The sequence below is a fragment of the Marmota monax genome, unplaced genomic scaffold (assembly GCF_021218885.2).
Source record: "Marmota monax isolate L192 unplaced genomic scaffold, Marmota_monax_Labrador192_F-V1.1 WCK01_AAM20220418_F8-fsc00095, whole genome shotgun sequence".
Taxonomy (NCBI): Eukaryota; Metazoa; Chordata; class Mammalia; order Rodentia; family Sciuridae; genus Marmota; species Marmota monax.
The window spans coordinates 5,748,719-6,037,076 of NW_026695244.1; the positions used below are offsets into that span (position 1 = coordinate 5,748,719).

At 40.3% G+C, this 288,358-nt stretch overlaps 2 protein-coding genes across 3 annotated transcripts; one reads left to right on the forward strand and one right to left on the reverse strand.

The window, feature by feature from the left end:
• The first annotated feature begins 4,487 nt into the window (after nt 1-4,487).
• On the forward strand, nt 4,488-31,568 carry Cpo (carboxypeptidase O). The gene is made up of 9 exons (XM_058578198.1): nt 4,488-4,537; nt 16,368-16,467; nt 17,475-17,576; nt 19,939-20,043; nt 21,151-21,261; nt 22,405-22,495; nt 23,637-23,839; nt 29,671-29,755; nt 30,559-31,568. The coding sequence occupies exons 1-9, from the start codon at nt 4,488-4,490 to the stop codon at nt 30,819-30,821; spliced, it is 1,110 nt and encodes a 369-aa protein (XP_058434181.1). The 3' UTR covers nt 30,822-31,568.
• A 77,431-nt stretch (nt 31,569-108,999) lies between these two features.
• On the reverse strand, nt 109,000-199,076 carry Klf7 (KLF transcription factor 7). Of its 2 annotated transcripts, XM_046463067.2 has the most exons (5): nt 198,934-199,076; nt 197,222-197,461; nt 156,202-156,832; nt 121,564-121,687; nt 109,000-115,203 (listed from the first exon to the last, which is right to left on the reverse strand). In XM_046463067.2, the coding sequence occupies exons 2-5, from the start codon at nt 197,321-197,323 to the stop codon at nt 115,152-115,154; spliced, it is 909 nt and encodes a 302-aa protein (XP_046319023.1). In that variant the 5' UTR covers nt 197,324-197,461; nt 198,934-199,076; the 3' UTR covers nt 109,000-115,151. The 2 variants fall into 2 exon arrangements, with proteins under 2 accessions (XP_046319023.1, XP_046319022.1); XM_046463066.2 differs by lacking the exon at nt 198,934-199,076 and having other exon boundaries at nt 197,222-197,786.
• Nucleotides 199,077-288,358: the final 89,282 nt, after the last annotated feature.

The following is a 288,358-nucleotide window of genomic DNA, read 5'->3' on the forward strand; positions in this document are numbered from 1 at the left end:
TCCCACCCAGATGCCTTACCTCCCAGCCTAACTGCACTGGAGATTATGTTTCAAAATATGAATTTGAGGTGTGGGGTGCGGGGACACATTCAGATTATAGCAGATAGAGATGTCAGTGAAGATCTTTCTGTGACTCCATTTTCTGTAGTTGGGGGTAAATAATTAATCCTACTGTGTAATGTTGGTTTGCATATCAAAGTATAGTGTCTTGGACATAGTAATTATTCTATCAACTTTATTTATAAATCCATCATTTACTTTAAATGTTAAAAAAGACTTTCCAGTAGAGTTACAGGGTACCCTTCTGGGGAGTTAGGAAAATGTGTAGAAGCAAGCAGGGCTAGGGAAATTGAGAGTAAATGATGTTCCCCCTCCACTGAAAGTATTTCCAGGAATAGAAATAACAAGTAAGAATCTTGTAAAATCTGGCTGGGCCCAGTGTATGAATGTGGAGTTGAACCATTTGAATATATTTGGGTTTATTAAACCCCATAGTAATTTTAGTAGCAGTTATTTTTCTGTGTATGAGATTAATTCTTAATTTATGAAATAATGTAGGAGTCTAATTTCTATCCTTTTATAGAAATCGTTTTAGAGATATAGGGTAAATTTACAGGAATATATGAATTACATTAGATTAGGGATATTTTTATAGAAAAAGTCAATTATGCTGGAAAGTGTTATTACTTTATAAACAGAGCTAGAATGAAGTAGATTATATATAGCTGATTTTAGTAGCTAAGATATAGCTCATTTCAAACACATGCTGCATTTCAGAAATATATTTTTTCCAATGTATATATATATATATATATATAAAGCTGGGAAACTCCATCCACTCCCTTCCCCCTTTTGGGAAAATACTCTGATGAACTTTACGATAAGATCTTTTATGGTGAAAGAGAAAACAGGTCTACATTTTCTGTTTGGGGAACTTGGTTTTTCTCTTTTGTACTGTGTGGTTACTCATGTTGGAGAAACCCTGTATAGAACTATAATCTAGTTACAGATCATTGTTATTAGTGTCAATGATAATTACACCATATAGCTTGATGGTTTTACAGTTTTTAGAGTGTTTTCCCATATTTTATTTAAGATGCTCTGCAACTCTGAATGGGGGCACAAGACACACACACACACACACACAGAGAGAGAGAGAGAGAGAGAGAGAGAGAGAGAGAGAGAGAGAGAGATTGGTTTTTTTGTTTGGTTTATTTAAACAAAGAAAAACAGGTAAAGTTTGCCTAAAATCACATAGATGATAAGTGGAACTAGGATGCAAACCCCCATTTTGGATTTCTAATCTAGTGCTCTGCATTCATCCCATCTAATCTCAGCACTGAGGTTCTGAAAATGAATGTCATAATATGTAATAATCTTTCTTAATATATTCAATAAAAATGAGAAGGTGTGGGGCAATGAACCTGGGACAAAATACAGAGAAGGGAAGGAATCCTGCTCTCATTGGGATGCCTTCCCTTTAAGTATCTGAATGATGGATGCAAGCTGACCCTAGAATGATAACCAACTTCATCAAGTTTTCCTGAGTGATGATCTCCAGTGATGAATCAGAGGTGTTCTCTCTGGAAACTAGTTGGTGGCTGATGCCAAATGAAATATTGTTCAACTGAGAAAGAGATGGAAATGCATCCATTGCTATTTCCCAAGCTTATTGCCCTTCCTGTCATCCGGATCTATCCCTTCTCCATGCTCAGCCAGGTTGTTGGGGGTTCTGTGCAAAAGCCAGGCTCCCCTCTGGCATCTCCTCAGCCTCCTGATCTTCCCACCTCCACTCTTGGCACTTGAGGGCATGCACTCCTTCTGTCTTCTTCTTCCTTTCCTGACAATCCTGGTACTTTAACCGCAGGGTAGGAGCAAAGTTTATCTTCACAAAAAGATCGAGGACTCTTCCCACCACACAGTCATTGTGGACAGATTAGACAGGGCAAGAAGGCAGTGAGATAGAAAACACTTTCTTTCTTATTTTCTTCCCTTCTGTTCCTTTCTTTTTGCTTTTCTTTGCTTAGCTAGCTAGTCTGGTGTGTTCCTTAGCTAGCATGTGATTTGGGGGTAGCTTGCTGGCTGTATTTTGAAAGCTTGCTAAGGCCTGGCCATCTAGGATTATCCTTGTTATTTCCAAACTTCACTTTTGCTTCTGCTTCTAATTATCCAGACGGTCTAAAAAGATCACTATGACTCAATATGAATTGTATTTATTTATTTCCATTGCCCTGGAGCCTGGCTGATGTATTGGTTGGATCATTTGAAAAACAGATACCAAGATAGAGGTACAATTGGAAGAGATGATGTGAGGGGGATATAATCCTTGTGAGAGATAAAAGGGAAAGAAAGCAAAACAAGGCAAAAAATTAGGTATTAAGGACACTAGACCGTGGTGCAGCTCCCAGAAGAGTTTTCCTAATGGTGAGCCCTTGAACCACTTCTGTGCTCATTCATTGATCGGGGGTATTCAGGTAGTGCATAATCTCAGCTTGAATACTTAGTAAGATTCTGAAGACCCCCTACAGACAGAGATGGGCAGTAGTTTTAATCTTGAAGATTGATCTAAATTGTGCACTTGCATAGCTACCACAGCTGGGCAAAGGGAAGTAGATGGTCACAGCAATCTAAGTGCCTACACAATATGTGAGCGGCTAGATCAAGTGGATTCATCCATGCATCTTTCCATCCATCCATTCATCCACTCATGTATTGCTTTAGATGACAGCAGCAATCTGTCAAAACTTCTGTCATAACCTGTTGTTAGTGCTGCCTCAGAAATCAAATCTAGATTTTGCCTCTTCTGCTACAAAGACCACCATCTCTGAGCATCAACCAGTATGTATCTCCACCCAATCTGCCTTCATCCTTTCTTGTAACCGTTGATCAATCATCAGAGACGAAGCCCTTAATTATACCTTAATTGCTGCTAGTCTGACATACCTCTTGCTTGAATCCTACTAGTACTTTGCTCTCCTAGATGGATTATAATTCAGGTTTTAGACCCTGTGATTCAGTGTTCCAGGCATAAAACCTACGCAGCAGGTGATGAGGTTTATTGCAATGTCCTTGTGTTCAGGGTCAATGCCAGCAACTAAGGAGCAGCAGAGGCAGTGAACTGATTTGGCTGTGTGCCTTCCAGTTCTTAAGTCCCTGAAGTTGTTTACCTTCCAAATGACCCTGGCCTTTGGTAATATCTCATAGCAGCCTCTCTCCAACTAATATGGCAACCAGCCATGCAACTTTGAGTCTGGAGAAATCAGGGGTATTATTTTGAGAGCACATTACTTGGGAGGATGAAGATAGTGGAAATGTGTAGGAATTGGCAAATATTAGGAAGAAGTTGTTTTTGAAAAAATAAATATTTCTGCCAATTAGAATCTAATCTTCCTCTAAATATCTCTAAGGTCCTTTCATTTCTTTCAGTCCATTACTTAGATATCAAAGAACACAGTCTCACCACAATAGGGACCAATTCTTCCCCCCCACCTTTTTTTTTTCCTAGAATGATGTTTATATTTTGGCAGGCTTTCTCTCGTGTGGCTTAAAGAACCACATGTGTTTAGAGGCATTCTATCAAGTAGTTTAAAGAGCATAAAACTTGCAGTAATATTTTTGGGAGTAAATTTTATTGTTACGGCTTTAAAACACAATCAAATAAAAACAAGAATTCCATTAGTAGTTGAATATTGTAATAATAGAGTTGAAAATAAATTTTATAGCTATAGGAACTATAAAACAGCAATAATAAAAAACACTATTATTGTGAATAAATTGTATTGAGATGACTAACTAGAAAGCTATAAAACACAACGATAAGGAATAATCTAATCACCAGGAAAGATGTGATAATAATTCACCCTTGTTAGCGAGGAGCCCATGGTTACAGTTCATTGGCCCCAGTGTTCTGGGTTACTGCTTACATTCCATAAGGTTATAGAAAGATAATCTTTGGCCAGTGGGGTTGGCAGGAGACCACATATTACACTGAAATTGGACATGGGGATTGAGGAAAATCCAATTATCAGTGGCTGTTAGGAAAAACCCCATGTAGTAATGCCAATGTCCTCACAACACATTTTTTAAATTATTTGCAGTTTCCTGCTGACCATTTATATGTATTATTTGACTGTGCATTTCATGTATTTTTATTTTTGTTCCTTTGTCTCATAATGACTGTATGGAAGGGCATTTGTTGGAGGTGTTATGGTAACCTTGCCTTTTATTTAGACTATCCATGCATCCTTCTGCCACGAGTCCATCTTGAGTTCCTATTCTAATGAGCAGGAAATGAAAAGAAGGCACCCTCAAACTTAGGTCCTACTCCTTTCTGTGGAACTGACGCTCCATTAAAACCCTTGCTACAGAATTAGTACCACTCAGATGCCTTCATGAGGGGAAGGGTGCTGTGGGGAGTGCATTTTACTCCTTGTTCAGAACATCAAGGTTTAAATTTGAGATTGCTGAATTAACTATATCCTAAGAAGATGATGGAAGATCGGAAGAGTGCAGCTTCCATTGGGGAGCTTGGTCTTAGGTAAGCTATTCAGAGTTACTGCCTTCACCTTCTTACTCCCCTTTCCTTCTGTAACCAGCTCCAGTCAGGCTTTTGCCCCTGTGGCGTGTTTACTGAAATAGCTCTAATCAAGGTCTCCAGGACACCTAATGGAGTTAGTTCTAGGACTTTGTCTGACTCCACTTTTTAGCATTTGACCCCGCAAATAATTCTCACTTTTTTTTTTTTTTTTAATTTTTTATTGTTGGCTGTTCAAAACATTACATAGTTCTTGATATATCATATTTCACAATTTGATTCAAGTGGGTTATGAGCTCCCATTTTTACCCCATATACAGATTGCAGAATCACATCAGTTACACATCCATTGATTTACATATTGCCATACTAGTGTCTGTTGTATTCTGCTGCCTTTCCTATCCTCTACTATCCCCCCTCCCCTCCCCTCCCCACCCCTCCCCTCCCCTCCCCTCCCCTCTTCTCTCTCTGCTCCCTCTACTGACATTCGTTTGTCCCCCTTATATTATTTTTCCCCTTCCCCTCACTTCCTCTTGTATGTACTTTTGTATAACTCTGAGGGTCTCCTTCCATTTCCATGCATTTTCCCTTCTCTCTCCCTTTCCCTCCCACCTCTCATCCCTGTTTAATGTTAATCTTCTTCTCCTGCTCTTCGACCCTACTCTGTTCTTAGTTACTCTCCTTATATCAAAGAAGACATTTGGCATTTGTTTTTTAGGGATTGGCTAGTTTCACTTAGCATAATCTGCTCTAATGCCATCCATTTCCCTGTAAATTCTATGATTTTGTCATTTTTTAATGCAGAGTAATACTCCATTGTGTATAAATGCCACATTTTTTTTATCCATTCATCCATTGAAGGGCATCTAGGTTGGTTCCACAGTCTAGCTATTGTGAATTGTGCTGCTATGAACATAGATGTAGCAGTGTCCCTGTAGCATGCTCTTTTTAGGTCTTTAGGGAATAGACCGAGAAGGGGAATAGCTGGGTCAAATGGTGGCTCCATTCCCAGCTTTCCAAGAAATCTCCATACTGCTTTCCAAATTGGCTGCACCAATTTGCAGTCCCACCAGCAATGTACAAGTGTACCCTTTTCCCCACATCCTCGCCAGCACTTGTTGTTGTTTGACTTCATAATGGCTGCCAATCTAACTGGAGTGAGATGGTATCTTAGGGTGGTTTTGATTTGCATTTCTCTGACTGCTAGAGATGGTGAGCATTTTTTCATGTACTTGTTGATTGATTGTATGTCCTCCTCTGAGAAGTGTCTGTTCAGGTCCTTGGCCCATTTGTTGATTGGGTTGTTTGTTCTCTTATTGTCTAATTTTTTGAGTTCTTTGTATACTCTGGATATTAGGGCTCTATCTGAAGTGTGAGGAGTAAAGATTTGTTCCCAGGATGTAGGCTCTCTATTTACCTCTCTTATTGTTTCTTTTGCTGAGAAAAAACTTCTTAGTTTGAGTAAGTCCCATTTGTTGATTCTAGTTATTAACTTTTGTGCTATGGGTGTCCTATTGAGGAATTTGGAGCCCGACAATTCTCACTTTCTTGAAGTCCTTTCTTCACTTGAGTTCTGGGGCACAGTGGGATTCTAGGTGGCAAAGGACTTCATTTAAATCCTCTACCTGTTCTGTATTTAGGTTGATCTTGCTCATGTAGATCTTTAGCTGCAAACTGACTTGGCTTTTACTGGTCATTGGTTTGAGACTTAGGCATGTCTGAAAACACAGTGTGGTGTCTAATAGAGTCCTTTATGTGAGACAAAGGTGGGGGAAATCACCTAAGGAATTTAAACTGTTTTCACTGTTCACAACTGGAGAGACCTGGGTTTGCACAAGAAGTGGTCCATCAGAACACGAGAAGGCACTTGATCCTGAACAAGCCTTAGATTGTGAGAAGGAGTGGATTCTGAATAAATGACCATGCCCACCATGATAAGAGTAAAAGACACTCCATCTCCTGGGCCCAGCAGGCCTGCATGGAAGGAGAAGCAGTAGTAGTGGCTCCTGAGCACAGGCCACAGGGATTCTTAGAAACACAGATGGGACTTTATTTGTCCCATATTGGGTTACATAAATGCTGAGGAAATTTACTTTGGGGTCTGGTAGAATCAAGAGCTTGTATAAATTGGCTTCTAGAGGAGAAATGAGATGTAAAGTGGTAAAGTGTTTTCCACGGTTCAAAAATGTGTTTGAGGACATGATGGAGTTAATGAAGCAATTGCTCAATTGTTTCTGCTGAGGCATCCATTGACTGACTTATCTTATCTTGTCTGTGAGCCAAGGTCTTGCTTGATGCATTCTCAGAGACATTGAGTTACTGACCAGAAATAGAGGCCCAGGATTTTCTAGCTCTGTCTACAGAAGAATGAAGCCACTACTTGGGACCCTTTACCTTTTGGGGATGCTGGTTCCTAGGGGGCTGGGATATGATAGGTGAGTGTGAAGTGGGAAGAGGGACTTCTATGATTTAGATTGTCTAAATGGAAATTTTTTTTCAAAATCTGTGCAGCTAGATTCTTCCCACTTCTGATGTATGTGCACCACCAAAATAACAGTGATTATGGGGTTCTATCATGGAATATTACTCTAATAATTCTTTACTAAAGAAATATCTCACAAACATTTCCTAGAACAATTTATGACAAACACCAACAGCTATCTCATGTTTTATGATTGGAGAGAGAAAATTATAATAAAAATTCTACTTCTCTTATTTTCATAGTTTCTCAACTGGTAAATCACATTATTCTAATTATTAAGAAAAGTGTTTAAAATTATCAAATAATTTCACCTGGAATAATTACTGTTAATATTTTGGATAGATAGATACCTAATTATGTTTATGGCACTATTACTGAAATTTTTCAGTTAAATTCCTTTGAAAAGATTTTCCTATGGTATTTGTAATTAATTTAATAAAACCTTCTGCAATTGCTGTTTTCTCATTAATTTCTGTCTTCTCATTTTTACAAATAATGCCATGCTGAGTAACCAGCTAAATAATTGTTTCTTTTCCAAATTTTTATTTTCCTAATATAAGTTATAAAAAGTGAAATCACTGGGTCAAAGTGAAAAATATCCACTATTGACTTTCTTTGTACTTTGTTGATTTTAAACAGGTGAAATACTTTGTCTTATTCATTACTCAGTTTTTTAAACTCTATTTGCCATTCATGTCATTTGCCCATTTTTGGTGCTTTGCCTATTCTTAAGGGATCATAACTTCTCTAAATATATAACAAATGTTAATCTCTCTCTCTCTCTCTCTCTCTCTCTCTCTGTGTGGTTTCATTAATAAAGTATATTTTCCCTTATTCATACATAGCTCATTATTTCCCTCCTTTGCCATATTTCATGAACTATGTGTGGTTCATGAACTATCCATGATTCATGATTAAAGTAATCTTGCAACAAACTTGTTCTCACAGAGCAGAGAAACCCACCCTGAGTTTTGCCCCACATGGGTGACCTCAGACAGACTGATTTAGAATATATATAAAGAGAGTTCAGGATGTATGTGAGGCCAAAAACCTGTATACACATTTCTGTCTCAGTTCTTACATTAGTTGACTTGCTTTCATATATATAGTGCATTTACCTTCCTTTCTGAGATTTTTTATCCATAATTCAAGACCAAGACTCTTATTTCTTTCACAAGGAAAATATGAAAAAATTAGCCTGCTTAAAGATATCAAGAACCTTAAAACATACATCTTTTGACGTAATGTCCCTATGTCTGGAAATCTATACTGAGGAAATCAACTAAAATATGGAAAGAGTTTTACACATGGAGATGCAGCTTTATTTTAATATAAAGATTATAGTATTTGAAAATTACCTAAATGTCCCATATAATGGTTATATAAATGCTGATGTATGATATATGACACTGAAATATTATTCATTCCACTCAAAAATAATATTTAAAAAATTAATAGCATGAGAAAATTTATGTTTTATGCTAAAGAAAAGATATAAAGTACAAAATAAAATTAAATACTTAAAAAAATATGCCAAAATGGTAATTATTATTTTGGGTGATTTTTTCCCCTTTCTTCCACTAGTTTTTACTTTGAAAATATTACATAATGAAATACATAATACTTTCATTTAAAGAAAAATATTGGCATGTCCAAGTCAATTAGCGATTAGGCTCAGGCAGAAGAACATAGAACACAGGGTGTCCACTGGACAACTCCTTTGATTGCATTCAGTGAAGATATTTCAAATCTTTTTGACTTTGTCCTTATTGAGTATTTTTATTTTTGTTATTATTTGCTGATATAAAATAATCTTCACCTTCATGTTACTTTTACCAACTCAAAACCTATAGGTTAGCTGCAAGTTTCAAAACTCTCTATTCACTACAATATGTACAATGACAGTCTAAAACTAATAGATATTACAAGCTTATACTTGTTTATATATATTTCATACTTTCCCTAAAAAGTCTGCATCTATAAAATCATTTAGGATTTAGCCATATGAATCAAATAGCTTAAAAATGTTTTTCCTCTTTGACAAGGGAATAATCAGAAATGAGAATAAATATTTATACAAGAAGTTATTAGCTGCATAATTATTTATAATGACTACTCCCCCAAAAGAAATAGTTTAATCTAGCACAGAGAAAATATTGAAATAAATGATACTATGTAAAATATATTAACTGTAAAATATTATGCAGTCATTAAAAATAATGCTTAAAAAGAGTTTTCATTGGTTCAAGGAAATGTCTCTGGTAAGAAATGGAATTAAAAACAGTAAATTCAAAATCATACAAAGAGATCTAACTTGCTATAAATATATGCAAGACGGAAAGGAAATATGTCAAAATATCAACAGGGATTCACTCAAGGAGGTGGAATTATTGAGATTATTCCTTTCTTCTTTTATCTATTTTTCTACTATTATTTATAACATATACTTAAGGTATGTTAAATTTGTAAGCAGGAAAGTAAAAATTGGTAATATATTGCTGCATGAAATATTCATATGACTGTTTCTTTGCTAAGTATTTAAAACACAAAATTTGCCTCAATATTCATTATTTTCAGCCTCTTTATAAATTCCACTGAAAATTTTATTCAAGCAATCTTTGATCTGTAGCATTTATTAATAATGCACCCCAAAGGATCATTTTCTCTGTTAAACATTTTATGAATTTCTGTTCAAAAAGAATACACAAAGTACAATAATCTTTTCATTTGCTTGGTGAGAAGAGACTAGTGATAATTTGGGGGATTAGCCTGCTTTTTCTTCTCCTTCCTACATGTATTATGCATTAGCCAAGTAATTGCCTAGAAACAGGGAACAGCCTTTGTAAGTAAATGGCTTAAACATTCACTTGAACTAAGTATTAGAGTTTCTGGGATTTAAGTATTGTTTTAGTTTTGAATAAAAATGATAAGCACTTTTAATATTAGTGGTTTTCACCCAAATCCCAGCCCGTTATGTTTCTGGCATATTAGATGGACCCAGTCATTCAATGCTGAGTTTAGAAAACAACACACTCACATATCGTGAATATTAGCTGGGGACAGCCAAATGTTGGTGCTTGAGGGCTTCCTCTGCTTTAATTTATTCCACTCTGTGTTGTGACATTTCCAGGGGATCTCAGCCCACTTGAAACAAAAATCCTGCAAGTGTAATCCTGCTTTTTAGTGTATCATTAGCCTTCCCTATCTGTGGATTTCACATATACCAATACAGCCAACTACAGATTGAAAATATTTGGGAAAAGAATTGTGTCTATTTGCAGACTTCTTTTCTTATTATAATTCCCCAAACAACGCAGTATAAAAATTGTTTATACAGCATTAGGTATTATAAGTAATCTAGAAATTACTCGAAGTATACACAGGAGGATGTTTGTAAGTATTATGCAAATACCACAACATTTGATCTAAGGGACTTGAACATCTTAGGGCAGGGGGTGTTCCTGGAACTAATCTACCTGGGGAACCTAGGGAGGACCACACTCCCTTTCCCACTCCACTGAGCAGATGACTGTGATAAGACAAACCCCAGACGACTGCTCAACTCTGTGAAGGAACCAAGAACAGTTACCACCCTCGTAAGCAGCACTGCTGTGCAAGTGTCTCCAGGGACCTTGTTTCCTGGCAAGAATGACAGGCAGAACAACCAGGGTGAGGAACCAGGTTCAAGTTTCATTTCTTTATTTGTAAAATGAGAAAATAACAGCATCTTCTCAAAGGATTCTTATAGGGATGAAATAAATTAATCCATGTTTAACAATTAACACAAAATTTCTATGAAATCAATTGCTTATAAATTTTAGGACACAATAATTTGAAACAAAGCAAAAAACACATTTACATGCAATGCTATTAAAAATAAAAATTTTACTAAGAATAATTTAGCCATCTAATTAGTATTATTCTTAAACTATGCCAAGCTACAAAATATTTGATATAATTAACTGAAACACAAATTCTAACCTTTATCTAAGTACAACAAATAGATAAATTATATTTTATTTTTTTTACCTAGTTCATTTAGTATTATGTACCACAACTAACTACTCTAATGGAAATTGATTTCTCCACAGAATTTCATTACTTTAAACTTGGAGTTGCATTAGTTATTCTTAATTATTAATAATACTTAAAATAATAATTTGAATTTAACAAAAGCTCTTTGTCCTCAAAATTGTAAATGTTTAATTACACTGTTGGAATGAATATTTAGCTTTCCCAAGTGAATATATCAAGAGATTGGATTATCTAAATGATTAGCTAAAACAATGAAAATAAATTTTAAAAGATTAAAAGAAACAAATATTATTTAAATTGTAATAGTTGAGGAGCAAAGTGCTTATTCATATTATTCATAAAATCATTTCTAATGTTTATTATTCACACACACATATATGTATAGATTCAAATAATATGTTGACACTGATTGTTCTAAAAGATATCATTTTAGAAGGAAGAATACATATACCCCCTAGTGTGTTTCAAATTTATAAAAATTCAATTACAATTAAATGTAATTTAAATGCACATTTTATGTCTACTAACTAATCAGAAAATATACTTTACAATAACATTAGTTAACTCTTACTGAGCACCATATGCAGGGTGCTGGTCAAAGTGCTTTATATCATCCAATTTATCCATTCAACGACCAATGGGTAGGTCTTCTTATTACTTTATATGAAAGTAGTAATTGGTAGTAGTAATAGAAAATTTCTTTCTTGCATTTTAAAATCTACTTTGAAAAGCAAAACTAATTTAGCTATTAAGTAACAAGATAGGAGATGTAATAAACAAGTACCTGATTACCAATTAAATGTTGCTCAAGGTACATAAAAGTCAGGAAAGGGAGAATTCCAAACTCAGGCTTAGCCAATAACAACAACCACCAACATTTTACTAGAACTGTTTTCAGAACTTGATATCTATGTATCTATATCTATATATCTGTCTATATGACTCATTTAACTTTAATAACAACCTTTTGATCTTGACTGCAAATACTATCATTTTTATGTTCTTTTTTTTTCTTAAGACTTTAATACATAGGCTCAACTACTTTGTATTACACCCTAAAATATCTGTTGAAATGTCTACTAGCCCATTTCTAAATTGGCCACTTTTGATTTTAACTACAAAGAGAACAATAAGTATCCCTGTTTAGATGTCACTAGAAAATACTTTTAACCCTTTTCAGAATGGGGAGAAGAGGAAATGAAGCAAATGAATGCCATCTTTCTAGCCTCTTCTTGAACCTGGTTCCTCACCCTGGTTGTTCTGCCTGTCATTCTTGCCAGGAAACAAGGTCCCTGGAGACACTTGCACAGCAGTGCTGCTTACGAACAACCAACAATAAAAAATTTAAAAAAAAGAAATGAAAACTTAGAGATAAAGAAGGGACAACACCATAAAAGTTTCTCCTTTTTTGAAAGTGGAAAAACAGATAAAATTTATTGAAATATTAGCTCATTAGATCTCTGACACATTCTCTTGCAATTCAGGATAATGTACAAAATTTGCACCACAGCATCATCAAAAACTCACACCCCTGTTCCCTTGCCATAGTAATCATTTACTGGGCAAATGAATTAACAGTATGCTTTCACAATGAAATCAGAACCCAGTTTTTTGCTTAAACAAAGCTTTTTGGCTAGGATCTAAAACATTCGTCAAATGTTTGTGTGGTTTAGAGAGAGACTAATAATTGTATGACTTACTGGCTCTGTGACTCTTTTCAAGTGACTTAATTTCTCCTGGTCTTACTTGTAGAATCTAAATAATAACACTTCAGAGGGCCATAGGAATTTTTAATGCAATATCTGGTACAGAGGAGGAGCTGTATGGTCTTATTAAACTGCTAAAAGATAAATCACAAGCAGATAGTTGGAACAAGCCTATATCTATTAAAGACAATGAATATATGATCAATAACCCTCTCAAACAGAAAGTATCACACCCAGATGGGTATACTGGTGAATTCTCCCGAATATTTAAAGAAGAAGTTATACCAATTCTCCATAATCCTTTTAGAAGTTAGAAGCCCAAAGAATACTTCCTAATCCATTCTATGAGGCCAGAAATACCCTAAAACCAAAATCAGACAAAGACATTACAAGGAAAGAAAACTACAGAACAAAATCTCTCATAAACATAGATATAAGCACCTTGGAAAATTCAATATAGTTATATATAAAAAGAATTACATACCATGACCAAATGGAATTTATCCCAGTTATGCAAGTCTGCTTTAACATTCAAAAATCAATTAATGTTATCCACTACAACTACAGGCTAACGAAAGAAAATCACACGATCATATTGATAGATGTAGAAAAAGTATTTGACAAAATCTGATACTCATTTATGATATAAAAAGAACAACTTCAACTAGCACACTAAGAGAACATATTTACTCATAGTATATAATTAAGAACATAAAAGATACATAGAGAACATAAAAACCCTGTAGCTAACATCATAATTAATGGTGAAAAATTAGAAGTGTGCCCGTTAAGAACAGTCAATAAAAGGACATTTGTCCTCACAAATGTTTTCCAAAATTCTGATGGAAGGCCTTAGCTAATGAAATGAGACAAGAAAAAGAAATAAAAGGTATACATATTAGAAAGGAAGAAATAAAACTGTTCTTGTTTGCAAATGACATGATTGTGTGTGTAGAAAATCGGAATCAGGAACCAAAACACCTCCCAAAACAAATAAGTGATTATAGCAAAGTTGCTGGATATGAGGTTAACATAGGAAAATCAATTGATTTCCTATGTACTAAGCAATGAATAGGTAATTTTAAATAAAAAGAAAACATGTTATCACTTATGTTAATGCCTGCCAACTGAAATGCTTAGGCATAAATCTAGCAAACCCAGCATACCTATAAAATTCTTATGAAACAAGTCAGAGAAGAACCAAAATACATAGAGGCATATTCTATGCTCATAAATGAGAAAAATTGTCAAGATGTCATTTCTTCACAACTTTATCTATAGTGTCAATGCAATCTCAATCAAAATTCCAGAAAGTTATTTTGTGGTTATCAACAAACTGATTCTAGGGTTGGGGTTGCCTAGATTGTGTGAAGCACTGGGGTTCGATCCTCAGCACTACATATGAACAAATAAAGTCCATCGACAGCTAAAACATATTTTAAAAAACTGATTCTAAAGTTTATGTGGAGAAATACAAGTCATAGAATAGCTAACAAATTGTTGAAAGAGAAGTATAAAGTCAGAGAACTGACACTATCTGATTTCCAAACTAAATATGAAGCTATAGTAATCAAGACACTGGAGTATTGGCAAAAGAATAGACAAATCAGTGGAAGAAAACAGGGAACTCAGAAATAGACACACATAAATATAGCCAACTTATCTTTGACAAAGGAGCAAAGATAATACAACAGAGCAAAATATTCAACACACAATACCAGGATAATAACTAGACATCCAGACACAAAAGAGTGAATCACGATATTAATTCAATAATGTATCATAGGCTTAAATTTTAAATGCAAAACCATAAAACTCTAGAAGATAACTTAGGGTAAAACCTAAATGATTTGGGGTATGGCAATTAAATTATAGATACAACAGAAAAGGCACAATATATGAAAGCTGAGCTTCATTGCAAAAGCAAATGTGAAGACAATGAGAAGACAAGCCATGAACTCAGAGAAAATATTTAGGAAAGGTAGATCTGAGAAAAAACCTGGGTACAAAATATACAAAGAACTCTTAAAACTCATCAATTTTAAAAAAGACCAATCTGATTTTAAAAATGGACAAAAACATCTGAAGAGTTACATTACCAAAGATAATATAGAGATGGTAATTAAATGCATGTAAAAATGTTTTATATCATCTGTCAGTAGAGAATTTCAAATTAAGACAACAATGATATACCATAGCATATCTACTAAAGTGACCCAAATTCCAAACACTGACAATACCAAATGTCACTGAGGATGTGGAGGAACCAGAACTCACATTCATTACTGGTGGGAATGCAAAAGGTTTCAGCAATTTTGGAAGTTAGGTCCTTACAAAACTTAACATACTTTACCCTATGATCTAGAAATTATACTTCTTAGTATTCACTCAAGTGAATAAATGATTCAAAAAATGTCATCACAAAAACCTTCACATGAATGTTTATGACAGCTTTATTAATAGTTGCCAAAAACTTGGAAGCAATCAAGATGCCTTTTGATAGATGAATAGTTAAATAAATTATTGTGCATGCAAGTAAAGGAATATTATACAGACCCAACAAAGAGATGAGTAATCAAGTCATGAGAAGACATGGAGGAAATGTGTATTAGTCATTGAAAAAAAGCCAGTCTGAAAAGGCTACATCTTGTATTCTTCTGACTATATGATATTATGCAAAAGCTAAACTATGGCAACAGAAAAAAATAAGTACTTGCTAGGGGTTGGGAGGGTGAAAGCTGAATTAGCAGAGCGCAGAGAATTTTTAGAGCAGTAAAACTATTCTGCAGGATACTATAATGCTTGATATGTGTCATCAAACATTTGTATAAACCCGTGGAATGTACAAGCATGAACCCAGATATAAACTTTGGACTTTGTGTGATGATGTGTCAGTTTATGTTCATTGGTTGTAACAAATGTGCCACTGTGTTGTTGGATGCTCATAATGACAGGAGGTTTTGCATGTGTGAGAAAATGGGGTGAATGGGACCATCTGTACTTTCCACTTAATTTTCCTGTGAACCTAAAAGTGCTCTAAAAATGTTTACTTAAAGAAAAGATAAACCACTGCATAAAGATTAGTTCTCACCATTATATTGAGCACAGTGGTTAATATTACATGCTCTTTAGTCAGACTGTTAAGGTTTAAATCCCAATAACACTTTCCAGGTGATTCAGTTTCTTCATGTCTGAAATAGAGATAATAAGAGTATCTATCTCAGAGTGTTAGAGAGAAGTAAATGAGATTTAAATTGCTTAGAACAGTGCATGTCTCATAAAAAGTTTGAGTTCAATAAATCTTAGCTATTATTCCTTTTACAAATTTAAAAGTGTGTTTTATCTGCACTGTCTTATTGAATCATCCTAGCTTCCCTGCAAGGTTGAAATGATTGTCCTCACCCTATAGATAAAGAAATTACAGCTCAGAGTGGCTAAATGGTTGCCCAAGATCTCACAATTAGTAAATCACAGAGACAGGATTCAACACTGGTTTTTGTACTTCGAATCCTGTGCACACTGATTTCTGCTACCTTTCTGATCAACTTTCTAACCTTCAGAATATCCTTCTTTCTTCACTGCGTTTGATCCTGTGTTCTTCCCTTTGCAGATCCTTAGCACAACACGGGAATCAGGTTGTGGACAAGACAGGGAGTCCGTGGAAGAACCTGGAGACCTATTCCTACAACAAGTACCACCCCATGGAGGAGGTGAGCAAGGGCTTTACATGGGGGAGGAGCCGGATGTCATGATTGTTTTAAGGATGTACAAGAGAGGTTTCTTTGTTAATATCCATGTCAAAATAAGGAGTTAGAAACCTCAGTTTACATGTTTGGGGAAGGGCATAACAGGGTTTTTTTATAATCTTAGAACATAGCAAAAGATATTGTTGGTGCATTAGTCTGCTTTTCATTACTATGATGAAATAGCTGAGGGAGATAGGCTTAACTTTATAAAGAAGAAGTTTATTTTGCTGAAATAAATTTTAAGCCTGAAAAGTCCAAAGAGCATGGTGCAGTTTCTAGTTTAGCTGCATCTGCTCATGGTGGGTGGCAAAGGCAGGATCATATGTGGGAGGAAGACATAACATCATCAAACAGGAAGCTAGAGAGTCTAGGGGTCAGGCTTAGGCTTTTGTCACCATTCATCCCCAAGAGAGTTCCCTCCAGAGGATGGTTTTCCCCTCTTAGGATAGAGTTCCCAATAACCTAATGACTTCCCACTAGGTCACACCTCTTAAAAGTTCTACCAGCTCCCACATCACCATACTGGGGATCAAGTCTCCAATACACATGAACCCTTGGAGCACAAACAACATCCAAACCACAATCATTGGTATCCATAAAGATGGAAGAAGGACCCACCAGATAAGCTTAACCCGAAATTTCTGGCTTGACTATGTGCCACAGGAAAGCAAATTCTAATGATGGTGAAAAGGTTGTGTTATATGTTGTCTCTCAGTGTTCCTGGTGGATTATTAAAGTCGTTAATTCTCAATTACTTATTCATAAAGTTAGTTCAGCAGGGTGTCCTAAGACTTGTAGGCAGAGTAGAGTTTTAGAGAAAAGGAAAGGTGGGAGAGAAATGGTACACAGGTTTAGTTTTCTGTTTTGTTTACAACAGTGTATAGTTCAATGTCTTTGTGAGAGAAAAGGTTATCTTAGAGGCAATCAAGTCTCTTCCTATTGATAGCCATGGTCCTCCTGGGCTGTTTCAGATCTATCTGTGGATGAGCCAGATCAGTGAGAAGCATGCAGAAGTGGTGACACAGCATCTCCTGGGAATGACATTTGAGAACAGGCCCATGTATTACCTGAAGGTGAGTGAAAGGGCCAGAAGGGCCTTCCTTGGAGAACCCCTTCTCCATCTGAGGGTCGTGTTGAAGACTAAGGAAGGGCTCTATCAGAAATGTGGGAGAAGTTAAAAGGACCAGAGCAGAAAGTCATTTTCCTTTCCACTCCAAACTGGGCTTTTAAAATTCCAAACATATTGATGTGTATGCCTTGATCATGTGGGTGGGGCTAGAGAGGTAGGACTAAAAGAAGCAGGCCCCAGAGGTGGCCATTCCCACACATGCCTCTGCCTTAGCCAGTTCACTTGCCATCTGCATTTTAAATGTTTTCTAAAGTATTTTCTCTTTTTATTAAAAAAAAGAAAGAATTTTTTTTTCATAAAAGTATTTTCAAGTTGCAGACAATCTTCATTATTAGTTCTTTCATTTTATATTTGAAGTTACAAAGATCAAGAGAAGCAAGGTGACTTTTTTAAGGTCCCACAGCTGAATAATTCCACAGCCAGGGGAACAACCAGGTCTCCAGGTTCTCCTGCCCCATTTTGCATATGACATGGTGAAAACTACTTGGGATCAGACAGCCACTCTTCCACAAGGCCAGGACTTCTGGGCTCCCAGTTCTGGACCACTGGTTTTCTATCCTGGCTACACATTACAATTACCTGGAAACTGCAGAATAATTTGTTGCCTAGGTGCCACCTACAGAGATGGTGGCCTATTGTTCCAGGATGGGGGCAGGCATGCTTTGAAAGCTCCCCAGGTGATTTTCAATCTGTAGCTGAGTTAACAACCACTGCACCCAACCAGTGGTTTTCAAACGGTGGTCCTTGGACTCACAGCATCAGCATCACCTGGGAATTGGCTAGAAAAGCATATTCTCCGGATAGATTCTAGCCATGTGTGTTTTAACAATCCCTGCTAATCCTGATGCACACTTGAGTTTTAGAACTACAATGTGCTTCTAGCAAGTACCTCAGAGACATTGATATTGTTGGCCAAGACCACTCTTCAGGTACCTCCACCAAAATAGTCTGGCATTTATTTAGTGTTATTTATTTTACTGCTTTTATCTTGTACAGATATGTCAATCTACAAAGCAAAACCCCAAAGTGAGAGTTGTCACAACTACTGTGTGTGTGTGTATGTGTATGTGTATGTGTGTGTGTGTGTGTGTATATATATATATATATATATATATATATATATATATATATATCAGAAATAAAATTTATCCAGGGATGAAGTAGTTGGTGATGTGGAAGCATGGTGCACCTGCCAACCTGATTTTCAATAGACCCTCAAACTCTGAACTAAGACAACATGACACAACATCCTCTTCCCAGGGCATGTCATAAGCATAGATGGAGTATATAATAAGGAGGCAATAAAGGTAAACTTATAATTAACACACATGTTCTGATAAAATAGGGCAGTTATTCAAATTAGGAGGTGAATTAGGAGTTGCCCTGGAAGTTTTGAAAAATAGATGAGGTTAAGGAATTTGAATATGATTGGTCCAGCCATGTATTTATCTCAATTTTTAAGTATCTCCTGGAGGGAGAGAGCCTTCACCAGCCCAGCTTCCAGTGATTTTCAATAAAAAGCACTGGTCTAGGCCACTAACAAATGTAAAACAGATATGACTGTTAAAGCATGGGACTATTTACAGCCCTTTCTCCACAAAGGAGAATCCACGATTGCTAGTTTAATTCCTATATGCCCACTCCTCTGAAGAAGGAGGGCATCTTTCTTGCTGAAGTGAACCGGGACTATATCCAAGAATAACAAACGTGCAGAGAAGAAAGAAGGTTGAGCTGTCTGGGCCTGGAGGAATCTCCAAGCAAAAGGAGAATTCCATTAGTGTTTCAGGAGACTGTGTATTTGATATCTTCACAATTTCAGGAAGGGTAAGATTGGGATTTATTTTAAACTCCTTTTGATTCTTTAACATTGTCTCTTGTGCATTTTGCTACTCTGAATGAACTCTATGTATAAAACTGTCATAAGGTTTATAGGAATTTAGCCTTTTGGCTTGTGGCTTTGGGGACTTATATGTTTGTCCATCATTAAGGAATAACTTAGGGTGTGGAGAAGGCCACTTTTTGGGTGGGTGTGCATGGTCCTGAGAAGAACTACCAAAGAAGTCAACAAGCAGGAGAAAAAGAGTTGCAGGGAGAAGGGTCACATTGTTGGATGTCTCCACAAACGATGTTGTCACCTTCTTGAAACCAGAGTGCAATAAGAAAGGGAAATGCAGGGGAATGAACATGAACCCTAGTTCATGTTCATGAATGAACCCTAGTTTTTCACCTGTTTTTCACCCTGTAACAGTGGCTTACAATAATAAGTGACTATTGGGTAATTGAGCATGGATTCTCCCCCTCCACAGATCAGCCAACCATCAGATAACCCCAAGAAGATCATTTGGATGGACTGTGGAATTCATGCCAGAGAATGGATTGCCCCTGCTTTTTGTCAATGGTTTGTGAAAGAAGTAAGTGTGTTTAGTTTCTTCCTAATGGTAAAATACTTCTTAAAACATCTATTACTTCTTGGCAACTTAGAATCCATGCTCCTTTCACATGTTAACAATGAAACTCTTCACCAAACTAATCCTTCACCTCAAGTGAAATAGAGTTAGGGGCTAGGGATACAGCTCAGTTGGTAGAGTGCTTGCCTTGCTTGCACAAGGCCCTGGGTTCAATCCCCAGCACCACTACCAAAAACATAAAATAAAATAAAATAAAAATAAAGAAAGAGAGTTAATGAGTAGCTTTTCTGAAAAGTTAGTATCCTGATCTTTTTCCTAGTACATCCAAAGTCACTTTTATTGGAGGATATACATTTCTAACTATAAAAGATGATTCATTTTGGGAGTCATAGATGAGTTTGAACCCTGGGCCTGTCTCTTTTAAATAGTATTGGGCAAATTTCCTACACTAGGAACCCTAGTTTTTCACCTGTCAAGGGTGTATGAAATGACTATTTCGTGGGTTTGCCATGTGGATTAAAAGATTTGGCATATGGAAAATACTCAGCACAATGAATTTTTGTATATTATTTATATCCCTCCCTTTAGGGGAGTAAGAAACCTTTAAAAGTAATCTGATACTTTTTGTGTCAGTATTTTCAGAAACCCAAATATAAATACATATTTTTAATATTATATATTTATGTTATGTATAATATTTAAAATATTACATATGATTTTTCAATTTATTTATATATGTATAGAAATAAAGTAACCCACAGAAGTACTTCTTGAAATGTGGCCTCCAAACCAACAGCATCAACATCAATGGGAACTTATTGAAAACACAAATTCTTGGCTCATCTGAAATTTAGTAAATCAGAAGCTCAGGAGGAGAGGGAGGAAAAAGGAAAACAGATAAAGCCAGACAATCTATTTTACAAGGTCCTCCAGGTGATTCTGGTGCATGATAAAGTTTGAGAACCACAACTATAAAGAATAAGATAACTAAGGAAGGGCGGGAACTGGAGGGTAGAGGTGTACTATGCAGTCATAAATTGAAATTCACAGAAAATCGTGAGGAAAAAAAAAAACTTCTTAGAATCAAATGTTTATGTCTTAAATTTCCAGATTCTACAAAACTATAAAGATAATCCAAGAATAAACAGGTTCCTTAGGAATCTGGACTTCTATGTGCTTCCAGTTCTTAACATAGATGGCTACATCTACTCGTGGACAACTGTGAGTACCCGGGGTTGGTCCTGGGATGCATTCATGAACCAAAGTTCCCGAATTCGGCTCACTACTCCAACCTCCCCTGTTCTAGCTATAAAAATATATGGTACCCATGTAAATAAAGAAACACCACATGGGATTAAAAATCAGCTAAACATTTTTTTAATCAAAGAGTCAAAGTCAATTTTAAGATTGAGGAAACCTACAGCCTTCTTGGAGTTGAAGTCTAGCAGGGAGGGTATTTTCTTGGTTTCTGACACCTTCCCAATTTTCTAGTCCAATTTTCTCCTTGACTAGCTTCATGATGTTTTTGAATTTCCCATCACTCAGTTAGAATTATATGGATATAAAACTTATGTACCAACCTGTATCTGCCTCAGATCAGTACTGGAGGCTTAAGGAAATAAATGATGTATAAAAACTAAACAAAGCTATATTTCTCCATGTGATCATTCATGGAGGGGCAAACATCCCATGAAGTCTTTTTGTGGAGATATAGACAGCTCTGTCCTGACAAGGTTTCTAAAGCTTGTCACTCCCTCTTTCTAGAGAGCACTCTTCCTCCCTCTGCTCTCCTCCCCAAAAGTCCCTTGGGGGTGGGGGGGGGGTCGGTGTCTCTGTCTCTGGAACAGACTTTCTTGCCTTTGTGTGAATTGAGTCCCTCCCTCTGAGCTTGGCTGGTGAAACTTGTCTTTCTCTCCATCTCCCCTCATCAGTCATCTGCTTCCAGAAACGTGCAGAGACCATCTCTGATACACCTGGAACAGCCTTTTTCCATCTGTCAAGCTATTTCCCTTTCATCCTGTATCACTCAGCCCTTAAAAATGACTCGGAGATTTGCTCTGAGTAAGCGGGTCACGTCCACAGGCGCAGCTGATCTGCTCCGGAGGAAAAAGCCAAACTACTTCCTCCAATTTGATTGTTTACACATTTGCATGCTTTTGGTTGTACAGATGTTTCTATGATTGGGGGTTGCTAGTCCATCTTCCAGACTAAAAATTACATGCATAGGCTTCGCCATGTTAAAAGCAAGTTTTTCCAGATAATCCTAGGAAACATTTTTCACATTCAAGGACCACCTGTCACCACTAACACTGTGATTTATGAAGCCTTGGAATGGCAACATCCTTTTTGGTTCCTCTGTTACAGGATCGTCTTTGGAGGAAATCCCGTTCATCCCACAATAATGGCACATGTTTTGGATCGGATCTCAATCGAAATTTCAATGTGTCCTGGTGTAGTAAGTACATGTCTACTGGATGAATTGGTGGGGGGGAAAGAAGCGAGAAACAAGGAGTGAGGTGAATTACTAAAGATATCATTTTTTAAAAATTTGTACCGCTTTCTGAGCATTCTGTCCAGTTTTATTCCAAGAGTTGACATTATGTCTATAGTAAGAGTCATTGACACTCATGTACAGGACTCTCTTCAAGTGCAGATAGCTAAACAAGGACAAAGCAGACCTAGATCAGTACAAATATATCTAAATTTCTTCACTTTGTTTGAAGATATTTAGATCATCTTAAAGAAAAGAAAACCCAGAGCATTATCCTTGGAGATTATTGTACAGCAGGGAGGTAGCAATAAGCAAAGCAAACATTTTCTTCTCCTTATGGCACTTCTATGTTTCCAAATCTCAGTATGCCCAAAGAATTGGAAGCAGATAGAGGCAGGAATGGTTAAGAGCATTACCACTCACCAGATGGCAAGGGTTAATATTCAGACTTGGCAGCTGAGTGGTCTTGGAAAAAAAAATCACTTCATCTTTCTGCTTTAATTTTCTCTTATGTAAAATGTGAGTCACCATAATCCCACTTTATCAGAAGGTCACCATGAGGATTAAATGGGATGCTACATAGGAGAGGCTGGGTGCAGACCGAGCATGTAAGAGGTGCTCAACTTGATTGAGTTTTATTAATGAGCTTTATTATTGTTAATAAGGAGGACTCCTTACATCCTTGCAAAATAGCTCTAATGAGACTTAAGCCAGTAAGACACTGAAGGAGCGACTTAGGCCAATAAAATTATCAGAAATAGACTTAGGCACTTGGAGACTGATTCCCAAACATTTGTTTCAGAGTCCACCTCAGGTTTAAGTGAAAGATTACCAAAATGCCATTTCATTTTTGCACTCTCTCTCCTGGGCCATTGACTTGGTTTCTAAATCCTAATGTCAGGCCTCCTGCCTTTCTGAGTTGCTTCTTGCCTGATTATCCCCGGTGACTACCCAAGCCGACTGATTTACTCGGGATTGACTTAGTCAACCAAGGTCAAGTTTTGATACCACCCACAGATGCCCCAAGCAAGGATGACTCTTTGCCTTCATTCATTTCCAGATGGAGATCATGAAGGCTTCTTTGTCCTTTCTTGTACTTTCACAGGTATTGGTGCTTCCAAAAACTGCCAAGATTTAACATTCTGTGGGACAGAACCAGTGTCTGAACCAGAGATTAAAGCTGTCTCCGGCTTTGTAGAAAGCAAGAAGGAAGACATTTTGTGCTTCTTGACCATCCACTCTTACGGGCAGCTCATCCTCACTCCGTATGGCTACACCAAAAATAAACCAAGTAACCACGAAGAACTGGTAAGCCCACAGCACAGCCCTGTGGTCTCCAGAGAAACCCAAGGAGGCCCTCTGCTTCCTTTTCCTCATCTCCTTTTGCAAGGGAGCCTCCAGCCTCCCTCGTCTTCTCTCTGCTCATCCTTATTTTCTTTTTTTCTGTGTTTCGTTCCTTGCCAGATGCCTGCTGAGAAGGCTTTGGGTTAAATGCTGCTTTACCTACATTAATTAACTACCTGTTTCATAAAGTGTCAAGTTGGGAGACATCTTAGGTATTCGCCTATAATATAAATGAGATGATTATGCTAATAATCTGCAGAAACGAGCTTTCGTTTCTGTAAATTCTCTTGAAACTCCAATCGGCAATTACAGCTTTTGAACCATGCTTTAAAGAACTTGCCAGCTGTTAGTGGAATATGGCATATCTGAAATAACATGGCTAAATAATATCTGCTCTCTTCTCTGCTAAACACAATTCTCTATTTTCTTTTAAACTCTTTCTACATCATTTGCCGGGGAATATCTGTAAGGGCAAGTATCAACAAGAGGCAAGCTGGTGCAGGGAAATTCTTTTGTGTTTTATCCACGTTCCTTTCTGAGGCAGTTTACCCAAGCCCTGGTGGGCAGAACTGCTAAAAAAGAAGTGGACTTTTTGCTCTTTTGTAAACCTAAGGACAATAGTCACAAAACAAAGGGAGGGCACGTACACAATTGTTGTAATATTTACTATTTTTATTTTTAATTCTTTTTTTCAGTTTCTAATTGTGATAAAGTACACTTAATAGAAAATCTACCATCTTAACCGTTTTTTAACTGTAGAGACCAAAGTATTCGCAGTGGTGTGCAACCAATTGCCAGAACTTTTTCATCTTGTGTAATTGAAGCCCACTAAACAACAACTCTCTGTTTCCCTCTACCACCAGCCCCTGACTACTGCCATTCCACTATCTGTTTCTATGAGTTTGACTATCATAGATTCTTCATATAAATGGAATCATGTAGTATTTGTCTTTTTATAGCTGGCTTATTTCACTTAGTATAATGTCATCAGAGTTCATCTGTATTGTAGGATGTTGTCAAAATTTCTTTTCTTTCTAAGGCCAAATTATATTTCATCATATGTATAGGTCATGTTTTGCTTATCCATTTATCCACCAATGGACACTTAGGTTGCTTCCACTTTTCAGATATTGAAAATAATGCTACTATGAGTATGGGGTATGCAAATATCTCTTCAAGACCCTGCTTTTAAATCTTTTGGATATATATTCAGAAGCACAATTGCCAGATCACATAATTCCATGTTTAACTTTTTGAGGAAACACTAGATGGTTTTCCATAGTGGCTGCACCATTTTATGTATCCACCAACAATGCATAGAGTTCACTTTCTCCACGTTCTTGCTAATGCTTGTTATTTTCTGTTTAAGAAGCCCCTCATTATGTGCAAATGCTGGAATGGATGTGAGACAGCCTTATCTCAGAGGCCTGCTGGTTATGTTATTCTTCCTGACCCTCTCTTACTGGAAGATGACCCATAAAACACAAGATCTGGATACAAAAGGAAAACCCACTACAGATTTTTATTGGAGGGAACCCTTCCACCAGCAGTTAAAAATATCCAGCAATACTCCAGAACCTTTTGTACAATAACTTTTCCTCCCTTGGTCCAGGAAAACTTGTATTGCGGTCATTTTGTAGACAGTGGAAGTAACCCACATTTGACTATATCTTTACTATTTACAAAGGGATTTTACAGCCACTATCTCAGTTGATCCTTATAACAACAAAATAATCTCACTTTGGAGATGTAGAAACTGAGACCTTGGGATAACTATATTTGAAGACCCCTATAGACAGGAGGTGGAGGCCCAGCTGGACTCCCATGACCACCTTGGTGCCATTATTCTTACACTGTCTCTCTCTATTCAGAAAGGGTTTGCAACTTTTAGCAGCAATGATAATTTAGAGTCCCAGTCAACTATGTGCCATCTCTTCCTCATCGAGAAGCCCTAGAAGTTTCTTCAATAAAGAAATACACAGAGCAGAGATTTCAGCCAAGAAGCTCAGAAACTTCTACATCCTCAGTTTCTGTGATTTTAGTTGTAGATTTCTACTTTCTCCTTCAAAGGAGTTGTGACAAAGCCAAGAGACTCTCCAAAGACATTATAGATCCTTAATGGGAAGGGGGTCTTCACCAACAGAAAGATCTTTGGTGGGAATGGCTTTCCACCAGCATTTATATACCCCAGTACTTTTCTTCCTTCTCTTTTTTGGCTCAGGAAGACAGATACTACATGACTATTTTGCAAGGTCTATATTCAAAGGTTAGAAGGCCTGTGTTACTGACAGGTTATCTGGTTAGATCCCAGTGACATAGGCTATAGAGTTAGTAAGAAGTCAGGAGAGACTTGGGGCAATCATGCTGACACTAGAGGTGGTAACTCTAAGACAAGAATGCTAGCAAATCCTTAGTACTAAACATAGAAATTGGAAAATTCTCTTGTATCTCTTACAGTCCCAGGTGCTGAAGAGTTCACATAAATGTTTAATCTAAGAATTTTCCATAGTTTGTTTTTCAGTGTGAAAAATTAGCAATCATGCTTCAACCTTATTGAAGCCACTTAGTGGTGCTTTTATGTTGTCAGGGTAGGTAAGCTTTGAACAAAGACACAGAATCAAGCCAACTGCTCCAAAGAGATTTTCATTTCTAACATTATTTATAATCACCAAAGACTAGCAATTAATCTCTCTGTATTTACAAAACCAAAAACTTTTGGAAATCATGATAAATATTACACTTCATGACAGACATCTTGGCAATCACTATGTAGGGGAAACATTACTATATATAGCTCCTTTTCTAAACTGCTCTGGCAATGAGAATAACTCTAAGAATTCTAATGTTTTACATGCTTCCATTATTTCCACTTTAATTATTTTCATATAAACCTCTTTATAACATCCCAAGCTCTGGTTCTTCCCTGCACATGCCAGGTCCTTAATCATACACCTGCCTGTGAATACATGCTTACAGGCATTTCTCTAGGCCTGGAGAAGGAGTTGCCCATCAGGCTATAGAGGTCTTTAGAGTGTAGAACATGATAATGTTCTACTGGCAAAGGAGTTTTTATCATTTTTACCAGGAAATACTTTTAACCTGAGAAGGGCCACAGAAGTATTGAATCTCTATGGCCTTGCAATACAGCATCAGGAGAGAGAAGTATACTCAGAGCTCCACCCTAGAGACGGAAATTGAAGTCAAAAGTCCAGGGGGTTCCACAGCATCTTCTTGGAAATCACCTGATTTATAAGCTGAGGATCATTTCATATATGTGTGTATACACACACACACACACACACAATATATATATATATATATATAAACACACAAACATATATATACATATATATACACAAACATATATATATACATATATGTATATATATACATATATATGAAATATATATTATTATATGATATATATTTTAAATATGATATATGGTATAAATAAATTACATATATATATATATATATATATATATATATATATATATATATATCCCTTATCTGCTTTCCCATAGTAATTACTAATGGAAAATTCTTTAAAAAAAAATAAAGTCCAAAAGTTTTGGGTTTTTTGTCTGTAAAGATGGGGAAGAAGACTATCTCTGGGAAGACTGTTTCCTACCCTACAGCCAGGATTTGAGGAAAAGGAACTATAGAGAATAAAATAAAGCTGGCAATGGAAAGAAGAAATGATTGTCTGGGGTAAGCTCAGGGTGAGGGGACGTAAGGAATCATTTGGATTGAAAATGTAGCCTGGGGCTAATCCATGAATCCCAAGTGAAAGGTAAGGCCCACCATGGATCAGATGATATGGAGTTTCATTCAAAGAAACAGGACACGCATAGGAATTGAAAATAATTGAAAACAATTTATATCACTGCTAGACAACTCTCAAGGAACTCAGGAAGGATTTCGTTGGTAAAAATCACAGCGGTGCTTCCCCAGGCCTCCTGCTCTCCCCTGCATCACACAGCGGCTCCCTGTGTCCTCTCCACCCTTCACGCTCATTTCCTTGCTTGCATTTTTCTCTCTAGAGATCTCTTTCTGAGTCTCCCCTCCGTCTTACAAGTTTCTCTTCTTTCTACACTGTAAGCGATTAAACAAGCTTTACACCTTGTAGATCTTCAGCCTTTCCTACCCGTTATCTGAGTTCTAGGCAACACGAACCTAGGAGTTGGGGCAGACTCAGAATGATGGGGGAGAGAGAGAAAGAGAGCAGGTGCATGAGCAAAGGTAGAATTCTCAGTAGTGAGTAGAGAAAAGGTGAAACATTTGCAGAGATGCTCAGGTTAACATGTTTTTAAATTTTTCTTTTAATTTAGCCAGACCTAGAAAGTCCCCAGTTCCCAAAGGATGTTGCCCACAGCTGCTGCATACAACACACCACCACCAACACCAACACCACCACTGACTCCCTTTTTTATTCTTCCTTTTGAATTTTCCTGGGTTCTTCCTCACTCCACCCAAGTACTTCTCTATCACATCTTGGCATTCATCTGGGCAGTGCAGAGCCAGGAAAGGAGAGTCAGCGTCTCAAACTAGGCCCAGCATTAGTGAGAGTCAGGAGAGTTGATTCATCTATAAGCACAACTAAAACAATGGTGGATCATAGTGCAGGCAGGAGTGACAAGGGATTGGTGGTGTTTTTGTAGAATCTAGAAGAAGTATTGGGATGCACCATTTGGTGGGTGGAATATAGCATGGAGGAATCTGGGATGGGGAATACTTAGAGGGTCTGAGTGAGGACAGATCTATGCAGTAGGATTTGTCAGAATGCCAGTAAGCACAGCCAATAGACTCAGACCTCAGTAACTGATCTCAGGAAAGGGTCTTCAGGGAATAAGGTCGAGACCTTAGAAATCATCTGTTTCTAAGGAATTTCCAGTAAAGTAAGGTGACATGGTGGGTACAGGGACAAATGTGCCTTCCAGCTCAGAAATTTTTATGAGAGATGTCATCAAATATCTATAAAGAAAAATAAGAGGACTCATAAGAGAGGTGTAGATAAAGGGCTGTGGGAGATTTGAAGTGTGGAAAGATGAAATCCAGCTGGGGTGACCAGATAAATCTCTATGGAGAAGTTGGCATCTCAGACAGCCCTTTGAGGTTGAGTAGAATTTAAACAGATAGAAATCCCAGATAGAGGGGAACATCCTGAGGAAAAGTAGAGAGACTGAGGAACCCAGGGGAAATTTGAGTTTGACTATACTCTAGGGTGGACGTCCAGAAGATGGTGCTGGAAAGCTGGGTTAGGGCCATACTGTAGAGGATCTCAAAAACTAGACTAAGACGTTTGTACTTAATTCAGTGAGCAATCTGGAGTTATTAGGAGCTTTTCAGCAAGATCATGATCATAGCTCTACTCATCTGGAAGCCAGGTGGAATAAATTGGGATAAGGATTGATGAGAGAAAGAGAAACTTTTTAGAAGAAGCAACAGACCAGTTCAGGTAATGAGCCTGACATATGGTCATGGTACTGGAAATGAAAGTTGGTAACTGAGAGAAGGAGAGTCAAAGATATTGCAGGATTTTCCGTGTTTGTTAAGGAGCATGCAATGCCAGAAATAGTAAAGTCAGAACAGTCTTATTGGTGGGAGAAATGATGAAATTGAAAGTGAGTATTTGAATCTGAGATACCAACAGGCTACCCAGATGTTTATGTTCAATGGGAAGTTGGAAAGATGATCTAAAACTCTACAGATCGATCTGGACAAAATACCAAACGCTTGGATTGTCGGATTTATTTTTAACACCAGATATCTGTCTCTGCATTTCCCACCTACAGATTCGAGTTGGACAGAAGGCAGCCAATGCATTGAAAGCAAAGCATGGAATCAATTATAGAGTTGGATCGAGTGCAGATATTTTATGTAAGTATCTTTTTTTTTCCTTCTCAGTAGTATCTAAGGCACAAAAGAAATCAGTGGAGTTTGGGTGGTGAGGTGGGCAGGAGAGGAATACAAGAGCCCCTAGGATCAACAGGTATTTGTACAAATCAAAATGACCAAGGATAAAAGGGAACCTCTTCAAGTCCAGAATTATACTCTCTAGGGATAAAGTATGAACTAAAGAAAAAAAAAATACAGTCTCAGACCAGAGACTCTCTGGCTCCAGTTAAAAAGAGCTGGCAAGTTAGAAAGCACAGGAGTTAACAGTATGGATATTGTACACTGACCCTTGGCCAGTTAATTCAATTCCATCAAGCTAAGAAAGCAGAGAAGAATGAGTCCTGGAGAAAGAAACTAAAAGAAAAGAATTTAGTTGCAAAAAGAGGGTATTGCTTCTCCCAGCCCCAACCACCACTTCCTCTGCCCTCTGGCATCCCACCTACGTAATATTGCATCATAGTTTTCTTGTGGGTCATTTTACTTCTGTTCCTATCAGTTCACTCTTGCCTTTTGCTATGAGATTAACTAGACTCTGATTCAGCTAAGAAGCTCCAACCAAACCTCTGCTATGTGCCAGGTGCAGGGCCAGATTACGGGAGCAGACGGGCTAAATAAGACACAGTCCCTGCTGTGTAGGGGCAGCCCATCAGGAGATGGAGAAGACAGGTCACCAGGAACTCTTAATGAAACCACTCCCTTTTTATATTGACTGAGCTCTTATTCCCTAGGAAATCCATCCTTTACAAGTGAGATTTCTACTTGTGTCTTCATGTTTTCATTTACAGATCCCACATCAGGGTCTTCAAGAGACTGGGCTCGAGACATCGGGATCCCCTTCTCATACACATTTGAGCTGAGAGACAATGGTACCGAGGGGTTTCTTCTGCATGAAACTCAGATCCAGCCCACCTGTGAGGAGGCCATGGAGGCTGTGCTCTCAATGCTGGATGATGTGTATGCAAAATACTGGCTCTCCAACACTGCTACAAAGGTGACATCTACCACTGTGTTGCTGAACCTGCTGTGGCTTTTCACATCTCTTCTCTAAGTGCGTCCTACTCAGGCCTGCTCAGCACCAGTGATGTAGATGTGGTTAGAGGGAAGATGTGTGCAGTTTTAGAGAAACCAAAACTCTAAACTATAAACACCTAATTCAATAAAGAACAAACATATTTGCATTTAGTATTATTTTACTGGTAATTAATTTTTATTAATCTACAAGAGTTTGTTATTAGGTTGCTGCAATAATGATGCAAACCCCTCTAAAACTCAGCAATATACACATCTATAGGCCAGCAAGGAAGTGCTGCCATCTTGGCTGTGCTCATTACGTGTCTATGGTGACTGCCCAGGCAGCTGGTTGAACTTTGAAAGGCTAACTCTTTCAGCTGGTCTGGCATAGCCTCAGCTGGGATGAGGAACAATAGCTATGTTCGATGTATCTTCTCCTTCAGAAAGTTAGTCCAGGCCTGTCCTCATGGCTATAGTGAAGGAGAAAGCAAAAGGAGAGCATGTGCCAGTGTGCAGGCACTTTTCTGCATCCATCATATTTGCTAACATCTCATTGGCCAAAGGAAGGCACAAGGGGTAAAAAAAAAAAAAAAAAAAAAAAAAGCACAATGCAAGGAATGAAAATCTAAGGGTCATCAATGAAATTACTCTATCTGGTGTTTAGTGCCATACCCTTGAACTTCACTAGTTTAGCATTTACAGTTGGGATGACTGAGTTGAATTGGATGATTCAACTAGGTTATTATGAGTCTTATCCCGCTTTTAACCTTGAAAAGTCTGTGAGTACCAGCAGAACCCCACTGCTCTTGAAGTCTAATTAAAGGTCACATGATGAGAGTCTTATAGGATCTTTCATGTTCTACTAATTTTTTTTCTGATTGATGATTTCAATATTCACTAAGGAAAATGAAGTAGGAATAGATTTCCTGGATCTGGGGATTTCTTTTTTTCTCATCTAAATTTTTTGAAATTTTTTTCTTATGTCTTTGAATCAGGTTCTCCCTTGAATTTGTATTAATGATTTAGCAGCAGCATTCAGAAGATAAGTTATATGATGTCTCTATATAGGTGTTGCTCTCTTTTTTTGGTATTTATTTATTTAAAAAAATTGTTTTGAGATTTTACTAGGTGCATTTTCTTTGGTCCTGAGATGACAATGGTAAGTAAGGTAGATATGGTCCCTGTTTATTTGAAATTTATATTCCTGTGCGTAAGATCCAGAGTAGCAGTCGTAAATAATTGGGATGGATGCTCTGCCTCCTACCAGGCAAATCCCAGCTCGAGGGAAGCCACGCCAAGCAAGAACACAAATAAATAACCTAAGTATTGCAGGTTGTGACACATGCTATGAAAGAAGTAAAGAATAAGTAGAGAGACAAGCAAGGGCCAGATTGTTTATGGATATATAAGCATTTAATTGTGATATCTCATCTATTAAATTTTAGGTGCTCTTAAAGTAACATCCATGACTGTCATTTGCTATGTATCTCTATGTGACACCTTGAAATGGTGCTAAGCACTTGTCAGGTTTTGAACAGATGTAGCTGTGACTAGCTGACAGGACATCCTTGGGTGTTCAGTCACCCATTTCCAAATTTCCTTGTTGGTCACAGTCACAATACACTTCTTGGTTTGTAACCCTTTTATTACCTCTCTTTGTCCTCTTTATTTCTTCATGTCTTGCTAGTGTGTGGCTGATAAGGGTCAGAAAGGAAAATGTCAGGGGCAATAGGGCTTAATGAATCAGAGAACGGCTATTAACATAAAAATACCAGCTCCACAATTGTGGCATTGTCGGGGCATTGTCAGGGAAAATGGTTAGGTTTCATCAATGGTCAGACTAGAAAAGGAAACTAGCAGGACCACTCAGCGCCATATTTAAGAAGAAAGCAGGGGAGCTGTGCATAGAGACATGATTATTAATTTTAATCTACCCTGTGCTTTGGCTTCCAAGGTCTTTTTCTTTCTTTCTTTAATAATTTGGGCCTCTGAGTATTAAAAGAGCCTTAACTACTAAGTTTATTATTTGATGTCTAATGATTGAGCTAATGGGCAAAAAATGTTGGAAGAGAACAGATAGATGCTCAAACCCATCACCTTGCTGAAACTTCCCACATGAATTTTTTCTGACTTCAGGACACAACCTTTGCTTCCTTGAGAGACTTGTTTCAGGGACTTTCTACCCTCTGAGGGTTCAGGGTACTGGGGGACATGACCATTTTTTTTGTTTCTCCTGATTTTTTTTTTCTTTCTTTCTTTTTCTTTTCTCTCTCAATGTAAAAAAAATTCCTTCAACAACAAGGATAGAAAGGTGAATGACCACACTTGATCTTTCTTAAGGATGTTTTCTACTTTCTGGTCTAAGATACTTATCATTTGGGAAAACTTCACCACTAATACAACTAATCAATCTTTAGAATGTCCTGTTCTGTGCCTTTGTCTGGGATTTAATATTACCCTACTTCAGCTTGCTACAGTTTTATGGATGTAGCAGAAGGCATAAAACTCCTGGGTCAGAGTAAATGGACAGTATTTCTCATGGCACATTAAGCATCATAAACCCTGGTACATCTACGTTGGTTCCCTTTGCTCCCAAGTTCCAAGAGGATAATGGAAAGAGCTCAAATGCCTTGTGTATGTTCAGAGAAGTATGTGGCAAGAGAGAAACATGAGCTTGGAAATCCACTGCTTTTATAGCAAGCAGTAGGCAAGCCTAACCTTTATTCCAGAGACAGACACTTCCTCTTCATGCAAGCTGGTCTGTTTGCAGCAAACAAAACAAAACTCCAGGTAAGCAGTGGTCAGAGTCTTGCATTCTCAACATAGCTAGCAGGATGTGTAGAAGAAAAGGAATCCATAAAGAACTGGCTCCCAATAGACTTTTTGTATCAGGTTGAATGATATGAAGTTACTGTTTTTGTAGCTCAAAAGGGTTTTACGAACTGGTGACTTTTATATGGTTCAACTTAATATTATCTCAGTGCTAATAAAATATTTCTACAATGCCTTTTTTCTTTTTCTAGAAAGTTTTATAAGACTGTGTTTTCTGTTACAATTTCTTTCTTTCCACCAAACTCTGTCAGTACTTTTTTTCCATAACTAGTCTTACAAAAGATCTAGGTCTTCCTGACCTATAGATGAATTAAGAATTTAAAATGATGCAAAATGAGAAATTCAGATGTTGTTCATGCTTCTAATTTTTCCTAAAGTGGAGTCAAAACAAGTTATAGGTTTTTTTCTACTATGTATGACTAAGTTCTATTTTCCTTTATTTTGTGTATATAATTTGAATCTCTCAAATTTATTATGGCACTAAGAGAAGCCCACCGACAAATTTTAAATTGTGATACTAAATACAAAGGAGTTTTTTAAAAAATAAATTTGTAATTATTCATTTCTTTTGCAATGTACAGTGATTAAAATATTGTATGTGTTATGTTGGGTGACATTCCTTAGAACCCCAAATTAGGTATTTCTGTATGTTTGAGGAAGAAGCTGGGTCAAAGAGAAGTTAGTAACATGCCTGTGGTCACTATTCTTAATAACTATTGATTGACTAGATTATAAAGTGGGATGGGAATTTTTGGTTCTAGGCCATCAGAAGTATTCTCCAATGGATGTTGTTGGTGCTTTGACAAGACTCCTTCAAGTCCCTTCTCCTGTATCCCTTCCCATCCTTGAAGTGGGTTTTTGCCTCCAACAACTGTGTGACTCTTTTTCTTGGGATAGTGCATGAACTTTACCTGATGCCACAGGAAGCCAGAAATATGTGGGAATTATACCCACCACATAACCTCCAGCCCCTGCCTGGATGGTAACTGATAACACCCAGGAATATGAAAACCTAGTTCCCTTGCAGTGAAAGATGTAACTTATGTTCAGAGATTCTGTGGGATAAGGTGAAAGTTTCTCTCCAGAGAACTTTCTGGAAAATTGCACTCTTGTGTGGCTTACTCCCTTCCCCTGTCCTGCTTGCCTGCTCCCTTACCAGTCTCTCTTGAGAGCAACTTCCTCATAAAGCACTCCAACATGAATCCTCACTTCTGGAACTGCCTCTGGGAAGCCCAACCCTCTTTGGAATTATTGTGAAGACATTTTAAATTTCTTAAAGTGACCTTTAATACAACTATCATTATTACTTAATATCCAGAATATGCCTGGGGATTCCAAATATTATATGGACAGAAACATTTCTATGTTGAAGATGTGATCATTCTAGGTCATGAGGTGCCTTGTACTCAGAGAAGCCTTTTACATAGAGAAAACAGTTGCATTTTCATTTGGGCTGCTTATTGAAGACACAGTAAAAAGAAAGATTAGCCTTTATGGACTTGTAAATTTTGAAGTAGTTGGCATTATAATAAGACTTTATGAGAAAATAATAGCCACTTATTAGAATTTTTTCACTCTGCTTGTATTTGAGGCTACACAGTCTTTTCTTAGCTACTCTGAAAAAGAAATCTTTCTTTCTAAGGATTCATTCATTTAAAATAATAAAAATGAATAAATAAATAAACTCAGAACAGCTGTAATGGGGATGGTGCTCACTCCCATCCTGTGGCATGGTCCTTCCCTATGGAGCTCTTATCATATGTCCTGAGGATTATTTTTTTCCTTTTTTTTTTTTTCAAACAGATTTGAGAAAGTCAGTTCTAAAATAATTTTTCTCATCATGGTTGAACAGTGTCCTTTCTTTTCACATATATAGTGCAAAAGTAACCATAGAAATATAGAAGAGATAAAGAATCATGTATATTCATGGATTTGAACCCACCAAAACTCAGTCATCTAGGAAGAGGATCTGAGCAGGAGAAGCAGCAAGATAGGGTAGAAGCAGGGGGTTGAAGGTCCTGGATGCTAGATAGGAGTCTACATATTATTTCTCTAGGTCACAAAGAGCACCAGCACTTATGTACAGGGGACAGGGTTAGACACATTTGTGTAAAGACTAGAGTGAGATAATGGAGAGGGAAAGGGCAGCAATGTAGTTAAATGTACTGTGGACACGTAAATTGATTAAGACCTAAGTTGACTTGGTACCCCTAGAAATGAAAACAAATGGATGAAAACCACAGACCTTATTAAAAAGATTTAATGTGGCCAGTATTTGAATATGGAGATGTGAAAAAGGACGGTTCAAATTATTGAGAGTCACTGATTAGAAGAACTGTGGTATTAGAAGATTGTGAGAACGTCTCTTCAGTCATCTGTGTTTCATCTCTGACTGGAGAGGTATAATCATCTTGAAAATGGACTTCTAGATCCATGGAAGCCAGAAGGAGAGCAGGATGGAAAAAGAAGAAGACATTTGGCTTCAAATAGAAAATAGGAAATGCAAAATTGCCACCTTAAATTGTCAGTTGAAAAGCCAGGGTTGATTTTACATCTTTAAATCAGGTGTGCCGTCACAGAAAACCGTCATTTCAATCTCATATTTCAAACTTCATTCAATAGGGAAACTTGGCAAAAGCTTTTTAAAAAGTTAAAAACTATAATCACTACCAGTTTCCTCTTGCACATACGCTGATTTACCCTATGACATTTACTTTCTAATTAGGTTTGCAAGTCTATCACTTTAAAGGTTGACTATTTTCTCTAAGGCTGTTGCTTTAAGATTTGTTTTACAGCAGACTTTTTATTTCAAATAAAAATTTACCTTGAAGTATGATATATAAATCAGATAAAAACAAAACTGTCCTGCCTTATTTGGGAAGAAGATTGGGTGGCAGGACTGAGGATAATTCCTCTCCCCAAATTTCCCTGCAGTTCTGAAGTACTTAATAAAAATGTGGTCCATGGACATTGGTCTTAGCTAGAAGCTTGGTAGTAATTCCAATTCTCAGATATTAGAGCTTTCCTTTAACAAAATCCCTAGGTAATTTGATGCTCTTGAAAATTTAGGTAGCACTCTTTTAGAGTACATAAATAACCTGGAAGTCTTTTTAAAACATGAATTCTTGGCCAAATCAACAGGTCAGTGACAGGGCATGAGATTTTGCATGTTTGACAAGCTCCCAGGGGATGTTGAACCTGTTAGTCCTCAGTCTACTACTGAACACCGAGCATCAAGAAGCTAGAGCAACAGCTTCCTAACATTAGTCACTCATCTGGAAAGGTTTGCTTAAACTTGAACTATTCCAAAGTTTCTGATCCAGCAGGTAGGGCCTGAGACTGTGCACACCTAACAAGTTCCCAGGTGGTATGGATGCTGTTTCTCCAGGAAACAGTGCCTTTATTTATTTAATTAGAATAAAAAGGGTAAAACACAAGAAGAAAGATCTCTTTCCAGGAGGATCTTAAAATCGAATTTAAAATGCAGATAAGGAAACAAATACTTCACATAGTAAATACTGAAATGAAGACCATGTGCAAGGAGCTGAAAAGAGCCATTGGTTCAGCCTCTGTGGGCTGGTGGGAGGGGGCTAGGGAAAGGGTCAGCTGGTTCCCTAAAACTTGAGTAGAACTTGGAAATGTTGACTGCCTAAATGATCTGTGATCCCTGCAAAGCACATTGTTTAATTTGAGATTCCGATAACAGTTACGGATTCTCCACTCCATCATGAGGGAGGTAGGGGTTGCAAGGGAGCAATGGAAGAGAGGATAAGCCTGAACAAATCTTCCTTCAGACTGAAGAAGACACTGGAATGACAGTTCAGTCAAGCAATGCCTAGTTGTTTATAGCTCTTCACTGGTAGAAAGTCAAACAGCTACTGTTCCCAGTTACAGGAGGAAATCCCCACAGCTCCACTCTTGAAGAAATGAAGTTCTCAGGCCCCAGCCTGAAGGATGTACCTGCTTCCAAAGATCCAGAGGTGTAATTGGGCATAATTTTGTTGTAAAAAGGTGACTGGAACCCCCAAACTGACTTAACCAAAAAAAAAAAAAAAAAAAAAAGCAATGAATTTTTTGGTTCATCTAACCAAAAGGGTTAGAGAAATAGTGAGTTTCCATATTTAATTTTTGTATCTGTTCCCTCTCTGATGTTAGTTTTATTGAAGCAGTGTCCTTCTATGGGTAACTCCCCTTTACCAGCTTTGGGTCTTGATTCTATCCTCTCTACAACCCTGGAAGAAAAAAAAATCTCTTTTCCATTAATTCTAATAAATTTCCCACAAAGAGACTAGATGGGCCTCCTAAGGTTAAGAAATTAGAATTTGCAAGTGTCCAGGTCCAGGTCACAGGCCCACTCATAGACCAGCTCCCCCAATCACACAGATGGGGACAGGAAATTAAATCAGGGTGTTTGCATTGGAAGAAGAGTGAGACAATACCAGTCACTCAAAAAGCAACAGCTGCCTACTAGACCAGGAAAAACTCAAGGTCTTTCCTCAAATCTCAAAATCCCTGCTAGCAGATTCAGAGAGTCATATTCTCCAAAAAGAAAAAAAAAGTAATTTATTTCTCAACTGTGTCCTGGGCGTTCATCCAAAATTAGGTTCAAGGTCCCCCAAAGCAGAGCCAAAGTCCTCTACTCATGGCATCTATTTAATTGTAGCAATCAAGTCTCTGTGCCCTTACACAAATTCTTCAGGGAACTATTTTCATGGACTATTCCCAGGTTTTGTGTATGTCCAAGACTCACTCAGGAAGTGTCAAACAGCAAAACTTCAGAAGCCATGCTGCCTAGGTTCCAAAGTGCCACTTAGTCCCCTCATGGTTATGTGACGTGGGGCAAGATAATGACACTGTTTGTCACCAGCTCTGGGCCTTGATCCTATCCTCTCTACAATCCTGGAGAAAAAAGTAAGTTAACATTTGTAAAGTGTTCTGAATAACATTGATTTTCCAGGGCAAAGTCCCTGAATGACCCTGGACACCTCCACTAGCCACAGAGTAACTATAATTCTTATCACCACAGCATCATTTCCTGTCCCAGCACCAGCTCTCATGGGAAACGCTATGATACAGGAGGAAAACTTTCACCAGAGTGAAGGATAAGAAGAAAAGTGTTCTGGAGGATGCTCACCAACCTCTCCTATGTGGACATGCCTTGCTGAGGTGTGATGTGATTGTTGGTGACCAAATACGCCCTCTTCTAACTCCTGGTTTTCCCAGTGCTCAGTTATTCTGGGGTCTATAAGGTGTCTCACCTTGGCGTCACTGAAGAGGTATCTGTCCCTGCAAGAAAGACACCTGGCATGGAAGACTGAAGTGGAGGTCCTCCCCATCAGTCCTTACCATCTTGGCTGCCTGCCAGGCCTCTGGACTACACTTAGACCCACATTTCTCTGATGTCACCAAGAGGAGAGAGCAGTGTCCTTCCCCTTCTAAGAACCTTCCATTATCCCTCTCCTTATGGTCTTTTCCCTAGGCTGATCCCATAGTTTCTTCTCATCTTCATGGTCTATCTTTCCGTTTCCCTCTGTAAGACAAGTTTTGTATCATAGCCATGAAGCACACACATATCTAGTGAGGAGCAGAGAGCAGGTTCAGTAGATCCTTTGAAGTTATTTCAAGTTAGGATAACATGGAGAATAGGATGAGTGTGTGAGGTTATCCAAAAAATTGCTTCCAAAACAGGCAAATGAGGGAGGGCTGTAAATCCAGTAGAAGGCACTAAATGTCAGAGGACCCAGTCACCTCCCTTGGGCAGTGACCTTTCTTTTGGTCTTCACTGGCTTTTTGCTTTAGGATCATCTGGATTCCTAATCTTGACAAAGGTCACCATCCAGTGAGATTATCTCTGACTGGCACCAGCTGTCTCACTCCAGTTTGAGGTCCAAAGTTACACAAGATAGATTATCTGATCCCTGATAGGTGAAGATTTCTTGTATGTTCAGTTAATTACTCTTTATCTATTGCCTGTCATTTAATTGCAATCCCATTTGTTCTCAAGGTCATGTTCAAGCATCGTCCCAGTCCCTTAGTTTGTCTTCCTCTGCTTCATTGAGCCTGCATTTGTTCTTTTCCTGGTCCTCTTGAGGTCAGACACTGCCAAGAGAGGAGTGTTCCTGATGTCTACAGGTAGGCATGATATTATAATGACACATCTCCCAAATTATTGCTTTAAGATGACTGTGAATCTAAAAGCTTTTGACACATGACAATACAGATATCTCAGAAGATGAGATAAGATATTCCGTTCATTTACTCAGAAACAGTGAGGATAAATATGAGCAACTATGCTGTAAATAGTGAACACTGGCGATTGTAGGTTAAGGTGACTGCAGTTCCATCTTCCTTCTTGTGGCCCATTTCTTATTCTTCCACCATTTCTTGTTTATAGCTTTCCTTACTCACTCTCATTCATTTACCTGCAATAATCAAACTGAGCTCTTAAGATCACAATAGTAGCTCATTGTTAAGTCCTTGTTGATATAACATTATAGTTAAGAAGTTGGATTTTTAAGTCAGGCAACACTGGCTCAAAATACAACCACACCCCTTAGCTCGTTGGGGTTCTGTTCACCCTTCTCTACATCCACTTTTGCCATGCCTTCATCTTAAGCAGGGTATTGTACTTCCCCATTCTTTAATTTGGGGTTCATCCATATGACATGCTCTGGCTAATTTCACATGGGTATTGTGCTAGTTCTAAGCTAAGATTTAAGTAATCTCATCTGCCAATTTGAGGCTGTCATCATTAGAAATAAGTACATGGCCCAGTTGGCCTAAGAAGAAAGAGAGATGCATGGAATTGAGCCTCCACTGAGTTCAGCTCAATGTGGCCAGCCTCCTGGTAACCATTGGATGTGTGACCTAAAGAAGTGTTTCTGTGGATGCCTCTGAGAATCTGTGGTCCTTTGTTACACAGCACTACAACAATAGCTAACTAAACTGTCTCTCAGTTTCCTAATCTGAGAATAAAGGATCATAACTGTGATAGGGTTTTGGGGAGGAGTAGGTGAGACAATGCTTATGAAGTGCTAAGCATAGTGCCTGATGCGCAAGAATCAGTCAGCACTTAGGCTATTATTATTGCTGTATGCTTGGATTTATATTCATTATTTCCATCTATGTTTCAGTTCTTCCCATATGTAAAATGGAAATCCAAAAATATCCATGAGACCAAATCACTTCTGCCAATAGATTAGGAGTGAAGACAAAAGGCATCTTTCCAAGGAATTGATGATAATGATGCAAACAATGGACCAAAGACTAGAGCATTTGGTTAAAACCTGGGTCCAGAGGTAAAGGTTCTTGGACCCTGGAATAAGTCTTATGGGTCTGTATGTTACTACTATTTTAAAGTAGTTTCTGCAATTCACATCACACTCCGTGCCTTGTCACACTTTTTTCATTACTGGAGTCCCCTGGAGGTGTGTGGGGCTACCACCATGACATTGTCAGAAAGGTAATGTCTGATGCTCCTGTTGTGAGGAAGGCTGTGTTCCCAATTCCTTTCATTAGGATTTCTCTCCAGGGGTAAAGACAAAGGACACTCCACACAGGTGCCACAGCAGAACCCCTGCTCTGGCTTTGTTTTCCTGGAGCCAGGCTGAAGCCAGGTGTTATCAGAGCTTTTCAGCTGTGTGCCTCTAAAAGTCCAGGGTTTTTAAAGGATGAACATTGAAACTGCTTTCAATACAAGGCAGGGGAATGAAAGAGAAGTGGAAGTACCCCTGGATGCTCTTTATAGGTGCCCAAACCAGAGCTCTGCTCATTTGCAAATATTCTCATGGCCTTTCTCTTTTCCCCAAATAGTCAGGATGCTCCAAACTTAATCCCAGGCTTACAAAGAAGTCCAGCTGAAAAGGGCATCTTTAATTAAATGTTAAGATCCGTTGGATTTGGTGAGGTAGTGACAGGGTTTCATGGAGTATTTTAGATCATAGAAAAAAATGTGTGTGTGCTTTTCTAAGGAAAAAAAATGTATAAATTTTCAAATTTTAAAAATAGTTTTTGAAGGGTTTACAACTTCCCTTCCAAAAGATAAGAGCTACCAACTCAGAGGGATACTAGTTGAACTTAAGTAGTTTGGATAATTAGCTGACATTTAATTCAGTTAGTGAAAATATTTTCTTATTCATCTTTATATAGATAATCCCCCTTTTTTATTTCTAAGGAAAGTGGTTGACAGAGAAATCTGTTACCTCATTCTTTTCATGATAACAAGCCTTCCCAGATGGATTTGTTCTTGTGGCCCAAATCTGACCACTAACCTACTGTAGCCTGCAAAGCTGTTTCTCAAAGACAGTTGTGTGTGCTGGCCTTTGGATGCTGTGAGTTTAAGTGGAAACCCACAGATGCTTTTCTGAATCTTCTAGTGCTTTCTTAAAACATCTCATTAGTGATCTCCACATGCCTATAAAGTGGAATCTCAAGCAACAATTACTATGGAGAAAAAGGGCCAAAGAGCTCAGAACTGTCCCCACTCCCTCGCTCTGCATGTGCATGCATGCGTCTTCTGCTCCCTGTCCTTGGTATAGTCCCTAATGGTGTAAATGAGGTTGGCGCCTCTTCCAGAGATCCCAAGGGCAGGATCCTATTGGTGCCAGGTTCTCATTTACAGTAAGCAGAGTCTGTTTACAGCCTCAGGAGCAGAAAGCGGGAGTAATGATCACAGCTCTCTACACCAGTGGCCTCCCCGACCTAGTTGCTTGCTTTTAATTAAGAGGACAATACGACACCTTTTGGTCTCCTTCAGGAATTGGTGCATTCCAATTTGGAGGGGCAAAGGAAGACAGTTCTGTGAGCCCAGGTCTCAGGTTCTAAACATAGAAAGCCATGATGCCCAAGTCCTTGTTTTCTTGGTGGCATTGGAGGAGGCACGACAGCAGGCGCCGCGTGCAGAGGGTTTTCCAGGAGATGGCAGTGCGCTCTAAGGCTGGATCCAGGCTGTGCCTGCTTCCCTATCAACCAAAGAATATTGTAATTGAGACATAACATTATAATGCATTCCAGACCACACAGCTTCCAGTGTCACCTCAGAATGCTTCTCCCCAGTTTCAAAGTCACTGTAACCAGGGTAGGGAGGTAGAAGTGAGAGGGAGGGAGCAGAGTAACAGGAGGGGGGCTTTGGAGACAAATCAGAGGAAGACACTTGGCATCACTGTGAGTGGAGTTTCACTACCGGAAGGCCAGGAGCTACCCTGATCCATATTTACGACTGTTCCCGAGTTCACCTCTGAAGACCAGTAAAAGGAAACTGAAGGACTCGCATTGTCTGCATTTTAATTTCTAGGTTTACAAGAAATATTTCATTATTCGAATTCAGGGAGAAATAAAGCATCTTTCCTTTTTAAATGAAAGGTCTCCTTGTTCAGGGTGAAGAGCATAGCAATTCAGTCTCTCCCCTGGGAGGCAGAACGGGCCCCAGATTCCAGGCAGTGAGGGCATGGAGACAGTGGGTGATGGGAAGAGAGAGGAGAAAGGACAACACTGGCCATTGACAGACTCTGTGAGTGTGTGAGTGTGTGTGTGTGTGTGTGTGTGTGTGTGTGTGTGTAGAGAGAGAGAGAGAGAGAAAGAGAGAGAGAGAGAGAGAAACACATTCAGCTTTACTACATTTCAGGTAGGGAGACCCACACAGCGATCCCCAATGCCTGACAGTGATAACCAGAAGAGACCCAGGGTTGGTGGAGGTCTTTCCCCTGAAAGGGGCTGTGGGCTAAGTTGCTGGGTTTTACAGGCTCATGTATAGGCATGAATGGATCCAATAGGATCGGAAGGGGCACTGCAGTGATGTTTCCATTTTGTCACATCATTTACAACATGTGTCCCTAGCTTGGGAACCTGAATTTCTATTTACAGGGTTCTTACTTGTTTGTTTTTGCTTATAGTTCCTTGGACTTGGCCAGAGATCTTCATACAGACAGAGAGAACACTGAGGTCAGCCAGGTGGACCACTTGGGAAATATGTGCAAAGGAAACTGACATTTAAGGAAAGGAAGAGAGAGAGAGAGAGAAAGAGAGAGAGTGGGTGGGGTCGGGGGTGGGGGGAGGCCCAGTCTTTAAATGTCTTTGAACTTCTCCAGAGACTGGGTGGGGTTTTCCTTTCATTTGTGCAGAGAACTAGTTGCTTTCTGTCTTTCATAACCTTCTCACACTGAAAATGAGTTCTATTTCCCGCTAGTCCCTTCTTCTGTGAAGCTCCATTCCACACTCATACCTAGTTCTAAGAGCAATGCACACCTAGAATACACAGAGAAGTTTTCTATGCTTTGCTGATAGTCCTTGAAATGTTCCTGCATTTGGAAAACAAAGGAAAAAAAATTAGTTTTGAGTGCTGGGGTTTTCTGTCAATCCTCTTCCAAGAAGTCAATCATTCCTGGCAGAAACCATGCTGCTTTCTAGACGAATAGGAAGAAGTGCCCATTTTGCAGAGAAGGAGAAACAATTCACGAAGGGCAGAATGAACTATTTAATGGGGATAATGGCAGCTCAAAGGAATTCATCAATAATCAAGTGACAGAGTCAGAGAGGGGGGCAGCCTGGGAGAATTAATGCAACAGTGCACATTAGTATGCAGACTGAGCAAAAAGCAGGAGCACAATGAAAACTGTTTTGGGTGGTGTGGGGGACACAATGCTTAGATCACCACACAACAAATTGTACAGAAGGAATGTAGCGGACAATGTGGAGGTGATAAAAATGATCAAGAAAACCTATAAACCTTTCTGGAGAGGCAGCAAGCTCCTAGGAAATGCACATTAACTCTCTGTAATCTACACAATAACAGGCGGCCAAGCCGAACACACAGATAGAACTCTACAACATGGACATGAACCAACCCTATGAGATACCATCTACTTACGCCAGTGAGAAGAATGTGTGGTTCGCCCTCCGCTCATTCTTGTTTCATTCATCTGTGTGGGTCACTTCTGCTTACTTCTTATAATGTTTATGAATCCCTGTATTGAACTATTTTCCAAATATAATTATATTCATATCCTAATCCAAGAAATCAAGCACTTGCCTGATGCTCAAATATCCCAGGTAGTTCCTATTGACCATCTGGCAGGCATGTTCTATCATTAGCCATATTTAAACTCATAAATATCAGCCAAGAAGATTGAGGAGGTGGTGCCAGGATGATACAAATTATTCATGGAAAATCATGTCACCATTGCACAGAAAGGGCACAAACCTAAAAAGCACCTCTTTCAAAGTCAAAGAGTTCAGGAGACAATGTTCCTTCTATCACAGAGAGACACATAAAGTGGGGTTCATAAGGGAACTCAGGTTCACATAGCTTTTGCCTGTGAGCAAGCCTGCAGCTTTTGAACACTTGGATATTAAGAAAGAGTTAAGTCTCACTGTGTAGGAACACTGATGGGAAAGATATTAAGATATCTTTTAAGCAAGCATATTACTGACCTAGGTTTCTTTGTGATTCCTGTTGGTAACATTTGCCTTGAGTCAGCTGACGGAACTGCAAAAAAACATTTTCTTCTGCTGTTTTCTAAGTTTAAAAGCACAGCATTAGGAGCAACCTTTGGAGTCATCTGGTCCAAACTTTAGTGTTTTAGCAGTGGAACTCTTTGTTTAAAAAAAAAAAAGCAAACAAAAATAAACCTTAGTGAAACTTTATACACTTAGTGTTATTTGGTTTTAGGCAAGAGAAACTAATGAGCTAATTAAAGCAAAAGAAATTTACTGAAAAGATGTCAGTGTTTTTAGATGATCAAGGGAGGACAGAAGCACAGGACATGCGGTATACAGGTAACAGGAAGAGGAGCGGCCATGAATGAACTCTCTCCATTCCTTTTGCTCTTATTGTTCCAGGGGTAAACATCTGGAGAGAGAGTCTAAGTGTTTGGCTGTACCTGGGTGGTGAGAAAATTCTGGTAGAAGAAGTCAATAGCCACTATGGCTGGTAATCTGGACCATCTTGAGGCTGCATTCAATATGGAGAAAATAATTCTCTGAATGGACATTAGGGTGATGTTAGAAAGGAAAAATGGGATGACTACTGGGAAGGGATTTAGGCTTGTGAGAGAGTTTTATGTGTTTAAGATGGAAGTATCCAGCTGGGCACAATGGCGCAGGTCTGTAATCTCAGTGCTCCACTGGCTGAGGCAGGAGGATTGCAAGTTCAAAGCTAGCCTCATCAATTTAGGCCCTAAGCAATTTAGAGAGACCCTGTCTCAAAATAAATAAATAAATAAATAAAAACTAAAGATGTGTCTTGTTCACTTGCTCAGTAGCTAAGCTCCTTTGAGTTTAATCCCCAATACAAGAAAGAAAGAAAGAAAGAGAAAGAGAAAGAAAAAGGAGGAATGGGGACTGAGAAGTCAAAATCTCTCTCTCTCTCTCTCTTTCTCTCTCTCTCTCTCTCTCACACACACACACACACACACACACCCCACAACCACCACCACCACCATCACCCACTGTGTACAGTAGATGAAAGTAGTTGAGGAGAGAGGAGTGGGACCCAGAGTCCCCAATCCTTACTTCTTATCTGAGGCTTTTCACAATACACAATGAAAAACACTAACTGGCTTTATCTTCTGACAGTTTGGTATTATGAGATCAAATTTATTATTCCCCCCAATTTTCTGGGAATTCTACTGTAGAAGACCTTAGTGCAATCCCACATCTGTCTTTCTTTCCATCTCCAGTCTTAGAAAATGATTGTACTTCCTCACCTTCTATGAAGTTAGGTATGACCACATGTTGGCCAAAGAAACATGAGTGAAAGCGATTTGTGTCACCTTCATGAAGAAGGTTTAAGAACCTGTAAGTGGTTAGCCATTTTCTGTCTGCTGCTGTTGGGCTCCTGCAAACACATGACAAGAGAAAGCCTCCACTGGTCAGGGTCCTTAACTATGGTGGGATGACTCCTTGCCAACCCTGCTAAAGCTATGGGGGTAAGCCACTGCTGTTTGAGGCTTGTTCATTACTGAATTCTAACCTAGACAATTATCCATATATCTATTTGATTTTATTTTGACCTCATAGAGTAAGAATATTTGGTCTGTTCTTCCACTCAAAAGTCCTATTTAGAATCAAAGTATGTTATATTTGGCAAAGATCTCAGAGATCATGGACTTAGCTGGGTAGAAACTGAGGCTCAGTAAATTAGTAAAATGAGTACACTAATCTGTAGTAGTTACCTAGTATAACCTCCTCTAAGGCAGAGTCTACCTGACTGCTTCCTACGTTGGAACTAGATAGATAGAGGCAGGTTCAAATTTAGACGCTTTTACTCACAAGTAATGAGATCCTAAGCAAGCACTAACCCCTTTACACCTCATGACCCTTATTTGTAAAATAGGAATATTTTTTTTTCTGTTTTGCAAGACTATTGTGAGTATTTGAGACTGTGAATACAAAGCACTTATCATGGAACCTGTTGTGCATAGCATGTTCAATTAAGGGCAGCAAGTATTGTTTTTAACCCTTTGTCTCTTTTGGGGCATTTCCAGAGACCAGAGGCTCACTGCTTGGGAGCAAGCCCATTCTAATTAATAGCAGAGACCTTCCTCACTTCTTCAATAAGCACAATTTATCAAATATCTGAACATGACTATTCTGTTCCTTCAAGAGTCTTCCCTCCTCTTCTCCAATATTCCCAGTTCCATTTCTCCTAAGATGTACTTCTGGACAACCCACTCAACATTCAAACCATATTTTAAATCTCTGTCTGCAGTGTCTTGTAACGAGTAGGTGCTACATAAATCCACATTCCTTTGCTTCCTGAATTCCTATTTGTATGGCTTTTAAAGGACAGTACCCATAACTGAACATACCTGTGTCTAACAAGTGCAGAGCTCAGGAGGACTGACCTCTCTACACTTCCTGTTCCCTACTCTGATCTGGATACCAGACTCATAAATGCAGCTTGAGATGGCAAAGCTTTTTTAAGAAGCCAAGCCATGCTACAAGCAGTTCATGGTCAACTGAAATTCTCAATTTTTTTTAACTAACCTTTGTCAATCAAATTATTATCACCAAATCAATTGTTAACTAACTAAAGAGTCTATTAATCCCATTACATATAATCCTATAGTCGTGGGCACTAAGTTTATCAAAGAAACTATGAAAGAAAGAAAGAGAGAGAGAGAAGAGAAGAGAAAGAAAGAAAGAAAGAAAGAGTCCTGTTCTGTCACCTAACATAGTAGCTATCCCTTCTACTTTGAAGTGTCAGTATACCATCAGTATACTGCCTCATCATTAATTGCCACAGTCCGGCTGCAGCAAAATAACTGGGGGGTGACGAACAACTTGTGTACATTGATACAGCAGGAGTGGGAGCCGTTTACTGAAGGACAGAAGGGGTATATATACATTCCACACAGCTTATCTTAATTAACATAAACTAGCTACAGCAGTCAACCAATAAGGAATCTCCACACTTAATGGCTCGCTGGCGTTGCTTCACAAACCACTCCCTCTGGCAAAATGCCAGGTGCCATCTTGACTTCTTTACAGACCCTAACAATTAATAACTGTGTTGACTAGGGAAGAGATGGAAATCTTCAGGGAGATAGAGTTTATGAAGAGACACTCCCTAGGTATGCTATTTTCACTACTATAATGGTCACCCATGATGTGTCTGTCAATGGCCTTTCTTGGAGAATCATCTCATCTCTTTTCCAGTTCCTCAAGGGCAGGCTTCCAGGATGTGTTCGTACAATGCCACATCTGTCCCAAACCTTTGCTACCCAGCTAAGACTGACTGGCCAAGGGCTTACTTGACACAAGTGAGCCAATTAAAATGCCTTCTCCTGGAACAAAACATTGGGACAATGGAGTCCTAGCTCATCTCCTGAGTGGAAAGGAGAGAAAAATTCAGGACTCTCTCATGACTCCATTTTTCCCACAGAGTGGGAAAACAGTAGAGAAGAGACCATATCAGGGGCCGCTGTAGAAGGGGAGGTACTGTGGCTGGCCTCTGCAGAGGCTGCCTGCAGTCCCCTGTAGTAACTTCATTCTTGGATGCATAACCTTTCTTTTATACTGTCACTTTAGTGAGAATAACTGTTACCTGAAAAGAACAGAGCCCTAATTAATTCAAGTGCCTTCTAATTTCTGTAACCCTTTAGCCATCAAACCAACCTTAAAGGAAGGTGCGTCCCTCCCCCGACTCCCATTTCATCTATTTGTTCGATTGGACTTTGTTTTTCCGCCTCTACACCAAGTGACCTCTGCTTGAAGTCAGGCTTCTTTAGAATAGGAGCCTACAATAGAGATCCAGAGAGCATAATTTACTGAGGAGGTACTTTTTAGGAAGCTGTAATGGCCCCAGGAAGTGAAAAGGGGAAGGAAGGAGCTTGGGAGGAGGTGGTTTTGGGTGAAGGGTGAAGGCTAGACTTGGTCAGAGGCACAGGAGGATCAAAACACAAACTGCACCACAGATAGGTAGGTCCTCCCTCAAGGAAAGAGGCTGGATTTTTATGACCATCAAACTGATTGGCTGGGACAGAGAGGGAAGCTGGGCACGGCAATGTGCGTCAACCAATAGCATTTTCCTGGAGAAGGGGCAGAACTTCAAGCTCTTAGCCAATACTCCTAGCAGCTGGGGAAGGATCCTGAAGCCTGGTGAAAGAGACGTGGACAGGGTACTAAAAGGGTCTACAACAGTATTCCTTATTCTAACCTTGATCTAGCATGCTCTTTCAAGGACACTTCCTATCAAACCTCTCAGGACACAGAGAACCTAATAAATAATACCAGTTTTCCTTTCTGCCCTTTGTTGTTACATTTATCCTTTTATTATTCTGTGAAATACGCTGAAATTGGCATCAGGAGCAAAAACTGTGAGATGAAAGCAACCCATATAGGGCAGGGGTGGGTGATGGTACCTGTCATACTTCTCCACATTATAGCAGGTACCTGGGACTTGGCTGCATAGATCCATTTCTCCCTCTTTCCTGATGACAGCATCCCAAATTTCCTTTGTGGAAAAGCCCCATTCCTCAAAGACTGGAAGAGATTCCAGTCTGTTCCAGGGATGAACTCTGATCCACTCAAGCTAATCTGCCCAAACCAACCACCTCTTCCTAGGAATAGCGTTGCCTTTGAGACAAAAACATGGCCCAATTTGGATCAGTAAAATTCAAGGAGACTTTTCCTAGGGGATTTGGGGAAAATGTTTCTTTAGTCCTGGTAACACTAGGAAAGAAATATGTTTTTTCTCTCTCTCTCTCTCTCAACCAGAATGGGGGAAAGGATGTGATATTCAGAGCTGTGAAACCATTTCTGGAAACTGAGCCTGGGGCTGGCCTAAAAATAAAGATCTGACACTTGAAGTGGACATAAGGTTTTCAGAACCATGGAGCCTCTGAAATTATGGTGAATCCCTGCCTTAAACTACACCTGAAGCCATATTCCCCTGAACCCTTGTGCAGTGAACCGACAAATTCCATTATTTGCTTAAGCCCATTTCAAACAGGTTTGTTTTTTGAAACATAAACTATCCTAAGTGATAGACTGCAGGGAGTGGGAGAGGAATGGATTACAGTCAGGGAATGTCACCACCCACTTGTTTTTGGCAAACTTTCACGTGTAAACCCTCCCCTCAGTCACATAATTTGTTCAGATTTAAAAGCAGGAACAGATGATTTGGCATCCGTCATAACCCCCCTGCAGCATCCTGACCTGGCTGCAAGGGCCTCGCCTTCCCCCACAGGCGTCTGACTTGAGGGTTTGGTTTCTGGTGTACCAAACCATCAAAATAACATCAGTTCCCTTTGGAAGACCTCCAGTGGTCAGCAGAGCTTTGCAAAAACATCTCCTGAAATGAGCGGAAAATGACCTCTCCCCTCAGGGTCACTTCTAAAGCTTATTTGTAAGATATTTGATTGAAATGGTGCAGCATGTCCTTCTGAAACTCCTTTGGAAATAGTCCAAGTGCTCAGGAGAGCTTAGGAGTTCCATATGTCCTGTTGTGCTGGGCCTCACACTGACCTAAGACTGATTTTAGGAAGAGGCTAGGTGCACGAGTCCACTCTGGGTCATGGAGGGACCACTAGGAGTCATGATATAGTCCATTTGTCTTCAGCTTCCTTCCTCTCACAATTCTTCTAGAGCCCTCTCCTATTAGGGCTGTGGAATTTGCCTCATGCCTGGAGTTATTAGTGCCTCTAGAATATTTTTTAAATAATAATCTCAGTTATTATCGTGGTTAGATAGCTCTTTGTTTCTTTTCTTCATTTACCGTGCCTAATGCCATCTTTGACCAGATGGAGAATGCAATTAAAATAAATATAATGTAATATAAAAATAAAACAGAACATATTGCTTTTGCAGGGCAATCTGGGCCCAAGATTTTCTGCAGTGGAAATTACTGGCTAAATAAACCTATCTCCTCATTGACACAAAGCCGAGAAGAGAGATGGGTTACAACAAAAAGAAAGAAATGTGATTATTTCCTAAATCGAGGCAAGAGAAGTTTTGCCCAAATGGAAAATTATTGAAGTAGAAAGGTGATTTTTTTCTTTTTCTTTTTACATAAACACCATCAGAAAATTCAATAACACCACAGTGCAGGTGCTACAAGGGATGATGAGATGAATAAGGAGAGTCATCTCCTTGAAGAAGTTTCCAGTTTAGTTAGGCGAGAATATAAGAACATGAAAAGAAAACAGAATTACATGGCAGGTGAACTGAATAAGGAGACTGTTATGACTTTATTCTGGCCCTGGTCTTACTCCCTTGTATCACCACATGCAAAATTCGACTTAATGAGATACTTCCAATGCTGAGTGAATAATGACCTGGGCCACTTCATCATAGATACTACCTCAGTTAAAAAGATTTTTTTTAAAAAAATTAGGTAACACACAGACTCAGATGTGTGAAAATAAGAATTCGTTGGAAGGATCCATGTGTATCTTATAGAACTTGACAACCCTTAGGCGCTAGGAAAAAAAGAAATAGGAACTAGAAAATCAGCAAAAACCTAGGGAGCTATTGTCACTCTTTCTGTGACAATGGGTCATTTGTCTCTACTTCTCCCCAAGTTCCTTCACACCAGCTTCTTTTGCACATGGTGAGCTATCACTGGCTCAACTCTAGAACCATATCATCTTCCAGTATCAAGAATCCTAAATAACTGATCATCATCCCACTCCCAGCAGAGAATTTCATTGGCCCAGATTGGATCAGGTGTTCATCTCTGTTCCTATCACTTGTGACCAGTAAAGGAGCTATTATTCCATTCAAATATAGTTACTAGAGTCTACCCATTTGGGGAGTAGACAATTGTCAGAAAAGGAGCTGGGCAGATATCCCAAAAGATCTTCTACTACAAACCTAGTTTCGATTCACTATATTCATTGTTAGCAATTTACTACAGTCTTTCACTTAGAATATTTCTGTGATTGCAAGCTATAAGAGATGACTTTATCCTTATCTTTATGCTTTATCTCTAGTTCCCATTTCCAAAACAGGAGAGCATAATCAACCTAAGTATACATAAAGTCTATATTCTCAGGGAGAAAAAAAGGCCTATTAATAGTCTTTAGTCTGTTCAACTCTTCCCTCTTACCAACCCATATACATACTAAGCATATCAAAATTAGTAGAGGAAAAGATTTAACTGAAGGATTTTAAATTCTGGATAAATAGGTTAAAGAGCCATATTATACCTATTTCATGCCTATAGGGATATCTGAAAAGTCATTACAAAGGGGAATAAATAAGTGTCATGGAGAAGTTGATCAGAAGCTGAACTGTGTCATGGTTAGATATTTATGTTGATATTTTTAATTATACTTAATCAATTATTGATCTTTTATTTTTGTTACACTTGAAAATTCTGTCAGTGCAGGAAATTGGAGAGAACAGGTTCTAAAACTTCTCAAACATTTATTATATGCAAACCATTTTATGTAATGTAAGGATAGCATTTCATTCTTGTTTCAGTCCCATGAGGCAGATACTATTGTTATTTCGCAGATGAGAAAATTAAAGCCTAGGGAAATTGTATGGCCAATCATAGTCAAACAGCTAGTAAGCTAATAGAACAAATGGAGATTTGTCTATGAGCAGTTTTGTCCACTGCTCAACATTTGCCTCCTTATATTGACATTTCCATTAAATTTAAATATATAGTATTTGATTTGATGGTTTCAGATCCACAGAAAGAATGACAAAATATATACAAGTTCTAGGACCTACCTATGTAATTAGTAGGTCTAACACTGCTTTCAGAAAAATCAGTTCATCTTTGCAAAAAACATTTTCTTTATTTATGATAATGGGACACTACACATAAGATTTTCCAGCCACGGGTGCTGTGTCAAAGTCCTGAAACACGTGCAGTATCATGCAGCCTGGAAAGTGGCTTTTTCTTAGTACCCTCAAATTTCAATCTCCTTTTTTGTCATTGTTAAAGAATTAATGAATAAAATAAAACAATATTCTCAGTTTCACTGGACTTCCAATTTCTAAGGACAGCTTGGAAATTTCTGTGAAAGTTTGGTGATACAGAAGGGAAAAGTTAGCTCTATTTTTAATAACTTGGTATTTGGGCTCATGATTGAATCATCCTTTCTCCCACTACCAGCTCCTGCTTTTGGTATGTATTGCTTCTATATTCCCTGCTTCTATAGCCAGAAGCTGGGCTGGGGTCAACTTCAGAGCAGACCCCAAAGCTCTAAGCAGCCAGAGCACCCCAGTGCTTTGCAGAGTGCATCACTGCAGAATCTTGAACCCTAGGCTCCAGTCTTAACTCTGCCATTTCCAATGTAGTATCTGGGGAATAGATGCCATCTCTGGCCTTCGGGTGGCCTTTGAATTGGTTAGTGAAAAATAATTATTGGGCACTTACAAGCTTTTGGGTTCACAGTCCTGAGTGAGGAAACAACACTCCCTAAGGTTTGCCTGTTCTCCGCAAACCTTGCCAGGATGTTTTGGCACAGAGAACACTAAAATGGTTTTCTGCAAGCCCCAGTCCTTCCTGCTTTCTGAGCCTAACAGATGTGAGGTCAATATATAGGAGGGCTGCAAAGTCAGTGCAGAGCAGAGCTACTGATATTTGCATCCCACACGCTTGGCACATTTCACTGTGACATTTTGTGGTTTATTCTGCATGTTTTCCTGACTTCTACTCTAAAAAGACATGAACTTTAAGGGGCTCCTTTTCATAGACAATACTTGCATGAGGAGGGCCTCTAAGCTGTACCACTCAGGTATGATATGAAGGAACTCTCTGGAACATGCAACCAGTAGTGGATTGGACACTCTGCAGCAGACTTTTATACCACTGTTGTCATTCTTATGGTCAGGCAATCAGAGGGCATGACCTGGTCAGCACTTGGTGCAGGTATTTTCAATTCAAATATTTAAAATTATAGCTTCAATACTTATTTGCCATCTGATCTCAGACCATGTAATTGACCACTCTGTGCCTGACTTTCTCATCTGTATGAAGAGGATAATATGCTTTTCTACTTCACAGGATTGTTATTGAAAATAAAATGGCATATTTCGTAATCAATTCTTAACACAGTGCCTCGTACACAGAAACTCTTCAGAGTATTGCAGTTAATGTTGTTATTCCTACACATGCGCGCACGCAGGCACGTACACACACACACACACACACACACACAAAATTAGAGAAAAAGCAAAGTTTTGATTATAAAACACAAAGGCCAATTTCCCTATTACATAAGCAAAACAATTATGGTTTTTCATTTCTTTGAGTTTTCAAGCAAAACTATGGGTATAAAATTCAGAGCAAGGCAAATTGAATTTCCAGGAAAGCAATATCTGAGAAGCTTTTAAGCAAGAGAGAGGTTTGTTGGCTGAAAGGCATAAACACTTCTTAGCCTTGGAATCAGAATGGCAGCAGACAGCATGGCTGGCCTCTGACCATTTATTAATGAACTTCCACCTGCATAAAGACCAGGATATGCCAGTCAAGTTCCACTTCATTCCATATCTCTGCTCCCTGTTCCTTTCTTTTCTGGGTGCTTTCATGAAATAAAGATGCCATGGGTAAAATGGCAGGGATAAGGAGGATCACTTTGGATATTGTGAAGACTACTGTGTAAGATAATTTGCCAACATGCTGGGGTCACATACACAAATAGCTGTAGGCATCAGGCAGTTAAATAATCAAGTAAAATGGATTGGCATGGGACTGGGCAGACCAGAAAACACATACTTTATCAAAAAATACAACCATTACTCTGATTCAGACTACCACTGCCATGCTCAATGAAATACAATTATCTTTCCATTTATTTAAAAAAAGTAGAAACCCTAGATTTTTATGTCCATGTTCTCAACTTTTTGTTATTGTTGTTGTTGTTAGAGATTGAACCCAGAGGCAATTTACCATTAAGCTACACTCCAGCTTTTTAAATTTTGTTTTAATATAGGGTCTCACTAAGCTGCTTAGGACCTTGTTAAATTTCTAAGGCTAGCCTCGCATCTGTGATTCTCCAGCCTCAGCCTCCTCAAACACTAGGATTACAGCCATCTTAACTTTTAAAAAATGTTTTTCAAAAATTTATTTAAGTTCTAATTAGTTACATATGACAATAGAATGCTTTTTGACACATCGTACATAAATGAGAATAATTTCTCATTCTTCTGGTTGTATACATAATGGAGAATCACACTGGTTATGTAATCATATATACACAAAGGTTATTAATGTCTGATTCATTCTACTATCTATCCTACCCCCATACCCCCTCCCTCCCTTCACTTTCCTCTGTCTAATCAAAGTACTTCTATTCTTCCCTAGCCCCCACCTTATTGTGAATTAGCATCCACATATCAGAGAAGACATTTGGCCTTTGGTTTTTGGAGATTGGCTTATTTTACTTAGCATGGTATTCTCTAGCTAGCTCTGTCCATTCACCTGAAAATGTCATAATTTCATTCTTCTTTAAGGCTGAATAATATTGCATGTGTATATATACCACATATTCTTTATCCATTCATCTGTTGAAGGACACCTAGGTTGGTTCCATAGTTGAGCTGCTATAAACATTGATGTGGCTACATCACGGTAGTATGCTGATTTTAAGTCCTTCAGGTATATACCAGGAAGTGGGATAGCTGGGTCAAAAGGTGGTTTCATTCCAAGTTTTCTGAGGAATCTCTACTGCTTTCTATAATGGTTTCACCAATTTGCAGTCTACCAGTAATGTATGAGTGTACTTTTTCCCCCACATCATTGCCAACATTTATCAACTTTTACTTGATGGAAAATCATGCAAAAAGAAAAAAAGTATAATACTCAGTCTCATCCATAGTCATAGCTACGTTGGAACACCCAGAAGTAATCAGAGCTCAGAATTTGCAGATGATTGGTTGGGTGAAGGGAACATAGGGTGGAACTGAGACAGATTTTAGTTCCTAATGCATTGTTTTCACTGAACACATTGTGGTTAGTCAGAACCTCTGAAAGGTACAAATAACTTTGAAACTTCTGCTTTCAATCCTAAGGGAATAACTAGTACTGGGCATTTCCTCCCACTATAAACAAGTATAATGATGGTCAAAACATATGAGGTGCCTGTTTTCAAGCCCTGAGCCAGCAGTGAAGGACTGTGATCCCTGAAAGAAGGGAAACACACAAAGTTTTTTCCCTGGGACTTGCTTTCCTTCTACAATGTAAAAAAAAAAAAAAATGGAGCCCTTATGGAATAACAGATTTGCTGAATTGAAAAGGCAAAGAATAAATTCCACGCTATAGGAATTTTCAGGCCATGGTATCAAAAAAGAGGGACTTCCAAAAGGGGGCCTCTGACGAGTCTGTGTAGGGATTCACCATAGGCTTTTCCCCGGCTACAGGCTGGGTTGGAATTTTTCAGGGAAAGATTTAACTGGGTCCAGAAGACAAGTGGCTCCTATAGGTCTGAGAGCTGGATGGAGAAAGAGGAGGTTGTTACAGTCCTAGGAAAAGAAAGAGTTCTGGCACATCCAGGTAGAAAGAGCTCACAGAGCATTTGGGGCATTCAGTTGAGAACCCTAAAGGGCCACACTTCAGAAGTGAGGATCATATCCTAGAGAAAGAACCACACCATAATACTAAGGTCAAAACAAAAACAAAACAAAAAAGATCTGACCTAAAAAGAAAGGGAAAAAAGAAAAAGAAAAACCTGACAAAACCTAAAAATATTCTCTAAGTTATTTAGCTGCTTTTCTGTAAAAGAAGGTGACATGATTTTGATCTCTAAAGTGTACCATTGATAAGGCCCATCATACAGAAAAACATTAATAGATATGGAAAGAGGCAGAAAAATGTGACTCATAACAAAGAGCAACATCAATAATCAACCTCCACAAGACAGGGAAAAACATGAAAGCCACTATTATAGATGTGTCCAGAGGCTTAAGAGAAAACTTGGTCATATGGTTGAACCAATAAGAAATGTCAGCAGAGAAGTGAAAACTGCAAAAGAATTTATATAATTCTACAACTTAAAAGTGAAATATCTAAAATAAATGATTTATTGGATAGGCTTAGCAGTATATTAAAGTCTAAAAAAGAAAGAATTAGTGGACATAAAGACATATCAGGAGAAATTATGCAATCTAAAAAAAAAAAACCAGAGGATAAAGATGAACAAAGATTTACTGATCTCTGAGGCATTAACATGTAGTATAACATATAATAACATATGTGTAAGTGGAGATTTAAAAAAGAAAGAAAGAAAAATGGGGAAGAGTAAAAATGTATAAGAAGAATTAATACCAAAACTTTCCCCATAGTGGAGAAAAATATCAATAGATAAATCTGAGAAACTTGACAAAAGAAAAGAAAAATACCATATGATATCACTCATAAGTGGAATCTTAAAAAGTTGATCCCATAGAAGTTGAGAGCAGAGTAGTGGTTACAGTGGCTGAAGACGATGGAGAAGGGAAGGGTCAATCAATAAATACTGTTATGGTTTAGATATAAGCTTACATGTGAAACAATGCAAAAATGTCCAGAAATGAATAGGTTATGAGAGGTGTAACATAATCAATAGCTTGATCCACTGATATGGATGAACCAGGTAGTAACTGTAGGCAGATGGGATGTGGCGGAAGCAGGTAGGTCACTGGGGGGTGTGCCTCTGAGGTATATATTTTGTCCCCGCTGAGCTTTCTCTCTAAGCTTCCTGATTGTCGTGTCCTGAGCTGCTGTCCTCCTCCACACTCTTTCTCCTGGATGTTCTGTCTCACCTTGGCCTCATAACTATGGAGTCAGCTACCTATTGACTGAGACCTCTGAAACCATGAGCACCAAATAAATTTTTCCTCCTCTCAAATTTTCCTTGTCAGGTCTTTCGGTCACAGCAGAGAAAAAACTGACTAAGACAGTGCAGTGTAATTATTTGAGGAGAGGAATAAATTTTGGTGTTCTATGGTATGGACTATAATTAATAAGATTATATTACATATCTCAAAATGAATAGAACAATTTGAATGTATTTACCATAAAGAAATGGTGACAGTTGAAGGGGATGCATTCATTAATTATTGAATCAGTCACTACCTGATGTTTGCATGAATCCTACCTCACTAATATGTACCATGTTTGTGTATATGTCAAAAAATACATACATAAATTTAAAAATTGCATAAACACATCACATTGAACTATTGAAACCAAAGATAAAATCTTAAAGGCAGCCAGAGGGAAAAAGAAGACATCTTACATTCAAGAGAATACTAAAATGAAAAAATGACTTATTTTAGACATAAGTATGGTGAAGACAATGCAATGCCACTATACAGTGGCCCAAACAGATAGAACAAAAAAGGCTATACCAAAAGCTATGCATTTTGAAAATATTCTTTAAAAGTGTGGGTAAGCCAATCCCAAAGAACTAAAGGCAGAAAGTTTTCTCTGATATGCGGATGCTAATTCACAATAAGGAGGAGAGGCTAGGGAAGAATAGAGGTATTTTGGGTTAGACAGAGGGGAGTGAAAGGACAGGTGGGATATGGGGGTAGGAATGACAGTAGAATGAATCAGACATTTTTACCCTATGAGCATATATGATTACACAACCAGTGTAACTCTTCATCATGTACAACCAGAAAATGAGAAGTTATAGTTCATTTATGTGTGATGTGTCAAAATGTGTTCTGTCATGTATAACTAATTAGAACAATTTTTTAAAATCATAAAATACATAAATAAATAAAATCAATATTATCCCCCCAAAATGTGGATGAAATTAAGACATTTTCAGATGAAATTTGAGAGAACCCCAGTATATGGGTGGTATAAAAAATAATAAAGACATTGTTTTCAATCTACTTGAAGTATACCAGTTAAAAATTTTGATCCACAGGAAGACAGGAAGAGAATATTAAATAGTAAATATGGAATTAAACATAAAATTTGTTTTTTCCTCCCTTAATTTTGTTGAAAAATAGTTCACTCTTTGAAACAAAAAATGATTACATTATATTTGATCTTTACCACTTAGGCAAGAGGAGCACAAAAGATAGAAACAAAAGTAGAATTTTATTGAAACATTCATAAGTTTTATGTGCAGTGGTAGAATATAAAATCCAAGTAGATTATGAAAAACTAAAGTTGTGTGTTTTAATCTCTAGAAAAGTGGTCCTCAAAGCTTGATTGGCAGATGAAAAGTACTAGCATCTCCTGATAACTTGCTAAAAATGTAAACTCTTGGTCTCTGCTAGACCCACTAAATCAGGAACTCTGGGTAAAAGGTCTACTGACATTTTACTTTTAAGTTTTCCAGGTGGTTTGAGAATCACTGTCTTATAGTAGCCAATAATAAACCAAAAAGATTATAAAGATATGTTTCTAGGATAATAGAGAGAAATAAGGAGACCTATAGGAACATTCAACTGGTTTTATAATGCTAACATATCCCTGATACAAAATGCAAAGGACATTAATTACAAGACAACTAGAGACCAATATCTTTAATAACCATGGATGCAAAATGTCCTGAATTAAATATTAGAAAATTGAAATTAGGGAAACAGAAAAAGAATAATATACCTAGTCCAAGTGAGGTTTAGCCCAAAAATATAAGACTGAATTTATATTTTGAAATCAATAATATAACTCACTACCTTAACAGGAAGAAAAGAATAACTACATGATCATCTTAATAGAGGCAAGAATGTCTTTGACAAAATTCAACACTCATTTGTGATAAAAGCTGTCAGGAAACTAAAAATGGATGGGGATTTGTCTCAACTTGGTAAATGGAATCCGCAAAAAGTTTGATGCTGCTACCATATTCAGCTGTGATTCACTGAATCTCTTCTAAGTCAGGAGCAATGCAAATGCTCACTGTTTTTATTTAAATTATACTAGAAGTCTATGGCAAAAAAAAAAAAAAGGAAATAAAGGGCACAAAGATTGGAAGGGAAGAAAAGCAAAACTTAGGTTTATTCATGAATTCACATGATTATGTATAATATTCTAAGTATATTCCTATATACTAACAGCAAAAAATGAACATTTAAAAAAACTATACTTAAAATTCTATCAAAAAACACCAAATACCTAACAATAAATTTAATGAAAGATGTGTAAGTCTTCTACCTATTTAAAAATAAATAAAACCAGGGGAGGGAATGGGAGAGAGATGGGGAATTGCACGGAAGAGGGAAGGAGACCCGCATTGTTATACAAAAATACATATAAGAGGATATGAGGTGAAGGGGAGGAAAAAAAATAAGAGAGAGTGAGAGAAATGAGTTATGGTAGATGGGGTAGAGGGAGGGGAGGGGAGGGGAGGGGAGGGGAGGGGAGGGGGGATAGGAAGGGGATAGGAAGGGCAGCAGAATACAATAGATACTAGTATGGCAGTATGTATAAACGTGGCTGTATGATCAACGTGATCCTGCAATCTGTACACGGGGGAATAATAAGAATTCATACCCCAAATGTATGATATATGATATGTCAAGATCAATGTAATGTTTTGAGCAACCAATAAATTTCTGATGTTTAAAATAAAAAAAAAAAAAAGTAAAAAATAAAAATAAATAAAACCAGGAAAAAAAGGAGAAATATGCTCTATTCATGAATGGGAATATCATTATTGTGAAGATGTCAATACTTCCCCAAAATTTCTAAAAATTCTACACAATCTGAATCAAGATCTAAACAAACTTTTCTTTGTGAAAATTTAATAATTTATAAAATTAAAAGAAATTTTAAAAAAATTAAAAAATAAAAAAAAGAAATTCAAAGGACTTAAAATACATAAAATTTTTTTGAGAAGATTGAGATACTTACATTAGTAACCTGTTTTCAAAACTTATTTTAAGGGTAAAATAAGCCACAGTATGGAATTGGTATCAGGATAGACAGAAAGGTCATGAGACCAGAACAGAATCCAGAAACACCAAAAACCAACTGATTTTCAACAAAGGTGCTAGTCAACTTTTTTGTTGATATGAGCAAGGACCTGACCAGAACCACTGTAGAGGAAGAAAGGTTTATTTAGGGGCTCATAGTTTCAGAAGTCTTAGTCCATAGAAGGCCAACTCCATTCCTCAGGGCTGGAGGTGAGGCAGAACATCATGGCAGAAGGCGGGCGGGGGGCGGGGGGAGAAGCTCACATGATAATCAGAAAGCAGAGAGAGAGAGACTCTACTCACCAGATACAAATATGCACCCCAAAGCCACGTCCCAATTCCCATCTTCTCCAGCCACACCCTCCCTTACCTTTAGTCACCACTCAGTTAACCCCATCAGGGGATTAATTCATTGATTGGGTTAAGATTCTTACAACCCAATTGCTTCTCCTCTGAATCTTCTTGCATTATCTCACCCGTGAGCCTTTGGGGGACATCTCATATCCAAACCTTAACAGGTACCAAGGCATTTTAATAGGGTTTGCTGTTATCTTCAGTGAGTGGTGCTGGGGAAAGAAGAAGAAACTGTGACCTTTTCCTCTCCACATACACAAAATTAATTCAAAATGGCACCTACATCTAAACTAAAGGGCTTACATTACAAAGTTTCATGAATAAAATACAATGCTGGGATTGTCAAAGATTTTTTTAGAGGAGATTCAAAAGTACTACTCATAAAAGAAAGGGCATTACAAAATAAAAGTCATCAAATTCCTCCTCAAAATAATTACAATTAATTAGGGGCTGCGGATATAGCTCAGTTGGTAGAGTGCTTTTCTTGCATGCACAAGGCCCTGGGTTCAATCCCCAGCACCACACACAAAGTAATAATAATAATAATAATAATACTATTAGGTAAAAAGGTGAGTCTGGGAAAATTTATTCATATTAGTTTTATCTAAGTTCTTGTTCATAATTTATAAAGAACTCCTACCAATCCACAATTAAAAGATGACCAAATTTTAAAATAAGTAAAAAATGTAAAGAGACATTTCACAAAAACAGATATCTGGATGACCAATAAGCATGTGGAAAAGTTCCCAATGTTATTAGTCATCAGGGAAAGGCTTGAAGGAAGTGTCCAGTATAATGGAAATGTTCCATGTCTACATTTGAGTGCTGTTTACACAGGTGGGTATTTTGACAAAACTCATTTAACTTTACACTCAAGATTTATACCCCATTGTGTGTGTGCATTTTACCAAAATTTAAAGGTATATAAACAGCTTATTTTTTTTCTCCCCGGTTTGCTGCTATTCTACTATTTGTATATGGGATAGATTTTCTTTAAAGTTTTTATTATTTGGTTTTTGTATTGTCACACATTCATTCATTAAGTACCAACTATGTACCAAGCTTTGGGTTTAGAGACACCAACTTGTCACCAGTTTGAATACGACTAGGGGGACATGGGGAGAAGCAGCGTGGTGGATTCAACTTAGGTGATGATGTACTGACGCAGAGGAGAAATGACTGGGGCACCAACCAAGGAACTGACATTAGAGATGGAGAAGAGGGAAGAGGAAATGAACCTGAGAGAAATGCTGCTGCTATTATGCCATAGAGACAATTAGACACGGGACACAGACCAGGGAACGACAGAGGGAGAAACATAGAAACATCCTGGACTCCCTTGTGAAGATAGAAGTGTGTGACAGGTTTCCTCACCCATTAGAAAGGTCACAGGTGGCACTCCTGTAACAAAAGATTGTTTAACAAGAAAAAAAATAGCAGACTTATTTAATCAAAGATTTATGACATAGGAGACTTCAGAAATAAAGACCCAATGACCCAGGAAAAACTGTCTATTTTAATGCTCTGGTTCAAGGAAGAATGGGTAGCATAGAAAAGTGAGTGGATAAAAAGAATATGATTCAGATGAAATGAATGAAGAACACACACACACACAATGGAATATTACTCAGCCATAAATAAGAATGAAATTAGGGCATTTGCTGGTAAATGGATGGGACTAGACTATCATACTAAGTGAAATAAGCTAATCCCCCCAAAGCCCCAAAGTTTAAATGTTCCCTCTGATATGTGGATGCTAACTCATAATAAGGGTTGGGGAGGAAAGAACAGAAGTTCATTGGATGAGACAAAGGGGAATGAAGGGAAGGAAGGGGGGATTGGAATAGGAAAGACAGTAGAATAAATGGGACATAACTTTCCTATGTTCATATATGAATATATACCCAGTGTAACTCCACATCATGAACAACCACAAGAATGGGATCCTAGTTAGAACACGTTATACTCCACATATAATTAAGTCAAAATGTACTCTACTGTAATGTGTATCTAAAAAGAACAACAATAAAAAAGAAAATATGACTAAATGGTAATAGACTCAGGGAGTAACCCAGCAGCACTGCCTATTTGGATTCTTTCTGGGTTTCTGTATAGCATTCCTCCCTCCTGAGTATGGGTCAGAACCCCTCTAGAGTAAGAATCATCAAAGGAGAAGAAAAACTGGCCTCCTTAGATTCTAAAGCTTGCTTTGAGAAGGCGGGGTTCTAGTTTCTAGGATCTGTCTAGGGGAAGAGGAATTTTGGTTTCTATGACAGGAAAAAGGAGGCTGAGAGACAAGAGGGCAGGAGAAGGTTGGGTAGGCCTTGCTTCCTCTTCCTTCCAGTGTCCTTCAATTTAAAGTATGCACTATGACGTGGCCATACTTGGGGTTGTCCTCTTGAGCCTTAAGTGACTAAGCTGGAAGACCATGTCCATTAATCAAGAAAGGACATGCAAGAAAGAAGTTAGGGCCGGAAAGGGCACAGGTAATGAGCTGATACAGGATGATGATTTTGGTTTTGCACAGATTGAGTAGAATCTGCTTTGCAGCAGAAACTTGGATCTCTATTTTAATCAGTCTCATCCATAAAATGAACTTAATTTTTCTGACCCCTTTCGTCAAAATGTTTCAAAGTGAATGGCAAAAAAAAAAAATTGGTATTTTGAAATTAACCATCCCCAAACTTTAGATCAGGGTCTATCATGGGCTATCCTATAGGATTAGAAAGCACTTGAATTTTGCAATCCAGCTGAACTCGATTCCAGTCCTTACACTGCCATTTAGAAATGCAATGGTCCTGGATAAATTAACTTATGGGTACCAGCTTCAATTTCTTCTTCAGCCAAAGGGGACCGGGAGTCCTATCTTGTAGCAGTGTGGTGAGGTACTGCGTGGGAAAGAACCTGGAATACAATGGATGCTTAATGCATTTGGTGCATCAGTAGCCTTCCTTTCAAATGAGGAGGGGATGATGTTTCTTTTACCAGTAAAACTGCTCTAGGTAAAGCTGTCAGCATTGATTCTGCTTCTTTCTCCATCCCTCTTCAAACCCTGAACTTTTCATCATCAAAATCAGTTCTCCTCTTTTCATCATCAAAATCAGCTCTCCGGAGAGGATATGACATCAGTCCTTCGCATCTCTTCACTAATGAGCTTACATCATCTCCTCCTTTGCATGCCTAGGGGGACTTCATGTTTCAAACCTTCCCAGTAACAAAAGAAAGAGTGGCTTTGCCTCTGGTTAAAAGTTTGGTTTGCTGGTTGGGAGGCAATGCACAGCAGGGCCCCTGCCTGGAACTGCTGAAACCCTGCCCATAATTCCCTCTCTTCTCTGTCTCTTTTGTCTCTGGTGTGAAGCTTAAAGTGAAGGAGAATACTATGTTGCCATATCTACTGTACACCTGTCCCCAACTGTGCTCAGAAGCTTCTCTCCTCATCATGTAACTGCCTCCTTGGCTGTGTGGTTTTATTTTAGATTTCAATTATTTTTTTATCAGTAACAGTAATTCTCCATATGAGATAAATTGGGGGAAGGGGAGTATTTGTCTATTATTTATTACTCTTTACGCTAAATGACAGCAAGTTAATTAAATTGAAAAGTGCCCCGCCCCCCGGGATGTACAAGGTCCCTGGTGGTCCAATAAGGTAATAAAACCATGGTGAAACGGAAAGCATTATTGCATGCTGTTTTATTCTCATCAGCAGCAGCTTCCAAATACAAATTTAGTTAATTATTGGGTGATTCAGAACAGGTTTTCTGGGAATTTAATTATCAAAATGGTCTGATGGGCACCACAGCGGCTGTGGGGCAAATGACTTGGAGTTGTCCAAGGGCCAGCAGCCTCATGTCCTGACTAAGCATATGTACTCAGAAAGTGACTGTTGAACAAAGAAGTCTGCTATGGTTTTATCAAAGAAAGTGTCTATCACAGCAACAACCTCTTTGAAGGGTGTGTGTGTGTGTGTGTGTGTGTTTCTGTGTGACCTCATTTTCTTAGCTCCTCAGCCTCCCTCCTATTAATTCATTAATTCTGTAAGTCTTTGTAAGCATCTTAAATTCCCCCAAACAATAGGACAGACATCCTCAGCATCTGAACAACAATGAAATCAATAAAGACTTTGGAAGGGAACAAGAAGAATGGTACATGGTAATAGCAATTATTCACCGCAAGCAATCTAACCCATTTTTAATTTAATTTGGAGTGCCATTATTTCAGGATTCCAAATGCGAAGGTCATTTTAATCATGCAGATCCCATGTCTTATTGAGTTGTGGTAGAGAATTACTTTTTTGTGTGACCCCGAGTTATCAAGGACATGCTGGGCAAACAGCCAAGGTGCTATTCGCTCAATAATAATAATAATCTATACTTAAAGTTAGTGTGATGGTTATTAGCTATTGGCTATCCTGATAGGAGGAGTGTCACCCCCTCAGACCTTATAGCTGTTTGACTTAGCACTTTCTTTAGTGAATGAGAAACATCATCAAATAAACTATCTTTTTTGCATGGGAGGAAAGAAGGCATAAAACACAGACTATAAAGAGCCATGCAGTAGCTAATAATATATGAAGGAGAGGGGGGTGTAGAGTGGGGGGGGGGCTTTGGAAAGGAGAATGAAAAGAGTCTGATCTTGCAAAGAAGGGCAAAGCCTCCCTTGCCTGGAGGATTGTCACAGAGTGAAGCAGAGCTTTATTGTGCTCTTCTCCAGAAGGAAAAGAAGGTACTTACTGAAGAAAAGAAAAAAAGCCAATAGATACTTAAATCTGTATATAAGGTTTGCATTCTCTTCTCTAAGAGTTATCATTTGTTGAGTTCATATTATGTGCAGGGAAGTTCAAAAGTCCATTGCATATATTAGCATTATTTTTAAAAAACAAATCTGCTATATATATGTCCCACATTTTATAGATGAGAAAATGGAAGCTTGAAGAGGAATATGTAATTTTGACCATAGCTAGCAAAAGGCAGCACAGAAATACTTATTCTGGAATTCCCAGCCTCCCACTCTTCATTCTGCATCACCAACAGGCATTTTCCAACAACTTGTTAGAGGTATTTGTTGGTGGTGCTGTTTGTTTGTTTTAATAAAAAATTCAAATATGGCCTTCCAAAATGTGTTTTTCTGGAGTTAAGTAACTTTCAAGGCTCCCAGAGAAGTACTGAGACATCTGATCATTTATTCTCTCCTTCTCAGAGTGCTCCAAATATTTAAGTTTGATTTTAGAGGCACAACTAGTTAGAAAGTGGTACGTGCTGTTTGGAAGACAGGATGTTCCCTGTTTTAGCTGATAGTTACGTGGGGATGTAGATGGTGAGCTAGTGGACACTTAACTGCGTCTATGCTGGGCCAGCTGTGCTAGAAGGTTTGATGACTTCTGAAACCGTTTTGCTGAGTGACATTGAGAGCCACTTACCCATCCTGTGACTACCTAGAAAGTAGGATTAATAATTTTGGTCACTATCTTTTTGGGCAAAAGAGCCAGATTAATAAAACAATACTCACACAATTGTAATTAGTAGAAAGAAAGAAAAAAAGAGTTGACTTTAAAAAAAAAACTACTGCAAAAACATTAATTCCTCCAATTTGCCTTCTAGGGAATGAAGACACAAGACAGTCAATAATTCAAATTCCCCAGTAAAATGAGAAAGTGTTATTGACCCAAAAGAGTAGAGGGGTTAATTTATTTGCAAAAATCACCTCTTGCCACCAACTCTGGGTGGAAAAGAAATTATGCTAGCCTTGTGAGAAAACAGTCACCCCATTCTTTCCACACCCCAACATTTCTGTTTGCATGTTAATGAGGGGTTTTGATTACCTGGAAACCATGTTGGAAAATACTTAATAATTCTGTATTAACCGTGTCAGCTCCTTAGCTTTGCAGATTTCAGAAGCGTATATGTTCCCAGTTTGTCTATCAGAGAAGCCAGAGGGATCAAGGGGGATATTGGCAAATATGGATGACAGTCAAGCACATTTTGCAGGCCAGGCAGAATTTTTGCAGGCCTACTTATTTATTTATTTTTTAATGATTTGCCAGCCTGGATAAATTAAATTACTCTGTGTTGATTACAAAGTAGGTTAGTAGGGAAGCCCAGAGGGTCAACCTGTTCACCATTACAACTACTATTCTTTATCTCCACCCGAAATTGTTCTTCGGGGAAATTACTCTCATCTTTAATCCAATCTATAAAGACTATGGCTTTTCCTCAAATTATCCCAATAACTCAAATAAGAGTGCAGTAAATTTAAGTCATGACTTGTTGACATTTGATTGGAGATTCACCGATGGGCTTATTAAGAAGCTTTTTGATTTAAAATTTCTTTGGAATAATATATATTTTCTGGTAGACAATATGTCTGGTTACAGAATTCAAATTCTCTTTAGGGAAGAAATATCTCCCATAGGTATACAGACTAAGTGGGGCCATAAATGACACCTACCCTCACATAATATATGAGGTAAATGGTGGAACTATCACCAGGTCCATAGCAGTCTCCCCTTTATATACACACTTAGGTGGCACTCACCAGTCCTGGCAGCAGAGCAGGGTGAGATTCTTAGGTAAGTCTGGAAACAGAATTCTAAAACAATCTGCCTCTTTTATTTTCCATAGTCAGTTCTGTTCCTCAGTTTTCTCTTCAATACTCTGAGTAACCCCAACCATACTACACTTACTTAGCAAATCCTTATTTTGCATACATGAATGCAAATCCATTCCTGTTGTTTGCAATGAAATACTCTGATATTCTGTCATTATGAAAATGTGAAGATGAGCTGGAAGCAATGATGTTATGACCAAGGTCTAACTGAACCAGATATGTGGGTCACTTACTTAAAAGTTTGGGCTTTGAACTCATTTCTCCCTTGTATTGTTTTAGAAATATCTGGGGTAGAAAAAAAATTACAGTGGAATTTCTCAATTAGCCACAATGCTCTTGAAGAAGGTGTCAAGTCTTAGCCTTTTCTAGTATTTGCCTTTTTGCCTCTGTACCCTGGACAGCAGCCTCAACATACAAACCAATTCTAATATAAAAAAATAAGCAGCAGATATGATTTCCAAATGACATTTACTATCAGTGTCCCTTCAAAAGGCAACCTGGGAAAATTATGAATGAAATAAATTTTGAATTCTGTATTAGATCATGCCAACCCCTTAGCTTTGCAGATTCCAAAATCTGTTTCCAAGATATGTCATTAGCTTTAATGTATTTTCTAACCTGATTCAGACTCTAGGCTGCTTTTTATAATTTGGGTTCATTCATAATTTACTCCTCAGGAAATTATTGTGTGAATAACAGCTGGAGAAGATCATCCTCCCTGCTCTAAGAATTGCGGTGATAATAGCAAGTTAACAAGGGCTTTCTTGGGTGTTCAGATAATAAACTCCTTGAGCTACATAGTAGTTGAGAACACAGGGAGGGGAAGGTAAGGAAAGGAACTAAATTTTCATGTATTTTTTTGCCAAGCATGATGCTAGGAATTAATTGTCCACATTTTTTTAAGAGAAAGAAATTGATATTTTGAGAAGCTAAATAATTTTTGTTCAATAAATATTTATTGAAGATTTAGCACGTGCCATGAACTGTGCTAGGCCCTGGAAATGCAATGATGACCAAGATGCTATAATGAGGGCTGGGAATGTACCTGAGCTGTATAATTCTTGCCTAATATATATGCAGCCCTGTGTTTAATGCCCAGTACCACACACACACACACACACACACACATTAAAAAGAGAGACAGAGAAAGAGCAAGAGTAATAAATGGCAGAGCCATGAATTAAACCCAGGTGCATTCATCCCTGAAGTCTGGGTCACAGTTAGTAAGTCTTTCATGCCATAGCTCCTCATTCAAGCTTTTTTCTTATGACATAAAAATAGTACCAACAACCAGAGTAGAGGCAGTTTCTTCAATGTTTTAGTATCAAGACAATGAACTCTTTACATAAATATGTGGTGTATTTTTTGCTGATTGTAATAAATTTTAAAAGAATCAAAGAAGAAAAGAATCCAATGTACACATACTTGGAGGAAAAGTCGGAAACAGAAAGAGATCTGTAATCCAATATCACCTACAAAAATTAAAAAACGTGTGCATGCACAAATATATATGTTGAATTTAAAGATACACATAAAGACCATTAACCTGGCTGGAAGGGAATGGTAGTGGTGTGAGGATAAAGGAGGATACATAAATAGTAGAAGGAATAAAGGAAGGATGGAAAGAAGGAAGGGAGGAGAAAGGAAAGAATGATGGGAGGGAAAAGCATTAGTTAGCTATCATTATAATAGTATTACATAGAAATTATTAAAATTTCAGTGGTTTACAACAATAAATATTGGTAGGTCTGCTGGGAGATGACTGATGGAGGCTGGGAACTTAATCACAAGCTACAAGTTAGATCCGGGGCCATTCCATATATTTCTTTTCAGACTAGAAAAAGGCTTCTCAAGGCATGTTCTCGTGATAAAGGGCAGGAGCTCAAGTGGATGAACACAACTATGCTAATGCAACGGCTCTAACTTCATAGTGGCCAAAGTTATACAGTTATACGGCCAACCCGAAAGTCAAGTGCAAGAAGAATGTCCGACCCACCTTGAGACTATGGCACTCCCTACAGAAAAGTTAAATATTTGAAATCTACAATAGAATCTATAATAATGATAGTTATGAATGTATGTAGATAGATGAATAGATTATTGTTACATATGTGCATATGTGTTTAAGTACATAAACACATTCATTAAAAAAACCAACAGAAGGATCCTTGCTTGAACAAATAATGATAATAAACCATGAACTAAGGAGCATGATTAATCACTCCTCTACATCTAAGTCACAAAAAAACAAAAACTATCAAACAACATTAGAACAGAAGGGAACAATAAGTGGGTAGGAAGTTCAAACTAAGCATCAGAGAAAGAGTACTGCAAATAACTTTAATTAGTCATCTCCATATTCATTATAGGGAACAAGAGTACAAAAAGAATGTTTCCCCCTTTATTTGAAATCTGTCAATATATAGGGATTTTTTTCTGTTGTTGTTGTTTTGTTTTGTTTTTTCCTTCAAAGATAAGTGGAATCCACGCTGCTCAATAGAGCTATGATGTGCTTCTTTTCTAAGCAATTATATAACATGGTCAAGAAAGTCAAATGTTCTGTGCTCTATGTATATGTACATACATAGAATCTATATGTATATGATCTTTTAAGTTTTATGTATAAAATGAGGTAAAATCCACTCTGGCTCTACTTTATTCTGGGCTGCTTAATGTACAAAAGTCAATCCTTTGCAACCAGATGTATAATTAGCATACCAGAAGGAAAATCACACAAAGAATTTACTTGGGGGCTGTTAATGAAAATGTATTAATAGAAGCAAATTCCCTTAGAACATGTTTTAAACAACTTCAGTTCACTGTGACCAAAATACCTGACAAGAACAACTTAAAGGAGGAAAACTTTATTTGGGCTTGCATTTCCAGAAGTCCAATACATGGTGGGGGTCAAGTTCATTGTTCTGGGCACAAGGTGACACAGCCAATCATGGCAGAAAGGTGTGCTTGAAAGGAGCTGATCTATTAGTGGCACCTAGGAAGCAAAGAGAGGAAGGAGGAAGTGACCATAGGGGAAATGAACCTTTCAAGGCATGGGCCCAGGGACACACCTCCCCAGCCATGTCTACACTTGCCACTCAGTCAGACCATTCAAATATGGATGGACTGATTAGGTTACAGCTCTTATAATCGAATCAGTTCACTTCTGAACATTACTGCAATAACACAGGAGTTTGGGGTATACCTCGTATCTAAACCATAAGAGATCACATCTAAACTGAAAACTTACATTTACCCATAGACAAATCAGCAAAGTGTTGGGAAAAGATCTTTACAAAGCAATGTGGAATTGATACCTAAAATATAAGGAACTTTGCAAACAAGCAAGAAAAAGACAGGAAATCCAAAAGAAAAAAAAAATGGGCAAGAACAGGAACAGGCAACGGACAGATGGGGAAACTGAAACAGCTACCACATACATGAAAGATATACATCCTCATTAGTAATCAGAGAAATGCAAATTTTTTTTTACAAAATGAGATGCCATTTTGTAAATTTCACCCACCAAATTGGCAAAAATTAGAAAGCGTTGGCAAGGATATGGGGAAGTTTCATCCTCACTGGTGGTGAATTAAGAATTGGTGCAAACATTCTGTATAGCAATCTGGGAAGTATTTAGTGGGAAAAAAAAGTATGAGTAAACCCTCACAACTCAGAAATTTCCCTCAGGGAATATGCTCTAGAGAAACTCCTATTCAGATCCACCAGGAAACATGTTCATGAAGGATTATTGTAGCATTGTTTATGGTACCATAAAGTTGGAAGCAAACAAAGAATCCATTAGAGAATCTAGGTAACCCTTAAATAATCCACTAGGGAAATGAAGAAGTAAAATGTGCTACATGAAGAGTCCGAAATGCTCTCTGCATGTATCAGAATGGTCTACAGGACGCAGAAGTAATACACTAGATTAATACAGAGAAAAATGTTTAGATTTCAAAAACACAAAATTAGATTAAAAAAAAAGAAGAAAGAGAATGATAGAATACAGCACATTACCATCTACCTAACTTTAAGAAACATATTTAAGTGGCACTATTCATTCTTCTAAATAAACATTAAGAAACCAAATAAACACATGGAAGGTGGATTAAAAGGATCTGTAAAAAACACAATTGAGAAGGTGCTGATGGAAATGCCAGAGAGTGATTGAGGATGGAGACTAGGAGAGAAACAAAACCAAACAAGAGGGCTTTGCAAGGATAATAGTGTTCCATGAATTGTCTCCACCATGTACCTTGTGATAAATAAATAGCAGTTGGGTTCCTCACAATTCTCTCTATTGCTTTAAAAAGTGCTGTGATCAGAAACTATCTTTTCAAGTTCATGAAGAAGTCCAACAGCAGAAAGCACACAAGAATTGAAGACAACAAGGCCATTTATAGATTTTTCTTGGCTAATCATTCATTTATATGCAGCCGTGGGACACTGCTGATCTAGGGAGATATTCTATTGGTTTTAGCAAGTGTGCTGCAGATGAGTGATTGAACAATGGCATTTGTGTAAGTTAAATTGTTTTCTCTTTGTTCTCATGCAGTGACCATCATTTGAGGACTAAACACTCTATCAAATAGCTCTACGTTTCTGACCAAATTGCTGATTGCCAGGAATTGAGCAGGCTGGAAACATTCCTACACAAGTCAGGCAGCTCCAAATCTCTCTCGATCTTCTTTTCAAACAAATGGAGATGTTGAGAAGGGCATGACCCATAGATTCAGACTGACTAGCAAAGATGGCACCTCAAATAATTTTAACGAGTCATCTTCCGACTCATTATAGGGAACATGAGCATAACGCAGTTGCATTTCTCTCCTTATTTGGAACCTGTAAGTGTGCTACTTACTGATAAATATAAATGAGACTCATCCTGCAAAATAGTGCTATGACGTGGTTGTTTTCCAAGCAGAGCTCCAACATGGGTGAGAGTATCTAATGTTCTGGAGGTGGTGGTGGTAGCTGTTTTCATGGGGCTGGGGATCAAACTCAGGGAACACTAGAGGCAAATGCTCTTCCACTGAGCTATCCCCCACCCCTCTGCTCTGGGTTCGAATATAGAGTGAGATGAGACCCTTTTACATCTGGCTCTACTCTATTCTGGGTTGCTTAATGTGCTAGTGCCAGCTTTTTGCCACTAGGCATATATTTAGCCTACTGGAAGGAAAACCCCAAATAGGGAGTTTACATAGGAGCTAATCTGATAATTACATGGATATCTGAAAGCCAGACAGTAAGGGATAGTGAAAACAATATAATTAAATAACTTGAACAAAGCGGGAAAACTAAAGGAGTCTTTCTCTGAGACTGGAGGCTGCATAGATTTTTATCAAAAAAGGAGATCCAAAGAAAAATCTGATACAGAAGCACATTCTCTCTCAGAAGATTGATGGGAGTTCATAATCCCCAAACACCCCCCTGGCCTAGTGTTTAATTTTAGGAAGAACCCAAATTGTGATTCTAACTGAAAACAGAACATTCAGGAGTTAACTTTTGGCCACATTCCATGGCAATTCTTTCAGTTCCTGAGTCTTGGTAATGGAAATAAGCCACAAAAAATTGGGGATTCCTAAGAATAATATTCTACAAATATCAATTATTTTCAGTTAGGGTTTTCTTTTCTTTTCTGTTTTTGCTGCCAGTGTAGCATTTCCATTTGCCAAAGTCTTCCAAGATATTTTCACAAACCACCCAAATGTTGCCTTCAAGGAGCAGGTCATCATGACCTCCAGGTCCCAGATGGTGAGGCTGAGGAATTAAGTGAGTAGCCTCAAGCCACATACTTCATTTTGAGGCATCAGGTGCCAATATGAGATTATCTCTCCAAGTTTCTGACTCTTTGTACAGCAAATAAACCTTTTCATGGTGTAACACATCATATGGCATCTGCTATTTATACAATACAAGAAACTCTCCAGTGCAATCTAGACCTCTTTGGATGTCACATCTGCCCTCGGAAGCATCCAGCACACGTTCATCAATGACTCTCCCACATAACAAGGGGAGAGCATTACATTTATTCAGAAGCAAGCACAGGAGACTTGTTGAAAGCAGTGGCATTGAGTGGGCACTGGCAGTACTGAGAATGTCATAAGCAAACACACTGGTTCTTTTTTTCCTCCATATTTTCATTGGTTCATTGTAGTTATATATAATAGTGGAATTTTTGTTACATATTCATACATGTACATGATACAACAATATTTCCCCTTTCCATTTCCTCCTCATTCCCCCTAGCCCTTTTCTTCTGCTTTACTAGTCTCCCCTCAATTTTCATGAGATTCCCCACCACCACCACCACCACCACCACCATTTTTTCCCCTTTTTCCTCTCCAGGTTCCACATAGAAGAGAAAATATATGACCTTTGACTTTCTGAGTTTGCCTTATTTCTTTTAACATAATGCACTCAAGTTCTACCCATTTTCCTGAAAATGGTATAATTTTTTTCTTTATAACTGAATAAAACTCCACTGTGTAAAGACACCACATTTTCTTTATCCACTTGTGCATTGATAGCTACCTAGACTGCTTCCATAATATGGCTATTGTGAATTGTGCTCCTATAAACCTGGGTATATATGTATCACTCTAGTATGCTGACTTTAATTCTTTTTTTAAAAAATTGTAATTGTAGATGGACAGCATGCCTTTATTTTATTTTATTTTTATGTAGTGCTGAGGATCGAACCCAGTGCCTTACACGTGCAAGGCAAGCGCTCTACCACTGAGCTACAGTCCCAGACCTGACTTTAATTCTTAGGGTAAATACCAAGTCGTGGTATAGCTGGGTCAAATAGTGGTCCCACTCCTAGTCTTCAGGAACCTCCACACTGACTTTCATAGGGCCAAGCTGATTTACAATCCCACCAACAGTGTATAAGTGTTCATCCTCCTATCTTCTCCAGCATTTATTGCTTGTATTCTTGATGACTGCCATTCTAACCAGAGTGAGGTGTAATTTTAATTTACATTTCTTTAATTGCTAATGATGTTGTACATTTTTTCATATATTTGTTGGTCACTTGTATTTCTTCTTTTGAGAAGTATCTGTTTAGTTTATTCACCTGTGTATGGGTTATGTAGCTTTGTTGTTGGTGGTGATGGTGATGGTATGTTTTTTGTGGTTTTTTTTTTTTAGATCTTTATATACTCTGGATATTAATCCTCTTTCAGAGGAGTAACTAGCAAAGATTTTCTCCCATCCTGTAGTTTTTCTCTTCACATTCTTAATTGTTTCCTTTGCTGTGCAGAAACTTATTAATGTCATGCCATCCATTTATCAATTCTTAGTATTATTTCCTGAGCTTTAGGAGATTTCTTGAGAAAGTCATTGCCTCATGTCTGTATATTAGAGTGTTGATTCTTTATTTTTCTTTTAGGAGTTGCATAGTTTCTGGTCTAATTGCTAGGTTTTTGATTCATTTTGAGTTAACTTTTGTGCAGGGAGAGAGGTAGGAATCTAGTCTCATTCTTCTATAGATGGATAACCAGTTTTCCCAGCACCATTTGTGAAAAAGACTGTCTTTTCTCCAATGTATCTTTGTGGTGCCTTAGTCAAGGATCAGATGACTCTCTTTGTGAGTTTAACATACTGGTTCTTAAAAGGTATCTGTCCTGAGGCAGAAGCAGGATGTGAACAGGATTTAGACGTGGTTGAATTCTTGGACTCCCCCATTACTGAATGAGTCACCTTGAACTTCATTTTCTTTCTCTGTAGAGAGGAGAAGATACTAAATGGATGGAGTTTTTGTATGTTCTGGGTTAAATTGTGTCCCATTCCCACCCAAATGACCTCAGAATGTGCCTCAGAATGTGACCTTATTTGGAAATAGGATCTTTGCAGATGTAGTTGCATAATGATGAGGCCACTAGGGTGGGCCCTAACCCAACATGACTACGTACCTAAACAAAAAGGGGAATCTGGGCAGGGGATGTAGCTCAGTGATAGAGCCCTTGCCTGGTATACAGGAGGTCCTGGATTTGATCCCCAGGACTACAAAAGTAAAAATAAAAGGGGGAAATTGGACACAGAGAGGAAGATGATATGAAGAGACACCAGGAGAACATCATGCAAAGATGAAGGATTAAAATCAAGAACCTACAAGTCGAGGAATGCCAAAGATTGCTGGCACACTACCAGGAACTGGGAAGAGGCCTGGAAGGATCTTCTGCTGTATTTTCAGAGAGAGCAAGGCCCTGCCATTTTCTTGATTTCAGTCTTCTAGTTTTCAGATCAGTGAGACAATAAATTTCAGTTGTTCTAAGCCACCCAGTTTGCAGTGCATTATTGCAATAGCCCTAGGAAATTAATATATTGCAAATATTAAAAGCAATTACCTATACAAAGTGTACAGCAGCCCCACAATCAATCTAAGTCCTTGTCTTCATAGAGAAGGACTTTCATGCCTTGCTCACTTTCTCTCTTGAACTCTGCTGTGATCCAACCACATGGCTGATGCATCTCTGAATCTGCTGGAGCAGGCTTACATTCTATAAATCAGTGCCAGAAATGATCTGACCTCTGAGGGACCTCAGGGCTTAGGACTGTGGACTGAGCCACAATTCGAAGGTCTGAACTCGCCAAGAGGAAATGACTGACTGAAACATAAACTGACATATATTGGGAAGAGCTGAGAAGCTTTTCTCCAAAAGGACACTGAAACACAGTGTCAGGCCTGGCCACATTCCTGCACCCTGGGCCCTTCTCTCCCCACAGCTGGAACCTCTCCTTCTCACCTGAATCTCAGTCCCAGTCAAGGTTCTGGGAACCTGAAGCCCTTGAAAGGGAGCTGTGCTCTGAAAGTCTGTTTGATGCAATGGCTGAGAATGACTCTGGAGCCAGATGGGCAAGTTACTCTTTAAGCCTCAGTTTTCTCCTCTGAAAAATGGGCCTACCCCAGTCACAGGTATGTTGTGCAGATTTGGTGAGATAACCTTGCTCAAGCTATATACCATAACTAAAGCGATGGGTCAGGTTGAGACATCTTGTGACTATTACTTCTGATGCTATTGTCACCCTGACTGTTCTCCAGCACTGGCTGCTGACTTCCTAAAGCCCTTGTCTGGATAGCTTGCCTAATATTTAGATTCTCCAGAACTAGGACCTGGATCAGACTCTCGCTGCACCTTTTCCCCATTCTCAGTAGATGGGACCTTTTGTCTGTGGCCCTGCCATTTTCCCAAAGACATCCCTAAAGTTACCCACCTGCAGGATGTTCAGATGTTTTGAACTCTGTATCCTCGGTCCCCCCTTTCAATGTGTGATCTTATGAATCTCTGTGTTAACCACTCAAACAATGGCAAATTTTTGTCACCTGCTGCAGCCAGCCAGAATGGATTAGCTCCACATCTTAGCAGCTGGACTGTCCCTGAGATGCACCCCCACCCCGCTGTCTGTTCTAGTTTCCTGCCGTGAAAAGAGCCATGTCTACCTGTGGGACCAGGTATTCCCACACCTCACCCAAATGAGTTTGTTCATTTTTACCACATTGCCAAAACATTAAAAATAGGTGGGCACTAAATAGGCATTTAGCACCTATGATTAATATCTATTTAATAATGACAATCCCATCATTCACAGGTGTTGATCTGTGAATAGGAAAGTCAACATTTAGAAGCAAGTTGCTCTTCTATTAGTCATTCCTTCCAAATGCATCAATGAGTGGTATTCAGAAAAAAAAAATCTAGAACAAATTACAAAAGTAAAAAAAGTTTAACCATTTTTCTTCACCATGATGACTCCACCTAGGAGGTCTTAGTTAAATTCCTCAAATCACAGAGCTATAGGGGCAACTGAAATACCAGATTGCCGGGAGGAAGGCTCTGAAATTAATGTTTGTTAAGTACTAATTATATTTCAAACTCTACGAAGTGCTTCCCACACAATGTAATTGTCATCAAAATAAACTTGTAAACTAGTTATTAACACTGTATTTTTACAGATGAAGAAACTGAGGCAGAAAAGAAGTTAAATAACTTGACCAAGATTCAAAATCTACTGTAGCTGAGATTTGAAAATTGACCAGAGACCAGACCATGCACACTAAGAACAAAAACTCTTTTACACTCTTTCTTCCTTTTCCAATTGATTTTGATTCCTACAGCCTGATAGTGTCCAACTAAGCATGCTCCTTCCAAACGTATTCAGTGACATTTGCCTGTGAGACACACTGCCAGCAAACACTACCCTCATTGTCCCCAGCATAATGCAAAGTCACCGTGGTCCTGGGCAGCAGAGGCAAGGAGAGTTCCTTTTCAATTTCATTAACTAACCTTGAGAGGGGATGGGGCGAGGAAAACACTAGAACTGGTTCTCCCAGCCAGCAATCAGCCTGGTCAGGGGACAGAGGCAGGATGTGATTGCTAGGGGCCTTCCATGCTGATTCACCTTTGGTAGAGATAGACCCTGAAAGGCGTGCCTTGGGAATTTCTAATACATTCTTTGATAAAAATGAGCATAAAAATGTTTTTAGGGATGAAGGCAGGAAATTAGTGGCAAAAATTCCCCCCACTCCATATCAAAGAAAATGGCTTTAGGAAGTTGAGCCTCAAATCTTGTTCCTGTTTCCCCCTCATAAATCTACCCCTAAGTAATCTTCAGGGAATTAGAGCGGTTGCTTTCTCCCTGGCAATAACGGGAATTTCAAGTACAGACCAATTAGAACACACCCAGAACTGCCAGTAAAATGTTTCACTGACTTGACTTTATTGGTTTCATAAAACAAGTGGAAGAAATCAGAGAGAGTTCCAGATCTAGGCCACGATGTGAATCTCTTCATGAAGTAGATGGAGGGGGACCATGTGGGTGCCCGAGCTCCCATCCTCCCTCTAGTGTGCTCTGCCTTTATCTGATGATACCTGTGTAGGACTCTGTGGTCTCAGGAGCATCAGCTCATGACACAGACCTGAGATTTGATCTTTCCCTTGCTGGATATTTGATCAGCGTCCTTGGAGGTTCCTTTCTTTTTCTCTGAGCCTCACTCAGTGTCCTTGCTTGTCAGTTTCAAGTGATGTCCTCTCATACTTATCTCAGGCATAGAGGTAATTTAAGATCTTAGAGAGTGACCAAATCCTCAGCTAGGCAAGGGATTGCCTTCATTCTCCCCCCCTCCCCACTACATTATACGTCTGGATTGGTATTTAAGCCTAAGCATAAATAATCCTTACTTTTATTGACACCCTATTGCAAGTGGTGTGTGTGTGTGTGTGTGTGTGTGTGTGTGTGTGTGAATGAACGTACCCAGTATGCCTGTCTTCCTTTCATTCTTTCTTTGTTCCTTCTGGAGACTTCTGTGAGAGGAGGAATACAATGGGATGTCCTTGTCCGGCCCCCTCCCCCTCCCCAGGACAAGGGATGGACCACTGGCTACCACTCTCTTTCCAGGATCCCCCTCCCCCAATCTCATCTGCACAGTCAATGAAATGAAAGCTGAAGAAAAGTGAGTGATTCGATTATTTACCTGACCTTTGCCAGCGAGGGGAAGTGTGGACCCAGTGTTTGTTTTCCATCCCCCTTTGGGGCTTTTCTGACCCTGTCTGGGTAGGAGCCCTCCTGCCGCTCGGTTGAATCAGCCTCAGTGGGCTGGATGTGGTTCAAAGCCAGGAGACCAGGAGCCCACACCCCCTCCCCACAAAATGTGCCTTTATCCCTCATCACGTTGGTTACAAACAACAATCACTGATAGTAATTAGCTGCCCAGAATAACAAGGGCATTATATTTTGCTCAGCTGTACGGCAAAGGCGCATGAGCAAATCTTATTGTGCTTCAGCACAATAAAGGACATTGGAAAATCCACTTTCAGGATTCTGGAAAATACGACCCTTGTCACTTCCTTATAACCTATAGAGCCAATTCCCATATTTATCAGGTTGGATTTCCCTTGTCGGCACAGTTCGAAAGGGAGGAGGGAACTGTCACTTTGCCCATGATTTTTTGACAAACCCACTGCTTGACTAGGAATACGTGACCAGTCACTCGCTCCCTCCTATGGTTGTCTTGGGTTCTAAGGCTTCACATGGCCTTGATGCTGTCAATACTGAGGCAAAAGCAACAATAAAATATGAAGCTCGAGAGAGAGGAGAGGGTGAGAAGTTAAAACTCTATTTAAACCACGGGAAGGGTTGGAAAACCGACTTACCAAAATAGCAATATCAAAAAAAATCCGAAAAACAAATTCACCACCAAACAGTTTCTACTGCTCCATTTATTTCAACTAGTGTGGTATTAATAGAACGCCTAACAGCAGGGAGTAGGAAAATAAATGTATTCTCACTCACAAGGGAATGACTAAATGACTCACAAATGCGAAAATAAATAAATGGCTGCCTATGAAAATCCGAAACTATATTACCCCAACTGAAACAACTAAGCTTTTTAACTGTAACCTAACATGTTAAATTCAATCAGTTTTATTTGAGGCCATAGATGGATTGAGCAATCAATCTCCATTATCCTGGGCTTTTTTTTTTTCCTTTTCATCTTCATAGTGCTATTTTTCTTCCTATGAGACATTTCAGTTCATTTCCTTGAGCCTTCTTCAGTTTAATGGCTGATTTTCAGACCAAAAAAAAAAAAAAAAAAAAAATCTCCTCTTCCTCTAGAGGGAACAAGGGACAAATAGAGCAATGGAAAAAAAAAAAAGTTTAGGAAGGACAGGTGGTAAGTCTTAATTCTATGTAGTCAAGAGAAGGGCAGAGTGAAAGAAGATAACAGGCAGATAGATAAATGCTGTGAGTTCCAGCTTCTTTCAAATGTTAACAACAGGTGCTGCCTCCTGACACTATAAAAAGATCAACTTTTTGTCTCCTTCATAATTTGTGAACAGGTAAGCCCTGAGGACCTCAATGAGGTCATGCCAATTAATGCACCAATTCCTGCAATCAGAGTGATAATGGCATCCTTAGCAACCACCTTATCACTATGGCACTAGTTCCTGCTATAAAAACCCTTTTTTATCTGCCCTGGTTGTAGGTTGGGTGGGCAAGAGCTGTGGTCCTGAAATTCACAGGCTAAGTATTTACATGTACCCTTCAGTCTCATTCAGGGCATAGAATCTTTTCTCTCTCAAAAGAGGTGGGGGATAAAATTTTCATTGGCCCCAAAAGCTAAGAACTAGGGCTTTCCCCAAGCACCAAAGAAATCATTGGTTGGTTTGTTGGAATTATCCTTTATTAAGGGAAGTTAATGAACTTTATCTCTCAACTTTGCCCAGCCTGATTGCATTCTATATTGTACCCCTTGCTTAAAAACGACTTGTGAATTATCTGCCTTTATCAATAGACGTTAATATTTACTTCATATGATGGGAATTGATACCCCAAAGGCAGCTGAACAACAACAACAACAACAAAAAAAGTCTGCAACATCTAAGGCCAAGAAGTTATTAAACATTTTTACGTTTTTGGAGATAGATTGAATATATACAACAAACAGGAAAGCAATGAAAACCACATAAACCAAAAATATCTCTGGTGGACAAATTTACATCAACAAAGTTCTCCAGCTACAGGCATTTCAGTTGGAGCCGACGTTTATTATACTAAACCTCTCTTACCTGCTCCTCATTATATTGGATACTTTGGAAAATTCATGAAAATGTAAGATGCTTGAATGTGTCCTTCCTAACCATGAATGTGTCCTTCCTAACCATAAAGGAAGTCAAAACCCTTCTGGGAAGAGAGAGGGAGGGAAAGAAGGAGAGAGAGAGAGAGAGAGAGAGAGAGAGAGAGAGAGAGAGAGAGCATGCAAACATTGAATGGGAGATAATTCTTCAAGGTATAGAGTCTTCACGGCCATACACCACCTTAAATGATCTCTGATAATACGTCTAAATAAATAATAAAATGGAAGGAGGGAAGAGAGGAAGGGAGGAAGAAAAGGACAGTCTGAGAGACAACAGAGACTGAAGAACAGCTACTCACACCAGGAGAAGGCAGTGATTACCAGGGGCTCTCCGTAGTCAAGGCCCCTTTCTATGGCTTCAGTTACTTGCTGCCCGCCAAGATCTGACAATATATTCTTATAATGTTCTATATTATTAAATATTATTGTTAGTTTCTTTGCCTAATTTACAAAGTGAGCCTTACTGTAAGTATGTATACATAGGAGAAACATAGCATATATAGGATTCAGTGCTATCTGTGATTTTTGGGAATCTACTGGGGATTTTGGAACATATTCCTCTTAGAATAAGAAAGGAACAACTGTATACCTCAGGGACTTTGCGTTTGTTGATCCTCTGGATGACATGCTACCCAAATCTTCACATGCCTCTTTCATCGTAAGATGAAAATATCTTACTTTGTACCTTTTTAGTGTTTGTATCCCTGCCCCCAACCCAGAAGCTCTGTCCATCCTAAAATAGTGCTAGCACAAGGTTTTCTCCAAATGTAATGAAAGAAAGAAGGAAGGAATAGGAAGCATTCATTGCAGAAGATGGAAACTGCATATTGGAGGAGCTTGTCTGGTAAGAGCATGTGGGCAGCAGAACTCAAGCAAGAGCTGTTCTCAGATTCCCTAAGCACCGGTGACAGTGTTGGCAGGCCTATGACTTCAGAAATGATTTTCAGAGCCAACGTTATCTGTAATGTCAGCAGTTACCATATATTTCTCATTGGAGGATATCAATTCTCCGTTTTCCTAATTGATTCCAGTAACATAGATACCCTGAGTGCTGTATACAGCTCACTGATTGCTGGGCAAACATTATTGAAGTGTCAATATTTGCTCTTTTTCCTAGAGCATCATTGTCGAAAGGACTGCAATTCATTTGGGGACATGTCTCTTATATTTAATGTACAGGGAGTGCCAATACAAAATAAATCTTCATTGTATTATTCATTACCCTGATCTGGTCACAGGAATGGCTTCACTCACCAGTCACCATGGCTGTCCTTAGCAACTTCAGAAATGTTCCCATCAGATGCTGCTATGGGTAACAGCTAGATAGTGCTATTTCCACTCTTCCAATGAGCCCTGAGAAAGAGAATCTGGAGTGACTTGGGTCGCTGATGATCAAGGTTCTTAATCCTCTTCTGAATTGTATTAGAGGTGGGAGCTATTTCCTGTCTGACCATTTAGTTCTCAGCCTCTTGGGGTAACTTGAACCAAACTTGGACCAAAAGTCCCACCATCACACATGGCTGCAATACTGTAAAACTAAACACATATAACATACTCGGGAACATTCTTTCCCATTGTGGCATACAAATGTCCAGTCTCTTTTTTGGTTTATTGGTTTTGCCCAAGACAGAAAGGACTTTGTCTTGGTAGAGTCAGTGACCTCAAGTCTCAGTCCCCATTACTCACATGGAGATGATTATCCTGCACTTACTTCAGGTGCAATAGAGCCACACTCTAGTGCTTTGTGTCTCCAGGAAAGTTCCCCTAGCTTGCTTCTCTTGGAGCATGTGTCCTGCCCCCTCACTAAATCACCATGTGTCATTCCATCCCTGATCAGTTCCATTCTTCAGATTCCTTTCTTCCAATTCCCACTGGGTGAGAATTTCAGTCTTGGAATCAGACCAGATTAAATCACTCTTGTATTCCAGAGGCTTACAAAATATTTTGTGACCAGAGTCTTCAGTTCTGATGACCCTGGTTTCTGTGTTCTTCAAGTTGAGGATGTTGATAATGACTTTGTTCATTCCAGCCATGTTAAGGGCAATTGAGGTCCTTCTGAAAATGAAAACAACCTGAGATGTGAACTTTCGTGACATGCTAGGCAATGATATTTCTGATTAGTCATCACCAGGCCACCTAGACTTTCAGCTTACTTCTAATTCTGTTTCAGATAATGCTATTCCCAGTTAGGCAGATGATCATTGTAATTTCTGGTAATGAAATGGCGAGGGAGCCCATTCTGTGCTGGGAAGACAGCCAGAACCTGGCACTTGGTGAGAAACAAGTGTTATGGCTTAGGACAGATAGCTGAGGCCAGGGTGCTAGTTAAGCATTTCCAACATGCATCAGATTGAATCTTCATCTATTGCCCTCCCTCCTACTTAAGATGAATATGTTTTCAAAAGGACTTGAAGGCAGTTCTGCAGGAAGCAAAGACCTATCATTTTTCTCTCCCCTTTGTGCCCTTCAATATGCCAAAGAATCACTCTTGGCCTTCCATATGGCAAAGTCATTTACTCTCACTATGGTCAATAGTGGTTTGATCAATAACTTACATGACCAACATCAATAAATAATAATGGAACTTTTTTGATGAGTCAATCAGATGATTATGGATAAGACAGGAAAAGGAGAAGGAAAGGAGTTTCCCCCCAAAGTATGGGATTGTCGGTTCCTAATATCCTACACCCCATATTTGTTAATTATACACTATTCACTTAGCTTCACATTTCTGGATCTTTGGACATTCCAGTGAAAAGCTGGAAGCTGGATCTCAATGGATGTTTTCAGCATATTCAGCAGTTTCTCATTCTCCCTCCTAACCATGAAGAACTCATTCTCCTTCAAGGTGGAAACCTGTCTCCCCTGATTCAACAGACATCGATTCCCTGCATACATTTCCCAGTTGTCTTTGTCATCAGGTGGCCAGCTAGGTTCAGGCAATGGAGAGGACCCAGGGGCTGGAGGAAAGAAGGTGATTCTCTCTTCCTGCTTTAGGTGGCAGTTTAAGCAATGATTCTGTCTCGTCTGTGGTTCTCACAGTCCCTCCCTGGCTTCTGGCCTCTAGAGCATCACCTTTCCCTGTATCTCTTCAGACAAAGTTGGCAGCAGCTCCCTGTTGGTATTAGTCTCCGGGTCACTTTATCATTTCTTGTGTGGCTTCTTATCTTTTACATCACCTGCACAATCCATTCTACTCTATTTGGAATGCTTAGAGGGGTTTACTTTGCTGATTTGACCTTATCCTAGCCTATTCTGTTTGTTTCTGGGTAACCTTCATTGGATACAGGTATTGATTAAATCCATATTCAGATTTCAAGACATTTCAGCAATAATTAAAACTATTAAGAGCCAAACAAGGACAATAGCATCTCTCAACTATTCAACCACAGTTTCCAGGGGTCCTTACATGCAGCCAGTAGCATGCTAAGCAGGTTGCTCATGTTAGCTCATCTAATTCTCTCAAAACATTCTGGGCTAAGTATTAGCACCCCCATTTTATAAATGAGGCAACTGAGTCTGAATCAGTTTAAGTAAATTGATCACAGCTAGACAATGACAAGTGCCAACATATTGCTTTGAAAGTAGGTTCATTAGAAGCCCCTAGCTTTTAACTCTTGGGTCATACTGGCTCTGAAAATTTTGATGACAACCCACCCACAATCACATTAGGAAGATACAGCCACTTCACAGAGGAATCATTAAAGATCCCAAGCAGTGCATTTTTTTAATAACACTGCCCACTTCCTACCCTAACCTTTCGAGGTCATTCCCTCTGCATAGAAGCATTAAAATGGATATTTTCTACATCTCAAGGACACAAGGGAAAGAATGGATGCTCAAAGCTGAGGATGACAATTAATCTCCCTCAGGATGCTTGCAAGGGATGAGAAAACGGTTCTCAGGCTCTTCGAGGGAGCCTGAGCGCCAGGGATGCCTGCTGGCCTCTGGGTTCCCAAGTGCCCTGCAGGCCTGGGCTGCTGAGAGGAGCCAAGAGCTGCAGCCTCTGGAGCAGGTGCACAAGCTCTGATCTTACCTAAGGGCTGAGAGATAAGCTGCAGAGAAAATTAATAAGAGTGAAGGAAGAAAGAGCCCTGAGAGGAGGAGGGGAGGGTTTTGCAAACAAAGGGAGATTGTCTAGACACCAGTTACATCCTCTCTGCTGCCTTTTAAAAATCCTTTCTCTTTCTGTTTTTTTTTCCCCCCTTTTCTTCTAAGTTTTGTTTTCAGACTGATTTGTCTAAGCATTCCTTTCTTAGCCTTTCTCCCTCCATGTCTAAATATGGGGTGAGGGAAGGGGGGTCAGAAAAGAAGAACCAAATGAGCCAAACGTTTTACCTTCGGGACCAAGTGATAAAAATAACAGCCTAGTTTCCTCTCTGAATCATGTCAATAGTATTGGAAGCATGCGAATGCTCCACAGGAGGGGGAGCTGGGAAGAGAGGGGTTAAGACTCTCGCTCTGTATTAGAACTTGATTTATGGCTTGGATCAAGTTCATGTTCCTCTCAGGGTCTGGTTTTGAGCAAAAGAAATGACAATCTGCCAAGTACGAAGTCCAAAATGGCCATGCTGAGCGTTATCATGCCACATTGGCCTCCGGGAAATAGGCAGAGTAGAACCTGCAAGCTCTGAGCTTGCTTTGAAGGGGACAAAATGTCTTTGGTCCTTTGCTTTGGCCCAAGGGTGTGTCCGGAAAGAAAGAACTGTTCATTTTCTATTATCCAGGAGCAACTTACCCAGTTTGTGGTTGGTAAAACATTCCTTGATTTTCCTGTTTTCTTCTGTTTACTACTTGCCTTCAATCCCTTCCAAAGATGTGGGCAAAGGAAAAGAATTCAGAAAATCAGCAGATTGGCCAATTATTGCTTCCTTCTAAGCCACTCTGATGTTGCTTGTTTAGCTGCCCTTTTTATTTTCTTCTGAGTGCACAAAAATTGTGTTTGAAAACCAAAAATTATCGGGAGATTGGTGACCCTTCCAATTAAATTCCTGTTTAGATCTGTGTCGAACAGATACCACATTTTCAATTTGGCTATGTAAAAGGAAAAAAAAAAAAGAAAGATATTCTTGTTTACCTTCTTGCACAAACTGGTGAATGGCCCGTGTGTTAGCGCTGAGCAGCCTCATACACACACATCTTTTTATACTCATAGCCAGCAAATGCTGCAATGATTTAACACTGCAATCATAAGAGCTATTGAGAATGCAGGTTTTATGAAAAGGGGGCATGTGAGTATAAACAAAATGAGGTGTGAAATGAGAAAAGCAAAACATCCAAAGGTAAGACCTATAAAAGATAAGGGCCTGCTATTTTAATTATTATTAAAAAGAAAAAAAATAGCAGGTAGAGAAAATAGAAGACACATAGCATAGTCTGAAAGACAAAGGAAAGGGGAATAAGTGATGTTTTAACATTAAGGGTCTCCCCTCTGCAGCAATTATCACTGGCATATTCTGCCCTGACACAGAGAGACATGACTTGATATTAAAGGGCTTTTCCATCTGTACTTCCTACAGTTTGTGAATAACTGGCTTCCCAGGTGACAATTACTCAGCTTCTTCCAAACACAATTCTCTTCCCTCCTTTGACCCTCTCAGCACAAGCACTTTAAAAATAACCCCACCGGGTTCTCCAGAGCTCTTCCTTCTCTGCATTGCAAGTCTGGCCTTGCTATCTGGAGTTTGGAGGTTGGAAACAGGAAGAGAGAGGCTGCAGATCAGAAGAAATCGCCTTTTCAGAATCAGACAGTCCTCCAATCTCCCTTAGAATTAAAACATATTCCCTTGCCACCTTGCTCCATGAGCTTGTCAATCAATGACCCAGACAAAGGGCCACCTGCTCCACAAGCCACTTCCCACCTGCTAGAGCACCTGATTGTCATAATCTGAATGTTCCTGAGGCAGGAGGGTAACATTGACCTTCAGAAAGGTACCAGGGTGCTGATTTCAGGGACTTTGTGGTGGTGTTGCCCTTAGGGTGCCAGCATCTCCTTTAACTTAAAACTATCTCTCCAAGGGTGCCAGAAATTCCATCAAGATTGATTTGTCTTATTGAGGTAAAGCAGTGGGTCATATATTAGTACTTTGGAACAACCTAAGGGGATAGAATTTCGGAAATACTATTTCCCTTCCCCCAAATAACTCTTTCCTCTTTTAGGATTCCTGTATCACGGGGAATGCTGTCATAATCAGTGACAAACATCCTAGTATAATTTAGTGGGTTCAAATTACATTTCTATAAGCATATTTTTTTTTTAAGAAATAGAATACGCAGGTCACTTCTTGTAGATTCTGGAAATTGAGGGAAGGCTGGGCGCAGTGGTGTATACCTGTAATCCCAACAGCCCTGGAGGCTGAGGCAGGAGGGTTGCAAGTTTGAAGCTAGCCTTAGTGATAGCAAGGCACTAAGTGAGACCCTGTCTCTAAAATAAAATACAAAATAGGGCTGGGGTGTGGCTTAGTGGTTGAGTACCCCTGAATTCAATCCCTGATACAAAAATAAAAGAAAAGGAAAAAAAGAAAAGAAATGAAATTGAGGGAAGGCTGGGGATGAATGCAAGGGCCATAGAAAATAAAGAAAGGTGTGTCCATGTGGAATAAATTATGTAAATAGTAGATTCAATAATGGTTCAGAGCAGGACTAAATCATGGAAGCCTCCAAGAAGAGGTAAGATTTGAGTTGGAAGAGAAGTACAAATTGAACTGGAGAAACATGGTCAAAGAAACATGGAGAAACCAAGGTCACCAGGCTTTCTCTCATGTTCTCATCCACCATCCGGGTCTTGGCTCATCATTCTATAAAGAGCAGACAGGAGTCTAAAACACTAATTGGATCTTCATATGACTTTTTATTAGTTTTAAAGGGAAATCCAAACTCTGGGCCAGCTCCAGCTCCTGCCTTCCCCAGCACTGAATTTCAGCCATGCATTCTCTCTTGTTTTAGAACAGGAAACCCCGCCCTCCAACCTTGCCTCCTTCCCCTGCACCCCAAGCCTAGTTGACCCCTCTGCATTTTTCCAGCTTCAACCTAAAGATCCTTTCTTCCAGAGACCTAACCCAACTCCCAGACTAGATTCCTTCCTACTCTATGTCAGTACTGCTGATCTGTGGCAATGCTGCTGGCATGAGAATCATGGTCCCTGCCCTTTGGAGAGCTCCCAAAACTAGCAAATAAACACCTACATATATATGAAATTTTCAGATGGTGTTAGGGACTGTGATGAAAATGAGATAGAGTAGTGATCCCAAGAGCAGTGAGGGGGCAGGGAGGATAGCAGGGATGTGTCCTGCTTAAGTGGAGTGGTCAGGGAGTTTGTGGCTTCCCACTTGTTTATCTTGTTCACTGCACTTCCCCATCACAGGTAACAGCAGTGTGATAAGAGCCATCTAATCATTTATGTTCCTCATGAGATTACAATTCTGGGGCAAGGTCTATCTATCCATTTCCTCATTTCCCTCTGGTTGCTAACTTGCCTGGAGTGTAGCGCTTGATAAATGTTTGTTGAATAAATGAGAGATTAGAAAGGGGAGACGCTTGAGTTAGATGACAATAACAATTGTCTGATGAAAGGCTGAACTAAAGTGATGCTACCAAGGGTGAAAAAGAGAGGCCACTTGGTGAGTGGTATCGTAGAGGAAGTCTCAACAGGAGCCAGTGAATGACAGGACAAGGGAAGGAGATCAGAGGAGGACGAGGTATCTCCTTCAAGGCTTTGCAAACAGATTACAGGGAGAGTAGGAGACCACTCATTGCACACTAAAACCCTCCTGGGCACACAGCCAGATAACAGTATGCAACCTCCTTTGCAATTAGAGCACATGACCAAATTCTAGCCAACGAAGTTGAACTAAATGATGTGTTCCCCCTCTCCCACCTGGCCTATATCTATCACCCACTCAGGATCCTCAAAACCCTTGTTCCTTTTGCCATCTGGATATCAACCTGAAGAGAGGGCTTGGTTATGGTCAGGGATGCTAGTGGTGCTGAGGTCAGGGTGACATGAGAGTACAGTGGAGTAGAAACCAGATTGTACCCCAGTGGCATGGCAAGTATGTGGAGCCAGTAAGCAGAGAAGCCTTTTGACCTCTCCTACCCGGATATTGCAGAGAAAAACTGAAAGTGACATCTGAAGCTACAAAGAGTTGATGAGCAAGGAGGAGACTGTCCTTACCTGTGGCCTTGAGGGTATGTGTCAGTGGAGAGGACTCTGATGAAGCATAAGACAGAAGAAACAAGGAGTGTGAACATTTCTGGAGGAGCATTAAGAGGGAGCAATCCAGTGGACATGGGGATGCATCTCTGTCAACAGAGGGACTCTTTGCTGACATGTTATGGCTTGGATCTAGAATGTCACCCAAAGGCTTTTGTGTTGAAGATTTGGTCCTCAATGCAGCAGTTCAGAGACGGTGCCTTCAGAGAGATGACTTGATCATGAGGGCTCTGACCTCATCAATGAACCAGTCAACTGAGGGATTCATATTTGATGATGTTATTGGGAGGCGGTGGAAATTGTAGGAGGTGGAAACTTGTGGGAGGAAGTAAGAAGTAAGTCACTGGGGAGCAGGCCCTGGAAGGCTCTCTCTCTCTCTCTCTCTCTCTCTCTCTCTCTCTCCTGGATGCCCTGTGAGCAGTTTCTCTCCACCAAGTCTTTCTCCCATGATGTCCTGCCTCACATTAGGCCCAAAGCAATGGAATCAGTTAACTGAAACTTCTGAAACAATGAGCCAAAATATGTCTTTCCTCCTCTAACCAGATTGTACCCCAGTGGCATGGCAAGTGTGTGGAGCAATCCAATGGACATGGGGATGCATCTCTGTCCACAGAGGGATATTTTATCCTAGAGATGAAAAACTGACTTGCACAGAGGTGACATCAGTGAAGAACATAATTGCTCAACTCCAAGGAAGGTAAAGGATGTGGCAAGGAAGGAAAGGAGCCGCAGCGGAGATTTGTCCCCACAGGGCCAGATTCACTCTTCAAACCGCACACCTGCCAGGTCCTGCCAGCCTCTTGTTCTCATTTCATTTCAAAGCTCCTGTTTGCTTTTAACTAGAGTCTCCAGCTCTAGGTATTTCTGATCATCAAATCTTAAGATTGGGTCTGGTCATCAACTTAGGCCCTGAATGGTGCTTGAGTACTCTAAATAGACAAAATTCTGTGAAAGCATAAAAGAGAACCATATCTCATAATCATGACCCCATTCCCATGTGGGCTGTTGAGGGAAACAGGGCCTGATCCCTGGTATGGAGAAGAAAATCTATTTTCTGTCCCTAACATAGAGCCTGAAGCATGGCAAGAATACAGCAAATGTCGGCAGCTCTTATTAATATTATTATTAACAATTTCCCCCTGGGGTTTAAAGTAGTCATCCCAGAAATGTTATTACCAACAGTAGATCCAAGGGATTGGTGGTTACAGCTGAAACCCAGAATTTTCAAGGCAAGGCACTTGGGGGATGGAAGGGGTGGGTGGGAGGGGAGATGGTCATTAGGCCTCTGCTTCCTATTAATGAAGAGGGTCAGATTTATACTTTAATTATGTTGCCTAACAAAGTAGTATCTTCAGTCTCTAGACTGAAGGAAGCCATCATTGCACAACCTTAAACTTGTGTTCCATTTTTGAATCCCACTGTCCATGGTTTCCAAGAAGTATTATTTTTATAAAGGCTTTTAATTATCTTATGAGCTTAAAGTACATTGCAATCTTATATTAAATGTTATTAGGTTAAATGTAGATACAGATAGCAGGATTCACAATGTGCTCACCTATTTGAATGGTTTTTAAGTTCCATTTTGATTTTTCATGTTTTCATTAGGTAGAAGCTTCTATATAGGAGGCTTCCTGGCTTTCTCTTGACCAACAAGAGTTCCAGGCTAGAGATGAACTATTTTAGTGATTCTTAAGCACAGGAACACATTTGAGTCATCAGTGGAATTTCTTGAAAAACAATGCCCCGCCCACCTAGAAACTGAGACAGGAAGTCTGGGGTATATCTGGGACTGGTGTCTATTCTGAAATGCCCTAGGGTATTCTGGTCCACAGTGCTGATTAAGATCCACTGATGTGACCCAGTTATCTTTCCTGCCTCCCCATCTGGGGCTCCACCCATGTGTTCACAGCCTGCATGTCATTTACCAACATATGCCCAAGTTAGGAGAGCCTGGGGCAGGTGCATTTGTGCTCTTTCAATCTGAGCAAGTGAGTCATTTTTTTTTTTCTTGCCATCCTTATCAAATCGTAACCCTGACGCAGGACCACAATGTGGTGCTTCCCAAAAGCCATGTGCATTTGGCTTCGGAAGCAACTTTACAAAATAAAATAGTCCTCCTGTCTCTCCCCACCCCCTCTCCCCGTCTCTCTCATGAAATTTGATGTGGGAAGCACATGTTCCCAAACTTGAATTGGTGATTAATTGAGAAGATTGCTTTATGGGTGGGACTTTAGTTCCTGCACCACTGGGCCAGAGGAGTGATCTGTGAATTTCCACCTTCTTAGCATAGCAGTCTCTGAGTTAGGGGCTCCAGGCATCCTGGGACTGTATGTCATACCCTTAGGGTGCTCCTCCTAAAAAGGAGCTGGAGTCAAGTGGTCCTGCTCTTCACTCCAGGACACAGAAGTCGCTGGTACAGCTGTGCTTCTGATGCTCCAGGAAAAAGACTGAACATTTGTTGATGTACCGTACACTCCTGAGGGACAGTACAGCACACAGATGCTCCCCATAAAGGGACTGACCATGTGTCATCTTTGTGCTTTCCAGAGGGTCACGGCACATTAGCACTGGTCGTGGTACTTTTCAGAGGGATAGGGCATTCTGTCTCCAGATTGCATTCAAATTCTGGACTTAATGTCTGTGTATTTGACACTAAATCATATCCTGTCTCATGAAATCGATGGTCTTGTCTTTCTGATGTTCTATAACTATATATGTATCTCATATACACTATTTATAGTGTATCTCATCTCCCCCACTAAATTGTAGATGCCTTGGGGGGAATTGTCAGTTGCCCATCTTTGTGTCCCCACAACCTGGTGCACAGTGTGAGTTCAGCAATTTCAGACTCAATGAATAAAAGAGTTCAGGAAAGTAGCCCAAATCTACTTTCTAGTTACCAGTGCTATTAATATAAGTCACATCCAAACATTCATGATTCTAAGGTCCTGGTCCTTAATTGGCAGAAAGATAAAGGAGGATAAAGTCAACCAGTGAATACAGTCTTGTTGTTAATGCTAGCTCTCTGCAAATTAATAGATCTGGCCTTTAGTCATTACAAAAGAATTATCTATAGACATCACCCCAGTTCAAATTTCTGACGTTTCTTGAATATTGGAAATGCAAGACAAAAAGCAAGAATGATAATGACTGGCAAATGAGGACTATGTCTTTGACTTTGGCTTTTCTTATTTGAGGTTCTGGTTAGGCTGAAATAGATAATACATCAGTTGTTGAGGGCCTGTGGAAGTACGTTCTATATAAGTACCACATGCTAACCAGTTGTGCCACTGGAGCATCCTGAACTGTGTATTCTGAAACAGAACTGGGAAGAGTGGAAGTCAGTAGTGCCTGGTGAAACAGGATCAATCTATTTTATCTATCAATCTTTGAAATAATAAATTAATTCATTTTGAAATCAACAAATAAAAATTATATGTTTATCATACACAACATGTTGTTTTGCAGTATATAAGCATGGGGGAAGGACTAAATCAAGCTGGTTAACATATGCAGTCCATCCATTCTATTTCTAGCAATTTAGCCAGAGGAAGTCATATGAATAGTGTGCAAAGACACGTTAAGAAGTCATGAAATTATTGAAAACAACCCAAATGTCCACTAATGGGGGAAACTGTATTTTGTCATTTTTTGTTATTGTTAATGTCTTTAAAAATGAACTACTAGTGTTTTATAATCAAAGAAGTCTCCCAATTACAATTGGCAATAATTTTTCCTTCATATGGGCATGTAATCTTAGAATTACAGGTAAATTTCATTGAGTGAAGTATGTTATATTAATGTGGAAATATAGTCACAACACACAAAGTTTTACAATTCTAAGAACAGTCTATAGATAAGATCCCATTTATAATATATATGTTAGTTTCTGGAAACAGATGCACCAAATTTGTTATAGTATTTGTCTCTGTGGGGTCAAAGAGTTTTAACCTTTCCTGTATTTTTTTAAATAATGTACAACATTCATGTATATCCAGAAGAATAAAGATATTTTCAAATGAATCAATAGTTGTGTCTTTTTCTTCCCATCCACTAAGAAGCTGTTACTCAGAGTGAGAAGGATTTCAGGACTGGCTGTTCATCAAGGAGGCAGGTGTGCTAAATATTGTCCTTTTCGCCTGCAATCAGGCAGCAACATGGTCACGGCCACAAGTCTGTGACTCTTGGCTCTCAATTCCTCAGTGCAGACATCTTTTTGTGAAGTGGCCTTGCTTGACTGAGCTCCTATATGACCTATTTTAAGTATAGCCTAATAAGATTGTGATGAGGACAAGGAGGTCTTCTCAAGGAATCCTGTTTGGTGGGGGAATGACAGGGGTTGGGGGGGCGGAGTGGAGACAAAGTGGTTATTTGTGGAGAAAAGCTAGCTCTTCTGATTATGAAAGAATAACAAATAAAACATTTAGAAGCTAAGTTTGCCATTTATCTTCTTCTGACCCCCATTTGGTAAATGTGTGCCCATAATATGCGGCTTCAGGATTGAACATCAAGTATGTAAAAGGAGAATTCAGAACATGAGAACAACTGTTTAAAAGTTTCAGGGTTTGGGATTTTTTGGGGGGGGCATTTAATTTTATTACATTATTTAAACAACCATAATTGGATGATAACCAGAGTCATTTAAACTTATTTAATGTGTGATTTTTAAATTCCTAAGCATTGTGCTAAGTAGAATGTTATTATCAATTACATTAGCATTCTTACCACTTTTGTTCTCAATAACTTTTCAGCCTTCCACTGCTATTGTTTCGAATTTTAGTAGCATCTCATCAGCAAAGGCTCATTGTGGCTGCCCGTCTGTTCCATTAATAATTTCTTAATTAAACGAGGAGACGGCTGTCCCTCCTTGTCTGCACTACCTTGTCACTATCTTTCTTTCCAGAGTAATTTTGTTCTGGTCTTTCTCATTTTTTTGTTCCTTATTTTTTCCCCCACAGACAAGCTTAGCTCCTGGTGTCTTTCACAAATGGATTTGAAATCTCTTCTCTGATCCTCACCCCGCCTACCCCAATCTGTTCTCCCATCTACTTGGTTTCAGTTCCCCCTTCATTCCCCTCCGCCCTCAGAGGCTCTTCTCACATCTTTCAGTTTCTCTTCTCCAGTTCTTTCGGTCATCTGGGGTTTCTTTTCTATTGATACCCACCCACCCCCAATCATTTGTATTACCTTCTTTTTGTATTTCTCTATAAATCTCACCTTACATTCTAAAAACCCAGTTATAGGAACATAATCCTCAGGTGAAGAGACAAAATTAGTGCAGCTTCATCAGGGAAGCCCCTCGTGATCTGGAAACTGTCACATTATAAAGCAATCCTCACAGCAGGCATTCATTTATTTATTCACCTCTAAGCATTTTTTTCCCCTAGCTATTTTTCTTAATGAGAAAGGGAGAACATTAACTCTGGAACAAGTAGTCTACTCCATACCCAAATACAACCCCCAGGAGAATGTATCTTAGGTTTTTTAACTATTGAGACTATTGTAATTGTTTTGAAGTGTTTCCTCTTGTTGATACAGAAACTGTGAACTTTTAAAAAATGTCTAGAATGATATTTGATTCAGAAATTTCAAAATTGGCTTGGGAGTCAATCCTTATTGTATCTAAATGGACTTATCTAGTTCTGAATTGTATGTGTTGAAGCATAGATGGAGCCAGAAAAGACCTTAATGGGTCCTTATTTTGTAGACAAGAGCCCTGAGCAAACACAGTTTGGGGATTTCTTCTGGTCACTCCAATAACCACTAGCCGTGCATGACGATTTACATTTAAATTAATCAAAAGTAAAAATGTATGCATAGTATATTTCTCAGTCACACTAGTCACATTTCAATTGCCGAACAGTCACCATGACCAGTGGCTACTGTATTAGACCACACAGATAAACAAACTTTCCATGTTAGCAGAAAGATTTATTTAAAAGTATTAGTTTGAGCCATACAAGGCCCAGGCTCAAGAATCTAGGACTCCCTGTCAGTCAAGGAACCCCATGCCCTATAATAAATTTTATTTTGTTATGTTGTCTTACAGTACATGAATCTGGGAGGTCACGTACAGAAGGAAGCTAAATTAAATAAAATTTCATATAGTTTACAGCTCATGAAAAGATGCTTTTCTGCTTGCAAAGCATTTCACATTCATCATCATACCTGGAGCCCACAACGGCCCTCATGATAGGAATGACAAGTGTCCAGTATCTTCATTCAGAAGAAGAATCAGTGGGTATGAGAAATGAGGATTTGTCCAAAGTCACACTTCTTTTAAGTTAGGGCATAAACTCAAGTTTCCTGCTCCTTTGATCTTTTCATCATATTGAAATGCACCAGGTGGATAGGAGTTTTTTTGTTTATGATAATGTGTATAAGAACATTCTAGATGCCAATTATCAAGAATACAAATAATAATAAATGCTGGCAAGGATACAGGGGGAAAAGGTACACTCATACATTGTTGGTTGGACTGTGAGTTAGTACAACCACTTTGAAAAGCAGTATGGAGAGTCCTCAAAAGACTAGGCATGGAACCACCATATGACCCAGTTATCCCACTCCATGGTATATAACCAAAAGAACTAAAATTAGCATACTGTAGTGATACTGGCACATCAGTGTTTATAGTAGCACAATGTATAATAGCCAAACTATGAAATCAGCCTAAGTGCATGTCAACAGATGAATAGATTAAGGGAATGTGGCACATATACACAAGGAGTTGTTTCTACTTAGTCATAAAGAAGAATAAAATTATGACATTTGCCAGTAAATGGATGGAACTGGAGAACATCATGCTAAGTGAAATAAGCCAGACTCAGAAAGTCAAGCATCAAATGTTGTCTCTCATGTGCAGAAGCTGGAGCAAAGTAAGGTGGGGGAAGAAACAGATCTCACAAAATAGATGGAAAATCAGTGGAGTGGAGTAAGGGAAATGAAGAGGAAGGAGGAAGGATAGAAAAATGGAGAAATGTGAAATGAATTTGATGAAAGTACAAATGTACAATGACAAAGCATTGTACATTTATAACTCTGCCACAGTGAATTCCACTTTTATGGAATTCTCCCTTGTTTTCTCTCTTATTTTCTGCTCCCTGTGCTCTCCGCTGGGCCTCCCCCAGCTCTGCAGTCCTGTCTCCTCTGTGGGCTTTGCTCGTGGAAAGTCTCTTCTTCAGCTTTCCCTTTGGATGCTCATTCTCTCCTCCCCAGGCACCTGTGCTTTCTGAGGTCTCTTCCCAACCTTGAATAATGCTTGGCATCATAGAATCTATGTATTCTGCTTCTATGTATTCTATGTATAATAGAATCTATGTATTCCTGCTTTAGGATCCTGCTTGCTTTTCCTCTGAAAAGCAAGGAAGGGGAAGCTGGGTAGGCTGTAGGTACAGGGGTATTGACTGCTTTCTCCTCTCTCAGCTCATCTCTTTATTCTCCTCTATGCTGTTCCCTCTGCCTTCTCTTTACCGATGGTTGCATTTTCATATTTCAAGACCCAGCTTGAACCTCACTCTCTCTGTACCACCTCCTTGATTCCTCTGCCCATGCATGGCAATTTCTCCTGTATTCTTCAAGCAACATGATATACTTCTGTAATGGAGCTCAAGTTAAAGATATCATGTCATGATCTGTTCAGAGATCTCCAGAAGGGGAGCTGCCCAGCCTTCCTGGGGGTGTCTCATCCTCACCTACACCCATGTGGCTCTCACAGGATCCCCCACAGTAGGCTCTGTGATCTGACACCTTGTGCATGCTGACTGGCTGAAGGAGGCACTGGACTGAAGCAGAGGAGCCCTCCCCACAGGCAAGAGCCAACTGATATAGGATGAGCTCCTGGTCCAAACACAGCCAGTCAGAAGCCTTCTCTAGGGATTTCAGAATTAGAAACAAGAAGAAGAACTCGTCTCTAGTTCTGAAGCAATAAACTTCAAAGGTCCTGGCAGCCATGTTTTTCGGACACGAGGGCAAAGGAAGTGGGAGTTTGTAGAAAGAGAAAAAATAAAACAAAAAGCTGAGGGGAGAGCAGCTGAGTTAAAGATACCCTATTATTCCTATAGTTAATTCTATGCCAGGATCCTTAGAATGAATTCCCCTTTGTGCACAGGCTACTTCAGTTTGAACTTCTGTCACCACCAAAAATAAATGAGTAAAGATAAATACACAGTTCTAACTAATATAAATTGCCTTGTGCATCTTTGAGTCCCCAAAGTTTAACAGTCTTCAGCTCATTGTATACTCATTAACTAAATTAGAGAATTAATTAATCCTTATCCCAAATCCTGTGTCATACAATGCTAAACAAAAATCCCCCATTTTGTAAAAAGAGCAAATATAACAACATAGTTATGTTCTGTCAAAACTGGACTACTAACTTACAAAAATGTAGTATGGCTCACCTTTTGAGCAAACTTCCAAACTAAGTGAATCAAATTAAGTGGATCAAGTCTTTGGCTATCCCATCACAGAAGGGTAAAATCTGCACATGGATGAGAAACAGAATTAATAGAAATAATTTCTATTAATTAATAGAACTAATAGGAATGTTTTTGCTCCAGCTCTATTACTTAAGGCCAATCTTCCTGGGCCTCAGGATCCTCATTCAAAAAGACAAAGAAGGGACAGGGAGTTTGGCTTAGATAATATGAGTTTTCCTACCTCACAGGTTTGTTGTGGATATTAATTGAAATAATATGTTAAAGATCTCGTCCAGCTCTTAAAACAATAGCTAAAGGGGTGACACTTTCACCATTAGCCTATCCTATCGCTGGTAAACCACTGAATAGCTTTCATTTTCTTCTATACCAATGAGAGCTATTATTAAAAAATCCAAATCATCAAACCAAATCAATTAAAATCAGCTTTACCATTATAGCAGGGTAAGTGCTAGCACTTGTGATGGATTTTCAAGAACTCACAAAAGTTCCTCTTAGGGTGGGGAGCGCTCAGGATGTCTCAGAAAGATCTTCTGAAATTCCCTGAGATGCCTTTCCCTTTTCTCAGCTGCCCCTCTCTTTTCTTCCCCTCTCACTGAGCGCTACTTCCCCGGGCAGAAGCCTCCTTTAATACTAACAGGACTAACAGGACGTTTTCTTTTGCAAGAAATTCAAATCCTCGAACAAGCAAGCATTGTCTCCTTCTCACAGCCAGAGAAACTGACCCAGTGAGCCGAGGCTCCGGAAAGCCAGCCACGCTGCCAGGGAGCGCGGGGCCCGAGGGGAAACGCTGACTCTTCTGCTCACATCATCTAAGGACATTCTCCCCGAGACACTGACCTCCCTGCACAAAAAGAGCCCGGGCAGCCCTGACCCCACGGAAGGGAGCGGCGCTGAATCACGGCCCCCTCCGTTTCCAGCTCGCTCGCCCTTCTTCCTCCCCGTGCTCTCCAAGAATTGCAGGAAATCGGACCTCCAGTGTGGAACAAATAACACTTAGCAAAGAAAATGGCAAACATTCCCACCAGGCTTCTGTTTTCTGAGAACACATTGATTAGTTTTTCGGGGATGAGGTCTCTGGAGAAAGAGCAGGAAGGAACCTGGGGAAGCTTGCGCTTCATGTGCGAAAGATCCGACCGCCCAGGCGCTCTTGAGGATCCCACCCTTCAGAGGTATCTCAGCTCTGCAAAGAGTGGGGACCTTGGCACCTGGGGGCGGGGGGGGGGGGGGCTCCAGGAAAGCAGGCAGCGTGCACAACTGGAATCCACACAACCATCTTCCCTGCCTTAAGCCCAGAACAGAGGCCACCAGACCAAGGCTTAGGGTGAATATGAGCAGCATGTTCAATTTCCCAAGGACTGTGATTAGATGGGGGTCTCGGAAACCCTCCCCATAAATGATTAGAATTTCTATTAGCAGCAACAATGACAGTCGGCAAGTACAGAGCATGTAGCATGTGTCGGGCCCAACTCCTATTGTTTCCTGTGTGTGAACCAGTGTGATTCTTACAATGATCTTTGAGGAGCTAATAGAGGCTAAACAGTAAACATGGTGGACAATTCATATTTAATGTCTGCTTGTTTCCTTATGTTTTTACAATTTATAATTTATCTTGGAATGTGTTTTGAAGTTATTCTAAACTGAAAGAGGAAGTTCTATTTAAAAGAACTGATACAGAAGAAAAAGGAAATGTGGCCCAGTGTCTCTCTTCAGCTATATCCTTCTCTGCATTTGTAGTAGAAGAGTTCAGAAAGTCTAAGCAATCTGCCTAAGGACACACAGCTCAGCAGAGGCATAGCTAGAGCTAGGAAAATGATTCTTGATTGCTCACCCACCATCCTTGCTGCCTGTTCATCATGCTGCCTCACCCATAGCAATAAAGAAAAGCATCCTTGACCTTTTGACCATCCTTGACTTATGGAATTATTTAAAAACATATGGTATTTTTCACCATTGTGCACCTTTTCTTTAGGGTCTCATGGATCTATCTTGAAAAGTGCTCTTTTGCAAGGAGATGCAGCAAGAAGAGGCATGGATAAGGAGAGATCAATGTTTCCCTAAGGTGAGTGGGTGAATGCAAGTATTGGCATAAATTATAAACTATCAACAGAAACAAGAGAACTATTTGCAAGACCCTATTGAATATTCAAAGACAATTGACCCAAAAGATGAAGGGAAAGACCCATGCACATTGCCCCAAGGAAGCCCACCTGAGTTGCCCATTCTTTCTTCTTTGCCTATGGCTTACCCTGGGGTCTGTAAGGATGAACAGGACAAATGCCTTGCTCTACTGTCTTGCAACAGCTGATTCAGCCAATGATGAGCCAGACCTGAGGCTGGCCAGTGAAATTCTCTCATGGAAAATTGGATGGAGACCCAGAGACTGTGTCAGTTTCTGTGGGGAGCCAGTTGACAGGTCTTTAGAGCATGGACCTGAGGGAGTTCCTTGTGATTAGCTATGGTGGAAGCTATACTGGACCATGTGTGATGGATGAGGAAGTAAGGAAGTTTGTAGAAGAAAATATAAAGCAAATGAACAAAGCAAAACAGAAATGAGACAGAGTGGGAGGTCTTGATAACTCAAATTCCCACAGGGACTATTTTTCCCATGGTAGGGTCTCATGAAGTCCCTCTGCATATTTTTCTGAATCTTTTTTATCTTGATACAATTGTAGTAGGTTTTTGTTCTTTGTAGCAATGTGGACTTCCATTTAGAGAAAACCAATAGATTAGAGGAGATATTGTTGCTTTCAAAGGCACAGGTGATGTGGAGCTTAGAGAATAAAGGTAACAGGCTGCAGAGACAGGAAAGGGGAATAGAGAAGACTGAGGCTTGGGGAACACCACCAGGAGTCAGCCTGGGGAAGCGGAGGGGGTGGGTGAGGATGGCACCCCATTGACTCGCTGTCTGGCCAGTTATATTCTCCATCCCCAAGAGGCAATCAGCTGCTCATCACTGCAACACAGGGAGAGCATCAAAGGGATTTAATAATGGTTGGCAAATGTCAAATTACACTGAATCTAAACCAAATTCCAGACATTTAGTGCTGTGCAGTCATTAGCAATCAATTAGTGCACTCACTTTTCAAAGCATTTTTTTTTATACCCTCTCCTCTCCATGACAAGGAAACACATGCTCTGCTTCCTTCCCCTCTGCGGCAAAGCAATGCAGCGTTCCTTCAGCGTGGTCAGTGAAGGAACAATCCTGTCCCTGTTCTCATTGTGGTTTCGTTTCCCTGTTTGCATTTTCAGGAGTGGAAGGAAACATTAAGTGGCATTTGTACATCCTGTCCTGCAAACATGGGCTAAAGAAAGAGAAATCAGACTTTTTTCTTTCTTGGGAATCACACAGTAATGAAAGGCAAAGACAAGGAAGAGAATCCTCTAAAGCCTCTTATCTAGTTGGAAAGGAGTGAGTGTGGAGCATTGAGGAGTAGTGCATACCAACCACACGGGGAGCCATTCTGTGAACTCAGTTCACCTCTGAAGGGCCATGTTTGGAGGCAGCAGGATTACATTCCAGAAGCACAGCCAGTAAACATTGACCACAAAACAAGACGTGGCTCTATTGATTGCTGCGTATCTGCTTCATCCTTCCCTTTCCAAATTAGCTCAGATTTATGGCAATTCCCTTCCTGTTCCTTGAGTCAACCACATCATCTCTGAGGTCCTGCAGGTCAGAGGAAGGAGATAAGCAGGAATCTGTATCCGAACATTTTCAGGAAGAGCTTTCACAATCGTTTTGAAAATTCCTCTTTTGCTCATGCTTTTTCCTGCTAGATCTCCCAGAGGTGTTATTTTTAGAATAACTTTCTCAGAATATAGAAAAACCCATATTCTCCAACTGTGACATGTATTCTTTCCTCTAGTGTAGTTGATAAAGTCTGGACTTCAAACTGGGCTTAGTTCAAAAGTGGCAAATGCACACATGGGTCCTAAAGATCTCTGTCTTACATTGGGCTTCCTCCAAGCTAGCTTTAGGTCACTGTTGCTTGAAAGATGAGCCTCAATGGCATAAAGGTGGCAGTGCGGAGAGAGGCAGAGGTTTAGGAAACAAATAGGACTTGACACAGAGAGGGTGTCACTGGCTCCTCTTGAAGCCATGGGTGGGGCCCAAGCTGTGATCTTAATCCCCAAAGAGGGTGGTCCTTTGGTCTTGGTTACAGAGTGGTGTTCCTATGTCCCAGTGAGGGCTCTGTCAGAGGCCATCTCAGCACCATACACAAAGCTGTCAAGTCCAAGGGAGAGGACTGAATCGAAATCAAGAAAATAGAGCCAGGTACGATGGCACATGCCCTGTAATCCCAGCAGCCAGGGAGGTTAAGGCAGGAGGATCATGAGTTCAAAGCCAGCTTCAGCAACTTAGCAAAGCCCCTATACGACTCAGCGAGATCCCGTCTCTAAATAGAATATAAAAGAGGGTTGGGGATGTGGTTCAGGTTTTAAGCGCCAGGTACTAAAAAAGAAAGAAAATAAAAACCCACATCCCCAGTTATCACCATAGAGGTCTATTCTAAGACAAGATCCAGGGAAGGCACATCATACAACACCTTCAGGAGGGGGTCCCATGTATCTACATGGTTGGCTCCTGAAGTCACCCTACAGAGGGTAGTAGAAGGGCAGTTCTCACTGAGACAGACCCCAAACAAATGCAGCCAAATGAACAGATGCACCATACTCTAATACATCATGCTACAGATGTTTGAAAATCCTCATTTTTACAGAATAAACCTAGAGAATGTTTTTATTTGCTTTATTAAAATGTTGCTTTCTTTTACAAAATAATCCCTCTTTATGAGTATTTCTAAGACTCTCTGAAATGACACAGAGAACACCTGTCAAAATATACTTACTTGTCCAGGCCACCACCCTCCTCAGTCCAAAGCATTTAATTCAAGTCTGGGCAAAAATCAGAAAATTGCATTTTACGAAAGAACCCTCAATGATTCTGCTGTGAGTGGTCATTGCCAGCACCAAAAGAAACACCGCACACAGTAGGCTTCTGGGCACAAGTAGAAGTTGATTTCTACTGGGAGAATAATTGTGTAAATCAAAGACCTCATATACTGTAATGGACAGGATGGTAAACTAAGGGAGAAGGTTGTTTGCTTATATTATAATCTTGACTCTATAATTTATCAGATAGCTATCTTATTATTATCCTTTTATTGCTCAAGGGTCTTGATAAGAAGCATTGAAACCTATAAACATGTAACTGACACATCTTACATAACGTGCGTCTTAAGTGACTTGTATACTGTTCTACAAATGAAGCTGTGTTAGTATCCTCGGTGTCACCCAGCATTTTCTTTCTCTAACTGTATCTCAGAGAACCAGGAAAGAAACCTACATCATTCTCTTAGTAGCACCATTCCCAAATTCTGCTGCAAAATAAATGTCCTTTGACTGGGAAACAGTGACCAGTACAGAGGAGGGTGGGAGGAAGGGCAAGCTGCTTGGGAAGATGGTCCCATGCCATCAGAGCAGCTCTGGGTATGGAAAGCCAACATGGGCTTTGGGGACAGTTCTTCACAGTCACTTTGCAGAGAGGAGGAGATAGGAGGGAGAAAGGGAAGAGAATAAATGGAAAGAAAAACAAAACAACCAAGGTAGCAAGACTGGGAAAAGAAGGTGTGAAAAATTCCCAGAATGAGACAACATTTAAATTTTGGCTTTTCAATAATATTGTCATCAGATATCATTTACCCTAGCTATTTCTAAGAAGGGATGAAAAAAATGATTTTTTTTTTTTTTTACCAATTGGACATAGAGTCAATTCATTGAAGGTTTGGGTGGCATATCTTCTGGCCTGAATTTCTGTGAGTTCACCAAAGCATGATAATAATACCAGCGTTTTGGGGCTGGAGCAAGTGAGACACAGGGTTCCACCCTAGCAGTGCAAAAGAAAAAAAAATACTAATATCAGGGTTTTCATTTCTTATAGCTGGGGTTCCTTGAACAGAAAATTTATAATCCTGGCTCACGTACTTGTCAGAACAGTCTGCAAACTAAATCCCAAGAACATTGTATGTTGTTGAGCTAGAGAAAATATATCGCCAATGCTTTGGCTCTCATGTTATTTAGAGTCCATGCATGGTAATCCTTTAAATATACCCCCCAGTGAATCAAATATGTCCCTATCTTTGTAAAGGAAATGTTGACTATATGCCCATAATAAGACCGGGATGCTAAAAGTTGTTGCTTCAAAGAACAGAATCAAGCCGAGCAAGTAAGGATATGTAATTGCTATTATAATCTAACTAGAGGCTACCCATTTGCTGATAGCTGTTTCCTGTGATAAGCTCAGCAGAGCCAGGTTCCTGTAGACTCTCATTTTGATTGCATAAGGAGAGTTTACTGGCAACAAATTACTGCTTCATCTCCTTTATGAAGTCGCCTGATGGTCGTTGGCTCTGCAGTGACCTGGCTGACTGCTTAACCCTCCCCGCAACCAAGTCCCAAAGTTGGACCCTTGCATATACATATTTATTCTCATCCATAATCTCCATATCTTCCATTCATTTTGTGTGTAAAACTTTTTTGATGTGAAAGTATGGAATCAATTCCTTCTTATTTAGGAACCTATGGTGGATAAGGCCTGAGGATTCACCTCTTCCTGACTAGATGTAGATTGAAACCAGGGAAGACATTGGGCAAATAAGATTTATTAGTGGAATATCAGGTGTCTGGAAGCTGATTGGACAAGATATTTGGGGGCTGAGTTCTGCATTTGTGTGCATGTAGAGGTGGTAGGCTAGGGATCCAGGAGGGCAGCCATGAAGGTGAGCACAATTGGAAATGGGCCTCACAGCGTACACTAGCTTCTAGGCCTTGACTGTTGGCTACAGAATACAAGGAAAGGATAAGATGCCCTTGATGCAGTCAATGCCTGATGCTCAGGGATCCATCCCCAGGATAATGAGCACACCCACTGAGAGCGCCTTTCCCTGGGGGAAGATGGGTGTTCCAAGGAGGGGAAAGAAGGCAGAGACTGCACATTCACTTCACTCACAGGCCACACTATCTTTCCTCCAAAGAGACCTCTGTGTCCTTAAGTAACTTGCCAGTCATCAAATCAGTCTTTATTAAATTTTCACAGGCACTTACTTTTAGATTCAATTTGAAATGTGCTCCAAGGAGCATCATATGGACTAAATAATTAGCTAAAGAGAAACGGTAAGGCATAGATTTTAGAGAATGGTACAGAACAATGTTTCTTAAGTACCACTAGTCATAACTGAGCATTTGAATGTAACATTGGAGTTATTTATTTTCATTTATATTTAAAGGGAAAATATCAAGTCAGTAGTTTGGAGACTATTTTTGCTTAGATCAAAGCTAGAACCTGTATTTAGGGTTTTAAAAAGTGTATCAGTTTAAAGAAAAGTACCAAGGAAAGAATTACCAGTGCAAGGATATCACAAGAATCTTAAAGGTCACACTCAAGTGATTCAAGTTTAAGAAACACTGCCAAGACCAGTAGAGCATTACTGCATATCAACATCCCTAGGTTGGGTCCTGTTCTACAAAGAATGTGCTATATGACCTTGGGCAAGTTGGAACTTTCTGAACTTCAATGGACTCAAGTAGTTCAGTGACATTGAAGGACAGACATATCCACACTCCCTTCCAATTCTAGGCTGTGACAATCCTAACTTTACTATTGGTTACCTTAATGCCTGGAAACAAACATACATAAGCATTGAGCTAGCTCCTGGTTATCCTGAAACAGTGAGAGACAGAGGAGAGTCTGCTGGATCTGGCATCGGGGGACCCTGCAAGCCAGCTCCACTATTTGCCATGGGAATTTGACCAAGTCATGTACTTTCTTTGAACCCCAGTTCCTCTATTTATTTTTTAATGAATTATTTTTAACCTGACAAATAGTATGTATCTATTGTGTGCTGCCTGGTGTTTTGAAATATGTATACATTATAGAATGACTCAAGCAAACTAATTAATACATGTATTATATCACATACTTCTCATTTTTTTGTGGTGAGAACACTTAAAAACTACTTTCTTAGCAAGTTTTAAGAATGTGTTGTTATTAACTATAGTAAGTATGTTGTACAATATAGTGCTTGAAATTACTCTGCCTAGCTTAAATTTGTATCTTTTGATAAACATCTCCCTAACTGTTCCACCTCTTGCCTCTGGTAACTACTTTTCTACTCTCTTCTATAAATTCAACTTTTATAGATTCTTTATATAAATGAGTTCTAGTAGTATTTATCTTCCTGTACCCTCAGTTTCCCTATTTGAGAGGGCAAATGGTCACCGTGGTGAAAAATACCTATTCTATCTATGCAGTCTTGATGGACGGCTCAAATTCAGTGTATGGAAAATGAAAACTTCTATACAAACATAAAAATCTTGTTCTTTGGGGCTGGGGATATAGCTCAGTTGGTAGAGTGCTGGCCTTATATGCATAAGGCCCTAGGTTCAATCCCCAGCACCATTTAAAAAAAAAACAAAACTTGTTATTTCTTTGTCATTTCATTATCTTAAAATATAGTATGGTCATATATATGGTTATATTATGATTAGGAAGGATTTTTTGAAATAATAGATACGTTCAAACCAATCAGTATTGAGAGTCTTAAAAATCTCAGGTAGAATATTTAATGTTGCAGAAGAAATTGTGAATTTGCTCATCATGGATAAACCAGAAAGCCATCACCTATCAGTAACCTCAAAATATTGTTTTAGTTAAAAATTTTTAGCCATCTGCCATCCGAAACCTATAAGTGGAAAATGAGCTAGAAATACTAAATTATTTATCAATTCCACTGAACTCTTTTTATGAGGCTTCTTTCCATTAGCCCAGCATTCCCATCTGCATACACAGCCTCAGATTAGAGCTGTCACAAGGTTCGGGAACTTACTTGCCTGGAACACCCAGATTACACTTTCAGACTACTGTCTGTTGAATGCCAATTACAGTTGTTGTTGTTGTTTTCACTTAAGAGGTTACCAGTCTTGCTTATTTGATGTGCTGATTGACAAGGAGATAAATACTGCTAGAAGGTGACACAGAGCTTCTTGCAGCTTCCATAAAGAGAGAACACCACAGGGAAAGTAGAACTACCCAATAGGGCAAGCAACCCCATGGTCTATAGTCACCCCTGAATTTACACTGTATTACAAAAATGGATGCTCAAAAGGTTGTAAGTGGGTAACATATATTGAGTCCTATTTTAATCAAAATATGTATCTCTCAATATGGATGCTTTAGTCTTCTAGAATGTTCACTTAAGTAAACCATCTCTTTTCCTTATGCCACCTAGATCACACTTACCACTCTTAACATTTCAGCACAGCACAGGTTGTCAGCCACCTAAAATGTCCAATTTGATATTCTTTTATAAGTCAGGGAAGCAGAATAATAAGATCTGTTCTAGGTATATTGCAAAGCTATCTTAACCCTCCTTGCTCAAAGAAGTTTCTAGGTAAATGATTTTGGTCATGAGAATTAAATTGCTCAGCTAGTCCTGGAGAGGCCAGGGAGTAGGAAATAGGTCGGCAGACCTCAGTGCTGTGCTTTCCCCAATGGATCATGTGGTTTCTTGTCAGTCAGGCTTGGATGACTATATGTCCAACTCACTTACCTGCTCAGGAGATGCAGCAGCTGATATTTACAATTTTCAAAACTATTCTTCCGACCCCTGTGGCACTTAATGTTTTCTTTCCTATTTTATCACTGAGGACACGGTCACTCAGCTTTCCTCCCAAGCTTCTCTCCCTTCCTTACACCTGTTCTCCTGTTCAGAGACTTAAGAAACATCAGGGCACACGCAGCCAACTCAGTCTCTGTAGCCATTGGAATATAGTAAGGCATTCCAAGGCCAAATGTGAAAATTAGGAAGTTCTCACCAGATTCATGTGATTAAGGATATAGGCTTCTTACCATCATGTCTGTTTTGGTAAGTCCAAAGAACAATAAGAAATCTCAAGTAGTACCAAGTCCCCCAGGGACAATGTGCTTATTATTTCCAGTTAATGGTACCACTTCTCTTGGGGATCAGCTGGGCAAGGGATGCTGGGATAACACCACCCGTTGGGTGCTCCATCTTCCTCTCTACTTTGATGTTCTTTCCAGGAAGTCGTGTGTGGAAGAGGATTTCAGTAGCAATCTTTTGGGTTCTGAGAATTTGCCCAGACCTTTCATCTCCCTCTTGGAATCTAAGGCTGCTTGCATTTGTATCTACCTCTCAGCACTCTGCAGAGCAACCTTAGTTTATCTGCCTTTCCTACTCATTTTCTCCCCACTTTGTTACCAAGCATCTCTTATAAATATATCCCCCTCTTCCTCACCTCATTATTCCCCCTAATCTTCCCCCTTCTTCCTTGTTCCACAACTGTTTCAAATGATCCTTTCCAAATATGCTCCAAATGAACACTACTCCAGAACGAACGGCCCCCTCTCACCAAATAAACCAGTTTCAATAGCCTCCCCCAACCTCCTAAACAAATAACATCTTATCATCTGCCTCATTCTAAAATATTGCTCTTCATAATCTTGAACTATTTGCTCTTTTATTCTCCTCTTGAAGAAATAAGCTGCCTTCAGTGTCCCTTCTTTATTTGGACACAGAGCTACCTCACTGAAACCATAATGTACACCCACGTGTGTGTGCACGCATGCACGCGCTCACGCACATACACACACATACCATCCTCCCAAACAAAGAAAAATGACCAAATATCTTTCACCCTTCCTTTCTCCAAGAGAAAAAATTCCCAAGAGGTATATAAGGCCTCATTTGTGTCTTTTTGAGGATTTTCTTCCCCAATGAAATAAGCTAAGGAGAAATACAGTAAGGCATTCCAAGGCCAAACACATTCTACTGTTTATTACACATATTACATTCTTAAATAAAAATGCGTCACGTAACATTTTTTGCATAGATATCTTACAATATACCAATTTAAAAAAGAATTATGAAACAGACCAGTAACAAAAATAAATTTTTTCTTCATTAATAATTTTGTAACATTAACATACCACCATCATATAATACAAATAATAGTTTTAAATCTTAAGACTTTTGTACAGCAAAAAAACTTGACAAAGTAATATATTTATATATATATATATATATAAAAAGCTTAAAAAAAATAAAATGTCAAAAAAAGGCATAACCGAGGGCTATAAGACTGGGTACTTCTGTGATATATTATAAATACCAGAGAAGGCCTGAGAGAATGTGACGGGGGAGGCGGGGTGAGGGGAGGGGCTGGGAGTAGGTCTTTCCAAACACACTTGTTAGACACATCTGGCAAAAGGAAATGTATAGTGCAAAAATAAATTTCTTCAAGCAACTGTGAAGAAGATGATCAAGATTTCAAATAAAGTCATGGTGGCCGGGGAAGTTGCATGGTGAGAGTAGTGGGGGAGAAAAGGGCTTGCAGGGGGGTTGTGAATGGAAGGGGAGGCTTCAAAAAATATTAAACATTTATTTTTGCCTCTGTGTTAGCAAGGAAATCTTGGCCATAACAGGTGTATTTTTCCTCCCTGGAATGAAGCAGAAGTGAAAACTAAGGAAATTAAACTAAGTCAGGGTTTGGATAGAATATGCATGCTGGGGGGGTGGGGGGAACAAAACAAAAAACATAAAGGTCAAGAACCAGCCAATGAGCCCCAAAGCCTTCAGGACCTAGATTTGCAGAAATCATCTGCCTCCAGTCTAAAGGCCTAGGATATAAATGTCCCCTCTCTCCACCCACTGCCCCTCCCCTCCATGTGGAACTAACTCCCAGTGTGGTTTTGATATACTGGCAATTACAAGCATCCACCCCCCCCCCAAAGATATTAGGCACTGGTGGCTACTCCTCCTAAACGTCAGTAGCCTGTTTTCCTTCTGCGAAGGTACAATGGGCACATGCGCACGCCCGTCCAGGCACGTGTGCACATACCACCCTCATTATTCTGACGTGGGGTCCTTTTTATGGCAGTAGACAGAAGCTGGAGTCAAAGCAATTTACGATTCCAAAGCTCACAGTTGAAAAAAATTGTATAAACAGTCCCCAACCAAGAACGTATCAACATTCCCTCGTGACCACTGAGAGGGAGCCCTGTTTGAAAAGAGTATCTTGTTTGGGATACTGGTGAAGTGACAGCCTAGGATTTCTCTCTCATTTTTGATACCTGTTTCCCGAGGACTTATATGTAAATGCAAAACACCTGAAGAATACAGTACTATAATATTGGAAGGATGAGCGTAAGAAAGTTAACTGCAGCTTTATTTGTCCCCTTTCTGGGATTTATTATAGGAACCAACAGAGGAGACTTAAGCAAGAGAAACCCTGGAGCCTCAGTTAGTCATGAGATACCACATTATTTACAAGCAGTTTTTGCTTCCTTTGACACACATCTCTGTTGTCCCATCTCAAGTATTTCAAAAAGTCCTCCAAGAGGAAAATAGGCCATCGAAAAAGACATTGATGTATCCTCCGGCCAGGCCCTCTAGTTTCCAAGATGAGATATCACCATGTTTACCGAAATTTAATCCAGACATCCATAATTTGAGTCCTCCTGCCTGCCCCTGCTCCTGCCACGTACAGAAAATGGAAGGAAAAACTTCCATGAATAAATTTCAACCAGATTTTACATACTGAATTTCCACTTTGGCAATGTTTGGGGTGCAAAATTGTGGCCCGAAATGCTGGCCCTCAAAAGATTTTTTTGTTTGATTTTATAAAGGAGGAAAGAAACAATTTCTGTAGTCCAATTGGGTTAAATCTCTCGACTCTCCCTCCTTTCTTCCTTCTCCTAAACAGAACTCATGCAAAGGAGAAGACAAGAGCACTTCCCACTATATTTTTTATTTTACAAAGTGACTTCCATGGAGGAAATAATTTTAAGCCATCAAAATTAATCATTGGGTTTTGTTGTTTTTGCAATTTGAATCTATTTCTTCTGGTTCTCCCATAGAACACAGGAGTGAAGGCTACAGGCAGAATGTTCTGAATGCTCTGGATGAACCACCCCAAAACTCTGTTTATTTCCCCTTTGATGTAAATAGACATGGATAATCTGGAAGCTTATCCCAAACTAAGTTCTTAAAAAATTTTCTCTGTCTTTAGAGAAGATTTTTTAAAACCAGAAATCCATTCTGCTCATCGTGCATGAGGTTGGCTGTCTTTTTACCCTGTTATAATCAGGCAATCAAGATGTAAAAGGGCACAGAAGGTGTGGGTGGGGAGGTGATGACATTGAGAAAAGGGGTATTTGAAGGGCTTTGCAAGGGAAAGCACATAGAGAGAAGGAAATGGTCATCATGAAGGTCATTTTGGGGTCTTCAATATTTTTACAAAATGCAGCTTTGTCATGGAATCCAAATGCCTCTGTATCTGGACATAATACTCGGGTCACCACCAGGCATATGCTGGGGCAGTGAACCAACAGGGGGCAGGAGGCCAGCAGCTAGGAGCAGCTTTATCATTCAGGTTTCCACATCTCTGACTTACAGCCAATGTGGTAGGAGAAAGAAGCATAACTTGAAATAAAGAAAACTGTCAGTGGCTTAGAAATACATCAAACTCTGAACCCTGGATCGAGAATGCTTGAGAGGACATCCACAGAAACACCATGCCAGGTTTCTCCTTTCAAATTTGGGATCCCTGGAATGTTAGGAGGTAACCATTTAATTGAGAAAGGGGTTGAATGTGTTTCCAATGTCCATCAAAAAAAAGCACTGCTAAAAATAACCAGCCCTCTCGGGAGCCAAACACATTCCGATTCTTTCTTGGAAAACCTGTTCACATCAGAGATGATGGACCGTTCATCACCAATCCATTTCCAAAATGAGCGGGGCCACCCCCGCCCACAGCGAGGGCTGGTTATCATTCACAGGTGTCAATCTGGGCTAGAGAAGAACAGTTTCAAAGCCATACACTTAGCACCCACCGAATTCTCAGGCCATTTCTCATAGTCAGCATAGGACTGAAGCAAGCAAGCACCATCGTGGTGTTTCAGTTCACCCTGCTCTGAGAAAGGTCAGGAGCAGATTACAAAGGACCTCACTGATACAAGAGAGAGAAGTTAACCAAACATTTCAGACACTGATGAGGACCAAAGGGCCTTTGTTCTGCCACATTCAAATGAGACCACAGATGACAAAGGGGAGCAAACAGCAATGATTACTCTTTTGCATTCTTTGTGTTTTTTTAAACTTTCTTTTTAATAGAGCCTTGCATTGGTCAGTTCAAAAATTAAATTAAGTATTATAAACCCTTAATAATAGCATTTTGAGAGGCAAGAGCAGCTCCAGCTCAGGGGAGAACATGGAAAATCGTGGCAGCCATGGCTCAGGCCATCACTGACGTGTGCGTGCATTGGCGCTGGAGGCTGCTACAGAAAGGAAAATGAACGAACCAACAAAATGTGGGGCATCTAAAGTTTCATCTAGTGCACTGACTGGAGGCGCTACAGTTTAATACAGCTGAGGTTCAAGGTCCCTCACACATCCTTTATCCAGAAAGGATGCACCACACATTCAAATATAATCCCATGGGATGCCCTGATGGACTGGCCACAAATACACTCAAAACGCAGTTGAGGACTACGAGATTGTCAGCAAACAGTGCTCCAGAAATTGTTTCTAAGTCTTATCTAGTTTTAAATCTTTGGAATAAAACTGATTTTTTAAAATACCCTCCAACTAACATATATATAATTGCCTCCGGCAAATGGACAGAATCTGTTTGTGTATGTCTGTGTGTACGTGTGTGTGTGTCTGTGTGTTTAGGGTGGGTTTTTTTTTTTTTCTTTTTTCTTTTTTTTTTTTTTTAAATTTTTCTTTTTGGTCTAAGTTGGAAAAAGAAGAAAGAAAAGAAGTAGAAGGAGGAGGAGGAAGAGGAGGAGGAGGAGAAAAAAGAGAAAGAAAATTCTAAGGGCCAGACCTCAAAACGCCCCAAGTGTCCAACTGGCAGCTACAGCATTTGTGATAAGGAGGTTCCTTGACCCTCAGACGAGTAGCTTCAACACTGCAGTGAAAGCAAAGTTTGCAGAAAGCTGGAAACCCAAAAGCCAAGGATCTTGAAGGTTGCTGACATATATGTGTTTGTGTTCCTTAGATTATGATTTCCTTTGAGAGACTTCAGTTTTGCATCCCAAATATGTATGGGGTGGCATTTTAACAGTCAATGAGTCAAACAGTCAAAGGAGGGCAGGAGGGGAGCCAGGTGGTATGAGGAGCAGCAACCATGTGTGGACCAAATGCCATGTTTGTTTGTTAGACGTGTCTTGAAGGGATGGTCCCAGAATATACAAAATATACAGTCTGTCCTAATAACCACCCCGCTTGCTTGCATAGGCCATGTAATGGTCCTAAAGGCAGTCTTTGGAGTTGAGGCCAGTGCCAGCTAGCTAAGAATGCGGGTAGATAGAGACCAATATTGGATGTGTGTGTGGGATGACAGGTGAGGAATGTGAACCCCCTCGGAGTCAGCTTGCAGAGTAGTGTGAGGCTTCTGTTGATCCTGGGTGCTCTAGGTCACAAGGCATGGTGGGTCTAGCCCAAACCCCAAGAAACATCCCAAGAGAGACACCTCCAACCTCCCCTTAAAGTCAACCCTCATTCCCACAATGGCATTTTGAGTGGTGGATTTTAACAAGTGGGTAATATGAGCTTAGTGGGTATGAGAGAGGAAGATAGGATGATGTTTTGTGAAGCCACTAGACTTAGGAGGCATCCTCAGTTTTCCCCACTCCTGGAAAGAGTGATTTTTTGTTTTTTTTTTTTTGGCTTTTTGTCAGGTCAGAACCCAGAGTTAGATTAAATACGCAGCTGCCCTTTGAGACTAGCGACATCTATGCTGTGACTGGTTATAGGGTAGCAATGACACACAGCACAGTGGTTGATCACTACGAGCTGAGGTCATCGGGCCTCAAGGAGGATGAGGGAACTGTGATGTCCCGTCTGATTGGCTGCTTCGAGAGCTGGACATCCAGGTGCTGAGAGAGAAAGAGAGAGGAGTCCTGGAGAGGCTTAGTCCATGGAGAAAAGATAAAACATTTAAGCTTCCAAATAAGCTTTTCAAGTTTCGTTAGCAAAAAACAGAGATTAAAAAGAAAAAATCTAGCACTGGCAAAAAGGTGAGGCTCAAGGGATATACTGTGATTTATCATCAAGGACTTTATTCTCTTGGCCACTTTGCAGTCATGCTAGAAGTTTCCAGAATCCCTAGTGCATATGGTGTGCAAGAGTCAAAAAGTAAGAAAAGAAAACTCCTCCCTTGAGGGTGAAGTCTAGAGAAATGCAGGCCAGAAAGGTGTAAGGTGTTATTCCAGAGTCTGCCGCCGCTAAGGCCGTTGGTACCGACTCGAAAGATCTCAATGGTACTAAGAAGAACCAAAAAACCCATCAACAGTTCTGTGAGGAAGTCTGACGCACGGAATAGTAGGACTTTTCACACACAAAGGACAAATAAACCAAGAGTTAATTTTGGCTACCAAACTGCAATTTGGTTTTCTAGGTCATTTTCCCCCAACTATTTAAAAAGAAACATTAGTGCTACACATTTGCAACTTTAAGCCGGTGTATTCTCCTATCAAGTTGCACTGAGAAGCGAGTTAAATAAGCCCCTCGTACTGCCGTCCACCCGCAGAGACGTCACATCCATTTGCTTTGCTTTCCATTGGCAACAGTAGGAAGAATTCCAATAGCGCTGAAGTAAGCAGCCAGTCTGTCTTGCTGAGTTCACCTGGTTTCCTCCGTCTTCGCCTTCTACCATCTGGCTAGGGCAAGGCATAAGGAATAGACGTATATACTTTAAATATAGTTGAGTGCATGACAGCGTGGATGTGTGTGGGTCTGTGTGTGAGAGGGTGTGTGTGTGTGTGTGTACACAGAGGTTTACAAGTGAGAACTTTCTTCTGCGAGGCAGTGGGTCCCCGCCTGAAGTCCAGCCCCCTGCCTCGGCATTTCCTTCCAACATTGGCCGACGCCATGGCAACTCTGGCCTTTAGGATTTTTAGATATGTCTCTTCATATGGAGGGCAAGATGGTCAGACCTGGAAAAACACCTAGAACATATAGATAACAATGAGGGTATTAGAGAGGTTCACGGAAAGAATTCTACCTTCATCACCCCTTACGCTCAAAAAAAAAAAAAAAAAAAAATGGCACACATGAAGTGAGTGTGGGAAGGTCAACTCAGGTTTTAGGCGACTTGAGTTCAAATCCTAGCCCTTCCCACAGCTGTGTGACTCTGAGCTCACAGACCTCCCTATGCCTTAATTTCCACTGTCAACTGGGGATAACCCCAGCGCTATTCTTATAGTCTGGTTGTGAGGATTAAACAAAGTGATCTATGCAGAGTACTTAGACAATTACCTGACACCTATTAAGATCTCAATGCACATTAACTATCATGATCATAATTATAATTATTAAATAAGAAGCAAATGTGAATGTACTTTGAAAACATGTGTCATGATCAAATACTATAAATACAGTAAAGAAGAATTAGACTGTGTCATTGAAGAGTGAAACTCTGACATTTTCATCCTTCTGTATCCTTGGTGGTATGGGGCTGTCTTCCTTCTAAGGCTGAAATACGGCCATTGTGATCTGCTAAGTGACAGTCACATGACCCATAGGGCCCCATGAGAGGAAGCTGAGACAGCTGCTGAAATTATTGGAAAAGAGAAGCTCTCTTTCCACTGGGATTGCTAAGTTGCTAAGATATAAGCCTAGAGCTGCTGGTGTTCATATTGCCATTGTGGGAAAGAGCCTGCTTGAGAAGCAAGTGAATGGAAAGAAAAGGAATCCGGGGGATAGGAAGATTAAGAAAGAGCCCCATGACAATGTCTGAGAACCTGGGTCCAGCCAAGCATAAAAACAAATCTAATTCTGTTCTTGTTAGTTATCTAAGCTAATGCACACCCCTAGTGTGTGCTAACACCAGTCCAAGTCAAGTTCTCTATCTTATAACTAATAGCGTGGGCATTTCCATATCCTAACCGCCTGTAATCTAAGGTTTTCGCTGGAATCCCAGTTAAGTGAGCATGAAAGAGAACCATCATGCCTGACTCTGGTTGTATGAACTCCCTCTGAATTCCCTCTTGAAATTGGCTACTTCTTTACCTATGAGAACATTCCCAGGCTTCCCACCATCCAAATCTCTTGTTAGGATGTTAGCAAGCTGCCCTGCTCAGGTTAGCAGGGTTTCCTGTTCAGAGCAGGATTTCCCTGTGTTTGTTCATTCTTTAAACAAACAAACCAAAAAATCCACCCTGTCCCCTGACCCCAACATTCTCCACACCCTCTGTTTATGTCCATTCCTTAAATAGGTTCGCGTGCAGGATAGAACCCCAAGGAAATGAAGCAAAACAGGACAAAGGTACAATGAAAAACACAGAAGAATTGGAAAATTTCAGCAGAATATCACTTAAACCAATAACGTACTGAAAAATAACAATGTTGATTGCAGCCACCTCTTTCAGGCCCTGACTGAGTATGGGCAAGCTATTTGGATAATCCCTTGGAGATAGCAATGAAGGAGATCTGATATGCTATAAAATGGTGATAAGTATCTTTGGTACACAGGAAAAGCCTGCTGGGGATTGAATTTCCAAGGTGCACAACTCTGTCCTGTCCTGGGCACAGCTCAGTACTGCCCACTGCCTGTTTTCTTTCCAGCTCTCCTACTTTCTTTTCTCCTTCTTTCCCTACCTCCTACCTCTCTTTATCCCAAGAACCTAAAGGAAAAAAACCAAGTTGGGAATTTCTCTTTTTAGGTATTTCTTTTTTAAGTTAACATCCTGACAACAACCTATTAAAAAAAAAAGAATGCCATTCTTATTTCAAGTACTAGATGAGATATTCATCAGAAAGTGGCCAGGTCAGGATTTGAACCCTGGAAATCTCAGCTCCAGAATTCATACTCTTAGCCACATCTGTTTTTTTTAGGCTGAGACAACAATCGCTGAGCCATCCATTTAAGGAGTTTGTGGTCCGCAAGCATCTATAGTGAGTGCCCCACACCTGTGGTTATGGGCAGTGACATGGCAAAAGAGAATTAAGGCTGTAGATGAAATAAATTTACTAATCAGCTGGCATTAAAGTAGGGAGGTAATCCTGGGTTCCCTAGGTGGGCCAAAGTCGCCAGAAGGGTTCTTAAAAATGGAAGAGGGGATTGAAGAAGAGGCTCAAAAGATGGCAGCATGAGAAGGATTGAGCAGTTTTAGTGTCAGGAAATAGGGTCATGAGCTAATGTAAAGGAGTTTCCAGGAGCTGAAAAAGCACAGGTTCCAGAATGTAGCCCTACCAATGCCCGGATTTCAGCCCAGAGAGACCCATGTTGGACTTCTAACTCACAGAATGGTAAGAGAGTCAATTTGTAAAGTAAATAAACATGATATGAAATGTGTGGAGATTGGTTACAGTGGCAGTTAGAATGTAACCCAAAGGTTAAGTGGTTGGGCCAGAGCAGTTGAGACCCGAGAGAGACAGTATCGTAGTAGGCACCAGGAATGTTGCCCTTCCAAAACAGGGCATAGGGACTTGAGATGGTGAGAAGTGAAGAGGTCCTGGCAGTGGGCAAAACCCCTTTGTTTTCTTTTCTATGCCCTGGGAACTTTCAGGAAAATAGCATTCTTGATACAAAACTTTATTTGAAAGCATTGCTCAGTCATGTATGTGTTCACCTTTAGTCTGCCTTTGCCAGTTACTGGGTATCTAGTGATATATGTGCAAGCATCTGATTTTATCCTTCCATCTTTTTCAGGAAAATGAAATAGAAAAAAAATCAAACCAAATCTTTAACTTGATATGAACTGGAACTGAATCAAATGAGCATCAGTGTTTGTTCAAATACTAGGAAATACATGATGCTTAGAATTAGACCAGGTTCCTTACCATTAAGAGTTGTTTTTTTTTTTTAAATTTAATACATCAGCAAGATATTTAGTCATGATTAATTTTTATTTATTAATTTATACTTACTGAATTCCTTATAGGAATAGTAAAAGTTAAAAAGTAATAGTTAAAAGTTAATAAACTCACTACCTAGAAACACAGAATCAAATAATTTTAAGGGAAATAGACTTCCAGAGGGTATTTATAACTATACAGCAGCCAGATGACCTTAAATAAGGTTCTTAGTGCCTGAAATCTGTACATTGCAGAGGACTAGTCAAACCTCACAACCACTTCTCTTGCTTATAAAAACGGCACAGTACGGTCACATGGGTATTGACAGCTATCTACCAGGGGACTAATGGGCTGAGATACTGGCTGGCATTTCCTACTACCTATCAGTGCACTGACGTAAAGAGCAAAATGCCCCCTCCACACTACCCAAGAGCTCAGGTAGTACCCTGACAGCAGTGTCCCTGGAATATAACTGCTCACGTGGTAGGATGGTGTTGTGCATATTCCTCTAATGGAAACAGAATCTTATTTACCACCATTAGCAGCCTCATGCTCTATGGGCTGCAAAATGACTCATCCCTCTAGCAACTGGTCACTGTGTGATCTTCGTGGTTCAGTCTCATGGTAAGGAAATGGCACAGTCACCTTACTGGTTTTCCCCCAACTGAAACCTGAAGTCAGAGGTCACAAAAAACAGTGTCTTCAAGGGTCAAGTAGATAAGACATATAAGTGTAGTGAGCCACATGTGAAAACCCACAGCACTCTTGGGCTTTTCCCACTTCAGGTTAAGCATGGATACAAAGAAATACTGCTCTTTTGGTAAGAGGAACAACAGAGGAGTTTGGCTAATACTTGAAAATAAATGCTTTGCTTTCATGTGGGGGAGGCAATAAGGGGTGGTGAGGACAGTGGAAAAATGTCATCATGTGGCCATCATAAATGGATAGTGATGGCTAGTCAGTTCTAGCCAATGAGGGTCACGTGGGAATGTGAGCCCACTGTCCAGATCTTATTTTTTTCAGCAAAGTCAGAAATATAGACTTTTCCATATGAAATTTAACAATCTTAAATATTGGCTAAATAAATAAAAAATGCCTCATGTATTTTTTAAACTTCTCTGGACAAAAATAGAAGCATAAGTGAGATTGGTACTAGAAAAAGAAAGCTCAAACCCTGTTTAGCTTCTAAATAGGGTAGTCTGCTCAAATTTTAAAGGGCAAGGAGTATATGCACATATCCTCTGGTACCAATCTTCAGTCCTGGGGAGGGCTGCAGATGCTATCTCTGAATGTAAAAGTCTCCTAAGGAATACCAACTCCTTGGTGACTCCGGGCCTTCCTTTCATCTACTTGGGGCCATTCCAGTTCCCCAAGCCACCTCCCAGACCTGTCTATTCTTAGCACACCTGCTACAATTGAAATGCAAGGTGCTGCCTGTCATGAGAAACTGATGAGAAACTAACCCTTCCTTTCCAACACTGTTGAAGATGCACTACTATCCTGTGCCCCAGGACTCTAGTATATTCATGTACCAACTGTCCAGCACAATTCTAGCTCCAGAAACCATGGTGTATTTTGATGGAGAAAATAAAGCAAGTGACTAACCAAATTGCCCATCACTGAAAACTCCTTCATTGAAATGTCCAGTATGTTTGGAATCTTTTTCCACCTAAATCACACAAATGGCCAGATGGAAGGCTAAAACATTGACTGCTCAGAAGTTGTAAATTCCCTCAATAGTGAGTTGATTTGAAGAGAAGGGATAGCAACCCTGTCAATTTCCCCTGAGAACTCTCTGTCTAGTTCCAAGGATCATGGTGACCCATCATGCCCAAGGAACAACCTCAACACCCTTCAGAAACAGGTAGGTGACCTGTGGTGTGCCTACTGCCAACACACTGTGACAACTCACAAAGAGTCCACCTTCATTCCGGCTGATGTCACAGAATGCCCTCCCTCAAAGACTGTGAGCACAGACAATGTGGGTGTGAGGCTTCTTTATTAGCTACGGCTAAATAGGAGTGAAGCAGGGACACTTGGAACATGAAGGATGCCACACAGGAGACACTTTCTTAGGACACAGTCTGCAGAAGAACAACTGCTGATTCATGACACTCAGGAGGACTTCTAGGGAGTGGGATGGAAATCAACAACTGTTTCTGGGAGGCAGAATAGAATTCCAAGGGAGAGGGAGGAGATCGCTGCCCTGGGTGGAAGTCTATCTCTGAGCTCCAGGAGGCACAGGATCCTTATTTAGTTCTTAAAAAATTAAGATAAGAGGAAAATAGCCTTCTCAGGAAAAAGGGGGTGAAAAAAAAGGAGGAGGAAAAATACAATTGCTCTTTTCGAGGTACCTTAAAGAAGCACCCAGACAACTTGGCCAACTAAGAGACTTGGACAACCCTGTCCTGCTCTTCAAACAAATAAACACTGCTGAGGAAGGCCTGGCCAACGGGAGGTGCAGGACACAGGGATGGGGGAGGCAGGATGCAAAAACGATCGCATTTCCTCCCAAGGAGAGCCAGGCCACTGCTGACATCCTGCCCACCCCCTCCTGCCATCCTGAGAGCTGCTGCCCAAGCCGGGGAACCCTGAGGCTTTCAGGGGCTTTTATCGTATTAGAAGCATTTTTCTCATCATAACTGAGACCTTTAGTATTGCATTAAAAAATGGTTAATTTTCTTAAGCTTCCTTTTAAACACAGAAATAGGATTAGAAGGATAACACGCTCAGATGCAAGCCCATTATTTGATTATGTCTAAACCTAATCCTGCCTTCACCTTGGCCTGCAGAGTCTCCATTTTGGGGTTTATTGGTTGATAATGCCAGGGCTGTCAGATACTATTACTTGGGTAGTATCTGTTGCTACGTGATCCTTCTTCCACTATCAAATGCTGAAGGTCTGAAATTGAATTACGGGGGGCAGTTCTCAAAGGGTTGCCATCTTTTGGACCTTCATGCTTATCTCCAAGGGAGGAAGGAATGGTCCAGGCCTCCAAAGAGTGGAGGCTTTCTCCAGTAAATTCATTTCCAATAATGCTTCAGGAGAAAAAGAAAAAAAAAAAAAACCTTATAAACTAACCTCCCTTCTGTTAAACAAGCTATTTTTTCATGTTATGAAGGATGAGGGAAAACGGTATTGATGTTAATAAAAAGATCAGAAGCAGCAGCTGCAGGTGACCATTCTCTATCCTATTACTTTTCCTATTATACTAAAATTATTTGTCACATCATCTCCCTGAGGGTGGGAACAATGTCTTGTTGATACCCAGTGACAAACACAGCTCCCGGCCCACAGCTAGTGTTCAATAAATGCTTGCCTAACTGAACCAAGAATTCGTACCACCTCTTGATGACACGCAAGCAGACATACCCTCTTGGTGGAGAAGTAAAAGGCACTCCTAAATCTACCCATTTGTAAGACAGGTTTATGGCAAATTTAAGCTCCCCCTCCCCGCCCAATCCTCCTCTCATCCCTCCCTAGCCCAGCAGCTTCTAAGGCTCTTTACCTGTCGCAGTGGTTGCATTTAAAGGGCTTTGCACCTGTGTGTTTCCTGTAGTGCCTCGTGAGCTCATCACTCCGTGCAAAACGCCACTCACATCCTTCCCATGAGCACTTGTAAGGCTTCTCACCTGCAGAAGAGAGGGAAAGACCAGGGTCAGTGACGTAACCTCCTACAGCTGATCCGGGTGTGCTGCCTGATGGTCAGTCTTAGAAAAAGCCTGTATAAATCATTCTCAAAAGGCTAGATTTCCTAACAGGGCACATCACATTTTTTTTTAAGTCTCTTCATTTTGTTTTGTTTTTTTAAACCTTCAAACATGGTTTCACAAGATCTTCAAATCTGAAGCTGTCATTTCAGTGCTCAGAGTCAGAGCATTTCCTTTGACTTGTGAAGGATCAATTTTTATTTATTTTCTATTCCCCGGAACACTTTGACCCCCCACAGTCCAAGCAGAAAGGAAATGTGCTATTTTCACCAGAACCACAAATGCTTCTAATTCTATTTTTCTCTAGAATCTACGATAATTTACCATTTCGGGATTTTTTAGTCTCCTCTGTCCCCTCCCCTTCTACCACAAACCATAGCCAGGTAAGCTGATTGACAGGACCAACAGCCCAGTAAGAGAGGTTTATGGCAAATTTAAGCTCCTCGTGCCTTCCAGTAAGTGTGAGCGAAGAAGGGACAGGCAGGAAGGAGGAGCATGATTTGAAAGCAAAACAAAAATCACTTGATGAGTCCTGGAATTTTTGGAAAATACTGTCACCAAAGTTCTGGTTAGGAAACCATAACTTAATGACTCCAGTGCATCCATATTATTACACAATATTTTAGAAGTCAATTTGTAGAGCAAGGTTTCAGCCACAGGGTAGCTGCTTAGAAGCATGAAATTTGAGTACATGTGCTCAAGTGACCTTTCACAGGAGAAATACAGATAAAGGAATATGAAGAGAAAGACATAACTTTGCCTGGGACCTTCTTTAAAAAAAAAAAAAAAATTCCTTTTAACTCATCATGTGTCTGTCACCAAACATGACAAATATTTGCTCTTCCAACTGTGTCGTGGACTGGTTCTAATTAAGAAGAAAAATAACGTTTAAAACCCCCATGAAATCATGAAACCGAGGCCCTGTCACCCAAAGGCAAGTAAGCACAGTGGTTAAGGTCTCCCAAGCCACCTTTCCAAGGTTCAGCTTGCTCTTCTGCCCCTACGGGTCTAACCTTGGGCAAAGTTGAGTAAGCCTGGGTAACGGTCTAACCTTGGGCAAGTTTAAACCTTTCTGTGCCTCACACAAAAGTATGTACCTCAAAATGTTTGGAAAGGATAAATCAATATGCATACACACTGTATATTAATTAGAACAGTGGCTGGCACATATGAGATTCAAATAACTGGTACATTACACACTGCATAACTTGGTATTTCAGGATACAGAGGTGCCAAACGATGGATGGGACATTATTTCTCCATTTTTTAATAGCTAAATCTTCACTCTGCAGCCCTTAAGAAGATATTACCAGTTACTATACTTGACCTACTTTCTTCTTTCCACCTTTCTCTTCCCTTTAAACTTGACTACAAAGCATTCACAGTCTCTATTTGTATCACCTAGAATCAAACCAAACATGCTCGAAATTTTTATTTCATTAAATTGGTGCCCTAGTGAGCCACTGCTCTGTAAGACCCACAGAGAAGAGGAATGAGACACATAGACGTTTCTTTTAAAGAGAACCAGGAGGACATGAAGGAGGGTTGGAAGCCCAGGAGGAAACCCATTCATTTTTGGAAACCTGGGGGGGAAAAATGAATCACAGAGCCGTGTTAAAAGGTCACCTTCTGGCTCCTTACAGCCAAAATTGTACAAGAGATTGCACCTGCTAAAGTTAAGGTAGATGACTTGAGGTGTGACATCAGTTTTGTCATCAGCATACTTGGGACCTTGCTCAATTTCTTATGGACTCTAGACCTTAGTGTCTTTATCTGCTAAATGGGGGTAGGTCTATTCATAAACGTGTATTTATTATGAGGTCTAAGTAAGTTGTCATGCACAAGATTATGTCTCTTGAGCCTGGAACCCAGCAGGTCTTCAGTTAATCTCAATTCCCTTTCCTCCCCCTATGTTTGCAGGGGCTGTTAGGGAGAAAGGTCTAATTAGCTGTCAATAAAAACTTTAAGAGCTCATGGCTCCAGACAAGTCTGGAGTCACTTGGGGCAGTCTAAATATTGGAAAACAGGGAGACCTTTTTAAAAGTTTTTAATATTTTCTTAGTACATGGAGGGAGAATGGATCTGAAAAACTGAGTGTTCTTTAGGTCTGTTCTGAATAAGAGGGTTAGTGAAAGGGAATTAATGGACCCCGGTGCCCTCTCTGACAGACATGTTGGCATCATTTACTTAATGCCACTGATCACCCACAAGGTTCTCCTATTTTCAGTGGATCTGGCACAAAAAATAGGTAAATAATAATGAGAACGAGACACCTAAGACTTCAGAAATTCAAAATGCTGTCCATTCTCAAAGATGTTCAAATATAAATAAAACTATGGTTTCCTGGCACATCAGGAACCAAACATACCCCCAAGTGCAACAAGGGTTCCCGGGAAATCCCATGAAACTCTACAGCAACAAGCCGAGACATCCAGTCCCCAAAATCAATCCCACAATCGAACTGACCCATCCATCACAGGAAACCACATTTTCAAGGGCACAGGAAGGACAGAGAAATTAAAGGAGATTGAAGTGAAGGTCTTTGAGTATTTCTTTCAATTCAAACTATTTGCTTTTCCTTTTGCCAAATTCTTTTAACCAGTCTTGTTTTGTTTTATTTTGATAAATAACATCAAGGTTTTCGTCATTTCCCAGAAAATGCTGCAGATGCTTAGTTAATTCCCAGCACACATCGACTATCCTGTCCAGGAGCTATGTCAGTGTCCTTCCAATGGCTGTTTCCCTTTGGCCACCGCGCAGGGAGAAACTGCAGACAGCTGACGTGGCTCACGATCTTATCACGTTACACTGTTTTCTGTTTGTGGCCAGGTGCTACACAGAATAATACAGAGGACAGGCCCCTTTGTGCCCTGATATTTGGTCAAGTTATACTACAGTGATCTATCAGGCTACTCTTCCAGTGTCTATTCAGTTTATCTTTAAGATGCCATTTCTGCAAATACTCACTAATAAAAAAGTCAAAATAATCAAAAACTAACTGGACAACTGAAGGAGTAGTGCCTGAAACAAAGTTCAGAAATCAGAGGAACAGAAAAAAAATATGGGATTGGATTATGACTTCATATTTAGGGCACAGGAGTAGTGGGTTTAGGTTCTGTGCCCAGTCCCATCAACCAATTTCTCTTGGTGAGGCAGATCGGTGAAATTCTTCTTGATAGTATTTTCAGTATGGGCAAAATGGCATGTCTCCGTGGCTTGATCTGAGGTAGACCCACCTCTAGCTGCAAAGCATTAGTGGCCAACTTAATACCCCACCTAAAGATTTCTGCTCGTTCTGCATGTGGCTTGGGTTTCTTTCTTTATAAAACAATTTCTTGGCAGGTGCAGGGGCACATGCCTGTAATCCCAGTGGCTTAGGAGGCTGAGGCAGGAGGATCATGAGTTCAAAGTTAGCCTCAGCAATGTAGTAAGGCACTAACAATTTAGTGAGACCCTGTCTCTAAATAGAGTTTTAAAAAGGGCTGGGGATGTGGCTCAGTGATTAAGCACCCTTGGGTTCTATCCCTGGTATCAAAACAAAAAAAGGAATTTCTTTATTTAATAAAGAAAAGAAGAAATGTGTCCTATCTTTATGAGACAGAGAGAGAAAGTGAAGTGTGGGGTGGCAGGTCAGTTATGACTAGAGCTGCTTTCCTGAAAAATCAGCCCTTCCCCCTCTACCTTCTCCTTCCCTCTCTCTTCTTCTCCACTCCAGGTACTCTTCCTGGGGATAAAACAGACTATCACCCCCTGCCCAACTTTTGTAATGACACACATTCAGCCTGCTGCACCTCAAGAATGAACACAAGCGTTCCAGAGTGGTCTATGTGAGGCAGGCAGAGAAGAGAGACTTAAAACAGTAGGAGTCCAGTCCCCAAGCTGTGATGCATTAATTGAATGAAGGTGAGCCCTTCACCAAGACGGTGGATGAGTGGCATGGTATTCTGCCCAGTTCACCATGCTAGAGGTGGACACTCTCTCCAGAACCTCCTGCATTTTAGGGAGGATATTGAGAACCCCTTTTCCTGCCTGGCAATCACCTTGGGAAACTTGTTTCCCTTGGGGAGTTAGGGGAGGACGTGCCACCTCAGAAGTGACAGTAGGTCTAATCAGGTGTAAATGGATTTACAGCCAGATGAGGGCTCTTGAGGAGAGGCAAAGGGTGCTTGAGAAACATGACTGACATTTAGCGAGGTTGAATCATAGCAAGAATTCACACTCTCCCACAAAATGGATCTGAAATGGAGTGTGGTCTAAAGCATGGTGGCATTTTTTGAGTTTCTGACAGGGTCATTCGCCCTAAATCGTGATCATCCGATTTGATTGATCAGACAACACTTTCATAAATATTTTCTGAGCATGCACCTCCAATGTATGTAGATTTATTCATGAATTATATAAATGTGCTAATGCTCCAGTATATTAGAATATTATAAAATGTACATTCAATGGAGCAATTAAAAAGAATGAGGGCAAATTAAAATAGAAGTTATATATTTTTCTTCTTGCACTCAAAAAGATCATAAATTAAACATAAATAGAAGTTGTATATTTTTCCTTTTGCACTCAGTAAGATTGTGTTGCACAACCTGCTTCTGAGGCCAGTGCCCTGTGGGATAAATGGATGGGGCTTTGCTGCTGGCCCCATCTGACCAGTCTCTGTGCTCCCACAGTCTATTCTCCCCACAGCAGTCAAAGAATCCTATGAAAATGTAAATCATAGCATGTGTGTCCCTTTCAGGGACTTTAATATATTATATATCCATATAATTGATTTCTTTGACATTCCCTGGATTTTATTTTATGCATTCAAAAACATTATCCTGCAAAAGGTACCAGAAGGCTTCACCAGACTGTGAAGAACACTCACAACTCAAAAAAGGTTAAGATGAAATAAAAGTGTAAATGCTTCCTGTAGCTCCCTGTCCCTCTCAGAATAAAAGTCAAAAGCCTATAAGGCCCCACAGGATGTTATCTGTATGATCCTGCTCCTGGCTACCCTTCTGATCCCTTCCAGTATGCTCTCCTTTCCAGAGTCCCACTGCTACCGTACTTTACAGGTTTGTACCTCAGGGCCTTGGCACCTGCTACTCCCTCTGCCTGGAACACTCCCTCATTTCATTCTTGATCCAGGTGTCTGCCTAAATGTCTTCTCCTGAGAGAGACCTATCCTTACTCTCCTCCATAAAAAAGTGGATGGAGTCACTTTATCCAGTTAATCATTCTGAAATTAAGCTGCATATTATTTATGTGTTATTGCTAGCTTCCCCACTAGGCCATCATGTAGGTGTCCATTTTGCTCACTGTGATATCCACAGCACCAGAATATGGCCTGCTCAACCCTGCTGAATATGCTGAATAAATTTAAAAAGCATTCTGATTTGTTAACAAAGACCTGAGTATGCACAGATGGGCAGGACAGACAGTTGCTGTCAATGTGGGGAACGGGCTTAAGAGCAGAAATGTGGGCTTGGTTATTTAAGCCTGACATCCCTCTTTGATGGGGATTAAAATGTGGTCCTCTACAATGAATGAAGTATCCCTCCCCCAACAGAAATCATTTCCACTTCATCCCTAGCTCTCAGAGCCTAAAACAGAAGGATCCTGAAAACCTACCTCTAACCTCCATCTCACGCTAGGATCTCAGCCTCCTGAGCAAGGTGCCCTCTGGGAGGCAAAGTGCGTCATTTTATGAAAGTCGTTTGTAAAATTTTTCTCTCTGAAGCTGTATCTGAGAGAGCATAAATGATATGTCAACTGTACTGGGCTAGAAATGGGCCTTTAAAGATATAGATTGTAGTGTGAAATAGGAACACGTGGCAGAATCTTGCACTCAAGGTTTAATAGTTCCCTGGAAGTAAACATGGCTAATACAAAGTTTCTTCGTCCATTTTCTAATCTGCAAAATTTTAAGTTTCTAATCCAACTCCTAAAAACACTAGGACTTTGATATGCTCAAAGTTCGGTAAAAACTAATTTTATCTCTTATTGTTATTATTTTAAATGTGATTACTAGACATCTGGGTATGTCAATGGTTCTAGTTTCTTCAGGATTTGGATTAAGGACTTGGAAATTTCTCAGATCAAGAAATGGAAAAGCAGATGCATTCTCCTGTCATGTATTTTAAAAATAAAAGCAATTTTTAAAAAAAGAAATAGAAAAGCAAACTGGAAAGGAGGAAGAATATATTGTAATGGGTTTATTTGGCCACCAGTGCATCCAGAGGAAATCAGTGAAGACCCTTCAGTTACTTCTGCAACACTTTCAGCAGCACTAGAGAATTTAAGCCACCTGGGAAAAAAGCCATTGTAGAGAGAAAATGTCACTAAGCTTTCTTAACATTGGAAACATAGTAACAGGTAAACATCACTCCATAGCTTGGCCATGCCTGCTCAGAGTGTAGGTGCTACAACTAAAAAATACCAAGTTATTGACTGACTCTGCTTTGGAAAATTGCCTGAGTTTCCCTTCAATTCCACCAGAATCTTAATTATTTTCTCTTTTTTTTCCCCCAAGATTTTTCACTTTGCTGATTGATGGGAGACAAGACAAAGGCTTTAGTTTCCAGTCTTTCAGCATCATTTATATTAGATATTATATAAAATAAAATGTGTACTCTATTAATTTATGCTCCATTTTGCTTTTTCATTCATCTGTCACTTGTTCACCCAAAGGCCATCTAGGTGTTAGGACCTGAGCTACTGCATTTACACAAAACATCAGTCACTTTATAAGGCAAATATTTACCCTATTTTTAAAAAATTCTTGAAACAACTCTAAAACAGTGACTGGCCTAAGTTACCTCTTCATAGACTAGATCACCACCTTAAAATGGCTGTTCAAATTCTGTAGTCCAAAATTAAACCACATTCTCAATGAGGTACAACCCCTGCAGAATATGGAGAGAGGTGAAAGAGGATTGTGACATAATCCTAAAGCTGTGCTGTCCAGTACAGTAGATACAGCCACATGTGACTATAAGCAGTTGACTTATTGCTAAGGTAACTAAAGAAGTGAACTTTAAATTTAATTTTAAATCAAAAGTTAAAAAATTGATACTCTATGAAAAATGCTGTGCTCAGGATTACATTTAACTTTCACCACTGAAAAACTAGCCTATGGATTGAGATAGGCTGTTAAAAGTAAAATATAACTCATTAATAATTTTTCATATTTACTTCATGTTGAAATGATCATATTTTTCATATAGTCATTTAGGCAAATTATTATTAGTTTTCGTTTTACCTGTTTCTTTTTACTTGTTTTAAAAATGAAGTTACTAGGAAACTTTACATTCTGTATGTGGCCTGAATATATCTCTATTTTGAACAGCACGAGTTGAAAAGATATTTTCTCTACAGACACCCAGCATCAACTTAAGCTCCATGGCTCATCCTTTCTGTACTTTGGCCTGTGCCCACCCATGGTCTACCTGCCAGAGTTCCCATGACCACATTCTTACCCACGACAGACACACTCTCCCATGCTCAAAACCCTGGGGTACTTCCTAGCTCTGAGAAGACAGAGGAGGAAAGACTGAGCAAGGGAGCCCTGCTACTCCACCTTTGTGGAATTTCTCATCTCCACCACTTTCTTTTCATTCTCATCACTGTCAACCTTACTGTCTAGAGCTCCTGGCAATCTCACCAAATGCAACCACAGCCCTTCCCTGTGTCTAGGGCTCTCCTCCTTGTTCAGTTGCACCAGGGTCACTTCAGACCACTGCTAAAAATGCAGATTCCTGGTTCCCATCTCAGACCTTCTCTCTGAATCCTTTTCTAGAATCCCTGTGTATGGGTTCAGGCACCTGAGGAAGTGATGCTTATCAAAGTCAAGATGCAAAGGAGAAAGTAGTGATTAAATGCAGAGGATTAAAGAACTTGGTAAAAAAGAAAATAGTACAAAGGTCCTGGGAGCAGAACTTGGAGCATTTAAGGAATGGTCATTAAACCAAGGGGTTCAAAGAAGCCTCTCTGGTCTTCACATCTCACCCCAAACTTCATGTGTGCTTGGGTCTCTCCCTGGACAGAGTGTAGATTTCATGAGAGCAGGAGTGACACTTAACTTATTCTCTCCTTTATCCATGGAGCATAGCATGAACTTTACACATAGTAGATGCTTAGATAACACTCTTATTTATATATTACCCATAAACAATGCCATAAGAAACCCAAAGTAATTTTACCTTTAAATAGTTTGTATCCCCTATAGCCCTCTCACCAGTAGCCCTCTGGTGAAGTGATTCTTATACCCAGCTTGCCTTAGAATCCCCTGAAGGATTTATAAAAAAAAAAAGAAACAAAAAACAGGACCTCACCCTGGAGAGTGTCTGATTCAGTAGGTCTGATTCACTAGGGGAGGGCACAAGAATCTGCATTTCTAGCAAATTCCTAGACGATGCTGGTCGGGAGACCACACTTCAAGAACCACTGCTATAGTAGGGGGAAAAATGGACAACTCATCAAAACATCAATTATTCTAGTTCTGGCTTTGCCACATAATAACAATGTGGCCTTGTAGAGTCAGTTAACTTCTTTGGGACTTATGGTTCTGAATTGTGTGGGGAAGGAATTTTTTTTTAAATGTCCTGCTTCCCTTGCAGTTATGAAGAGTCAATGGAGCCTACTATGTGACAGTGGCTGGGATATTACAAAGCCCCAAGTGAATGAAAGGTGTCACTATGATGGTGGTGACATCAAAAGGAATTTATAGGCATGGAAAAGACTAGAGAGGGTAGTGGGAACAGAGTCCCTTGGGCAAGGCAAGGGCACAGGGGTTTCTCCATGAGACTTCAGCTGGAGTCAGGCAATGCACAGATTCACTTCACAGGCCCATTCTGCATAAGGTACCACTGGTCAAGGGAAAACACAGGATCAAACAAACCCTCTGGGGCCATGCTCCATTTTTAACAATTATTAACTTTATCAAAATGTTTGTTGGGAGACAGTGTTACAATTCTGGTGAATCTGTTAGAAATGCTGGAGGAAGCTTTTACATTGGATGGCCATTCCAATATGTGTTTTTAGATATTGTGCCATTTCCCTTAAGCCTTAAAAACTCAGAATTTTCAGAGTCAAGTTCTTTTTGTTTTAATTAAAAATGTATGCAGCATTCTAATATTTTCCAGTGGGCTCAGCCAAGTATAGCCAATTAACACTACATTCCCCCAAAACAAAACAAAACCCCACAACTCCTAAGATAGATATTGCTATTATTCCCCAAAGACTGTGGACTCACTTAAGAATTCAGACTTCAACACACTCATACCTGAAGCTATATGTTCTTAAGTTTTGAAATAGGTAAGTATGAACATTTGGAAAAGCTACATTTTGATTTCTGCACCAAATTTTAAAAATATTTTTTATATTTTTTGTTTTATATTCCTAGTGCTCAAATTTAATTTTAAAAATTATTTCTATTAGCTATTTTAGTGATCAATCCAAAGAAAGTTTAATGTGTCTTGGAAATTTAAATACACTTCGGTGATTATCAGTTATAATAAAGTTAAAAGCTAGTTATATGTTAAATTAGAAGAAAAAGGTTACTAAAACAGCCACTTTTTTTTTCAAAAAATGACAACTTCATTGTGTGAATTTTATTGAGACTAATTGATAAGATGTTTCTTCCATTGAGTACTAAAGGTATTATTCTGCAAGCCAAGTCCCTATAATTCAATTAAATATATTTAGGTAGGAATTTAATTGTTTAAAAAACTATGATTTTTTATTTGTTCTTTTTAGTTATACATGACCGTAGAATCTATTTTGATATATTTCTACAAGCATGGAATATATATTGTTCTAATTGGGATCTCAGCCTTGTAGATGTACACAATGGTGGGATTCACTGTGGTATATTCATATGTGAACACAGGAAAGTTGTGCCAGATTCATTCTACTGTCTTTCCTATTCCCATCCTTCCTGCCTTCCCTTCATTTCTCTTTAATGTTTAATCCACTGAATGTCTTTTCCTCCCATTCTTGGTTAACTTTCGCATATAAAAGAAAACATTCGACTTTTTTGGCGGGGATTGGCTTATTTCACTTAGCATGACAGTCCCTAGATCCATCCATTTACTAGCAAATGTCATAAGGTCATTCTTCTTTATGGCTTATTTATTCCATTGTGTATATATACCACAATTTCTTTATCCATTCATCTTTTTAAACTCACCTTTGGTCAATCTTTAGTTTTTACTTTCCAATGTAAAGATAGTCACAATGCAAAGAAGACATGCAGAGCCGACTTTTACTATAATAATAACTAAACTGTTAGTTTTTTAATCACTTTTTAATTTTTTGGGGGGAAGGGGATACTGGAGATTGAACTCAGGGGTACTTGACCACTGAGCCACATCCCCAGCCCTATTTTGTATTTTATTTAGAGACAGGGTCTCATTGAGTTGCTTAGCACCTCACTTTTGCTGAGGCTGGCTTTGAACTGTGATCCTCCTGTCTTAGTCTCCTGAGCCTCATTAAAAATTTTTTTTCAAGAATGAAGAGGAAAAAAATTTACTTTAGCTCCAAACCACATGGTTAATATGAAGGGCATCACTGATCCAACTAAAAGTGAGGATACCCCTAAAGTAGACAACCTTTAGAATTAAATCAGCTTAGAATAGGAACCTTCCCCTAAAATCCAATCAATTCCAGAAGTTGGCAACTCACATACTCAACTCCAAATAAATAGAGCAAGGCATTCATTAGTTTTGCATTGGAGGAGAGTAGTAAGAAAAAGAATAGCGGCAGCATACATAGCTTTGAGGGAGGGTAGGCTTCCTGCAGAGGTCTTTGGGGGAGCTAAGGATAGTGTGAGCTGATCAGATGCCTGAGAATCATGGAAAATGGAGATATGGAGGGCCAGTACAGGTGTGGGAGGGGAAGACAAAAACAAGATTCACCATATCAGTGACCCTTGGGGTCACCAATTGGCACCTTAGTTGATGGTGTCTAGTTTATTGTCCTGAATATGCTAAATATTTTCCTTTTTGCTAAAATTAAATAATAAAATCCTTACTATTAGAAAGTTAACTTTCTCCTACTTACATGATATATATGAAAATAAATGGACCAAGAGTATTTTTAAAAATCCTATAGGATAAAATAATCCAAAAGTCACCTAAGATCTGCTTTTGGAAACAAGATGATTGGTTTCAGCATCCTGAATTTGTTTTGATAAGCTCATAATAACACTGATTGTTATTCCCTGATTATAGGAATGCAGATAGTGAAGAAGTAGCCTAAAAATATCAATATTTCATAAGATAATCTGCCATAATAAAAAAGGTAACTTTTATCAATTTTTAAGGAAACCAAACTGAACCATTTACATCCAGATAATGGAGCGCAGGGCCCTCCCCTTGACTAGCTACATTTGAGTTGCACAGATATAGATCCAGTTCCCTCGAGATTTTTAAAAGCAAATATCAAATCAGTGAAGGCTTAAAACATCAATAATCCACATAATTCTCTTCCAAGATGATCAAATTTTTTTTTCAGAAATTGAATTTTCCCATTGGCTAAAGCAACGCAAACGATACCCAAGTATGAGGTTCAAGAAAAGAGTAATCCAAAAGAAAACTGTAGTTTCCTATTGTGACAAATGATAAACTAAGAGAGATGCTCTTTATGTACCACTGCCCACGTACAGAAAAAAAGATATCTGTGAAACCAAGGCACCTATTTTTCTATGCTCATCACCCATCACACCTTACATAAGCCTGCTGGTCCTCTGCATCACTAAATGTCCCTCCCCCACCTTTCCCACTTACAGGGGAATCTTCTACTTATAAGGTGTCAGTCTGCCACACGTCACCCTCTCCCAAAGTATTTTTTTTTTCTTCTCAGAAAACTACAGCCTTGTTTTAGCTTTTACTCAGGCCACTTGTCTACTATTCCCTGTACATATTTATCTTTTTTATGCCTTGATCTCATGCCCTCCTTTTCCCCACCCACGTGAGCTGGAAAGTGCTTTTAAAACTGGGACATCTTGTGCCCGCAATTCAGTAGATCCTGTCTAAGTAGGTGTCTAATATGTGTCCAGGCACTCGGTTAGACACTCCCTGATTGCCTCTTTGCAGAGGAGCCAGTCCAGCTCAGGTTCGGGCACAACATTTGGTAGGACATGTGTTAACTAATAGATCAGCCATGGATCAAAATCCATCAGTACAAAAAGCTTTGTTCACCTTGCTTTCCAGATTCAAAAATCCTAACATGCATCATCTCCAGAACACCTCACCTCTGTCCATGGTGAACCACTCAAGTCAAAGACTTAGATTTCTGGTCCAATTCACTCACAGGGAAAATATAGTCTCTTCAGTGTGACACATCAGATTTCGCCAGCATTAATGGGTTATAATATGCACCTATCAATGACATTGCTAGAGATTAAAGTAAAAAGGAGTCGCTGCATTAAAGAGATTCCAGGTGGAAAAGCACCAGGCATGCAAACCAACACAACAGGGCCCAGTGAGTTCGATACACGTGGGTGTGTGGGTACACACATGGAAAAGAAACCCCTACAGTTCTGTAGAACCATTAAGGTAGGTGCCCCAGAGGAGATCAGCCTCAGTGAAAAGTTGCCAGGGACAAGGGCAGTTATACATCTCAGGGAGAAGGACAGGCAGGTGTCAAGGCCCAGGGAACAGTAACATTGGAGTTTATCACCATGCAGGTGAAGAATAAGTATATGAGGTGCAACCTCAAGAATGAACTGAGAGGTGGTAACACCCAGATCCTGAGGAACCTTGATGACAACACTCTCCCCTCAAGAGACTGATTTTCTTGAGGCCAGAGTCCCTGTCTTTTTATTTTTTTAGGGGGGACAAGGGTACCAGGGATTGAACTCAGGGGCACTCAACCCCTGAGCCACATCCCCAGTGCTATTTTGTGTTTGATTTAGAGATAGGATCTCACTGAGTTGCTTAGTGCCTCGATTTTGCTGAGATTGGCTTTGAACTTGTGATCCTCCTGATTCAACCTCCCAAGCTGTGAGTCCCCATCTTTGTGCTTATAGCTGGCACAATGCACAGTCCTAGTAGTTTCAAAAACACATCCTCTGGGAGTGACTTTGGCAGAGGAGGGCGCTCCTTTCCTCTGCTCATAACTTGATCTGGAGGAGACTCACAATACTGAGTAATTTGTTTACAAGCTCTGGCCCTACAAAACCAATGGTCCCTTCCAGGGCAAAAGCCAGGCCTTATCCATCATTTTAAGTACTCCCCAGACTTAAAATGCTAAAGACCTGTCAAAGACCCTCCATTGACCCAGCTGAACAAGCACATGCACATACTACTAGTGCATCTTCCTAAACTTCCTTCCAGCACTGTGCCTACAAGATCTTCCTACATCTTGTGTCTGCTCCTCTCTAGTAGGAGTCATTAGGAAGAACCCTTGAAGACTAAAGCCTTTGGAGTCTACATGAACACACACACAGCCTCCCCTCCCCCACAAAATCTGCAAACAATTCAGCACAAACATATTGACACCCACATATGTAGAAACATCCCCTCACAATCTGTCAGACTATATACCCCTAACCTCAAAGAGCCTTAATTTTTGTCTGTGCTAAACCCACAGCTACAAGATGCTTTCTCTTCATTCTTCTACTGGAGAATGAAAGCATCTGGGAGGAAAATGTCACTACAATATAACTTTTCACTTTGGAGGTGAAAAAGATGCAAGGCATATAAACGTGTGGTTCATTGGATCCTACATGCTTGCTCTCAGTCAGTAATTTCCCAGTCACTTCATATTATTCTGATAAGGCAATATTCTCATGAAGTGTAAAATGTACCTTAAGTTTCCATTCTGGATTTCTGCTATTCCAATGGAACCTAGTTTTCATGCAAGTTTTTTTTTTTTTTTTTTTTGACTTTGCAATGTGCCATAAACTAATATACTAGGATTTTCACCAGGTCACACATTTAGAATTTCAGAACTCAAGCATTTTCATGTTAAGATGTCTGCATTATAGGCTAAAAAGAAATTATTCTTAAGACCAGAAGCATAGCAGCAACTGCCATTGTTGCCTATATTTATTCTCTTTTCTACAATAAGAGTACCCTTATCTTTTACTTGAGCTCATGGCCACCTGGAATAAAGTCTGTCTTGGTTTCTTTGCAGTTGCTTATTGATATCTAACTAAGCTCTGGATGATGAGATGTGAATGGAAGTGGCAAGTGCAATTTTAAGCTACTTTTAAAGGTTGGGACATTACCTGGCCCTTCCCACTTTCAAAATAACTGCATGAGAACTATGTCCCTAGAAAGCAAGCATAGTGGCCAGCATCTCCAACCCCACTAACATGATCATTCCTTAGAAATGGAAATCCTAGGAATGGAGAAAACTGGGTGAAGAGTAAGAATGAGCTTCCAACACTTTTGCAGAGCAGAGCTATCTAAAAGCCTAGACTCCATAGGCAAAAGAAAAATTTAAGCTTTGTTAGCGTAGGTCTCTGACACAAAAACTTCATTTATGATCTAAATCATTCAAAGGGTAAGAGAAACAAGTGAAAAAGATACATGTCCATATGGCCAATACCTATGGTATAAAAATTATTTCACAGCTCAATCTTAGTTATTTTCTTCAGAAAGGTTGTCAGAGCTTCTAGAAATGGTATCTTGTATGCAAGTAAAGTTTAGAGGAAAACAAACACACACACACACACACACACACACACACACACACATTCTCAACCAGGAGGCTTGGGTTCTAGCTGCAGCTCTTATAATCACTCTGTGTCCTTAGGAGAGTTATACACTCTGAATCCTGCCTCCCTCCTTTATAAAATGGAGCTAATAATCCTGTCTTTGGCACCAGCCTCACAGGTCTATTGTAAAGTGTTAAGAGATAATTTCTGTACAAGCACTTAATGTATCAGGAGGCACTAGATGGATAGGGTGATTATTAAACTATTCCACACATAAATCCTTCTTCATGCAACATGGCTCATATCAACACTCAGTACCCAGCTTCACAGGTGCCTGTAGTCACCTGTTTTTAGTAAAGATGGTTAGAGACCAGTGTAAAGGTGTAAGGAGCTTACCACCTCCTGAGACTAGCATTTCATTAATGATAAGATGCCCACTCCAGTTCCTCAACAGGTAACATACTGCTGATCAGAAAACCAATGAGTTTGAACCAAGCAGCACAAACGCATCAGTGTATGGAGAAAAACAGCCCAAAGTCCCAGAACAATTAAAATATGGGACATATCACACCACACCATAAATCTCATCCGCTAAAATATGTTTGGCTTTTTCTATTGGATGTATAGATGGCAGGATCAAATCTTGATGGGATGTCGATATTTCTCCTCCTCACATACACATACAGCTAGTAGAAAACTAGGAGTGGGAGGAAAGGTGTGATGTGTTATATATAACTAAGCTTGGCAGCAAATGTATCCCTGTAGAGAAAATACCTTGAATGATCATCCTGACTTGTGGTCCCATTCCACCACTTTTCAATCGATGATAGTATTTTACAAATCCTGGGTAAATGGGCTGTAGGCTCATGTTTGTTGAGCACTTAGTATTTGCTGGGCCCTACAAACACTAAGGGCTTTATATGTATTTTGTCCTTGAATCCTGTCAATAGCCCTAGGGAACCCCTGCTTTAGCCTCCTCTGTTTCCTAGATGAGGAAAATGAGGGTCAGGGAAATTAAGCCAACCACCAAGATCATTTAGCTTACAAGTGTCACAGTCAAGACTTAAATCTAGGCAGTCTCACCTTCAGAGGTCACATGCTTAACCACTACCTCACTGCCTCTTATTTAAATGCCAACAATTACAATAGAATAAATGTTTACATTCCCTTTGGAAATATGTTCTGGTAAAACAAATGTTTCAATGGGAAAGAATTTCAGAACTCCTTAGATGCACTCAAAGAATAGCTGTTCTAACTTTTAAAAAATGAATGAACAAAGGAATGTAACCTCCTGAAACTAGCAGCCCTCTTCAAGGCTTGGTTTACTTGCCACAGAACCTTCATGTGGGGAGAGAGTCAGTTTTTCTCAGAGAAACTGCATATCAACTCCACCAGCATTTCCCCACTTCGGTCCTTTCTCAAAAACCATCTATGTGGCTTGACACAGTTCAAGGTAAACCAAAAATGGAGACCCCCAAGGCTGAGCGCAAAGCCCGCGCTTCTTTTCTCACCAGGCCTCTGCTGCTGGTGAGCCCTGCAGAAGGCAGAAGGAAGAGAGCTCCACACTGGGCTACTTCCTCCAACTCCTTAGCGGGGACGAGGTTCTCTCATACCTCTGCCGCATCCTTTCCTACATCCGGGAAAAGAGGAGGATCAGAGTGTGTTCCCTACAGGGAGCAAGAGACAACGTGTGGCAGGAGGAGAGGCTGGAGCAAGACCCTGCCGACTTAGAGCGACTGGCACGCTGCAGTCTGTTAGCCAGGTGGCTCCTGAGTGCTTGAAAAGTCGGCACTCAGAAGGCGGACGTGCTGTAAGTGTAAAACAGACACAGGATTTCATAGTCTGCAAAACGGAAAAGGAAAGAATGTGAAATAGCTCAGTAATAATTGTTTATGTTGATTACACGTTGAAATGCTAATATTTGGATATACTGAATTAAATGAAATATAGTATTCTAATTAATTAATTTGCACAATTAATTGCTTTTTAATTGTGGCTTCTAGAAAATTTACAATTATGTATGTGTCTCACATTAACTTTCTATCCAAAAGTACTCTTAAAGGCTACACTTAAGAGTTTGGACTTCACCCTACAAATAATGGCAGTCACTGGGAGCTTTTAAGTCAAGGCATAACGTGATCAGAATTGAAAACGTCACTCTGGCTTTAAAATGGAGCATGGGCAAGACAGGGCAAGGAGTGGATGGGTTGGGGGGCTCTCTGGGAAGTTCTACAACCATCTAAGAGAGGAGACAGTGGCTGGAGCATGGATTTTATTACTTACAGCAGCAGAGATGGAGGAAAGTGGACAAATACAAAACATTTAGAAAGCAGTGCCCACAAGATATGGCCATTGATTGGAAGGGTGTGCATCAGGAATGCCTCCCAGGCTCTGCTCTGAGCGGAGTGGACAGGCCATTCAGTATTTATGGTTCATCAAGCATCCTGGGGTCACAGCAGCCTGTTTGCATGAAGTTTCCCTGCAAGGGGCATGAATCATAGATGCTCTGGGGACCTTGGAATTAGTGCATGCTGTTCCAAAGTGCTTTCCTCCCAAAGAGCTCCCAGAGCAAGTACCTCAAGATTCTGCCAAGAAAAGAAACACTTTGAAATGCCGCTGGAAATGATGACGGTAATTGATGCTAGACCAGAAAATAAGCTGAAAGCATAGCTAATGGGACTGACTGGGGTGAGGGGAGGGTGGGGGGGGTCTTTGCTCCAAGGCCCCCTTCTTGGTTTCTTCCCCTGGGAATTCTGGCACAACAATGCAGGAGACAAGGCTTTGGAGTCAGGCAGACTTAATAGGCAGCTCAACTACTCACTAGCTGGGTATCTCTGGCCCCCTCTACCCTTCCATTTTCTCACCTTAAGGTGAGAAAACCTTGTCTACATTGTAAGAATTTGGTGAAATGATAGGTAGAGGACCACTGGCCTACCAGGTCTGTAAGAGAACATTCCAGAACCAGGGCTATTATAGATCGACATTTTTCCTCCCCTCAAACCCAGTCAATACAGAGAGTCAATGCAGAGAGGGTGGTGGTATAAATGAAACTCTAGCTTTTCTCACCTCTCCCAGGTGGAAACATGACAAATCTCAAGAAGAGCAAGGTGGGCTATTTTAGTGTTAACTACACAGAAAACCAAAGACCAGAATGCAGTTGCTCTGACATTGGAGGCTGGCTCCTTCCAGGGCAAGCATTATCATGAATAATTAAAGCGAAGCTCTGCTTATCAAAATAAATGAACAAAGGCTGCCTCTGACATAGCAGTCCCTGCCCCCACCTTTTTTGGGTTGCTTTAAGAGACCTTTCTTTTTTTTTTCTTCCCCCAGCTACGGCTCCTTCCAATCCCATCATCTTCAGAGACCTCCCTATCAATTTGGGTAAATTAGCAAGCTTCTCCTCCATATGGACCTGCAGCCGTAAATCACAAATATGAGCATGTGTAAAATTATATAGCATGGGCCCAGTGTAATAATAAACACATTTATATTTTATAACTGCTGTTTTCTCCACATTCAAGCTGCCTCATTGCCTGGGCCCCATGGGTTCCCAAGCACTCCCCACGGCCCCGTGTGTAGCAGTCTCGCTTCGTGTGCAGTTTCCTTCCCACTTGTCACAGAGCGCTATCTGCCAAATGCCAGCCGGCTCTTCTTTGTGCTGCGGCAGCGGGCAGGGAACCATACAGGCTCAGGGCTCTCTGCAGCAGAACACAGACAAATGAGCAGGTGACCTTTCAAACCGTGTCAAAACGGGCCCTTGACCCAGAGACCTCAGAACTTCAGTGGTTTTGCTGTCTAAATCACCCAACTGAAAAGACCTATGTTTGCACAATGTGATTATGTTTACACAAAGATTTAACGCCTCAACAGAGCAAAAGCTGTTCTGTTAATTTTAATTATTGCTTTATTCTTCTCACAACAGATTTTTTTTTTAAAAAAAAAATGTTTAACAGAGAACTTGTGGTAATTGATCCCATAAGCTTTGTACCTATGGTCCTTCTGTCTTATACAGTGACAATAGTGAGAAGAATGCATGCAAAGTTTCCCTGGGTTGAAAAGGATTCTGTCCAGTCCCTGGCTTTGCTCATTAAACATTCTCTCTGCAGAAGACATTAAGGAAAACCACAGAAAAACTTCAAGATCTGACAGTGGGAGAGGGTGGGTTAGAAAGCACAAGAGCCAATATCAAATGAAGATGGAGGGGCCCTGCCAATTATAATGACTTACTATTTCCTTGGCAGGTAGAATAAAATAAAAGGGGGAGGGAATTCAAAAATACAAAGACATACAGGAACACAGGATGACACAAAGAAAAATCTACAGGCAAACTATGCTCAGAAGAGTTGTGCCCTCAGGGGTAATGTATACTGTTCCTTCCACCTTCTAGGAATTTGTCTTTTGGTGTTAATATCTTTTCTTTCTTCAGATCTCTGGAAGACAATGCAAGTGCCCAACCTTCTGATGTTCCTGTGGATCCTTTTGGCAGAATGTTGGAAAGCAGCTATTCTTCTGTGCTGTATGCTTTCTTGAATACAGAGGAGAGACCACTGCACATGCCAGGAGAATCATAACTTGAGTTTGGGATCTTTGCCCATTAGTGGATTTATAATCCCTATATTTACCAAGGATCCTTAAGACATTTAACTCACCATCCAAACTATCCTCACAACTATCCTCTAAAAAGTGGGCACAAAAAAAGAATCAAACAGAAAGATCCCTAAGTCCATATTTGCCATACAGACAAAAATAAAGGCACAGAAATCATTTGTTCAAATGATTTTGTTCAAACCTAGTAGACCTCTGGCATGAGCAGAGGAACATGCAACTTGCATGCCAAGGTCCATCCATCCCTAGCTTCCTTCAGCTTCTTCTCTAAGGCACCTTCACAGGATTTCCCAGTTTTGTAATCAGAGAGGGTTGCTAAAGCACATTCTTTCAAGTAGTCAGGGAAAAGCTTCTATTTACTATTTCTTGCCACATATTCTCTACAACATGCAGCTGACTAGCACTCAGATCTCTTTCAAGAATAATTACTACGTGTTTGTTTGCATCTTTAAAACTAGTTTTTTCAAGGAAAAACCAATGAAGATCATCCCCAGGTTCAACCAAAACAAACAGATGATACAAGACCATCATTCTGTTTTCTTAGCTACCCTGAATCTGTAGTCACATTGGACAAGTCAGATGTCACCTCACAGGATAGTTACCATATGCACAATTTTAAACAGGATGGCAGATATTAAGCCATTTATTCCCTGAACCATAAATGCAAATAAATTCATTTTTATTCAGTATTGTTAGGCCCCACCAAAGAAATAACCAATCTATAAAGAAAAACACAAAGTGCAACAAGCTCTGTTACATTTCATCAGTGATAACTTTAACAATCTTTCTCTGAGCCTCAGTTCCCTAATGTGTAAAATGGGTATGCTAAGAATACTTACTCTATAGGTAAGTCAGGGTGAAATATCATGGCACTTGGCAAGTTATAAAGATCAATGCAAGTGATGTTATCGCTTAGTTGGGTAATGCAATAAAGTGGAAGCAGCCATTCCCAGGCTTCATACTCAACTGCCTTCTTACTCCCAAAGCCAATTTGAGTAGGAGTGTCTCAGCCTACCCTTTCTTGAGCACATCTGCTCTGGGGAACTGACTGAATAACCATTGCATCTTCGGGTCATCAAGATAAATATTACAAATTCCCAACAGGGTCTAAAACTAAGGTCCGATAACAATTGTGATCCAAAACATGGCACTTACCATGACCCCATGAGGCCAGCTCACTAATGGCAATCTCTCCAAGTGGCAAGGGATAAGCTAATCTGTGTGAAAGCCACAGATGTCACGTACTCCCTATAGCTGCATTCACATGTATGAGAGGAATAATGTCAGCAGTATTATCTCCAAACAGCAAGGACAATGCCATACAATTATAATAGCATATTGTCCATTGTATCTGGGGATGGCACATCTGACAATGTTATTTTCTATGCATGTGAATGTAGCTAAAAGGGCCAATGCATAATTCACATCTCCTAACAAAATGCAGGCCATAAAGTATATGTCCATTAGATAATGCCCTTGAAATACTTTTACCTGAAATAGCACCTTTCTCTCCAGGAACTCAAAAGTTTTTCTAGTACTTTCCTTATGGTGCTGGTGCTAACCAGAATAGCAAATAACAAGAAATGTACTCAAGTAGCAAATAACATGCAATGTACAGTTTTTCCAATAAAATTTCTATTTTCTATCTGAAAACATGTCTATCTTGTTTCTGTGCTAACAGTTAATATTCTTTTAGATAATAAGGAAACAAGTGTTATAAACCAATGTGGCTGCCATACAAGAGGTATAGTGGGACTATACCACATGGCAATGAAGATCCTTAGGGCCAGGTCTGTTAGGCCTGTTGCCTGGCAAACTGCCTCTCTCCCACATACCAGGCTGGCAGCTCGTGTGATTCAAACCCCTGTCTCAGCAAAATCTCAAATTATTACAGGTCAGGAGCCTTCAGCAAAAGAGGAGGGGATGGTGCTCAAGAAAGGCTGCCATCACAAATGTTAAATCTAGAAATGTAAGCATCTTTCTAGATGCTTAGGTGGGGGGGGGGTGCAATTTTCTCTATATCCTAAGGAGAAAACAACATCTCTGTAAGTCTCAATAGAAATAACGAATTATATATTATTTTATATTTAGTCAATGACAGTTAAAGAGCATAAAATGAAAGGCAGGACATGGATGGTAGTTGTAGGAATTCTTTTTCAAGTGGTTCAGAGCAATTCAGAGAAGGTTAGAACAGAGAAGGTCGTGTTGAGCCACACTTCTGACACTTGAAGCCAGATAATTTTCCACTGTGGGGCTGTCCTATGTACTGTGGGGTATTTAGCAGCATCCAGCCCTCCATTCACTACATGCCAGCAGCACCCCCCTATCCCCGCTATGTGCCAATGAAATGTCTCCAAACATTACCAAATGTCCCCCATGGGGAAAAATCTCCCCTGGTTAAGGACCACTGCATTAAGCAACTCATGATCTCACATTTTGGGTGAAGGGCCAGATGAAAAGGTCTTCTCTCATGGGGAATGCCTCTTCAGCCATTGAAAGGAGATCCCAACACCCTCCTTGAACCATTGTGTAGCTTTCATTTTCCTACTGTATCCTCATCAGCCTCAGAAATTCTTAAAAGGTCAGAGAAGGTCCCTCTGGGTGGATCACTCCTCTGATGAGCAGGCAGCCGTGCCAGACTGTGAGCAAAGGTGTTCAGGTGAAGCACAAGAAGGAAAAATCCAGCTTTGTTTCTCAAGCACAGGGAAGCACTGCCCCATATAAAGGCCCCCATTGACTGATTCCCCCAAAAAAGGTATACTATGGGTTAGCAGCAGCTCTGGGGTGGGAGTGGGAGGCAAACAGCCATCAGATTCTCCTTTTCAGATTCATCAGGTGATTTACCTGATATGATAGGTAGCAGCCTTGTATGGCATGAGAACTAGCAAGCATGTTTCTGGGACTAAGGAGAATCCAAGGGTTGAAGCATCTATACGAGGAATAACTTTTTTCCTTGTCCCTAAAGCACACCTGTATATTTGTGCTCTCACAAGTGCTTTCAACATGGAGACATCCAAAGAAAAATATCTGTTCTTCCAGAGAGCATGAAGAAAGGGAGCCCAGAAGTAAGGACTGATGTTCCCTCACCACTGGGACCAACTGACCACATCAGCCTCCTAAGACCTCCACCTTGAGTTTCCTGGGTATTTCTAGAACCAATGTGGATACACAGTCACATCTAATTCATCCAGTGGGTGAAGAATGGATCTAGGCAAGACAAATGCTCAGGATTTCTTTGGACTTTTTGATCCACATCCTGCTTAAGTCAAGTAGTGATGATTCATAAAACACTCGAAAATGTGTTAATCTGACAATCTTCTGTCAACAAAGACTAAACCCTCAGACAATCAAAACTAGTCCTTTTCCAATATCATAATATGTCAAGTGATAAAGCAATATTCTAACTTTTGATGGTTTCTCCCAATCAAATGGCTAAATCCTTTAGTATACAAATACTTATGAGTGATAAACAATAGGTCTTCTTAGTAGAGACAGCAGAAATAATACATAGCTCTTTGGTAGTTATCCTCTCATAAGATTTTTCTCTTCCTCTTTAAATACTACTAGGGGGTACTTGGTTTCCTTGAGACTTATGGACTGCTACAATATTCCTTCTATTGGCCTAGCCTGCCCCAAGGCCTTCCTCCAATTTTAAGGATATGTTAGGGAGAAATGATTCCATAGAGTCTGATCTTATCTCACAGTGGAAGAGCTTGTAGCTCAGAATAGGGCTCTGTCTGCTTCACTTTTTCAAAGGGGATGGTAGATCTCATTAGTATGGGAAACCAGTGTTAGCCATTAGTGTCAAATCAGAGTGGCCTTTGCTAACTATTTCTGTGCATAGTCACACAACATGCTCTGAGTTTTCTCAATAAAACAGCTTCCCAGGAGGATGAAGTTGCTTCTTCAAGGGGCCCCAACTTACATACACTTTCTCAACCATTTAAAGTGAAATCTCCTTGGAGCATGACTTCACTTCTGAAGAATCTTCTTCCTCACACTTTCAGGAAGAATTTCAATAATGATGAAATGGAAACTTCTTCAATAGAAGTTCACATCAATATGAAAAGTAATGACCTTTTTTACTTTTCTCACTCACAAAATTGATTTCAAGTTGATATTGCACCATATTCTTCTTTTGCCCTAAGAAATATAAGTGTGCAAAACGAGGGATAAAATTGCAATGTGTCTTCCACAAGCATGTGGTCATGTGCTGTGCACACAGAAGAATAATCGAAAATCAGAAGGATCTAGAAGCCTCCCTGTATTTCTTCATCATGAATAAAATAGTTGAGAAAATCCCATAATGCTTTTAGTGCATTTTATTTTGTATTCTATTAAGAAGAATCATTACAAAAGAATTCAGTCTCTTTAAGAGATCAAGAGGCATACCTTTAAAACACTAAAGATGCTATTTTGTTATCAAGTTAGCAATTTCAATGTTTCTGCAAATTCTACTAGTGTCCATGTCAAATATAGATGTGTAATATTCTGCCAATTTTTTTCTTAAAAAGACTAAATCCATTGTTTATGCAATAAGTTTTCAAATATATTGTTTCTTTTAAACTATAATCACAAGGTATCTACAGAGAAAAGAAAGACTTCAAGAGTCTAATGTGTTTTCTTAGCTGAAGGATTTAGTTGAGAAAGCAGGATGAGGGGACGCAGGTGCCAGACATTGTGTAGAATTTGCACTTATGCTCCATTAATTGCCAGCATATCTTCTTCTCCCTTTTTCTCCCCTCCCCCCATTAAATCCCTCCGGAAAACAGCAGAGCAGCAGGCCCAGGCTGGTACCCAGCAGCAACACCAGGAGCAGAAGTAGCCAATTACCCTCCAGAATACAAAGAGGGTGGGAGGAGGGGAAATGATGCAGTTACCTAGCAACCAGAAAGAGCAGAAACAGCTGTGTAGCAGGCCCAGGCTGGTACCCAGGCAGAAACAGGATAGCCAATTAGCACACTGTATTTAATGCTGATGTGGTTTCCTAGTAACAAGCTGTACAAGTCTGTCTGTTGCATTTTTTTCTCCCCCTCCCCTTTTTCCTCAATCATGCACAGTATTACTATTTGCCCTAATTACTGTTTCTCCACTGCTTCAAGCAACTATTATTTTGTCCCCAGAGAAATTGGAAGAACTCAGAAAAAAATCTTCTGTAATGACAGTATTTAGTTTCAAATTCAGTTTAGCTGTAAGCCTTGAAATACTAAACAACAACAAAAAGGAATGGGAAGAAAAAAAAAGCCAGCAAATCACCTTCTGCTTAGATTTAGGCAGAGGTAACCTATGTTAACTTTTCTACATTCAGTATATTTACATGTGAATAAAACAGAAAAACATTTAATAATAAATACCATCATTCTGCTTGCTGTACACTACATTTTCAAATAGGTTTACTAGACTGTATAGTTGAATTTATTCACATTGATTTTCTGACACTGTCTCCTAAAAGCTCGGAACATAAAATGTCTTATTACCTATATCAGAAACGGGAGATGTATCTTTTGTTGCTCTTTTAAAAATACCAATACTGGGGCTGGGGCTATAGCTCAGTGGTAGAGCATTTGCCTAACACGTGTGAGGCACTGAGTTTGATCCTCAGCACCACATACAAATAAATAAACAAAATAAAGGTATTGTGTCCATGTAAACCAACAAAAATGTTTTTAAATAAAAAAATAAAAATACCAATTCTAGTTTCAATAGGCTCATGACTAATTGAGAATTCAATATATGAGGAATCATTATTTCATTTCTTCAAGCTGAGTGAGAGTGAAAGATGTTATACATCCCATAGTAAGGAGAGTGAAACCACCATATTATAAGTTTACAATCAAGCAGTGAATTCCACTGAGGTGACATTACATTACATGAATACACAATGTGAGGACAGAAAACTTCAAAACATGAATATTGAAAAGTCACTCTAACATATTTCCTACCACATCTTGCTGCTTATACAGAGAAGAATACAGGCCAGAGTTAACCTTTTTGTTGGGTCCTATTCATTAGCACACAGATTATATAATTTCACGTTTCTTAGAGCATCTATCACTCCTAGAACCTCTCTCAGTTAATACTGGCATCCATATTGGAATAACCTATAGAACTTCTTTCAAAATATCCCTGATGTGAAAACAACAGGGCTGCAGAGGAAGGTATAACACATATACTCAGGCAATTCTCTACTATGGAGAAAAAGGGCTTTTTTTTCCCCCCCTCTCAGTTGAGGATGGCTTTTGGCCTCCTCACCTACAACAAAAGGATTAATAGCTTCTATTACCTTTAGCTCCTCTAGTGAAACAGGTAAAACAACTTCCCAACAGATAAAAAAAAATTGTAATACTGTTTGCCTGAAAACAGTATATACCACTTCACTGAATTCCACAGATTAAATGTTAATTATGATAATGAAAAGAAGATACATTCGGAAGGCAGAAATAATGAAAGAAGCCTACATATATGTCTCATGAACCAGATGGATGGTTTATAATATAAGAGAGCTTTAACTTATAAATGCATTTTATTTTACAAACAAAAATTTAAAAAGACTCTTCTCCGAATGCAGATAAATTTTGAAGGGAAGAAAGGAAAAGATGTAGGGTTCAAAAAGAAGGAGATCTTCCAAGGAAGTCTGGTTTAGGACAAAGCTGGACCTAGACTCTGAGGAACTACTAATGGGGTACTCTGATCTTCCATGCCCTCAAAGCTTATGGGGTCCAATTCTTAGTCAATCCCCAACTCACCTATATCCATAAGCACAGATGGTGAAGAAGAAGATAAGGAAAACAGAAATGGTAAGTTTTATTCTCACTGCAGATATTCCTAAATAATTTAGGTGGCTTGTGCTCCATTATATAAGCTAACCAGGTCCTACCGCTGAAGGTTGAATATGGGCACACTACAGAAATAGGGTCTAACTCCAGCACATTAAAAAATTGCCGTAATTACTTTGGGTGTTCTTACCTCTACCAACATTTAGCTTGAAAACTGTCAAGTCAATATATTATTTGAAAAATTGGTTGTAAAAAAGCTACTTTTTAAAAAAATGTAGAAAATACAGTAGTAGGGGAGGGAGGACAGCCCAGGGATGGGGTAGAGAGGGAAAAGCTCCCCCAATTTCCAACACTTCACATCACTGTCTCCATTCTTACTTGAAGACTCTTGAACTTCTATTCATAGTCTCCCATTATTGAAAATTTAAAAAATAAGCAGGAATTAATGAGTTATTCACTGTTGGCCAATGAGTAATCTACCCATCTCCAGGGTCTTGCTACCAAATCCTGAGGTGGAGAAGGGTAGAAGAAGGCTTGCAAGGCAGGAAGAGAGGAGTGTGGAGGGTATCAGGCTAGGTGCTTAGGTGGGGAATGGGGAAGAAAGGATGAGCCATCCAATTTGCCATCATTAGGGTGGGGACAAAGAGGATCTACCTAGTTGGGAAGGATCAGCCTTTCTCTACTGGGCACCTGCACAGCCTAGCAGAACCCATGTGGGCTGGGTTTTCCAAAAGTTCCTTTGGCTTTGCTGAACCAATTTTTTTATATGAAAAAAAATTTTTTTTCTTTCTGATGATCCATTATCAAGGTTTCAACTGTAATTTCTACTAAATTCAAAGTGAATGATTTTCAAAGTCACATATTTTACAAATATCTTTTCATCTGTCCTCAGTTTTTAGCTTTTTTAGAAAAAAAAATAATCATTCCTGGGTTTTTTTTAAAGAGTTTTGTAAATTACACAACTTTCCTCAATTCTGCTTTTTCCCCCTTAATTCAAACAGAATCACTCCATTATTGTTTCAACTTCAGGAGACACAGGAAAAGTATTGCCTACCACCAGAAAGTTCTTATAGCATCATCTTAGCCTTTTGTCTTTACAAATCTCCATTTAATTTTCCTTAAACTTCCCAACATAGTATGCACAGGACAGCATGATCATCATGGTCAGTGACACTCCTACTATAACAGAGACGACTTCTGTACGTTATCTGTTTACTCAAGGGCACAATCACTCCAAGGTTCACTCTTGACCTTCCCAACATCAACTTTTCATTTGTACAGATATCTTACAGTTCACTTTTTCTCTTTTTTATCAAACAGAGCTGGGCTTCCCCTTTAACTCTTAGAATTCATAAAATTCTGTTACTTCTACTGCCTTTTCTGAAATGAGATTACTCTTCTCTTATCTCCTTCCTACCCAGCCCCCCTCACCTCAATTCACACTATACTCTTTGGAGAACAGGTTCCAAATATGGGCTTTATTAAACTATAGTTTAGGCTTCTGCACCAAAAAATGAGGTTCTCAGAGATGGAGGAAGAAATGGCATATAGTATAGCGAGTATTCAAAAAAAATAATTGTTTATGATGAAAACCTCATTAATTTCACATTTTTCATTTCTTCTTGGTTCTTATTTTAACATCCTTATTTATGGTGTGACTACCAATTATCCTTTAAAAGGACATCTGGAATAGCCCACAAAAGTCTACTTTTATTATCACATTATAATGATAAAGCAAATGTGCTTATTTTATGCATGCCAAGTTGAAGTCATTCTATCCAATACATGTTTACATAAAGTTATCTTTATAAATGTTATGATCATATGACTAAATTATCATGTGGTAAAGTTCTGAAGTTACTGGAATCATAAAATTCTCCCATCTACTTTTTCCTCATTTCACACCCCTCCATTTCAAACTCCTCTTAGGCTTCTGAATATGCTAAATCCATACTATCAAACTCTCCCATTAAATTCTCTCCACCTTGTGAACTGAATATTTAACCCTTATTCTAGTTTCCATCCTGTAATTGGGGTCTAATGAGTTTCTGCCTCAACTCATGGATAAACTTCATTAGCAGCAAGTGTCTCAGCATATTAAAGGCCATTTAGTGTCTTAAAATTGCCCCATTTCAGCTGTTCTTGTATAAATTCGAAGAATTCTTATCTATGACACTGAGGAAGTTGAAAGTGGGCAATAGACTCCATACCACAACCCTGAGATATTTCATTTTATCCTGCTGATATGCCTGACCTTGAATTAGGTCTTCTATTTATATCAATTAGCGTATTGTCACATTTGCACTATTTAAAAAGATGAACAGCATAAAAAAAAATACCCTGTCCAGAATGGTGACTCTTGCTCCAGAATGTTCCATGCTTCCTCCTACTACTGATTCAGGCCCATGCTGTCATCCAATGCCCATTCTCCTTCAGAGACCTTCTCAAATCAGCCTATCCTATTCTCCTTTGATGGTCACTCAATGGCATAGTGTCTCATATCCATATTATTATTTTATACCTATTTTATTATTGCTCTGGGGACTTAATATTCATTTGTGAAATGACTGAGGAACAAATAAAGGAAATACAAAGAAAGGTAATTATTAAATAGGATGCAAGCCTAAGGGCCAGGAGACTTGAGTCAACTTTCAATTCTGCCAGTAGGGGAAATGCATAGCCCAGGTCAAGTCATATTTACACCTATGGTCCTCAGTTTCCCCTATATATGCAATAATCCTTGCCTTTATTATTTCATAGGAATAAAGATTAACATTTGTCACTTGAATGAGTGAACAGACACTACGACAAGAAAGTCTCTCCCTAATCCTAAGGTTAAAAAGAAAAATAATAGTAATGACCATGATAATGGTATAATAACAGCAACAACCATAATGGCCTGGAAAGAGGAGACCATTCATTCACTTGTGTTATTTCCTTGTACTGATTTAGTCACCCGAGAGGTCATATGTCTAAATATGTTTAAGGATCCTTCTAACTCTTATCTGTTTATTTAAAAGAGTTTTCATTATTTGTTTATATTTAAACCATATGTGCTCCATTTTCTCTTGAGAATAGATCATAAAAAAAAATCCAACTGACTGTTTCTCCATCATTAATTAGCAGAGAGGTAAAGAGATTGGGCTAGACCAACACTGTGGTTCGAATCCTGAGCTGTGTGATGCTAGGCAAATCAGTGACCTCTTTGGGTCATCTTGGTTTCCTCATCTGTAAGACAAGATAATAGCACCCATGGGCCTTAATATGAGAATTAAAATGGCTAATATTTGTAAAAGAGATCAAACAATGCCTGGAACATAGCAACTGCTTTCCAAACACTTATTGAACAAAGAAAATAAACAAATTATATTTCCAACTTTAAAAAACTTTCATTAAGTGCATGCTATGAGCACTGGTGTTTGCCTCCCCCGAGCTTCATTTGTCCTTTTGTTTGAAATATGTTTAGCCACCTTTTCATTTGAAAATGAGCTATAAACCCTGATTGAACTTACAGATCATGCTACCTCTGGATTCAATAAGGCTTGCCCCAAAGCAAACGCAAAACACTAAGCAAACTGCACACTTGTATTATCCTCTACCTGAAAAAGCATCCAATTATACCCTTCAGCACAAAATCTATCACCACCTGCATTCTCAATTCCAGCTACTCCAGTTCATGGAAAGGGTCCCCCAAGTAGGGCCTGAAAGAACGTGGCTTGTTCATATAACCGTTAACAGTATCCAACAACTGGAGATTTAATTTGTGGCCTTTGTCTGGACTTTACCAACACAATTCACTCTTAACAATATAAATGTAGATGTGCTTTTCTACGAATTTGCAAAATTAAAAAGGCAACTCACTTAGCACAATTCAGTTTCAGGTTTTTTCCTTTTTTTCTAAGAAGTGGCCCAGAAGAAATGTGGAAAATAATTCTTTCTCTTTTTGTATAGAAAGTATAAACATTTTAACCAATTGTGTTTGATGGAAATTAGGCATCATAAAGGGATTACTTTTTATATTGCAAGTGAAGTTTCTTCTTGCATTGAAATATCGGCATCATTTAGCTGACTCCAGGAAGATGGACGACAGCATGATTGCACTTGGTTGAATAATTGAGAGAGAAAAATGTATCACACAAAGACCAGAAAACAAGAGTAGGAGACAAGGGTATGCCATGGCTTGGCTGCTGAAGGACATCTGTACACTTGTGCCAGCACTAAGTACTCTTCCTAATGAATAAACCATATGTCCACTTTCATATGCTTCCTTTCACTAAGATCCTGTTATTCTCTTTGTCTCCTTCCCTACCTCACCTTCTTCCATCTACAGCCTGCTTTCCCCATCCCTAACTTCACCTCTTTGGGCAACCAGTATTTATGCCCCAGCTACCAACTTGAACATCTGCTAGCTTTAAAAAAAAAAAAAATCTCATTGCTAAATATCCTCCAGGGCAAAAAGTTTGAAGGATTCAGCATCCTCAAAAAAAAAAAAAAAAAAAAGCCACAGAAGGAAAAAAATTGCATATCTTTTCTAGTTCAGTGAATTCTATCTATATAAAGATTAAATGAATAACACTTTAAAAATTCCTCAATGCAAGCAAATCCATGTCACCGACAAGGTATTGTCTTTCTTTATGCAGAGAAGATGGAGACTCACACATTTTTTATTTTATTTCACTTGTGCAACTGTGTCTCCTTTGCAATATATTACCATATAAAAGAGATATGGCATAAATATAACTCTAGAGAACAAAATGCTGTTATATGTCTTCTTTCTCTGGGATGATTTTCTTATTTCTCTCCCTTTCTTTGTTTTCTTTCTCAAAACACCTCTCCAGATGAAAGATGATACCTTTCCATTGAATTAAACTGAGTCCTTCCCCAGTACCAATAATAATAATAATAATATTTTTTTAAAAACTAAGTCTATACTAAAATAGTGTGCCTGAATTCATCCAGAGACAATTTGTGAAAACTTCATTTTAATATTTAGTCTTTTCACACCAATTCTTATAGCAGCAGATTCTTTTCCACCCGAATTTTCATTGCCCATATACCTTTGCCCTCAAGCTTTTACCAGTCCATTTCCTTGATATGTTTACACTTAATTTAATTCCATCCTTCATGCTGTTTTCATCAGTCTTAGTTCATCCACACCACATAAATTATCACCTATGTTTTCAGTTCCCCATGTGCCCCATTCACACCAATTCCAAATAAATACTTCTGATTCTCCTCCATTTCATCTAAATTAATTCATATTCTCTCTTCCATCCTCCATCCCTATCCTACCTCCCCTCTTATCTATTTCTTTTTCCTTCCGTGCTTGCCTGTGAGGAAGGTTTTTATAGGCAAAATGCTTCTGTAGGATGTGAGGCAATTACTTCTAAGCTGTCTTCAGGAAAGCCATTCTAAACATTACTGCCAATCTCAGTGGGCTAATGTCTGCAGGGCCAGTTTTACCCTCCACCCTGGTGTCCATGTGCATTATCACCCCACACCCTACTGATCAACCACTAGGAAAATATTCTCTTACTTTTTTGGTAGTATAGGTTGAATATCCATTATCTGAAATGTTTGGGACCAGAAAATATTTTTTCTGATTTTTTGAATATTTGCATGCACATAATGAAATAACTCATTTATAGTTCATGTTCTCCTTATACACATAGCCAGAAAGTAATTTTAAACAACATTTTTAGTGTTCTGGCATTTTGACTGACTTGTCCCATTAGGTCTCATGTGGAATATGCTACTTTGTGATACCTGTAGGCTCTCAAAAATTTCAGAGTTTGAAGCAGGACATAGTGGTGCATGCCTGTAATTCCTACTACTTGGGAGGTTGAGGCAGGAGGATCAGAAGTTCAAGGCCAGTCTCAGCAACTTAGGGAGACCCTGTCTCAAAATAAAATAAAAAGGGCTGGGAGTGTATCTCAGTGGTAGAGCACCCCTGGGAGAAATTCCAGTAGCAAAACAATTTTGGAGTTTTGGATTAGCGATACTCGATCTGTATTTAACGCTGGCTAACTGGTTCATTTCTCGTTTACATAAAGCTGGTTTTCACTCAATTATCACTATTCAGTGTCAAGAACAATACTAATAACTATAATCAGCAATAACAGTAATGAGTTTTTACTATCTGCCAAGTAATTTGCTAATTTAATCTTCAAAACAATCTCTGAGGTAGATGGAATTGGCACTATTTTACAGAAGAAGAAACAGAGAAGATAAATAATTTATACAGAAAACAAGCCCAAGTCTACCTAACCACAAATCCCTGCTCTAGCTCTGCTGCCATGCTACTTTTCTAATAATGTTTACTGCCTCCTTCAGGGCATTGCCCATAGGGAGGAGCACTGCAATCCACCACGAGGCAATGGCTGCAGGTGCTGGGTAGCATAATCAGCTCCACCTTGGTAATCACACTGAGTAGACAATGTTCCAAAAACAACATGCCAAATAATGCATCAATCATCACATCTTCCATCATCTCTGCTGGGAAGAGGGGATAGAAAGAAGAAAATGCTGTAGATTTCCCCAAAGAATGTCTGCTTCACCAGAGTGGTCCAGCTTCCATACAAGGCAGGATGTAGCCTTAGTGTTAATAATTCTGAAAGGTGTCCATAATTATGAACTCTATAACCCCCACAAACGTCAACATTCTTGGTTCATGGTGCTTCCTCTGGCTTCCTGGAGTGGGGGCAGGAGATTAATCATGCATTGAAATCAGGGAGCACTGCAATGTCTTGTCTACTTACTGACTTTAGAGAGAAAGAAATATAAATAAAAATTACTTTCAGGACAAAATCAGAGAAGAAAAAAAACTAACAATATGAGGAAGCACTAGGCTTTACATATAAATTCTTCAGCAAAACCATGAATGGAACCCTACACCTGATCCATAGGACTAAAAAATTATGTTAGGGGATTATCCCATGAACCAAGGAAGAGCCACATGGGAAATTAAGTTTAGAATTAGAGGACATGCCTGTCTTGTATATAAGGAAGCAATGTCTGGTCTCACTATCTCACAGGAGTGACTTTGAGTTTCAGCACTTTTATCCAGTCATATTTATGCATTCCTACTTGAGGAAAAGTTCTTTAGTACCACACAAAGACATTTCATGGACCATCGGAGCTGAAAGGGGCCTCAAGAGCCAGATTGTTTGACAGATGTAGAAAATGAGGCCCATAGAGATAAAGAAATGTACTTCAGGTCACAGAGCTAGTTAGTGGCAGTTAGAACTAGAATCCAGGGTGCTCTGATCTTCCAGCCAATCATCTTTATGATGCACACTTCCTTGGTGGCACAGTCCACAACCACACAGAATACCAGACACTTCTCCCACCTCAGCTGCGACCATCCACTTTTCTCTGAGAATGTTCTTATTCTTCCATTTATACCTTTGGGGATTTTCCCTATTCAGCTTGCAGTGTGCAAAAACTATGGAAAAGCCATACAAGTCATACGCTCTTAGTGACCCACTTAAAAACCACCAATCACAGTAATTGCTCCTAGTAGCACCCTAGTAGACCAAGAAGAGATGCTACCCACAAGCTACAATCTCGAAGTAGAGAACAAAGACCAGCTTAAGATACAGCCAATCTCTCCCTCTTTTGTGTGAACCCCGCTCTTCCAAATGATCCCATTGCTTGAAAGATCAATATGAATCCTTGGAATCACCACGGAAGTCCTATGTGAAACATACAGGCCCTCTCCCTCCCCCACCCGCCCTTACCACACACATAGCAATGTAATCACTTTAGCAACTTCTCAGTAACAAGCTCATTAAAAAGCAATTCTGCCATCTCTCCATAAAGCACGCGCCAGAGAACAATGCAAAAGAGGAGATGCCAATTAATTATAGAATGATCACATCTAATGAACTCTGAAACCCTCCTGCTGTTGGTGACTTTGATGAAAAATCAGGGATGCTGGGAAAAGAGTGAATAGGGACACCCTAACCACCTTGTTTAACTGTGGATGCTTCCTAGTGTACCTCCTTGGATTCTGGTGCTGATCAAACCTGCAAGCTACACTCAGAAAACAAAGACAAGTGTCAGCAAAGGGACCAGAGTCTGCACTATGTACGTCTTACGTGAGTCACGCTACCAGATCCCCTTCCATCAGCCTCAGAACTCTGAGTTTATGCTGTGGTTGGCATTGCCTCTGAAAGCAACTCTTAGCCAGCCAGTGATGAACCCAGGTCCTGCACTTGGGACATCTTGAGGTTTTAGGGTACAGAGTGAGTCATTCTGCTTCCCCACCCAGGGCCCTCCTGCCTTTGGGTCGCCTCCTAGTCAGCACAAAGGCCACTTCTTAGAACAAAGAGGAGCCCTTCCCACCTCAAGGCAAAAGCAGGGGAAAGAGGAAGAAACCACATGCGGCCAACTTGTACCACTACCTGTGTGAGTCCTCTGGTGGGCCTTTAGGTGGGAGCTTTTTGTATAAACTTTCCGGCACCCGTTAAACTGACAGCGGTGAACCCTCTTCTTGTTTTCGGGGCATGCTTCTGCCCCTACCCCTCCTTGTTCACTGTCGCTCTGTCCACTCTTAACTGCCCCAGCTGGTGCTACGGCGGCTGCTGCTGCTGCCACCCCTCCCACCTTTACTGAGCTCAGTGCAGCCTTCTTGGCCACCAGTTTCAACGTCACTGTGCCATCCACGGCTGAGAGAGTCTGTGAGGTTTTGACCAGATGGCGGCTGAGCTCAGGGGACGATGGGGGCGTTAATGAGGTCACTGCGTTGAGCTGGGCCTGGTTGACGGCTGTGTAGCTGTCTAGAGAAGAGCTGGTTGGCTGGAGGCTGAGGCAGGTCTCAGATAGCAACTTGTCCCGAGAGAGCAAAATGTCCACTGCAGAGCTCTTCTCGCAGATGGTGGCTTCCACTGGGAGCAGCAGGGGATCTAAGCGCCGGAAGCTCTCCTCAATGCACGGGGGAGGAGAAGCATGGAGGAAACAGTCCAAGTCCTCACCAAAGGTCTCCGAGATCCGCCTGGGCTCTGTCTGTAGGTAGCGTTCCAATTCAAGGCATGTCTGCAGAGAGGAAGGAGGGAGAGAGAGAAATCACCATCTGAGGCAAAGAACACTGGGAGGCCACTGTTGACAGGCAGAGGGGCAAGGAACAGAGAATGGTTACATGGCTGGTATTTGAAATGCTCTCACTGAAAGGTCTGACCCTGCTATTTACTCTCTGAATACTTCTGAAGGGTTCAGAAGGGTCCCATCATCATATGACTTCAATTACTGTGGCTGAAGGAGAACTAGAGTCCCAGAAGGACTATCTCACACCTTCAAGATCCCAGAGAACATCAAATGCCAAAATGATGATCTCCTGCCCCTCAATCCCATTCAGCAGGTAAGATGCTCCAGGTATCCCCAGGATTTCCCATGGAAGCAAGAAGCAAACAGAAACAGATAAGACTTCTCATAGTGTCACTTCCATTTTTTAAATAGATTTGATCAAGTCACAACAATAAATCTATTTTCCAACTCGTTATAGAGAACAAAGCATGTCCACTCAAACTAAAATGTGACATTAATAGCAATTAACCAACAGCAAGACCTGGCTTAAGCACAGATTTTCCAACCAGGAAGAATGGATCTTGTTCTAAGGAGTGCTTAGCATAAAGCCTTTGAGGTATACAACAAAACCCCTGATGCTCACAGCAAGTCATTAAAAATACAATTTCTACACACTATGTGGCATCTACATACAATGGTTTAGCATCTCTGACTACATGATAATAATAACTTCAGATGCAGCTGTTGAGACCTGTTAAAGATAGGACCCTATATATCTCAACATAAAGTTTTTCTCCTGATAAAGAAATAGAGAAGAAAAACCAGAAGGTTTAGTTTCAACAAATCTTCATCTTTGGTGCCTATAAGTCTTTGTAAGATTATAGAAGCACTTTCATGGCAAAAGTAGATACTTAAGAAGTCTGTGTTCAATTGCTCTCCTCCCTTAAAAACTCTACTTCTCTGGACTATAGTATGAAACTATATTGCTACCTTGCACTATTGGCCCAATTTTCTCCATCTTCTGGGCTTCTGATGGCACATTTTAATGTGACTGGATCCCAACTGAATACCTACGTGAAGCTTCTATGTTTTCAACCAGAGTTCTGATTCTAGGCTTTTATTCTGCTATGCATGTATTTTAATGATATACCTAGTCGTGTTGTATCTGTCAAGGATTTTATTTTGGTGACATTTCAAAAGATTGTGTTTTAATCAGGCTTCTAGAAAAACTCTGTATGACTGAATAAGAAAACCAGATTCTTAACTATGAATCAGCTTTGGGCTTCACAGTTGATTTTTAATGATATGAACTAATGAATGGTTCTAATCTTCATTCAACACATGTCACAAGTGTTCATTCAACTACTGTGCCCACAGCAAGATGCAGGGCTTTGTATGTGACAGAATGATTAAACATGGGAATAGATCCATGTAATATACATGTAGGTACAGAATGAACAATCACAAGCTAGAGAGGATATGAATTTACAAAGCAAAGTGACCCCAAATAAATATTGTACTATAAAGTGAACTGGTCAGGGGATGAGTGGGTAATGAATTCTCTAATATGGAGGTATCCATCAAGGAAAGCTTAATGAAAAAGTAAGATTTGATTGTTTTACTTTTTGATTAAATGGTAGCTCTGGCTCAGTAGCTTCTCAGCACTTTATATTAGAAACCAACACTCCAATGTTAGCACCTTCTCAGATCTAGAAATTTGCATTATCCTCCTCACTTGCTCCTTTTCCAGAAACTCCATGTCTCCAAATTTTTCCTCTTCCCTTTTGTACCTTATTGCCAGAAATTATCATTTACTTCTCTGAAATATTGAAACCCCCAGTCTTAGCTTCAGTCAGTTCATATCTGGATTATAGAAGCCTACTCCTGAAACCTCTCTTAATCTTTTCTTCCTGTTTTAAAAATGCTGCCAATCAAGCTCAGTATTTGGCACCCAACAGATACATGGTATCTGCCAAAGACACAATCAACCATGTGCTGTTACTTTGGTCATTCTACCTCCTCTACTCTTCAAAACCCATCTTCTGACACCCAAGCCTTGTACCCACCTTATCCTTGGCACTGTTCCATGTTCTCAAATATTGGGAAAATATCTGTACAGTTTCCCTACTTTCTTCTTCTTCTGAGTGTGTATCTGTCATCAAAATCTGACTGTTTCTGTTGACTTTCAAGTGCCTTCAGGTAGATGCTTTCATACTATGCTCATTATTTTACAGTTATTTTCAGTAGGGGAATCCATTATTATTAGGGACCGAGTAAAACAAAAAAAAAAACATGTTGTTTAACTTCCAGATATTTTGGAATTTTCTAGATATATTTTTATTATTGATTTATATTTTGATTTATTTTTGCTCAAATAACATACTTTATAGGATATCAATCCTTTCAAATTTATTGAGGTTTACATTATGGCCCAGAGTATGGTCCATCTTGCTGAGGCTGGAGGTCTTGGAAATGAGCACTAATGTGGGTCTTTTGAGAACATAATCATAATGCTTCTTGAGTTTTGCCTAAAGAGAAGAACCAGGTCTTTAAGACATGGATATGTTCCAAGTTAAAAAAAAAATCAGCTGAATCATGGGTTATAGGATGTCCTTGAGGTTACAGGACGGTCCCTGCCTCCCACACAAGGACTAATTCATACACCCAGTTGCTACTATGGATAGAGCTTTTGTGTGCCCTGTCCATTTACACGCTTTCTAGCTCAAAGATTTGAAAGTCACCAAGGAAATGATTGATGTGGGCTCATCTTTCTTCATAGTCAGAGTTCTGAGAAATTGAGATATTCTAAACACATTTATGCTCTATTCTGGGAGCATTAAAAAATAACCTTCCCAATATTCCCTGGTTTGCATCCCAGGAGCACATGAGTCATACTTATGATCTAAACATGGGGAGACCTTATTCACTAAAATCTGGACCACTTCAGAGAGGCTACCACTTGCAATTTGGACATAGGACTTTCTTGTTCTATCTAAGACTTAGAGAAGCATCAGTACCCATCAGGAAGTGCTAGGTATCCCTGTGAAATCATTACAGAATGATTTTGTTTTGAGAAATCTACTTTTTTACAATATGTTCTAGAGATGAAGCTTAAATAGAAAAGAGCTCGTCACCTGGAATGTAGAAGTTAAAATATTTTCTCATCAAGAGTGTGGAGAGTAAAATGCTAAAGATGAGGAGAATTTTAAGATGAAATCTTTCTAACCCAAACACAACATTTATTTCCAATCATATTTGTAAATAATTAGGAAAACTTACTTAATCAATGCTCATGATGTTTATCTGCAATTTATGGTATCAGTATTTACTGGATTTTAATACACATACACAAACATGAAACAGACACAAAAATTATGTAAGGGCAAACTGATGCTATATCAACAGAGCATATATAGGAATAAATGTGTACATACATGGACAAATTATTTGTACACATATTTCCTAACTCCACCCACTGAGGAGCCTACAAGCAAAGACAATGCTGTAGTAATGAGCAGAAAGAACTTGGTTTCTAGAATCATTATCCAGTAAGGGAAAGCAGGGCTCCTTGGAGAAACAGTCATTTCAAGGACTGGGACAAAGAACCTGTAGGATAAGCCTAGAACAGCTTGTGGAACCAGAAGAGATGGAAATGCTTGTAAAGTAAGAGAAGTGCAGCAAAACACTGAGGAACCACTTAAAGAAAGCTCTCAATGGCCAAACATCAAACAATTTAAGCAACAACAACAACAACCAAAAAAAAAAAATGGAAGTGATAATAATGGATTATAACCCACAGAATAAAATAAAACCCCATGCTGATATAAATAAATAAGCAAACAGGAAGTCAACTCTTCCTTATAGTAAAATTACAATGAATAAAAATAGAACGTTTGATGGAAATAAAAAAAAAATCACCATGAGGCAAACACAAAATTAATAATGATAGCAAGTAGGAACCACCAATTAATGCTAAAATCAATATGAAAATCAAAGTATGATGAGAAACAAGATAAAGGCCTACTCTCAAGTTATCCTCCAGCAAGATTTTTATTAATTACAAAGACAAAAATAATGACTTGGCAGTGGAGAAACCTGGCTATCACCACCTTCATCATGTGATCAAAGTGAGCAGCACCAGTAATAAGTCATACTGATAACATGCACAGCTAATAGGGCGTGCTGAAATATTCTGTGATATTCTGTGATAGTCCTGCCCCCAAATGCAGGAACTCTTGTCTTATCCTAAGAAAGCATCAGTCAAATCCAAACTGAAGACCATTCTACTAAATAATTAAGCAGTATTTGCAAGTATCAAGGTCAAAAAAAAAAAAAAGCAAGACTGAGAAGCTGTTGCACACTAGAGAAGAGGAGATTTTTTAAAAAGTGACAACTATACACCATGGATCCTGGTCTGAATCCTGGATCTAGAGTAAAAGGACATTGGTAGAAAAATAATATAACTCGAATGAAGTGTACACATTAGTAAATGGCACTGTATCAAAGATAATTTCCTGATAATGATAATTAGACTATGATTACGTAGATGTGGACAGAAAGCAAACAAAGTAGGATATTATAAATTTGGATCTAGAATTCCAATGTCTGTGGGTACACGGGAGCAGAGTCACTCTGTTCTGATGGTGCACTAACCAGCAAACTCCAACTCTGAGTCAGCAGATATGTTTAGTGATATAAATTATGCCTGTTTCTGGTACCACATCTTGGAGATGTGAGTTTTCCCTAGGCCTGACCTAACAATACAACTTAAGGGCCTGAGTCATTGGATATCACCCCACCACCAACACCACAACACACACACAAAAAAAGACCCATTACAGTCAGCACTGGGTAAGAATGCTCCCAAGTGCAAAGTGATTTTCTCATGTATTTATGAGTCACAAATGTGCTTTGTGAAAACTCTAATATCTCAACTTTGAAATGCGTGGCTTCATCTTCTCCTAGGCTCCTAATAAATATCACCTGTAATTGGTTTTGAAACGATCACCTGAAAGCTCTATTAATACATTCTTCATGGCCTTTTTACTTGTTGAAACATGCTTGCTAAAAGTAATAATCCAAGACCTAGATTAAAAAAAAAAGGAATCAAAACTATGACTGCCATACCTTCTACTACTCCCTCTGAAAGTACTTCTACTACTTTCCTCTTGAAAGAACAGGATAATTCATGTCTTACAGCACATATTTAGTTTATGAAAATCTCCCTGCTACCAGCAAGAAGTTGTTACTTTTATGGGTTCAAGAAAAATATAAGACATTTTTTCAACTATGGGCATGATGTCAAAGTTATCAAAAGACTTTTATTCAACCTGTCTTTGGCTCATCAGAAATTACATGAAACTTGCCATTCAAGACTGTAGATATCTCCTGTCACTTTACCACCTCCCCATGACACTTCCCTAAAGGACTTTGACATCTATTTTTCCTGTTTACTTTCCCTCCTTCTTATTATTTGAAACATTTCACCTTCCTTCCCACTAATCATCCTTTTGTTCAAAGTTCAACATGTAGCAGCTCCTAGATGGTCTCTTCCATATAGACCGTGGAAGCCTGGTCTGGAAATAACAGTGTAAAGAAAATGTGCTGACTGCCAAATATTGAAAGATGACCTTTTTCAATGGACAATAAAACAGTTATCTCCCAAACATATCTAAGAGTCCACAGCTTGGTGGGATGTCTGGTTATGACCTTAAAAGCAATGAGTGTAAACTCTAGTTGAATATCCTCAATGCCAGTCCTTTCTAAAGTGTTTAGGACATTAAAAATTCTGATTTTTAATTCTTTTAATATGAACACAAGACAAAACCATTGATGCAATACTTTTGCCACCACTCAACAATTATGCTGTAATAATTGGATTAATTGGAACCCATTGAATTCATTGGATCCACGAATACTCAAAGTTGGTAAGTCAAAAACAAACAAACAAAAAAAAGAAATTGCATTCTGCTAATGAGTTTCGTTGTTGTTGTTATTATTATTGTTTTTTGTTTTTTGGAATGAGACAACATCAAAGAAATAAAAGTCCATCTTTTAATTATCAACTACACTTATGTTGCTAACCAATTATCAGTCATTCATGGTCTCTTTAGCTAGTTGCCCTTAATCTCAGTCATTCTACCTATCTTACCAAAAAAAGGCAAGAGTTAAAAGCACAAAAGATAAAACAAACTTGGGAAAGTATATAGATGCAAAATCATGGGAAAATGGCAACTTTCCACTTCTTAGAAACTTGAACAGTCAGGTTTCTTCTGAAATCAGACTGACCTCATGATGATCATGATGATGTTGTTGATGGTGATGCTACCGCTGATGCTTTTCCTGGGCAAAGAAGGGGTGAACTTTGGTTCCAAGCAAGAATGCTCACCCAGGTAATTACACACATAGGCCAACTACACTTGGCTGCCCTTGGGAGCCTCTTTCTGACATTTATTATGTGTGGTTTTTGTCACGTGCTTTTAACCATGGTGCCATAATCCCCAAAGAGTCTGAAATACAGAAGAGGAAAGGAACCCCTTGCTTGCTCCTGGAAAGGGCCCAAAGCTCAGTGACTTTTTTGCACTTTGAAATCTTCACACACATCCCAGAATGGAAATTCAGAGAGACACAAGACCAGTTACTAACAGGAGAAAAATCTGGCTTTCTTTTTTCAAGTCATCTTCTAAAATACGCCTTCTTTTCTAACATTACAGATGTGCTTACACTTCACACTTTTTAGCCAAAAAGGCATTTTCCTCTGACTCCTAAAAAACTGTAGGATTGCAAAGAGTGATATTGATGGGAACTTTGCGGCTTTCCCCCTTCAAAGAATGAGATGATGTAATGATTCTGACATATTCTCGTCTTTTAAAATTAGGTCAGAGTTGAAAGATGGGGAAAGGAAGTGTGAAAGCACAGCCAGAGAGATCTGGTGCCATTTTTCTCAGGGGGTGGAAGAGGGGAAAGAAGCACCATGATTAATAAACTCGGCATGCCCGTGGGAGAATCTCAGCTGTCAAGCACTTGAAACTTGCTTGGATGGTGACATTGAACCTACTTCAGAAAGGATACATGAACCAGTGACAAGAATGGACCTCCTAAGACCTAAAAACTGAGTCCTAAGATGATTTTAAGCAAATGTTCACTCTTTCTTGTTTTTGATCCCAGACAACGTTAGGGTAGAAGATTAAGAAAGAATGAATTTTGTCCAGAAAATGTAGGTAAGCAGGTAAGCAAGTATACAGTGTAAGTGAAAATCTCTTACTGCGGTTTTTTGGTTTTTTTTTTTTTTTTTTGCTATTAGATTAACACACATACATGCGCGCGCGCACACACATACACACAATAGCACACACCAGAGGTACAATAGTATTACACATTACTGTCAGAACTGCTGAACTCCACAAAATAACCACAGTATTACATCCAATGTAATTTCCCATTCCTTTTGACTGTTTCTCACATCAACTGGTTGCTGGAGCTAAAACCAAATTAAACATTTCCCTCTAGTAATTTGTAAATTCTGAAAGACAATGCTGTGAAAATTAATTTATTTCTAAACAAACATGAAAGTTGGGAAATTTCTATCGAAACCTCTTCAGTGTTTCTCCTCCCCAAATTATTTCCAACATACAAAGAAAATATTTGTTTGTATATTTTTCCTTGGGGAGGCCAGGGAGGAAGGAGACAAGATTAAAGGCCTGGGGAGAGGATGATGTCTTTGAAATTACTTTCCCTAGGCACATGATGCAAAGCAGCCTCAAATATTCCTTTCATCTTCCAAGGATTCCTCAGTTGCAATGCATAAAAGAAATCCCCTAAACAACACAAATCCAAATTAAATATTAAAGTAAGCCTTAAAGTCACGCAACCCCAGGCAGAGCTGGGAGCTGTGGCGTAGGTCTTTGCTCTCTGAGGAAGATACTGGGATCCCTTGCATCTCCAACAACTTAGAACTGCCTTTTCCCCCATTTAGAAGTCCATGATCCTCAAAATGAATGGTGTCACTGATGGGCCATCCTACCTTGGTTCTGTGTTGTCTGTCCAGATGTTACCTCTCAGAACATATCAACTTGAAGTCTATTGGTCCAGCCTCCACCCACAACTTCAGTTCAGTCTTAAGATGTGTTGCTCACTGTTCCTTGGACACTAGACTATAAATTCTAACTTCCAACTGGTCAAGAGACGCCACAGTTCGAGCACAGCTGAAAATGTTCAAGTCTACTAAACTCTTATTTCCCAATCAAGCTGATATTTAGGTTGCCACACACAGGTGGAATCCCATTTGCTACTTGGTGGCTTTGAAAGCAAGTTTCAGTAAATGTCCCTGTATTAGTCATTACATTTCCATAGACACAATAAGATTTGTGCCTTTCGAGTCAATAAAAAATTACTCTATGTATACTATGAGTAAGAGCAAAGGGCTAGATATGGACTAAAGGAGAAACTTACAAAAAAAAAAAAATGCAGAAGAGATAGTCCTAAAGGAAAACTCTACCAGGGCCCATGACAAAGCCAACCAGGTCCTGTAGGGAAGAAGGACACTCTATCCAGCTCCTCATGAGAGCCCAAGGATTTGGGGAGGCCACTCTTCTGAAGAGTGATGGCTTCCAAAGAAGAACAATAGGTCTGACGGGTTTTCAGCTTCACCATTAATTTTCCATAAAGAGCAGTTTTCTTGACGAGCGCTTGTGTCAGGCAGGGCCTGATGCTTCAGAAACCTGTAATTATTCTTGGCTCCCCACCCCCCACAGCCTCTGCACCTGTGTCAGTTCAAGCACCAGCTGGCCATGTCTTGCCTCCTGCCTCTTGAGGGGAAAGGGGGGGAGCCATCATTGAAAACCCAAACTCACATTACTCGCCTCTTCTTCCAAAATGCAAAAACAAAACAAAAATTTTAAACTCACCACTCTTATCCCTTCCCCCAACGGGTCTTGCCAAAGGAAACAAATAAACATTAATTGGCTAGAGAGTCCTCATTCAAACCAAAATTACTGAAAAACACAGTTACAGGGAAAGGTCTGACAAGGGGTTATTAATCCTGTTTTACAGCCCACTCTTCCACCCCCCTACCCATTCCTATTAACTTTGCGTGCACACGTACACACACACACACACACACACACACACCCTCCTCAAACTCCCTGGGCCCCTTTACTCTCAGTGGCCAAGATGGGAACATGCCGAACCAATTACATCATCTCCCCTTCCTCTCCCAAATCACTTGCACAGGCTGACTCAGGCTACTGGGATTTTTTTTTCTTTTAAGCAAATTCATTTCATTGACTCCCTCCTGGAACATTGTTATGTCCTTCTCAGTTGGGTTAATTAAATATACCTTTCCCTCACTCCCCATAAAAAAATACATTTATATACAATTACTTCTTTGACTCAAAACACATTGCACATGTGTACAGTGTTCTCTCTCTCTCTCTCTCTCTCTCTCTCTCTCTCCCCCTTTCACTCACGGCTTGAATTTCTCAAGAACAACAGGTTCAAAGCCCACTGGGGCCTTCAGTGGCAGATGTAATTTAGTGGCTGGTGATCACAGAGGATACTTGCAAAACTGAGAGCTTTCAGGAACCTCCAGTGTAGAATGTCAAAGACAATGTAGGCGCGCTAAGGGGAATGCTTGTTCTATTCAGACCACAGAAAATGGCAGCCAAAAACAATGACACTAAGCCCTATGCTACCTCTCCTGCCTGGATGACTGTACTTTTACTTAACTTGAAATACTTGAGATACTTCCCAAATATTTAAGGTGGCTGCATGGCTGAGACATTGCACTGCTCACCCCAACTAAGCAAAGAGACTGTCCCTGTGTAGATGGACAGGCAGAAGAGTGGGGGATGAAGAGCATCACACCTAGAGCCAGACTTCCAGGGCCCAAAGTCAGATCATAGCACTTACTAACACAACTGCTATGGAGGAAGTTACTTCACCCTTCTCTTTCTCAGTTTCCTCATCTGTAAAATGGGGTAATAGCACTACCTACCACCCAGGAGGGTTGGGAAAGATTAATCAACAGAGATAGGTCAAGTATTTAGAACAGGGCTTGGCACACGCACTATGTAGGGTGTAGCCATTATGTAACCAGTGCTATTTCCATTACACTTCCCACAGACAATAAAGAAATGTATCAAGGACATGGGAATGGAAAATCAAAAATATCAAATAATTTCAAAGTAAAGTAAACCAGTTAAATATAAAAACTTAAGTAAGCAGAGGACTCTGAGTTGGGAAGATCAGCCTAACAAGCTGAGTGAACTGAGTCTCTGAGGGCTCAGTTTTGTTATCTACCAGGGGAGTGTGCTGAACTTCTAAAGGACCTACTAGTATGGAATGCTATGATGCCTTGAAATAGCAACAGAGTGTAAAGATTAGAAAGTGAGACAGGTTCATGCAGAACAGGTTCAGAGGAATTGACACAAGGCTCTGCTGTCAATCCAGGGGGGGAAAGGAATTTTGGAAAAACTAGGAGAAGATTGGGTCTCAGACCCTCCTCTGAACTGAGACCTCAGGGGCTCTATTATAATAATTCAAGTTTGCAGAATGCTTGAAACTTTATTAGCCTCACCAACACTTAAAATGAGATTTCACCAAAATGTGGGCTCCTCAAATGAGTGGCAGGCCTCAGGCATTGAATGAATGAATGAATGAATGAACTCTCCCTCCAATTGAAAAGTCCACGGTGATTACAATCATGGGTAGTTGGGATCCAAGAGTAGGATGAATGCCAAGAATTCTTCCTTCTTCTCCAAAAGAACATCAGGAACAATGTGTATGTGTTTATTACTAGTATTTCTCATGCAACACATCAGTATTTTCAAGCTTTATCTACAAGTGTTAGTTACTTGTCTTTCATTTGAAAAACATTTTTATATGTTTGGTCTGGGATGGACCTAGTATTCTAAACTAGGAGGCAACTTTAATTTCATGGTATAGCACTGTAAGTATGTACCTGTGTAGAGATAAAAGCCATTCCCTTGCCCCCAAAGAATGTCCCTGTCCCTCTGCCACTTCCTCTTTTCTCCTCTGGTCCCCAGAAAACACCAGGAAGAGATGCAAAAGACACAAGCGGACAAAATCCTGTTTTCAACTCTCACTTTTTATTGGTGAAAAGAACCCCAGCCTAGGAATCAGACTCAGTGCCTCCTTTTCCCACACTACCCAGAACATTCCATTAAATAGCAGAAAGTTCACCTCAGTCTCTGCAAAATGAGTGCACCACACTCTCCAAGACCCCTTCCTGCTCTGACTGCTTGCTGATAATCTGTCCATGGCCTACAACTGCTTTTCCAACCAGCCCTTGCCTCCCTTGGCCTTACCTTCCTCCACCCCCACCCTTCTCCCTGCACTCCTCGCACAGACACTCCACGTTCATACCTCTCTAAGAGTTCTAGTACCTGCCTTTCTGCATCCAAGAATGTGGGCTTCCCAGGTCACCTGCTTCCTTTAATGCCTCAACTTCATTGCCATGATAATGCTTCTTTGACTCTACTGAACAAATAAGCCCAAACACCCTATTCATTCTCCATCATTCTGCCTTGTTTTATTTGCTTTTTAATGCTTACCAAGTCCCGGAAAGATCTCAATCATTTGTTTGCATGTTTATTTTATTGTCTTTTCCTACTAGAATGAAAGTTCTAGGAGAATAAGGACTTAGTCTCATGTGCCAATGAAGCCCCAGCACTCTGCACAGTGCCTGGAAAAAGCAACCAAAACATACCAGTTGAATGAATAAATGAATAATGGAAGCCATTAGTTAATATGGAAATTCCAAGGAACACTTGAGCCAGTTTCTCCAGCCCAGAAATCTATCCTAAAATTCCTGCCTTATTAGGTTAAAAGGCTCCATCGTCATTTCTCCACGGTTTAAGTTCTAATCCTAAAATGTCACTCACTGTTCACACTCATCAAACAGAGTGAGAGGGAGCCTCTTCTCAAGACAAAGAGGTCTGTCCCAGGTGTTCACACCCGCTGTTTCAGACAGATGCAAACACCTGCCCATTTCTTCCCAGCAGTCTGTATTGCATCATGTGCTCTGAGTGCCGCAAGGATGAACAAAACCCGCCCTTCTCCGCACCTCCATGACAGGTGCTTATTAACTGGTGTCCTGAGGGAATAAAATAAAGATCCAGGCTTAACCTATATCATTTATATCATTTGTTCTCATTTCCATCACCTAAAAGGATCTACCCAAGAAAGGCTCCTCTGGCCACACATCTCTGAAGCACTTGAGACTCATAGCAATTTGGTCCCCGTCACTATCAGCCACACATCCATCAGCCCTTAAATAAATGGTCCTTAAGTGCAAAGGTCTTTTCAAATCTAGCAGTCTTCAAGGACTCGTGTTTTCTCTCATCCTAAATGGTGCCACACTCCATGAACACCAGGTGAGGTCCTTCGAAATTCTTATTTTAGCCAATTCTGATGTCTTCCCCATAAATTTCCAAACACTGAAGCATTTCTTTCCCCTCCATTCCCTTTAAGAATTTTACATAAAAAGATATCTCTACTGAGAGGTGCTATTTATTTCAGGATCATTATTTCACAGATACAGAACTCTCTGACACTGGAAGTGAGCCAAAATCCAATTAAGAGGGTATGGCGTTTGAACCAGGCAAGAGCCGAGGGTGAAAATATTGAATAGAAGCTGTTCAGGATTCCTATGAATGTGTGTGTACGTGTGTTTCCACGCACGCACGCCCCTGACAATGAAATGTATATTCTTTTTACTGTATTTCAGATGCCTTTCTCTAAACCTGTCATTGTTTCCAGAGTCACAAAGCTGTTCCTTTTCCTATTCATTACGTTAGGCAATGGGAATCTTTCATGGGTTGACTGGGAAAAGATGAAGGAGAAAGGAAGAGATGGTTTTCCATCATGTAAAGAAAAGTAAATATTGCTCTTGGCCCATTTCTGAACCACATGACAATGTTGCCGATTTCCAATTAACAATTCCACCCAACTTGACAGGGAAGAATCTAGTGCTGAGACTCTGAAGTTGGGATTCCAGTCACTCTGATACCTTACTTAACCTTAGGTGGCTCGACTGATATCAGATGACATGCACTCTCAAGCGCACCAGGCTCATTGAAGAAGAGACACTAATTTGAATCATCGCTGCCATCCCCTCTCCCCTTTGTTCCTGTCTGAACCAATTTCCATACAGTTTCAAAGAAATCATCAGCCCATGCAAAGGGGAAATCCCAATGGAACAAGAACTACATTAGCAGCATGAGGGGGGAAATCTAATTTCCAATCCAGTTGCTTTGTTGTTTCAACCTCCAAGGAAGGTTGCTACATATGCACAACACAAATTAAGTTTTAAAACATCACCATGATTTAAAATTAATAATAATAATTTTAAAAAACTCTCCTGGGAAAAAGGTGGTTCTTGGTACCAATCTCCTCATACAAGAAAGGTCATGTCCCCCGGAACTTGTGTGTGGTGTGGGTCTTGAGGTCTCAATCATCTAAACCAATAAAATTTTTAAGACCAGTATATATTTATTGAAATCTATAGTTTATAGTGAATTGATTCTTAATCTAAAGCTGATACACATTAAGAAATCTGAAATTACCTTGTAGACAAAGCTCATAGAAATATATTTTAATGGTCCAAATTAAAGATTCCTTTTTGGCATGACAAGATATGCCAGTGTGATTTTCTAGTGCCCTACTTACTGGAAAAAATCTTGTGGCAAGACACCAGTGTGACTACATCATTAATTAACCTGAATCACATACCGGAACATTGCTGCTAATAAAACTCCCCTATAAAGAAAACATGTTTTCTCTACTGAGAATCCTGGAATGTGGGCCCCAACAGAGCTATTGACTTAATTAAGGAGTTATTTTGATGTTTGTGTCTATGTCTGTGATTGCTACGAAGTTTGGTCATATTTGGCTTGATCTTTAATAACTTTTCCTTGCATGTGCTTTTTTGGAAAGAGAAAAAGAAAATGGCATCCATGCTATCAGGATTTGCTAACAACTATGTGAATGAAAGGATCACTTTTGTTAAGGCAGGAGATGCTTTATCTGCAGAGTTCTTAAAAGCACAGTGAGCTTTCAACCCACGATTTACTGAATCAGAGATCTATGGAAACCTTCCATTTTCTCTAGAAAACAGGCTGACAGAAAGAGAACAAAGTCATAACTGTAACACTCAGGTGAAATTGGGACTTTTCCAGTCTAACCCATATAAAATGACAGGCTTTTTTTTTTTTTAACAGAAAATTCTTTTGTGGAAAGCATCTAAAATGCTTGTCAATATTTGTCATGTAATCTCATCTAGGAGACCTAAGAGATCATACAGGCAGCAAAGACTAAAATTCCTGTCCTCTTTGTGGGGGAACACAGAGTAGTTAAGAAAATTGGGATTACCATAGTTATGCAGTCATATTACCAATATGACCAGAAACAAAACCAAAAATCTCTTTGCCACTAACAATTAGACTATTTTTCAGTCCAATGCTAAATCTTTCACCAAGTATCTCAAAACATTCTAGAAATTCAATAAATTATCATCCCTTTGCAATCTTACATCTTGATGAAGGTTTGGAATATTCCAAATTAGAAACAACAACAGATCCTAAACTTCAACTCATAAGCTTTTGGACTGTATTTCTCTGTGTCATTTCTTCTGATGGGACTGGGATGAGTGGGCTTGATTTTTATTATGAGATTTTTTAGTTTTCTGTGGTTATTCCATACTTTGGTGAAATTATTAACAGCAAATGGGAGTTCAGTCATCCCAATCTGTCAACATCAAGTATAACCTTTGAGGTAAAAAGAAATGGAACTAGCATAATTTTTTTAAGCTGTGAACCGAGAAACATAAATATAGCTTACTGAAGACCTTATTTTATTTACTTGGTCAATGCCAAATATCTAGAAACTAAAATTTATATACTATTTTAAAGCAGGGATTTAAATCTATTATTTAAAAAATTTATAAATACTTCCTAATTTTAATAAATACAAAAATAAATTTGATTAAATGAGATTCCACTTTTTCCATGTATTTTTCTCCAGAATAGTGGTTCTAGCTCATTTTCAGCACCAGTATCAATAACCTATCCCTTTTGTTCAAGAATCAAATAGAAAACACAGCTAGAAAAAAAAGATATGTAAGAAACAGAAGCATCAAAAAGGGGAAAAGAAATGGGAGCAATGGAAAACAGATGAGCAGCAAGCAGTTCATTCCTGAATAAAAATCCCAGATGTGGATGCCAATATCTGTCTTTTATCAGTTAAGATATCTCTAACAAAGAGAGTCCATCAAAATTGAGAAGCAAGTCAGCTCAAGGGCAAAATTTACACGTGGCTCTGCTTCCTACCAGAAATTTAATTTTGAAGTGGCTTGTCTAATCATCTGGTAATAATAGATGGTAGGGAAAAGAAGATCATGATTTGGAAATATGTGGTGGTGGAAGGTTATCTATGTTAAAAATTAGGTGACAGCATATTTTTAGGAAGGGGTGGCTAAGCAGTCTTGAATATCAAAGTTCTCCAACTTTGGAACTTGTTATAAGCATGTAAAATCAAAGGCAAGGAGTGGTCATGCAAAGAACACAAACCAAAGTCGGAAGGACTTTTACCATCTCCTCTTTTGTCATTTACTATGTGCTCTTCCATGAATCAACTCCCTTTCTTCCTCGGTTTCTTCACCAAGAAACCAAAGAAGTTAATAAAATGGACTAGCTATGTACAATCTATCCCAATGCTATGGAAATCCTCTGAGTATGAGTATAATAAATTTCTCATGATCAAATCTTGCTTGTCTAGGGAAACTAAGCAAGAAGCAGATGGGATTCACTACTCTGAACCGTCTGCCATGTTTCGGGAGCACTATGTTTCCAAGGATCTCAATTACAGACTCTGGACTGCAGTTTCTGTCCTTTCTCCTAGGCAGAGTCCCAAGATGTGAGGCCATTTGGTTACCCCTAAAGTCTAGGGAAGATAGGTTTTTATATTGAAGGATGATTTCTTTTAGAAGCTAAGGCCCTCCTCAAATATATACAGGGGTCAGAAAAATAATAGACACTAGTGAAATAGTTAAGGACTATGATAGTAGGGAGGAGTGGGCATGTGGTAAACCAGACTGAATCAACCATCTAAAAGGAGGTTGCTACAAAGCTCAGCTCATTGGTATCAGGTGGGAGATGGAGTCCAAGGTTGGCAAGGAAAAAAAAATTAGAGAAGTAAAAGAATCCAGAGGGCTATATGAAATCTGAATTTTTTAAAATTTTGATAAATAGTATTAAAAGTTAGAGTGTGTGAGATCAGCAAGAGGTCCTCAGGGGCCAAATTGAGGCTTCTGTTCCAAATGAAAGGAGAGATCAAAGATAAAACAGAGGCAGATCTTGGCAGTTCTCTGTGACCTATATTATGGCACAAGATAGCTGTAGAACTTTGTGCCTTAGAGTAGCTACCAGCTGGGGAAACTCCGGCCACTTCCCACAGAGGGTTCCTATGAAACTCATTACTTGAGGAGAAATAGGGCTGGAGGAAGTAATGAATTACCCCTCTGCTCAGTTACTCTTGCCCAGCACCACTCAGTTTGAATCCTTGCTCTCAAGAAGAATCAGACAAAAGAGTAAGAGATCTGTACCAGGAAATACCAAGGCGTCACTATGACAAATCCACAGAAGCCTTAAAGTTTTAAACTTCTTTTGGGTTAAGTCCCATGTTTGTCATAATCAGTAGTGCTCAATAAATTCCTCTTGTTTGATTATTCTTAAAATCTGGTTTAGGGGCCCCTTCTCATTGCCTGCTTATCAGTCCTGGATTGGTAGGTCTGTCCAATGACTAGGGAAGAACGCTCAGGATAAATGGGTTGCACCTGTTGAAACTCTGTCAGCCTTTCAGGGCAGGGATAGTATCTTTTACTGTTTTAAAATTAATTCAACAGTTATTCACTGAGCTTCCACTTTTACAAGACATTGTGCAAGAGCGTTCAGGAGACGTTAGGGCTTCATGCCTGCCTACAAGCTGCTCATGGAGTAGTAAGACTGAAGGTATACACACATATGGCACGTGTGTGACTAGGAACCAGGGCTACAGCAACACAGAGAAAGAACCGGTTCACTCAAGTTGCAGAGGTCAGTAAAGGCTGTGTGAAGATGTCCCGTTTGAGCTAGACCTTGAAAAGTGAGTGAGCTGTTGCCAAATGGAGAAAGGGACAATGACATTCCTGAGAGAGCAGACCACAAGAACAAGGGCAAAGAGGATCAAAAGTCCCACTGTGTGTTTGGGAAAGGGTGAGCAGTTTGCAGTACATGTTCTAGAACAGCAAGAAAGGCATCCCCAGGGACTGGAAAATGCCAAGTGTTTTTGGCTATCAATTGTATTGCTGGCCTGCTCCAGGCTCAGCTTCACCACAGCACTTACTAAAAACCATTGGTCATTTTTCTAGATCCTCAGTGATAATTCAGAGTAAGACTGAAGCACTCAGAAGACACTAGTGAGGCCCAAGAGTCATTTAATGTAGCTGAGAAATATTCCTGAACTTAAGTGTTCCAAAAGTCATCTGAGGCATTTTTGTTCAGGCTTATCCCTCTAATGCAAAGTACACACCTAACAAACCATAAAAGGACAACAGTGACAAAAAATATTAAGAATAATTATAGGGGCTGGGGCTCAGAGGTAGAGCGCTTGCCTAGCATATGTGAGGCACTGGGTTCAATTCTCAGCTCCACATAAAAATAAATAAAGGTCCACCAACAACTAATAAAATATGTTTTTTAAAAAAAGAATAAATATAAATATTACCCCAGAAGATCTAGACTAAAAACAACCAAAACCTACTTAATCAAGCACAGAATTAAATTCAATGCGGATCTGCCTGTGAGCAGAGGCAGAAAGATCAACCATGAGTTAAGAAATCCTTATCATCAAATAAAAGGAATTTCAGTGAGGACCTCAGAGATTGTTGTGTGCACATAATGTTTAAAACAAAAGGAGACAGAGGAGGACAAGAAAACATGGGAGAGAAGAAGAGGAAAAAGAGGGAATTATATGGTAAAAATAATAATCTCTCCCCCTATTTAAAAAAAAAATGTTTAAAAGGTGAAATCTCCATTAGAAATGCTCAAAGGTTTTATGGGTGAGGAAACCAAAGGTTCAGGGCCTGAGTATGTTTTTTCTCTTTTGTAGCCTCTCTCTGTGGATGTTTTTCTGGCTTTCTAAGCAAAGAGGAAACCTCACCCATTCCTGTAGACACGCAGGCCAGTGGCCCCTGGTAGCTCCTTGCAGCTTCTCCAGGGTGGCAGGGTGGTGTGTTTGGTGTGTCTATCTAGTTATGGTGCTGTTGTTGCTCCCACCTAGGTTCAATGGTGGTCAGTCTGTGAGGCTCCAAGGCAAGGCTCCCTCATTAAGGACAAAATGTGCAGGCACATTTGACCTTTGGAAATCCAGCCCCAGTCTGAAGCATCCAGATTGAAAAGGAAAGCTCCAGGGCTGGAGAGGGAGTGGGAGGAAGCACACTGCAAGCTCTGGCCCTTCCCCCATGCTCTCCCGTGACTGAGAGTCTCACAAAATCAATAGAGCAGCATTATTAACTCTGCAATATCATAAGAGAGGGCTTCGCTGGGCCGTGATAGGGAGAGAAGGTGGGGGATGGGAGCTTCATTAAAGTCCCAACTGGGGGTCAGGGGAGAGGGCTGCACAAGCTCAACAGAGGAGCCCAGTGTTGAAAGGCTCCCACGAAAATGAAAATCTTGCCCCTGCTCCAAGAGCTGTCACAGTGGAAAAAAGTACAGCTAGGCCAAGCAAAGTCTGGACAGCAAAGAGTTGTTGGTGTTGGTTTCCAATATGTCAGCAAGGGACAAGTCAAGCTGGGGATGACCTAAGACAAAAGTTTTAAATACATCACCTTCGTGTGACTGAAACACCTTCGTCTGGTGTCACAAATTTTAAAACATTCCACTTTCACTAATTTTTCACACTATTTTCTTGGACCATCCACAAATAAAAAATGAATGCTTTCCATTTTTTTCACCAGAACAAAATCCAGAGCTATTGGTAAACCTGCATGGAGATGAAGCCAGCACCTCCATCCTTTAGTTCCTTTAGGTTTGTCTACAGACTCTCTCCCAGCTGGGTCACTGCTCCATTCCTTGGTCGTTATAAACCAATCCAAATACCTTTATCTCCAGGTCAATGACACCAATAAATCTCACCAACAGACAGTGAGCAGGGACTCATTTGGTCTTTGCGTTCTTAGGAGGGTATAGGCTGGTCTCTCCTGCCACCATCCCTCACAGAGGGCTGGTAACTGTCTGTTACAAACTGCAAATTTATTGATATTAAAGGTAAACAAAGCAAGTTTCCAGATGCATCTTAATTCCCAAATCTTTCCTCCAATCTTGCAGATCAAGAAAATGTCTGATCTTTGTGAAGTCATGGTTGCCTTCTCTGATTCTGGCATTTGATTCTATGTAGGTTAAACATCCCCTGTTGCAAATCAGACTTACATCACTTCAATCCATTTGCTGTTAAGAAAGCATCACTCTTCCCAAAGAGGATTTTATTTCTCTCTCTCTTTAGCCATGTACCAAGCCAGAATCAGACAAATGTACTTGCTCTATTTACTGATGTTATTCACATCTGTCAACTTGCTAATCAGTCCTAGAGCAGAACTTAAGGAATGGATTGCTTATCACATCTATATTTTAAAAACAAATTGCTGCCAGTGATGACCATAAAACAACCTTCTGCTTTTACATTTATGGATTTTGTTAGGAAGTGCTGTTCAGTAACTTATAATTAAGACTTTTTCTTATCTGAGGTGATTTAATATGTAACAGGGAAAGACCCATTAACTCATCCTTTTCTTTAGTTCCTTTATGTTTTTCCCCAATGCAATAAATAATATAAATCTACTAGAAAATACGATTAAAAAAAAAAAACTTTAAACAACACCACCATTATTCAGTGCTAATAATATACAATCTTCCCTTGGAATCTTGGGAGATTGGTTTTAGCAACCTCCTGCCACCTCAGACACCAAAATGTGCTCAAGTGTCTTATGTAAAATGGTATATTATTTGCACTTAACCTATGCTCATCCTCCCAAATACTTTAGATCATATCTAGATTATTTATAGTGCCTGTTACAATGTAGGTGCTATTTGCTATGTAAATAGTTGCTATGCCATATTGTTCAGCCAAAAAAAAAAAAAAAAAAAAAAGACTGTACATGTTCAGTACAGACATAATTTTTTACTGAGGATTTTTCATCCAGAGTTGGTAGAATCTGCAGATATAAAAGGCTAACTATACACACAAAAAATATATAAGTGTGGCAATGTCTTTGCTTAGTAAGATGAAAACTCCGGCTAGATACATAAGTTGGACATTATAAAGCCAAAGCCCTAGAGGAGACCTTGTAATGAATGAAATACAGATGTTTAAAAGCTATACACATTTTAAATGTTTGTTCCATTTTAGATTCTTTTTGAATAGTAACTGTAAACTTTGGGGAAAAGTTTTAGAAGAACATTTTGGGGAAGATAAGCAGGATAATTCCTCAACCTTGTGAGATGTGACTATGAAAGTCACTAAGGAATGTTCCTTCCTGGCAGTCTTCCTTATATCCCACCGACAATTCACCCTCCCAGATTTCAGTATTTCTGGAGCGACTTATGGATTCTGAGCTCCATGAAAGCAGGGACACTGGTCCTCAGCACCTAGCAAGGGCTTACTTAGCACACAGAAAGCCCTCAAGAAATAGAGGGAAGAATGGAAAGAGGGAGAGAGGGAGGAATTAAATAATTAATAAAACTAATAAAATTAATTAGATAATGAATTAAACAGAAGTCACAGAAGAAAAATGAAGTACAGCTACAGACTAAGCACCCTCTACTTCCTTCTCAAGAATGCAAATGTTCATTGTGAATGTAATCACTCTAAGGACCTCATCCCTTCTTAGTGAATGAAGGACCCAGACCTAGCAACAGCAAGTTGAATTACTAGGAATTACTGTTCTGATGTAAGTGACAAAGAACAGGCAAGTGATAGGTGGACAACAAAGGACACAGCAGCTTCCACAGCCAGGGCGTTTTAGAGACGTGGGGTTCTTTTGTTCTCACATATCCACACTTGATTAATGCTACCCATCTATGTTCCTAATCCCTCCATTTTCGCTTCCAGGTGAGGACACACTTGCTCAATCAGTCCACTTTCCTGACAATTCTGTCATTTTCTGGCCCATGTTTCTCAAATACCAAGGGATAATATCCCCTTGACCCCTTCCCTAGGGTCAGACCAGTGTTGGGCCTCCTTATTGCCCCCGCCCCTTGCCCTTGCTTCACAGGACCCTCCCCTCCACCTCCTCTCCTCTCAATCTTCTCCTTGGGGGAGGCCTTTCCCTTGTCCTGTGATTCCCTAAGAGACTTCCACTCCTACAAGCATGCGTCATTTCCCCTGACATCTCCCAGACAGCTCTACCCTGCCCCTTTTCATGGAGGAGAGACATGGTGGTCCCACTAAAGCCTAGGTGGGACAGGGAGGACCTGGATTGTGCTGGGCAATATACACTTGCCCACTGCTGGCTCAGCCCGTGGCTACAAGGGGCTGGGGACCCAGTGAATACCAGGAGGCTGGACTGCTTTTGCCAACATGGTCTAAATTCAATAACAAAGCTGATATTTGACCTCCACCTGTCTGGTTCCTATGTCTGTTTTCTCAAATAGGCTAAGGTAGGGGAGAAAGGGAGTTCATTTATTATCCCCACTGAAAGAACAGCGATTGTACTATAATTATAGACAACTGTTAATGGTTCAAATTATTGATCCTCTCAAGAAGCTTGCTATTTTTTAAGCTAATAGATAAGTCTTTAAGTAAACATAAGCCTAAGAAAATATAAGTAGTCCATCATCCCATTATCTGGATTGTGCTTAAGAAAATTAAGACTAATGATCATATGTGAAGGTCAAAAACAGTTTTAAGCAGAATAGAAAACGTATAAAAAGTAAAAATTTCCCTTTCTTTGTCCCCAGGTATCCTCCCCCATCAATAAGTGCTAAAATGTTATTTTATTTGAAATATTATGTGCATCAGCCTGTATAATAGACATTTTTATTCCTTTTCTCCTCTCATTTATATAGAAGATAATTTGCTTTCATTTTATCAGTTTAAAGACCCCAGGTGCAGGAAGGCTGGGGGGAGGGGAGGCCTGGATGCTTCTCTCTCGTCTTTCCTCCTCTTGCCTATAGCTCGCCGGTACCCCATCAGGGCTTCACCCATTTTTTCCTAGGCATTTCTTCAACCACATCCTCTTACACACAGAGTGTGCCTTGAAATGGAATAATAGTATAGCTAATAAGATATTGCCATTGGAAGAAGCTGGGGAAGGGCACATGGGCCTCTTTGTATTATTTCTGAAACTTCCTGAAGGTCTATAACTATTTCAAAACAAAAAGTTTTTTGTTTCTTTTTTTAATGAAGTAATTCAGCACTTAATGGAGAAAGGCTCAATGGAGGACCCTAACCTGAGAGGAAGACAAGTAACTAATTAATGACGATGTGCTTTGATAATATTATATGCCAAATGTGGACATCAGCTCCTGGCCTGGCTGCTTCCATAATCCCCTGTGAGCCAGGGTAGTAACTTCAGCCAGTTTTTTGAAATGTTTTAGGACATGTTTGATTTTCTTTAAAGAACAAAATAATGTTTTCCAATAGAGCTCATGGTTGTGAACTTGGAATGTTACCACTTTATTTAAAGCATTTTATTTTTTTTAATAGTAGAGTGAGGTTCTATGCTTTTTAAAAAAAATCAAAACTAAATCTTAAAAGTACATAAATATTTAATTTTGCAGAGAAAGGTATGGCTCTCCAGATGGGGAGGCTATCCAACTCATGATCTCAAGCATTTTATAGCCTCACTTCCCTGCAAATCACACTGATGGCAAAAGCCCAGCTGCATGCTCAAGTGTTTTGTCACATTCCTGACCCCAGAATCAAATTGCTCGTGTGGGAGGTTGAGCCAAAGGTATGTCCCAACAAGGCCCTAGGGAAGGTTCTGGAGGCTGACATTCCTGTCCTCCTTCACCTCTTCTTCCCCAAGGAAGTCTAAAGCTAGGGCCAACAGTAGCAATGAACTTCAGGGACATCACCCAGTGCTACCCAGAGTCTACCCAGGAAGACGAAAGGAAAGGGGCCTGCCCAAGTCCCTGGACACCACTGCCTCCCAGGAAATGTAAGCTTTCACTTTGTATGGATGTATGACAGAGCTACTCATCCCCAAGGATAGATGGGCTAAACATTGGTGGCCCTTAAATCAAAAGATTGGATTTTTTTTTTTAAATTCTGATTTCCAGTAGTTCTTGAAAAAACAGATCTGGCTAAAGATACTGTGTTCCTTTAGAGCAGCATCTGGCTAGAGCTGAATGGCATTTTCCCCTTCAGATGGAATCTGCACTATGTTGTCACAGTCCCCAACACTCACTCTTGCCTTACACTCTGCCTGCCTTGCTCTTCAACACTACCAGCCTGGCTCCCAGGGCCATCTTTAGGACTCCTGCTCCCCTAATTCTCTTTGCCAATATCCACTTTGAGGGGAAGCATCTCCTATCATCTCTACCACCATCTAGTCTCCATCGTCTAAATTCTTGATGCCTTTTACATATGACATACCCGGTCATCACCCAGCCCTCTAATGTCCCCCCTTTTGTTCAAGACCATAAGAACAAAGGCTTGTCTCCTAACACCCCACTCTTTGTTCTAGCTACAGCATGCACTTTCCATCAGCTCTTAGGGGCTGATAAATCTTTTTCCAAGTACCACCCAGTCATGTTGATTCCTTCATCAAAAATAAGAAATTGGTGTGGTTTCCTTTCTGTGATGAATCTTCAATAAATTTCTGGGAAGAAAAATTTTAAATATGTTAAAAACAACACCCCCACTCAGAGCTGTCACTCTCTCTCCAGGAGGCTCTCTGCCTTTGTCTTCGACATTAGCTGTAAGTTTTTCTAGCATGATCACTGCTGAGGTTCAGCAGGGGTGCCAGACTTGCACAGAGGAAGGGGTCTCCTGGGCCCACACCCCAGGCTTGCCCACATCTGCTCTACTGGAAATGCCATTAGTCGTCGAAGAAATCACCAAGGATCCATCCTGGCTGACTCTTGTGCTCTCTCGGCTCAGTATAGCACTGTCCAGTGTGGATACAGCACCCTGGCCACAGGTGCTGGTGACAGGAATACACCAGAGAGCCTCTCAAAGACAAGGTTCCATTTATGTCCTCATGCCCACCAGAGCTCCGGGTGAGAGGGTACTTTGCACTTGACACCTGGACCCCCAAACCCCTGCCAGTATGGTGCCTGCCTTAAATAGTAAGGTGAGCCTGAGCATGGTCAGTGAAGGAGTTCATGGGGGTTGGCCAACAATGCAATGCGGCCCTGGTGTCTGAGAGTTCAGCTTGCAATTACCTGCTACCAAGGTTCCCTCTGGCTGGGATAAGAGTCCGCAGTTCCAGATAGCAAGATGTTCCTCTGTCACCTCACCCCCAGTGTGGCATAAACTGGCAGGTTTCCCAGCAAGTCAGGCTCTCAGAGGTCCTGGGAAGCTCAGGACTTCCTATTCAGGTAAGTCCCCATCTTCTTATCATTTAACAACATGTGACAGGGCATTGTTGATGAGTCATTAAGCCACACAGACTTCCACTTTCAGAAGCAAACTGCCCTCAGAGCTCTCACTTCCACCCCAAAACCTAAACTTCCTTCATTCCTGGGTACCATCACACACATACACACACACACACACACACACACAAATGCACACAATTGCTTTGTGAGTGTGGTAACATATTTTAATGATAAAAAAAATGTGTTTAAAATTTTAAAACAAATGTATTATTTTTAACCAGAATTTCTGACAAGCTCTAAAGCACAGATTTAAGTTTATTTTCATAAAATGTAGTTAAAAGTGAACACACAAATTCATATATAAGAGTTTTATGTCCTCATTTAGGTAATTGGTAGAAAAGTTTTCAAAATGCCACAATTAAGCGACAAGTAACAGCCCTGTTTGAACAAATCAGCTACTAAGTTTCCACTCAGAAAACAGTAGAAATCTCAAGAGAAAGAAAGTCAACAAGAAGCATTAGTTTAAAGCTTGAAACAAAAGCTTCCCCTACCAGGGAATAGAACACAATAACAGTGCATAGCGCATGACAGTTCACAAAGCACTTTCACATCCAAATATCATTTGATTATAACAATCCTATTATTATAATTCCCCCACTGCAGATGGGAAAATGTGGTTGAGTAATTTGCCCTGGTTTATACTTTAAAAGTTAGGACTAAGTTCCACATTTTCCAATGGCAAACCCCTCGAATTTTCCAGAACACCGGTATTTCTCAGACTTCGTTTTCCTTCCACCTTCACACATTTTTTTTTTACAACATTCCATCTGTACAATCATTCCCCAATTTTTATTTTTCAGTTTTCTCCCTAAGGCTGCATGTGTTTAAATTTTTTTTCCTACAAATGTCCATTGATAAATGATCATCATAAACTTGAAAACAATAAAATCAAAACAATATTATGAACTTTTAAGTGGACGTTTGTCTGTCAGAAGCTCTGGGTCTGAAACCTGTTCTCTTTATTAAAAATAATAATAATCAAAGGAAGGGAGGGAGGGAGGGAGGGTGGGAGAGAAGAAGAAATTATCAATCCTTGAAAAATGTTAAAGAAGCTCCCTCAAAGCCGACTTTTTTCCTTGAGGTAGAAGGAAACCTCTTAGGTTATTTAACTCTGTGTTCACAGAGCCCCACGGAGTGCAGCCCACCTTTTGAGAAGCATTGTTCTAAGTCATGCCACACCATGCATTGTGTTAACATGCAAATGTACTGAAAAGGGGCTCAGGATTCTTGAGAGTCTAATACTCACTTGGACTTAATGATCCCTAAAGCTCAGGCAGGTTATTTGCAAACTGAAGGGGAGAAGGAGGGATCAGAATGAAATGTTTAGTGCTCCTAAGAAAGTTTTAATATTTGCAAAATCCAAGTCTTGTGGATGTAAAAGCAGGTATGTGTACACTGGGTAGAAGGAAAAATGGTTTGCATTCTGCTTCTGCTATGTAGGAAAACCTGCAAAGACATCCTATGTCCACATGTCAGCCTTTATTCATATCTTTTTCTTCCTTTGTTCCTTTCTAGAAATATTTTTTCAGAAATATTTTAATACTAGCTAATTCACCTAGTAAGACAAATACTTATTGGTTTTGAAAAAAAATAATACAAACAGAGAAAGAGAAAGCAAGAGAGAGCATGCCACGATGATGACCTTGGGCCTTCACTTAGCCATCAGAAATTTTTGAAAAGTAACCGGAGATTGGAGAAAAGAAGATCTCCTCCAAGTAATTCAAAGGAATGGCTGTTTTTAACCGGAAAAGAATGACCCTGAAAATCCCCATCTGGTCAACCTAAATGATATCCTGAGTAATAGAAGGAAGCCAATATAAAAGAACAATTCTTTTAAACACCCCTAATGTACAATAGCACCCTGAAAGCATTTGAAAATGCAGGCCAAGTGCCTTGCTAGCAGTTTTTGAATGCTGAGGGGAGGAAGAAAGTAAATGATTTTATTCTCAGGAAAGTACATTATTATAATACCTTGGACTTCTTCACACAAAAAGCATCACTTCCTCAGTCAAACAAGCCCTTTAAAATCCACTTCCACACACACACACACACACACAAAAAAAGGCAATTAAAACAGTTAGTGGAATTATGTACAATGTGTATCTACGTCAGACTAAGAAAATTCCAGAGCGGGTTACACGTTTTTCTTCCAAGAAAAGGGGTTTTTCCAACCACTGACCAGTTGGGTCTCTGTGAGAGGAAAAAGAGACCATGCTTTTTTGTTAATGGGGGATGTCTAATAAAAAAAAAAAATGTTTGATATTATTCCAATTGACTCCTACTGAGACCAAGAAGAGGTTCCACATACAGGAAACTTAAGAGTCAGTTTCCAAGTTGGAAAATGTTGCAAATACCAATAAAGAATGAACATGCTCAAGACAACTGCTCAACCCAGGCAGGGGGAGGGCTGAGCCAGATGGTCTTTTCCATCCCAGATTTCGATGATCTACAACAGAACCTGGATGACTAGGAAAAAGTGAGATGCAATTTGGAAATTGCTTTATAAAATAGAATCCCAAACAAAGACATTCAACAAGACGGAGAAATTGAAAAAGAAATTAAAATGGATTCTTGGTGAGAGCAGAGAGTAAACCAGCATGAAATGGTACAGAGAAATAAAGGTTGTCCCCCAACCATAGGTTTTTGGAGGGAAGGTGACTTAGAGTACTCCTAGTCTAGGGAGGTTACAAACCCAAATGCATGCTCATTGGACCAGATCAGAAATTAAGTTAGGTGGAAATCGTGGAGACATGGTTAACTGAAAAGTATATGATTGTGTCTAAAAGCATCCAAGTTAAAAAGAAAATTGAAATATGCATGCTGGACAAATAATGTACATCTTTACGTCACTATAGCCTAACAGCTTACTGTTTAAATCTCTGATAATCTTACTATTCTTAACAGAAAAAAATGTATCATTTTTTGAGAAGCACAGAATGGTGGCTGTATGTAGCAGAGCCAAAGCACTAGACTTATGCTACACCCAAGAAGAGGTTAAACAGGGGGAAAAAAAAAGAATGAAAAAGGAAAGAAATTAAGGCAAAAGTCTTCTGAATTCCTTTGGTTCAGTTATACCAATTTTATATGGTTTATTCTTTCAAGGACAAATTAAATTATCAACTACTTAAATACAAAGTTATTGAAGATTAGTGGAAGATACAAAGGGAAATTATGCTTAAAAAAAAAGAAAGAAAGAAAAAGTAAACAATTAAGTGACCAGAAAGTCAGACACTAAATTTAAAAGGAAAAAAAAAAAAAATGGCCAAGTCTGTGGCCCTGAGTGAGATATGACAAAAAGAGTCCATAATTTCCATTTTACAAATAGGAAAAGTGAGGCACTTACAACTGTTGTTTCATAGTTTGTTATTTAAAATGTATTTTTTAAAGTTATGGGTTCAGGGTTCCTTCCAGGTACTCTCCCAAGGGAGGTAAGCAAAATCTTTTCCATTCCTGCTATTGGTTAATACACATTAAGAAAATGACTACACTTAAAAATATTTTTTAAGTGTTATTCCGGGGGGAAAAAGTTACCTTTCAGACAGATACATTAAGTGGTATAAAATCTTCCCAGGAAAGCCCAGGAAGTGGAGGGAAGGATGAGAACATCCCTCCACCCCCACCCAGGGCAGCTGGAAGCAGACCAGACAAAGAACTGGAGCCCAACTCCGCTGTGCTAGTCAGCGGGACTTTCCTTCCCTGGTTTCTATATATCTAAGCAAACAACAAATGCACGACCCGCAGAAGGAGGGAATTCAGTCTTCACACCAGGCTGGCATCTCTAAAATAAATCTCTCCATAGGTACGAGGCTAAACCTTAAACATGAAGAAATAATCTTTGAGTTTTATAGCAGCATATGCATGTTTCTGCCCCTCCCCCATAAAACTCCCAACAGGAACAACCACATCAAACGACTGCTTTTCAGAAGCCAATTCAAAAACACCCTACTTTATCACAGAAAGAACATTCCTTATATATGTGAGCACCTCCATTATGTCTTATTTGAAGGAGGAAAATGTAATAAAAATCCTATCTGAGATATTTATAGATCTCATAAAACCTGATTCGCTCTCATAAGCTGCTGTAAACTCAGTCATCAGGTAAGGCAGAATGGCAGGTGTGGTAACCAGCACTGTATTATGTTATATGTGCCTAATTCTGGCTCCTAAAAAAAATAATAATAATAAATAACTGCATGCTGGAAAAACTTAGGAGAAACAAGTCAAAAGACTACAGAGAAAGAAAGGGAACAGGCTGGATACCTGCATAAGCAAGCACACAAATTCCAAGGATGTCACCCTAAATCCAGTTTCTGGGGGGGGGCAATATGTATTTCTATTCTTTCCCCAGTTCTAAGTACAAGTTCTTAATGACAGCTTCTCCGTGGATGGATAAAGGAACACCAGAGCCAATGCCTGCCATTTTGACTTCCCCACCTTCCCTTCATTCATTCTTTCTTAGACACTCTCTAGGCTCACTGGGATCTTCAAGCACCTAGTGACACTATTTCGAGAAAGAGCATTGTGCCATTTTGTACTATCATTGACAGAGAGAAGCAGAAGGATGGAGCATTCACTGAGTGGCAGCTCAGTCAGAGAGCCAATTCTTAGGTAGGAATTTGTAACTTTATGTCACATTCAGTGACTTTCGCAGGGTTCCACCTGTGCCTGATGTCAAAGCCTACATGCAATGTGTCTATGAAACAGTGCGACCTTAAGGAGTATTTGCACAGACTAGCCTATTTATAGATGAGAAAACCAATGCCCAGAAAGCAAACAGACCAGTAAGCTATTCCAGTCCATACAGGTCCACTGACTGCCAGTCTACTACTCTGGCTTCTGCCCTGATGTCTCCTATCTAACCAGGAGTCACTATAAATATAAATAGAGTGTGGGGCAGACTGCCTAGGCTTGGATTCTGACTCAAAAACTATCAGGCTGTGATTCTAGGCAAGCCATTTAATACCCAAAACCCTAATGTCTCCACCTATAAAATGGGGATAAGCAGAATATGTATTTCCCAGGATTGCTGTCAAGAATAAATGAAATAATGAATATAAGATGCTCAAAGGAGATAATCTTCAGGAAGTAGCTGATTATATATATACATACACACACACACACACACACACACACTCACATAATATAACTATGATGACAGGAAGAATAGCCAGATGGGAAGAGGGATGAGAAAAATATATCCACTACTTGTTTGCTTTGCAGCCACAGTAAGACAACTTGCTTAATCATCCTCTAGCCCAATTTTCTCACCTCTGAATGGTAAGTTCTGTAATATCTGCCTGTTCCTTAGTTATAGCAAGGACATGTCAATAAGAAACCATGAAAGAAACACCCCGAGCCCTTCAGAACAACAGCTCATACAGATGTTTGTAAGACACTCCTAAGCAATGGGGCATGGTGTATACACAGGTAATTCCAGCAACATGGGAAGCTGAGGCAGGACGATGGCAAGTTTGAGGTCAGCCTCAACAACTTACCAAGACCCTCAGTAACTCAGCAAGAACATCTCTCAAAATTAAATAAATAAATAAATTTAAAAAAAAAAAAAAGAAGATCTAGGGATGCAGCTCAGTGGTTAAGCAACCCTGGGTTCAATCCTCAGTATCCAAAAAAAAAAAAAAAAAAACTTTTCCTATGCAAACATAAAAATTCCCATCATGCCATCATGCAGCCAATCATATTAAAAGAAGCAAGAGCCTCAAGACAGATAGGAAAGTGCATGTTTTAAGGCTGAGCAATCTTGGAATTCAGAGGTAAAGTCAACAACTCAGGTCTGACATTGAGTAAGATCTCAGTAGCTCACAGGAGAAGCAGTTGTGCATAGGGCCTCCTCACAGAAGAACTCCAACACCACAGGAGGAACTGTGTCCCATGAACTGGGTCTACAGTGGCCACTGGAACAAACGTTAAATGCTCGAAAGGTAGGGGTAGGGGGTAGGAAGAATCTATTTCCACTCCTTTGTATACGAGCAAATTTGCCGTCTCTCCAAAAATAAGTGCCAACGTTCTGACCACTCCATTGAATTCCTGCTAACTGAGCTCTGAAAGGTGAATGTTAGAGTGGGGTCAAGAGCAGGCAGGCACTCCCTTGCAGGGCAACGGCTCCGCAGCTAATTGCCATTTTCACAGCTGGGTTGAGCTTTCCAAAAAGCATCCTTCAACCCTGAGCTCTGAGCTCCTCTGCTCTTGCCAACCATATCCCCATCAAAGACAGTTCACAGATGAAACGATGTAGCTATAGTACAAACAATTTTGCAAACATCACAGTTTGAAAAAGGGGTATTTCTAAACCTTCTTTGTGGACATCACCACAGGCCCACGGTCATGACCAGAGGAGCCAAGCCTTCTATGGAAATGGAGCCTGCCTCCTTGCCTGAATGTCTTCAGCAGCAATTCTTCCACAGTTTATTTTGGTTTCTCTTACTAGAAAGATGGTTCCTTTGAAAATACTTTATAAATAAAGTCTACTTCCAAACAGTGTGGTCAGTGAGAAAATGAAGAGCTGGTAGCGAATGCCTATTTGGCATCAGCCAACAGATGTACATCCAGACAGTCATCCCTTTAAACCATGGAGTAGGCAGAGGTAAGTGGAAAATCAGGGCTGAGGACCTAGCAAAGACGAATTCTTTGAAACATCACATGGTTGGAACTTCATGCCCAATACCACAGTTTCCAGAAATGGAATTTGACCAGGTTAAGCAAACCCAGGGTAGGTCATAGGAAATGTGAACCAAACGGGACTGCCTTAGACACTTTAAGGTGAGGGAAAGCAAAACAAGAAGAATGAAGAGTTTTTGAGCAGCTGCCATTAACCAGTGAGCTAAATGAAGTGCACATGCCAGCTCTGTTCTGCTTTTTATAAACCACTGGTACACTCAAATTCCAAGTTATACAAGAAATTTGATATTTCAACATAAGAAATAAGGTACCTGCAACTCTGATATAGCATTAATTCTCTAAAGATCTATGGGCTCAGTACCTTGTCTTCATACTGGAATCCCTGGAAGCTTTACAAATACTGATGTCTGGGTCCCTTCCCAAAGGATACTGATTTACCCAGTCTGCAGTGCAGCCCTGATTGGGAACCACTATTAAAAACACAGTCAAATCTTAAGTCATAGTCAGAGCATGCTCCCCAAATAATTATTGAATTCCTAGTATGTGCAAGGCTCTCTAAAAAGCAGACTACATATTAAAAGCTGATTATCAAAATCATAACCAAGGTATCAATTTTGCTTTACATCATGCAACCTAACTGGAAAAATGAGAAGAGAGAGAAAGGGAGAGGGAGAAAAGCAGGCAGGTAGGCCATACTACAAGACAAAAACTACAAAACATCATAAGGAAGTACAAAGTTTTACCCAAGAGTGTAGAAATCAGAGCAATTACTGTTGAAGGGGGAGGGGGGCAGTTTCCTGGAAGATTTGGCAACTCTCTGAAAGTTAAAGAACAGGTAGTATTTGGACAAAGAGAAGTGGGAGGGGTAAGAGGAAGAAGGAGGAAGAAAGAAAAAGATAAAGAAAAAAATTGTAAAAACAGAAGCAGGAAAAGCACAGTCACTTAATTTGGATGGCAACTACTATACACAAAACAGGCAAGAACTTGCAGATCTTATGTAGGCCCGGCCTTGGAACACCTTGACTCTTAGAAGTCTGCTTTTATCCTGTGTGCAGTAGGGAGCCACAGCCACACAAGTGAGGAAGGCAGAAAGACAATTTCCTGGAGGTGACAGGGATCTCCCCAGGTGGCAGAAGGAGCAGAAAATTGAAGACCACCAATGTTAATGTACTACAGAAGCCAAAGCAATGAGATTTTTTCAGTTACTTTTACATTTCAATAATGGAATTTTTCAATCTAGAATTTTTTACAAATTATATTCAAGGGAAAGAGAAGAGTGAAAGATGGATTACAAGTTAAATCTAGAACATGAGGAGAATGGTCATGTTAACAAAAGAAATAAGGAGGCCAGGAAAAGGAAGAGGTCCACGGCAGAAGATGATGAGTTAGGGGTTTGGGACACACTCAACACAAAAAAGCATTTAATGTTAGTTGCACAGGTCTAATTTTAAAATGCAGGTCCAAAGTGCAGAAAAATATGTGGACTGGATCTATAGATTGGAGAAGAAAAAAAGAAGTCTCCAAATAATTTCAAAAAAGAAAATTCAACTTCTTCTTAGAGGTGAAAGAGATTTGTGAGACAAGTTCCAAGAGAGAACTTCCACCATCAGAATTAGCAGAGATGACAAAAGGGTAAGGAAAGTAAAAAAAGAACCAACCAGATGGGTACAGTGGTGCACACCTATAATCTCAGCAGCTAGGCAGGCTGAGGCAGAAGGTTTGCAAGTTCAAAGCCAGCCTCAGCAATTTAGCAAGGCCCTAAGCAACTTCAAGATGGATACAAATAAAAACTGAAAAGGGCTGCAAATGAAGCTCAGTGGTTTAAATGCCCCTGGATTCAATCCCTAGTACAAAAAAGAAAAAAGAAAACTAGAACCAGGATGTAGGAGCGATAATTGGGGATAGTCGTGAAAATTAGGCCTGCTTCACCATCCAGCCCCCTATGTTAGGCTGAATTCATTCCCTACTCCTTATTAAAGTATGCAGTACTTTTTGTTTAAATTTATAAAACATCCCAATTCCATTGCCCATCCAACCCTCTTAAGAATTTTAAACTGCTTCAGAGAAGAATGTCATGGACTGGCACATGGGTTGCTGTTTCACGCCATTCTCTGTTGGCAAGGTGCCATGGAAAAAAAAAAAAAGCCACTGCACATTTGCTCCTCTCTACATAAAACACTGTATCTTTCACCCAACACCCTACCATGTCTGCCTTGATGCACCCTCCTTACGCCCACTCCACTTATTATTTAAATGACAGTACTTTTTATAAGACTAGTGTTGTAATTGGGGGCTTTTTTTTCTAGCACAGTGTATATTTTCCAATTTACCACACATTATTAAAGTGGAAAAGAGATTAAATTAAACAAGTAAAGCTTCTTTGAAATATTCAATAGCTTGGTCTAGGACCCAGGCAATTCCAAAATTCTATGTATTCATATTCTTGGAAGTAAAAAAAAAAAGGGGGGGGGATTTTTCTCACCTCCCTTTATGGAGGTGGGGGAGAAGAATGAAAAGCGAGTCCAAGTTTATTCAAAGGCAATGATGGAAAACAAACAAACTTTTGGGCATCTGAAAGAGTCTTGTGCCCTGGAGCCACAGGTGTTAACATAGGGCAGTGGCCTTAAAGACCTCAAAGCCTTGTCTGGCTTCAACAATCACTTGGTCCAACCCTACTCTCTTAAGAGTTGAGAAAACCAAGACCCTTTCAAGAATTACAATTCTAATACTGTATGTTCCTAGCTTTGGCACAGGCTGGGGACCTGACTTTCAATATGACCCTCAGAAAATGTCAATAAATTCATATTCAGAAATAGATATCACATATGGCTCTACATTAATTATTGTAATTACCTAGAATCATTTCCGAATGACTTGTTTCCTGGCCATTACAGACATGTGTATTCATTCACATTGTACACTCATCTGCCATAAGAGTATCCAGCCCCCAACATGTCCTTAACTAAAAGCCTGCCCAGGGTAGAACTGAGGAAATCTCATGTGTGTTTTATAAGCAAGTCTGTAACAATGTACATAAATGCAGATAGGCACAGGCCAGTGAGTATTTAGAAACTCACAGAATTTAAGATTTTTGTTTGTTTGTTTTGTTGCAACTGTGTTCTACTGTGTGTGTGTGTGTGTGTGTGTGTGTGTGTGTGTGTTTTAAAACATGTTTTTTCTCCCCTGCTAGTCAAGTTCCTAGGGGAAAAAATCTACACCCAACTCTACTTTGCATCACTCAAACCTAGTATTTTGCACAAAACAATAGGTATAATATTTTCTGGATTTAATATAAATAAGAAACCCCCACAAGGTGTAGGTCCATCTACCAGTTCAATCAGGAATGGTCTCTCCAGGAAAGCAGTCGGCTCTCCCATATCAAGCAGGCTGACAGTAGACTCACACCAAGGCTGCCACAGACACTCAGCTGTAACATCTACACATCAAGCATGTGGTGGGTACAGCTGCTCCAATGCAGAGTCGAATAGACAGAATACACTGCAGAGGACCAATTTCTCAGAGTCACACCAAATATCAAGTGAGAAAAACAAAACGACCCAAGGCAATGGAAATGAGTCTGCAAATTAACAGCAAACAATTAGGCCAAGAGGAGAAGTAAGATCATGACCCATCTTAGGTCAAAGCATGTCCTAGTGATGCCAATACTTTATTTATTGGGGGAACTCTTACATTAGGTCTAATAGGATAGTTTATCTCGTGAATGTTCTAAAATGAGCATACAATGTAACAAGAGAAGAAGTATTTTTTAACTTCTCAATGAAATATGTAACATTAATGATTAGATACTGTAACTTCTTCTAATTTGAACACTATTCTTAGCTATAGTTTTCTGATCACTGTACCTGGTAAACTTTGGCAATCTGGGGTTGAAACATCTCCACCAGTTTATGCTAAACAAACACTGAGCTGATTTGGGAGAACAAAGGGACTTGGAGAAGACTAAACCTCAGCACCTCACCTTCTTGGCATTGCTCAAGTTAAGTTGGGGAGCTGTCCTAAACTTTCAGCAAATCCCTATTCTAACACTCATGCTAACTGACATACAGAGTGAACCAGAATCGCAGAGGCATTCTCTGCACTCACCAGCCATAGGTGATTAAAAACCTGTCCCAGAGTACTACAAACTGCAAAGATGGGGGCATCTACAAACCAGGCAGCTATCCGAGCACCTGTCCTATCTCACAGGAGACACTGTGACTGGCTCGAGTAAGCTATATTCTTCTTTCTCTAATAAGCACAAAGTGATGAAAGATGACTACAATGCCTGTACTAAAAAAGTTAAAATACGGGAATTCTCTGAAAGGAGAATTTGAAGACTTATAAGAGAATGGCTATTTAAAAACCCTATTTTGACCCTCTCTAAACTATCCCATTTAAGTGGAGAGGCAAATTAGCCCCCATAGGCATTTATATTTAGAATGGGCTGAGAGAGAGGAAGAGCCCACATTTGAACACTTAAGGTCTCTGATATGCCCATCCATAAATCATTTCAGGGCAAAGCTGTCACCCTGCATCTTCTGCTCTGCTTTTTAAATGGATGGGACCCCAATATCCCATTCTCCTCAGGGTAGGGAGTGGGGGTGGGAGATTCATGGAGAACAAAGAATAGTGGTTTCCTTTTCCCCCTATTCAGGACAGATGAAGTAAAAATATCTGCATCGAAATCTTCATCCACTCTAAAATACTAAATTTCAAACAGGTAGACTGAACAATAATGATTGAGAGCCCCTAAATCCACACAAAGATGTATCTATTAAAAGAACATGAAAATGAATTTATTAAAGAAAGGCTAAGTGTGTGATTGATTGCCTTCACATGTGCTTTCATTTTTAAAGCTACATTTATTTAGTGATTGCATCCTCATAAAGCAAAATCTGGATTAACAGGGGAAATTCTAATTTTTTTTAATCCACCAAGACACTGTTTTGAATAAAGAAACAGATTTACAGTTAGTAAGAATGCACAAATTAAATATATTTTTAAAAGCCAGCTATTTTATCCTTTCAGCATGGTTACTAAGGCTCCTTTGTGTCTACAAATTTCTCAGGGTGGTGCTGTTGCCAAGAAATTCTAATTCATGACAAGGTTTTCTGCAAATTGGGGACAGTGGCAAACCTGCGGATGGACAGATCCTACAGTTTGCTTTGTTTTTCTGCCTGAGAAAGTACCTAGGTGTTTAGGCCTGGAGAAGGCAGGCAAAGGTAAGATCATACAAAGGGAAAGGAAATGTTAGTCGTAGACTAAATCCCATCCCTGGTACCAGGAGGCTATTCTTGGAAGGCAAGGATTTCTTTCTGTAGGTTTTCCCCTAGAGATGCCTCCTACCAAAGGCCCTCATAAAAAGTGTTTCAGGGTGCCTGAAACCAAGATGAAATTGCAGTGTTATGGGGACACTTTAGTCCTTACAGTGGCCAAGTATGCCATTATATTAAAACAATGGGGGAATGGAGGAGGAGGGAAGAATGTTCTATGATTTATTTATTTGTTTCCAGTAGCAGTGGAAAATTTTCTCCAAGCAAAAGGGAGGCCTGAAACTGACCCCATCTGCCAATTATGAATCAGCATTAACAATGAACATAAATGCAGAAGAGATTTCAAGTAAACATGCCATCCATGCCCCTCAATGACATGAAGCAAAGTGAAGTCCAGGTAAGACCTAGAGCATCATTACTTGACTTGTACTCAGGGAATAGCCAGCTAGGTATAATGAATAAATAAAAGTCTAGAAGTCTTTTAAATAGTCTGCAAAAAAAAAAAAAAAAAAGTATTGTGTCAAATCCTTTTTATTCTATTGGCAATAAAAGTCATGAATGGGTCTCCCTTTATCTGCCATCAAATTATACCCTATAATCTCCTCCAGCTTCTGTCCTACCCTTGACTTTTTCCTACTTTTGCTCAGACAGCTCTTGGAAATTTTCCTGCAAGTTTCCAAAGAGCTTAAGGCTGGTAGCCTTAAGAGTTGTGTCAGCTGAATTCCATAAAATAATAGACCACATAAGCACAGTGTAATTTACAGTTATATGACAGGGAGAGATGATGTTACTTGGGCCAAGTGCTTAAGTATGCAGTCAGAGCCCAGGAATGGAGAGCTGTTAATGTGGGATGTCCATTTGGGTTTTTAAATTATACCAGCAATGATTTTTCAGAGTTGGAGCAGTATGCAGCTACAGCATCACTGCCTGAAAATCCAATGTCAAAATGATAATGATCTCCAAGACAGGAGGTGGCCCTGTCATAGTCCGGGACTTTGTCACGGGCTCATTGACACAGGAAATTATCCTATTTCATAAGTTTGAAATAAAATCCCCCAAATAGTCCATCCTCAATTACAAATGCACAAATGTTCTTGGGTTTATCATCCTAGACACTCTTTCCTCTAGAAACCAAATCAGATTATGTGGATCTCAGTATTTCGCTCCTCTCCCCGAGGCCAGGTACACTGCTCACTTTAAGAAGAACATCTAATAATTACTCCTCATTTGACCTCTAAAATCTGATTACCCCACAGCATCAGGAAACTTCCTCCTGCCTGGGGTTCTTTGCAGCAACCTTCTCAAGCTGTTTTGAGCAAAGGAGTCTCAAAATTTCACCATCTGATGGTTGATTTGGAACCAAGAGTTGCATATAATCACTCCCCCCACTTAGCAGTAAGGGGGTTCAGAGAGGGGAAGGAAGGAAGAGATGGTGATGGAGGCTAGAGATGTTGTCATCAATGTGAACTTAGGGTCCTAGTTACCTTTATATAGAGAGAGCAGTTGTGGCTGCAGAGCAGTCATGGAGTGGTACCTTGTTTATAATTGCTCACCCACAACTTATGTTTCTGTACAGACTATGAGCAAGCCTCCGAAATAATTTGGTAAAAGGTTTGAGAATGAGAGCAGTTGGAGGGAGTTAAGGTAAAAAAATAAGGAAGGGGTTCAGAGGGACGAGAATTCCTTTGCCTGCAGATAGAAACTAAGCTAGAGGTTCCTTGAAGGGGGAGGAGGGGAAGGGAGGAGGAGGAGAGAAGGGAGAGCAGAGCTGGCTTCAGAGGAGACAATAGAGCTAATCTATCCCCTAATTGTCAGGCCACTGATGTTTCTTTGCAGATCTAGAGTTTCTCCTGGAGGGTCTAGCCAGATCTAGAAAAGCAGGTTTCCTCTGGAGAGGCCTTCCCCCAAAGCAGGCTTTACTACTGCGAAAACTTGAACCAAAACAAAGTTGTGTGATTCATCAGGAGGGAACGTTCTAACAAATAAAGCCAACTTTCTTCCCTCCAACACTGCTTAACAGTCACAAACAAGGGCTGCCTTGGGCAAGCTGACTAAATCAACAGATTCCCTTCCCTAACCTGTCTAGACAGTCGTTAATATGCAACTGATTCGACACCAATGAGCTGATAGTGTGAAATGAAGGCGATTTAGAAAACGAAATTCTGGCAACATTTTAGTTAATTAGCATGCAAAATAAAAGAAGGAAAAAGATCCAGTGAGATCCTTCATGAGATAAAGTCTTGTTAAGAACGAGGGAAAGAAGGCAATGAAGAAATGCTTTATGCTACAAATGTGTGAACTGTGCATGTATTTAGACAGAGTAGAGAGTATCTGCCAGCATCTTCAGACAGGAATGCATGTGAGGACACACAGACACCAAAGGCCAACACCTGAAGGAAATCTTGCAGCTTCTAACCAGAGAACAACAACTAATAACAATGGTACAGTCAGAGGATCAGCTTTACCATTGGGCTACTCATACCAAAAGCCAAACCTCTCACTAAAGCAGCAACTGTTACATCGCAGCCTCAAGCTGGCAAATCCTGCTTTGGATCCTGGCAGAGGAAATTCAGCCGTTCATTAGCCTTAACAAGCTGCTGTCACTGAGCAGAGAAGTTACAAGAGCAGCCACACACCAAGCCTCTCTCAAGGGCAAGTGGGTGTCTCCAGGACGGACTGGACAAGTTCACACTTTCGATGTGCAAATCCAGACCATCTTCTTGGACTTTCCATGGTGCATATTGTTGGGTTTTTAAATACCCATCTGTCCCCCCCACCCCACCCCCCACCATCTTTCCTGCAGAATGTCCCCTCAGCAGCTTCTAATCCCTGCTGGGGGAAAAGAAAAAAAAAAAAAAAAACACTTTTTTTGCAGTAGACCCAGCACTTTCCACTGACCAGCATTTTCTTTATTCCACTTCACAAAGCCCAGTGAACTTATCCCTAGCCCTGCTTCATCCTCCCTGGGACGCAGAGCCAACTTGGCATGGGTGCCCTTCAGCATCCTAGGAGTTTCTTAACTAGTCCTCCAAGACAAAGTCAGAGGCGTGGAAGCACACACCACCCTTTGTCTGAGGTTTTGCTATCTAACTGGAGAGGGACCCCAAACAAAAAAAGAGAAACAAGGACACATGTAGAGGGTGTTTTTGTTTTTTTTTGTTTTTTGTTTTTTTTTTTTCCTTAGAGGCATTACACTGGGGAAACCTACAAGGAATTGTCAGCCTAAGATAGACACATCTTCCCGTCCTCCTTGTAGATATCCTTGAGTACCTTTTGTCACTGGGCTCCTCTCCCTAGGTCCACATTCTAATCTCAAAATCAAGCTCCTGTTCTTTATTGACACTCGCTAATTACTGGGAAAACACTCCGCTTTGCTCCCCCCACCCCATCTGACAGTCGTCAGCAGCAGTTGAAATAGATGAACCTGATTTAAGGTACCAAACAGGTAGAGCTCCGTGGATGTAGAGATGTGGTATACTGTCAGCGATCGCTTCTAAAGCCCGAAACCACCTTCCCACCCGGCTCCTCCGAACCCCAAAAGTTCGGCAGGTCTCCGCTGGGGGACAGGGGTGTGCGCAAGGATGTGTGTTGGTGACTGAAACACAGGCAGCTCGGACCGGCTGCTCAGCTCGGCACACTAAGGGGTTAGGGGTGGGTGGAGAGGTAAGCGCATATGACTCTTTAAGAAAACATTTTAAACAACATACAGCCAAAAAGGAAAAAAAAAAAAAAACATAAAACAAACAAAAAAAATTTCAACCCAGAGCCCACACCAACGCAGCCCCTGCGTCTCCGCCGCCACCACACGATTTACACAAGTAATTTAAATCATTCACCTGCTGCCAGGTCTCCTCCAGGGATGGCAAAGCTGAGAAGTAGCCGGTGTCGTGGACAAGTTGTAGCTCCTGGAATATACTATAACTAGCCAACACGTCCATGCTGCTGCTGCCGGGCAAAACGGGAGGAGAAACCCTCCCCCGAGCACAGTTGGGTCTGTTTGTTTGTCAGTCTGTCTGGCTCACCCCCCAAGAAGGCAGACATCCAGTGGCCCTTTTGTTTTGTTTTGTTTCAGTCAACTAAAAAGAAAAAAAAAATCAATGCAGGAGAGAGGGAGAGAGGAGGTGAGAGAGGAGAGAGTGAGTGGGGTGGATGGAGAGAGGCATCCAGCGTGTACAGTGCAGATGACTGCCAGGAAAAGGGGACTTCACGGGAGTAACAATTCCCTTCCAGGGCTCTAATCACTCCAGCTCGTGGATCAGGAAGGGGATGCAAACTCACTGACACGAAGCTGCCATCTATTTCTGCAGCGCTGTTCGCTCCTAATGCAATCTTTGCTCTTTATTTTGGGAGGTTGCATTTTTTTTTTTCTCGCGATCGCTTCTCTCCCCCTCACCCCTTCCCTTCCCTCCCCACCCCCCACCCATCCTTGCTAGTTTGTAGTCTTCCCCCCCCCTCCCAACCCTTTCTCCTCCTCCTGCTCTTCCCCCTCCCCAAACTCCCTCCCTCCTCCCGGCTCTCCGCGCAGCCGTGGGATCTCGGAGGAGGGCATCCATTAGGCCGCGTGTGACCATGTAAGGTAAACAGGGGGCTCATGAAGTCACTGAGGACCAATAGGGAGCTCGGAGCGGGCCCCGGGGCGGGGCTTGGCCCTGACGGCCCGCGCGGATTGGCCCGCAGCGGATCTCCCTGCTGCCATACAAGGCGGTGAGAGGCGAGCTATTTTTAGAGGGCTATATAAGGGGGCTGAGGCGGCCGCCAGGCGGCCTGGGAGCATGAGCGCCGGGGAGGGCTGTGGCGACGCTCGCGCCGGCTCCCGGGATGCCGAGGCGGCCGCACTCGGGCCGCGCGCCGGCCTCCGACCCTCGCTAGGCTGCCCAGCGAAGCCCCTTGGTGACGGGAGCCTGAGCCCCTCGGAGCAAGGGGGGGGGGGGGGTCCGTGTCGCCACTGTGGCTTTGAGGCGGCCGGTCAGGAGGTGCCAGTCCAGAGTGCTGGGTTAGGATGCCTCCTGGAGGAGGAAAAGGGAGGAGAGCCGCGGAGAAGCTGTCAAGGGGAAAGTGACACTTTGCACTCTGCCTCCCTCGCAGGCACCGGACGAGGGGCCGCGAGGGAAAGCGATGCAAAGGGGTAGTGTCACGTACTACAAAGTAAACAAAAAAAATAAAAATAAAAAAGCACCAAAAGCCCTTTAACGAATTCCCCACAGGATCCCAGGCTACAGAGAAGCAGCTCCGGAGGAGGAAGTGCCTCACAATGGCAGAGAACAAAGGGGAGCAGCACAGAGAGAGCGGCCTGCGCCCGCCCCGGCGCGGTGCGCAGTCCCCGCCCCGACCCGCGCGCCGCGGTGCGCGCGGCCGACACCGCCCTCCGGCGTGTTTCTTCTGACCCCAGTCCGAGACCCTCCTCCTGATGCCCAGCTAGAGTAGATTGAAAACGTGCCTGCCCTGGAGTGGGCGTTAAAGAGAAGAGCGGGAGCCAGCCTAGACCTGCCCCCCCCCGCCCCTGGCTGGGGACTGGCAGCTTGCTAAAGGGTCTTTATGTGAGGCTTACCGTATGGCTTTGGCGAGGGGGTCTATGCAGAGCGAGGATGAGAAGCTGAGGAACCCGATTGTTTTCTGGAGCTGGGATATAGAGATAGATTCTGTTATCTCTAAGATAAAACCCCTGCACAGTACGTGTTGTTTGAGTTGACCAATTGTTTGCTTGACCTTAAATGGTTAGTGTGGTTCAAGCTTCTCCAAAATGCACTGCTAGCTGAACTTCTACTTTTGAGATGATTGCAGAATTCAGCACTTAAGAGATGAGAAACTTCCTTGTGCCTTTAGTGGAAAAAATAGACTTACCTTGATCGCCTTCTTCACCTTTCCCTGCCTTTGACCATGAGGGCCTCCATATCACAATATTTGAAAGATTGTTTTGTGGAACAAGCACAACTTGAAATATAGTTCCAGGGGAAATTAAACAAATTACTGGAATTGAAGAAGGGATAGTTTATTCACTTGTTAATGTCTGGAATTCTGCTGGTCGTATTTACAGCATTCATTGTATAATTGGCACATTTACTCTAAGGTAGATGCATGGAATGTGCTGCCACTCACTAGCTGCATGACTTTCAGTGAATTACTGGGTCAAAGCTTCTGCCTACGGTCTCAGAAACAGGAATACTGATATGTGCCTTGGCCAGTTGTTATCAAGAGTCAAAATGACATTTGTGACTCACCTAGCATAGCATCTGGCACTACTAGGTGAATACTAGGTGTTACTATCATTGCCTCCAGACTTTAGCTAAGTGTACTAAATAACATATGAACTAATAGGCCCCATGGGGAACATGCCAGAATCATCCAGATAGAGAGAAAGCAGAAATCCCTTGCTAATTTGTTGTAAGATCTTGCCTTCTTATCCTCCCCACCCCATGCTATCTTTGGAAGACCAGGGTGCACTTAGCAGGAAGCCATTGAGAGGCACTGGGGTAGAAGATATGTTTCTGAGTTACAGGGAAATGAAATGAACTTAGATACAGGGAAAAAGGCAAGTCAACACCAAAGCATATAATTTGGTGTTTGTGACTCAAGGAAATTAAGTTTTTTATTTTGTTACAATATTAACATTTTTTAACAAAGTATGACATTTATTAACTTGTGAGTTTCAAGACTTTATAAATACTAGTACCATTTATTAAGCACTTACTGTGTGTACCTAAATGTTCCATATGCTATGTCTCATTTAATCCTCAGAACACCCCAAAGGGTAGGCATTTACATTATTCCAAACCTCTTGGATAAAGATACCCAGACTAGGAAACATTAAATAAGTTTGTCAAGTTCATACAACCAGGAAATGAGCAGGCAAGTGGTTCCAATACAGTATCAACCGACTTCCATGACTGCTCTGAACTGGATTCTGCATAGTGAAAGATTGAGTTTCTTGGCTTTAAGACAAAATGTTTATAAAAATTGGGTGAGGTTGGGGAACTGCCATTGAGTAGCTATCAACCACCCAACTTACCAAAGGGGTGGGGGGAACTCAACCAAAATTTCACAACGTAAATCATGCAAGTCTCATTATGAAGTTTTTTTGAAAGCATTATAGAATGTTTCAAAATTCATTCTAAGAGATGTATGCAACAAGGTGTTCCAAAGAGTACATACATTTTCAGTATTCCTTGTATTTAGCTACTATATATATCCTAGAGACCCTAGGTTCTTGTTGCAAAACACATGCAAATTATCCAAATATACAAAATAACCAACAAATTAAGATCACAAAAAACTTTGGCAGTCAAGCAAACCAAAAATAAAGTACACAATTATAACTGCTGCAAATTGAATGCCTTCTCAGTTCCCAGCATCTTGCACATATTCATATCAGATCTTCACCACTATCATGTAAGGGAGCTATTGGTGGTCCGTTTTTACAGGTGAAGATTCTGAAGTTCAGAGAGCACATGTAATTTACCCATTACCATATGTCCGTCAGGTAGCTGAAGCAAATTCAAAATATGGGTCTGCCTCCAGGTTGATTGCAAAGTATGTGTCCTGTACAAGTATTGCCTTGGGAGACACTGATGATCATATTCTAATCATATCACCTTTTGGAAGTAATCCAATAGGAAACACCTAAGAATAAATAATACCCCCTAAGAACTCAGGAGGATAGTTTAAAAATAAAATAGAAAAAATTTAATATATAAATACACACAACCAAGTCATCAGATTGTTAGCAACAACAAAGTTGTGCTTCATTGCTACAGAGGCTACTATTATCCTGATGTGAGAGTACTGGTAAAGTCTCCTCAAAGGAAACCTATTTAAAACAGGAACCAAATTTTAGAGCAATTAGTGAAAGAAGTTTGCTTGGAACTTTATTGGACAATAAAACTCAGTGTTATTAAGCATTATTCTACACTATATTGAACAAAATTTATGTTTAAAGTAAAACGATGTGCTAATTGCAGAATGAATAAATAGTGAATCAAGAAAATTGCTGTAGGGCTGGGGCTCAGTGGCAGAGTGCTTGCCTAGCATGTGTGAGGCACTGGGTTCGATTTTCAGCATCATATAAAAATAAACAAATAAAATAAAGGCATTCTGTTCATCTTCAAGAGAAAAAGAGGAGGAGGAGGAGGAGGAGGAGGAGGAGGAGGAGGAGGAAATTTAAAAAATTGCAGTAGGCTTAATTTTGCCTGCAAAATGTGAAGCCCCTGCTGGGGTTCAGAACAAGACACCTCAAAGCATGATACCTTGGTATGCTGAGTATTTTGAGTTGAAGGAGACTGGGAGAGCCACAGAAGCAAGAAGACTTTTCTGGCCTTCCCCTGTCTCTCCTTTACTCCCACAAAGAGGGTCACAGAAACTAGAATTCCTCACCTCTGAAGTGAGCCAAAAGACTAAAAGGTCATTCTCTGACTTCCCACTTCTCCCCTGAAGATCCTCAAATGACAGGAGTCCTGCCCCATACCCAGAGAGGCCAAAAAGAATCTGAGTAAACAGAACTCGCTAACTGTCCCCTGGTTTGTTACCATCAGGTCATGCCCGCTGTTTCACTCAGCTTCTTCACTGCTGTGACTAAAAGACCCGACCAGAACAAAGTTAGAAGAGGAAAAGTTTATTTGAGGGCTCACAAGTTTCAGAGGTCTTAGTCCATAGAAGGCCGGCTCCATTTCTCAGGGCTCAAGGTGAGGCTGAACATGATGGAGGAAGAGTGTGGTAGAGGAAAGCAGCTCACATGATGATCAGTAAGATGAGAGAGAGAGAGAGAGAGAGAGAGAGAGAGAGAGAGAGAGACACTCCACTCACCAGATACAAATATCCCAGAGCCACGTCCCCAATTCCCACCTCCTCCAGCCACACCCTACCACTTCAGTTACCCCTATCAGGGGATTCATTTAATGATTGGGGTTAAAACTCTGACAACCCAATCATTTCTCCTCTGAACCTTCTTGCATTGTCTCACCTGTGAACTTTTGGGGGACACCTCACATCCAAACCATAACATCCCTTTTATCTAATCATACTTCCACATGACTGTCTATTCTTCATCAAACCTAAGCATAAATTCAGCTTTTCCTAGATCTTTGGGCCTTCATTTCTGAAGACTCATGCATCATGTAAAGCTTTGATTAGATTAATTGCTTATGCTTTTCTTCCGCTCCAGTCTTTTGTTAAAGGCATGTTAGCCATGAACCTCATGGTAAGTGTGAAAAAGACACCTTTTCTCCCCTATGCACATTACAACATGCTCTGTTTCATAATTGACTTTTACAGCCTAATCCAAAGGAGGATCGTTTTGTAAAAATGTTAGAGGGCATCATCTGTTTCCCCCAAGGGTCTCAGCTCTTTGATATTCGAATTATTCTTTCTGAAGCAAAAGTGTGGTCATCTTCTCTGTTAACTTTTTTGTTCATTTTTTGTTTAATTCTGCAGTCCTCCCTTGCCAGTGGCTTTACAGACCCACTTTCACTGACATCGTGGAACCTTGCACCTTTTGCAAGCTTTGCGATCTCATTTTGCAACAGAATTGAATGTGTTTGCATCATATTACATTTGTCCACATTGGGAGGGGAGAAGACTAATATTAAGAGGAGAGGTTTACTCTGGAAAGCAGTATGGTGATTCCTCAGAAAACTTGGAATGGAACCACCCAGTTATCCCACTCCTTGGCATATCCCCAGAAGATTTAAAATCAGCATATTATGGTGATGTAGCCACATCAATGTTTATAGCAGCTCAGTTCACACTAGCCAACCATGGTGCCCTTCAACAGATGAATGGCTAAAGAAAACATGGTACATATACACAATGGAATATTCCTCAGCCATAAAGAAGAATGAAATTCTGGCATTTGCCAGTAAATGGATGGAGCTAGAGACTATCATGCTAAGTGAAATAAGCCAATCCCAAAGAAATAAAGGCCAAATGTTCTCTCTAATATGTGGACGATGGCTCACAATAGGCTGGGGAGTGTGGGAATGGAGGTTCATCAGATCCGACAGGGAGGATTGGCAGAAGGCAGGTGAGATTGGAATAGGAAAATCAGTAGAATGAATTGGACATAACTTTCCTGTGTTCATATATGAAAACACAACCAGTGTAACTCCACATCATATACCACCACAAGAATGAGAAGTTATACTCCATGTATGTATGTTATGTCAAAATACATTCTACTGTCATATATAACTAAAAACAAATAAAAAATTCAAAAGAAGGGGGATTTGAATGGGGGACTAATTTATAAAAGGCACTTCTATTAACAAGTGCTTTCACATACTCATGACTTTTGCTTCCCTCCAACGATCTTACCACAATAGAGCAAAGCGTGAACATAGGGGATGTGTGTTGGTTGTATCATAGAAAACAAGATTGTCACAAGGGTGGAGGTGGGTAAAACAAACTGTGTGAGAAGACGTGATTTGAATTTGGAAGAACATGTCTGTAGCACTTGGGAGTTGCTTCATGATTAAGAAAAGAAACAAAAACAAAAACCTGGCAGCTTCATCAGGCCTTTCACACCCTGAATAAAGTATTGCTAGAAAATAAACATCTCTCTTTCTTTCCAATCTGTGTTCACTTTCTGCTCATAATCTGGCTTCCTACTTGTTCTGCCTGAAGGGAACCGATGTGCTGGTCATGACCACAGGAACTGGTCGCTATGCTACTACTAATTGTTATTGTCAACTATTACGAAGACATCTTAGTTATATGTGTGTTCCTTGTGAGTTTAATTAGCATGGATTTCACTCTCTTGGTGTGTTTGATTTTGAGGGACTGATCTGTTGTGGATTATGGGCATGATGGGCTTAAAAACGATGTTGGCTTTGGGGAACTGACCAAGATCTCTCTGCATGTAGCCTGCTAACATTCTCCAGGAAACATCCCAATCTTGCCATTAACTTTTCAGAATTCTATGGGTATTAAATAAAATATTTATGTTTAATGTTTGATTTTTAAATAAAATAGCTAAGTCAACTCTGAATGTTGAATCTTGTCTTGTTGTGAGTCAGACAAATGGGCCAAAAGGGGGACTGGATATATCACTGGTGATGGGCAGGTGCCTGGGTAGACCATTTGCTATTTCCCTCTAACTCTAGTGCTCTATTGCTTAACTAAAATCACTTACCATGATGATAAAGGTAAGGAATTTAAGAACTCAGCAAAAGTCCACTATCAAGAATGTCCTCGCCAGAGCTTACAGTGTTGAACATTAAATGACTTTGTTATTTGCTTCCTGTGGATATCAGTATCAACTGTCACTTTAGTAGCTTGAGGTGTCAGCACACAGAAGTGTCAGTAGCTTCTAATGAAGAACAAAAAAATCATCATTAGAATCCAGTCGTTCAGTGTATGTTAGGTAAAACATTCATTTAACATATATTATGCAAAGCATGTGGGTTGAAAATAATATGGTAAAGAGTCACAACAACAGTGTTGGATAGTAGTGCTATGTCTTAGAAATTAGAAAAGATTTTTGAAGTGTCTGGTGCAAGCTTAATCAGATCCACTGCTTTTCTTTGCAACGTTCCTTCCAGGAGATGCCCAATTCCTCCAATAATGAGGAGATCTCAGCACACACAGGGATAAGCCCTTAAGACTGAGCCTGGTGGACTGATGTTCCCCTCCCAAGAACAGCATCACAAGCTATTAAAGGGTTTCTGGACAAAGATTGGAGAAAAAAGACCAGTAGGAAATGAGAAAAAATGTATTTAATAAAAAGGATTACTTTAGCTATATGATGATAGAAATGCCAAAGCAGTTGTAAGACTAGTGAGAAATTAAGTTGCTAATACTTTAGAGATTATTACCCTTTGCAGTATGTGAGGCACAGTTTGTAAGAGTGTATTGTGTTTCATCCTGAATGGTTTTTTTGTTGTTGTTGTTGTGACATGTTGAATACAACACAGTGTTACTATTAATATATTAGGTATCACTGTTTTATCAGAATATCATCATTTTTCTTTTAAATGTGCCATTTCCAAAGGGTTTGGTAGATTGTTAATGGGATTAAACAGCAGAATGCATCTCAGATTTTGTAATGGAAATCAATGGGAGAATAAGATTGATTTGATAGAAAGTCTCCCTACTGCAAACTTTGCTGACAATGACCATTTCTTTAAGTGAGGGATACCTATTCCACAAGTGCTCAATGATGAGTTTTTATGTGCATGATAGATCTGGGTAATTTAGAAGATTAATAATGTCAGCAGCAGTTTTTTGCTGACTGGTCACTCATTTGAATTCCACTGAATTTTCTTTACCAGAAAGATGCTTATTTGAATGGTTAGAGAAGTCAGCTGAGTTACAGTTTTTAGGACTGATTACTGAGCTTCTCAAGAGCAAACTAGGCAAATGTGTTAACCTTCCACTTGTACAGTGTAAATGGGGGAAATTGTGCTATGGTGCCCATCTCAGAAGGTTCACAATTCTCCCTGGGCACAGTGGTGCACACCTGTAATCCCAGCAGTTTGGGAGGCTGAGACAGGAGGATTGCAAGTTCAAGGCCAGCCTTAGCTACTCAGTGAGGCTCTAAGCAACTTAGCAAGACTCTGCCTCTAAATAAAATATAGAAAGGGCTGGGGACATGACTCAGTGGTTAAGCACCCCTGGGTTCAATCCCCAATGCCACAAACAAAAAAGGGTTCACAATTCTCTCCCAACTCTTATCTCCTTCTATAGCTTAGCACTGCTCAAAGATTGTTCTAAGCAAAAGTGACCCTGATTTAAACAGAGTCATTTCACTTTGGCTTTTCTCATAGGAGGTAACATGGATGGAGAAGGCTAAAAGGCAATATAACTGATAGTCTTGCTCCCTATCCCAGTTGTTCAAATATAAAATTCTACACACCTCTCTGGATGCCCCGAGTTAACATATCCTCTGCCTTTCTGCAATATTGATTCCCAGTCTTTAAGTAATGTTTGGGTTAAATTTGTCTCTATTGTTTTGTTCTTTCTATGTATTCATGTGTAACATTGCCCTTTTGAGATTATAAATTCCAGAGGAACATTTATCTGCTCACCCTAGAGAAAATCTAATATCTCCTATGAAACACATGAAGTTGTAATTTTTAAAGAAAATCATTAAGTATTTTTTAAAATATATTTTTAATAAAACTTTAAAGTAGTATTTCTCTTTCTCCAGGGTTGTTTGGACATTGTATTGTTTGCTTTATCTTCTATTATGTTGGCCTGAATAGGAGGAAATGATATTAACTCAAATGATCTTAAAGAAAGAAAACATAGGAGATTTTAAGGCTTCTGGAAAAATCTCTGTAAGCTGGTCCTCCATACCCATGAATTCTGCATGTATGGATTCAACCAACTACAGACCAGAAATATTCTCATACAATGCAAAAAAAAATGCATCTGTACTGAACATACAGACTTTTTTCCTAGTCATTATCATTAGTATTATAAGTAACTCAGAGATGATTTAGAGTATATAGGAGGATGTGGGTAGGTTACATGCAAATACAATGCAATCTTATGTAAGGGACTTGAATATCCTGAGGATTTTAGTATACACAGTGGGTTCTGAAACCAATCCCTTGAAGATACTGGGGGATGACTGTAATTAAAATTACCCAAAGCTATGCAGAGTGTATGAGATACTGTCATGATTGGGATATGAGTTGCCACCACTCCCACCCATATCTGATGTTATCATGTCAGATAATGCAGCAATGGTAAGAGGTAAAATGATTAGGAGAATTATAACCTAATCAATGGATTAATCCATCTAATGGAATAACTGGGTGGTAACTGTAGAAAGTGGGGGACATGGCTGGAGGAAGTAGGTCACTGCAAGGGATTATATACTTTGTCCTGCTCTCTCATTCCTGTCTACCATGAAGTGAGCAGTTTTCCTCCTCCTTATCCTTCTGCCATGATACACTACCCTACCCAGGCCCAGAGCAAGAGTCAGCCAACCATGGACTGAACCACTGAACCCATGAGCCAAAATACACTTTTCCTCCTCTAATTTGTTCTGGTCAGGTATTTTGGTTCCAGTGACAAAATGATGACTAACACAGACACATTGTCAAATAACTCTTTACAGAGTGATTGAGAGATAACATGTGTTTTTTAAAAATAAGCTATTTCCCAGTTGTGTCAACTTCCTATTACTGTGATGACTTTAAAATCAACTTTAAGGGAGAAAAGTTTTATTTTGGCTCTCAGTTTCAGAGCTTTTAGTCCATAGTTGCTTGGCTCCATTACTTTGGGCCTGTGGCGGCACAGGACATTATGGCAGAGGAGGCCTGCTTACTCATGGCAGCTGAGAAGCAAAGAGAGAGAGACAGTGAGCTCAGAGGATAATATCCCCTTCAAGGGCACACCCCAGTGGTCTAACTTCTTCCCACTTCCTGAAAGTTCTGCCACCCCGCAACATTACCACAGGCTGGCCAACAAGACTTGAGCATATGGACCTCTGGCCGGAATTTAAGATCCAAGCCATAACACCAGTCTATCAGCAAATAGTCACACTTAAATTTGTTACATTTTAAGAGAGATTGCAATCTCAATATTGTCACATTTCACAAAGTGATGTAATAACAGACCTTTCTGGGAACCAGCAACAGCATCAGAAAAAGGAAAGCTGGGGAGGAAGAACTGGTTCACTACAATTTCTTCCACATTGTCTGTGGGCAACGTATGTCCTGATACTAAATGACCTTTAAAGATCACTTAGAGTGGAAGGAGATCTTCTTGAGTGGCTTTAAAGTGAGTATTTGGCAACCTTGACTTTCCCCTTTCTGATTCATTTATACCATAGCAAACTTCTAGTCTGTGATTTCGTCTTCTGAGTGGACTGGCTTCTGGGAGATTGCGCTTGGTAAACACCTGGTATCGATTTTTATTTATTTTCATACTTGTATATTATTTCTTCTAGTTTCAGAGAGGAAGTCTGAATAAACACAATAAAAAACAGGAACCATAATACAAAAAAAAATTCATCCTAAATAAAAGACCGAAGTCAAGTACAAAAGGAAAAGGGAAGAGGAAATATAACAGGTATCCATTATCATTCTAGCTGTGCCTCCCATTAAACACTGATCAAGCCATGTTGTTATTTATAAATTAGTTCCTTGTAAATTTGCTTTGTGAACACATGTCCCTAGAACACAAATTCTCACCTTTGTGAATTTAATCATTTGGTTGTTAAACTAGGAAAAACTGAGCTTTGGTTCTGGTGAGCCCACCACCCAGATATTTTTATTTAAAAACATAATTTCATTTGCTTGATAATTATCGACAACCATTCTGTCAAGCACATAGGCTGGGGACTGGGGCTATAAAGGTGGGTGAAATGTTTCTTGTCCTTCTTAGAACTGACATGTTAACTAAGAGAGACTTAAATAAAAAGTAATGAGAGTGATACAGCAGAGTAGATTATTGGGGCAGTCACTATATCTGTAAAAACAGCCAAAATGCTCAGAAAAAATATGTATATGGACATAAGTATTGATAAACTAACAAGATAATAATAAATTATTGGGCTAGAATCTAAATGGAGGTGAGAATCAGCATGGCATCTGAGGTGCACTCTGAAGCTCCACATTCCTGACACTGGCTGGCTGGGAGAAAGAGCGTGAACATGGCCTTCCACTGGGGTAACTGTCTCCCAACAAAGGTAAATCAGCTGGTGTTGGATGAATGCTCCCTGAGAACAAAAAGAAAATATAGACAAAATATAAAAATACATGAAGAAAAAATAACCATGTGGTGTAAACTCACCAAGCCTGCTTTCCAAGAGAAAGGGATCCCTCAGTGATAAGCACAATAATCAGCATGGTATCATCCCACTGCAGTGTCTATGTGAAGCCGGGCAGAAAACACGGCTGGCAGGTGCAAAGAAGAGGAGAGGCTTCAGCAACTTTGAAGGGTGCAAATATTGGAGTGCAGAACCTGCTGAGTGGTGAGGGTAGGAGAGGAGCAGAAAGCAGAAATGGACACCCCTTGTGAGGAAGTTTGACTTTGAGATACCTCCACCCCGACCGAGGTAAGGTTCTTAGTCATTTCTTCTTAAGACTAAGATAAGGTCTACCTGGCCTCTAAGGTCTTCAGATTGGGCATGGTTCTGTCTTCCATTGCTCACCTCCCACCCGAAAATAATCTCTTTCCCTTTTCATATATCAACCTTTGAATAACCTGTTTATACTGAACCCAAGTGCCCTTTGCCTCTGGCTGGGTCACCTCTCAAACAGGGATATTGTGCTATCTGGCCCAACTCCAGCTTAAAAGATAGATGCTGGTTCTGAAGATTGCCGGTCCACAATTCCATCAGTTTAATACTGAATTCTAGAATTTTGTTGAGAAAATGAAGTCAAGAATCAAAATATAGTCTTGACTCAGGAGGGTATTTTCTTGGCTCCCAAGTCAGTTGCCATAAGGATCCCCGTGTCACTTGGGAGAACAGGCTCTTGGGAGGTGTCTATCTCCCAGGTACCTCTCTTGTTGCTCTTGAATAATTTTTAAATAGTATTGCTTACTCTGTTCTAATGTGTTCCAGACAAGTCCACATCATTTGTTTATGATTGTCCTCAGCTGTATTTCTCTTTCCAACTTCCCCACTTTCTCTTAGAAGCTGTTTGTTGAGGATACCCTCAAGACCCTCAGAATACTATGTTTAGATTTCTCACTTTTTTTTTTTTGGCCTCAGAAGGGTCATTCCCCCAATAGGTTGTCAGATTTTAGATTTGAAAACCTGTCCCACTTGCACCATCCTCTCTTTCAGTGATGTAGACCTTGCTGCTCTAAGTGTGGTCCTTAGAACAGTAGCATTAACAATACCTGAGAGCTTGTGAGAACCACAGAATGGCAGGCCCCATGCAGGCCTACTGAACTGTAATAAGCATTTTAATGAAATCCCCAGGTGATCTGTGTGCACATTAAAGGTAGCGAAGCATGGTTACAAGCCAAGGGCCATCTTTTCCTGAACTTGTGATAAATGGCTTCCTGAAGCTGGAGCCAGTACCACCTGGTCACAACCACCTGCCTGACTCCCATTTCTGCTGAGCAAATGGAGCTGCTGTCTATGGTGTTATTTCTACTTCATCAAATGGTGACTTCTTGTTGGTAAAAATTAGATTTAGAAGTACTGCCATTCCCCTTTCCACTTATTTGAATTTCTAAGAGAAGTCTAATTTGCTTTAACTCTCCTTCATTTTCTAGGTGTATAAACTGAAATGTCTTCTTTTTATAATCTTTTTACGTCTAAGTAGACCATTATACTTTCAAAGCAATGTGCATATCTGCTACTTTACTTGGTCTTCACCACAGCTTTATGACATTGCCAACGTTAAAATACTAAGAGCTTTGGGCTCGTGGCACTCACCTGTAATCCAACAGCTCGGGAGACTGAAACAGGAAGATCAGGTGTTCAAAGCAAGTCTCGGCACCAGAGAGGCGCTAAGCAACTCAGTGAGACCCTGTCTCTAAATAAAATACAAAACAGGGCTGGTAATGTGGCTCAGTGGTCAAGTGCCCCTGAGCTCAATCCCCGGTACCCCCACTCCCCCCCAAAATGCTAAGAGCATTGTCATTCCCATTTGCCAGATAAAAAGGCTGAGACTTAAGAGATTAAGTCTCTTTCCACTGCACAATTTTATCTCCAAAGTGCTTTGTCAAATCTTCACTCTCAGTTGGGGGGAGTACTAGCCTTCCTAGCAAGTCCATTTTACAAGCACAAATTGGAATATGTTCAGCTAAATATATTCTCACCCATCCTCTCATAGTGAGGTGTGACCAGGGGCACAGTTCTGGTCAATAGCATGGAAATGGAAGTCTTCTGAGGTGTGTTAGTTTACTTGGGCTGCCATAAAAAATACCACAAACTGGGTGACTTAAACACAAGAAATCCTCTCACGAGTTTGGAGGATGAAAATCTGAAATCAAGGTGTTCATAAGATTGGTTCCTTCTGAGGGCCCTGAGGGAAGGATCTATCTGCTCCTTGGCTTATAGATGGCCTTTCTTGTTCATGTGACATTCTCCAGTAGGCATGACTCTGCATCCAACTTTCCTCTTTTTTTATAAGGACATCCATCATATTGTTTATGATGCACCCTAACAACCTCATTTTAATTAACTTCTGTCAACATCCTCTCACCAAACAAGTTCACATTCTAAAGTACTGCATGTGAGGACTTCGACATTTCTTTTTTTAGGGGGATGTAATTCAATGTTTAACATGCAGGGAGAGTGGGCTTTCCATGTAGAAAGGGACAGTGATTGAGTACCTTCCTTTCACTGTCCCTCTTTCGTTCTACTTCAATAATTGAAGCTGCCCAGTCATACTGTGGTTATGAGGGAAAGATCAAGAGGACTAAGGATTCAGACCAACAAGAATAACTGACCAAATATCTTGATACATGAGAAAAATAAATCCATATGCTAAAAGTCATTTCTGCTACATAGAGCCAAACACATTCCTAATAAATTGCCATTCTCAAAAAAAAAAAAAAAAAAAAGTTTGTATGAACTTGTCAAATAATGCCAATCAACCTAGAGTACAAGTGTTGGTATCAGGCTGTGTTTACAAATAATTTACACTGTGAGTGGAGATGAGTGAACTGAATACTGAAAGTTCCGCACCTTTATAGACATCTTAAAAACAAAATGTAAGAAAAATGTCCTTGTTGGGGACTGTCCACCAATTGCCATCCAACTCCCCTTTGTTGCTAATTCTTGAAGGTGACTAGTGTCTTTCTGTTCCCAATGTGGTTCTTTAAAAGTCAATTAAAAAGATCCTGTTTGCTATTTTTAGTGCCTTTATTAAGACTGGTTTGAGAGAAAATGAGGTCATGACTCGTTACCCTCAACAGTGGAAAGCTTAGCAAGTCCCTCCATGTGCTTGACCACTGAACATGAGATCATCTCTGCAGTTAAACTTTATAGACTTAGATGCACCTCTGCGCCCTTCCTCATCCAGCTCCTCTAATGATCTCTCTTGGAGTCCTTTGGGTAGCTGAAGAGGTCTGGCAACAGTGGCTGTTGTATCTCCATATGTTGACTGTGAAAGAAAGCTCCGGATAGAGGACAGGGTACCTGACAAATGAGCCAGGCAGGATGTCCTCTGAACAGGTCCATCACTAGGGTAGAGCAGTAGGGTCACCTGGGGCGTAAACTTAAAGGAGGTACGTACTCTCAGTGTTGTGCAAGCACAGGCCTGCAGGACTCAAGGCTGAGGACCTCCCAAGTATCTTTCCAGGTGCTGCTCCTGCCTCTCCTACTCCAAGCCCTGGCAAAGAATAATCTCTAGTGAACACTGTATCACCTTGTATTCATCTCGGTTGCTACAGGTCTGCTTCTTAGTTCTAACTGGATATTTTCATTAATTTTATTTGAATATCTATTCTTTCATTCTAATAAGGATACATTCAGAGATAAAGAACATTTTATATTATTCAGGCCTTTTATTTTTCATAATAATAACTCTAAATAATCAAGTATGTTGATTTGAGGCACTATACTCAAATCAGACAGGAAGGTTACATATGCAATGTGGAAAAACTCATCAAGATAATGTGCAACCTAGAGATTCGTAGCATAGCCCCCGCTTTATAGATAAGACCAGGAGAGATGAAAGCTAGGCCCCATTCCCAAAGCGAAGAGGGCCCTCTTTATCATAAGTCTATCCCACTCCAGGCCCATACTCTAACATAAGTCTATCTCACTCTGGGTCTACTTACTTCAGGCCTTGCAATCTCTACTGTCTAAATTCTTCTTATATTAACTCCTTCAATCACCACAAATTTGACCTCTCTTTCTTCTGATCAGGTTTTTCTTATTTTGTTGTCGCTTGATTTTGTGATTTCTATTTTTCACTAAAAAAAAAAAATCATTGAGTTTGAGAGTAGATCAGTATGTCAAGTTTTCTCAAAATATTCTTGAAAGCCATTTTCTGACTGAAATGTCTAGAGGGCAGAGCTAAATGGGGCCATCAGGTAAGAAAGCAGGACAGCTCCACACACTTAGGGGGGATGATGAGGGAGAAATGGAAAGGAAAAATCTTATTAGGTTTTGTAGGTCAGGGAAATCCTTTCTAGCCTGGATTTTTAAACCTTCTGAATTTTAATTGAAAGTATTTCTCCAGGGTATTTATTTTAACATGACTATGCACTCTCCAAAAAATATCCCCTATCCATATTAGATAAATATTACAAATTCCAGGAAGACAAGATTGTAGTAGAAGGAAGATTTGATGATGGACCCTTTTGGCTGCAGATAGTAACCATGAAATTGTTGGCGACCACAAAACTGTCAGACTTATGTGGGGCTCCTCTGCTGGGCAGAAACAAGGTGTTTGAGGGTATGATACATGATTCCAGGCTCCCACCTAGGAATCCACATGAATTCTTCAAAGAAATGAGCAATATGTCTTGCAAGATTTATGACCATCCAAATGAGAAAACATCCCCAAATTAGACAATAAAATATTGGTTTTTAACATATCTGGGGCTATTGTTAGAAATATATGAAAGTTGGTGAACAACACCTGAAGTCAAATATTGTGTGTGTGTACAGTACACAGACACACACACACATACACATTCCAAAACAGACATTCTCCTTGGTACTTTTACAACAAATGCAAAATCAAGTACTACCTAATTGTTAACATTCATCTTTTTTTCATCTATACATTTTTTTCCCTAGAAATTACTCTATTTTCTTCCTATAAATTTATTACTACAACTACAACTGTCATTATTAGTAATAATGAGGATTAAATAGTTAAATAATGGATTAAATGGTCCTTTTTGTCTTTCTGACTATATCTCCTCATCTGCACTGTGTTCCTACAAAATGTATTACTTATCATTCCTGACAGATGTAAAAACCAGGGCACTGAAGAGCAAGATGAAGTGAGGTCAAACAGTCATGAAAAATTGGTCCTTTAACCCACTCCCTAGATTGGAATTAATTAACTCTCTTGAAAGACAGAAAACGGAGTGTGACAACACATAAAAAGGAATTTTCAGTTGAAAGGGTGATTCAGCATTGGAACATGTTTCCAAATTAGGTATCTTCCTCTCCAAATGTCTCTAAACACTGTCCAGGAGACTGGGTATTTTGGATGGTTTCAAAGCTGACCCACCTGAGCCAGGACATTTATTGGACAACCTTTTAAGGACTCTGAGCAGAAATTTTAAAATGCTCTGACGAAATGGTCATGCCTTGACTGCTTCCCCGACCTCTTACTCACATTTTCCCAGCCTTCTACTTAAGGAGAATTACTTTAGCCCTCCAGGGAAACAGACTTTCCTATGGTACTTCAGCTCTGCACCAGTGACCCTGCTCAGACTCTGCCCCGTTATGTTAGAGCTCAGTCTCCCTTCCAGGGGACTCCAAGATAGATGCTGGTGTCAGCACTAAGGAAGGATGTACAACATGTTCCCTGTGCCACCAACTAGTCCCACCCACTGCCCAGGGTAAAGGTGTTCTCTTACAGGAGCCATTTCCCACTTGGGTTCTACTGTACAAGTCCCAGGGATCTTTGCAGGCACATGAGGCTCAGAGAAAACAGTATATGGATGGGCATGGCCATGATCTCCACAGTTAGCACTTAGAAGACAGAATGATTCAGTCCAGCATGAAATGAGAAGGTGTATGAGGGTCGACAAGGGAGAGAAACCATCTAGTCTGCAATCTGAAACTGTCCACCTCCCACCTTAGACATGGCAGAATAGAAGTGGCACTAATCAATCTGAAATGCAGGCAACCTGGGTTCTAATTCTAGTTCAGGCACTTTTTTTTTTTTTTGCCTCAGTTTTTCTGTTTAAGCCTAACATTCGTTTTTTCTTGTTAATGGCAGTTCCTCAGGTGCATGTTCTCAGACTTTACATATAATATTTCTATTGGACAGTGATTGTTTTTTGGTCACCTAGGATGTGCAGTTTCAGTTTCCTGTTTTGGCAATTCGACTCTGATTTTTTCCTTTGAGAACTCTCTCCTTGAGACAGAGTCCATGAACTTCAGGACAGACTTGCCTCCTCAACTTCAAGTATTGAAGCATGTGAAAGCAGCTCATATTTTCCTTCATTATGTGGTTGACTCAGGGGTGGGCAGCCAATCAGACTGCATCTCAGGGCTTCCCTAGAAGCTACCTGAAGAGACTTGCTTTAGCTCCATTGATCTGGTGTGGTGTCCAGTGTTGTCATACTAGGAGCCTCACGTCACTGAGCCATACCACATAGAGTGGAAGAATGAGGTAGCCCAGAGGAAGCAATGAAGCATAGTAAGAAATGGATACTGTGGACGGGTTGAATCACTGTGATCTGAAGCTGTACCAATTTCTGTTCTTTTAGTAATAAAATCATTTTTTAAAAAACTTGAGCTGGTTTGAGTTGGATCCTGTCACAATTTCAATAAAAAATCTACCAACTGACATACTATCTTATTTTTTCTCACTACTTACATCTGCATAAAAACTGGCTGAGATAATAATACACCACAGTATTGTTGAGAATGGCAAATAAGATAAAGCATATAAAGAAAATTTCAAGAGTACAAACCAAAATATGAAAGATTATTTGCATTTGACCTTAAAGTTAACCTTTCTCGCTATTTTTTTTCTCTTTAGTCATGATATTTAAAATCCAATTCCTATGAAGAAATTGTGCAAACTGACTTATGAAAGAAGTCTTAGATCATTAAAGTTTATTTGGATGGCTTTTTCTTGCCTTTCTTTTGGAACTGAGCTCAATAAAACCTAACACCAAGTGAATAAGCCTCTCATCCTAAACTCCTGCTATTTCCTAATATTCCCCATAATCATCTCTTATCACCAAATTCCAGAAAATATTTTAAAATGTCCATTTACTCCATGCATTTTTTCCCACTATCTTAACCAAAGTTCTCATTACTTCTTCCATGAATTACTGAATTTAGATTGTTCTGTGGGCAACTGACAGGGAAAATGCAGGAGTTTTCTTTTCTTTCTTTCTTTTTTTTTTTTTTGAGTATTGGTAATGTATTTGCTACATGGCAAATTATCCCCCAAACTTAGTGGCCCCAAATATTAATAGAAATGTATTATTTCATAGTTTCTGTGAAGTAGGGTTTGAGAGTGGCTCAGCTAGATGGTTCTGGCCTAAGGTCTCCCAGGAGATTGTAGTCAAGATGTTAGCCAAAGTTGCAATCATCTGAAGACCTAACTGGGGCTGGAGAGCTGTTTCCAGTTTGGTTCATTCACATGCCTGAAAGTTGGTGCTGGTTGCTGACAGGAGGCATCTTCTATGTCATGTGGTCTTCTCCATAGGAAATAGTTTTTCATGACATAACATCAGGATTCCCCTAAGTGAATAATGAAAGAGGACAAGAAAGAAGCCACAATGTCATCTTGACCAAATTTTGGAAGCCATATTATCATTTTTATAAAGTTTTATTTATACTAATAAGCCCTATCTAACATGGGAAGACAAATCCAAAGACATAAATCCCTAGAAGTAGGGATAATGGAGGCTCATCTTAGGTCCTGGGTATCACATTTGGAGCCAGTGACAACTACAGTTTGGAATGTTCAATTTTAAATATAAAGTTCTTAAATAGTTCAAGATGAATTAATAGATTGTGGTTCAGAAGAAAGATATACATTGGAAGTCATCGATACAGGGATATTAGCTAACAGCCTGAGAGTGAATAAGATCACCTAGGAAAGATAAGATCATCAGCATCTAAGGATGGACAAAGGAAGAAGAGACTGCATAGAGGACTGAGAAAAATGATCTAAAGAGGTAGAGGGGAGCCAAGATAGAGTAATACCATCAAGACCAAAGGACTTTCAAGGAAGGAAAATCTCTGAGTTCTCATTAATGTGGGATTCTGTGATCCCAGTTGACAGCTGTAATGATCATGGGTTTTGATAGAGAATTGATATAATTAAATAGAATAACAAAAAAAGTTGATATCTACTGGATTAGTTAGATTTCTCATTTTCATTGCAAACACAAAATGAACAACTATTTTGCTTCATTTCTAGTGGAGGTGATAGACTTTATTTCCTCCTCAAGTTAAATTGTTTTTTCTCTAGATGTTCTGTCCATAAATCTCTTCCAATTCTTTCTTGTTCATTAAAAGATCAGATTACTATCTGGAATATAAGACTTTGTTATCAACCTAGCGTATTCTCTGCCTATCTCTTTCTTAATGCAGTGACCTTTCCTTTATGTCCTCTATGATTTTTAGGGTTGTACCATCTCTAAACCACCTTGTTGACCATGACATCTTGGAAGATCATAGTTGTCACAAAGATGTCAAGCTCAGGGTTTTTGGTTGGTTGATTGGTGCTTTGGTCACCTATAATTGCAAGAATAAATCTTTAGGAAACATACCTTCTATAGAAATAAGGGCTAGTCATGAGCACATTCAATTTCTTGATTTTTTTGGTTTTGTGTTTTTTTGCTTTTGAAAGTCTTCAAGTTGGGTCTGTCTGGCTTAAAGATTTGTTTTGCTTTGTATAGGACAATTTTAGTCAACCTGTGATCTATTTATCCTGCACCTGACCAAATATGTTTGCTCTGACCCATTTCATAGACAGATGTTTTCTGTTTGCTTTCCAGGAAAAAAAAAAGTGCTTGGTCAGCCAAGAAAAACACTGCAGATATCGGCAAGAGAATCTCATATGACAGTTTAGCAAACCAATTGTATTTTGACCCTCTTCTCTACAATCTGAAGAGTTCAAATTCAAGTCCCTTCGGGTGGATTGAGTCAGGAGAAAAACAAATGAAACTTATGTTAATATATAAATCTGATTCTTTCCATGTAAATGAAACCTCCAAATGGGATTAAAACTTGCTGAATATCTTATAATAGTAACTGACAGCACTAATATCCCCAATTTTCTTTCCTCTCCTTCCTTCATTACAGAAAAGGCACAGGAAACCTTCGTTCATTTCTGGAATATAGTCATCTCTGCCTTGGAAAGCAACAAACTCTTTTTTAACAGTTGCACAATAAAGCATTTCACAATTGTGTGTAAAGGTAGTCCAAGTCACAGAAAGCTTTCATCTATTGTAAATTTAGCCGTAACTTAGCTAGAATGCTGTCGAGATGGCTGTGCAGTCTTCACCTTGGGGAATACCACTGTTTGGGGGCTAAATAGCAGCTCCCTCATTTAGATGTTGAAGTCCTAATACCCTGTACCTCAGAATATGACTGTGGTTGAAGAATTTTTAAAGAGGGGATTAAGTTAAAATGAGGTCATTAGGGTAAGTCTTAGTCTAATATGTTTGGTGACCTTATCAGAAGAAGAGACTAGGACACAGACACAAGAGAAAAGACCATGAGTAAACAGGGAGAAGATGGTCATCTACAAGCCAAGGGAAGACACCTCAGAAGAACCCATCCTGGTGATTCCTTGAACTTGGACTTCCACCCTCTAGAATTGTAAGAGAATAAATATCTATGTTAAACCACCCAGGTACTTTGTTAGCGCAGCCCTAGCAAACAAATAACAGCAAGGTGTTGGGTATAACTAGCCCTGTTGTCTGGATTTATTGGGTGACTGGGTCTCTGAATCCTAGAAACTCAAGATACAGCAGGAAGTTCTCTCTCTTCTTCTGCCCCTGTTGGACACTGAGCCTTCTACTCCTGAGCCTCAGCTAAATCTGCTCTTGGATTTAGTGATTTTTAATTCCATAAATGTGTATAATCTAAATCAAGCCCAGCAGTGAGTAGCTAGAGAGCTAAGTTTCTTTCAGTGAGTGCATACACACACACACACACACACACACACACACACACATGCAATAATGTGTGTTAATAATCAATAAATATTCTAATAAGTGTTCTAATGGTCAACAAGAGGCAAATTCTTAACAAGCCAATGTATTTTTATAAACAAGCTATATAGGAGAAAGTCAGAGAACATTTATATTATTCTCCTTTAGTTATACATTAAGACACGAGGATTTAGTATGAATCTATCAGGTAGAGTGAAAGTTTCTCCTAGATTATTTTTTTGTGGGGGGTTGGGGGAGTCAGAGTGTGCACTTCTTAATTCCGAATATACATTTGGGAGAATTTTCACTAGAATAAACTAAACACAGGAAATGGAAACCACTAACACAGGATCTAAAATAAGTTTAGCAAAATAATATTTAAATTTGAGTTACATGATCCCAGGTAATATACAGTGTTTACAGGATTTTTTGCTGTTTGGGACCATAGTGTTCTTTCTGGGTCTCCCAACTTTTCTGGAAAAAAAAAAGAAGAGAGAAGAACTTCAGTTTGCACATAGAGAGGCAAAGGTACAGAGGAAGTCCCTGACTGGTTCCACATCCACCATTTAATGCAGGATTCTAGCTCTTGACTGGGCACTCCTACCTCTAAGGAAGGTATTTGAAGCAGGCACCCCTGAAGTATATCTTTTTATTTATTTACTTGCAAATGATATGCTTGTACTATGGCACTAAGATAGAATGGACACTATAAAACATACACCCAAAACAGAGCTTTTGTAAGAATGAGTCAAAGTCATTTTCTTCTCAGGAATTTTCTTGCATTCTCCATGTGCACACTTTGTTTGAGAAATCCCCAAATGATTCAGTAGGGTGTGGAAATGGGGCAGATCCTTGGGCTTTCTTGAACACATCTACTTGATCATCTTGCCTTTCTGCACTTTTACAAAGGAGGTAACTTTGTGCAGGTGAAGAAGTATGTGCTATACTCGGGGCCACACATCAACTCTATTCAGCTTTGACTAGGCAATCCCTATGCCCATGGTATCATAGGTCCAAATACTCAAGTTTAGCTGGAATCATACTCCAAGGTGTGATCCATGGCACTTAACATCACAGTAGATGAAAACAAGAGTGGTGTGTGTGGACAAGTTAAGCATTAGGATTTCTGGTCTCTGTTCCTCCTTATAAGTGACCATAAATACTTGGGAAAACTAGAACAAAAGTCTCCTCTGTGCAATATGTATTGGGGAGCAAGCATTTATCTTAAGCTCAGAAATTCCTTTTATTTTACTTCAGTTTATTTTTCTTTGTATCAAATTTGAGTTAAATTGGAATCATCTTTTATTGTTTAAAGCAGTAAGTTGGATATTACTCAGTACAATAAGACCATTTCTATTTACCTGTTCTCTCTTAAATCACTTTACCTGAGCAATCAATGATTTGATTTCTGGTTTGTGGGACTTTAGTATATATAGCTCTTGTTTGCTTGTTTTGCTTTTGCTTCCTCCTTTTACACTTCTGGTTTGCTCAAAGTATCTATGTCATAAAAGTAAATAAACATTTATTCTATCAAAATCTATAAAGTAATTTTCCTTTAAAAGAAGTCAGATATCCACATCTTAGTGAAGGATAAATAAACATGAAAATTTGTTCATGTTCAGTGTTTAAGGGATCTTCAGATCAGACCAAAACAAAATTGAATGTTCTTTGGGGCTGACAGCACATGCTGTCCCTGTGGTCAGCTCTGAGTCTCCTTCCTATCTCCCCACCTTCAGTGGAGACAGCATATGCCTCCCATACTCTCTTGTGCCATCTATATCATGATCAAAAGTGCTACCCCTCTGCAAGATAACTGGCTAAGTCTTGCAAGGCCATGACTCAGCCCTAAAAACATTTTTTTTCCTTTATATTTAGCTAAATATCGTAGATGATCCAAATCACAGAGATTTAGTATTGTGAAGCTGGATGAGATCACTGGAATTATCTAACAATTCACCCTGCTCTTTCTAGTTGAGGAAGTCATAGCCCAGAGAGATGAAGTGTCTTGCCCAAGCATGCTAAGGGACAGATCCTGTGGGATTATAACTACATCCTTTAGAATTCAACTCAACAACAGTGACTACTTTGGTCTTAGGCTTGGGACATTTCTGGTTCTCATTTCCTTTGCCCTAGATTATAACCTCTACTTATGGCTTTATTATTGTTTTAGTATTGTTAAGTAGTCTCAAACCACTTATGGTAGGAGGAGGGGATAAATATTCATATTGTAAAAGACAGGACAGCTCTCCTAACACTCATTTCAGTGCTCTCTCCAGTGTCAGAAGGACTGTGGGCTCACTGTTCCTCAGTCACAGACACCTGCTGTGTCCGTGGGACCTCAAGGAGTTGCAGTACAAGCACCATACTGGGCACACTTGTAGGCTTTCTAAGTGGAAATTCTTCAAAAATTATTCTTAAAATGTTTTTTTGCAAAAACATTTTTGTAAAAATAGAATAAATTTATGCATGTGTTCAATAACTTCTTTAATAATCATTAATAAAATGACCAAAAATGAGAAAACAGAAGCCCTTATTAGAAACCATTATAATATGGAACTTGGAAAAACCGAGGGAGAGAAATTTGTGTAGTTTTATATTGACTTAACAATTCAGTGATATAACCTAAAAAAAAAAAGAAACATTTGTAAAGAATGGTTTGAAACACCATCAGCAGTAAATGTCGCAGTAGATGGTACTTACAAGTGGAGAGGAAATATGCCTTTTGGGGAGAGAAATACACTTGATCTTTTACTACACATTACTTTCCATGGAAACATACTGTGATATAGTAAAAAATCATAACATCTATGACTGACAACAGAGTCAACAACTAGGATCCATTAAAAAAATTTACATAACACTGAGTATTGGAGGGGTCTGAGAAAATGCATGGAATCTTTCTGACCCTGAAATCAGCAATACTTAGCAATAACATCAAAAGGAATAGTAAATTGAGCTTCAAGGTGTGAGAGGATATTAGATTCACAATTTTTAAAGATTCAGTTATAATTCACTAAATTGTTTCATGCCAGATGATTGCTCATGATTTTTGTCAATAATCTTTTAACCAAGTAAAATCATAATAAGGAGAAAAGAACCTATTACATTAATATTTCATATAGCCTATTTTTATGATCTCTCCATAATTAATAATTGCTGTGCATTTTGTATCTTCTATAGAACATTCTCATCTTGATAAGAAATGGTGAGCATTCTTAGAACAATCTGCCTCTAACTTATTGGTCTTAAATCAAAGCTATCAATCATTGTTGGAACAAGACAGGGTGAATTTGATGCAATGAACACACATCCATCAAATGCAAGTCTATGGCTTGGAATCTCTGTTTGAGATAGGGCTTAAATAACATAAAGCCCTTCCATGGTCAAACATAGAAACAGGGATCTTTATTATTCACTCTGTTGGGGATGGGGTGGGATGGTTACATAAGGTGAGAATCAGATATGAAGAAATGCCAAATTCCAAAGCAAAACTTTTTTAGATGTAAGAATTACATTGGCAGTAGCCTAGTGCCAGCTTTATCTTCTAGATTAATATAGAGAGGTATGCATTATCTTATTTGAAAAATACAAATCAAATATGTGTGTATTGATTGTATCTCAATAACAAGGTCAACATTCAAATAATAATTAGACAGTTGTGACATAAAAAAATTAAAGGTTTTAAGCTCTGTTTACATTAATAATAAGAATAGAACCTCAAGGTATAGCAATGAAGAATTAGCTTATTTTAAAGCAATTATACGGAAGGCAGCTAATAAAATTATGTTGACACTATATATTCTTGTCTTTCCACAAGAACCATAGCAATCAAATCAAATTAAATTTAAAAGAATGCACTAAAATACTCACTACCCAAAGGTGATCAACAGATCTTCCTTAAGCATCTGTGATAATTAGGAGGGTAATGTTTGATTTGCCCATAAAACTCATTATTTCTTTTTCTATTTCTGGAATTCATTTATCTCACTTACCTGTGACCTGTTTAGTATAGATCTGGGTCACTTTTAAATGAAAGAGTACGCATTTTGGGGTAATGAGAAGTCCACACACACAAAAAAAAGATTGTGGATATAAATAAAATGTGGGCATTCCATAATCACAAACATGTCACTTACGAATACACATACATTTGAGCAGAGCCCTGCAGAACGGAATGTTTAACCAGACTTGCCAACCCCAGTGCCTACAGTACCATGCAGGTAACAAATGAAAAGAGCCACCAACTGAGTGAGCGGCAACCACTCTCAGTCCACTGAATTATTACCTTTAAGGAATAAAGAACAGAAAAATTCAGATTTTGACATAAATGTCTGAATGTTTGAATTTTAAAAATTCAAAAACTTTAAAATACTGCTCAGACCACATAAAAGGAGTCATCATGGGCCTAACACAGTGCCAAGTCTGTGATTTAAGAGAGAGAATTCTGTTGACCTTTTTTATCCAAAGTTTTTAAAACCAGTCCACCATGCTCAAACGTGTTTTCCAGAATATGAAATAGCTCATATCTTAAATTATCTAAATAGGGACATGTGTTATGAATATACAGAGGACACACTGGTTCCCACAGAGCTTTCTGCCTGCCCGGTATAGTAATGGCTGCTAGCTGCAAAGCCCATTTGGTCAGTTCAGTGCAGCAAACCACAGAGGAATTCAGTTTTGTCTTCTTTATCCTGTCCTTAGAAGTTATTTTTTAGTTTCCCTTAATCTGTGTGTATGTCGACCGTGTCCTCATGATCTATAGACATAATCTGTTATTTCCTTAAATGTTCCTTTTATCAAGCTACCTTCGTTTTTTAAACTCTTATGTTTGTTATAGTATATTTAGTCAGAAATTAATATGACTGATTTCTAAACTACTACAATTTAATTAAAATTATCGTTCTTATTGGTATTTTGTTGAAGTGTTGCCTCAGTGCTAATTGGTCTGTCTCAATCTTAATCCCTACCCCCACCCCACCCCTGCAAAGCACTGGTATTCTGGGTGTGAGTTTTTGCAGAGTACAAGGCTTTTTGTTTTAGTTTTGTTGTGTCTTTTCTTTCTTTCTGAAATACATTTATCACTCTATGGGCAAAATGTTGCCACTTATATGTAGCATTGCAAATTTCATCTGCTCACTAATTGATTATCTTCCTTAAATCAGCTTTTCAATATATATGATGCATTGGCTAAGCCCTTCCATACATTATTTCATCTAAATTTCCCTACAGCCATCCCTACATACAGTTCTAAGTAACCTGCGAGGCTTGGGGGAGAGCTAGACAAATCTGGACTTTACTTTCCTGGGCTAAACTCCCTGACCATGTGATACAATCATCCCTATTGTGAATTATCACCTGCCCTGAACTTCCTTATTAATGTCAAGGGAACACTCTAATCCCTCAAGGCCAAGTGAGTGAGAAGGATCCCCCTGTCACTGGATTCCGGGAAGGAAGAGGTGGGTCTTCTGCCCCCACCCAAGCTCCCTGGGGTTCTTTGTTACTGACTCACTCTTGCCTCCTGCTTAACTCAGCTGTGTGACCCTTGCCTTCTGACCTCAGAATTTGAAATTTGGTCTTTCTGGAACTTGTGCCTCAGCTTTCCTTGCAACTTTCTTAGCTTACACTGCCCCTCTGTTGGTAATTCTCAGACTTTAGGGTTGCCTGAGGCAGGGACCCCATATTCCTTCTCAAATTGTTTGGCCATCCCTGAATCCCTGCAAAGGGGGATGGTTGGGTATCTGGCTCCATTCTGACCTTGTCTTGGAATCCCACATAAACATTTTCTATCCTCCACGATCCCTCCTGTCCACTCTGTGGAAATCATTGCCCCATGGAAACGTGACATCTCCATATCTAGCTAATTCTTGTAATGTATTATCTTAAAAAGATACAATCTCACTGAAAAGTTTTTAATAGTTTCCCATCACCTTCATATTAGATCTGGACTCCTCTTTGTGGCCAAAGCCCTATGTGACCTGGTCTTTTCTAATTTCATTTCTTGCCACCATCTTTACCTCCCTGTTGAAGCCACACTGACCTTCCAGGCTCTTGAGCATCACAGCTATTTTCTACTCTAGGGCCTTTTCACACTGGATTACTTCTGTCTGGGTGCTCAGTAACACATCTCCACTCATTGCATGAATGATTTCTTCCCATATTTTTAAGTCTCAGTATAAATGTCACCTCCCCAGGGAAGCCTTCCATGATCACTCTATTTCCTACCCCTGCTTGCTGTTATTTACCTCCATAGCATGTATCTATCTCATAAGAAGATAGGTTTTCTCCACCATATACATTGTACTAGCTCAAAGAAAGCCCACTATACACAATATTTGAATGAATACATTACTTATAACGTTATTAGGAAAAATATAGCACTTCTATTAATTTCATGTTACTAATGCCATTGAATATGCAAACAGACATTTGAATACTTGACAAGAAGCCTAAGCACCATTTTAAATTTTGTTCTTAAGGGGGAATAATTCCAAATCCAAAAGGTCAACTTAAAATATTTTAGAAAATAATCTAGCCATTATTTGGTGACTGCCTGTATCTACCCTTAGGCTCAAAAACAATAATGGATTCTGGGTGCTGTCGGAGGCCAAGGAAAGGCAAAAGAAATGGAAAAACAGCCTCTGTCCACAAGAATTTGAACTCTAACTGAAGAACAAACATAAAACTCCTTAAGCATGATTAGATAAACAAGTCTGTACTGACCAAAATATGAACTGGGAAGGGTATGTTAAAGCTGAGGAGAAGGGAGGAATCCTGCATTAATGAAGATATGCCAGAAAAGATGCATTTGAATCTGAGCTTCACAGGGTGTGGCTTGGATGAGAGAAGTGAGTAGGGCTTTTGAGCCCTAGAATATTCCACAGAAAGCCACAGAAGCAGAGGAAATGGATTTTACTTAGGAGATAGCAGAGAGTACTGAGGAAGGAAAAAGTCAGTGATAAGAGGGAGATCGAGAGAGGGTTTCAGTTGTGCTAAGAGGGAGTTTGTGAGGGATGCTGATCTTAGAGTGAAGAATTGGAACCTGTTGATATAAGCAATAGATAACCATTAATAAGAGGATGATGGTTTCTGTGCTTGAGGACAATTGAATAACCAGCTGAGTTTAGACTGATTAGACAAGGGAGAGATGGAAATTAGAGGAATCAGCTCAGAGACTGTTGCTGTCTATCTGTCTGTCTATCTATCTATCTAGGAGACCCCATACCACAATGGAACTATGGAAATTAAAGAGAAGTACAGATTGAAAAGACATTGTAAAAGGCTTTAGTAAGGAATGAGAAGTAGCTCTGCCCATCTGGATCATCGCTCCATCTTCAGAATGGAGACCTCAAGCCCATAAATCTATCAACATGGTCTGCGATTTTGATGAGTCACAGAGAGGAGTCACAGGAAATAAAGGAATTGCTATAATGAATGAGATTCAGGCCTTCCACTCAGGTACTACTGACCACAGTAGCCCAGGATGACTTGAAGGGGACTGTTTCTCTTCAAGGAGTTCAGACACAGGGTCAAAAGATGACCGAGTGTCTCTACGTATGCATGTGGTCTCAGGCTGTCATGATACTGAATGCAGGATATATCAGAATGCAGTTTAGAAAGACATATTAAAGAAAGGACTCATCACAGTAACACATCTCCACATGCAAGCCACATGAGCGTCTTGGCACCAGCTCTCCTTGTGTTGAGCAACACCCACTCAGGAAGGAAATGGAGACCCGATGCTATTTTTTCTTCTCTGAGCATGTGGCTGTTCTTCACTAAAATTACAACTAATTCCTATCTTTCACTTTCAGCCTCTCACTGAAATTCAATTCATGTAGAAAACTGCATGATTACCCCTAAGCTGGATGCTTGTCCTGACCTAGTAGCCCCAAACATATGCAGATATTTCCCTCCTCCTGCATCCATAGTTTCACTTTCTGTGGTTTTAGATAACCTATGGTCAAACATGGTCTGAACATACTAATATTTGTTTCAACTCTTTTCAGAGAGACCATCTTCAAATCTTGATGAGCTGCAGAGGAAATGAAGGAATTGCTATAATAAATGAGACATTTGGGCCTTCCACTCAGGTGCTAGTGACCACAGTAGCCCAGGACGACTTGAAGGGGACTGTTTCTCTTCCAGGAGTTCAGACACAGGGTCAAAAGACCTCTAAGTGTCTCTATGTATGCATGTGTATTGTTATAATTGTCTAATTTATTATTTTCTTAAGTCTGTGCCCAATTTGAAAGTTAAACTATCATATGTATATGTGTTTAGGGAAAAGCAGTTTATTTGGATCCTGGTGCTATCCAGGGTTTCAGGCATCCACTTGGGATTTTAGAATGTACCCCTTGTGGGTAAAGAGGGACAACCGCTACTTCAAAGGAAAGGATGATTCACAAAATTTAGAACTTTTAATATCAGGACTTTAGACTACAGAAGGAATCACTCACTATTCACTCTATTAAAGACCCCTCTAAGTGCCTCACGAGACTCAGCACACACTCATCTTTTGAAGAACATAGCTATTGCACTAAGCGGCATACCTGCATGTTAGTTTGGCACTTCCTATTGGTTTTATAATTATATTCTTTAACCCTTGTTTAGGTGTCTTCTAACTAAACTCCCTGAAGGTACAAACCTTAATGTATTAAATTTTCAGTATCATCCTGTAGTTCCCCCTGCTATTTTTTTAGTACACAGTGGGCATGCAATAAATGCCCTTTCCATCAGATCAAGTTGTTAAGTCAGGAGAGAAGTCAATGGTTTATAGTCAGATCTAAATCTTTCATGACTGGAGAAGAAAGGAAATGGGCAGGTATTTCAGCCTTAAAATGGCAAGGGGAATTTGTGGGTTTTTTCCTCTATAGCAATGTCAGTAGATGATATTGGATTTACCATGTAGCAGGGCTCATAGAAGTGCAATACAAAACCCGGATGACAGTATGAAATGCATTTTGTGTGTATTCACAAAATTCCACAGAATCAATCACCATCCCTTTGGCCAAGTTAATATGAACTCGAGTGGCAGTAGCCCACGGACCTTTAATAGAGTTCACCGATGGGAAATAGTAACAGCTCCCATGGAGGCAGTACCTTTGCTGCCAACCATGATCTATGATGACAGCCTCCCAGAAAACACATTGACACAATAGGCTGTAATGACTCAGATGGGGCTTTTATGTGATATCGGGCCAGTGATCCGCAGACAATGTCTCACTGGGAGGTGTCTCAATTGCCTTCTCCAAAGCTTTCCCTCATGCTTTCAGGCCTGTCCAGGTACTTCCTGAAGCCCGGGGATGTCTGCCTATGCTCTAAAATTATCAAAATCTGCCTGAAGGCATCTCTATTGCACCAATCAACCACCAGAAAGCCAATGAGAAAAATGAAAAAATAGCTATAGATGGAAAATTTTATACAATCTGCAATGTTAGGTGTAGTTATATTTGCTTAGGGAGTATAATTAAGCATCAACTGCCAGATTTGGGCTTAATTTCTCATCAAGTCCTGTGACCAGTTTGCAGCCTTCTTTGCCCACACCTTAAAGAGGATCTACAACCCCTGAGCCAGTCAATCAGCTAATGACTATGTGACAAATGTACTCATGATTATGCAAGGCATTGCTGTATATTTAGGAGAATAATGGTCTCTATCCTCAAAGAGCTTCTGATAGAGTTCAAAAAGGTGAAACTGATATGTTTAGCCATTATGGCCTAAATTACTCCATGGGTGTATTCTATGCTCTAAGCTGTTTGAGGATTGTATGTTCGTAGCAGCCTAATAAACACCTGTTTTCCATACATCATTGTTTTAATCCAGTGAAATCATGGGTGTGTGATCTGGCACTGGGCAATAATAAAGATAGTACATAGCAGAGGAAAGAATTAATTTGCTAGTGGATGATGAAAAGACCTGAGTCAGATACTTTTAGAGTAGGTCAAGGGCATATGGGAAGGAGGACTGGGAAAGGGGAGTACCAGAAGTTTATTAACATTTCATGATATCTATTATGCCTGAGACACTTGACAGGTTGGCTCATTTTACCTAACCAACATCCCTGGGAAATAGAGATTATCATCATCACTTTACACATGATGAAATAGCAGCTCAAAGAGATTACCTGTCTTGCCCTACATCATGAAACCAGGAAATGATGGAGTCAGGTCTCAAGTCCGGATCTACCAGCTCCAAAGACCACACTCTTTCTATTCTATCATCTTAACTCCCTGAAGTGAGTAATAGATTCAAGAGACCAATTTCTGCCAGTTTATGAAGGCCAGGGCTGGTATTCTGCCAAGGTGCCTTGACACACCAGTCAGCATCCATCCTGACTGGTCAGTGTAAAAGCCATTTAACATGCTATATATTTATAAGATATCATACCCATAATGTCCTTACTGAATCTCTGAAATTGGAGAACACTTACTGCTGGCTTTTGAGAGAAATACTGTCAAATCCAAATGTAGCTCTAAGGTCAAGGGAAATGATCTCCAACACTGGGAGAAAATTTACACAGAGAAAACTTTCAATTCTTATAATCATAGTGCTATACTTTAAAAAGCACTTTAAAGTTGTAAGAAAACAAGCACAGGGTTTTTTTTTTGGGGGGGATAGTTTTAAATATGCATAATTATCTTGATTTTGTTGAAACTTGTCACTCTCTCCAATCTCTAACTCTTCAGAGATAAGCACTTTCAACAATTTAGTAGGTATCTAATTTTTCCTATCCATAGAGAAACATAAACTATATGTTTGTTTTCCAGAAATTAAGTCATATAAACTACTCTGCTTACTATTTATACATAATATATCAAGGACATCTTTCCTTGTCAATACATATAGATCCATTTTGTTCTTTTTAATAACTGCATGGATTTCAAAAGACAAAATATTCTTTTAAATATCATGGTCTCCCTTTAGCAAATTAAATTTAGGTATTCACTCATCTATGCCTATTTTATAGAAATTCATACATATATTCATTATTACTCTTATATAATTTGCTGATATATCATTGTACCAATGTGATATGTCAGTATTAAAATTACATATTTAATGCAGTTTATGATTAGCTGTAACTTCCTAATATAACACTGCACTAATAGTTTGTGCAATTCCACCTCAGTCGCAATTGATGGTCCCCTGCTGCAGTGAACATCAGGAGCCATCTCAACAGCTCCCAAAGCACTGTCAAAACTCATAATAGCAACTCAAAGTAATCAGAGATAGTTTCCTAAAAGGTCTGAAACTTCAGCCATTCCTTGAAACATAAGGAGGATTTGGCTAGGCCAAAAGAAGAGGGAGCAAAGAATAGGAACCCAAGGAGTCAGGACCATGGACAGAGCAGAGATGGGTTGGATGGAAAAATGAGCTTTGAGGGGAGTCCTGAGGAAAGTGGTAGGAGAGGTGAAACGTGGTTTTATGATGAGAGTTTTGAAAAACATCAGAAAGTTCCGATTTGGTGTTTAAATAGGAAGTCAGAACCAAAGGATGACTTGGGAGAGATTTAGCAAACCAGCAGTTATATGAGGTAGATTTGTCCACACATGAAAAGGTATAGTTGAGTAAGACATTACATGGAAAGAATCAACATGGTCCGCTGCTCTGCTTACTGAGAACTTGTTCTGGGCCAAGTCCTGTACTAAGTATTCAAGTTACATGTTCTCATTTAGCCTCCTCAGGGTGACCCTGAGTCTTAATGACAACTAATCCCATGGATGAGATATGCCAAAGCTTGGAAAGGTTAAGTGATTTTCTGGAAGTTGCATAGTCTACCTAGTACAGAGCTGAAATCCTAACCAACATGCAAAGGTAGGAATCAGATCCAAAATGCAGATTTGTATCACAAATACTGTGGACATTCCACTCTGTACTAACTCATAACTTCAAAACTAAGATGTTCTTTCCTTTTTTCCACTGTTTCCCTCCTTCCATGGAAACCTAAAGAAAAAGTAGCTTCCTAACAATTTATCAGGTTCAAATCACCCCCAATGATAGTTCCACCCAAGTTTACAAAGTTTTTACAAAAGTAAAATGAGGTAAAATCAAATTCAGGCTTTGTCAACTCATGAAGTTACCTCTCACAATGTCACCTATCCTCTAGGGACTTCACGCTTCTCAATCATAGTGAGGAAAAGCAGGTATTACAGATCTTTCCTTGTTCCTAAATATTCCACAGTATGCTCAAACAGAAGGACCATGCTAATAAAGTCTAAATCTTACTTGGCCCCAAGAATTGGATTATTATCTCTAATATGTCCATAGGTATTCATTAATTTAATCGTTTATAGAGTAAATGTTCTTGGGTACATACTGTGTGCCTATTTTTTTTTTTTGAGTGTGTCCTCTGTTCCTATGTGTTATTTAAGTCTTAACCCATTTAATCTTTATAACTATCCTATGAAGTATTTATTTATAACAATGAAACACAGTGAGTAATTTGTCTAAGATTATACAGATGTGTAACAAAATCAAGATTAAGATCAGACAATGTCCATAGCCCCAACTCAACCTCAGTGCTTTGCTCAATAACCATCCCATCATGTTTCCAGGGAAATTCCCCAGTACCTCTTAGAAGTTAGTAATTGACCAAAGCTGAAATGAAAGACTTAAGAGTGCTATAGAATTCTGTGGTTTATGCTTTAGAATTCCAAGCCTATGTTTGAAGTCTAGTTACCACATGCTGGGTGACCTCAATTTCTCTGCCCCTTTTTTCATCCATAATTAGAGATAAAATAATGTCTACCCATAGGGTAGTCATGAAGCATAAATACAACATTGAGGCCCCAAAAAAGAGATTCAGAGGAACACCTGGATTACTTTAAGGAAATGTTCTAGTGTTTTGGATGTTGGAAAGTATTTATAGATGCAGAACCCATCTTGACTTCAGCCATCTGATCACCTACTTTGAAGAAGTCTCTAGAGTCTAAGATATGCTAATTTGGAACTATAGGCATTTGAATGCTGGAATGCATTTTCAAGGAAGAGTGAATTCTTAGGGATTACCTATGTTCCCTAGAAACAACTACTAGGAAAAAGTGTGGACAATTACTATGCAAAACCATAGAGCATTCTAGAACTATTCACACTAGAAGGGAAGATAAGTTTCCTCTCTGATAGTGGCTTGCTGAATATTAAAATGTCCTGTGTTTTGTGTACCACCCATTGGTTGGATAATGATCTTCAACACTTCACAATCGCTGTGTTGGCACCAGAACAGCTCCACAAGGGAGATTAGCAAGACTATTTGTACTTTAATTGATTCCTTGAAACATTTCCTAGATAAGACGATTATTTGCATTTTCCTGATGGCTAATCCAAATGTAGACTTCTAATAGTTTGAATAAAAGACACACTGAGTTTGTGGCAGTGAAAAGTGAAAAGACAAAAAAAAAAAAAAAAAAGGAGGAGGAATCACAATTCCTATTCCCATTTCTATAAATGCTAAGCGTCTTTCTCTTCCAAATAACTGTAACTATATAAACAATAAATATTCCGGACCATGGACCTGCAGTTTCAGAGCATGACAAGAATGGAGCTAGTTCAACATGGACGTGGGTTATAAATGAGATATGCTCAGAACCTACTACGCTGAAATTATATAGGGCAAGGCAGAATCTAAATCACAAGCGTGACTAACTCTTATTTGTTTTGTCGGGTTTATTTTATAGGGAGCAGACTTGGGTCCTCCGCGAGACATTGGGAGGGGCGGCCCTTGATTGAAAGCTGCTGAGGAGGAAACACTGAACCCCAGCGAATCAAACCCTGCCGTGGCCTTGTTTCAGATCCTGTCTTCCGCGGAGCTGCTCCAACTCTCTCTACCGAAAAATTGACTGCGGCGCTTGCTTTTGAGCATTCCTGTGCTCGCAGTGAGGATATCAATGCCTGCACTCTGGCCACCCCCCAAGGCTGCCTGTCTCCTGGTTGACTTTGCACCTGCACTCAGGCTACCCCTGAGGAAGCAAAGTCAGCAGACAGACTCTCTGTTCCCTTTCTTTAGGGGCAGAGCACATGTTTTCCGAGCCACTGCTGCCTTCTGGATTACTCACGGGGCTTCCAATTCAGATCTTCTTCTTTCCTACTTCTTCTGGCCCTGGGAGAAGGAAGCCATTCCACCATGCTGTTCTTTTGAGCCCTCTCCCTGGGCCTCCCGGCTCAGTTGCCCAGCCCGAGTAGCCCACTCCAGAGGCACATGTGAATGCTGATGGCAAGAAAAAGCAGGCGGGAAGCAGGCAGTCCAGCCTGATGTGGGGACACATGGGATTTTGGAAATCAGCTTCTGTGAGGGACTTTTCTTCAGGAAGGGAGAGTTTTGCACACAGTGTGCCAGACAGCCTGGGATTACAGAGCCAAGAAACTCCCCAAGGAGCTCACCTTGGTGCCCTGAATCCTTGAGCATGAGTTCTTTCACAGCCTCTAAGGGGCCTGACTAGCTCTTACAACTTGGTAGTCAGTAATGCAGTATTCAGAGCCAAAGATAGGGTAAAAGGGGAAATTACTTCAGCAAATTGCTTCTTCAAGACTCAGTTTTCTTATCTGTGAAACAGGGAATAAGAATGCCACTTACCTCACTGGGCAAGTATGACAATCAAATGATATAATGCACGGAAACTGCCTAACATGGGGCTGGAGGATAATAAAAAATAAATTTGTTCTTATTATTATTTTAAGATACCCTTCATATATTATTTCTGATCTTTTTAAAAACAAAACAAAACAAACCTTCAATTACAAATGGTACTAAATCCTTTGTACAAATAGGACATTATAGACAGACCAGACAGGTGACTTGCATCAAACTGAGTAACTGCTAAGTGGCAGAATCAGATCCACCACTCAGATCTGAGCTCCGGCATTCTGTCCTACTTCCTTCTGCCCCAGAGTTGCCTTGGCCACCATCCTGACTGAACTGTCAAGGCAACACCATACTAAGTCACTCTCCCCTGCTGGCTCTGTACTCAGCTCTAAGAACATATTCCAGCAAGGCTCGCTGCTAGACAAAGAAATGCCAACATGGACATGCTCATGAAATCCCTCTCACCGTAGAAACTGCCCACTTTGACAGGCATATTTTAGCAGGAAACAAGGTAGCTTGCTTTCCAAAGTGCTTGCTCCTGCATCTCATAACCAAAGGAGAGGACCAGCAACAGTTTTTTGTTTTCTTTTTTTTATTGGCCCATAACCTTTCAGTTATATGAGTTTGGCATGAAATGACAGCTGTTAACACAGCAGGCCACCTCTTGGCATTCCAGTGATGGCTATATTAGTGCCACCACAGGGCCCAGGCTTGCCGTAAGCCTTTCGTGAATCAAAGTGCCACTATTTTCCCCTTATAAAAACCACAAGATGGTATCCAGGCTGTGCTTTTCAATTTATATTGTTCTGCCGTGCAGCAGCAAGATCATGAATTTTAAGTGCCTACTGAGATTTGGTCCTGTAACTGCACCATGGGCCCAATGCCACAATGGGGAGAATGGTGCAAAGTAAGTATAATAGTGTTTTTACAAAAAAAAAAAAAAATCTGATTGCAATAAATCCTGAAGACTGAGGATAGATTCAGTTGAGGATTCTCATTAAATACTAATTCCCCCTTTTCCCCCTGTACTTGCTTCACCCTCTCATATATTATATAAATTTTATCTTACATGGCTCAGAATAGGACTAAAACATGCATCTTACTGCCTTCCAAAGATGCTGGCAATAAAAGGCAGAGATGGGGGATAAGATAGAGGAGAAAGAACTGGAGGCCAGTGTTGACTGTGGCTTCATGAATAATTCACATTCTATCCCTTCAAGCCAAAGCTTCCTCCTAACTGTCTTTCTCAACTGATATTTCTGCAATCCTCCTAAATATCCGGCCTTGAAGCAATGAAAGCAAATCTTCAACTTGCCCCCCTGTTGCCACTCACGGTCAGTTGCCAGGTCTGTGGATACTTCCTTTACAATATCTCTCATCTCCAGCCTCTATTTCGACTCTCCAAGCTATTACTCTAGTGGAGGTCTTTATAATCTAAAAACTGAGTCATTATGATCATTAATTTGTGAGCGAGCAGATAAGACTTTAGCTCTGGATGCAAACAAATTCGGGTTCAAATGCTGGAGCAGACACTTACTAGCTGTGTCCCCTTGGACAAGTGACTTAACATTTCCAAGCCTCATCTGAAAAACAAAGATAACAATAAGTAACTACCCCTCAGGGTGTAACAATGATCAAGATAATGTATGCCAAGTGATTACATTATTTTTGAGCAGTTTTGCATAATCAATTTCTTCCCTCTTTACTTTGCTCTATATTCCTCTTTTAATTTTCTCTTACTAGAATTAAGCAAAAATGAGGAAAGGTGTTTCAAAACCTAAATGAGGCATCAGAGAAACTCCAAAAACTGGTCTCTCAGTCAAGGTCTTTTACCATCAGACCCTTAAAGGCCTTCCAAACATGCCTCTCCCAACACCACTCCTCAGTAGTTCTCACCACATGACCTGGACACACATTTTTTCCCTAATCCACAGTTTGCACCATTATTCTTCTCCATCAGTCAAACACACATGTTAAGGGCCACTTTAAATCCAGCATCCTTTAAAAACATCTTTTTGGTATTTCAACCTGCCTTCTTCACCAAACTCTGTAGTAGTTAACACCTATTTCCTGAGTTATTTATGCTACAAATCATATCCTTCCGACCTTGAAACTTCATCTTTCATGGGTTTATGTCCCATTTTTGTTCTTCAATGAGAATATCCACCTTACAGGTAAAACTTCCTTAGAATAAAGCCTTTGGGTTCTTCAGGAACTAATTTTCTTTTGGATGTAGTTCAAATGCATGCATCTTGCATGACACTGAGATTGATAAATTTGGAAACAGGGGTTTTTTTGTGTGTGTGTTTGTTTGTTTTTAGTTGTAGATGGACACATTACCTTTGTTTTATTTATTTATTTTTATGTGGTGCTGAGAATCAAACCCAGTGCCTCATATCTGCTAGGCAGGTTCTGTACCACTGAGCTAAAACCCCAGCCCCAGAAGTGTTTCTAAACAATGTGAATCAGAAAGGACCCAGAAAAGAGTGGGAAAGCTCCAGTGTCCTTGATCGTGTCCTGGAAATAGCTGATGCAAAGCCTATAGTGAGTATCTCAGCGACAGGCTCTTTTTAATGCAGAGGAAATTTCTCCCTGGTGCCTGAAGCAGGTTCCTAAGCATCCCTTAGGCTATGGCCATATGTGAATAGAGACAGAATCCTCATCTAATGGGGCAGAGACCAAGAAGCCATAATCCACTAAGGAAGGATCAAGGAGAGAGAACACATCCCAGGTGACATCCATGGACCTCCCATAGTATTCCTATTTCTGATCATGTTGTTTGAGTGGAGCCAGAATTAATTGGGATGAATAAGAAACAAAGAGGCTACTGGCATGGGAATGGATTCTAGTTTACAGAAGATGAATCATCCCCATGCTTTGTGTCCTTCTATCCTTACTCAAAATTGAACAATAGAGTGTTTACCGATTGACAAGCACAAAGTCAAGTTCTTCATTCCTGGAGACCACTGACTGTTGAACCCAGATCACCAGAGGTTGAGTGAACTCAAAACCAAAGATATCCTGGCAAGTCAGTGCCAGAAACTGGAGAAGCTGTGTCACAAAGGGATCAAAGGCACATACAGGAAGGTCACTGGGACATATAGACATAAAGAATCAGAAACCAAGCCTCACAACCAGGAGGATGAAGCAAGCTCATGAGAGTTGTTGGTATTATTGCCAACTTCTTCATCATCAGCAGCAGAGGTCTGTAGTCCCCTCTCTGAACTCCTTGGCCTTGAATGTTTTTTGGAATTTGTAATTTTGGGATTTTAGATACATTAATTAAATTGATTTTATCCATTAACATTTCTGCAGCAAATTATATTAAGTGGAATTAGAGCCAATAAATAGCCTCATGTCAGCTCAGGTCAGATTTTCTACCAAATGGGTTTTGACACCAATTTACAAACAAGGAAAAAAAAAACATTTTTTTAAAGAATTTTGGTGACTTTCAGAATTACAAGTGAGAGATTGTAGATGAAGAGAAGATTTATGAAGTAGCAGGCACTTGTGAGAGCCTCCATACACCTGCTGGATTGAGGCCCTGGGTGGGTGACAGCCTTCCCACAGTCATCTGAGAACTAAGTTACAATCTGCAAAACCACAACTACGGGCAGGTTAGGATTTGACTATAAGGATCCCACTATCCTCAACTATGCAGAGTCACAGGGCAGGGCCATGTAAATCCAGATTTCTAAGAAAAATTTGGTTTGATGTAGATCTAACTAAACTACATTCTGAAGTCTGCATTCATCTCATATGACTATTCTATTGGCTCTCCGTTATCTCTGGGTACTTAGAAATTCTTTATTGATGACTTTGGGTTGTAGTTTTCTCACTAGTGACTATTTTCTTCTAATGCCGAATTTAAGGAACATCTAAAGTTATTTTTAAAACTATTTTGATTCCACAACATCACCAGCAATTACCTGGACCTACACTATCATGAAGTCTGCAAGACAGAATTTTATTTTAGAAAATTAATATTTTTAAATGATACAAGCAAAAAAAGAGATCCTGTGGATCTCCCTTTATTTTGGAGATCATATTTATGTGTTATGTATTACAGAAGTGCAACCAGACAATACAGGCCTACCCAACCAAGCAGAGACAACCTTACCAACAGACATCACCATCTTCCCAACAAACAGGTACCTTCAGAGCTCTATGGCATTGTCAGGTGAGTGGCCTTGGCTCCCAGACTCAGAACCATGGCCATTGATGTCTATCATTCAGACATTCTGTCATGATGACCAAGTCAGCTGAAAGCATGTGGGGAAGGACAGGAATACAGACAGAGGAGAAGCAGAAACTACCCACTTTCCTCACTTTCTCTCTGCTGCCTACTTTCACAGCCCCCTGGACCATCAGTGACCTAGCTTCTGTAACCAGGTATTATCCCGAGCAATTTAAAAAGCAGCAATCCCCTGGGGATTTATCAACCAGAAACTTCTCCATGTTCCATGGTGCTCCAAATCCCTCTTGCAAGTGATCAAGTCTCTTTAGGGAAATAAATGTCTATTCTTTCCCAAGTGTTGTTTTTTTCCCAGAAGGGAAATAGTTAAGTCACTTGCCACATCTCTCTTTGAACTTGAATGCCCTGGGGTGGGGGTGAGGGGGTGGTTGGTTTCTCATACTTGAACCTGCTAAAATTCAGTTTGGAGAAAGGATAGTTAGATTGGAGAAAGAAGGAGCAGTCCTCTATCTAATGAGTGTGAGGATTTTCACTTGACTCCTGTTAATACTAATGAGGGTGATCTGCCAAAATCCTTGTGCACTGAAATGAAAATATATGCTTTCATATAGAGATTTCCTGTTACACTGTTGATAATTCATTGTATGATGTGATCAACTTATACTATAATAATGGCACTTATACATCACACTTTGAAGATGCTTTTTATTGACTTAATGTGAATATTATTGCCATCGTTTATTACAGAGAAGTATCTTGTAGTAATTGAAATACAATATAGTGTCATTAATCATCCTGAATGCAAAATGTTAACTTTAAACTGGTCACACTGTATTAAATGCTCCTCTAACCATAAAGCAATTTGATTTTCAAGTCTGTAGAAAACATTTTCAAGCAGGATGTTTAGGATTTAGTATAACTAGAACTTAGAACACATCTCTGTATTAGTTTTCTTTAACAGAAGTAAGCTCCATGACTGCTTGGTAGATTCTCCCTTCCATTGTGAACTCACTGGATAAAATGATTAAAGTTGCTTTCATACAACCAGGGACAGGACTGTTTTCCCTTCTCTCTATGTTGACCTTGAGAACTGGTTATCCATATTTTTAATATGTAACTCACTAGAACTTTAAATTTAAAAAGTTGTACTGTCAGACCAAAAAAAAAAAAAAAAAAGAAAATGAGATAGAAGGATAATAAGAGACCTCTGCCCAGGTGTCATTCTGTTGTATTCTCTTCCAAAAGCTCCATTTGTTATCAAATGGTGCATGAGACTGACATTAGATTTTATAGGTCAAATGATTTTGTGGTCTCAAGTTTCTTCTTATAACTGGACGTGACTAATAAAAAACTGCAAATGAAAAACATAGGTAGAAAAATTTCCATTTCCTGTTTGGGCTAAGAAATTAAGGCACTTAGAATGCGAATATGCCAATTTTTTTTTACAAAAATCTCTAAGGGATATACAAAGGGAAACTTATGGTATGATTTTAGATATAATACTAAGTTTGGAATGAAGAAGAATTTAAGTCCATCTTTAACCTGCCTTTTATATCAGAAGGTATTTCTTAGCCATATGACAATTTATCTACATCATCGAGTAGTACAACTTCAAGAAGCTGCTTCTTTTATTCCAGTCATTTATAAAAAATAACTCACTGGGTGGTACTTTTCTTATTTAAAAAATGTATACTATAATTCCATTTTTTTTGGAGCAGTGTTTTTTCATGATAGAAGTATATCTACTAGTAATAGATAATCCACAAAATACAAAGAAGAAATTAAGGCACTTAGAAATGCCTCAAGGCAATATTTTCAAAAGCCTTTGTAACCCTTATGAAAGATGCAGAGAGACATTAAAATGCTTGTTGAGGACATTTCCTTTCCTTTTCATTTGATACAAACTGATAAGCAATTTAGGACCCTCTGTGTGTAAGGCACAGAGTGATTCTATGTCATTTCAGATTTGACTTTTGTCAGTAGCCTTTCTCTTCATAGGTGCATTTATTTTTGACCAATTTGCAAAGAGATTAAAATGAAAATGTATGAAGAGTCCCAGAAGGTAGTCTGCTTTGAAAAGCTGTTTACTTGCCTTGGGCATGGTTTGGGAGGGTAAAGGTCAAGGATGAGTCATGAGAAAGCCCCAGGGCTGTCCATTCAGACAAGCTCAATGCACTTTCATCTCTCTCTGTTTTTGTTGACACCAGCTGTGTCTACCTTAATCCTCCCTGTGCGTTTACATCTTTTTTCTTAATAATCTATATGCAAACCCTAGAAAGGGGGCATGTGCCGAATAGAATAGAAAGTAATGGTTGGGGAGCAGGTGATGGGGAGAAAAGGCAAGGGAAAAGAAGTATAATGGGAAAAGAAGTATAACAGATTCCTTTTAATAAAATGTCAGAGAACCCAACAGCACATCTGACAAGACTTGGTTTGACTTGGAGCATCAATGGGAGCTGTGATTCTTAAACATTACCCAATACCCAAAACAAAGGAATGCGAATATGCCAATTTTTTTTTTTTTTTACAAAAATCTCAAAGTGCTTCCCACAAATCATCTTTAAGTGTGACAGATGAAAATACATTTCATGACTTTGAAGCTTTTAAGGAACAGAACTATTAAATCAACCCACATAGCAGATTATTTGATTGTATGTTTCCAATAAACAGTACTATAGAGGGGGTTGTGACTAAATCACTCCCCTTTCCTGAAACATATAGGCGGAGGTGAAGTTGTGAAAAGAGGGTGACAGAAGGAACATCACTGCATCCTGATCAAATTTCTTGGTCAAAAGGAATATATGGATGTACTGTCAAGAGAAGAAGGAAGAGTTTGAGAACAGAGAACAAGAACAAAACCAAACAGTCTTAAAATATACACCACGATGGACTACTACTATCTACACTGGCACAGCCGTGGGTGATAATGCCTGGTGGCAGCCCCACCTGTGGAAAGCCGCAGGTTGGAACCCTGTGTTGAGGTTTATAGAAAAAGCGGTGCTGATGCTGTGATCTGCCAGGAAAAACCAGGGGCAAGGAAAACATCAAAGGCAGAGACTACCCTAGCAACACCGAGGGAATTTTCAGCATATGATTACTTCATTTCTCTTGCAAAGGAGAAAAAAAAAATCTTTAATATGACCACCAAAGTGGGGGTGGGGCGGGGAAAGGAAGGCAGGGTCACTTCTCCAGAGAGACAGCCCAGGCTGGGGGTGATGGGTAAGGCTGGGATGCGGAGTGCCTGGCAGTAACCCCTGGCAACAGCCATTCCCAGAACAGCTGTCAAGCAGTGACTTAAATGGATGACCCAGTGCAGGGTTTGTTTTTATTTGGTTGCATGTTTTTTAACCCTGATACATGGCTTTAAACACCAAGGGACTCTTTTTTTTTTTTTTCCTTTCTTTCTTTTTTTTTAAGAAGAAAGAAGCTGGCATATATTTTAGGTTCAGAAGGCATCTTTTCTTTTTTTTTAAGTACCCAAGGGAAACAACTTCACTGCCATAAGAACCAAAGAACTGCTAAATATATTACCCTTAAAAGTCCAAAGCCCCAAATTTAGTACATGCCTTGTACAAGCACTATCATTTTAATTAATGCTTTCTGCTGGTTTTAAGAAAATAGTGCTTTAAGCACCATCTCTCTCCTCCTTGCCTAGCCTGATAGTCATACTACCTGGATGTGAACCCTAACTCTTTCATCATTTATTATAATTTGAAGCAACTGTGGACCCTCTCCACACCTTAGTTTGTTCCTCTACAAAATAAAGAGTGATGATAGGACTTACCTCTAGCAAAGGTAGAAGTAATTAGTGCAGGTGAGGCATGTGGCACACTGCCTGGCTCTGGATTAGCATCCAGCATAAGTTAGCCAGCAATTATTACTGTTTCTTACCATGTCTTAGTAAACACAAAATGCTGTGAATTGTATGATATGTTACTATTATTTTATGTATCAGTAAGAAAAAATTGATACCCATCAACTCTAACACATGCTTTCTTACAGTTCATTTTACACTTCTGCAAAAGTCCTTCTACACTTCATAGACATGTATTTTTATCATAGATCACACTTGTACATACATTAAAAGGTAAATGTAAGCTAAATAATTTAATGCATTCCTGAAACTATTTAGCCTTAGAGTCCAATTCACCTGAATTTCTTCTTGAGCTATCAAAGCTCTGCACCAAGACCACCAGGGAACACTGCTGATCATACAAAACTGGGTTTATTAAACTTGCTGAGCAGGAAAAAGTTCCAGCTTGGCAGGGTTTCAACATTCTGAAAGGGGAGGCAGAGAGGGGCACTTATGGTATTTTTCCAGGTGTGGGGGTGGTCTCAAGGTGGCTTGGAGCAGAAATAAGTGAGGACTGGGTAGGGATGGGTCCAAATGTATAACAAAGAAGAGCTTTTGCAAGTCAGTGTTCTTATCTTGGAACATATAGGGCTGATGTCAAAACCCTTCAAACTTAATTTGCTATTCATGTCATGGTTCACATGATTTATCTGCTTTGCCAATCTTACAATACAGTTTTGCAAGTTGTGATTTCTGCTTTAATTCTGACCCTTGTCATCAACATCCACATCTTTCCACCCAACGTTCTGATCTGTGCCATTAGGAGCGCTGATGACGCAGAACAGCTATTGCCTCTGGTTGTCCTCTGTAGTAGCTGGCAGCCACTCTGAAAGTTTCAAGGCCCCCTTGCCTTACTGACAACTACATCAAAACTGTTCCCGGATGATGTTGATTTCAATATGTTTCCTGATTTCAGAATTGACAAAATGCAAAAAAATCATGCAACACAGAATCCATGCGATAGCGTAATAATTTGATGAAAAGAAAGTCTAATTTTCATCCTGACAAGTAAAATCAATCACATGTTTAAACTCTGATTAGAGAACTAGTCAATGCTGGAAAATAACTATAAAGATGTGTCATAAAATTTTTGAGCAGCACAAGAATATTTATCTATGTATGGGAAGGTCCTAATGACCCCTGTCTCAAGTCTCATGGAGGAGTAATGTTTGTTTTGTTTAGAGCTTTATAATGTTATCATTAGTTTTACTTCCCCGAATTAGTAATTTCCTAATTTTTAGAGTCTTCTTTTTTTAAAAAAACAGGGAAGTTATCTTCTCTCAGAAGAAATAATCTGACCCATATATACAAGAAATATTTGACATATTTTACCTCTGGAATTGCTATGCCATTGGATGACACTTGAAAAGATGATACTCAAATGCACATTTCTTAAAGTATATTTTTATTTTTAATTGATCCATAGTATTGTACATATTTATTCAAAGATGCACTAGTAATTGAACTTTTTCATAACAAAATGGATTTGAACTTGGCTCCATTGTAACTCACTGAACAGGCCCAATGGTAGCTCCAAGAAGATAAGTCCAGAAGCAAGCAATCGATTAGGACCCTGACCTTTGGTCTCATAATTTCCAAAAAATTGGTGAGTGTGTATGCATATGTGTGTCTGTCAGTGTGCTGGGTGGGGATGCAGAAGGAGAGAACTTGGAAATCTGTTTATGTTGTCGATATCATGCTTTCCTCTGAAAGATTACCCCACATGTCAGGCTTAAAAGTAACAGATACTTTGCCTTATGATTGACGTGGTTCAGGGAAGACTGTTCGTCACCAAGGTTATAGAGCTTTAGAGGTCCCACATGGCTAACAGATGTTGGGGCTCCATTCGCTCCATAATTAATAGTAATTCAAATTAAAATGTTTCTAAGTTAGAAATAGATTTTGATTTCTACAACAACATTCTGACTTCTCCATGACTATATTGACACTCTTTTTGCCATATCAAAATTTTTGGTTATTTTCTTTTTCCAACAAGAGAAATGTGAGCTGCCCCTGCATACTAATGTCCTGAGCATATTCCTGTGTGCCTGCTGGGAAATCCTCACTGGGTGGCATCTTGGTTTGCTTCTGGATCAGGAAATGCTTTCAGCTTTAGTCTGTACGGAATGGAGATGTTGGAATAAAACTGTGAACGTTTTTTTGTGTTCATTTGTGAGCAAATCCCTCCCCTGCCCCTTTTCTAACCCAGTGTCAAATGGGTTGTTTCTCAAAGTACAATTCAGATTTTCTTTACTGCAGATTATTCACTCTGTTGGGTTTCTTTATCTGAAATTATCCTGGGGAACCTTTGTGTTTGAAGCACAAAATGATATGAAAAGTCAAGTTTAAAAAAAAAAAGGCAAACCTAAAAGCTGAAGGCGGGTGTTGGAAGCAGAAAAATCATTCCTTGAACTCCCCAGGAGTTGATCAAAGAGACAGCCATAAATTGCAACAAAGGCAAAGATCTACTCTGCTCTGAAAGCCAGCCAGAAACACTGGAAATGTTTCATTATTTATTTCATTAATTCTGTGATAGCAATCTCTTCTGACAAGATTTGCAAATCTAATAATTTATTAATGAAACGTGTCTGGTGGATTGTGCCCAAGACCTTCTTTAGGTCCCAGCTTCTTGTATGACCGAAGCCCTTCGCTAATTGCCAGCTTGTTGTCTTGCTGTATAATGTGACACTGGACTTTCCAAGATCCTCACCAGAGATCTGTCTTTCTGAGTGCACAGGCATATCCAACATGGCCGCCAGGCTCCAAGGACCAGCACAATGGGCACTTTTTAGGATGCATACAGCAGACCTGGTTTCTTCTTCTCCTGGAGAGAATTTTTCTGAGAGTGCCATGAAACCCTGTGTGTGTGGTTTTAAGTCATAATGCAATCAGGAAGGAACAATTAAACTGCATTTGCAGCATTGTTGCTCACAAGGATGCACGTACGGTTAACCTGACTCTTGACTAAGACATTGATTTTTCCTGGAAATATCTCTGTGGTTTCAGATATTTCCAAAATCTCAGCCTGTTTCCTTGGCGACCGGCTAAGCTTTATTCCTTATGAACCAACGTGGCATGATTCATCAGTAAACAGCGAAGCAGCAGCCACCCAACTTACAGGCTTCCTAAAGATTTCCTGGAAAGCGATCCCTGCCCTGAGCTGTTTCACAGGCTCCGTTGTTGATATTTCACAGAGCGCGGCTAAAAAAAATAATAAAAGTCCCATAACCGTGTGCATGGGGAACAACAGCGTTTATGGAGATAATGAAATGCAGAAATGAAAACCCCTCAGCAAAGCCCCTTTAGATGTGCCTAAGCTCTGTTCATTAATCTGTGATAATTAGACTTATTTGCAGAGGTTAACAGCAGTGGCACATGGTAATTAAGCACATCCTCTCTACCAGAGGGATCGAAAATGCTTCTCATGTGACACATGTCCGGTCTTCAGGACATTTTATATTTGTTTTACAGCTCAGGTTCCCGACAGGAGAAAGGAGTTATATTTTATATTGCCATGATCAGAATCTACTTCCTATAATGAGAAGCAACAACATTATTTCAGTTGTAAACTCTGGGTTGAAAGTGACCTACAGATAGAACCATCACCTCCATCACTGACTTGCTGGATTATCTTGGGTAAATTGTTGAAGTCTTTTGCCTTCATTTTCCCCATCTGTAAAATGGGGATGACGACACCTCCTTTGGGATATTGTGATAATTTAAAAATGACAATAGAAAGAGCTAACAACATTCATTGAACACTTACAGTATGCTCTGTGCAACTCTAAGCTCTTCGTGCATGCCCATAACATCTCATCTTATAAATGAGGAAATAAGAGCATAAGAGATTGAATAGCTTTTCCAATACCAAACTTTGGAAGTGAATAATTTAGTTCACTTTGAGACATTGAATCTCTTGAGAGCAAACTTCCCCAAAGTAGACACAGGATCACTGTTTTAAAAATGAATTTCCTTCTTTTCTCTGGAACAACTTTACCCTTGGCAACAGTCCTCATTTGGGTTTATGCTAGATATAGTGGCATACTCCTAACTATGAAAGACTCCATTAATAAAGAATTACTGAAATGCAGAAATAAGATGCTCCACTTCTCCGGTTTTACTAATTGCACTAAATGAGGCAATATATGCAAAGCTCTTGGTATGGTGCTTGGTGCATACTAAGTGCTCAATAAACAGAAGCCATTATTAATATAATTGAAGTGAATATGCAGAGGAGATACCTACCTACAGTATGCACAGGAAAAAGGGGTGATTCATGTCCTGGCGGGACAGAGCAGGGTGGGTGACACGTCATCTTCTTATTCAGAACAACATACAGTTGAAAACTTGTGAAGTTTCTTTCTGGAATTTTCCACTTAATATTTTCAGATTGCATTTGGCTGTGAGTAACCGAAACCTCAGAAAGCAAAACGGTGGAAAAGGAGGGAATACAGTATTCCAGATTATAGTCATCCCTAAGTTGTACAGTAGGATTTTGATACATTTCAATAAGAAAATAACTAGGTAGTTTACAATGTTAAAAAGAAAGAAGGAAGAAAGGAGGTATGAAAGGAAGGAAGAGAGGGAGGGAGAGGGTAAGGAGGGAGGAAAGACAAAGGAAAGAAGCAAGCAAAGAAGGGAACCTAGGAGATTTATCTTAAAAAGTAACCAGACTTTTCAGCCCTCAAATCCTGGACAACTGAATTGAAAAGGCCTCCTGTCTTAGGAAGGAGGGGGGGTTTGCTTGTGTTGTAAAACACCACCAGACCAACTAGGAAACAATAATGAGGTTTAGCTGCCCTTGCCCCAAGACAGGGTTCATTTTGAACTAGTGCATCAAGATAGCTGGCATCTGTTACCTTGCTCCTTACGCATGCCGTGGGTGAAGCCACACTCATGCTTCTCACACACAGTCTGGAGTACAGATCTCAGCAGAGAAATGAGAGCCCCATGCCTGAGCTTGGCTGATTTTCCACACACAGCTGGTACATTCATTAGCAGATCTTGACTCCTCTCCCTACACCAGCGTGCAAATGGGCAGGATGGCACTTGTTTTCCCAAATCTTTTTTTTTTCTTTCTTTGAGGGTAGTGTTGGTGATGGCAGGGCTTTAAAAAGACACTTTCTACAAAGAAAATACTTTGCAGCACCCAGGCAAGAATTAAAGGAGTTCTAAGGAGTAATCTAGAAAGTTCCACTTGGCCCTATTCAGGGACAAACCATTCCAACACTTTCCATGTGGTTGCTGAGAACAGAAGGAGACCTCCCCTTGACTGCTGGCTTACTCTAACCCACCTTTGTCAGTTCCCGCCTGGCTTTCTCCCATAAGAGCAACCTCACCTTCAGCTCCTGGCATGCAGACTCTGTGTTATATAAAACAGCAACCCTGAAGCCAACACAGCCCTGGCTGCCTCAGCTTTTTGGAGAAGGAGGAGAGAAGTAGTTTTCTGAAGTGGGCTAGCCAGGCACAGTGACACAGGCCTGTAATCCTAGTGACTAGGGAGGCTGAGGCAGGAAGCTCTCAGGTTCGAGGCCAGCCTTAGCAACTTAGTCAAAAAAATAAAAATAAAAACAAAAAAAGGACTGGGGTATAGTTCAGTGGTAAAGCACCCTGGGTTCAATTTCTAATACTGCAAAAAAAAAAAAAAATTGTAAAATCAAGTGGGCTAACAGGCACTAAATGGGGTATTTTTGGAGAGGTTTTCCATGCCTACATTGACAGGAAACTCATGAGTACCACAGGATGGTGGCATAAGAGTGCCCGCTCTGTTCAAGATAACTAGGTAGTTTTCAAAATAAAACTAGGTAGTTTTACAGTGTTAAAAAGAAAGAAGGAAGAGAGGGAGGGAGAGGGTAAGGAGGGAGGAAAGACAAAGGAAAGAAGCAAGAGCGGGCACTCTTATGCCACCATCCTGTGGTACTCGGTCAACCTACAGGAAGGCCACTGGCTGGGACTGAGCCCCAGCACAAGATCCAATAGACCAAACCAAAATGGAGTCACTCATGCTGAAGATCCACCCCCAGGCCAATCTAAGTTGTTGTCAATCTCTAAACAGGCCAAGGTCAGCCAGCATGAGAAGGAAGTCCCCTCTTCTTTAACCTTTACAAGAAAGTACCTTGGAATTGACCAACCCTCCTTTGTTCTGTTTTTACTTTCTTCAACCCTTTTCTATACAGCCAACCTCCCTTGCTCAGCTCATCGGAACACTCGTTCTCTAATAGAACGGCTGTTGCCTGACTCTACAATTGCAACTGAAAGCCAATTAAGACCTTGAGATTCGATTTGATATAGTCTTTTTGGTAAACCCATTGTAGTGGAACTATTTGAAATACACACACACACACACATATACATTTGTATATATATATATATAAAAATTTCTTCAGATTGTCTAATTTCCACCACATGACACAATCTTTCCATTTTCCTTTCATTAATCAACCAGAGTATAAATTCTTGCCTTTACCTGCTCCTCCAACCCTTCTTCCCGTTTAATAACCTTTCATCTTAAAGATCCCTTTTCCATCAGACAATAGATCTGATGATGTAAAGTAAGAGCTCTTTGTAGCCCGAGCTCCACACAGATGAAGCTGGAAGGGATATTGTGAAAGTAGTTGTGTGTCTTGGGGTTGAATGAAGAGAAACTAAGCTGGAATGACAAAGACTGAAAGAGCTAGAAAGAGATTCCTCTTGTTAAAGTAAATTAATTAGTTGGATTTATATGAGGAGACAGAAGGGAAGAAGCCAGGCGGTGTCCCATATTAATAACTCCCTTGGGAGAAGCCAGATTGGATTGAAAGCGAAAGACAAGGAGGGAGGGGCCCCCGTGCTACCTTGGAGGAGAAGGGCCCTGGTTTTCCTCTCTTTGCACTCCATCACCCCCACAGACACAGACACACATCCCCATCCTGACATGAAAATGATGTCATCTTTCTTCTTGACTCACCCACCAGACTACATTAATCCCCTGCAGCGTGAGGGCCAGCAGGAGGCTGCTTCAGGGACTTCAGGCCTGTGAATAAATGATGACCCAGTGGTTAGGGGCGGCAGCCGAGATACATTCAGGATGCATTAAAGCAATTAGCTGGAAGAGGAGTGAAAGCGCAATTTCCAATCCCCAAGAAGGACCAGGCCATGCCTGGAAGAGGGTGAGCAACTCTACAGCTTAAGGCTGGTAAGAGGCACTTAGCAAAGTGGCTGCCCAGTAGAAGTGTCGAGTCTCACCCCCTTGGCCTCGTTTGCTACTAGCACCATTGAGGGGGATTTTATAATCCTGGGAACCATGAAACAAATTATTTTTGCAAATCAGGAACACTAGAACCAGCCTTTTCACAGCTGATTCCAAATCATGGTTTGCAAACTGATGTCCCCCTTGGCTGCATCTGGCCCTGGGTGCTTTCTGCCTAGCCAAACCATTTTTAAAATATTGACCTGTATTTGGGGGCCAATATTTTTAAAACTCATAAACATGGATTTCTAGATTGTGTTAGAAATCTAGGAAGTCTAAAGATTCTGGGTTGGCATGCCTGCATGCTGGAGCATTGGCTTTCCTCCTTAAGGAGTCTCATGTTCTCTAGTTTGCCACAGTCGCCACCACTCCCTGTTATCTTACTCCCTTCCCACATCACTCATTTACACTTACCTGTGCCCCTGTGGAGCACTCAAGTCAGTGACCTCTCCTTTGCCTGGCTTCTGAGCTAACTTCAACCAGAAATACAAGGTTAACTTCTATAGCTGCCAAGCACAGTTTGCACACAGCCCCTTCTCATTCCCTCCTCCCCAAAGGTTCACCTCTACCCTTGCATGAGGGCCTGCTATAAACATGGCCACAACTCTTTACAAGGCTGCCACCTTCGTGGATGCAGAGATGCCTTTCTGAAGTATACACACTTAGCCATCCCTACCTGGGTGCGGTAGAGCAGCCATGAGAACAAAGGGGTATCTGAACAGGATTTTAGATTCAGCAGATTTGGACAGTGTCGATGCCCACCAGAATAAGAACAGCCAAGAATGTCACAAGCTAAATAAAATGCCAGCCAAAGCAGCCTGAGATCCAGAAGCTGCTTGGCATATTTGTGATACTCACTTCACAGTGTGATGAGATGTGAGAAATAGCCCTTAACATATAAGAACAGCCTAGCCAGGCCTCCAATTCTGATCCCTCTTAATAGGCACTAGACCCTTCTTTCCATGATGCTCTTTGCTTCTTTAAGGCAATACATCTTTATCCTGCGTTTTGTTCTTGATCAGATGAATTTCCAATCAGAAATGTCAGTTCAAAACAAAACAAAGAGCTCCTATGACTGAAAGGAAACCAAATCACGCATCTTCTATGAAGCTTCCTCCTCCTTCCCACCCTCCTCCAAACCCACAGATGCTTTTCTCACTTCTTGCTTTCCATCTCTCTTCTCCTCCCCAATCACTTAACCCAAATGGGAATGAAGTGCTAAGTGGCCGCTACCTCCCTCCTCTCAGCTGTGCAACATTTGGGCACTTCTAAAAGGCACCTCCCAGCCTGCGATTGGCACCAGAGCCCTCTGTTAGCAATCCCGTTCCTTAAAATTAAAGGACAAAGCATGTGTTTAAAAGATAGCGGAGAAACCTGTGTGACTACTAAGTCCCCCAAAAGATCATAACAGACTGCAGTAAAAAGTACCTGGTATGGGTCAGAAAATGAATAATTCAAACTTTCTTCACATGCTGAATTAACCTTGACTTATTTCATGCTTCCCCGCCCCCATCACGCTGACTTTTGCTTCTCTCTGGGCTGAAGTTGGTTGGAGTCATCCAAGTGTGCATTTTAATCCCTCCTGGAAACTTCTTCTGCTCTATTTGGATCACAGAACATGAGAGCCATTGGATAAGTATGTGCTCGCTGCCCTGCAGGAAGGGGTGTCATGGGGAAGCCTGCGGTGACAGGGGCTTGGGGCATCAGCCACGCCCATGTAAAATGACCATCAAATGTCCTTCCACTAATATTGGCAGCCAGAGGCTAAAGCCATTTAAGATTTATGAAATGTCCCTGTTTCTATTTTTGCAACACTAATTTTTCTTTAAGGAGTCATTTTTCCAGCTTCCTCACTCCCATTACCAGCATCAGCAACCACCGCCTCCTTCACCCCACCAGGAAAAGAAAAATCTTTCTTTTTGGACTCAGCCCTTGGGAGACAGCAGAAGAGACACTTCTATCTGCTTTAAGGTTGCCTCGTATCCCACAGCATAGAGTGTGCAGTGTCATTTGCTAGGCACAAAGCCATCTGGGGGAGCAAGGTCTGTGACGCATGAAAACTCAATTTGCAACCAAGTTGTACTCACAGCCCCCCCACCCCCACCATGAGCTTGCAAAGACAGTGGAAGCCAATCAGGAGATTCAAGTGCAATACCAATTAAAAGCAGGATACGAACACACCTGTGTATGGTTATGCTCTAAAATACATACTGTGTGTCTTAAAGGTGAGGTCATGGATGATGATACACACAGAGGCAAAGAGGCATCTGGGTTTTGCCTGTAAGAACCCTATTCTCATCACTATGGAAAGCCTAATTTCTATATGGATGTTGTCAGCATGGTTAAGAGAGCTTCGGGCAATGACGGAGATGTTCCACATCTATACTGTCCAATGTGATAGCCACCAGCCACATGTGGCTACTGAACACTTGACTTGTGGCTACTATGACTGAGGAACTGCATTTTAAACTTTATTTAATTTTAATTAATTTAGTGGCATTGAGGAAGGAAGGAAACAAACATTGGATTCAGTTTCTTGCAGGTGCCAGGCCTAGGGAAAGTGCTTTCGCATATGAATCACACTGAAACATGGTTGATACCTTACAACTCTGCAGTAAGTGACATTATACCCATTTTACTGCCAAGGAAATCTGAAGGTGACAATTTTGCTAAATAGCCTAAAGCCACAAGATGAATAGCCAGTAGGATGTGAATTTGAGCCTTTCTATTACAAATAAGTGGTACCATTCCTATTTCAAACAAGCCATTAGTTATAGAATCAAGTCCAGGAATGAGTAGTAGTCATTCCTGGACTTGACTGTATAACTAAACTGACTACAAGTTTCTCTCAGATCCAAACATATATTGGAGATATTGAATGGGAAAGCATCCATTCAATTTCGCTTGTTTTCAGTAGTATGGCAGGAAGATCTGAAATGACCAATTCAAAGTCTCCCTTGTTGTTACTGAAAGAAGTTTGAGACCTGAAAGGAGGAGGAGCTGGTTCCTACTAGGCACAAACAATGTCCAGAGGAAGGTTTTGGAGATAATTCCAAAGTGAAATGTCCTCCCAACTGGCGAAACACCTTTCATTAGAAATCACTGGCCTAGACAGTGAGAGAAAGTAGGAGAATCACCAAGGCCCCGGTGAGTCTAGCACCCCTGGTGATGGTCCTAGCCAGGAGGCTGGTGAGGAGAAAGGGTTTCCTCGAGGGTGGTGTTGATGGTAATTAGAGCCTTCTCTAGGAGGGGGGTTGGTCTCAAATCCCAGTTCTGCAAATGCAGCTGGTGGCTGGGAAGCTGTCGCCTGGCCTTCTCTTCAGAGAGTCTCAGCTGTTCTTGTCATCTAGAATCATCACTTGGTTTAGTTTCCCAGGGTAGGGGTGATGGGGGAGGGGAGGAGAGCAGGGAGACATGCAGAAGGAGACAGTGACCATGGCACAGGCAGCTCTGCACAGCATGTGTCTGCCCTCGCCCAGGCAGCAGACTTCAGTTACTCCCTGGTCCCTGGCTGGCTGTTCACTTTCTACCCCAATGGGCTCTGAGGTGACAAGTTCAATTCCCAGTTCTGTCAAACCTGCATTTCCTCCTCTGACCTACTTTTCCCACTCTGCGGCGCTGGAACAATGCCTCGCTCTGTTCCCTGTTTAGACTCATCTTTTGCCTGCGCTGCTGCAGATGCCCAGGCTTTTACCAGCCTTTTTTGCCTTGAATCTCTGACAAGTGTTGATGGGAAAAGAAAAAAAGAGAAGGGAAAAAAAATCTTCACTATAAAATAGAGTCCGGCACTCCTGCAGATGCCCAGACTCCAGAGGGAGTAAAAACCCGTCCATCACAAAGGAAAACATTCAAAAGGTTGCGCTTCTCCATTCAGCACCTCTCCCCTCTCCTGTCCACCTCCCACCCCCTTCCCAATTCCCTGGGCACAGTGAAACCAACTGTGGCCATGCCAGGAACATTCCTGAGACATGGCATCTAAGAAGCTGCTGCTACTGCATTTCCAGTCTCCCACTGAGCTGCCATCAAGATGGCTCTCAAACACCTGCCCAAAAAACTCTCCCTTGGGTAGGCTGTCTCCTGAAAGGAATAAGTCCAGGTCTTCACAAGGCTTCAGTGAGCCTTGTAGTGTTAGGGTTTGGTCCCACCAAAAGATTTCTCATACTCATGGCCACAAGCACCAAGAGAGTGGAATGACTAAGGAACCAGTGAACTGGCACCCAAGAAGGTTTTTTGGGATCTGGAAAGAAAGGAAAGGCCTGCAAGTAAACACAGGATCATCTGACCTGGGAAATGGCAAATGGTACAGAAGAACAATAGGAACTCTGTCCTGCACACTGTTTATCTCCTTTATAGAACTACACACTGTTTATCTCCTTCATCTTCACTCCTATGTAAATAATAATGTCCTTTGCTTAATGTCTGTCCACAAGGGTCAATTTGTCTGTTTTACCCAGAACATTATATTTCTCATAGCAAATGCCCAGGTGTTGGGAAACATCAAAGTCACCTGCAGTGTTAATTTAGGAATTTCAGGGGGTCCTGTCTCTCCTTCTTCTCCTAATCTTCCAACTCCTTCTCCCTCGTTTCCTTGTTTCCTCCTCCTCTTCCTCCACCCTCTTTCCTTCTTCTGTTTCTCCTCTTTCTTCAAATTTTGGCTGATGCCCTTCATGCCTCCATTGAGTTATTTTCTAAATCATTAGAACCATTGCCTGTGTACACCAGCTCACATCCCAGTTGGGTCATCTCAAGTGTGGCTTGGCTTTTAGGTATCATTTTAAATTGGGATGCTTTGATGGAATGATAGCGTGGAGTGTTTCTCAGCCTCTTGTGTCCATTTCACTGTATCATTATGGTGGTTTTCAGTCTTTCAGACATTTTAATCTATGCTTAATTGTGCTCATTCACAGAGGCTCTTTAAAAGCAAATGACAGGGGCTGAGGTTGTGGCTCAGAGGTAGTGTGCTCATCTAGCATGTGTGAGGCACTGGGTTCAATCTTCAGCACCACATAAAAATAAAGTAAAGGTATTGTGTCCACCTACAACTAAAAAAATTAATATTTAAAAAAGGAAAATGACACAATTTGTTTTAAAATCCAATAAATAATACACATGAGGCCTGCTAGGGCTTGATGGAAGCCTCTCTGATCAACTGAAGAGAATGACTGCACAGAGGCCTGAGAAAGAGGGGTTTGGAGAGTCATTGTCTTTGCCTAAGTATTCCAAGCTCCTCTAGAATAATCTTCAGAGCCTTCAGAGCCTCCTCTCTCCTCTGAGATAGAATCTGCTAAACTTGCTTGTTCCTGGTGATCTGTTTACCACGCTGAAAGATTGTCGTGGTTCATCTTCCTTTCAAAGGAGATAACGTGGAGCACATCCAGGTGTTTTGGAAAAAGGAGAAGGGTTCTTGGGCCATTCTGTCATAGTGACAAATAACGATATGGGTTTGGGCCTTTGGGCATCCTTTCTAGGAAAATCTGGGATCTTCCAGCAGTGAATGGACATCTGCTGGTTTGCTCATCCAAATCTAGTCACCCTTCTTCTGCAGCACCTCAGATCTGCCCCTGTTGAGATCAGTTTTAAAGGATGAAGAGTCAAGGTCCCTTGCCCTTATCTAGCCAAGAGGATGGAAAGAAACCTAATGTGGGTCAATCACAATTTCATGGGAATTTTAATCTTGAACCAAAATGACAGACAACCCCAAACACTGGTACTTTCCTAAAGGGCACCACTTCCTGATCCTTGATTCTCTCGTACTAGACTTTCTGATTCTTGGTTTTCATCTTTGACATTTCACAAATAACTATTGCATATGCTTCAATTTATTCCTTATTTCTCCCTTTGTGAACTGACAGATTCATATCTGTAACTTATACTAAAAGACCCCAAATCACAAACTTTTAAAAGAATGAAGCCCAGGGCTTGACACGTACTCCCATCACCGGGGCCTCAGATTATGCCTGTGTCACACATCCCTGATGAACTCCTGTGTTACCAGGAAAATGTCCAAATAACTACCAACCCCCCACCCCTGAAAAACCAAATATGGATCACTTCTCTGGTCTGCCCTATAATTCTCAAATAGACAGACAACATAAATGGCATCACAGAGGCTAAAGGACAAAGACTTTTCAAAAAAAAAATTTATCTGCCTTAAAAGCCATGAATGAAATAAAGGAAGCTGTGCATATCACCTGACTCACCTGATGACTGTGGGTCAGCCATCAATATGCAGATAGTAAGAAAATAATTGGCATAAGCTCCTTGAAATTTCTGCCTCCAGCCTCCCCAAGGTGGCCTTGGGGAGATTCAGATAGCATTTGAACAGCCAGGGTCTAGTAATGAGAATTGACATTCCAGTGTGTAGTACAAAAGACGCTTCCCTCCTGGAACCATGAAAAGAACTTTCATCAGCCAAAAAGTTGCTCCTATTAAAAAAAGGGAGGGTGGTAAAAGAACCCTCCTCATTTATTGTTTCCTTACCGTTGTTGCTGGGTTTGGCTCCAACCAAATGTACAAGCCCCTGGCACCATCTATGCCTCCCTCATTAATGCCACTTGCTCATTGCTATGCCACAAACCCCAGCTGATTCACAGGAAGCCCTGAGCTGAAGGCTGCCCGGGTTTCCCACTCCATGAGTTAGGAGCTCCCTCCTTTTCTCCATTCACAGCATGCATCTGGAAAGTGGGAAATGGGCTTTGAACTGTCTGGGGCTCCTCCCTGACCAGTCAAACCCGAGGGTGCCCGCAGAATAGTTATTAGTTGTAAACTCAAAACAAGTATCAGAAAGAAAGATAAAAGGTTAAAACCACAAGTGAGACACTGCACGAACAGCCTGCAAGATTGGAAAAGGTAAGCTGAGAAAATACTCAAGACTCCTTCAGCAGAAGCGAAAGATAAAACAAAGCGCGTTTTGTGCCCAAGGCAGAAAATTAAAAATTGAGCAGGTTCCACTCGGAGAGGTGTATTGCAGGGTTAGGTCTCCTGTTCCATCACCCCTCTGTCATCCTCTCTGGGGTCCTGATTACCTCCTGCTGGGCTGTTTTCTTTGTCCTTTTGCTTCTAGCTGAAGCAAATACTAATAGTTATGAATCATTGGTTACCCGTGTTATCATCAGAAAATATTTTCAAGACAATAATCATAGAAGACCTTAATGAAGCATCAGATCCTGGGGGCTTGGGGTAAATATGCATACCCCATTGTACAAATAGCCAAATGCATCCTTTAATCCATTTTCAGAATCTAAAAGGTGGAATATGACCAAAGGCACACCCCCTCCTCTGAAGGTATCATGTATTAACTTACTGGTACATGAAGCACATAAAGACCTGGTCCCCTGGCTGTGACTCAGGACATCTCTGAAAACCCACTCCAGCTCCAGAGGGCCCTTTAACAGTTCAACCTTTCCTGTTGCTCCATCCTGCTTTCTTTCCTCCCTCCCTTCCTTCCCTTTCTTCTTTCATTTCTTGTTGTGCTGCATTGGACCCTGGACCTCATGCCTACCACACAAGTGCTCTACCACCAAGCTACATTCCCACTCCCCTGCTTTATTTGTCTTCTCAACAATACTGTCCCTGACAACACTGCCTAAAACATTTTGCATTAAACCTTTAAAAAATAAGCTGAAATAGACTAAAGATGTCTTGAAACCCTCTACCTTATCACTGTAGAAATCTGTTCCATGATATCCTTAGAGAGGACCAAGTGACCTTCCCTTGAAACTTCCCTGAGTTTGGGGTGCCCACAATCTCATAGGAGTTCACAGTGATAGTGTCACTAAGCTGACACTATGGAATTCTGTAAAGTGATAAGTGAGGGGCCAGAAAGAGAGAGAGGAGCTTCTTGACAGGAGGATGCTAGACGAAGGTGTTACAGGAAATGTCTGTAAACACTAACACAAAAAGCTCTTCAGGTAGTACCCAGTGCTGTGGTCTCAGAGTTTGTGTCCCTCTGAAATGCATAATGGAAACCTAATTCCCATGCTATAGTACTAAGAGGTAAAAACTTCAGGAGGTGATACCACATGAATGGAATTCATGCACTTTTAAAAGAGACCCAAGAGAGGTTGTTTACCCCTTCCACCATTTGAGGACAATGTGAACAGGTGCCATCTATTAAGCAGAAAATGAATCTTTACCAAACACCAAATCTGCTAGTGCCTTGATTTTGGACTTCACAATCTCCAGAACTATGAGCAATAAATATCTGTTGTTTATAAATTAACCCATCTCAGGTCATTTTTATTGCATCTGGAACAGACTAAGATACCTAATATCCTTTCCCTTTATAAAAACAAGTCAATGACAGAATTCAGGGGGTCATCCTGCCAAGAGTGGTATAGAAACAACACAGGGAATTTATGATAAAAGGCCAAGGAAATGGGCAAGAAAAAAGGAGCTGAGAACACAAGGACACTACAGAGAGAACCGTTAAACAAGCATCATGCCCCTGGCTTATCTCCCTTGCACACTGGGCTCCCAGAGGCTTCCAACAGAGCTCGGCACAGTGAAGACTGACACACAGAGAGAGTTTGGCTTGTCATATATCTAGCACAGCAGAGAAAAGTTGAAGGAGAAGCTCTGAAACACGAAGTCAGCCAATTTCTGATCATCAGTCTGGATGCTAATTTTCACAGTTCCTGCCTACAGACAGGGTCACCACATTTTCCAACCATGGCCCAAACTACTCTGAGCAAGACCAAGAGGGAACATGAGGGAGTTGAGGATGAGCTGGGATGGGTCTTCTTTGTGTGGAACAATAAGTTTCAACTGAGTTCAGAGGATGGCTTGTAAAAGTAAACTCATCAAAAGGGGATAGGCAACTCCATGAGTGTGCAACCTGCCCAGGACAAGCCATTAGGGAGTGGTAGAAACCATAGACCTTGCTGGGCTCTACATGAACACTTTTTTTGGATGAACCGTTATGTTTGTGATTGAATTTGACTCTAAGGCTGCCAGTCTGCTACTCCAGTTCTCAAACCTGAACGACTTTCCAGATGACCTCCAGCAGCATCTGCTGCTCACACTCAGAGGGCGAACTGGTAGGCTCAGGCTTCTGTTTTATTCCATGTCCAAAAAAAGCCCCCCACACCCTGCTCCCTAGTCTTTGCGGCCACCATCCCTGTCCCCATTACTAGATCAGAAAAGAAAGCTAACACAACAGCCAGAATGGAAAGGGAGGAATAGATGAAAGGGGTGGAGGGATGTTGAATAATAACAGCAGATAACCAAAGGGCAGGGTGAATACCAATCCTTCAGGATTATTTAGATATAACACCCCAACTATTGATATAAATCAAACTTCAGCATCTAAAAATAGCTTATTCATTCTTAAGAAAAGGAAATCATGAACATCTATTGAATACCTGGATGACGCCAACCAAACACCATGTAACTTATTCAGAAGGGCCCAGAACAAAGGGCTGAGTCTTGAAGATTGATTCTCGGGCCCCTTCATCTCTAGCTGCTCAGCGATTTCTCATTATTGAATAAAAATGTGTACGAAAACAGGAATGCAGGAACCAAAGAAATAACCCATACGTTAAACAATTAAATGTTTGCAAGCAATAGTAAAATGGACTAAAGCTAAAAAAAATAACTTAAAAATTTAAAATGGTTAAACTGAAAATATAGCTGAGAATGGGCTGGGGATGTGGCTCATGCGGTAGCGTGCTCGCTTGGCATGTGTGCGGCCCGGGTTCGATCCTCAGCACCACATACAAACAAAGATGTTGTGTCCGCCGAAAACTAAAAAATAAATATTAAAAAAACTCTCTCTCTCTCTCATATATATATATATATATATATATATATATATGAAACTTATTTCTGTTTTTCCAAGGTTCCTGAGGAGGACTTTGCTTAATTGATACCATACACTGTTCTGTTCTCTGGAACTTTGATCCAAGGGCAACACCTAGGTACCATGTACATGGAAGTCAGAAGAAAGGCAAGAAACTAAAAATCAAAACCAAACAGCCATTTCAATGGGATTACCCAAGCTTCACATTGGGAAGAAAATAGAAAATTTTCATAAGCCACTTATCTTAAGGATAAAAGAACTAAGGTGAGAGTGGTTACACCAGTACTTCACTTAGTTCAGGCTGCTATAATGAATTGCCATAGACTGGTGGCTTAACCAACAAACGTTGATTTGTCACAATTCTGGAAGCTGGGCGATAAGGTGATAAGCAACTCAGCATCCATTGGCAGAACTGCTGCCTACCAAGTATCCCCATTCTGATTTGCAGACAGCTCTCTTCCTAGTGTATCTTCACAGAGCAGAGAGCAGAAAGAGGAAGCGAGTTCTCCAGTGTCTCAGAATCCATGAGGGCTCCACTCTCATGACATAATTGCTTCCCAAAGACTCCTCCCCTAATGAGATAGAAAAGGATACAGTGAAGGTCGACAAGAGGGCAAGCACAAGGGCAGCCCTTTGGACATGCCTGGACACGTTATAAGACAGTTCCTATTTCTCAGGGCGTAAAGCTCCATCTTGCCGAAATCACCGGATTATGAATTATGATATTCCAATTGTCCTGAGCCTGCCATGGGACAATTGAAATATCAAAAACCAATCAAGAGGAGCTTATCAACTTCTCCTTACATGCCCTTGAAAGACAGAGCACTGTGAGACTTAAAGGGCACTCTTGCCCTCCCAGGTGCACTGAGCCAGGAGTTCTGAATTTTTCTCTCAATCTTTCCTTTTTAATAAAATTCCTGCTTGCTCTTTATCTTGGTGGAGTTCATGGTGTTCATTGTTCAATTACGTGGAACATGAACTCAATCCCAATGGAAATATTAATACCATCATTTGAGGATGAGCATTTCCACACATGAATTTGAGGTGGGCACAGCATACAGACCATAACAGACCAAGAATGCTTTGGGGGTTTTCTTTTTTCTTTTTGGTACTGGGGGTTGAACTCAGAGGCACTCGACCACTGAGCCACATCCCCAGTCCTTTTCACTTTTTGTTATAAGACAGGGTCTCACTAAGTTTCTAAGGCTGGCCTTGAACTTGCAATCATCTTGTCTCAGCCTCCCAAATCACTGGGATCACAGGCATGAGTCACTGTGCCCAGCCAAACCAAGTCCATGTGCTAGTTATTATTTCAGAAGTTGAAGACGTTGAGCAATATTATAGTTTCCCAACTATAGACTATTAGACTTTATCTCCGATTAGTTGTCTTATTCTTGAGATTATTGGTGCTTCTACTTCTCCCTCATTTAAAAACACTCCTGAAACTCCTAATACTCCACAACCACTTCTTCATAAATACATGTTACAGGGTGTGGTAGCGCATGCCTATAATTCCCGTGGCTTGGGATGCTGAGGCAGGAGAATCGTGAGTTCAAAGCCAGTCTCAGCAAAAGTGAGGTGATAAGCAACTCAGTAAGAGCTTGTCTCTAAATAAAATACAAAAGAGGGCAGGGGATGTGACTCAGTGATAGAGTGCCCCTGAGTTCAATCCCCAGTATCCCCCCTTCCCCAAAAAACTACTGTATACCTACAAGCCATTCTAGGTGCTGGAAATATGGTAGAGGTCAGTGGAGAATGGGCAGATAGGCAATGTTTTAGCTAGCTTTTTGCTGCTGTGACTAAAAGGACCAAACCAGAACAACTGTATTGGCAGAGAGTTTATTTGAGGGCTTACAGTTTCAGAGGGTCCAGTCCATACACAGTTGGCTTCATTCCTCAGGGTCAAGGCGAGACAGGGCATCATGACGGAAGAGTGTGGCAGAGGGAAGCAGCTCACACCAGTGATCGGGTAGCAAAAAGAGAGGTCTCCAGCTGCCAGATCCAAAGCCACGCCCCCAATTCCCACCTCCTCCAGCCACCCCCTACCACTTCAGTTACCACTCAGTTAATCCCTGTCAGGGGATTGATTCAATGATTTAAGACTCTCACAACCCAATCGTTTCTCCTTGGAACCTTCTTCCATTGTCAAACCCATGAGCCTTTGGGGGACACCTCATATCCAAACAGTAATAGGCAAGGGGCTCTTGTTCTGAATAGAAGCTGTTTGGAAGTGTTATTCAGCCAAGAATACACGATTTATTGATCTGTTGTTGAAGTTAATTTTTTCCATTTAACAAAACATCTCATTCTTTTACAAAGGCATTTTTACATAAAGAGAACTTGGACTCTCTTAGAAACTAGATCCAAAGACGTATGGATTCTAATATGTACCCGAACTGTTGTTACCGCAGTATTAAAAATAACAATGCTAAGTCATCTGAATATAGAGGCAGAAGAACTGCTGGACTCGAGTCCTTTCTCTCTCTTCTCTGTCCTGTGCCACTCCTTTCTGAAGTTGCTCTTTCCTTCCAAGCCACACAGATTTCTCCTCTCTGTTCAGGATTTTTGAGCTGTCGAGCACCTGTGAGTTGCTAATTATTTCATGTGTGTAACTCTTGTATCTTCAACTGGTGAATGAGCCATTTGAGGACAAACACCATGTCTAATCATCCGGAAAGCCAAGGGAAGAGGTGGGCACACAGTAGGTTCTAATTTAATGATTGAATGAATAATTGATTGCACGGTTAACTAGGATGATACTGCTCAGCTACAGGGCTAGAAACAGAGATAATGAGCTTTAGCTCATTATTTGACTCCTGACCACCCAGTCATGCCTACATCCCCTGAAGTATAAAAGATGCCCCTACCCTGTTTCCTGAAAGTAACTACATCCTTACCTACAACAGGTGTTGTGAGAACAGCAGAGGGAGATATTGATGTTAGAAGCCCCAGTGAACAGCAGTAAAAACAGAACATAAAGCAATCCTCTGTGGAAAGGAAAATGAGAGGGGATTTGAGAAAACTAGAACATTTATCTTACTCTTATCTTTATTTCAAAAAGATGATGCCCAGATTACCATGTACCTCCACTTACAGGGAGAAAAACAACCTGTGTATTCAGCTGGCAATCAGAAGAAACAATTTCCAATCTGGTTATAATATTGTTAGTTGGGATTTTAATCCCAACCCTATGAAGGAATTATTGTCACTGGGTCTTTTTATATTTTGTAAATAATCTTCTAAGCACAAGGAGGGTTTTAAGCACTATATAACACCTGTCTGGGGCATGGCCAACCCATCTTCATGGACACTCTCTGACCTCTACAGGTTAGTAGTAAACAATTACAGGTGATTAGGAAAATCACCTTCAAACACCATTTACCTGATATCAATATATTTTAATTTAGATCTGATGTGGGTAGCATCTTTACTCGATCTGCAGCCCTCTCAGGCCATCCTCTTTTTGGATAATGTCTCACTGGTGCCAATCCTAAGTTTGCCCTTCCTCTGGCTTTCCAAGACCCGTGTAGCCTCCTGTGGGCAGCACAGCTCCTGCCCCAGGAGATATGCCATGTGGCTGGTGTCCTGACTGAGACAACCCTGGCAGCCTTGGGAATGCAGTGACTCAGACACTGAGAAACCGCCTACAGACCAGCAAAACAGCAATGGCAGCACTTACCAAGGTCTCAGCTGGAATGGAATGACAGGCGAACATGGCTGACAGATTAAGCTAGGCAAACTGCCTACTACTGCGGAAATTTACTTCAGTGGATTTACTTGGGGCCCAAGAGGACCTCAAGGGAATACATGACTTCTGTGTACTCATAGAGTTCAAAACATGCATCCAGATATGGGTGCATCTGAGGGAGTGGAGGGAAGGGAGAAGGGGAGGCACCCTGAGTCATTTTGTCAGGAGGGAAGATAGGTCAGCCGAGAAAGACTAAACCACAAGGAAAGAACTTGGAGTATGAATGAGACCTGGCAATATGCTTTGAAGATCTTCCCTGCAGAAGGAAGTTGTGGTCCTGAGTCAAGCTGGTGGCAGATACTCGAATGTTCCTGTCTCAGTGGCCCCACGTGTGTGTGCCAATGAGAGAGAAGATGGAAAGTGAGAAATGAGAGGGCTGTCTTGTTAAAACCCACGAAACTCTCAGACCTAAGCCATCCTGCTGTGGGATCCCCCTAACTGGACATATGCAAAAGAAGGATACTTGCCTCCTTTTCCAAAGCCTGCTGAGTGGCCAAAGCCTGTGTAGATGGAGGAGGAGAGGAGGGTGCGGGTCAGACACCAAGGAGGGTCATTGCAGTTGGTAGCAGAGTGGCAGCTCAGCCCAGAAGACTGAGCTGATGAATGAATCTGCATAAACAAGCCTCAGGGGCTTAGGAATTGCTATAGTTTGGATCTGGGGTGTCCCCCAAGGGCCTTATGTTAAAGGTATGGCCGCCCCACTGTGGTGCTCTTAGGAGCTCCTAGGACCTTTGGGAGCTGGGACCTCATGGAAAGAGATTGGGTCATTGGATCATGTCCCTGAAGGGGACGTTGGAGACTGGTATCTTCCTCTCTCTCCTTGCTTTCCAGCCAAGATGAAGTGAAGACTTTTCTTCCATCATGGGCTTCTGCCATGACAGGCTTTCGCTCCACAGGCCCCAAATCAGCAGAGCCAAGTGATCATGGATGAAACTCTCTGAAATTATGAACCCAAATAAACCTTTTCTATTATGAAGTTGTTTATGTCATGCATTTTGTCACATCCACAGAAAACTGACACAGAAATATTTATTGGTGAAAGATTCAGGATGGAAGGAATCTTGGCAAATTTTTATGGAGCTGGTGGAAGTGCAAGTGCTAAAATGTAAGAGCTTTTGTTCTTGCTCAAGAATAAGTTGAAGAAGCTCAAGGATCACTTAGTTACACCAGAGTCCTCAATACTCTAATCCCTTTTTAAGGGTGTCATAAGACACCTGACCTACCAGGACCAGCCCTGCTATCCTGTCTCTGTTCTAGTGATCAGAGGTCATTAACATGGGCACCATTAAGGACTTGAGCCTTCTTTTGTTACCAAGAAGTATGTGCTCCTGCATGTAGGAAAATAGGAAGCAGTTTGTCACCACCATGTCCACAATAGTCCCTTCGCCCTACACTGGTTACCTTTGCTATCCATAGCTTTCTTTTGTTCTAGAAAAGGTGATAGGAAGCCTTTATTGGATACACCCATCCAATCTGAGCCTTGTTATCTGATGTACTCAAATGTTGTCTTCATTGTACTCTATGTACCTCCAGTCAAGGAATGACAAGAAAACCTTACCCTAATTATCTTTTCATGTCCGTAACCATCCCAGACATGCCTGTACTTTCCTCCCTGGACCTCCAAGCCTACAATTTTTTTTTCTTCTCTGGTGAAGTTGGGCAAATCCTGATGTTTGGGGTGGAGAGCCATGAATCATGAACAAGAGGCCCTGGGAACATCAAGCCTCTGATGCTTCATTGTCACGTCCTAAACAGCCTCGTGGGTTCCAACTCTGACCCCACTGGAGTCTTCATTCATGACTGGTGCCTTCAGGAATTTGTCTGTGAAAAGCTAGAAGAGTTTCACATGTAGAGGGATGGAGTCATTGATTTTTTTTTTTTTCTTCCTTTCTGTACTGGATTGCAAAGGAGCCCTGCAGGCTGGTCGACCACACAGGAAGCAGGCGTGGGCAGAGACCTGAGTCTTATTGCTGAGTCATTTAAATCCATTTTAGAACCAGTTTTCTCAGGGTATAGAAAGGAACATAGTTCCCAGTGGAGATATCATGTAACTATGGCCTTGAAGTATTTTTTTTAACAGATGAAATTTAGAAATAATTTGAATACTTTGTGCTGGAGAAGCAGGTTGCTATATGAAATGGTTGGGAAAAGGAAACATTCAATTCAAGTGATTTCAAAAATCATTGGTCTAAATCTTGATCACTCTAAATGGCTACTTCCACTTTCATCTGCTTGAAATCAATATTTCCAGAGTCATCACATTTGCCTGTACCTGAGTATGGAGGAAGAACTTTGTTTTTGTACTGGAGAGTTAACCCAGGGGTGCTTTACCACTGAGCTAAATCTCCAGCCCTTTTTGTTTTGTGTTTTGAGACTGGGCTTTGCTAAGCTGCTTAGTGCCTCGCTAAACTGCTGAGGCTGGTCTTGAACTTGCAATCTTCCTGTTTCAGCCTCTCAAACTGCTGGGATTCTGTGCCCAGCAAGAAAAACTTCTTAAGATTGAGTGGGCAACTGAGAAGGGGAGAGTGAGATTGGACAGGGAGCCAAGACTCTAGAGTCCTTTGTTCACTGTGTGGAAGGAGTTGTTTAAGCCCACAGAGTTAGCTTTTAAATTCTGTGGTCCATGGAAAGATACTCTATGTGTCATGAATAAGTGCTAATATTTAGCACATCTTATGCCTTTTTTGAAAAAGCTAAGAACTCCTCTGGGGAAACAAAAGCCTTCTCCTCTTGCTTTAGCCTTGAATTTCTCAGGGTGGGGATGCTCTACTCTGCACAGAGGGCAAGGGCAAGGCTGGGCGTGTTGTTTTCTTCACTTTTTAAGGAGTTCCCTGAAGATGCTTGTGTCAAGGCCTTTTCATTCTGAGTCATTTCAATTCGAAAGGGAGACAGAGAGAACACCTTGATTCAATCTTGGTTGTTTTCTTTTTCACCAAATGCCTGTAAGTGGTGAGCTGCCTGGTGCTGAAAGGAGCTCCGGTATTTGCTGCCTTTGGAGGTGGCTTCCTAGAGGCACTGCACCTGCCTGCCTCAGGCCCCACCCTCCACTCACACACATGTGGAATTACATACAGGCTCCATGAAGAACAGGAGAATCAGGGGGCCCTGGGGACTCTGTGACTCCTTCCGGCCACAGACAAACCCCTGCAGTTCCATGACTCAGTGTACCTGGGCTCCAGCTCCCCCTTGGCCCCAGTCATAGTGGCTGTGAAACTAAGGGCACGATGGATCTTGTGGCTAAACCTATTCCTGTGGACTGATGGAAAGTCATTTCTGGGCTTCGCAATGCTCTTTGTGCCTTTGACAGGAAAAGAGAATGTGGCAGTGAAAAGTGACCATGTCTGTCGTTGTCCTTCACGTAGTAGATGGATTGTGGGAGTTGAGAGTGAAAAACTGTCCCCAGCCCTTCATCCCTCCCAGTGGCCATACCTTGCAATGTGGCTTTGCATTTCCTTCAGTGAATAAGTGAATTTATTTCTCCACCCCTTAAACCTGGGCTGGCCTTTTGGCTCACTTTGACCAACAGATGTGGTGTGGATGACAGTGTGCTCATTCTGAGCCTTGATCTCAGTAGGGTTGAACAGGTCTGCTCTTTCTCTCTGGATCCCATGGTTACCCTATGAACAAGCCTGCACTGCTGGGCAACAGAGACACATGGCCCTGCCCCCCACCCCCATCAACTGCCAAACAACAGTCTGACATATGAATAAAGTTTCCTGCACCAAGCTGCCCTCAGACAGCCTTCCAGCTACCCACAAAGTATGAGGAAGCCAAACAGGATCAACCGAAAACTGGCCTAGGTCAGTTAGTTGAATTGCCCAACTGACCTGTGCACTTGTGAGCAATGTTTCGAATCACCAAGTTTTAGGGTAACTTGTTACACAGCAATAGCCAACTGATATACTTACTCATTTAATGGAGAGGACATTACATGACAGGTCCTTGTAATACTAGCCTTCAGGCATTCACGTATCATTTATCCCATTGGCTGAACTGCTATCATAGGACCTCTTCCACACACTGTAGATACAATTTCCCTGCTGTCTTAGAGCATGCTAATGGCTACATATAAACCAAAAATATATCAAGGCATGTATCAATAACATGAGTATCAACTAATGATATGTAATATACAGACCATATAAAAGGGTATATGATAAAGAATAACTTTGTGGTTGCTTTAGGGAAACCTCAAAGTCTAGACAGATATGAATGTGAACATAGAGTAAGCTACATAAGGAGAGAACAGAGAGAACAGCAAGGGTAAAGGCCCTGAGATTGGAACATGGTGTGTCTGAGCATACTCTATTCAGAGCACAGAGTAAAAGGTGAAGAAAGCAAAGGACAGAGCATGTCAGCCTTTAAATCTGGGGTAAAGAATTTGGTTTTATGTTAAATGCACTAAGCAAGCTATCTTCACTTTTAAAACAGGTCAGACACTTACTCTGATTAAACTTTAGATGGATTCCTCTGACTGATAGGCACAAAATGGTTATTAAAGGGACAAAGTAGAGGAGTTAAATCCATTAGGAAGCTCCTGCAATAATCCAGATTGGGCCAAGGTTATAGCCATGGAGATTGAGAGAAGTATGTTTTAGAAGAGGAAGTGACAGGATTTGAGATGCATTTGATGAGGGAGTTGGGGCAAGGGAAGAGGAATCAGGATAATTCTAAGATTTTTATTCAGTAACTATATAAATGGAAATGGAAGAGATTCAGGAAGGAGCAGGGCTGGGGGGTGGACATTCAAGTCTGAGAGGCCTGCTAGGACAAGGAGAGGTCACATATCTGGAGGGCTCCATGGAGTTGTGTTATGGGAAGGGGTAAGCACTGAGGAATGGATTTTGAGGGGTGTCAAGGGCATAAGCCTTGGACTGGATGAGGTCACCTGGGATGACTAGCAGAGCCCAGGATAGAGATGTGGAACCCTCCAATATTTAGGAGTTGAGCACTTGAGAAGGAGCCAGCCATGGAGACTGACTGACAAGCAACTGCCAGTCAAGTGAGGGGCAAGTGAGGAGTTATAAGGATATCACAGAAAGCATGGGCAAGGAGGAGGCCATGACAGACACAGGGGACTAGAACCGTCCTGTAGCATTGAATTTGGCAAGTATGCACATGCTGCTTGTCCTCCTTGGGGCAATAAAGAATCATATAACATAGCTCTTCATCAAATGCTCTTCAGGGCTCTCTGTCCCTGCAGTCTTCTACTGAGATAGCTGGGGTTACTTAATACCTCGACTCCTCACAATTCATATTCCTATGGGCTCAGATGCTCTCCAACTCCATGACTCTCCATTGGCCCAGAAATACAACAACTCATCAGACATCTAGATTCTCTGGAAACTATAAGCTCCACAGGGGAAAAGATAGCCTCCGTCTTGTTCATGGGAAATCCCAGTACGTAGCCTCAAAGAAATTCTTCCAAACATTGGGCACATAGAGGAAGGTTAAGTCTCATTTGACTCCCATCCTCAGTGCTGTGTTGACTTCTCCCTGTGACCAGGCTGTCACTACCTTGTCCCTCTGTGGACAGACAGGAAGCTTTTCATCAATATTTCCCAGACTGAAGTTTCTCTGGGTTGGGATTCCATGTTGCTCATGTCTCTCCAAGGTGGAATGCTGCTGCGGAGGTACTGTTTTTGGCTTCCCGTATGCTGACTTCTCTCCTGTTGACTTGTGACAACACTCCTGATGGCCTGTGCCATCTCTACAGTTGGGACCAATCAGATCCTCATCTGAATTTGAGGTGCCTGTCTCCCAGAATGCAACCTTTAAATATTTGTGTTAATTATGGAATTTTCCAGTTGCTTTGCATTCAATTCACACATCTGCAAGGTCTGTATGGATGGATAATAGGATGAGTTTGTGTCTGCTTGACCCAAAGTATTGTTTGTCAAAAAGTCAAGGGTACAATCCTGGGCAATGATATCTGGGAATGTGCATGTGACTTTTTGACCCCTAAAAAGGCATTTCTTTTAGCCTGCAATTCTGTCCTTGGTGCTTATGTGTAGTTCAGTATCAAAGTTTCCACTTCCATAGTTCATTTAGGAAGACAATCAGTCTATGTTCCAAATGGACCTGGAACAATTTACCTGCTAGTCTGGGTGCAATTCTGTTTCTGAGACACAGTTGGATGTTAGGAAGCAGAACAATGAAAATTTAACCTCATTTGACCTGAGCAAAATGTCATCCTTTGATCATTAGGTTTTGTGTGTGTGTGTGTGGTTTTTTTTTTTTCTACTTTTAAAGGCTTTGGTAATTATTCTGAGCTTAACTCAGAAACTATTCTGCTACCACCTTCTGCTGTAGGAACTCGTATTTGTTTGACCTGTGAAAGGAAATTATCACGGAAGCAAAATCAGATTTCACTGAAGTCAAGACACATATTAAATCTGATGCTTCACAGCTGAACACAAGCCCCTCCACCTCCGACAGTATTCTCCTGGCCGTGTGCAGACAGACGCTTAATAAATGCATTTGATGAAGGTCCCTCTGTCTTAAAAGGAAATTAGATTGTTCTGACAGTATCTCCTCATCACTAAACTGCTGGTTATTATCCGGCAGCCTGTGATCCTCTAGGTGTTTGCAAGTTGATTGCTTAATGTTTTGCATTCCTCTATGTTCACATTTTGAGGGTGAGCTGCCACCTGTATAATTCCCAATGTAGGGGATGTGTTTGTCCTTTACACACACACACACACACACACACTTTTTTGTTTTAGAATAATTCATATATACACAATTTCAGAGCAATTTATTCACACATACAATTTTTGATACAGAACATTTCCTAAGCTCTTCACTCATTTTCTTCTGTATTTATTGATACCAAACATGTATAGAAGAACACTGGGTAGCCCTTGGGGACACATTGGCTTATGAGACAGAGCAGATTCATGTCCTTATGGAGCTAAACATCTAGTGATTATAGTTTCAGGTTGTAGTTAGGACCACGGATAAAATAAATGGGTGCTATGATGGAGAATAAATGGATGGACCTCTGAATAGGCAATGTTAAGCTGAGTCCTGAAAAATAAAAGAGAAAAGGTGAAAGGAAATGGAAAATGCAAAGCCCCGGGGTTGAAAAATTCCTGAATTTAACAGAAATGAAAGGAAGGTGGACTTTGGGAAGTGGGGGAAAGGAGAGTGAGAGGTGACCATATTGACAGGTACCTTATGGGTAGAGGGAACATACACTCCAGTGTACAAGAGCATCACTAATGTAGACCTTTGTCCTTGTGCAGTTATGGACAGGGCCCCTTTCACTCTCAAAATGTCCAGGTTTGCATGATACATGGTCCCCCTTCTTAAAGAGCAAGACAAAGAATTTATTATATGTGAGATGGGAAATCATGGAGGGTATTAAGCAGAGGTATGACAGACTGAATTTATGTTTTCAGGTTGTTTCACCTGTAGTCAGATATGGAAATGGAGAGAGTAATAGGAAGACTATTGTAGTGGCTCAGGGAAAAGCTGATGGCCCATAGAGAACCACATTGAAAAATAGATTACATTCTACCATCTGCTTTCCTTTGAAGCTCCCAGTGATGGTTCCAGTAGACCAGACCCTAAGATATACTACCCAGCCCCTTTCCTATCCCTTCAGGGCTGAGCCACTTATTGCCCAGATGCCAAAAGTATGAGCTTATTCTGCTAATGGCTCCCAGTTGAAGATTTCCCCAACCATGCCCTTAACCCAGGATGTGCTCTCTCCCTGGAGGCAGTAATTCTAATTGATTGGTCAGTCTAGGGTTACAAAAGCTGCACTCCTTGCCTGATTCAGGAGGACATCCCTACTCCACAACTCCTGGTGAGATACTAAGGCACCTGCACCCTGGTTGGATTCCCTCCCCCCTCCTGCAGCCCTAATACCCACAGGTGTGGTTCCCCAGAAGCCCCTCCACCCCACCTGACTCAAGTCACCTGCCTGGAGGATCTGGCCCCAATTCCAATCGTAGCACAACTTTCCATTAAAATGTGTCATGGGTGTTATCTACTCTGTCATCTCCACATCTAATCAAGAGGTAGAGATTTCCCTGGTGCTTCTCTGCTGGTACACAAAAGATCTTTTCCTATTGTCTTTTATGTCCTTTGTAAATTGAATCACCTAGTTTGTTTTGGCCAGGATAATAATACCAGTAAATGGTTGTATTGGTTCGGGATGCTGGTTCTTTGTAAGCTGGCACCCTTCCTGCTTTTTATTGCATTCCAAGTAGTTATTTCAGATCTTGTAAAACAACAGCTCTTCCTTAAACACCTTGATTTTCCTATTACCTAAATTTAGTTTCTTCTTTCGGTACTTGAATTATTTCCTTAGGGAATGTAAAGATCCCATAAATTCCTTTTTTATTTCTTTTTTTCATGAGATTATTCCTAGTATTTCTATATAGTAATTTGAAACTTATTGAAATAAATTACAGTAGTACCTATTCTTTATAGCTCATTATCATCAAGAATGCAATATATCATGGATTAAATCACACTCCCCCCAAACATCACTATAACCAACCAAAGCCTAATGCAGGGCCACTAGAGCATAATAGGAAATACTGGCTTGTATTTTCAAAGTAACTTGTCAAGTCTTCACTCCCTCATAGGCATGAGGGCAACAGGAGTGCATGGAGGTGAGGGAGTAGGAACCAGGGAGTGGCAGGGGACTTTCACATACCTTGAGCACTGGGTTTTGTCTATACCTCTGGTGAAGTCTCTTGATAGACCTTCAACCATCTAGCCTCATGAAATTTCCCCTTATGTTCTCAGGAAAGGACACATGGAGGGGGGCAAAGAGTGTCCAAATAGAATGGCATACTTTCTCTCCATTCATTCCGTCCACAAATATTTTTGAACACCTTCCATAGTACTATGTCCAGGTCACACTTCTGTAGGCACCAAGCCTCACAGAACTCTGTTCATGCTCCTGGCTATAGTTTGGATCTTGAATATCTCCCAAAGACCCATGTGTTCAGGGCTTGGCCCTCAGGGTGGTGCTACTTAGGAGGCAGTGGGGCCTAGTGTGTATGTGTGTGTGTGGGGGGGGGGTCTTTACTTTGTTGGGGGAATGAACTTGAAGGGGACTATAGGACTCCAAGCCATTTCTCACACTCCTTTGCTCACTGGTCACAAGATGAACAGCTTTATTCTGCCACGTACTTCTGCCATGTGCTTTCTGCCAGTCCAAAAAGTGGTGGGAACAAGCAATCATGGACTATAACCTCCAAAACTGTGAGCCAAACTAAACCTTTCCTCTTTATAAGTTGATTATTAGTTGTTATGACAGAAAGCTAACACATCTCCCTGCTCCCAATCCTAACTTGCAATGTGATCCTTGTTCCTGAATCCCATAATAAAATATAATGAAAATATTCCATCTCTCATTGCCAACTCTAAAAATCCCAGTGGACAAAATCCTATTGGATTAGTGCATTATTGTCTCCCACCCCAGTCCAACTGGTTGTAGCTACAGGGCCTATCCCAGGGCAGCTGCTGAGAGTGACACTTCATAAGCACAATATCACTTTTGTTTTTCTCCAAAAACACTATCTGCTGATCAATTTTCAGATAATCCTGCCAATCAAATAATCCTATCTTTCCATGGCTGTGCCTGTGAGCATGCGATGTCCCTGGTATAACAATGCTCATGCACATTCTCTATCTCTGTGTGATGGTAATAGTCGATTGTGAGTGAAAAATGAGAATTTTGTCTGGCTCCTCCAAGAGAAGACAAATAAGCCTGAGTTGTAAGGAGTATCTGACCAAAGGGAAACCCAGAAGGAGGGAGGAGAGAGAAAACCATGTCATCACATTCTGAAATGCAGGTGGCTGTTGCCTCTTAAATAAACCAGAGTTTCCATCTGTGTTGGGTGAGAGCAAGAAATGAGGAAGAAAAGCCGCCTGGAGAAAGAGACAAAATGAACCCTGCCCTAGCCAAGGAGGGTGCTCATCTGAACCAGAAAAAGAATCCCAGGGAAAGATGTCTTGAGAAACAAAGACCCTGGGCTTACAGAGCCAGACTAAGACATCCTGCTTGGAGCACATGGGATCTCTTTATCCGGCTTCTGCAGTCACTGAACAATGAGCCAGGCTTCTGCAATATACATCTGCATTTGCTCACCTGAATACATAAAAGTGCTTAAAAATCGAGTATCTACACTGTTTCTTTTTACAAGCTGACTCTATTCCAAAAAAGTATTTAAATAATACATTACTACGTTTCTGCATAATCTCTTAACAGATTCAAGCATATGTGTTACAACCCTGGACAGGTATTGGTACCTTTGTTCATCCCAGCCTTTCCTTTTAGAAATCACAGTCCCTCCTTTGGTATGCCAGAGTGACACATTTTCCATGTACTTCAAGAGAATAAAAATATATATTTTTTGCATTAAAAATAGAATCACAACAGGCACACAGTTAATTAGACATTTAAACAAACGGTAACCAAATCTTCTATTCTTATGGCTGATCCACTTTCAAAACTGCCAGAAAAGGCTTAACCATCCCATCACTAAATCAAAATCTGTGGAACTAGTATAATGTGTTGATGATTAACCTTGTCAACTTAAAAAAAAAATAACCTTCCTCGTTTATGCCATTATAGTAAAGGATTCCCCTTTCCCATGCGGCAGGTCCAGAATGAAAGTGGGTTGTTGCCATGGCAACAGCATACAAGGCAGAGAACCCAAGAAGGGGGAGTCTCTTCACCCAAGGCCAGAGCCACAAGAAAGTCCCCTGTCCTCCAAGTGGTAGCAGCAAAGACAAGCAACCAGCCATGATGTCACACTGCCAGATGGCCCACTGTTGACATGGGGTTTTCCCCTTAACTGATTATTTGCATAATCCTGGATCACTTGTTCAAAGGAAAATTTAAAATTCACTTAAATATATGTCGACATACTTATCGGACTGTTTTTCTCTTTTGAACAGCCTTGCATTTGGAACTTTCTCAAACACCTAGCACACAACTTTCTTACACATGAAGCTAAATACAGTATATATTTAACCATTTATTGGTTCCCTTTTTGAGCCAGGTATTGCTCAAGATTCTGAAGTGAAAAGACAGGTTCTCTCTCCTCAGGGGGCTCAGTGTTTAGAGTAGACAAGCAAATGTAAAGATCCATATAACCTTACAGCTCTGTCTAAAGGGTGAGGATTCAGGAGTATAGCCTGTCACCCCTGGAGGAATACACCGGCTGGGGAGAAAGGACACAGGTGCGTCACATGACTTGATCCCCCCTGAAAATGAACAAGGAGGTAGAGGGTCTTCTTTGGTTTGTCTGCTCCCTTTGAGACCATGCTAGCAGACAAGATAGCCTGAACAAAGACCCCAAGGTAAAAGTAGCCCGATCCATGTATGGAAAGTGTACACAGCTCAGTAGTGTGGAACAAGAACCAATAAGGCAGAGCATGGTGGGAGCTGAGTTAGAAATCTGGGAAGCTAAGGTGTTGACAGAACATTGAAGTCCTCCATGGAGACACTGGGCTGTGTTTTCTGGGCAACAGAGGCACCGATATGGCAAAGCCTGCCATTTGGATGAATTCTTAGTGGCAGTGGGGAGAACTGCTTAACAGATAAAGTTACAATCAAGAGGACCATGTCCAAGACTGCTTCAGATATCCAGACAAGAGCCAAATAAGAGTAGTAGGGATAGAAGGTAAGGATAGGTTCTAGAAACATTTAAGGAATAGTCTCTCATAGCTCCTCAGCATGACTCACCTCCCCAAGTCCCTAAGATTCAAATCTCCATCCTCCTCTCTAAAACCAATTCTAACACCAAGAAAAACCTGGAGAAGGAAGGATAAGATTTGCAGCAACCTGTTCCATAAAGCACCTATGTAACAGTACACAGTGTATCCATTCCCTGAACCACTTAAAATGAATGTAATCACTTGAGATCCTATTGGCTAAGTTGATGGACAGGCAAATATATTCCTTTCTTGAATTTAGTCCATTCCACAGTTTGTCATCATTTAGTGGTCATGGGAGGTCAGAAAAAGAAAGAAGAGTTTTATCAAGTTCTGATTAATATATCAATGCCAACTCAGAGTGGCCGGCAAAACAAAACTGATAAGGCCTCAGATTGAGATAGGATCGTTCCTCTGTAGCTCTCCTGGTTTCACAGTGAATATGAATTTTCAGAGCATTCCTATAAAGTAAGAAAGAGACAAAGGGCGTTGGCACCTTTTCAGTAGAGAAAAAAGAATCGAATGCTTGAAGAGGTGAGCTGACTGGGCAGAGGCAAGGGCATGGTAGGCAAGCCCCAGAGCAGAGTTGGGACTTTCTGATTCCTCTTCCTGGTTTTTTTTTTTTTTTTTTCATCTAAGCCCCTTCTAATGAGGTTATTGTCTTTAACGCAGCCTGTCCAGATCTCATCCAAAAAGAGGAAGCAAAGACCTGGGTAATTTTCCAGATAATTTCCTTAAAAGAAAAAAAAGCAACATCTCTTTCCTCCAAATTGTTTATAATTGATGCAATACAGGAAGTCTCACTGCCTTTTAATGAGTTCCCAAACTCAAATTCTGCTATTTAATTTTTTTTAAAATCTGCCTTTGCCTAAAATAATTCAAGTGGAAAGGGAGGTTTTTGCCTAAATTATGAAAATTATCTCAACTTACTTCTTCATATACCCAAGGGAGCAGTGGGCACTGACTGCTTGGTATCTGGGCCATAGGAATCAATCCCTTCCCCATGTCCTGTGGCACAAAGTGCCCCTGTGGTGTTGGCATAGGGGTGCAGGAGAACCCGTACCCACCCACCCTCCACCACCCTGCTCAAGTTCAACATTGTGTTGTCCCTTTCTGTTTGACATTATATAAGTGTTCATCATTCACTCTCTTTGCATATCCTAAGACTGCAACAGACCCCCACTGCTTTATTTCATTTATATACAAGTGAAAATGCTGGACTTAAACTAATGACTGGAAGCAATGATTCATTTCAATTTGTGCTGGAGGGTCCGTCTTGGACTCACCGTATTTTAGCCTGTATTGATATGATGGGGAAATTGAGCTAACAGTGATGAAGCAAGGAAATGACTTTGTTGCCTGCTTTTTTGCCAAGGCACACATGCCAGTTCTTTGTTGCTTAGTCTCTGCTATTTGCCACGCTGCTTTTGTCTTTCCCACATTGAGCCACTCTTCCTTACTCCTTCTCCTTGCATCTCTTGGGATAGGTCACATGCCGCTGGATGCTTTAGTTCAGTGAAAACCTTGGACTGTACAATGTGGTCCACAGACAAGGATTCAGCTGTAAAGAAGCAGCCTGATCCTGAAGCTATTTTGGAGTCAGATTTTGAATCTATAGCAGGACACCAACTGTTTGTCTCTTCACCAGGGCTTTCACACAAAGCTTCAAACCTGGACAATGAACAGAGACAGCTCCTCGGGGTAGGCATGTGGGCAATGAGAAGAACCAAGAACAAAGGATAAAGGATGCTCACCAAGCCACCCGGGTACCCAGCAGGGACATATACTGCCTGCAGCAGGCATCCCAGTTTGGAAGTTTTTCTCTTCTGGATTCACACATCTCCTGAAAGGAAGGGCTCCTGTCTGAGATAAAAATCACATGAAGACATGTGATTAGACATGATTTCCCAAAATGTAAGAGCAGTCAGCAGACTACATCCAACTCATTGTCTCTAAGCGGTTAAGGCAGGAGGAGGAAAAAGCAGGCAGGAGGGAGAGGGTGGGGGAAGGAAAGCAGGGGCTCTGGAGTCTTTGTTTCTCTCCCATCTGGCTGGAAGCCAGAGGCGAAGATCGAAGAGACCTATCTTTTGTCCACCGATCTGACAGTCATCCCATGTTACCACTCGGCAAAATCAAAGTGAAATGCATTCACACATTCGTGCCCATCACTCAAAAGGTTATGGAGAAATCTCTCTTCCTGGGTCTGTGGCAACAGGGGTGCAATGTAGCTTTCTGTTTTCAGGGTCATAATAAATTTAAGAGATTTTCACTTTTTACGCTATGGTCTGCCATCATTAGCATTCTCCTAGTCTTCCAAGGGGACCCAAAGCATGTGCTCTGTGGCTTTAAGGGAAGTGAGAGCCCTTCCTAGCCCTCTATATCCACTCTGGTGAGGCTTGAGCATGTAAAGTTTCAGGATATACATAATTCAAAAGATATGAAGAAGATTTTCTTCATTCTCCATCTATCCCTGCATACAACAACCCCCCCTCCTTCCTTTCTGGCTTATAACAAATGTTAATTTAATCAACTGGCAGTAGATTGCACTGGTTGCTGACTCATGCCAGACATGGCCCCTGCGGACTCACCAAGCTCTGCCATCTCATTTGGAAATGAACGATAAAGAAGGATCAGCCAGAGCTGACCACCTTTCTTCTTCTGTTGTCTTTTGCTCCCTCCTGTTCTTACCCCCTCTCCCCCAAAAAAGATCCTTTATAAATGTATCCCCTGCTACACAGGCAAGTCATCCACATGGCAGCCTGAGCCAAAGCAAGGGTCTGAGCTATTACAAGTTGTGCAGTCTCTGAACTGTCCCTGAGACATCTGGGACATGCCCCCTTGACCTGGGGACTGCTTTCTAGATAAAGCCCAGGTGTGGCCGAGGGAAGGAAGCGGAGATCTGCAGAAGGGTAGTAAGGTAGATCCAAGCCTAGTTATCCAAGCCGTGTGCGCATGCGAGTCAGGATGACAGCCTGTGTGTGGGGAACCTGCCATGGAAGTTGATTTAAAAGTGTGGAGGACTAGCTCCCATGAAGGAGCACCTTCCCCTTCTCCAAGCCAGCAGGAGTGGGGGGCTCTTGGCCCCCTGGGGACAGCTGTGAATGGAGGGTAGAGGGAAGGGATGTTCCTAGAGACAAGGCAGGAGTAGCAGGTAGAAGGGAAAAGGATGGAGAGAATGGAACAGTAAAGAAATGCTTCCCAAAGGAAAGGACCCAGAGCTTAGAAGATGTCTAGGTTAAGCCTCGGTAGTCTTGTGGCCTACTTCTTTTTCTTTTCTTTCATTTTAGCATTTCACTTATAAAGAAGCATTCTCCATTTTTGCCCCAGAGGGATTCCTTTAAAACCTTCCCTACCATGAACCTCCAAATAATTGCTGAGCACTAATGTATAGGGTCCTCTGTGAGGAAATAGAATGCCATTTTGCCTCTCCTCTCTGAATGCCTTGGAAAGCACTTATGGCATTCCAAGCACCATTCCACCCATTATTTTGTTTGCTCTCTCCTCCTAATCACCTGTAAAGCACACAGAGCTGGTCGTATTAGGCCAGTTCTACAGAGGAGCTGAGCTCCCTGGGAGAGCTGGTGGAAGGCAGTCAAAACTGATACTGTCTCCACTAGACACCTCTCTCTCTGGGGGTTGCGCACCAGAGGTCTAATTGCTTAGACATTAGGCTTATGGTTTATTAAGCGAATGAAACAACAAAGCACTGAAACTTCCGGAGGGGGCTGACTCCTCTATTCACCAGGCCCCACCCACAGTGCTGACTGGCCCTGCTTTTCCTTTGATCTCAATTGTCAGTGAATCGTTTTATGCTTCATTGTACATCCCCACCGCCCAACTCCCCACACCACACTGGATTGTAAGTTCCTCCTGGCCAGGGACTTGATCTAGAGAGTTTTTCTGTCCCCAGGAAGGTTAAGAAAGAGGGTTTGCAGAGAGCAGATTTAAATTTTCCCATTGACTGCAAGCACATATTAAGATTTTTAAAGTGAGAAACCCAGCTACAGTCACCCTACTTTCAAATCCCTGCATTGAGATTGCCTTCTGCTGTGGTCATTCCCCTAGAATGGCACCCCCGTCCAGTTTCTTTTCAGTTCTTTTTTGGGTGAGGGTGCACATTTTCATGTGTCTTGGACTGGCTACATTGTTTGGGTTCTAGAAGGCTCCCTGCTGACCAAGAGGACATTTACAATGGCAAAAGCACTTTGCCTTGGAACACAACTCCCTACAGAAAGACCAGGAAAGGGGACACGTGAGAACCACCCCCGCTCCCCGAGCATCCTTAGACATGGCACAACTAGTCTGTGCTTCTTTCTTCTGATTTATGGCTCTCCAACTTTGGGGGTCACTGGGGCACTGGGAAAGAACCAGCCCTGTGTGGGGGAGGCTTCGGCACCCAGTGCACAGCATTCTAACAGCACGTGCTTCACTGCCAAGAATAGAAGGCGGGGTTCGCTTTGTCCTTATTTGACCAGAAGGCTGGGGACGGAATGCTGCCTCAGTGCTCGGGCTGTAAACTCTTCAGGCGCTCGTAAACAAGAACACGGCCTGGTATGGCTTCTTGGCTAAACGTTTGCACAGTAACTCAAATGAGGCAGCAGACAGGAGTCAGGAGGGAGAAATAACCTCAAGAAGGGGTGGGGGAGGCTTGGGCTTCTTAGGCCTGGGGGATGGTACTGTACCCGGAGATGATGCTCAGCAGAGCCTCCAGGGACAGACTGCGAGCCCTCCCCGCTGCGCTGCACCACCTGCCAGAGCCATTTGCAAAGCAGCTTGTAAGAGCAGCTAAGGGAACGAGCCACTTGTCCATCCTACGTGCGGGAGGCCAACAAGGACTTTAAGTGTTGCTGAGAGGGGCAATAAAAAGGCATTAAATATTTTATCTATTTTGAACCCTCACGATTTGAACCAAGGTTATGTACAAGCTGAGAACTTATAGCTCAGGAATAACATTGGCTCAGCATGGTTAAGGCTGGTAGAAATATGAAAAAGATCATCATTATTTAATTCCAGTGTTAAGTGTTCAGTGATCAGTGGATCACCAGATCTATCCTGGCCTCACAGAGATGGAGCGCCAGCAGCTGGTAGACAGAGGTTATTAAGCCAACATGGCATGTTTCATTTTCTCTGTTGGGGACAACAAAGGAAGAGCCTCTTCCAGCTGCTATGTGCCACCTCCAAGGGTCTGAAGTAAAAGTACACTTGTCCCACAAAAAGTACTATTGTTCTTGATCCACAGGGGATTGGTCCCAGGACCCTTCCCACTCCAAGGATATCACAATCAGATGCTGAAGTCCCTTATATAAAATGGCATTATATTTTCATATAATCTAGGCATATCCTTTCATATATATTCAATTCTCCTAAAGTACTTGTAATACCTAATACAATGTAAAAGCTCTGTAAATAGTTATTACACTGTTATCATTTAGGAAAAATGACAAGGAAAAAAGGCTGTACATCTTCAACACAGATGCAATTTTTTCGGCATAGTTTTAGTTTGCAGTCGGCTGAACTGGCAGATGCAGAACCTGCAGATCTTAAGAACCAACTGTGCATCTGAGAATGAATTGACTGCTTCATTCATTTACTCTTACTAAAGCTCAGCCCTGCCACAATGTTAGACTTCTCCATTTTAAGTCTGTCTGCCTGTGATCCTTCTTAACAATTGAATTGGTCAGCTCAGACTGCCTTAACAAGGACCACAGACTTGGCGGTTTAAACAATAGAATTTTTTTTTCTCAGTTCTGAAAACTGGAGTTCAAGATCCAGGGGCCATCAGGATGGGCTCCTTCTAAGGCCCTCTCTCTTTGGCTTGCAGATGGCACTTCCTCTGCCATCTCCACAAGTGCCTCCACTTTGGGTCCTAATCTCCTTATGGGACATCAGTCATAATGGATTAAGATCCACCCTGATTACCTCATTTTATCTAATCACCTCTTTAAAGGCCTTATTTCCAGAAGCATTCATGTTTGGAGCTCCTGGGGGTTAGGACTTCAATTTCCCATGAATTTGAGAAAGACACAGTTCAGTTCATAACAATTATGATTTTTTTGTGTGTGTCACAGAGCCAGAGGGGTTAGACTCTGCAACTGCACAGGCATTTTGGCACACACAGGAAGACACAGGATCTGGCCTGCTATGTTTGCCTACCCACCATATCAACCATCTCTCCCAACAGAAGGTGAGACCAAATAATTCTACTGTTTCCGGTAGTAGTAAAGAAAAAAAAAAGTGCTTTCTTTGATTTTTACAGTCAATAATGCTACTGATAAAGGAGAGAGGACAGTGAGAATAGGCTCCTGAATCCTTGGGGCCTAGCAACATCTCACCCTTTATGTGTCTACTCCTGCCACCAGATCCCCTTAGTTTGGTAGCCAGTCCCTTTGCATGAAAGCAGCTACTGCCTGGTTGTTCCATTGCCAATGCCATGTCTGATTGGTCTATTTTGGTAAAGGAACAAGCTTTCCTTTGTCTTGAATATGAACTGGAATCTAGCACTCCATCAACCACATTGCAGAAGAAAAAAAAAAAAACATGTGGCAGGTTCACTTCTGGATCTCTTCTTCTGTCTTTCCTCCATCAGAGTGTCCCTAATCCCATCAGGTGTGATGTCATCATTGTTGCAAACCAGAGTCACTTCAAGCAGAAGCAGAACCACTTCCTAATTCCCAAGCATGTCCCATTGGGAACTTATGCCTGCTCAGAAATTTCCAACCATCCAGCCAGCCCCACTCAGACTTTTCCCAGGACAGCAATACTGAGACCTCTCAGGGGGTGAATTTTGGCCTCTTAAATACAGAAGAGTTAAACAGGTAGAGTCAAGAAAGCACTCTAGTGACATTTGTAATGCTTTAAAATAAAACCCATTTAGAATTTTCTGACCTGAAACCATGTTTTGTGTGTGTGCATTTTGTTTTTCGAAATGCTCCTTTGAGCCCAACGTGCTGGAGACATGACAGATTTGGCATTTCAATCCATGTCTGTTTGAATTCTAGGAATGCACATTGGCTAAGTTTTTTTGAGCATTTTCTGGTAAATTAAATCAGAGGTAGATATCAATGCAGGTAGATAAACAGACAAGATAAATTTAATTGTAAGAACACAGTGGGAAAATATCTTCCATTTGTCTTCTTCCTTTCTCATAATTCAAACCTTCATTTCTAGAAATTTAGAAATATTATAATAAGAAAGTCTCCATTGACCAAGAGTCAGAGCCATAATCTAACCCCAGTGAATTAATACTATTTGTTTACTCAATGCATAGGACAAACGGGGTATATTGAGAGACAGATATGTAAATCTTTGTCCTCTAAGATCACATAATCAGAGTGGGGAGACACAGACACACAAAAGTATAATTAACAATGAAAAGCAGGAAAAGCTGATCTGTTCCAACTGAGTGGGTCAGATACTCTATGCTATTGGGTTTCAGAATGGGAATGATCACCCCACTGAAGAGGTCTCAGAGGAGATGTTATTTCGGCTTGGATTAGGGGCTTGGACTGGATCCTAATAGCAGTGTGTGTTTACTGAAGACTTTGGAGCAGGAGAGTGATATCATACCAAGACTGGTGGTAGAGGTGAGAGTCCTGGCACAGGGCATTGGGTGTGATGGAGCAGGTGGGAAGAAAGCCTCGGAGACATTCCTGTAGACTCTGGCTGAGGCTGTGATCCAGGCACTAGGCAATTTGCACCTGAATTGAGGGTTGGCTGAGATGGGAAGATAGAGACAGATGAGGCAGAGGCTTACTGACAGTGGAGGTCAGAGGACAGAAACCAGGGTCCTGACCAGTGACCAGTTCTCCTTGTTCAAAGGGAAGGACTAGCTCCTGCTGGGCAGCTCTCACAGCCTCTCTTCCGGCCTTCCCCATCTCCCAGAGATGCAGAATCTTCCAGCACACCAAGTTTTCTAGTGGAAGTCCCAAGTCATCCCAAGAATGTAGTCCTGCCTTCGGAACAGGGTGGAAGAATGTTCAGGGCACATAAATTAATTAGGCAAAGCCAGTTGTCCAACAACAAATTGCAGAGTTCTTTCTGGTTTTTGTAATCCCTTAGGTATCAACCCTAAACCAGACCTCCATCTTGATTGTATGTAAAAAATGGTTAAGACTTGGCTGGCTTGACTTCAGAGCATACCTTTGTTGCCTTTTGGATTCTGTAGAGGTTTTATCCCTGCTAAACATCTGTTGTCTACATTCCCCCTTTCTGACAGCCTTTATTTCTAATTGAATTTCACCTATGACCCTAGGGGTCCCATGATCCACCTGTCCTTATTGGCATATTTAAGCTCCTGGCTCAAATGTCTCAAATGTCCCCTAAAGCTAAACATCTCTAAACTTTTCATTTACATGAAATTACTTCCCTTTATTATTTGAGCTAGTTAAAGTTCTGTATTCTGCTGTGTGCAATTACAAAGTCCCTGATCCAGGCTCTTGGTTTAATTGTGTTATTGTGGAAGGGACTCTGGGAAGAAAGGCAAAATGTGACACCATATTACAGTGTGAACTGGCCCTGAAATCTTTGTCAAAACTCTGCATCTCTCTAGGGTTTGGTTTCTTCATAAACAATACAAGGAGTCATTCAAGCTGATCTCTAATGATCCCTCCAGCTTGGACATTCTGACATTAAAATTCCCACCTAGTTCCTAAAGCACTAGTGAACTGAGCCCCTTTCTTATGATCTGCATCCATCACAGTCATGTCACTAGCTGTCTGACACCACACCGTGGTCTATGAGTGCAAGATGGACTAAGGAATTAAATGTGGTTCCAGATTTTTGAAGACAGGTAGCCATAAACTGACATTAGCATAAAGAAAATTGTCAAGTGTTTCTTTTTTTGTGTGGAGCAGGAAGGACATTGGGAAGAATAAAGAAGGCATGAGGTAGGTAGGAAGCAAGGTCACTTTTAGACATATTGATCTGCAGTAAATGTGAAACAGACAAAAAAAAAAAAAAATCCAAACTGGAGACTCCACACCAGAGGGGAGACTCAGACTTTGCATTAGCATAAAAATAGCCAGGTGACTTTGAAGTGAGGGGTGGGTATACACACAGGGCCATAGCTGGAGAGAGATACTCACCTGGAGACACTCTGATGGAGGCAGGGACTTAGAGGTGGAGCTGAAACCACAGACCAAGTAACATGTCAGGGGAGAGGGCAAAAAGAAGAACCTTAGGACTTAAACATAACAGAAGACCATGTCTCATGAGAAATAAAAGAAAGAAGAAAAGGAAAGAATATTAAAGAACAAAGGAAGAAACAGAGAAGAGAGCAATTTCCTCCGAATTGTTGCTTATTCTGGGCTCTTCACATATGTCAACATTAAACATTGTGTGGGAAACATTGAGGGTGAGTTTTAGGAAAGAAACAGAAAAAAACAATCTAGGAGAGACATCCTTGGGTTTATGTCCTTGGGCTCATGCAGTGGAGCAATTTTTCCACTGTCCAAGGAATGGGCAAAAGAAGGATCATGAAGCCAAGTTCAGGTCATGTCAGCAGCACCCAGCTCTTGACACTTCCCAAGAGTGATGGATCTAAACATTTGCTACAATCCATTAGAGATTATAGTAAATGTTTAGATATCCTGCATCACTGCCCTTTCTTGAAATCACACACCCTGACAATGCTCACCCTGGGCACATTCCTACAGTTCTCTCCGTTTTTTCCTTGGGTTTCTCTGAAGCTACGGATGCTTCACCCAGGGAACACTCAAAGCTAATGTCCGTTTTCCCTCAACCTCCAGCCACTGAGAGCCAGGGATTAATGCCCAGCCCTTTCTGCCGCCCATGGTAGAGATCTCCACGTATCTGTATGCTCACTTTTCCTCCTCTAGCCACAGTTTCCCCACTCCCTCATTCCTGTTTCCTAGGATCACCTCTGAAATAAACTATGTGCACTCAGTTCTTGACTGAGGCTCTGCTTTCAGGAAAACCCAGGCCAAGGCAAAGATAAGCTAGCCTGGGTGGTGGCAGACCAAGAAACACTGGCAGAAGCATGAGTGCACATTTCCTTTAAAGCCCTGAAATGCTAAATAAATAAAACAGATCTTGGCTTACCTCTGTAATGAGCAAAGGCTGAGCTGTGTCCTGTGGGGGCAGACAGAGATACTACTCTGGAAGTATCCAAGGGCCTTGGTCATAAATCCCTCTGGGCAGGGTGAACATGCAGTACTAGTTCTCAGGACTTCACACTGAGAATGCAAACAAGCACAAGACCCATGCACATCATAGCAGAATCATGCATCCCCTTTGGGTGGTCACCTTCCTTAGGTTAGGGGCTGTAGCCTAGGAGCCTTTGTAGTATGAAGGTTGAGAAAGTGTGTCTTGTTTCATTGTTGGATTCATCCCCACAATATTTTAAAGCCAACATAGCTTAAGGGATAGGAAGTTCAATTGCAGTAGAGGGGGCCTACTATATATCATTTATGCTGTTGTCTGGCACCTGGAGGCATTTGAGTGAACAACTCTAACTCCAACTATTTGGGAGAGGGGCTTTTGTTCCAGCCCACTCTTCTAATGGCACCTGCAGCTTATTCTCCATGTTGCTTCCCTCCTAATTCCCTATCCTTGATCCACCTTGAAGTTCTCTGATGGTTTTACTGTTCATCACCTTCTTGGACCTGCAACAACCATTTGTCTTCAATACCATGCTGCTTCTACCTTAGGAGAAGGGTGGTCCTGGGTAGGTTAGGCAACTCTTATCATTTTTCCATAACTTGGGCTCTGACCCATTGCATAATTCTCTATAAAATAGGGACATTGCCAGTAACTGACTTTATCCAAGTCTTGAGAAGATCATAAGGGAGTTTCAAAGGTCAAGGTCTGATATCTCTGCTCGCCAAGTTCACGGAGAGCTCCTTACTGGTCCTCTCTCCCCCAGGCCAGGGACACCATATTGCTCAGGCTTTGCCCCTTCTTTTCTGCTCTACCACCTTTCAAAGTGCTGGTTTTCCAGATTCCAGTGTTGGCTACTACTTCAGATGTCTTTCTCTTCCCATCTAAACACCAACCATCAGCCTCTTTTGGCAGAGCACCATATTACCCTCGGCTGCATTTAAAATTTTTAAAGTATTTAAGAAATGTATTGTTTTCATACTTAACAAAGTAATTTTAATTCTTCATTCTGCCAGCTCCTTTTATTAGAGGAGACCTACACCTTGCCTTTACATATCCACAGGATTATCTAAGAGTTTTTTTTTTTTGATAGAGCAGGGTGATAATATTTCAGCATTAATTGACACACAGACTTTAGCCTTAACCTGGATTTGATGCATCACCACGATTTTATTTAACCATCACAATGACAAATACATCTTTTATTGTCGTAAAGGTTGTCAAGGCTTCTTATTAAAAGGGAAGAAAGTAAAACTTGTGGCCTAACAAAGCCACTTCACATTCTCCACCCAGAACTCATTTAAAGCTAGGGATTCCATATCTGCTTTAAAGGCAGAATGCAGACCAGACAACTGCACAAACATCCTTTGTTGTTGTTGTTGTTGTTTTCCTTTAATTCAATGCAAAGATCTTAAAATTTAAGCATGAATGGAAATGAGAATACTGGGGGTTGTATTTTTTATGGGTAAGGTAAGGGCTCTTCAAGGGTAACTCTGAGTTTTTATGACATTCACGTCAGGGGTTGATTATAGAACCTAAAATTATCATCCGCAAGATGTGACTCTTCTGTTTGGAAAGCTTTCTTCAACCTGAATTTTGCTGCCAACAGAATAGAATTTCTAAGTGACTGTAAATTTGTAAGCAACACCTCCCCAACCTCCCTTTTATCTCAAAACCCTTGAAAAGATAACTTGGCATTGGACCTGAGTGGACTGTTTGAAAGCCACCTCTGATCCCTAAGTTGTCTCTCTGCAGCCTCTCTGTGGTGTAAAGTTGGGTGAGAGATAGGAAATCTGGGACTTGGCTTTCTTCCACCCCAAACAGGTGACTTGGGCTGCAAATTCCAATACCATCCATTGCATGTCTGATTCTCCAGGCGGAGGTCTCCTTGGGCCCATCACATGTGTCCTGGATTTCCCAGCTTTATTTCGAGCCCTATTTCATCTGTCGCTGCTCATACCTCTGCTCAGGTTCATGGTAAATGGTCTGTTTCTGTCAATGACTTTTTCATCTGTGTCAGGAAAAGGCCCATTAGACAAATCCAAGGGGACAAGTTCAGAGAGTTTGTCAGTTCCCGTCACTTTCAGGTCTGGCTGTGCAGTGGAGCACGGACTCACAACAGACTTGTCAAGATGGGCAGCTTCTTCTGGAAGAATTTATCTCAATGGAGACAAATGCCTGAGGAGTGAAAAATATCAAAGACCAGCACTTGGACCTGCTGAACGGAAAAGAGATGTCTGTGAATAAATTAAAGGAAGTTGGAGTCTCACTCCTCACAGGGGAAGTGGGGAGACAATGGGATATATCCAAGAATATTTGGGTGTGCTTAGTAAGAACCTGATATAAATAAGGAAGGGATCATTTCTTTTCATCTTTTTTTGTTTTGTTTTCATTTTTTGTACTGGGGATTGAACCCACTTTGCCCTGAGCTGCATACCCAGCCCTTTTTGGTATTTATTTTGAGACAAGGTCTAGCTAAGTTGCTGAGGATCTTGCTAAGAGGCTGAGGCTGGCCTTGAACTTTTAATCCTTCTGCCTCAGGCTCCAGACTTGCTGGTATTACATGCATGCATCGAGAATTCCTTATCAACAATTAATTTCAATATTTTCAAATTACCGATAATCAGTAGTTATTAATAAGGGCAATTAAAGACAATATCTTGTCTTATTTCATGGAGAGTGTAGGATATAACTTTCACATCTTTCCATTGCCCAATTAAGTAAGCACCTCACCACTCGTAGCCTCATGCACTCTGCCTTCTGAACTCAGTGAGAAAATGGTTCTGGCTGCAGCCTAAGGCCAAACCCTCCTCTTGTCCATCAGACTCTCCTACCCTAGCACTCTGCCATGCACTCCTTCCTAGACAGTCTTGTGCATTATCACATTATCTTCTTGCCTTGGTCATGCTTTCAGTTTACAGCTGCAATAGCTTCGATTTAAAAACTAAAAAATCTTTTAACTCCAGATTTCTTTTCAGTTGCCTATCATTTTTCTGCCACCCTTTCAGCAAAATTCTTTTATCAACTTCTCTTGAGCAAACTCCAGGAAACAAAAAAAGCTGTCACATTCACCAATGACTTCCACATAACCAAAATCAATGCTCAGTTTCACAACATTAGCCCTAATTGACTGCTCCGTATAATAAATATATTTACTTGTTCTTTTATTCATTATCCATGCCCCCCCCACATCATACTGGAAGCAATTCTCATGAGAAAATAGAAACTTTGCCCTGATTACCACGTATCCACAACTCCAAGAACACTATGTGCCTGGTGTATATTAGGTACTCAATAAGTACTTTCTGAGCAAACAATTCAATCAATTCATTAATCATCACAAGGATGTGGTTCAGATGGCACCTGTGCATTAGTAAAGAGAACAAAAATTTCTTTGAGACATGTATGCAATATATAGCCTTGAAATTTGCCATGGTCTATGAAGCAATGCTGTCCATACTCAGAAATGGAGAAGCAAGGTAAGAAAAGGAAGCCAATATTTATTTAGTGTCTACTGCATAGCAAGCACTAGACTAGCCAATTTCATATGTGTTTTCTCATTCGCTCCTCACAACAATCTTTTGCTCTGACCATCTCCTTTTTCCAGATGAATAAACTAAGGCAAAAAGAGAGGTTAAATAGATTGTCCAACTTTACTCAAACATGAGTTCAGCTTGAATGAGGAAGCAATATAGTTTTCTAAGTTCCCTTAGGCTAGACATGAAATGCTGTGAATTCACAAAAAATCTCAGGCACTGGGTTGATAAAGATATATGTCAGACTTTTCAAAGTAAAATATATATTCATTTTAGAATATTGGTGGTGGTGGTTTTATTGTCAAAATCCACAATAGTAAATAAAACAGTGGAGCTCAATGTGACTTTAATGTTTGTTTTCTTTTTCCAAATGTCCTCACTATCACAAGAGGTGCAGAACCATCATTCACAGCACTCACATATCTGTAGGGTAGCCATCCGGCCAAAGGTGCCAGGTAAAATACAGGATGGCCAGTTAAATTTCACTTCAAATGAAACACAAATAATGTTTTAGCA

Coding starts and splice junctions, on each gene's coding strand:
- Klf7 (XM_046463067.2), bottom strand. CDS start 197,323: ATGGACGTGTTGGCTAGTTATAGTATATTCCAGGAGCTACAACTTGTC. Junction 156,833..197,221: donor TGGAGGAGACCTGGCAGCAG/GTGAATGATTTA, acceptor TCCTCTCTGCAG/ACATGCCTTGAATTGGAACG. Junction 115,204..121,563: donor AAATGCAACCACTGCGACAG/GTAAAGAGCCTT, acceptor TATATGTTCTAG/GTGTTTTTCCAGGTCTGACC.
- Cpo (XM_058578198.1), top strand. CDS start 4,488: ATGATGGAAGATCGGAAGAGTGCAGCTTCCATTGGGGAGCTTGGTCTT. Junction 21,262..22,404: donor ACATCTACTCGTGGACAACT/GTGAGTACCCGG, acceptor CCTCTGTTACAG/GATCGTCTTTGGAGGAAATC. Junction 22,496..23,636: donor TTTCAATGTGTCCTGGTGTA/GTAAGTACATGT, acceptor GTACTTTCACAG/GTATTGGTGCTTCCAAAAAC.